This window comes from Desmodus rotundus, chromosome 11 (genome assembly GCF_022682495.2).
Source record: "Desmodus rotundus isolate HL8 chromosome 11, HLdesRot8A.1, whole genome shotgun sequence".
Classification (NCBI taxonomy): domain Eukaryota; kingdom Metazoa; phylum Chordata; class Mammalia; order Chiroptera; family Phyllostomidae; genus Desmodus; species Desmodus rotundus.
This window is the reverse complement of record NC_071397.1, coordinates 89,433,925-89,684,195: the sequence shown is the minus strand read 5'-3', so window position 1 is coordinate 89,684,195 and position 250,271 is coordinate 89,433,925. Positions and strand designations below refer to the sequence as shown.

At 38.2% G+C, this 250,271-nt stretch overlaps 1 protein-coding gene across 6 annotated transcripts; it reads right to left on the bottom strand.

The window, feature by feature from the left end:
- Positions 1 to 58,317: 58,317 nt before the first annotated feature.
- Positions 58,318 to 190,018, bottom strand: STXBP5 (syntaxin binding protein 5). Of its 6 annotated transcripts, none has more exons than XM_024551946.3 (28): positions 189,728 to 190,018; positions 188,388 to 188,485; positions 167,162 to 167,243; positions 165,921 to 166,021; positions 149,391 to 149,525; positions 147,674 to 147,737; positions 145,525 to 145,608; positions 138,153 to 138,276; positions 127,624 to 127,702; positions 113,949 to 114,103; positions 111,775 to 111,847; positions 109,219 to 109,366; positions 108,933 to 109,000; positions 108,628 to 108,668; positions 107,546 to 107,766; positions 106,883 to 107,061; positions 102,982 to 103,107; positions 101,251 to 101,402; positions 93,193 to 93,258; positions 87,978 to 88,037; positions 87,829 to 87,876; positions 83,684 to 83,734; positions 78,090 to 78,329; positions 74,718 to 75,087; positions 74,266 to 74,431; positions 70,698 to 70,809; positions 64,639 to 64,859; positions 58,318 to 62,468 (listed from the first exon to the last, which is right to left on the bottom strand). In XM_024551946.3, the coding sequence occupies exons 1-28, from the start codon at positions 189,878 to 189,880 to the stop codon at positions 62,427 to 62,429; spliced, it is 3,459 nt and encodes a 1,152-aa protein (XP_024407714.1). In that variant the 5' UTR covers positions 189,881 to 190,018; the 3' UTR covers positions 58,318 to 62,426. The 6 variants fall into 6 exon arrangements, with proteins under 6 accessions (XP_024407714.1, XP_045044815.1, XP_045044816.1 ...); XM_045188880.2 differs by having other exon boundaries at positions 93,193 to 93,255; XM_045188881.2 differs by lacking the exons at positions 87,829 to 87,876; positions 87,978 to 88,037.
- Between the last annotated feature and the right edge of the window lie 60,253 nt (positions 190,019 to 250,271).

The window sequence follows — 250,271 nt, the reverse complement described above, 5'->3', positions numbered from 1 at the left end:
GTCCCCAGTCAGGGCATGTGCGAGAGGCAACCGATTGACATTTCTCTCCCTTTTTTTCTCCCTCCCTTACCCTTTCTGTAAAATTAATAAGCATGTCCTATGGTAAGAATTTTTTAAAAATTGAAATACACTCACAAGGAGGAGGCAAAAGTTAGCTCAGTGTTTCCTAAGGTAAAAACAATAGGTGGAGTATTTTGTTAAGTAACGATAAGCAGCTCTTAGGAGTACATTTTTGTAAAAAATCTAAAGCAGCAAAGTTAACTTAGGACCTAAAAGTCAGGTTATTTAACCTTATACAAGTAAGGTGATATTGACAAGTGCAAGTTATTTGCATAACCCTATAACCATGAAGTCACTCAATTTATGACCACGTATCCAAATTGAATAATGAATATTAGTTGTTCCCATCCAACAGTTTATTTCCCTTTAGTTGTGAGGAAAAGTTCCTGAGATCTATTTGGGTCTTGATGACCGTGAAGTCGAAGGTTGTTTCTTTTGAGTTTAGGGAATTTTATGTGTTTGTTAAAAATTTTCATTCCTTCTTATTTGGTTTGCATTTGTTATTGAAATATTTACTCTATAACTCTTGAACCCTTACATGATGAGAAATCTGCATGTAGTCAGAGCTCTTATGAAAAGCCCAAGGTCTTGTCCCTTTTCCAGCTTTGGGGAGAGGCAGGTGGAGCACATCACAGTTTTGAAACTCTCTAACCTCTGACTTCACTGTTGATGTATATGTGAAATCTCAGACCTTTTTAATCAACACCAGACCTGAGTGGAGCATCAGATCCTTAGACCAACAAAGCCCCTTTCCTAGAAGTGTGATTGACAAACCCAGGAACAGTAAATGTTTTGAATAAATCTTTAAAACTTTTCAGCTTACCAGTTTCACCAAAGACAAATTTTAGGCTCTTTCCTGGGGTTGTGCCGCTGCCTGCCTTAGTGAGCCCAGACCCCCACAGCTACTAGGGCCACAGCCATGACCTCAGTCAGTGCATTCTTACCTCAGAGGACTTGCTAGTCATGGGCAAGGAAAGCAGGAAAACATAGAAATGATACATTTCTTATGCTGGATGTTGCACCCACTGACACCAGAAACAGACGTTCGGAGACTTTCAGGACGTTTACAGAGATGTTACTTTAATGGCCAACTCTTTTAACCTGCGCAGGGGCGGACTCTCGATGTGTCCCGGAGACACGGTGCTCAGAAGAGCTGCAGATGAGAGCCGCGCCAAACGCTCACAGGCTAGCTCTTTTATACAGTGAGAAGCAAGCAAGCAAGTTACAAAAGCAGGAGTTGCTGTTATCTCTGCATAGCTCTGAGCTCTGGAGGAGTTTTGCTCTGGGTTCAGGAGGAACTATCTGTCTGTCTCCTGTTGATAAGCTTATTTCGGATGACGACTTGTCTCTCTTCCTTATCCATTCTAGTGACCTTCAAGGTTTTCTGTTTAGCAATGCTTATAATTGTCTAGCCCTTTTCCTAGCTCTCAACATTCCCCCATTTCCTTGTCGGCACTTATGAGTCAAATCCTTGAATCATACTAATGACGATGGGGCTACAAGTTAAACAGGAGTATAATTAATAAAGGCCTACTAATAGAGGAAATCAGGGTAGTCAGCTATGGGGACATCTTACAGATTCCTGTGTACTACGTTGGTTTTTCTAGCTTTTCTTGTTCTTTCAGTCTCTGGGTTAAGACCTTAATACTATCTCTAATTATCCCTGAATGATTAGCATAAGAGCAACAAGTTTCTCCTAATGCTGCGCATAATTCTTCTCCTTAAGAACAATAAATCTAATCCTCTCCGATTTTGGAGAGCTACCTCTGCCAATGAATCTACCTGTCTTTCTAAATAAGCTACTTGATCTTGCAGCAGAGATATGTCCTTAGAGAAAATCTGCAAAAGCTGTCTCAACTCTAACTCTCCCTGAATGAGGGCTGCAGCACTCAGTGCGGTGGACCCTAAGATCCTCACAGTGGCTACTATGGGTATAAGGGGAACTCTCTTCTCCCTAGTCCTGGAGGGGAGAACAAAATCTGGGTTTCCTGCATAGATACACTTGGGGAATTATGTACCCAGGTACACAAAACTCTGGATAAGAAATTGGTGGCAAACAATGGTACACCTTGAGTTCTGGATCCTATTACAAATCCCTTCTTGGGGCCCTCCTCTTGGCTGCACCCTGCTTCAATCCTTCCTTTCAGATATATAACCCCTTTATAATTATATAAAGGACAATGGACGAAGGTCTCGTCTTCTTGTAACTGCTTCCGGCTGGACATGGACGTTGTCCTACCTAACCTTGGGTTGGGGTGCCCTGAAAGGGGGTGCAGCATGGAGGGAGTCCTTTCCTGTAAGGGGAAGGACCTTACAGAATCCAAGTCAGTTGGCTGTCACTGCGAAGTTGCAGGCTCGGTGTCCAAAGGCTGGCATTACTGGACAGTTGGCATCCTCGTCATATTCTGGAGGTGACAGATTTGGCAAGAGATTTGGAAGGCACAATTAAATCATAATTACTGAATAACAAAGGCAGGCACCCAGGTAAAGAATGGCTCATCTGGAGGAAGGTGTATGAGACATGCTACACCTATCCAAAACCCTGTGGCTCACTACACTTCGCTCGGGCTGAGGGGAATGTATCAGGATTTCCCTCCTTTCAGATCTCTGGGCCCTTTCTGTTTTGGCTATTAGGACAGAAAAGGGAAGATAAGCTCTGAAGTGAAGCCTACAGACCTCCTGAACCCTTCACTAACCAAACTACCTAGTTTAACTAAACTAGTTGAGTCTTAGGGGGAGATGATGAAGGTGGGCTCTTTAAGTGAGGCCTATACTGCAACCAATTGCTCAGGTAATAAGGCCATAGTCCCACGCCCTATGAAAACAGAAGGAGGAACACACAGGTTAATTTACACAACCACTTCTAAGCCAGTCTCTATGCTGGTGAGACTGTCTTTTGGGAAGACATTCAGTTGCAAGGCCCTTGCTGCAACGACATCTAACAGTGGCAATTTGACAGGTCCTTCGTGCCTATAAATTGAACATCTTTGATGATATTACAAACCCAGTTTTAACTTTCAAATGAAAACAGACTTTTAAGACAGTTAGCTGCATGATTCTAATATCTAATACTGAGCATTGTGATTTTCCTTAGACCATGATTCCTCTCCCTAAGATCACCCTCATCATTATTAAAGAGACTACTTTGAGTCCAACTTTTAATTCTGCCTGTTTGTTTGCATAAACATACCAAGAGCAGCCTGGATTGCCTATGATCTTTAAGTTTTCTCCGCTGGAACTCACTCAGGGAACCTTTAGACTGACTTTAGTCTGCCCCTCAGGGCACAGAAGCAGAGCCACACATCTGCCACCTGGCTTCGCCTGTACCAGTCATTTTACTTAAATCCTTGAGGCTTCCGTTGTGCCCACAGGTTCCTTTCTAGCCATCTTTCAGGAAAGCAACCTTCGTTCCTTCCCTGGAAAGACTGCCATGAACCGCACAATTAACCAAGGTACCAGGCTTCTTCTCGTGGGCTTTTGCTAGCTTCGCAAGTCAATCCCAGTTCCTCAGGGCTTCCTGGTGACAACCAGAACCCAGACATGCCTCCTTCAGGCGTGACATTCCAGTCAAAGTATCGGTTAACAAACCACTATTAATGACTGGTCTTAATGGATTTATGCAGAGAAACCTTATGTCATTACTCACTCCTTCAGAATGCCAAATTCTGGAGGGATCAGATAGGGAGAAAAATACCAAGTGCAAAGGAAAATCCTTTCCCTTCTGATAACCTTTCATACACCTTCTTCATTTATATATCTTGCACTTTCCCTTGTTCACTTTCCTACAGAGTGTGAAGTTTTACTATCCCTGGAATCCTCAATTTTCTTTTCAGAGAAGATACAGAACAAAATCTAAAACACAGACAGAGTTCTATAAGAACAGTACACAGGTAGAGGCATCCTCTTGCACCAGTGCGTCTACTGGGGCCTCCGCAGAGACATGCCATTCAGGTCCGGTCTCTTGGCAGAGACATGCTCCTTTGCCTCAGGCTGAAACACGCATCAGGCCTAAATGACCCTTCCTGGGTCCCGAGTGGCAAAGGCATTCTCTTTGACCGGTTACAGGCAACCTTCGCTAGGTCTTCAGGTGACCCTAACTAGGTCTTCAGATACAGGGGGTTTCTGATCAGAAACGGAAGCAAAATGAAACTACATTCCTATAAAACCAGAAAACAAGTAGTTGAGGTTTCCTTTCCTCCAGGTTTAAAACTTTTACAACCTTTCTACACATTTTTGCCTATCTAGATTTAACTACAGTTTACCTTTAATCCCTGCTCCTTTCCCACCCTGGGAAGGACTGCACTTAAACTCAGTAGTTAAACTCAGTCCATGGTAGCCAAAAGTCCCTACCCGTACAGGCATCTTCTACTCAAACTCCCTAGATATGCAGGGACATCCTGCAGCTTTCTGAAGATTAGACCTTGCAAACGCCCTATCAACTCCGCCCTATGGGCTGAAGTTCCTTTTGGCAGGGCTTGCTGCCAAATGACTTCAGTTTCTGTGGTTACCGCAGCCCCCGCGTACAGCTGCCCTTCCCTGGGAAACTACTGCTATCCGAGAACAGAATGAGCTCTGGTTTTTCCTATGCCTCATCCCGCGAGTCTGGGCGCACGCCTGTGACCCGCTCTAATATTTCATGGCAGCTATGCATGATGGTTGGATCAGGGGCTGGCAGCAGGGTGGCTGGACTCAGGGCTGCGCTTTTCAGGAACTGGACTGCTGGGGGATTCAGCAACTGCACCTGGTACTGAGTTAGCCGTGCATTAGACAACCAGCGATCGGGAGAGGATTTCAGAATTCTCTCTATATGATGCTCCCCAATTATCTGCAAATTCTGTCCAAGGGTGAGCTTGCTGGCCTCCTTCACTAGCATGGCTGTGGCAACTAGAGCTCATAAGCAGCCTGGCCACCCTGAGGCTACTGGGTCCAATCTCTTGGACAAATAGGCCACGGGCCTTCTCCAGGGTCCTAAAGCCTGGCTTAGCACTCTCTTTGCAATGCCTCCGTTTTCTGCCATGAACAGCTGGAACAGCTTTCCTAAATTTGGCAAAGCCAATGCAGGTGCAGATACCGAAGCTGCCTTAAGCGCCTCAAAGGCTCGGTTCTCTTTTTCAGTTCAAGTTATATTTCCCTCTTTTCCCCTCGTAAGTTCATGGAGAGGCTTAGCCAATTCTGCAAACCCTAGAATCCAGAGGTGGCAATATCCTACTGCTCCCAAGAACTCCTACACCTGCCTCTAGTAATCTTTCTAGGAAAGCAGCGGGAGATTCCTCCCTCCCCTGGATCACTTCACTAATCTTCCTAAAATTGGTGGGCTTCCTAGCGGCTGCCTTTAATCCCCTCAACAGAGCCCTGCGATACTGAAGGAGCGTGTCCCTTCCCCCACTCGTGTTAGGGTCTCAGTCAGGGGGCTGACTGGGCAGGATATCCTCCACCTCCCTCCTTCCCGCCGCAGCCTCTCCCTCTTCCCCCATAACTGCCTTGGCGGCCCCTGAGAGTATTCTATCCCTCTCCTCTGAGGTAAAGAGGGTCTGTAAGATCTGCTGGCAATCATCCCAAGTGGGCTGGTGCGTTCTAAAAATGGTCTCCAGGAGGGAGATTAAACCCTGAGGTTTCTCAGAAAACGGGGGGTTCCGATGTTTCCAATTATATAGATCACTAGTGGAGAAAGGAACATATATCAACCGAGGGGGTGCTCCGGCAGGGGCACCCGGTCAGGGCGGTGCCTCACGGAGTGGCAGAAGTGCCGGAGGTGCTGGGGATACTGGAGCCTCCTCCCCTTCTCTAGTTCCCCCTCGGGTGTGAGGAAGGCTCCCGAGTGTCCCTCCCTCCTCCGGCTGGGTAGAATGCGGCACTTCCCTCCTAGGGTAGGGAGGGAGCGCATTCAAGGGGTCTAAGATGTCCTCCCCAGGTCCTGGTAGTGGGGGGAGGGCAGAGGGCTCCGGGAATTTCTTTTGTTTCCTCTTCCCGTGGCTAACAGAACCGTTCTTCCGCGGGAGGCACTCCTTCTTAGACATTTCTGAATATAGCCTGGCTTGTCTGGGGCTATGTCTACCCACACATCGATGTAAACTATCTGATCAGGGTGTGGGGCTCTATAAACTGTGGCCTGAACTGCAAACAATACCGGGAGGTCGAAAGTCCCCTCTGCAGGCCATCCGACACCAAAAGTCGGCCACTCTAGCTGGCAAAGAGTCTGCAGGAACTCCGGATCGAGCTGCATGCGCCCGTAGCCGCGTGCACGGCGCTGGAAATCAGAAAAGTTATTCAAGATGCAATCAAGCAGGGAGTTTGGGGTGGACTCCCGCTGGCCCATTTTCATAAGGGTTAGTTTCACATAACTGAGACAAACAAACAAAACAAAACAAAACAAACAGAAATGACAATTTACTTTCACTTCGTCCGCCTGGCCTCTCCTCTCGCGAGGACTTAGGTCTGTCTTAGCTAAGGCTGCCCGCGTAGAGTCCGGGTTAAACTCCCAGCCGTTATGCCATATGACAGACTAAGGAACCGCAGGTTAGGACCCACGCACGCTCCGTAGGCTGTTGCCCGTGGAGCCACACACTCTGTCCTCACACGCTCAAACAAAGCGGCCGCACTCATACTCAGACACACCGCTGCGCTTCGCTGCGAGCCCTGACGTGACCGGTCACAACCTGAACAGAACAGAAACCAGGCCCACGCTCGGCGTGGTCACAACCTGAACAGAACAGAAACCAGGCCCACGCTCGGCGTGGTCACAACCTGAACAGAACAGAAACCAGGCCCACGGGCGGCGTCCCGGCCGGGGTGGCCTGGGTGGGGTACAGCGGCGTCCCGCCTACCACCTCAGGCAATACTTCGCTCCGGAGCACAGACAGACAGAGGATCCTCCCAGATACTTACCAGGCTCGAGCCCGCGTCCTCCCCTCAGTTTCCGAACCAGACCTCCACCTAGGGAGTATCCCGCTGGGGCCTCCAAATGTTGCACCCACTGACACCAGAAACAGACGTTCGGAGACTTTCAGGACGTTTACAGAGATGTTACTTTAATGGCCAACTCTTTTAACCTGCGCAGGGGCGGACTCTCGATGTGTCCCGGAGACACGGTGCTCAGAAGAGCTGCAGATGAGAGCCGCGCCAAACGCTCACAGGCTAGCTCTTTTATACAGTGAGAAGCAAGCAAGCAAGTTACAAAAGCAGGAGTTGCTGTTATCTCTGCATAGCTCTGAGCTCTGGAGGAGTTTTGCTCTGGGTTCAGGAGGAACTATCTGTCTGTCTCCTGTTGATAAGCTTATTTCGGATGACGACTTGTCTCTCTTCCTTATCCATTCTAGTGACCTTCAAGGTTTTCTGTTTAGCAATGCTTATAATTGTCTAGCCCTTTTCCTAGCTCTCAACACTGGACAAGCAGGATGAATCCCAAATGGATCAGAAATGTAAAGATAAAGAAACAATATTCTTATCAAAAGAAAACATAAGCATATTCCTCTGTAAATCTGTGAGGAAGACTTGCTTAATTTTGATTCAATTTCCAGAAGCAATGGGAAAATAAGGAGCAATACCTTTGATTACATAAATATAATAAACCTTTACGTGTCAAACAATTAAAATAAAGGTTAAAACATGAGCTGCCATTAGCAAAGGAAAAAGACAAATGACTCCCTGTGGGAACATTTTTAGAACTTATATGACAATCAAGGATTGATATGGCTAATGCCAAAGAAAGCATCTAAAAATAGAGAAGAAAATAGTCAACAACCTTATAGAAAAATGGGCCTTTTTATAGAAAAAAGTTTCCAGTGAAAATGCAAATGGATATTAATTTTAAAACATTCTCTACATTCCTCAAAATCTTTATTGCACATTCTTAATCTTAATGCATATTCACACTATAGTGAAAGATCATTTCTTACCTATCATATTAGCAAAAATCCAAAAGTGTAGCAACAAACCTGTTGGCAAGGCTGTAGAAAATCAAACATTCTCATAGGCGGAGAGTAAAAATGCAAAGTGATACAAACTCTGTGTTGTTCAGAGTCAGTCAGGAAAATAAAGTTCACATTATTTAATTGACAGAGAGTTTGTTAACCAGGTTTTGAAGAATTTAGAAGACAAAAAGCAGCCCCTCCCCATACTCAGTATTTCAGGTGTAGTAACTTCAGGAAGTGGCTATTTTCCTTAACAGGGGAAATAAAGGGAGGGAACAAAAGAAAGAGGTTGGGATTATCAGAATGTGAAAACTTGGAGGAGGAGCCTTGCTGAGTGTGGACCCAGAACTCTGACAAAGGCAAGCTGTCGGGTTGGTGAGGACAAAGGACACCAGGATGTTGGGATCAGACCTCTGAGGAAGGGGCACCACCTGATGGCAGAGGTCCCTCAGAAGTTCCAGGGAGGTTCTCTTTGTATTTTAATGCTGTTTTCTTTAGCCCTGAGAAGCTTTTTATTTTGATGAGGTCCCATTTGTTTATTCTTTCCTTTATGTCCTCTGCTTTAAGGGACGTGTCTGTGAGGATGTTGCTGCGTGGAATGTCTGAGATCTTCCTGCCAATGTTTTCCTCTAGGACCTTTATGGTGTTACAACTTATATTTAAGTCTTTTATCCATCTTTGCAATGGCATGGATGGAACTGGAGAGCATTATGCTAAGTGAAATAAGCCAGGTGGTGAGGGACAAATACCATATGATCCCACCTTTAACTGGAACATAATCAACAAAAGAAAAAAGCAAACAAAATATAACCAGAGACATTGAAATTAAGAATATTGTAACAATAGCCACAGGGGAGTGAGGAGGGGATAGTGGGGAGAGGGGTCTATAGGAGCTACTATAAAGGACACAAGGACAAAATCAAGGGGGAGGGTAGAGGTGGGAGAGGGAGGTGGGACTGGCTGGGGTGGGGTGGAGGGAAGGGGAGAAAATGCAGACAATTGTAACTGAATAAAAATAAATAAATAAATTTTTTAAAAAAAGAAGTTCCAGGGAGGAAGTTCCAAGGAGAAGTTCCAAGGAGGAAGCCTGCAGAGCAGAGCTTTCTAGGGAGGGTTCTGACCAGCTGGGGCTGGTACCCCAGAGAGAGTCCTAGGAGAGGAGAAAATTACAAACTGTGATTCCCCTTACTGGATAAAAAACTGTTGCAGGGGCGACCCTGATGGGAAGAGGGAACAAAGTAGAAAGCAAGTCCCTCATTCTTTTTCTGGCCTTGCAGTCCACATCAAGCACGCCTTTGCCAAAACTTAACAGGCAGGCGACTGGTAAAGCATAAAAGCGATGTGAATCCCAGCACCAGCATCTCAAAGTGGAGGGGGAAATGGCGGCTGGAGAGATGAGAACAAAAATAAACGAATCACCAGCATAGCCCCTGTGGAGGGTATTTGATAAGATCCAGCAAATTTAATGTTCACGAGCCTTTGATTTGGCAATCCCACTTCTAGGAATGTATCTCTAGAATATACTAACAAAATTAAAAAAATTTTAAGGTATGCAGAAGACCTGAAGTGCTGCACCACACCACTCTTTGTGATAGCTCAATACTGAAACCAGCCCGAATATCTATCAGTAAGGCACTGATGGAATAAGCTGTGATAATGAACACAAGGATGTACTTGGCAACTGGTAAGAGAAATGAAGACTATCTCTGTACACTAGCATGGGGTGATCTCTGGTACCTATCACTGCGTACCTGGGAAACAAAAGCAAGATGGAGAAAAGTACCTGTAGTGTATTACTCTTTACTTATGGAGGAAGAGTATGAATAGTAAACTATTCTCAGTAATAACACTGTTGTTGGTAGTATTTGAATTATTATGCAGCGATTATATATGTAATGTGGCATAAATCAAATGAATTGGTTTCATTGAGATATAAGATTTTTGGCATAATTGCAAGGAGATAGAGTTGTAAAATCAATGAGGTTTAAAAACAAAACTCTGTAGTCCTAAATGTTGATTTAAAATGTCAATAAAATTTATGTATTTTATCTTTTAAAAAAACAAGCATTTTTTTATCTGTGTCTACAAAAAGGATGAGAAAAAAGATTTACCCAGAAGTAATACAACCTCTAGCACCCAAATTGTGTTCTCTAATCATTTATCACTAAACAGTTCCTTAAAGAAATGTTTGATTCTAAATGTAATGAAGGAAATTAATTAGATCAATTGAGAAATTTTTGACATACCAGAAGGCAAGGCATCTATCAAGACTGCAAGACATGTCAAAAGGACTCAGGACCCAACGTGAACAAGCTCCCACCAGATGAAGATGGAATAATTTGAGCATTTATTAATAATGAGTTGATCGAATTTAATAACTTAATGAGTTAATCAAATGTATTTAAACATACAAGTTTCTATGACATTTTAATAGAATGCTAATTGGTGACCTTTAGAAAATTTTAGAGAACCACTTCATTATTTTAAAAACTGGTACTTTTTCTGCTTTTCCTGTTTTATTTTTACCTCAGAAATCAAAATTATTGATGAGTAGAAATTTTTTAATAGGAGCATCCCAGCTGAGAAATTAGAATATCACTAACAATTAATAAAGTAATGAATCTACCAATAGATCTCAAAGTAAGATTCCCTAAGACTTTCAGGGGGACAGACAAGTTTAACATTACTTTTGCAGTGATACAAAGATGTTGCAAAAGTAATCATGGGCAAAACTGTTGGTGCTTCAGTACCAGTCAAGGCAGTGGTACCAACTGTGCCACCAGCAGTCACAGTCATTGCATTCTCAACCAGCACATACAGCAAGAAAAGTTCTACCTAAAATAGTCTCAATGATGCAGTAAAAATTACTAATTGTATTAAATATTGACCTTTGAGTACTTTAACAAATATTCTATGTGATAAAATGGGAATCTATGTAAAGCACTTATGCTGAATACTGACCTCTGCAGGTCACCGCCTTAAAAACAACTGTAGGGTTGAGTTGCCAGCTAAACTAGCCACTTTTTTATGGAACACAGTTTTCATTTGAAGGCACTTCTGAAAGAAAAATTACAGTTATTGTAATTTGGGTATTTGGCAGGTATTTTCTTGAAAATGCATGTGGTAAACCTGAAACTTCAGGAGAACAACTGATAGTATCTGTTGCCAGTGGTAAAATTCAAGTTTTCAAATAAAAATTTGAACTTTGGAAAATTTGAACATGCCACCTTCAGCTTGACAGTTTGCCAATAACTTACAGGCTTTTAAAAGATAGGATCAATGGTTATTGATGAACGTCTTTTTGAAGTTGAATAATGAAATTGTTCACATTTGGAAGATCTACATATGTTAGTGATTCAATATTTTCCAAATAATATCACAAAATCATGCATAGGGAAGAGATCTATTAAAACAGCAAGAAAAGCCAATGGAATTTAACGTAGCAGAATAGAAAAAGTTTATTGATGTGGTTTCAGATTTCATTCTGCAACTAACTTTTAAGAAACTACCATGCCAAGTTTTGATATAGTATCAAATAAGGTTATCTATAATTATCTGAAAAAGGTATTAAAATAATCCTTCCATCTCCAACCACACATCTTTGTGATATTGTATTTCTTCATGTACTTCAGCTAAAGCAACAGATTGAACACAGAAGCAGAAGCAGAGAGAAGAATCTAGCTGTCTTACAGTCTATTAAACTAGACATTAAAGAGATTTGTAAAAATATAAAGCAATGTTTCTCTTATGAATTTTTTATTTTGAAAATATAGTTATATCTTACAAAATATGTTGTTTGTGTCAACATATAAAAGGTTGTTATCGTTATTTTGAACAAATAAATATTTTAAAGTCTCAATTTTAATATCGAATAAAATAAATATTAATAGATAATATTAATCTATTATTAAATAGGTCAATAATCTCTGCAGGATCCTCCATCATTTTTAAAAGTGTAACACCCTCGTAAGACAAAAAGTTTGATAGCTGCTGATCTACTTAATATCCATGAGTGACAACCTCACAAAAAAGAAATTCAGACATTGTTACTTGCTCTTGGAAGTAAACACTACCTATGAAGTAGTTTTGGCAAAAATTATATTGAGTCCGAGTCTGATCAAAGCTCTACATCTTACTACCAAGTTATAGGAAATACAACAGATGAACATGTGGGAGAAACAAGTAGCAAAATTCAGACTGAGAAAGATTATGCAGAAAAAAAAATGACCTGGTTTCTTGAACAAAAAATGGTGAAGGGTGTGGAGGGAAGAGAGGGAGAGAAACGAGGGGGAACTTTGACAAGAGACATAAAAGGCAGAGCAATCAGTTTTAAAATACAGATCTCTTCTGGAACCTGATTCAAGCAAACATTGTTAAAACCCATTATAAGAAAATGAGAAAAATATGAGTAATCACTAGAAATGTGTTGCTATTACAAAATTGTCAATAATTTTTAGGTGTGATAATGGTATTAAGTTATGAGTGTTTTACTTTTTTGATGTTGATAGTCTGTATTTTAGAGGTGAAATTTTTACAGATGAATTAATAGAACACCTGGAATTTGCTTCAGAATAACCTGTGAAAGTAACAGGTGGTAATGCATGAAACATTACTAGCCATGAGTTAAATGTTGAAGCTGAGCGCTATTAAATTGGGTTTATTATACTGTTCTCTTTACTATTTTGTATGTTTGCAAATTTCCATCATAACGAGTTAAAGGAATACATAGGTGATGCAAACTAGCACGGTACTTTGTGTGATGACTCGCAGCCCAGTAGATGCACACAAGATGGCCCGTGGTAATTAAAACAGACCGCTCATCTCTGGGAATGAGACTGACAATGGCATAGATTAGCCTTACTATGTAGAGGTCACGGAGGGCTAGAACCAGACCTGTGGGTGGAGCTCGATGTCAAAGAACACACTCAGTGTCCAGCACACAGTAGGATGGAACTAGGGTTGAGAAACTGGGAAACACTGTATGTCATTGATTGACTTTTTTTTTTGGTCATTTAATATTTATTGAGTGCCTATTATGTTCCAGGCCCTGTTCCAAGTGTGGAAGCACAGCAGTGCCCCAGAGAGACAAAGTCTTCATCCTCATGAAACTTAAATACATAACTATTATTTTAGGAGAAGATAAAAATATAAAAAACAGGAAGTGTAGAAGGTAACACATGTCATGAAATATCTGGGAGAAGGAGTGAGGAACGGGAAGCCCAAATGCAAAGGAGCTGAGGCAGCACCCAGTGTGGGGAGAGGCAAGAAGGCCTGTGTGCTAGAGCAAAGGGGAGAGGGGCAGGGCCAAATTGCCATGAAGACATTGGAGCTTGTTCCAAATGTGACAGAAAGCCCCGGGAGGGTTCTGACCGGGGAACATGAGCTGACCCATAATTTAACAGGACTCCACTGGCTGGTCCATGGGACAGAGGTCAAGGACCAAGAGTAGAAGCAGCGAGTAGACGCTGCTTCAGTAAGTCTTGCAAGGCCTTGGGCGTGGGCACTGTATTTGACGACGTGGTGAGAAGCATTCAGATTTGATGATGTACTAGTCATAATTCTTGCTAGATATGGACTCAGAAGAGAGGAATCAAGGTTGACTCCTAAATTCCTGGCATGAGCAATTGAATGAACAGCCTGGAAGGGACTCTGAGAAGCCCCAGGAGGAAATGAGAAGGAGCAGCCAGCGGGTAGGGATCCAGGTACTGAGGATAAAGCCATTTGAAGGAGGAGCAACTGTGTCCATTGTTGCCAATGCATCGGAAGAGATGAGGTCTGACTTTGAACTGGACAATGGGGAGGCCAGTTCCTGGCCTCTCCAGGAGCAGTGTCAGTGCAGTGGACTTCGGAGAGAACGAGGGGGGAAACTAAAGGTCACAATATAAGCAATTGCTTTAAGGAATGTAACTATAAGGAGTCAGAAAAATGGGGCAAGTGCTAGAGGAGGATAAGTGGTAAAGGAAGGGTGTTTTTTAGCAGTGGGAGAAATTACTGCATGTGGGGCTTGGAGAGGGATGATCCAGGAAGAGAAGAAAGGAGGTGATGCAGGAACAGAGCTTGGGTAGCCAGGAGGGGATGGAATCCAGGCATGAGTAGAGGGTCTGGTCTTGGGTAGAAGCCCAGTGGGATCACTTCATTTGTAACTGGCCATGTTTGTGGGGCCACACACAAGTACATTAGTGAATTTAGAGATGGGAGGATGTGGAACTTCTATTCTGATGGATAATGGGAAGTGGGGTCATCTGCTGAGAAAGAGGAAGAGGGCAGGAGGGATGTGAGATGGTGCAGAAATAATCATCCTAGAGAGTGGGAGGGTGAATTGAGTAGAGAAATAGATCAGGGACGCCAGGAAGCTTGGGGTCACATTGGAGGCCTATGGTCATAAATTTAATAAGACCAGTCAGCGGGATTGTGTTCCCCTTCAGTAGCTTTGAGATGCTCAGGTGCAGGTGCAAATGCAGAGCTGGCTGAGGGTTCACTTAACTGAACCTTGACTTAGAAAAAAGCCAGAGGAAAATGCAAGGGAAGGCTGACATGTAAGAAATGAAAAACTGAAATAATCAAACTCAGAAGTTTGACAGTACTTCTGATACTTAATAGCATAAACCACAGAAAGGATTGATCTAGTTAATCAAATAATCTAATAAAAACTTATTTATATAGGATTACAAATTTTTAAAAGATTACTATAAATAAAATACCTACTAAAACCATACTGGCAACCTCCTTGATTCAGAAGACAATGTGGTTATTGTTATGAGCATCAATTACTGTACTAGAAGTATCAGTCTTGATGTTAGAGAGACCAGGGTGGAAGAGTTGTACTTGATAGAATTCCAGATAACTCAATTTAAATTCTAATTGAAATCACCTTAATATAACATAACCACCTTGAAAGTGCTACAGGAAAGGAAATCACAGGACTCAGAAATATTTTTCCAGGACCTGAAACCAGTGGTAGAGATGGGAAAAGATGATTTACAAGTCAGGGTGAGCACAGGGAGACATAAATTTCAGGCGCAAAGGAAATAAAATAAATGAGCACAAAAGCTACGTGAAAGGAAGAGTTTCTCCTTTAAATTTTATTGCATTAATTCTGTACCTAGAAATAATGGAAAATGACTTCAGGCAATTTTTTTTCTTTCCAGAAAATTCTGAAATATTATGTTTTGGATTGGTAGAAGGAAGGTGGATATAACTTAGAAAAATCACCATGAAATATTTATAAAATAGGAAAGCTATAAAGTAGACTTTCTGACGAGGTCTAAATTTAAGATCTTTGAAAAAACTATGTTTCCTACAAAGTTCTATGAGATTAATGGAGAAAGTGTTTAACATTTTTTTTTTGACAAAAATCTTAAGGTGTTCATTAGAACAGAAACTCTATGAGGAATATCCTGGATGATAAATAAGACTACAATGATCAATGGTATAACCCTACAGAACTTATGTCCATATATCTTTCAGTTCCTTGTGAATTTCTAGGTAAGGGTGGATTTCTTTGACGCAAATCATGCCAATGTTGGTATGTGGTCAAATCTTAGATATAGGGTTGGGCCTTTCTTTAAGTACAGAGCTCCAACACAAGAGTTCAAAGGAACTTTTATGTGATGCCATGAACCTAGGAAATTACCTAATGGTTTTAAAAAAATGCCTTCCATAGTCTAAAGTAATCTACAAACAAAATGTTTTAGCATGACTTTTTGGTAAATTCCATTTTTCCTTATAATAGTGTATCACATTCTGAATTTCCCTTTCATAGAGGTATTTTGTGTCCTACAATCCGGTTAAGACCAAAGGAAGTTCAAAATATGATCTGTAGATCAGCAGAAAGAAGGTCATTCATTTCTTAATATTGACACGAATGACTGGGCTCCATCAAAGACACCGTTGAAATATAAATTTTCAGACCCAGCAGCCCCTGCTTAGTCTCATGCTGACCCTACTGTGTTGTAGTATGGGACACTGGTCCCTCCTGTCATCCAAACCTCTGATGGCCTTGGTGACACCACACTGATTTCCTTCCTGCTGCTAAATCCTTCTTACTGAGCCTCGTGCTCTGGGCCCAATTTGGTGAGCAATCACCCTTCTCTGTTTGCTAAATAAGCCTGCTTTCCATAATTCTTTTTGATATCATTCTTCTTCCCCATGCAGTTCACTGATTCACCTACAATTACTCAGAAGCTATAGCTGCAACTGTTCCTAAACTCTCTCTCTTGTACTTTAAACCCAAAGTTCTAGATTTCCTGAAGGACAAATGTACATGAATGTCTCACTACCAATTAAATCAATCATTTAATTTCACCTGCCCCAAATAGAGTCATCTGCCCTCCCAAATTTGTTCTTTGAACTCTGTTTTCTGTTTATTTGAGCCAACACCCTTGCACTGGGTGCCCCATGCCAGGCATTGTGAAAGGCCCTCTGGACATGAAAGACACTCACCCCTAGACCTGGAGGGTCTTCAGCACAGCAGGAAGCACAGAGGCTTAACGCTGATGGTAACCCCATGGGCAAGTGCTCAGCTGGTCGGTTGTAGAAGGAGAGCTGGAGGTGCCTAGTGGGTTTCATGCTGAGCAGCTGGGCCTGCAGCCTGGAGATAGTAATGAGCTATCTGAAGTGTAGTTTTAGATGCTGATAACGATGTGAAGAATAAGCAGAAAATGCCAAGCCTTACCTTGCCAAATACAATGCCCACACAATGTATTGGTATGAGATATGTTTATATTGGTATATAGATGACTTTTATTGCTGAGGGGTAGGGTACAGACTGGTTCAAAGATTCAGCAATTCCATTCCAGTGTACGTATGTTAAAAATTCTCACAAAGATCTCTAAGAATGTTCCTAGCAATGTTGTTTGTGGTGATAGGGCCCTGGAGGTAGCCTGTTGTTCATCACTGGGAGGGTGGATAGGTAAAATACGGCAGGTGCACAGCATGGAGTGGCATCCAGCAGTTGGAATGCACGATGGAGAGAGCACCAAACAAGGAACTGGGAATGCAGCTCCCATTCCAAATGTGAGGTACACAGGAGGATTGGGGGGGCGGAGAGGCAGAGGAAACTTCAGCTTGGCATCTCTGCCATGGGCTTAGTACAGATGGGGTGAGAAGATGGAAACTTCTGAGCTCCTGCTTTATCCTCCAACCTGAACAAGATTTGTTCAGGAACTAGGCACAGATGAGCCTGAGGGCAGATGTCTTCAGCATCGGCAGCTGAAAATTACTTGGGACAATTGAATTTACCCTCCCACTGCCACCACCCAATCCTGCCTTTGCAAACTCTGTTCTCTGGGGACCCCTCTCCAGTAACCCACCCCTCCCCACAACATTTTATTGTGGGTCCTTCATCAGACCACCTACCACAGAGGACTGGAATCTTTGTGGAGGTGGTGTACAAAACGGTCAGTAACTGATTCTTCAGCTACACTGCCCAGTTCAGTGTTCTGACGCTGAATTGCTACAGCTGCACGGCCTGGGGCAGGTTATTTCCTCTCTGGAAGCTATGGCAGCATCTCCTCTTTAAAATGCCTGCACCCTAAGGCTGCTGGGAGAATTGAATTAGATAAATCAGGTCAAGTGCTTAGAATGGTGTTTGACACATAGTAAGAGCTCCGTAAATGTTGATGAACATTATTATTATTACCATGATTATTTTTATTATTATTAATCTTCTTGAGAGACAAACTAGACTTTTATAGCTTTGCATACATAGCACCAAGCCAAGTTCAGTTGATGAAGTTGAAACTTATTTGTGTATATAGGATTTATGTTTATTATTCTTGCAATATAGTTCAGGTGTAGGAACTAATGAGGCTTTAAGAATAAGTTAAAAAACAGACCACATTCTTCCAAAGTCACTTGTTTTTTTATATACCATGTGAATCCATTGTATTTTCCTTGAATACTCCTATTTCTAGACATTCTTACATTATTTTAAATTAATCCACATTACTTATAATGCCAAATTAACTACCATTTTTTAACAAGTTTTGGCAAGAACATTGCTCTCTGTATGAACATGGGAAACTGATGCAGGGGTTGCCAAACTTTTTCTGTAAAGGACCAGATAGGAAATGTTTTTGGGTTTGTGTTCTGCATAAATATCTGAAAATACTCTGCTCGGTGATTCCACAGCGCAGAGTCCAGAACGGGAATCCGCCCTGTCAATCTTCACACACTTGTATTATATACTTCACACAATGTCTCTGCTGTAAATGGCATGAAAACACAGTGTGGGGCAAAATAGGCTTGCAGTTGCTTGTGTGGAAAACAATACAGTAATTACGCGTTAATAATATAAGAATAAACTGTGTTCACATACTCCCAACTGAGACCTATTCTCCCACCCTGTACGTGAGCATGATCCAAAGCAGCCTTCTTTCCACAAGCCATGCAAGGATTTACCGAGGACCGAGGCCTTTCAAAGGTGCTCCCACATTTGTTTTTCCTTGTAAAGCACAAGGCCAATGCCAGCACCTTTGCCTTAGGACAGGGCTAACTTCATTTTACAGTTGACTATGTGGGCTGCTACTCACTAAGAGGATACAGCAAAATAGATATGCTAGGGAGAACGGGTGACGGGCAAGACTTGACAGAGAATTCTTTTTCCCATTTGCCCCTGAGCGGTGGCCATGAAAAATAACTTGAGGTAGAGCAGTGAGGAATAAGTGAGAGTTATAGGAATAGAGAAAACCCACTCTATCCATTTTTAGAAGAATCATCACCAGCCCTCTTTGATATTTTTTAAGCATGAAAGGTTGTGCTTGTCCCTTTGAATTTGACAAGCTCTTTAAGCATCTGAGAGATGAAGTGGTAAAGGAATGTGGATTTCCAAATGTGCATTGTATTCTTTGTGAGCACGTTAGAGATGTTTAGTCCTTTGGCAATTCTTAGCTCTATTAGAAGCGTTAAAAGGGAAAGGTCAGGTTTGAATTCCAGCAGTTTCTTGACAGTAACATGAAAATAGACATGGTAAAAATGACACATATGGTCTGGAAAAAAATCCAGCCATTGTTGATATAATGAGAAAGGTTTGCACGACATCGATGTAACCTGGCAGCCAAGGAGAGTGGACTGGAATGCACATAACGTGAACAAGGATGACTTCACTCTACTAGTCAGTGGGGGTGGTAGACACCATTGAGTGAGCATGTGTACTGTGTGGCCGTCACATTCAAAATGACTAAGTGGGTAGAGCAACAAATCTGCATCAAGTTTTGCGTTAAGCTTGAACATTCCTCCACGGACACTATTCAGATTATTCAGAAGGCCACAGCTATGGGCAACTGGTGATTGACAGCTTCATCCCAACAATGCGCCTGCTCATGCATCACGTCTCATGCAGGGTATTTTGGCAGAACAACAAATCACCCAGGTGACTCAGTCCCCCTCCAGCCTAGATTTTGTGCCCTGTGACATCTGGCTTTTCCCCAAACTAAAATCACCTTTGAAAGGGAAGAGATATCAGACTGTTGATGAGATTCAGGAAAAAATGACAGGGCAGCTGATGGTGATTGGGAGAACTGTGTGAGTGAGGTCCAAGATGCCTACCCTGAGAGGGACTAAGGCATCATTGTCCTATGTACAATGTTTCTTGTATCTTGTATCTTCTTCAGTCAAGGCCTCTGTTTTTCAGATTACATGGCTAGATTCTTTCTGGATAGGCCATATGTATATTTGCAAACTTCTTAAAAATATAGCAGTTTCAGTTCTGCCATGTTTCAAATTAATCACCTCACCAGAGACAGTGAGCAAAACTGAATATAAATGTTAACTCCTATATTAAAAAGTTGGAAAATAACAACTATACCAAGACTTCATTGAGAAAAGAGTAAATGTACCGAAACATATAGCATAATAAAATTTTTCTTTTTTTTAAACATTAAATTTTTCTAATTATCAAATGAATCTAGACAGGAAGGAACTGCACAAAAATGTTAGCCAAGTTTATCTCAGGGTGGTGAAGCTAGGAGTGAATTTTAATTTCTGTTTTATACTTTTCTGTGTTTTTTCAATATGTGGCAATTATATTTATAGGCAAATACAAACAAAAAATAAGAAATGAATAAATAAATATTCCCTTCTTAATATTCATGTTATGTCAGGCATCACCTTCTCTAGGAAAACTTCCTAACCTTTAGGGGACCCTCTGCCTCTAAAACTGGATCGGGGACTATAAGAAAGGGTCGGCCTCTGGGTTTGACGTGCACTGCCCCTCACCCCTCCTTTCCTTGGGTGTCACATGGGGCAGGTTGACCGAAAAGAGCAGGTGCCCCCCACCTTGGATCCAGCGAACTATACCAGGCGCTGCCCTCTGGCAAGAATTCTCCCTCGGACCCACCCCTCAACCTCAGTAAAAACCTCTCTCCTCTTCTTTTTCTCCCAAGGTACTCTCCTAGATACCTTAATTACATAAGAAAGAAATGTTGCCAAATACTGTTGGGGTGTGTCTGGAGGGGCCATTATCAGTCTTGACAGTGGAACCTAAATTAGGGAGGGGAAGTCCCTCCCGCCTTTTTAGCGGAGTTACAACAGGAAAATCGTCTTATTCTGTATTCCTCTAATATCCTACTTTCATTTCCTTCACTTTGTTTTTAGAAGGACAAAAATGTTTTAGTTTTGTCCATTTTATCAATTTATTCTTCGAGAGTTCATAGTTTTTGTGTCTTTTTAAGAATTTTTGCAAGATTCTGGGTCTCTCAGGTTTTCTCCTGTGTTTTCTTCCAGGAATTTTGTGGTTATGATGTTTGAACTTAGATCTATGACCCACCTCAAATTAATTTTTGTATATAGTGAGGTAAAGGTCAAAAGTTATGTATTTTTTATTTGCTTGCCCACTACCCAAAGTCCGATTGTCTTCCACAAAGTTTATATTTTTGCATATGGATATCCAAATTTTCTGATACCATTTATTGAAAAGATTGTCCTTTCCCTTTTGATTTCCTGAAAATCAGTTGGCCATGTATGTGTGGATCAACTTCTGAACCACCTATTCTATCCCATTGATTATATGTCTACGTCTAGACCAGCTTTAAACGGTCTTGATTACTGTTGGTGTAGTAATAGGGTCTTGAAGTCAGATAGTGTAAATCTCCCAATTTTGTTCTTTTTCAAAGTCGATACAGGTATTCTAGGCCTTTGCAATTCCATTTAAATGTCAGAATAAGCTTGCTAGATTCTACAAAATAATAATAATAATAATAATAATAATAGTAATAGTAATAGTAATGCCTGATGGGTTGCATTGAATCTATAGATTAAATGTGGGGGAAGTTGACATTTTAACAGTTTTGAGATTTTCAGTTCATGAGCAGGGTGTTTTATGTAGATTTTCTTTACTCTTCATTTTCAATGTCTTTGTAGTTTTCAATGAGCAGGTCTTACCCTAAGAATTCCATATTTGTGTTATTACTGTAAATGTTTTTCAAAATTCTAATTTCTAATCATTTACTGACATTATAAAGAAATGCAGTTGATATTTTTACAGTGACTTTGTGTCCTATAACCTTGCTAAACTCATTAGTTCTAATAGGCTTTTTACATAAATGATCATATTATTTCAGAATAAAGAAAGCTTTACTTTTTCTGTTCCGGCCATGCCTTCTGTGTTTTTCTCCTGGCATTATTACTCTGGGTAGGGCACCCAGGACAATGTTGGACGTGTGTGATGAGAGCACATACCCTTCCTTGTCTTGCTGCCTCATGAGAATACAGCAACTTTTTGGTCTTTCTTCCTGCTTTGGAAGTCTACCAGAGACACAGATCTCCTAGAATGCAGAAACTATTCGGGTTTTAGATTATGCTTCCTCTTCCTACCTTACAAATACAGGCACTTCAAACTCTACGTTTACTATCCTTTCTCTCCACCACTCCTAATGATCGGGATGTTAATACCTTAAGCATGGTTTTGAACATTTTCAAGTGATCTCAGAATCACTGCCATCTTTCCATCACCTTTTGCCAGGCTGACTGCAGTAACCTCTTAATGGGTCTCCTTGCTTCTGTCCTCGTCCCCTTACCATCTGTTCCCACACAGCAGCCAGAGGGACGCTGTTAAGACATAAGCCAAGCCATGTCACCCTTCTGCTCGGGGCCCTCCATTCTCGCTCATCCTTTCTCTGGGAGGAGGGGAAGGAGCCAGGGTCTTACACTGCTCTACCGGCCCTGCGGGATCCCACTGTCTCGGCACTCTGACACTTTTCCCACTTTCTCCCTCCCGTCCAGGGGCGTGGTGTGCTTGCGGACGCTCCTGTGTGCAGGACCCACACGCTCCGCCCTTAGAACCTGCGTGCTTGCTCCGCCCTCTCCCTGCAAAGCTCTTCCCTGCGGGGTCTGTCTTTGCTCAAACGAGCTTTCTCTGACCACTCAAATTAAAGTATCAAACAAACAAGCCAATAAATAAACAAAAACTCTTCCTCTCACACACAGCCTGCACCATTCCCTGATTTTATTTTTTCCTCCTAGAACTTATTATAATTTAACAGAATATTTAAAGTAAGTCCAATGAGAGCAGAGATGTTGGGGGAGGGGGAGAGGGAGCGGCTGCTTTGGTCTACTGCTCATACTTATTGCTAGAATGCTGCTTGGCAAGTGGTAGGTGTTTAATGAATATTTTTGCAGTGGATGACAGAATGATAGTGTTTGATGTTCTTAAAAAGATCAGTAAAGATATGCTCTGGGGAAAAATCCACAAGGCACTTACAGACCTAGCAAACTTATGTTAACGAGTTTGCCTCATTTCTGCAAATTATTGGTAAGGAAAATACCTTCATTATATGCATTTGGAGTAACATTATTGGAGTAACATACATCACTACAATTTTATTATTTGGGCTACTCCTCTGAATTATTTTCTTTTGTAACAGTGTCTATTGCATTTATACATGTATAGCAGAACAATTATAGCAGCCACAAAGAACTTTGCAATACAAGGAGAATCGGTCTCATTCGTCCCAGCTCTTCCTAACATGTTTCTAATTTTTCTGTCATTCCATTGTTTAAAGTTCTGTGCGCTACACTGCACACTCCTCTGCCTGGCACTGAGCCTGCACCCTATAGATAAACGGGGAAGAATGAGGTACTGATGTGTGGGCTCCCGAGCATGGTGGCGTTTGGGTTTTAGCATGAACTTAGAATATTAACAAAGTGAAAATAGCAGATTCAATTATAGATGTAGAAAACCTCAGAGACACTAGGAGGAGGGGAAGACAAAGTCAGAAACATTTCAGTTTTAAAATAATAGTGTTAGTATTTCTCTGTACAAAGCACTTGCAGGACCTTTATCTTTTGTGCACCTCACTCACTATAGGCCTTGAAATAAGTATTTTTATCACTTGGAGATGTGCCGACCAGGGCTCGGAGAGGCTGTGGTCATTTACAGTCACATACCTATTAAATGAATGACAAAGATGATCAACCCCATGGCTCACAGCTCTAAATTATATGTTGTTTTCACTGCCTTAGGTTAACATACTAATTGATCCTTGATCAAAAATTATCAAATTATCTGAAATAAACTGATTTTTAAAAACATTACAAAGGCATGTGGGTAAAAGAATTTGAATTTTTTATATTCACCACTTTAAGACAAAAATATTTTGTCCAAGACCTAGTATATAATTTTAAAGACTCAAAAATAAAATTTGAAGGCCATATTTATTTTTTTAAAAATTAAAAAGTAGAAGGAGCTTATATCATTTGCAACAGCATGGATGGAACTGGAGAGCATTATGCTAAGTGAAATAAGCCAGGCGGTGAGGGACAAATACCATATGATCTCACCTTTAACTGGAACATAATCAACAGAAGAAAAAAGGAAACAAAATATAACCAGAGACACTGAAGTTAAGAACAATCTAACAATAGCCAGCGGGGAGTGGGGAGGGGACAGTGGGGAGAGGAGATTACAGGAACTACTATAAAGGGCACATGGACAAAACCAAGGGGGAGGGTGGAGGTGGAGGAGGGAGGTGGGTTCGGCTGGGGTGGGGTGGAGGGATGGGGAGAAAAGGCAGACAACTGTAATTGAATAACAATAAAAATTTTTAAAAAAAGAATAATCACAGGGGGAAAAAGTAACTTTACTACTAGACCAACAAGCATGACATATGAAAATACAATTCAGTCAACTGGATTTGTGTATATTTACATTAGGTATATGCATTATAATCAGATAAGATGCCTCATGGTCATTTAAGTGTGTAAACCAAATGTTTAAGAATCACTTCTATTGATATCTGAAATGTGATATTGGGTTGGCTGAAAGTTTATTTTCCCCCCATAGGATGGCTCTAATAGCACTTAGTCGTCTTTAACTTCATTTGAAACAGTTTTGTTAGATTGTATTGTAACAGCTGTCATATCAGTGTGCATTTTAAAAAAATTATCAAAATTGGTCAATTCTTGTGTAACCATTTTACTATTGAAGATAGAAGAAAATACGCAACACTTTCAGCATATTATGCTTTATTATTTCAAGAAAGGCACAAATGCAACTCAAACACACACACAAAAGATTTGTGCAGTGTGTGGAGAAGGTGCTGTGACTGATCGAATGTGTCAGAAGTGGTTTACGAAGTTTCATGCTGGAGATCTGGCTGGACGATGCTCCACAGCTGGGTAGACCAGTTGGAGTTGAGAGCGATCAAATTGAGACATTAATTGAGAACCATCAGTGTTATACCACACAGGAGATAGCCAACATACTCAAAACATCCAAATCAATAAAGTTGTTGGTAAAAATGAAAAATGTGTCTTTTATTTTATGAATAAAGCCAGACTTTTTCACCAACCCAATAGCTCTATTAGATGCAGTTTGTCCAGCTTAAAACTCATAATTAGAATCTAGTCAAGCAGATGAAAAAGGAGATGCCTAAGAATATACTCATAAATGTATAATTTATCCTTGTATATAATTAATTTATGATATACTCTGTTTTGAAAAATTTGAAACAAACCCAATAGATCTCAAAAACTTATTTTGATTATAAATGGTTTCACAAACAACACAATTATTCAACTTTCATCATTATCTTCTAGAATAACTGTTTTTCTCCCCTGAAATATTAAGCAAGATGTCATACTGGGTATATAATTTAGTACAACAGCCGAAACTGCTACTTTATTTTTCATAAGATATTTACTCTCTTATCCTTCAAAAAATTCACAAGGCACTCAAATCACTAATGGAATATTTTTCATATCTTCAAAGCAGTAGCTTTATTTTTGAAATTCTAGTTATGTCCAAATTTATAACATGTTCGTTGCTTTTCTGAGCATTGGTTTTGACTATGGTAGCCAACAACCTAACAAATATCTTTACAATGCAAGAAAAAATTGAACTATTTCATGACTGCTATAAAGAAATAGAACACTAGATTATGACATTATTAAGACTGCTCAACAGCCCTGGCCAGGGACCTCAGTTGGTTGGAGTGTGGTCCTGATACACCACGAGCTGCTGATTTGATCCCTGGTCAGGGCACATGTAAGAAGCAATCAATGAATGCACAAATAAGTAGGACAACAAATTGATGTTTTTCTCTCTCTCTTCCTGCCTACAATCAATAAAACAAAGACTGCTTAACAAGCAACCACAGAGGGTCTCACTGAACTTTAAGCTCTTTCTTATGCTTTTAATAATAACTATAATCATTTTTTAGTGTTCAGGGGGTTCTTCAGCCTGGTAGAACTTCTGGTTCACAGGCCCCACAGAAATGCTGACAGTACATACAGAGGCCATTTATTGGTATTTCCACTCTTACCATCTTTGTTTCTGTGGTGTCTCTACTTGTTACTTTATTTTGATATTTCTTTCGATTTTTGACACTGACTATTAGTTTAGTTTCTGTATCTCAACTTCTTTCTTTAATTAAAATAGTTACAGAAGACATATTCTTTGCAAGGTTTTATGCCATTTCTTCCTTTATCTAATGATTTTATCTCGAATTCATTCATTTTTTTGTTTCCCCCAATTATGTGTATAGAGAAAAAGAGTTATTTTCTATTATAGTAACCATATTACTGAATATTTTTAATCCTCCCTGTTCATATTGTCTCATTGCACCCTTTTAAAGTAGAAACTTCTTTTTCTATTATAAGCCTCAAGTACTAATGTATAGAAATAGGGTAAGTGTCCTCCTTGCTCCCCTTAATTCCTTGTGAAAATATACAATTAGCTGACAACTTCCCATGCATTAATGTTTACACTCCTGTCTGCTTGCCCTTCTATTTCAGTAGAAGTATTCATGCCCAGAGCTCCACCCACCTGCTCACCAGAGCCTTGGGTCTCTCCTCGCCTTCTCCATGACACTGTTCCAGCAACTGCTGCGCCTGCAATTTCCTCTTCTCCCTCCTGTATCCGTTCCCCCAGGCCCACTGGATTACTCTCATCTGCACAGAAACTGCTCTGACATTCCCTCCTTAAGAACACTTCCTGAACCCCCATGACCCTCTCTAGGTACATCACGATTTCCTGTTGTTCTTTACAGTGAAATTACCAATTATCTTTATACACAACCTCTACTTTGTCATCTCTCCTGATCCCCTCCCGGTCAAACCTCTTTCCTCTCTACTTTCCCCAAAGGTCACCGATGACCGATGACTTCCAGGTCTCAAATCCCAAGGCTCTTCTCTGTCCTCTCACAGTACCCAATGCAGTGAACCTCTCCTTTTCCTGGAAATACTTTCTTGGTTTCTGAATCACTAAACCATCTTGGGATACACAGCAGGATTTATATTCTGCTTTCTAAATCTGAGTGAAGAGGGGTGGACTTTAGGCAATGCCAGGGGCTCCCCCCAAGCAATCACATGGTGTAGGAACAGGGCACATCAACATTCTGAAGGTCAGAGCTTTGCATATCTCATTCTCACATTTTGAGGGCTGTGTCAGCTCTTGAGTAGCTCAGGGAACATGGGTGTGGCCCTGCCAGGGGGTCCTCAGTGCCTGGAGTACTGAGTGTGACACAGTGCAGGCCGGGTAGGAGAAGTAGATTAAGTCACTTTCCTTCTGGGGGCCCTCCCATTTGCTTAAGAATAAACAGGCTCTGCAGAAAGCACCCTGGAGGAAAGAACTTCCAAACTTTTACTTTTGTCAAAGGACATATTACCACAGCAAACAGGGTAAAATGGGTCTTTTAAGGCTTCATAGATAGGGTTTGGAAATCTTGCAAATGTAGAGTAAAGTCATGGACATCATCCAGGATGTCCTGTAGGCATCGGCCATAATTCAGGTTCAAAATCTTTTTCTGATCCTACACAGTCTTAGACAATCGAGTTATACTGCTTTATATTAGATGCGGTCATCGTAGTAATATTCCCTAGCAGCAAACTAATTAAGTGGCTTTTGATTTCAGCAAAGTGAGAACAGTTAAAGAAGCCAGATTCTAATGTGCTTTTAAAGTCGATGGAGTCATTGGCTGAGACTGTGGGAAGCAGAGCTGCGGAGGGGGAGTGATGGGGACAGAGAGGGGACAGAGAGCAAAGCCTCCCATCCTCCTCCCAAACTAGGCTACTTCCTTTGTCAGAGAGGAACATTTGTTAATTATGAAAGACTCATACATCTGCTTCAACTTAAGTGGCCAAGAGCCAAAGATAATGGGGAAAAAGACAATTTAAATCACATTCTCTAGCAAGCGACTGAATAATGTATTTTTGTACTGCCTCAGTGTGTTTCATTACTTCAAGGCCACAGCTTTGCTCCTGCAACTTTAAATATCAGGAAAACACACTTGGGGGCTATATTGTCCCCTATGACTCATGGCTTCTCAGCAGTGAACAGAGCGTTTGCTTTAACAGGTTTTCCTTTTCAATACCTGCTGCTGATTTATGGTTGTTTTTGAAGGGCTTTGAAAGTGTGGATTCTGCTAAAAACATAGTTACCTCTGAATGTCATCAGAAATTTTCGGGGAATTTTTATGGCCAATACCATTTTAAAAGATATCCAAACCATATCTTAAAAACAAAAGAGACATTAGTGGTAGTTACGGAATATCTTTGAAGGATACATATTGTTATTTTACTTTTTGGAGTGCTATTAAAATCTATGTGAAGAAAAAACCCAAACTTTTACTTTGGTATATTTTGTGTTACTTTTATAGTTGTAGTTATAGTTATTTTTATATTTTATGTTATTTTGAAGAGGAATCACCGTAGCCATCAATCAGGTGTGCAGGCCACAAAATAGAAAGAACTCCCACTATCTCAGCGAAAATAAATGAGCCACTCAGGTCAGAGAAAAGCTATACTTCTAAGTGGAAATACCTCATCCCTGACAATATAAAACACCTCCCTGAATGTGATTAATAACTATCAAAGTTCCTTTTCAGTTAGGAATTATTGCATCTGAGAGTCATGAACATTTACAGATGAAAGGATCCGTAAAGATAATTTAGTCCAATCTCCTCATTTTTCACAGATGGAGTAACTAAGGCGCAGAGAGAGAGAGAATCAAAGACTTACCAAAAATCATGCTGCTAGAACTAGAATCAAATTCCACACCTTGAAACTTCAATTGGAGTGAAATTAAAAAGACATTAATTAGGTTCCATTGCAGGTAATATTGCTGACTAAATGTTCAGAAGAAAGGAAAATTGCAATATAATTTCAAGCATTTTATAATGCATGGTTGAGCTGGCAAGAGAAAGTAGAAGTAATACGGGCAAAATGATAAGAAAGTATAAATTTAGAGTGGCATGTAAGTGCTCTCGTGATATTTGTCCATGGTATTTGCCAATCCCTGGGGGTGCTTGGGAGTTAAAGAGCTACATACAAAATCTGAAGCTTGATCAGAGAGGGGGTCTGGACAGTGGAATCCCACATACAGCTGAAACTTACAAAGGGCAATAATTTCAGTAGTAGTATAAAATAGAAAATTAGTGCCACCTGAAGGGAGGGTTAGCCAACATCTCAAATTTGGCCCTGAGTGGTACAAGAAACACAGGTTTCCCCCAAAGATTCCTAACATTCAAGTATTTTAGGAACAGAAATACATACTTCCTATGTGGTGAAACCCCACCTGAAAATTGTTTTGGGGGTTGACAGTATCTCTCCAAGGATTGGGCAAGGTAAACCCACATGCTTTCTGAATACCTTCAGACAAAGCCTTACCTCCTTTCTACACTTAATGGTCCAAGGGACTACGCAAAGGAGGAAAGAAATCCCCATGAAAAAGACATGGAAGAGAACAAGTAAGGAAAGCATACCTGTGGCGACTTCGGGTACTGAAATAATAAGATAGAATAAGTCCTGTATCCGATGGTTCTGGATCAGATTTTATGTTAAAAATGATATTAAAGCAGTAATGACTAGGCCAATAAGAAAAGAGATACAAACAGGACTTCAGGAATTAATAGTAATGTTAAAATTGAATAGATCCCATAAACAATGCAAAAATAAAATGAGGAAAAAAGGTTCCATTTTATAATAGCATAAAAGTAGAATACTTAGAAACAAATTTAACAAAGAAGTGTAAAACTTATACATGAAAAGGGTGGAACATTGGTGAAAGAAATGAAAGAAGATCTAAATAAGTGGAAAGACAGCCCATGTTCTGGTTCCGAAGACTTAATGTTGTTGAGGTGCAATATCTCCCAAAGCGATCTACAGATTCAACACGATCAAAAATGTGGCTGGCATCTTTGAATGAATTAACAAGATGATCCTATAATTTGTACATAAATTCAGGGAACCTAGAAAAAGTTGGAGAACTCTCCTGATTCCAAAACTTATTCCAGAGCTACAGTAATAAAGACAGGGTACTACTGGCATAAAGACAGACATAGAAATCAATGGAATAGACGTGAGAATCCAGAAATAAAACATCACATTGAAGGTCAGCTGATCTTTGGCAAGGATGCCAAGACCATTCAGAAGGAAAAGAATAGTCTTTTCAACAAATAGTGGCAGAACAATGGGATAGCCAATGCAAAGGAATGAAACTGTAACACTTACACAGTGCTGATGATATTGTGAAATAATTTACCTGCTTTGGAAGGTCCTTAAAATGTTAGCATAGTGTTACCGTAGGACCCAGTAGCTCCTTTCATATGCATATACCAAGAGAAATAAAAACATGTGTTCACAGAAAACATTATACAGGAACATTCATAGCAGCATTATTCATATTAGCTGATGAGTGGAAACAACCTGAATGTCCACCAAGTGATGACTGGATAAATAATATGGGTTGTATCCATACAATGGAAAATCACTCTACAATAAAAGGATGATGTAATGATATACGCTACGACATGGGTGACCCTTGAAAACATAATGCTCTTTGAAAGAAGCCAATAACAAGAGACCATACTGTATGATCAATTTAGATGAAATGTTCAGAATAGGAAAATTTATAGAAACAAAGATGAATGGTTTCTTAGAAGTAGGGATGCAGGAAAGATTGGAGGAAATGGGAAGTGATGCTAAATGGTATGGGATTTCTTTAGGAGATGGTGAATATATTCTAAAATTGATCACAATGGTAGCTTACAACCCTGAATATTTTTTAAAAACCACTGAATGGTACACTTTAAATAGGTGAGTTTTATGGTATACAACTTATATATCAATAAAGCTGTCAAAAATTCAATGATTATAGAAAGGCAAAAAGGATTCCAGTGGCAGGCAAGATGGAGTAAGCACATCCCACTCTCTCTCCCTAACTAAAGGCAACTAAAAAAGCAGACACATGCGTGGAGACTCTATATGAGAACTCTGAAAAGTAAAGAGTACCAGGCAGATGGGAGAGGAAGACTGGAAATCAAGTTCCTACCCAACTGACAGTTTACCATTTTCCCGCTCTGTTATCTTCCAGTCGAAGACAATGCAGGCTGACACCCAGAACTGGGAACCGAGGATCAGACAGAGAAGCCTCAGGAGAAGCCTTCTACTTCTGCCTTGAGGAGCAGGAGTGCAGACATTTCTGTTGCTTTTTGTTGACTTTACTCAATCTCATTCAGGTCCCAAACTGACAATCAGGTGGCGCACATATGAAACTGGTATGCATAAAGCTGCAAATTCTTTGAAAGTAGGACTGACGTGGGCAAGTGGACCTTGTAGCCTGAACCTAACCAGGTCAATTGCCTCCCAAACCAAACATGTCAACGTGCTCCATAGGATTTAAATGAGACCCAAAGTCTCATAACATAAAACTGAAAATGTCCAGGATCAACCTAGACTTGCTCGGTATATGAAGAGCAGAATGATTTCAACTTTCACAGGGAAGGAGAATCAGCAGAGGCCAATGCTGAGATTGCACGGGTGTTGGAAGGATCTGATGAAGACTTGAACTGCTAATAGGCAAATATCCTGGCCAGCAATTGTGAACATTCTGGAAACTAATGGAGAAATGGAAATCCTCACCAAAGAAGCAGAACATATAAAGAAGAACCAAGCTTACATTTTAAAACTCAAAAATAAAATAACTAAGATCAGGAAGAAGACAAGGATGTCCACTCTTGCCATTCTTATTGGCCATAGTTCTGAAAGTCTTAGCCAGTACAATAAAACCAGATAGATAGGTGAGAGAGAGAGAGAGAGAGAGAGAGAGAGAGAGAGAGAGAGAGGGAAAACTGCCCCTATTTGCAAAATGTATAACTGTCTACATTAAAATATTCCCAAGAAATGTATAAAAGCACTTCTAAAACTAACATGGGAGATTAGCAAGTCATAGGATAGTATACAAGGTCAGCACATACAATTGATTCATATTTATATATGTAGCAATGTACTGAAAACTTTTTTAAAGTACCACTTACAATAGCTATCAAAAGCAAAAAAGAAAATTTAGCTACAGATCTCACAGAACATACACAGAATTTGTGAGCTGCACACCACAAAACACTAGGTAAATACGGGCAAAAAATTGACTTCACAGTAGAAGAGACACAAATGGCAGATAAACACATAAAAACATACTCAATCTCATTAGTAATTAGGGACATGCCGATTAAAGAAAAAGTAGATGCCATCACACGCCTACTACAATAGCTCTAACTGACAAGAGCAAGTGCTGACACGGAGGTGGAGCAACTGGAACTCTCATGCATTGCTGAGAGTGATGCGAAATTTTACAGCCGCTTTGGAAAACAATTCAGCAGGTTTTTACAAAATTAAATATATGCTTATTATACAACCCAGCAATGACAATGAAATGTTGGAAAGCACTGTGCTATGTGACAACACAAATATCCCAAGAGCCAGGTGCTCCCTAGTAAAGAAAAGTAACCAAGACGCAAAGCTCTGTCTGTCTCAGATGCATAGGAATGACTTACAGGCCTACTTCCCAATTTGATTTACTCAAGTCGTTTGTCTCCCAGAGATGATTATATGCTACAGTGATGGCATGAGTACTGGAAATTATTGATTACTGCGGTTTGCATTGTAAATCATCCCGTCACATTTCCAGCTTACCAAATCATCTCTTGTCAGTGCCGTTTGCCTGATCACTTTCGGGTGAACTGATTAAGCCATTTCTGAAGTGGAGAATTTGAGCACGGCTCTGTAAGGCACAGCCTGTTACACTGAACTAAACCATTGTTTTGCAAAGTCATATTGGACGAACCATTCTTTAACACATTGGACACCATAAGCATATTGCCTGGGGCCTATGAAATATTCAGGGCACCATGAAATGTTTGTAATTTTAAAAAGACAGATGTCATATTTTGAAGGAAAACTGTCGAGTTAAATTAATAAATGTTAACAAATGTTTGGCTAAGTACCTAGAGGATGTAAAATTATGGCAAATAATTATCTGTATCTACACTTAACACTTGTAAAAACACAATATATAGTGTGGGTGTGGGGAGCTGGAGGAGTGCCCACGGTCCACAGAGATTGAAAACCAGCAGAAACAGTCAATCCACTGCTTTGTTGGGTAAAGTGAATAACATCAGAGAGTAATTTTCCTTAATTCCCTACCCTCCCTGGGCCTAGTTTCCTCATCTGCCTGTCGGATTTGAACTGTAATATCCGAGGTCCCTCCAGCTAGGGTAAGTTTGATGAATGGTCTAACGTCTCAGAAGGTCTGCATTTCAGTGCAGAGATTCCCAAGCTCCATGAGAACCTTGCGGGGCTGCACTATGTACCCCGGTGACGCTGGCCTCTCAGACAGCAGTTCTCAGACTTTCGCTGGGGACCGCCCCAGGTCTGTGCTTAAAATGCAGATTCCACAGCTTCTCTCCCAGATATTTTGATTTTGAAAGTCTTGAATTGAGCCCAAGAATTACACTTAAAGCAAACACGCTAAGTAATTCTGAGCAGATAATCTGTTTGAAATACACTAAGACCTCAAGGTTAATAATACCACAAATTGACCGGATTAACATCTACTGCCGAAGAGCCACTGTACCCCTGCACCCTGTCTTTTGTTTTGGAAACAAAACAAACCTTTGTGCAAGAATCTTTGAGTATGTTAAGTTCCATTACAAAAAGAGTTTCAGAGGACGGAGTTGGATAAAAAAAAAGAAGTTTTCTGTCTAAATAGATTTTTCCGAACCTGTTTAACTTTCTGTGAGGGCTTCCCAAACTGGAAGATGGGCGTCCCAGGCTGGAATGTCCTACAATAAGCCTACTACTCTGTTTGATGAGATCCAGAGTAACTCCCTTTTACCGCCGCGGAGTTGAGATGAAAAGCAGGAGTAGCCATAACAATGCCAGAGAAAAATGGCATGATTTAATGGAAAGGGGAGAGACACAGAATTGGGGAGAAGATAATGGGTAGTCATTGGAGCCTCACTCAGAGATTAGAAAGAATTCCCATTCTGTGAGTCAAGGTGGATCGGCTGGTTCAGAATTCTGGCTTTGTCGTTTATTTTGAGATGAAGTGTTCGGAGGTGATGGTGATGTCCTGAGACGTGGACTGAGCACAGACCCTGGGGCGCCAGTCTAGCTCTGACATTTCCAGGCTAAGGAATCGGGGCAAGCTGCTCAACCTGTCTGCACTTTGCTTTTCTCAGCCATAAAATGGCATAACAGCGGCCCACATTGTGGATTTGTTCAGAAGAAGTGAAATGAGATAGCACAGGCAAAAACCCACTGTAAAAGTTGAGGCTCATCAAAATCAGGGAATCACTACTTTTATGAAGTAATTTGCAGTTTGCCCCAGATAAAATAATTAGATTACAGTTCCTTATAAGCATGGCAAAAAGAATACTGGATCTTGAATTTAGAAGCTCTGGAACTTATGGGGTTTTTTCTCCACAGAAACCTGAGATTTTAGGCAGCTAACAATAGAGTAGATAAAATGTGAACTTCTTAAGAAATGGGCTTTTGTTGTTGTTTGGGAAAAGCAATTGAAAATTTCTTTTGGAGGCAATATCAAAAGTAGTTCAAAAACAAATCACACTTATTATATAACTAAATAAGTGCCAAGAATTTCTGAAAAGCAATCGAACAAAACCGTGCTTTCAGAGTCCACGGAGCCAAAGAAGCCTGGGTATAATTTAGTGAGTTTTACAGATGGTCCAAGGTCACAGTCGCCTTCCTCAGAAAGCCCGAATCTCATGCAGAAGTGTCCAAGTGCTTGTTCTGGAGAACACGATGTCTGTTTGACCTTGCAATGTCTTCATTTTATGAAGCTACTTATGTCTATCATTGAATATACTGTCTGACCAGTATTTTTACTAAGAGAAAGACTTTTGGTTTTACTATTCCACATTTCCTTAGGGAAGGCTGACTTCACCCACTGGGATGGACCCACTTGGTCTAAGAACAAACCGTTCCCCATTATAGAGTTCAGTTCGGGAATAGGCACGGCTCAGTGAGATGTGACGAGGTGTTTGCTGAGACTAGGAAAGTTCTCCACGCTTCTGGGGAGCACCTCCTGATGCCCCTGGGGGTGCATGTGAATAGATATGAGACTGGGAAATGCCGAGGTGTCATCTGGCTCCTAGCTGGATAGCCAAAACGTGGAGTTGGAGAAAGCCAAAGAAATTACAGAGGCGTGGAGCTGAATCCACTGGGTTAAGTCACCCTCTGTAGTATACTCCAACCCTGCAGGCTTAATAGTGTGAATCAATTTCCTTCTCCGCCAAGACCAGAAGTTAATCCTTGGTCATTTCAGAATATGACCTGTGCACAATGGGCCTGTCATTCACTAGGTCTGTGGCAGGTGCTCTTGTGCTGTTTGTCTCTTGGTTGTAACAACATGAGCCTGATGCGGTGATGGAGGCACAGCCCTCAGTGTGCGGCATGTAGCAGGAGCCACGCGCTGAGGCTCCCAATCATGTTCTGCTCATCGGTGCTGTGTGCTGTGTCATTAATACCCCTCATAAAGATGCTGTGTATCCATGGTGGGCATCACCAATAATTTGTTGCTATCTACACTTTTTGGTGAGAAAATTGAAATAAGTTTTTAAAAAATCAACACAGAACAATCTAATTTCAACATGAGCTCTGGATGAGATAGTTTGTCAGCTTTAGGAAGTGAGGCTTTAAAATTTTTTTCTACTTCTTAAATGTTGGTTTTAGGTTGACGAATTCTATCAGATGGTTTGATTTTCATGAAAACCAAATGGTAACTAGAGATCACATAGGGCGGTGTGGGGCAGGGGCAGACATAAGCTAGAGTTTTAATTCACAATTTTCATTTCTACTAGTTATAGCTCTACCAGTGTCATTCTCATTTAAACCGGAAATCTCTCCTCGCTAATGATTTCTTCATGATCCGGAAGCCACGAGGCCGTGCCAGGGCCTTAGAGGGCTCTGCTCCCCCAGGCGCATCCACTATGCACTGGATGTGTGGGGGGGGCGCGGGCTGCGGGGGTTCACGGTCTGACGCAGACAGCCAGGACCCCCAAAGAGGGAGGGAGTCTGAAAGCATAAATAAGCTGAATGTGGTCAGCTCTTTGTTTTCGACTTAGTTGTTTTATTTTGTTTTTGATTTTATCAAGACTCCATAGACACCCTATTTCCAGGCATCTGTTGTCCTTCTGTTTTCATGAAAAGTTGACTGTGTGTAATATTCTTGGATCAGCCTGTCCTTTCTCTCAGAACCTTGCATTTTCCTGTGAATGCTGTGGCGAGGCTCACTGTAGGACACCCACCGCCGTAGAAATGGATTTGGGTAAAAAGCCTCAGTGGATGTTTGAAATGGTGGGTGCAAGTTTGATGAGGAGGAGAGCGTGTGCACAGAGAGGAGGGCAATGAAAGTTCCAGTCCACGTTTCTTCCAACCCCCCTCAGCTCCTTCCCTCGCATGTTAACCAGAAAGATCTCAATGGAAAATCCCGGGCGTCCTCCTGGTCTCGTCCTCCAGACTCTGGTCCTCCCTCCGTCCATAGCCGGGCTGGCCTTGCTTCCTACAGAGCACCTTGCAGATCCCATTTACGGGTCACAGGGCTGGGATCTATCGAGGCTACGGGAAATTGTAAAGAGCAGCATAAAGGTGGTATTCTAAAGTAATTAGCTGGGACAAACATGAGAAAAAAATAAAGCCATTATATAAATACAGGCCATCCGAGGCCTTTCTTAGGCCTGGAGAATGTTGTCAGATCCCAGGTGACTCAGATTTTTTTTTTTTTCACCTTTTGGTCTAGTTCATCCGGTCCACGGTGAAAGTGTGGCCTCCTTATGACGGCTGTTAGTAAGCCTCTGTGGCATCAGACCTTGCAGCTTTATTTTTAGCCTGATTAAAGATTAATTTTCTAGTTCCAAAAGTGGAACTGAGTGCAAATCTTCTTTTACGTCATACACTTTGGACCTTTACAAGGAGAGGGTTGAATCACAGGCATGCACAAGGCTGAAGTACCCTTGAAGGCTGCCTGCCACGCTCCCCAGGCTTGGTGGGGTGGAGGGGGAGTAAAGGCTTCATCTCTCACCCCTCGGGTGGATGGCACTCACTGACAGGGTGACTTGGGGCTACTCCCAGGGGCCTGTTAGGCCTGAGAAGCTGAGCTCGTGCCTGGTCTGGGGAGGCTCAGGAACCCCTCCACTGGCTTCCAGTAGTAGCACAACGTGGCCACTGGTCCTGCCTCCTCAGGCTGCCCCAGGGCGGAGGAGGGAGAGGCCCTCCCTTTCCTGAGACTAGGTAGGTATTCACAGGAGGGCAGTCCCACACCAGACTAAACAGGCTCTCCAGCCCAGCTGGCTACCCTCCGGGGCTCGGAGCAGTTACTGGTGACTGCAGGCTGTTTTAAGCAGGGCGTACATGGCTTGTCGTTATCTCCTGTGTCTGGACTTACATATACACGCTTTTATTTTCTGTACAAACATTTTTATCTTTTGCTAGATTTGTCTTTATTTCTTATTTTAGTATTTTATCTTATTTCTAAATCCCTTATTTTAATGGCAAGTTGGTATAAAATGAACCACCACCAAATAGAGTCTGCGTGTCCTTCTTCCCAGTCCCCCCTCTGTTAGCTCCATCAACACCCTCTCCAGATCCCAAAGTAAGTCTTCTAACCCTGTCCTGAATGACTCCCTTGGCCTTAAACAAGTCTCTGTGGGAAAGAGCCCCAGCCTCAAACCCAAGTCCATGTCCTCTCAGGCCCTAGTACAGCAGCAAGCCCATCCCCAGGGCCTGCAATCTGGTAGAGCGGTGGCTATGTTGGTCCTCTGGAGGACTGCAGAGGAGGGCCGTGGGGATAGGCACCCTCCCCAGGACAGCTCGCAGACCCTGCTCCACTCTGTGGACTATGGACCCCCCACAGGGGGTTCCATGGAACAAATGCCCTTCACAAACAGGGGCCCAGAGGCGCAGAAGGGCCTGCCTTTTACCAGGAAATTACTAGTAAATGCTGAATGTGTATTTACCCTTGTGGAGGGGATAGGGTTACAGGGAGGAGGCCAGCAAGACCTAACAGGGATCTTGTTGCTCTGAATTCCTGAGATGAGGTGGAGCTTTTCCAGCCCCACTTGCTCTGCCTTGGGGCACATCTTTCTGATCACCATCACTGAAAATATGTGACTGTATCCAGCAAGGGTACATGGTTTCCTTAGCTGTGTTGGAATATACAACCTACTGAATATCTTTGCCATGGAGACTGGGGAGTTAGTTTCTGAGATGATTTTAAGGAAGGACTAGCCAGCCGGCACAGAAGGTGCTAGACCACTTTGGCTGTTAAATATAGGATGACTAGAGACAAAGCGAGATATTAGAAAGCTGCCACTGTAAGCCAGGTGGGGAGTCAGAAGCAAAGCAGGCATTTTGGGAAAGGAGATGAAGGGGTGACTGGTAGGGATATTTAGGAAGCAACCCAGGAAACAGCACAGAGAAACATTATAAAAGTGCAATGAAAACTGTTTTGCCTGTATGGGGGTGGGCAAAAGTAGATTAAATTACCAGCCATCATTACCTAAAAGATAAATCATAAGTAAGGGTATGAAATAACAACAATAACAAGACAAATAATGCAAATAAAGAATACAAGAATAAACTCTCACAGCGGTATTCACAACTGTAAACCTATTTGTGCCCATCTCTGAAAGCCAACAAATAGATCGAATTTCCAGCCTTAACTGACATAGTTACTAGCGGAACGGTGTCTGCAAGGTGAACCTTTGATTTTGGAAGGGGGATTAGGACGGCGAGATTTATCAAGTCAAATTAGCCCATTACAAATATTCTGTACAACCCATGATTCTACCGTATTAGCAGAGATGAAATCCCTGGTGCAATTTAAGCCACTAACTCGGAGAATTATTTTGAAGTGGGAGGGGAAAAAGAGCATATGCAAAAAGGTGGGGTAGAGGAGGGCATATCTCCCTGAGAAAAATATTAAGAACCCATCTTTTGGGGAAAATGTTTTGCTTTGGGGAGCTGACGTTTTTCCTGGTAGAAAGTTGCCGAAGAGGTGGTGAATTTGCTGAATAGCCACATTATGTTCTCATCCCCAAAGACACACTTCCACACCCGAGATTCCTCCTTAAAGAGTCTCCTTCTGGGGAGTGTAATCACTTGGCTAATTGTCACTTCATTCAACATATGTAAAGTCTTAAAATATACAACAGAAACTTATACAATAGAAAAGACTGACTTCCTGCTCCTCTTTTCATGTATTTTGAGTTATATTCTAATAAAGACTGATCATTCGGTAAACTCCCCATGTCTGGATTCATAAAAATGTGCACGAACACGCTCACAGCACAGACCTTGCAGGGAACAGCGTGGTGCGAAGTGTGGCTTGTCTGTAATTACCCGAACATGGTCATCTTTCATTAGTTACTGATAGATTAGGCAGGATGGCAAAAGTCTGGACTAATTTCCCCAAAAGATGGATGGCAAGAGCCCCTTGCCAAAGACATTCTCCAGCCTGTCTTCCAGGCTGCTCCAGCCTGGCTGTGTGTCAGGAGACACACTTAAAAATCAGATGCTGCGGGTTTGGGGTGGGACTCATATCTGAATTTCTCCAAGGTCCAAAAGGTGATTCTGTCCGTGGTTAGGGTTTCGAAACCACTGTTGTAGTAAATGAGTTTGTGAATTATTCTATCCTGCTAAAGAGATAAGCCTGTGTTCAGTTGTCAGCGTCTCTCATAGATCACACATGACATGATTTGACAAGTGTGTCATGGACCAGAGAAAAGGCGTAAATAATTTCCCTGGGGTTATAAATATGCGAATGTCAAAGCCACGGCCAGAATTCACAGTCTCTGAATTTCCAGCCCGCTTTATGAGTAAGGCCTGCTGTCGTCCTTCATCCCATCTCTGATACAGTCAAGTGAAATCAGGGCAAAGCAAAAAAAAAAAAAAAAAGAACCCCTTGGATGGGTGTGTTTTAAGTGTTCTTCAGTAAGTTTTAGAGTCCAAGTTCAGGGTCCTGAGTGTGATGGTACCTTTTAAATTTGAGTCATATTGCAAATAATGGAACCATGAATTTAAAATAATTACAAAACACTTAGAAGTCTAAACTCTGAAGAGACACCCAAGCTTGATAATGAAGTAAAAATGTCCATAGAAAAGTACACACCTTAAGTCTCATGCCTGGATACAATTACTAGGCCCCAAAACAAAAATGGCAATAGTTCTGTCAAGAAGGATGATGTTAAAGGAAAGAAGTTCACTAGTTAAGTGAAGCAAGTCCACTTTAATGAAAGCAAGAATGACTATTGTCCCCACTGCTAATAGGAGTAACCAATGCACCAAACTCGTGGCTGTGGGCTATACTTATACATCGACATTTCCGCATGCCTTGTATGTGTACAAACACAGAATCTGCATCCAACTGTGTTGGTAAGAATAGAGCAGAACAATTTTAAATTTCATTATGAAACAAAGTTAAAGCTATCAAAGTGCTTTGAGCTTGGTGGCGAGGGGCACAGAGCTGGCAGAGTGGACCCTCAGTCTGGGGACTTGGGGTTCTGACCCAGCAGAAGTGAAAGCACCAGTAGTCACTGGAGCCAAGAAGGGTCTGAAGGGTCCACCTGGTCCAGAGTGAAGGCTCAGTCCCTGGGGTCTGGCAATGAGGGGGATCCAGAGCGATTTCCTGAGGCAAGGGTAAAGTGAGAGAGGGAGGGCCTCCCCAAAGTTCTCCCACTGCACCTTCAAATCCACGTGTTTCAGGCCCAGTCCCTAGGGTGTGGGGTACAGGGGTGGATTTGGGGAGGGAAAGGGGCTGCCCTCAGGCCAGGGACCAGCCTAGCTAGTTGGGCAAAGAGGGAGGGGGGGACAACTTGTCTGGATCAACCAGCTCCCAGCCTGTGGGGTGGAAGGATGGGGGTGGGGCTTGGAGTGGGTGAAAACCATGTGCTGGAAGAGGCTCTTGAACTCCCCTCTGGCGGTCCCTGATGGGAAGAAAGACACATTTACAACCAGGGGGGAAGGAAATGTATTAGGGGTGGGCTGGGGATGGGGGAGACAGGTTCTTAAAAGAGCAGGCTTTCAGCGGGCCCAGAAAGAGGAGGAGTGGAAAAGTGCAAAGCGTACATCCCTGGGGGAGGAGGGACCCGGCTGGAAAGGAGTGGGGAAGGCTGCCGGCCATAAGCTGGGGATGTGCTATGAAGGGACCACATGTATTTTAACACTATTCTAGGCATTGTGGGCCAAATATAAGTAGCACAAACTTTATACTGTAAGGAATAATCCTTGACTTTAGGAAGTTTTCCTTTTAAAATACAATTAAGTATTACACGTGTGGTTCAGTCCCATCGTGAGCTTAAGCTGCATGCATGCTCAGCTTCAAACCCAGTTAGGACTTTGGAAGATGAGGAAGGTATTTCCCTCAGGGGCCCTGTCAGCAAGAGGGACCAATGCACCATGTAACAACGAACTTATCCTGAAAGAAGAATCAGTCACAGCCTTGAAACTCGGGGTGGAGGGTCAGAACACACAACTTCATGCCCCACCGAGTGTTCAGGTCTCACACCTGGGTGGGGGGGTGAGGGCTCTGGCTCTGGGAATGACCTCTGGGGCCGTCTTGGGCAAACCTCTGGGAAGTGCAGAAACCAGGCATGGCCAGCAGAGGGCCAGCCTGGGGGCACAGGCAGCTGTGGGAACCCTGCCAGGCCAGGGGCTGTGATAAATTCACACCAGTTTCTCCTGCCTTCTGGGACAGTCTCACGGTGGACACTCTCACAGTGGACACTCTCACATCACAGTGCACAGTCTCACAGTAAGTGTCATCATAGGGAACTAGAACAGATGCATGGGCCGGGGGCTGGAAGGGGTGTGGTGGGTGTCAGAGAGCATGTGCACAGGCGGACAGGCAAGGTGACCCCTAAAAATATCTTTTGGGCTTTTTTGAAAGGGAGGTTGGAAATCCTACAGTTGCAGGAAAGAATAGTGTAGGGTACACGGAGGCAGTCTGGCTTCCTCACCCAGGTGTCTGGGGAACTAAGGGGAGCAGTGTTCCCATAGCCTTGAAGGGGCCTGATAACTAGTGTTCTCATAGCCTTGAGACTGGGTCCGATAAACTGTTCCCGTAACAAGAAGAGGGCTCGCATGTGCAGAATTATGCTACATTATATAATTCTCTGGCTTGAAGTCAGCTTTGTTAGCCTCCAGTACTTAAGTAGGTAGGGACTCCCTGCTGGGTGCCATGACATGTGCCACATAAGGGGACAGGTGACATGCAGTATGACACACATGGACATGCAGGGAGACATGCAGTTTGCAGCATGCATGGCTCGCCCACCCGTGAATAAAGGCATGTCAAGCATCCCCACGGCTCTGTGAATATTCTTCCGTCCGCCCAAAACTAGAGCAGACCTGCCCGGCCTTGACGGGCTGCAGCACAGACTGAGACACACAGAGAATGCTTTTCCCTTAACCTGGCATTACCAGGGCTGCCCGTCCTGCTAAGCTTGGGTGCCACCAGAAACAGAACGGGAAGGAGTAAAAAGCTGACCTAGGCAGATGTTATGAAAAATAAGTAGAAATTTGGATTAGAGGAAGGTGCAGAGGAGAGTATTCAAAGCAAGCGGAATTGCCTAATGCAAAGGCTCTCAAAGGGCAGTACCCGGACCAGCAGAAGCGTAACCGGGGAACGTGGTAAAAGTGCGGATCAGTGGATCCTGCCCCAAATTCACTGAATTAGAAACACTGGGGACGGGGCCCAGCCCCTGGTGGCCTAACAGGCCCTCCAGGTGACTGTGATGTGCAGGAAAGCTCGAGATCCCCAGGCGCAGCCTGAGGCCTCGATTCCCAAATGTCGACATGTGCTTTGACCTACTGGAGTCTCCTGGAAACTGTAAAGGGTGGACTCCCGAACCATGCCAGGGCATCTGTAGCTCAGAAGGTTAGAGCTGAGCAATTCAGATTTTTAAAAAAATTACCAGCTGATTCTGTTAAGTGTTAAAGTTTAAAAATGATTATCTTGCTAAGACAATGAGGCCAAACTGAAGGGAACGATGTGGCCTCATTATAGAAAGGCTCATTTACCAAGTTGTGGAGACAGCCTACACCCAGACTGAGGATATGGGTCTAGCAGTCAGACAGGCTGGGGCTGAATTCCAAGAACTACTATGAATCCAAGCGCCCTTATCTGTAAAATGAAAATAAAAATAGGCCTACCTCAAGGCATTGCTATAAAGATTGAGGTGATGCATTCAAACCTCTTCGCACAGCGCTTGGCTCGCTGTAATGCTGTGACCGTGGTAACAGAATACTCTTTTCAAATGAGACTGGATATTAGGAGGTGGTCAAATTAAGAAAGACATTGAAAGTTTCAGGTTGTGTGGAGGTTGTATTAGTCAGAGTTCTCCAGAGAAACAGAACCAATAAGGTATCTTTTTCAACCAATTAAGTATAGTCCATACCACCCTGAACCAGCTCAATCTCTCCTAAATATATGAAGTATATGTAAATATATATACACAGATATAAATATATAGAGATAGATAGATATCTATACATGCCCTCCAGGTGACTGTGCCCTGTGCTAAAAGAGAGAGAGAGAGAGAGAGAGAGAGAGAGAGAGAGAGAGAGAGAGAGAGAGAGATCATTACAAGGAACCGGCTCACGTGGCTGTGGAGGCTGCAGAATCCCTAGATCTGAGGTCCGCGAGCTGGAGCCCCAGGAGGGCTGCTGCTTTAAAGACTCAGGCCAGGAGAAGACCACGCCCCCCTCACACCGCAGCCAGGCCGGCAAAGTTTCCTCCTACTCAGCCTTTGTGGTCTACCCACATCTTCGATTGACCAAATGAGGCCCACCCTTGTTGGGACGGCCAATGTTCTTTCCTCAGCCTGCCTATTCAAATGTTAATCTCATCCAGAGAAGTCCTCATGCACACCCAGAACAATTTTTGACCAAATATCTGGGCTCCCCATAGACCAGTGACGTTGACACCTAAAACTGACCATGTCAGAGGCATCTGACCTGAGCTGAGCCATGGGCTATTTGGGGCAGATGAGTGATGTATAGATGACACCTGTGTCAAGAAAGGTGTTGCGTTAATTGAAATCAAAACAAAAACTCAACAGTTAGTAGAATGCAAGTGTACTTTACGTATATTCATTTAAAAACACACTTTCAATTATAAAATCATGCATTTCTGTGAGAGAGGCTGAAGTGCAATGTAGTATTCGACAAGTGCAGTATTCGGTTGGACCTCAATCAGACTAGGGGCGAAGCACAATTTCTGCATTTGGCTCTGTGGGCAGCTCTGTTAGAAAGAGGCCCATCCATCAGCAGGAGGAACGCAGGAAGTCAACAGAGCCGGGTCTCTGCTGAGAGATTGGAGGGCTGGACAGTTTATAGCAGATGTAAGAATCACAAAGAGGCACAGTCAGACACTAAAATGCATCTAATAAAGGAAATATTTTCAAAGGAACAGATGTCACCCCTGAAGACAAATGAAGATTGTATACGTTTATGGAATGAGGTTTATAGAAACATTTGTCTTCATTTGTTATCTGGACCTTGTGAAATACTTTTCATTACCGTTTGCTTCTAAATAGTCCGGGTGCCTTACTGTTCATGAAGCACATCCTTAAGTTAAAATGACATTTAGCTTTACGGGGATTTTTAGGGAAGTTAAGAATTCTTCCCTTCCCCCAAAGAAATACAAATCTATCCATTGGTAAAAAGATTTCTAAAACTGTAAATTTGAGAGTTGGACTTTGCTGTAAATATTAGAAATAAAGCACCAGAAAAGGTCGTCAGGCCTTATCACCAGCTTCTTTGATGGATGGAGAAGTTAAGTCCACAGGCCGTGACCGGGAATGGCCATAGCTGCCCAGCTAGACAGTGAGTGAGGAAACACCTTTTTCCGATTCTTACTCCTTTCCTCTTTCCACTGTTCCTTTCACAAGGCCCCGGGGAATCCAGCGAGTGTGCTCACGTGGCAGGCATGGTCTCGATGTTTTCCCACACATTTTCTCATTTGGTCTTTATAGCAGCCCTTGAAATAGGTGTGGTTAGGATTTTCGATCCCCTTTTATCCACGAGCAAAGTGGAGCCTCAGAGAGAGAAATAATTTGTTCGTGGACGCACAGAGCTAGAGAGATGTCCAACCCTGACGCAGTCGGTTCTCTTGACGTCGATTCTAGGGGTCCAGAGAGTGAGAGAAACAGCTGCTCTCGGGGACAGACTTAGATTTCTTCACCTCTTCTTAATGGTAGCGTGCACTAGTTTTTTCCAGTGTTGAGTTGTGAATAAAGCCCTTCATTTTTTGCATAACCAATGGTGGGTTTTTACAAATATTTGAACTAAGTAATTGTGGTGACAAGAATGTTGACAATAGACTGGGATCCTCAAAACACTTGGACTGCCCAGCTGTTTTGTGACCGGCCAGCGACCCAGACAGAGACGGTAAGGGTGGCAATGAAGGATGTTGACAAGGACACTTGAAATACAAACGAAAGTACCAACATTTATTTTCAGCTGTGTGGCATCGTGATGTCATTTTTCCCCTCCATTTTTGCCCAATTTAATTTTATTTACTTTTTAAAAATCACAGAGGAATAATGCTTGCCACAAGGGACTATGAAGAATCGTCACGTCCAGTCCAGAGTGCCCACAACCTTCTCCAGGCTCCTACAGGTGGGGCTCGTGCAGGCGCTTGTTTTTGTCCACGCGGACTTGTGCTGCGTCCTTTTCTCCATGATTCGCTTCTTGTGTCTGAAATTTTTCGGCAGGCATTCCCACAGGTTCATCTCAGGCGTGCATCTCTTTTTCAGGCTGGTTTCTTTGTAAACACATATTCCATATGAATGGAATATTACTGTGTGTGTGTGTTTTGAAAGTTAAGCCTCTCCGTTTCCTTTTTTGTCCCCCTACTCCTTTTCTGCTTCTTTATTCCAAAACCAAGGACTCTCAGCTGTGCTAACAAATGAATCACTTCATTCAGTCGATGTGCTTCTCACATAACACATTGTATCACATCAGGTCTGGGCTGCACCCTTTTTTCACAGTTTAACATCTCTGAAACTTTGGTGTGTCTTGCATTCTTAGACTTAGTGAAATATGGTATATATATATACCTTATATACAATATATGTACATATATACACATATTATATTTGGGGGTGGTTTTTCTTACTCTTTGCTCTACAAAAAATGAGATCGTCTTTTACATTCTTTTCTACATATTGTTCTTTTACTTTGTAGAATCCCTCTAAGAAAAGTGATTACGTCTAATCCTTTTAAAACGTGTATTTTAAATATTCAGTGTGCCTCCAGTGATGGTTATCTGTCTTATTCCTAGTCCTTTTTTAAAAATCCTGCATCAAAGGTATTTTAATAGACATACTTGTTCATATACCTTACGTGCTTGGTGCTTTATTTCCCCCGGGATAGATTCCAAGAAGCGATATTTCCAGTTTGAACGGTGTTACATTTGTTTTATTCTAGTAGCATTATCAGGTTACTTTTCATAACGGCAGTAGCAATTTATTCCTGCTCTGGATAGTCGTGGCTGCACAACAGCCCCCCCCCCCGCCCCCCGCGAATCTCAGTCTGCCCGGAGACAACGCCAGTCTATTACTGTGCTCCGGAACCTGCAGTTGGAGTGGAATTCAGTGGCGGGGGTGGGTTTTTCGATCTGCGTGTATCTGGGACCACAGCTGGGGTGATCTGCATGTCTGGGGGCTACACTGCTGAGGGCTAGCCAGACCCCTCTCCTTTCCCACGTCCTCTCAGGGCCTCTCCTGGTCATCTCCAGAATAGAGGTCTGTCCGGCGTGGCCGTCTGGGGGATCAGGCGGAGGCCGCAGGGCTCTTCGTAACCTCGCATTTGGAACCGCTTTCAGTCTCATCCTCCGCATTCTGTTTGCTAAGCAACTCACTGAACGTCCGCCCGGAGTCAAGAGGAGGAGGAGCGAATCGTTCACAAATCTCATCGGCAGTGAACAGAGTACTTATTTCTGTATCTTTCTCAGCCTGGAATCTTGTCATTTCTTACACGTTCTGTCAATTTGACAAGTTAAAACTGACAAGTGATTGTTACTTTTATAATTCCCTTGAGTTTAGGTAAAGATGAGCATCTTCTTATGTAGTCCTTGGCTGCCTGAATCACTACCTCTATGAAATGCCTATTCATATATTTGCATGAGTTTTTAAGCATTATTTTCTTAATAATTAATAGGAACTTCTTGTACATTAGACATGTCACTTTTTGTCTTGTCCTACATGTTACAAATGCTTATGTATACTTAACATCGTGACTTTGTTTTCTGGTGACTAGGTATTGAGGGTGGAGCCACTGTGAGTGGGGTTAAGGTTCTTGTAAAAGAGACCCCTCCTTGCTCCCTCGACCCTCCCCCACCGGGGCCCAGCAGGAGCCGGCAGTCTGTGCCCCAGAAGAGAGCCTGTACCAGCACCCCACCATGCCAGGGCCTGATGCCTGACTTCCCAGCCTCCAGAGCCATCGGAAATAAATTTCTGTTGTTTATAAGCCTCTCTGTCTGTGATATTTTTTTCTAGAGCAGCCCAAACAGACTAATGCACTTACCTTCTCACAGGAGAGAGACAAACAACTTAACAATGAAGAAGAATGAACTTGGCATTTTTAAGAAAAAAGGAAGAAGACCAATGCGACTCGGGCACAGTAAGTGAAGAATGAAGTAGTTCAGAGGAGAGAAGCAGTAGGCAGGGGTCAGACTGTGAATAGTCTTGTAGGTCTCAGTATGGGACCTTATTTTAAGTGTTACGGGAATCCATGAGATGCTTTAAGCAGGGAGTAGAACAGTTGTGTTTACCTAGGACAGCGCATTGGCTGCTGTGTGGAGAACAAACTGCAGAGAGGGGAGAGTGGAGGCGAGGAGGCCAATCAGGGTTGGAGGGGGCTGAAGGTGGAGGTGGGAGGGGGGCCTCGGTGGAGAGGGAGGGAAGAGGACAGGCTGCGTGGACTGTGGGGCGGAAGTGGCAGCACTCGCTCATGGTTTGGATGGAAGGGGAGGGGGAAGGTTTCCCCACTCAGCTGTGAAATGGGGGTGTACCTGGAGAGGCGTGGCATGGGGTGAGGAGCGTCTGATTTGAATGTCGAGATGGGAGAGTGTGGTTATGGGCAACCGATAATGACCCAGGAGAGAGAGAGAGAAATGGATGCAGGAGGGAGAGGGGAAAACTGGAGGCAAATCCTTGAGGTGGTGGAAGAAATGGAATCGGGTGCACAAGTGGGGAGGTGGCCCAGCTGGAGCCTGAGGGCTCCTAATGTGACAGAGGGCACAGCAGGGGACACGTGTGAGATGCAGGTAGGCTGGTCAATTGGTGGCAAGACAGTGAGGGAGTTCTCATCTAATTATTTCTTATTTTCAAGGAAGTAAGGAGACAAGCAAGATGCCCATCCATCCTGAGGCCCTTAGGTGCTGGGAATAATGAAGGGGAAAAGGTAGCTTCTGCAGAGGGTTGCAGTGGGAAGTGTCATCAGGGCACATTTAGGGCAGCAAAGTGAAGGACAGGAACCCACTGAAGAGCGGGGACATTTGCTAAATAATGGTGAGATTTAGGGACACAGCGGAGGGGTTGGGAAGGTGTGTGTGTGTTGGGTGGGATGCATAGGGAAAGAATGGGGACCACCTGTGGGGACAGAGCCCTGTTGGTGATGGAGCCCCGGCTCTGTCACCGTGTGGCCCCAGAGGTAGAAGAGGAAGGCTGGAGTGATGGAGTGGCCCTGAGAGTGTCTCAGGAAGACAGACCTGTGGCGCAGCTCCTGTCCAGCTGTGGGGCCACTGGACAAAACTCCCCCTCTGGAGGCACGGCCTCCTCGGTGCTCACCAGGCCACGCGATCATCCTCATTGCCAGGATGCCTGGCCTCCCGGCACTCATGGTGCAGCCGCACAGCCTCCTGGGGGTTCTGGGCATCTCAAGTAGGATGAGATGGAACCTTGTCTGCAGTCCTTTCCACTCCTAGAATTCTGGACACTAAGAAATCGTTTGCTGAAGGATCGGCTGTGTGCAGTCTGAAATACGGCACCGAGTGTCTAGAGCAGGAGGCGAGCTTGAATGTAACATCCCTAAATCACCCCCAAATCACTCCCCCATCTGTAGAAAAATCGTCTTCCACAAAACAGGTTCCTCATGCGATGAAGGTTGGGGCAGCTGCTGTAGAGGACTACCAGTAGAGTTTAAACATATCCACATCTTGGAATACTTAAAACTCCATCTGTGAATATAAAAACTGTTACGGAGGCAGGGTTGTAGGATGGAAAGACCACGGGACGGGGTGGAACCATGTAAGTTCTGTGTTTAAATCTCAACCCTGCCCCTTACCAACGAGGCAACCCTGGACAAGTCACAAACCTCTTTCCTTAGACCTCCAGCCTCCCCATCCATTGAGTAGTTTATCTGTGGTAATGTCCTCAAGTGTTAGGTGAGGACATTACAATGCACCTGGCCCCTAATCAAGGGGAGTTGCCTTTCCTTCTCTCTTCTGAACATGGAAATCTCAAGAAACATCTGCTAAAAACAGGAGAGAAATCAAGAACAGGTCCCACAGAAGAAATAACTTAAAAAGAAAGCCATGGAACGTTCTGACAGGAGTTTGAAAGGGAAAGGGCCGCGGGGGGGGGGGGGGGGGGGACGGGCAGGGTCGGGGGATGAGTGATGGGCCCAGGGAAGCGTGAAGGGAGAGACAGCGGAGAGGTCACTGCGCAGAGGAAGCTGAACGTCCACCTCGAGTTCAGACCAGGGCCGTTCATTGCGGAAAGTGAAATTGAAGCGGACCCACACAGGACATTAAGGCTGGAGGGACCCATGCGAGAAAGGGAGGGCCCCGCAGGATAAAGAGGCTTGTTCAAAGTCGGAGTGCCGCCTGCACGGGGAAGGGTTAGGAGCGAGCACAACTCCCGGGTGCGTGCGGTTGAAGATGCCTGGCCGTCCACTCAGGGCAGAGAAGGGCCAGGGGGCTGCAGGCGGCTTCCAGCGGAACTGCCGCAGTGAACTGAATTGATGATGTTGTCTGAGCCTGATTAAACGTTCCAGTAGTCGATCGCAATAGTAGGCCTGGCGCATGATTTCTAGTCCATCTTTAAAGAACGAGAGAGAAACCCGATCACGATTGCTCCCGGACTTCCCCCAGTCGTCACTGCACCGCAGGCCGTGGTCACAGTTTGGGAGCTCAGTAGAGGAGGGCCAGCGTGTGCAGGCTTCCCTCCCGCCCCACAGTGGGAACGCGCGCTGGAGGCAGGATCTCTGAGCTTCGCCACCCTGGCTCTGCGCCCCAGGCGGCACGCAGGGATGTGCCGCGCGGGTACCGCCAGAGGGAAGACAGATGTCACGGCTGTTGGGGAATAAGTATTAGAACCGCGAAGGTGACCAGGAGACCAGGCCTCGGCATCCTGCAGAAGCCCAGGGTGTCCACAGAGAACTCCACCGGGGAACTCTTGGTGTTTTAATAGAAGGATCGCTTTAAGCAAAAGAGCACCAACCCACGCAATAGCACGCCGCTTTGCTCTCCTGCACATCTGTGGGGGCAGCCACGACACTGCCCTCTGCAGTCAGGGCTCTGGACGGCAGGGAAGCGTTAGCACTTTTGCACCTTTGAAGTGGCAGCCCCCCAGGGACGCCCGAGCCTCACGTCAAAAGGCTGATTCTGAAACTCGGCGCGAGGTGGCTAACAGGACAGGAAAGAGTAAGGTCTGGGTGGGAGAAGAGAAACCTGTGCTGAGTATAGAGCGGAGGCCAATGACACATCTAAGTCAGAGAATGACCTGCACCCTGGGCCTGAGGACCCGCCGGAACCTGCCCTTCGGGGCAGCGCAAAGGGAGGAAAGGAGCCATTGCTTCCACGCGCTGGGCGCTTCAGTGGCACGAGCGGCGTCAGGCCCCCTTTTCCGCATTAGAACCCCCCCACCCCCGGAGGCGGCGCGTGCAGAACGCCCGCGCTGCGCAGACCCAGGGAGGAGAGGTCAGGAGGAGGCCTGCGGGGCAGTTTCTGGGGAGTCCCCCCTGTCTTCAAATGGACCCACGTTAGAAGCAGGGAAAACGGTGGGTGTGCTAAGAAGGTCGCGTGCTCTGCTCGTGCGCTCCCCCTGGACAGGTGTGACGTCCTCTTGGAGAATGAACTCTTTTTGATTATGGAATATCCTTCTTGTTCCTTGGTATAGTCTTTGCTCTGGGTCTTCACACCAGCACGAGATGCCCGGTTCTTAGTTTACCCATTTACAATTCCCACCTTCCTTTAGAGTTTCAAGGGAACATTTTAAGTCTTTCCATGTGAAACTGTTTCAGAGACTAATGACAAAAAAGACAGTAAGAGACATAAGACTGAAATGATCTCTTGTGGATTATAGTATTCTCGTTTTTAATCTAAAAAGCTGCATTGCAACGTTCTTCTCTGAGAACGTAAAGAGCGGCCATGAAATAGACTGAGAATCTCACTGCTCACCTCTCACCACCCTTGGACTCGCGGGGCCCTGCCGATTCCGCTCTCCCTTCCGACTCACCCATCCGACTCGGGGCTTGTTTACCATGCAGGCAATCTCGTTTAAATTAAACACAGCATTAAATATAGACACGCTGTATGAAATATAAAGTATTATAGAGTTAATAATAAGCTTTCAGAAATCAGTCAAGTTTTCAGAACTGCCAGAAACATAAAAGCCTTCATAGAAAATATTAGTCCCTTTCAAATAAAGAAAACATTTTATATTTTATATTTATGGAGAAATTTCTAAAGCAATACCAGCAGCTACTGAATAGGTATGACAGGAATAGAGATATATTGAAATTTAGATGGAATGTGAAATATATAACAATTTATGTGCATATCCCATAATCAAAAGGTACATATGAAAGTGTATGCATAGGTACAAATACATATTTGTACACACACTCCTAACTGGCCTCCCTTTTTCCTGATGTATATAAAATGCATATTTCGTAGTTATACAAATGCATAAATGTGAAATGTGCATTACATATTTAAACGTATGCAGAAGTTTTCACATCTACTTTTTCATATATATGACAGCTCTTGAGTTTTATCACTTTAGTAACCAATGTTAATTAGCATCTCCTACTTGACAGGTATGCCACACACTCAGGTTACAAAGCTGGAGATGACAGTCTCTCTTCTCGAGGAACTCTTCGTCTAGAGAGGAAACAGGTGCTTGAACAACTAGCTGGATGGACCACACTGTGTTGAGGTCCCAACTAGAGGTGGGGGGAAATGGCGGTTGTAGCTGAGAGGAGCAAGCAATTAATTACTCCTGTGAGCAGGGAAGGCTTCCAAGGGAAAAATGACATTTCAGCTTGGCAATGGAGCTTTAGTGGGATTTGTCTCAGCTAAGAAAACGACGAAGGGCATTCCAAACATGAATGAGAGCGTGGAGAATCACCCCCACGTGCTGTTGGGGCAGGAGGGAAGTGAGGGAAATGAGGGAGGTGGCTTTGGAATGGTACCTGGTACCAGAATAACAGAATGTGGAAGGTAGGCCATTGAGTAAGTCCAATTAATACATGGAGTTTTACTACAGGTTGTTGGCAGAGCCTTTGAAAAGTTTAAACAGAGAACAGCTTCACTGGAGAGGGAATAAAGTAACTGGAGAGAGAGGCAACTGAACACGGGAGGCAGTTGGGAGTACGGTCAGTGGTAAATGTGCTGAAGCAGAGGCGGCCCCTGAGCAGGAAAGAAAGAAAAAGCATAAAGTTGGGAGTCACCTGTGAGGGGTTAGATGTGGGCGTGGAGAAAGAAGCCGCTTAATAAATGTCTGTGATGGGGCGATGGTTCTGTGTGTTCAGTGACGCCTTTCCTCACCCCACATGCGAAACGCCTTGTTTTCTCCTGAGCAGGTAGGTGGCAAAGGCACTTCACTGTCCTTGTCCTCAGGTTGCTACGGGAGAAACGGACGGACAGAAGAATGTCACCTTCACTGGATGTAAACTCCAGGGCAGAGTCTTGGTCTTGTCTGCTTGTCTCTTTCCAGTACTCAGAACAGACTCTGACACATCCCGGTGTGCAATGAAGGTCTGCTGAACAAAAACACAAGCTGATATTTGAAATTCAGAACAGAATTTTGGAGCTCATGCCCTTCACAGTCGCTTTGAGGCAAAAGGGCAGCTTAGGTTTCCTCATCAGGAGCTGAGGTTCTGGCCTGAGCAGGAGGCACAGGGAATGGTCTCGTCCTGTCTGTACACAGGGCTGATCCTCTTACAGGCTGGGGTGGAGAAAGAGCACAGGGCCTGATACTGACACCTTCAGGAATTTTGCTGCAAGGAGCGTGGGGGAAGGAAGGAACTCAGGGGAAGCGTGGGGGCCGAGGGGAGGGCAGGGTGAGCCTCCATTCCCTTGTGGAGTTCAGAGGTCCTCGCAAGGTGATGGCGTGATCGTAGAGGTGCCCGGATGGTACAGTCGGAGAGAGCTCCCACGTGTCCAGCAACCCAGAGACACAGGACAGCGTCTTACCTGAAACTCGGGAAGAGCAGAGCTTGGGCCATTCGTTCTTCTTCATGCCTGTCTGGGAGCCAGAGTCTAAGGGGAGAGAGGGGAGAGCACACGAGGTTTGGGCATCTTCAAGTCTGCAGAGAGTATGCGGCGATAAACAACTCAGAAGCCAAAGGGCGATGAGAAGTGTTTTGGAGGTTGTGAGTTAGATTCCTAAATTCAGGCAATTTTTATAGTTTTTATGAATATTTTATAAATGATTTGTGATAAATCCATTAACTATACTACGACTGAACAGCAATAAGTATTGACTCTCTTCACCAGAGAGAAACCATTAACAGTTATAAATTTGAATGCATGTACTCAAAAATAATTGGCAGGCACTGGGATTGTCATTCTATTTTGAAGGCAACTACGCTTTAATTTTAATAAGATCTTCCATCTTGATGATAGTTGGCAGGAAATGCCTCCCCAATTGGCTCCCTGGAGTTACACATCACAAAGGTGCCTAACAATGAACCAACAGTCCCTTACTGAGTTTCGGTTGTCAGAGGGAGTGAACTTTCCAATAGCCTCACTGGTGGTAAGGTTATGCAATGGGACGTTATGAATGGATTCTACCTCAAAGAGTGTTTGTTAGGAGAACCACATCGGGTATTAAGATTCGTGAGCATCAGGCACAAATACACAAAGTCCTGAGTATGTCATCCACTCTGACTAGTTCAAAAGCATGGATTAAATTACAAACGAATATGAGCACATGAGAGGAATTAATGAAACTATAACTAAAGAAAAAACCCAACTAGCTTGTAAGTAGTCTAGACTTCTTTTCCATGCTTTCTTATATACATCATGGCATGTGACTTTTGTAGATATTTTTGACAGGCCCCCTGGAGGGGAACAGATGCTGGTATTCTTCTCTGGGCCAATGGCTCATGCGGCAGAGGGTGGAGGTGAGGACTAGCTAGAAGGGGAGCGAGGTCAGAAGGAGAGATCGCTCCATTGGGGGTGTTTTGGAAAACTGTGTGGATTTTTTTTGTTCTAATGTGTGACCTTAGAATTTATATATTTAAATATTTTTTTAAAATTATAAATCACGCTCATTTCACATCTCTGGTATATTAAAGCATATCAAGCTTTAAAAATGCTCATATATTATCTATAAATTTTATTAGGTGATAGCAGAGAAAACATCCAAAGTATCTGTGATGTAAAGGGGAAACCGGTCCCAAGGCCTTGCTCCAGATCAGGATTCTCAGAGCCTGGGCTGTGGACCAGCCCCTTCTGTGCCAACTTGTTACAAACACCAATTCTTGGGCCCTCACTCCAGACTTCCTGAGTAGTGAACTCTGGGGGTGTGGCCCAGCAGTCAGAGTTTTAACAAGGTTTCCAGGAGATTCTGTGCTCAAGTGTGAGAACCACTGCACAGACTAATGGTAACTGTAGTCACATATTGTTAGAGGAATGTGAAGGATTACAGTTTCTAAAATGTGCTCTCCTAAGTTTTACACCCACACAATGCTAACGGTTCCTTGGACTCTTTGAACTTGGAAGTGAAATCATCGTCTGGTTAAATGTCCCAGTGGAAGTGTGAGGCTGGACCAGGGGCTGCCAGCGCAGTGCCTCCTCTCTCATCACACGGGCAGTGCCAACGCTAACAATCTCTGCTCAGCACAGGTGTTCTGGATATTAAATTGTTTTTGCTTTATTTGCTGAGATTTTGAAGGTCTGGAGTTTACAACAATGAGTAGAGATTGCATTACTGTTTATAAAATTTACAAATCCACTCAATATTTAGGGAGACCTGAGAAACTAAGAATTATAATATCCACCCCCACCCCAAACTTGCAAAGAAACGTGTTTGGTTTAAATGATCATTATTAAAGAGTAAAGAGATTTAGGGAGAGACATCAGGGATGGAGACAGAACTGAAATGGAGGGAGGCGCGAGGGAAAGAGATGAGGAAGTGGGGAAGACAGATTCGGAGATGAAGTCAGCGCAGGAGAGAAGCAGAGGTCTCCTGTTTGGGAGGAGACACACATGCCCCCAGTTTGCAGTAGTAACGCTGTTGGCCACCGTCCCTCAGAATACCTGCAGGGCAGGTTACTTTAGGTCTGCCACAGATGCAATCTGCAACAGACAAGGAAATAAAGAACTTGAGTTTGGCATTTAAATGAAATCCTCACACTTGTTTACTTTCCTTTGCTGGTGACATTTCCTGTATTACCTCGCACTTTGTTTTCATTAATGAAATGTCTTACTCTTACGTTGTTTTTAAAGGTAGTTATGAAAGTCTGCAGGGGTTTTGTTTTTTAAAGATTTTACTTCTTTTAGAGAGAGGAAGGGAGGGAGGGAAACATCAACTTGTAGTTGCCTCTTGCGTAACCCCTACTGGGGACCTGGCCCACAACCCAGGCATGTGCCCTGACTGGGAATTGAACTGGTAACCCTTTGGTTCCCAGGCCGGCACTCAATCCACTGAGCCACACCAGCCAAGGGAGGTTTTATTTTTTAAAATCATATAAAATTAAATGTGAATGAAGCTAAAGGTTTGAATATTACCATTAAGTTTTGAGTGAATAGAAGATGTTAGACAAGTAAAAATTGAAAAAAAGACTTAGAATAAGTTTTTTCTTTAAAAGACCATGTTTTACAAAAAAATTTAAAAAGTATATTAATATACAAGGCATGCTATTTTTTAAATGGGAAAAAATCAAAATTTGCCAATCGATGTTAAGTTACAATGACAAATATATGTCTAAAACAGTGGGTCTACTGTCCCATTTACACAGAACACACCCTAATTGTTTCTTTGGAAAGCTACGGAAGCATGCTGACAATCCCTAGGCTTTTAAATGTTTATCACTTTACGCCTGTATTTTCTAGAAAAATACTAAAATTTCTTCTGACAATGAACCAGGTCACTGCACCAAATGACCTACATCATTGTACAACACATAGGAGGGTATTTGGTCTGTTCCATATCTAAGAGTTCAGTAACTTTCTAGGTAAAAAGTATCTAACATGAAGATTAACCTTTGCAAAGTCTGGTTTTCCCTCCGCACAGGGCGCTGTCAGCGCTTGGCTAATGCTCAGACCGCTGAGACATGACTGCCTCCGTGTGGGCGGTGGTATTATTACACAGATCTCAACACCAAATAAACCTTCGACTGAATGAGAATGACCATGTTCTTTATTCTGAAATGCAACGAAACTCTGCTTTAAGTTACATGATTTTAGACCAGTTAATGGGATGTTCACTTTTGGGACCAGCGATTGGACGCTGATACTGGTGGTATTAACTAGCAATTATCTACAGCCTTGCTGCTCCAAGTATGTTCCGTAGACCAGAGGGTCTGTATTACTTGGGAGCTTATTCGAGATGCAGACAGAGCCCACCGCGGATGCCCTGAACCTGCATGTGCACCCCCCAAGGTGCTCAGGGGCTACCTCTTTACACTACAGGCCAAGCCAGGCAGTGTTCATACACAGTGTCTCTGTGACTCTTACCCCCTACTGGGCTTCCACCCAATGCAGGGGCAGGTGACTTTCACCAAAAAGACCAGATATTAAGAAAAATAGATCTTGTCTTACTTGAATTACTTGATTAACTTGATTTTCCTTTTGCTTAGGTTAAACTAATGGGTTACTTCCACAATTCAGAGAAAAAAAATTAAAATAAATCCTCCAGAAAAAAGGGCTTATTTAGTTTCAGGAGAGATTAGAGTATTTTATTTTTGCCCAATCAGAGCCCTTCAGCATAAAGAGACATTCATATACATATATATGAACATTTTCCAGAAACATTAATTTATAGTACATTTTTAAAATACCAGCTTCATGGTATTTATTTACAAAAATATTTCATTACCTAATTTTAAACCTTTTGCTGTGATGACAGTTTGTAAAGTACAGGAATGCAAAATAACTACAAAGTTTAACACATTTTTAGTGTTTGCAATAGTGCTTTTTGGATGTTTTTTAAAATGAAATAGTACACAGAGATGGGCTATTTTTTTTTTAAACCGTACTTAAAATGCATATTCCAGCAATCACCTTTGAGATAGTTACTGGACTGAGCAAGATAGATATCAAAATAAGTAAGTACAGTGCAGCCACGGGACACTACCTGCACGCACAGCTTCCGGTATGCACAAGCTAGAGCTCTATACCCAGCATGCTGGCCCCTGCGTGAGGGGAACACTGAATCTTGCTCTGTTTAGTATTGTTTTGGTGATGCATTCACAATGAACCAAGAGGATAACTAGAAAGCAAAATGTTTTTCTGGTTCTAACTACCATGTTAAGCAGAGGTCACACCTAAAGTATCACAGTACCATTTATTTACAAAAAAAGGTAATTAAAAAATTTAAAACATGATTTACCCTCTTTGCATTGTTTCCTATTGGTATGAGTCTGTCGTCAACTCCTTACATTGTCTTCAGGTGAAGCAAAGTTTAAACAACACAAAACACATAGCAGAAGGGTTTTTTTAAAAATGAAACTCCCAAATAAATAGGATTCCATTGCCATTAGCCTATATCCATTGGAAATGCCTGAGCAGAACAACCTACAATACTGATTTATTTACATGTCATACATTATAAAATTTAGCTTCAACTATGAACCTCATCGTGAAATACTGGCAAAACTGACATTCATGATTTTTCTGATTTAGAGTGTAATAAAAAGAGCAATTAAATGTAGCCCTGGACTACTGTACTCAACGTGTAAAGTGAATTGTCTAATAATTTTAGACTGTATTAATAACTGAAGAGAGCAATGTTATAACCCTGATAATTGGGAAGTTATTAAAACTATTTAATTCAGCCAAGAAAGGTAAGCTGAAGTTTTCCCTTTAATTTTTGTTGTTGTTACAACTATTTTCTGCCCAGGGACCTTTAAAATGTCTGTGGCAGTAGTGAGATCGTTACTATTCACAGGAAAAATAATCCCCATAGCACTTTACAAGAAATTAGTTGGAGTGATGAAACATATAATCAACAAAAGCTGTAAATAGCATCTTCACATTCATTTTTAAATTAAAAGTAATTATGGGCATAAATCTCAATCCAAGAGAACAAAGACCCTAAATGGGAAAAGGAAAAAAAAAAAAGACATAAGATACAGGAGTGCTCTTTTTCAAACTAAATAAAGATTAAAAATTCTAGGAATATTGATCAAGTATCAAACTGATAAGGAACAAATTCTATAAACTACAAAATAAAAACCTTCATTGACAAAAATACATAAACTCTGTTTTCATTTTTGGAAATTTATTTTTAAAAAAGGTAGAAGAAAATACCTGGAAAACTATTTTAAATATATATATTTTAAAACAATAGGTAAGGTAGGCATCCAACAGCAAGCTGCAGCTATTGAGAAAGATTTTGCAATGACTGTTGTGGGTGTTTTCCCCAAAATAAGATTAATATTTGAAAATGCTCAATAGAGGGTTTTAAAACCATAGTAATATCATCTTTCCTGTCACGTGAGAAGACTTCTGAATGATGTATGATACTTTAAAATTAATTGTATCTCGATATGAGATACCAGTATTTCTTATTATAAGCGTAAAACATAACTTTTTGTATGGATAATATACATACTTTTTAAGTACTTTGACTTAAACTTAACAAATTCACCATTTTTAAAATTAAAGAGTACATTTATAAAAATTCCATTTTAAAACTAAAAGTATATTCTCTAGCAGTATGTATAAATATAACATGTTACTGTATGATCTGAAAACAAATCTGAAAGTGTTGCAGAAATTGAAAACCTAGAACACTGAAACACACAGCAAATGATTTTATTACACTTTATGCTTGAAAAGGATATAAAAACCTATTAAAGGTTTTAAAACTATGATCAGTTTGATTGTTTCAGGTGCAGCTAGCAGCATAGTCATGATTTTGGTATGTTTTATACATATGTATCACTTGATCTGAACTGAGCAATGTGGATTAAATGATGATAAAAAGTTTTCATTACCTAAAAAAGTGCAGAAAAAATTCAAGTTTAAAGTTCAGTGCTCTTTAGTTTGAAAAACCAAATAAACAAAATCCCAGAAGTCAAAATGTAAAATAAATCTTTGCCACAAAAAATTTACCTTTGGATATAGCTTTTCTAATGTCACATGAGAAAATGCCTCAAGCAAAACGTATATGGAATATAGAACTCAGGGTAAAACTTTGAACTCCGTGGTGTCTTCCACACGTGTCTCCTTTCCTCGGCTGCCTCCCCACCACCCCTTGTAACCTAAAAGTATGTAACACTTTCAGACTTGTTTAAAACACTCACAATAGCTACATGAAATAACTTCGGCGGTACCTACAGTTAAGAAGTTCTAAGCAAAAGAAAGGCTTCTTTCTTTAAAGCACTGCACTTACTGAAACTAATATACTACACAGAACATGGACAAGTAGCAGCATTTTTTCACATCCATACAAAAGTCAAATTAAGTTAGCAATAGCTCAGTTTTATATCCATAACCATTTCTGGAAACTTTGTACAATTGAAATGCAAACCAAGGGGATTATGATGATGGCTATAATACACAGAATCTGTCAGAATATAAGACTTCAATTAACTTTCTAAGCAAATACATATGGAGTTTAGTCTGAAGAGAGAAATAACATGGGTATGTGATACACAGAAGGAAACCCCTTCCTATTCACAAACTGCTAATCGATGAGTACTTCAATGATTTTAGAGCCAAAGACAAATGCGAGGAAGCACACATCATCTTTCGTTTTTCTAATATTTTCTATTTTGACTTTTTTGGTTTGTTTTCCTGAAATCTTGGCCTGCTGGTGACTGTTTCTGCATTTAGAAAGAAGAAAAATAGAGATGCTATCTCTCAAATTACAATAAATTCCCTGGGTTAGTTATTCCTGCAGACTGTCTCTTATCTACAGACTGAATCAAGTATAACTTCGAGAAGTTTATTTCCTATTTTCAAAAATACTTCAAGCTTTCTAATCCTAAGTTTCTAGTGTGCTGTGCATAATTTGTAGATTAATTTAAAAATGAAATAAGATAACCCAAAATACTGATTTAAAATTTTCTTATAAAATCCATCTCAGGTAAACGTATCTACTTCTCTATTTGAAAATAATTACAAGATTGGTTCATTTTATATACAACAGGAAAAATGACGGTAAAAAATGAAGTGGACACACAATTAACACAACATGGCAAATTAAATAATTACAGCTAATATGCCCTTCCACATGAATGGGTAATCAACCAATATATTACTTTATTTAGTGCTTCTCAACTTCAAATCTGTAACTATACCTTTAAAAAAGGGCCTAATACTTCCTGGGACATAGGGAACGACAGGTTTATTAGAGTATACAATACAAATTAAGCCATTTGTAAATGGCTGAATGTTCACCATACAACTGACATTAATGAAACAGAAATATGTTATTAATAGATACCTTCTACAAATTCAAAAACTTTTGAAAAGTACTGTATTTTTAAAATATTTCTTTTGGCTTTATCAGTGATCTCTATCACATATAGTTAGTCCCTCTCTAATGACATTAAAGAAAACTTCAATGTAAACGTTTGCATCCGTAGTGCACGTTATAAAATGTAAACAAAAAGGCTTCATTGATGGGGAGAGTGAAGAGGAAAGATGCGTGACATTAAGGTGTCCTGCATGCACACACCTGTAATGATCAGCCGGAACAGAAAAACCACCGCCGCATCTGTTACCGAGTTGTGCTCTAATTGTCTCCACGGAAACAAGAAAATGGTTTTAAACACCCTTTTATAGAAGACAGTATTTAAATTTCATTAAGTGTAATGCTTCTATTTTGCTCTTCCTCTGTCGCTTTAATAACAATCAGTAATAACCTCAGACGCCTGTGTTGCGAGATTACTTATTTCCAAGGTCTACCGAGTTCTCTTTCCTGTCTGCAATGCTATTTTAGGAACCAATCATTTACTGTCCTCTGATGGTCTCATTTGCATTATATTCCAATACAGAAATAATTTAGTTACAAAAATGCACGTATTTTCCTTTCCTTTGGCTTCTTGAAACCTTGAAAGGACATGTACAGACGTTTAGAAATTTCTACGGAAAGTATTTCGCAGGTCATCAGACGAGACTTACACAGATGACCGCTGACAGGAGATGCTTGTGGGTTCCATGCGGCAGCAAGTGCGCTAACATTGAACTGGCTCATCACCTGAGTGCGCTGCGTACTGGAATTGTTGGCAGATCAAGGGCATTTTAAAAAGGGAACTGAGCACTTTACTGAAATAATGAAACGATTTTTAAGCAATTTTAATTAAATAATGCAAAGGTACATTTGGTTAAACATTTTATAAAAACTCAAGCAAAATCAGAAACTTGGCCAATTTCAACATTTCTACAAATTTAACCGGTAACTGGTTTGGGCATATCCACCGGGAGCTGAATTAAGGGGAACAAGGACAAGGGACACTGAAGTACTCTCCTCACCACAACGGAGGGTTTCCTCACTTCCCACTCTGCACAGTCACTGCGCGGAAACTCCCCGAACGATGAGCAGTTCAGTCATGCTCTACACTTTTCTTTTCAATGAAAAGTGATGGATCGCCTTGTTTTGCTTTTGACAAAATATGGACTAAACACAAGTATACAAGAACAAGAATCCAAGAGTAGCCCATACACAAGTCAACCATGTGTATGTTTTTATTGTTTAAAGCCCACCATTCAGCGTGTCCGTCTAAAGGTATGGTAACAAAGAGTCTGTTCCTTTTTCACTAATGACACGGATGAGCAGTCAATGGAAGGCAGGGGAAGCCCAGGACAGCTGTGTGTCGTCCGGTCAATGGGACAAACAGAACGTTCCAGCTTCGGCACTTCTGACGTCAGCCTCTCCCTCGGAGGTCGAGCACTGGTGGCGCAGACACACGGCACAGATCGTCTGGCATGTGAAAGTTCAAACAGGACTGACCCAGGGAGAGTCCCCGCCGTGTCCCTCGACATCCCGCTTCCTTTCTTCGTCTGTGACGTGTGGCCTGCGTGGCTTCCGAATGGTCATGTCACAGCTGGCACCCGCCACACGGCGAGCGTGTGTGAGCACTCCTCAGCTAAAGCCACAGGACTGAGGTAAAACAGTGCATGGTTGTGCTAGGAAAGAACAGCAGCATCCAGTGATGAGCATCCTTCAATGTTAACTTTCCTAAAGTAAAATCAATGAAATAAAAAAGGAAAATTATTTTCCTTTTGGCTGAAGTTGGACTGAGTTGGATTTCTGGGGGTCAGAACTGGTACCACTTCTTATCTTTGTATTTCAACATCATCTAAAGGAGAGAAAACATGGAAAACATGTTTTAAAAATGACAGAACAATAATATTTGTAAGTTATAACTGATTTCTCTTTTTCCAAAATATTATATCATTCTGAAACATTCTGTAGTGTTACTGTATTGTTTACTTCAGGTCAATTTATAATGAAAGCAGTTAGAACTATTTCATTTAGAGAAACAAAGTCCATAACTACTAAGAACCAGCCCAGCCCCTGGCCAGGCAGCTCAGTGGGTTAGAGCGCTGTCCCAATACACCAAGGTTGTGGGTTCGATCCCCAGTCAGGGCACATAAGAGAATCAACCAATGAGTGCATAATAGACAGAACAATATAAAAATCAATGTTTTACTCCCCCCTCTGTCCCCTTCCTTTCTCTCTAAAATCAATAAATTAAAAAAACTTTTTTAAAAAACAGAACCAGCCTAGAAGATGCTCACATTTCTTAGACACGTCATGTAATTAAATTTTGGCTCAGCACGTTCTTTGGGGACCTAAGCTAGTAACTTACAAGTAAGGTAATTTTCAGTTCTCTAATTTTAACTAAAAATGATGCTTAAAGAACCTGCGAATGAAAGGTTAAAAACACTATCGCTGCCGTCTAAAACTGACTGAGCGTTTACTCTGAGTTGGCACTGTGTGGCACTTTCTCTGCCTGATTTCACTTGGTTCTCAAAACAACTCTGTGAGTTAGGGATCATTATTCTCTCCCTTTTACAATGAAGAAACTGAAGCTTAAAGGGGTTACCCCAAGTAACACAATGTGAAGCTGGGGTTCCAGTCCACGCTGTCTGATTCAACGGCCCATGATCCCAACCAACTCAATGTACTGTCTTCCTCAGGCTCTCAAAAATGACTCAACAGTATCTGGTAGGAGGGAAAAGCCAGCCAGGTGGAGACCGAGATCTTAGCTAAATATTCGGAGTGGGGATATATTCTGAAATTGACTGAGTATTATAAGCTTTGCAGATCACAGTTAGGTGCAGGGTTATGCCAACAAAACCCCTGTCCTAGATCCAGGCTGCTAGGCAACACTGGAGGGGTGCGTCATGTGAGGACCAGGACTGACAGAAGACCTCTGAATCTCCTCGAAGCCCTGGACAAAAATTTTCATGTCAAGTTACCTCTTTTATGTGTTCTAGGTGTCGGCATTCTTGAGCAAGAAAGAGATGACTTTTGACTGAAAAACATACAGAAGATCTATTGCTGCCAGACTGGGTACCAGACATAAAACCTTAATATGGATTTTCCAGACAACAAACTGGAAAGCCCTCAAGGTGCAGGCCGGGGACTGAGCGTGACGCAGGCCGGTGTGAAGTGCCAAGGACGCAGACCTGTGCGTCAAGATGAAAACGTGTGTTCTCCCTAAAGGCCCAAAGGCAGTTTCTTTCTTTCTTTCTTTTAAAGATTTTATTTATTTACTTTTAGAGAGGGGGAGGGAGGGAGAAAGAGAGAGAGAAAAACATCATTGTGTGGTTGCCTGTCATGTGCCCCCAACTGGGCACCTGGCCTGCAACCCAGGCACGTGCCCTGACTGGGAATCGAACTGGCGACCCTTTGGTTCACAGGCCAGCACTCAATCCACTGAGCCACACCAGCCAGGGAAAAATTCAGTTTTTTAAGTGCACTGTGCTGGCCAGCAAAGCATATTTGTAAGGAGACCAGTTAGGAAGCCATACGTTACAGAAACCCTTTCTAATCTCCACCCTGATTTCCTAGTTCATCGAGATGAGTTCACTGCAAAAATGCATCTTACTGCTCCTCTGTTTGAACTGGTCTACAGACAGATACAGTGTTATTTGAATAACAGTGTTTGCTAATTATAGTTATTAGATCTACCTAAAGAATCAAGAAAGAGAAATTATTTCCTTCTGAGGGAGAAATTGGTAGTAGAATATGAGGCAGTTAGGAAAAGAGCTTTGTTACTCATTCCTAAGAAACAGTTGCAAAGAAAAAGCGTGATGGTGAGCAGGTTCCCTCGGATTGATAAACTTCAGTAAAAGACCAAAGCTTGTAATAGTTCCCTCTGCTGGCAAAAACTGGGAATTTGCAACTGTACAGAGAATGCACAAAAACTCAGGCGCAGATATAAAAACACTATGAAAACACAGTATTTCATACATGTTCTAAAGAGTTTTCCTGTTTAAATACTTGTTTGGGAGACACACCTCATGAGCATGTTTAGAAAATGAATCTGCACTGGACAGCATCGCTGCGGTTCTTTCTTCCAGGTCGCCCAGTTTTTGCCCTCTTTCATCTAGTGCCAGCCTGGCTCGTGCTAATTCACCGACGACTCCAGACGCTGCTCCCTTCACGCCTTCGATGCCACCAGGGCCAGGGATGTGCTGTGCAAGACTTCTTGAAGCCTTTCCTGAGGAAGATTCTCCAACTGAATGAATTGATAAACGAAACAGTAACTCAAAAAATGAGAATCTTTATAATGTAAAAACCCTGCTACCTGACGGCACTACAACAATTTTTACACTGAATGACAACATTACTGAAATATTTATATATTTCACTTTATAAGTAATACATGTTTTCTTTTATCATATAGTTTTAATTTTTAGATATGTTTTCAAACATGCAAAACACAGCGCACATTATAAATATTGTGCTCCGTGCACAAGACTTGTGCAAAGAAGGGACTGGTCATTATTTATTGAAATGAATAATGGGGAAAGTGGAGGGATGGGGAGAAAAGGCATACAACTGTAATTGAATAACAAAAAAAAATTTTTTTAAAAAAGGAAAGAAAATCTAAAAAATAAAATAAAAATAAAATAAAATAAAAGAAAAGAAAATGAATAATGGGTATACAGATACCATTGGTATAACAGTAAAAGCTGCTAAGTGTGGAAAAAATTGAAGATAAATTAAAGATATTTAAATAAAATACATAAATTTAAATTTAAATATACAGATTTAATTTAGCTTGTTTACTCCATGCTTTGTCTTACTAAAATACTATGCTTAGGCTTAGAAGAAAAGTGAAGAATTTTTCTATTTTTCAATTTTCTATTTTAGGCTCCAAAAGTTAGATAAGTTACATCCCTTTCTCTCCATTGACCTTGTCAGTTACCAAAGATCAAATGTTTCCCTCCAAAGATCTCAGGTACTCACAGCTTCCCTTCCCTTCCTTATACGGAGCCTAACTACCTAAGCAGCTAAAGTACCGCAAGTCAAATTCTGTTAAAGACTGCTGTCCCGTCCCCTCTTCCCCCAGCACACATTTCTTTCTTTAGAGATATAATTCACATGCCATAAAACTTGCTCAATAATTCACTAATTTTTAGTTTATTCAAAAGGTTGTGCAACCGTCATCAGTATCTATTCCTGAGCATTTTCATCTCTACAAAAAACCAGCCCAACTGTATCAGCAACCAATTTTCACTTTCTCTCTCCTCAGCCCTTGGCACTCAATCCTCTCTATTTTCATATTCTGAGTATTTCATATAAATGGATTCATATAGTGTGCAGCATCTGGGGTCTGCCTTCCTTCCTGTGAAAGACACTGTCAAGGTTCAATCATGTTATGGCATGTGACAGTACTTCATCCACTTAATGACTGATGACACTCCGCTGTACAAACAGATGACATTTGGTTCAGTACTCATCAGCTGATGGGCGTTTTGAATTGTTTTCTCTTTTTGGCTATTACAGGTAATGCTGATACAACCATTTGCACCAGTTTTGTCTGACATGTTTTCAGTTCTCTTGGGTATATACCTAGGAGAGTAATTGTTGGATCACATGGTAACTTTAACTTTTTGAGGAACTGCCAACATTTTTCCACATGCTCGAGAGCATTTGTTAGCATACGTCTTTTTGATCACAGCCATCCTAGTAAGTGCAAAGGGGTAGTCCACTGTGGGTTTGATTTGCATTTCCCTAATGACAAATGATGCTCGGCATCTTTTCATGTGTTTACTGGCCACCTGTCCATTTCCTCTGGAAAAAAATTCAACCCCTCTGCGCACTTAAACACTGAACTATTTGTCTTTCTATTGCTGAGTTGTAAGAGTTCTGTGAGAGTTCCTTATATACTCCGGATAGTAGACTCTTATCAGAAATACGATTAGCAAATACGTATCGCATTCTGTGGGCTGTCCTATCACCTGATGGTTTCTTCAGCTTTAAATTATAAAGAAATCCAATTTACTTATTTTTCCTTCAGTTGCCTGTGATTTAGGTATCACATCTCAGAACCATCGCCTAATCTAAGGTCACAAAGACTTATACCTGTACTTTTCTTCTAAGAGTTGTTATCGTTTTAGCTCTCTACATTGAGGTTTTTGACCCATTCTGAGTTAATTTTTGTGTATGGTGCCACGTCAGGGTCCAACTTGGCTCTTCTGCATGTGGGTATCCAATCCCCCCAATACTATCTGTTGAAAAGACCATCCTTTCACCACTGAAATGTCATGACATCCCTGTAGAAAATCAATGGACCAAACACAGGTGAGCTTATTTCTGGACTCTCCATTCTATCCCACTAGTCTGTGTATCTATTGCCAGGCCAGTAGCACGCTATCTTGATGTTTACAGATTTGTGGTAGCTTTAGAAATCGAAATGTGAGTCCTCCATCTTTTTCTCCTTTTTCAAGATGTGTGTGTGTGTGTGTCTGTGTGTGTGTCTGTGTGTGTCTATATTGGATCATTTTAATTTCCATATGAATCTTAGACACAGCCTGTTTCTTTGTTCAAAAACCCAGCTGGGATTTTGACAGGCATTATGTTGAATGTACGGATTAATTTGGGAATATTGGCCTTTTAGCAACATTAAATCTTCTAATCCATGAACACAGGATGTCAATCTATTTATGTCTTAATTTCTTTAAATAATATTTTAAAGTTTTTAGTGTATGTTTTATACTTCTTTTGTTAAATTATTCTTAAGTATTTTATCTTTTGATGCTATTAAAAATGGAATTGTTTTCCTAATTTGATTTGCAGTTTGTTCACTGCTAGTGCTTATTACTTAGGCTGATCTATATCCTGCAACTTGCTACACTCGTTCATGAGCTACATCTTTTTTGGTGCACACTCCTGAAGATTTTCTACATGCAAGAACATGTCATTTGCAAATAGTTCTAGTTCTTGCATTCAATTCTACATACCTTTTACTTCCTTTTCCTGCCTAACTGCCCTGGTTAAAATCTCTAGTACAATGTTAAATAGCACAGGTGAGACCCTTTGAATTTCCATATGAAATTTAGAATCATTTACAGGGTTTGGGGGGAGGGCAGTGTGCATATATGTGTGTCTGTGTGGACATCAGTTTTCGGGGAACTGATGTCTTCCACTGAATCTTCTCCTGCATGAACATGGTATCTCTCTCCACTTACTTTGGTCTTTCGCTTCCTGACAATTTTATCATTCTCTATTTTCCCTCTGGAGGTCCTGCACATTTTCTGTTAAGAGTTATTTCAAATTATTTTTAATACTATTGTGGTTGGCAGAATGGTGGTGCCCACCCAACTCACCTAAGGATGACCACTCTCTAATTCCTGGAAATTGTAAGATGCATTCTTATTAATGCTAATGGATACTTTTTACAATTCTTTCAAAAAAAAAATCAGGGTTCTCAGATCATCTTAAATCTACCTACCCTTTGCAACTCTCTTGATTTTATGCAAGTTTGGGGTCAATGTTGTTTATTTATATGCATATGTATGTATACACATACCATGAGACTTTGCTTTACTTTATAAAGATTATATAATTGCATTTATGTACTTATTACTTTCTTTCCAAGGCACTATTTCCTACACTTTCTGACACTCTATCAAGGATTAATCCTCTTTGTCATCCCTTACAGTTCTGCTGAGAGTGGTAGGCAAGGCTTATTTTATTTCTCCATTTGTCTAAAAATGTACCATTCTTGACAGATATTTTGAATATAGAATTCTAGATTAAGTATTATCTTCTGTCAATGTATAGAATAATACTGGTTGTTGAGAAGTCAGTCTCCTGCTTGTTAAAAGTTATCTATTATTTTCCATTAGTCACCTCACAGATGTTCTCTTTGTCTCTGACACGGTGTGAGTGGGTGTGTTTGTGTGTATATATATATATATATTCATATAATATATCTAGCTGTGAATTTAAACAGATTATCCTTCTTGGAATTCAGCAGGTTTCTTGAATGTGTGAACAGGTATCTTCTATCAATTCTGAAAAATTTTTAGCCATATTTCTTTATATATAATTCTTCTTCATATTCTTTCCTATTTTCTTCTTGAGAAGGTCTAAGTATGTATTAGATCTTCTCCGTGTAGATGCATTTCTTTAATCTTCTCTGTTTTAACATCATTCGCTTTTCTCTGTGTTATTCTGGATGGGTTATTTGGCCCAATCTTTAATTTATGTAATTCTCCATCAGTTTTGTCTAATTTGTGGTAAAATTCATCCACTAAGTTTTTAAGTTTGGTTTTTGAGTATTTTAGTTCTCCAATTTCACTTCAGTTTTTTTATACATTTGTTGTAATGATTTTTAAAGGTTTTAGTTACTTGATAAATTGTTCATGCATGGCACTTATCCTCTTGAACATAATATGCATAATTATTTTATAGTCTATACCTGGTAATTCCAACATTTAAAGTACCTGTTATTCTCACTGTTTTTTTTTTTCTGTTTTATTGATTATAGTGTTTATTTCTAGGGTTCCTGGTTATTTATGACTAATATTTGAAACATTATTTCTAGAAATCACTTGAGTACGTGGATATGTCATCTTCCTTTGCAGAACATTTTCATTTGCTTCTGCCATGTGCTGGGGACGTGAGCAGTCTGCAAAAATCTTAACTGACAAGCAAAATATAACCAAGGACACTGAAACTGAGAACAGGCTGACAGTGACCAAGGGGACAGGGGAGGGAATTTCAGGGGAAAAGGGTGAAGGGTTTGTAGGAACAATTATAAAGGACACATGGACAATAACGGGGGTGGGGTGTGGAAACGGGAGGGAGGTGGGGAGGGCTGAGAGTTAGGCTGGGGTTGGGGGAAAAGGCAGAGAACTGTACTTGAACAACAATAAAATTAGAGAAAAATCATAACTGAGGTTGAAAGTTTTTTGGCCATTCAGATAATCGGAAGCTGAGTGGAATGGGTGTGTGTGTGTGTGTGTGTGTGTGTTGCTGATTTACTTCCAGTCCATCTTACTCTTCAGGTGTGGCCCTTTGGCATCCTTGAAAAGAGGGGCATTTGTTTATCAGTGTCCCCACCCTTGTCAGTCTGGGGCCCCATCTTGCTAGTGCTAACTCAATTTAGTATCTCAGCCTCCTGCTGCAGATTCTCAAAATACTTCAGGGTAAAAGTGGCCTCAGGTTGCCCAGCTCACCACTCTGGGTTCCCACTCCTCCCCATGGGTACCGTCCTTACTCTATATTGTTAGCTCTTTGGTGTTTCTAAAAGTCTAAAGATGTTGTTTTTAAAATCTGTATAATTATCCTCAATAAGATGGTTATTCCAAATTATCAGTCCCCCACAACTTGAAGAACAGTCTTCATTTTTTAAAATGATTTAAAACTGACTCATCCTTATTCATCTAGGTAAGTTTTTAAAACTTACTGCTTATTACTGGTATTAAGTAATAAGCAGTACTGCACTGCTTATTACGGGTATTTAGTCATACAGTCTTTTCTAATTAAACACAAAATCAAAATTCTAAAATATTTTAGGAAAATAAGAGAATAAAGGAAAAGAAACTCAAGTATAGGTAATAGCTCCTACTACTTGAAAGATAAGTCAAACACTCAGTGATTCGTTAGGTCACTCAAAGAGCAATTTCTAACATGTTCCCATTATGTGGAAGGTAATAAATGAGCCAGATTTTCGTATTTTAAATAAGCTTCTAGTGCAATGAGAATAGTTCTGGAGATTCCGTAAGATGCAATAAATGCTTACGTAAAAACTTTTTCAAAATTAAGGTCATCAATGAAAATAATAATGATCACAGTTAATAAAAATACTTTCTAAACTATTCATATCAAGCTGTGAATACTCATTTTAACTGCCTGAAACTATTCTGATTTTGGTTCCCTGAATAAAATAATTCCCTGATTTGGGTTAAAGCAACAGAAAATTATTTCATGTATTTTGCTAAAACATGGACATGTTAGTTGTTATGACAAAGACAAAAAAGGTGAAATAATACATACACGTAAAAAATTATATGGCTTGAATGTTTAAGATCTATTACACAAAATAGATGAATCAACTTACACAGTTCTTCTCTGTCAAGAGATTGTGCACCACCTCCAAATAAGCCTTTAAAGAATCCCCTGTTTGGTGCTTCAGGTGTTTCTACGGGAGTGAAGAGTTCACCCAACATTTCCTTTAAAATCAACACACATTGTAATCGTTAAAGTTTTAGGAAACTAAACTGTGACTCACAAAACCATCACTGTAAACTCTTTAACTTAAGCTTGTAACATTACCTGTTGAGATTCACAAATAATTAAGAGCACATTTCAAATGATCAGACCCAATACATACTGACTTAGTCAAACAATAAGTTCTTAAACCCAATTTGACTAAGACTCCTTGCTACTTGGCCAGATTACTTTCCTTACATTTCAAGCAAAGATGATATTCCTCCTTAAACTGGAAGAAGACTCCAATCTTTGACAAAATTTTCATGTACTTTTATTATTTTTAAGAATTGGTAGCTTGATTGGTAATTAGCTTTTCCTACATTACAAAGAAGTTACTACCAAGATAAAAGTCTAGTGTGATGATGAAATGTGGTCTTGAAGTTACCACCTTTAGCTGAGTCAAAAAATTAATAATTTAGAAAGACACACCAACTCATTTTTTCATAAACATATGCTAGGAAGAGAATTATGCCAACACACACATGGAATTTCAGAAATATGGCTGAGAGATGGGAAGGCTTTTTTCTATATTGTCAGTTTTTTAAATTACTGTCAGTGTTCTTCTAAGCACCAAAATGGTAAAAGTTGGAGACAAGAAAGGTTACTAACATGTTATTGACTTTGTAGATAACTCAGAGAGAGGAAAGAGAAGGACAGCAGCCACTTTACTTCCAAGGCCGCTTTGAAGAGCGTTAGAAGCAAAGTAAAAGTATAATGAGGCTGTGGGGCTGCATTTCTGCCCAATGAAGAGAAGCAGCCAGGATACAAAACACATGCAGTCCAGGTTCCCAGCGCCAGGTCTGCTGTACGCTGGCGTTACATTACACTGGAGCTCAAGTATTTTTTTTTTTAGTTTCTTCCCGAGGGCTGGACTAAAACAGTTCAGAAATAGAACTAGTATTACTTCCTCCTAAAATGTTTATAGAATTCACTAGTGAAGTTATCTGAGCCTGAAATATTCTTTGTCCAAGGTTTCTAACCTCAATTTCAGTTAATCCAACAGACACAGTACTCTTCAGGTTATCTATTTTTTCTTAGTGAGTTTTGGTCACTTGGGTTTCAGAGGAAATTTGTCCATTTGCGTTTACTATCTAGTTTTTTAATTTACTAGTATACTTCTATTTTAATATTTGTAGGCTCTATAGCAATGTCGATTCAATCATTCTTGCTATTGGTGATTTGTAACTTCTCTTCATGATCAGTCTGACGAGATCAATTTTATTGGTTTTAGAGATCTAGCTTTTGGTTTCACTGATGTTTTTCTACTATTTCCCTGTTTTCAACTTCACTGATTCCACTTAAATATTATTTTTCTTTATTCTGCTGGTTTTGGGTTTAACTTGTTCTTCATTTTCTGTTTCTTAAGGTGGAGTCATGGATTTGATGAGAATTTCTTTTCTCATATGTTTTAGTGCTATGAATTTGGTACTCACTTGTTTTTTCTATTACTATACTTTCAAGTTACCTCACCTTTTCTTCTACACTGTATAATCTGGTATAATTCCACCCAACATAGTCTTCATTTCAAACACTGTTTTTCGTCCCTAGGTGTTCAATTTTGGTCTTTCCTATCTTTCACGTCTTCACTTTGTGAACATAAAGAGCACAGTTATAACTGGTTTAATGTTCTTCTGCACTAACTTTAACACCTGCGTCAGTTATGGTTCTGCTTCTATTGACTGATTCTTCTTCCTTACTGGTCACGCTTTCCTGTCTCTCTGCAGGTAGTCTGTCTGGATGCCAGACATTTACCTTGTTAGGTGCTAGACGCTTTTTACCTCTTCTGAGTCATCTGGAGCTTTATTCTAGGACACTAGAAGACAATTTGATCCTTTTGGGTCTTGCTTTGAGATTTGTTAGGTAGGTCTGGGGCACTTCTCAGTTTTAAGGTTAATTATTCCTCACTAGAGAGCCCAAAACTTTCTTTTTTCACTAATATATACCCACTTACTCGGTAGAAAATTTCAAGAACAACTGCCTTTCTGTTGGTGAGTACAGCTGTCATAAATCACATGGGAGAAACTGTCCCTTACACCGTGGAGATGACGTCTGTGCTTGCAGCACACAAATGAGGATGTAGGAAAAGTAAGCACATTGAGATCTAACTTGTTCCTGGGAAACTCGTAACAATTATAAAACCAAAAAAATCGGAGGAGCGGTATAAGCAATCATATAAGCATACAAAACTTTTTAAAAAGTACTTTTCACAAACATAGCCTTGAGCTATAACGTTAGCCTAAATAACTGAAGAGAAATTTGTAAGAAGTACACAAATATTCATATTTTTGAGATTTTTAAAAAGTGGACATTTTGGAAATAAATTTCCATTCCTAGTCCCATCTATGTATATAAGATACAACCCATAACATTACGAGAAATTTTTAAATGGAAGGAAAGAAGGAATCTCTGCCCTCAGAGCCAACACTGTCCCCACTGTATCACATACCACTACCCTGGCTTTATGTGCCAGTCCTCCGGCAGTCTGCCAAGGCCGTACTTCCTCTCACTGTGCTCCATCCAGGGGAGCATTTGGACTCCCAGCTACCTAGAGAGCCAAGAACCTGCGCGGTTGACCCAATTCCCTTTTGAAGCAGGCTGCATGATGGCCATCGGAAGACATTCAGGTCTCATCCCTGGAACCTATAAATATTGCCTTACAATATTTGATTTGATTTGATACAGATCTGGTGAAGTATTTTACCACGGGGAAATTATCCTGGATTATTTTGAACGGATGAGTCCTAAATCCAATGGCAAGTGTCCTTTTACAAGAGACAGGCAGAATGAAATCTGACACACACAGAGGAGGAGGAGGTGGGTGTGACCGGGGGCAGAGAGTGGAGCAATACAAGCGCAAGTCAGGGACCGTTAGCAGCTACAAGAAGATGGAGGAAACAGGAAGAGATTCTCCTCCAGAGCCTCTGGAGGGAGCATGGCCCTGCCAAGACCTTGATTTTGGCTCAGTGAAAATTATTTTACACCCTTGGCTTCCAGAAGTTTGAAAGAATACATTTATTTGAAAAGGATACATTTATGTTGTTTTTAGATACCGAGTTTATGATGGTCTGTTACACCAGCCTCAGACCTAATACACTCACGAATTACTAGTATTTTTCAGTCTGGCTGCTGGGAATAGGCACTGCTCCTGGCCCTGGCGCCCGGCACAATTCCCTCTAAGCCTCTGATCCTTTCCGATGGTTCTTCCCCTGGTCAGAGAGTCCACCTCCACACAGGTGCTCAAGAGTACTTCACTGCACACTCGTGGGGGGCCCTCTGCGGATCTCCAGAGCTCTCTCCCTGTTACGCTGTCCTAAGAAGTCTGTTCTCTGACTGACTGGGTTTCCGATGGACATTATAAGGGACCACAGAAAATGTATCGACCCCAAAGAAACCATAGGGATATTTTTGTTGTTTACCTGAAGATTTTCACAGGTCTCTTGGCTGTAAGTGAGTCTCTGGATTTCTGTAGGTGAAACAAGATATAATGCTTGTCCATTGTTGGTGAAGCAGAACGTTCTGGCTATCCGCATGTTTGTAAGGGGCAGGTAATACACATCCAACAGAGGCCTTAAACTTGGCAAACTTGAGAAAAAAAAAAAACTTGTTAATAATAAGGCAGGTTTTAATCTTAAAAAAATTATTATAGAAGAAAAAAATGGCAGGGACCTTATGAGCCTTATGATTTACTGTGCTTGAGTGGGAGATAAAACTGATCTGTACTCCTCATATACTTGCTCACCATTAACTGAATAAAACTGAATTCTCCGTTTATAAGACTGCAAACAAATAATTTATTTCAAAATGTATATAATTCTTTAATATGTTTTGAGGGAGGAAATGCTGTGTTTTAAAAAAATCTACCTCTTACCTGAAAGTCATAATATGTCCATTGGCACAAAAACACGCGAGGCAGATACTGTTATTCAACGCCACGATGTCGCCACGAAGAACAAATGAGGTCTCTGTGATGTTTTGCTTATAAGCACAGTTCTGAGTTGGCAGTGAGATCACTTTTGCTTGCTTTTCAGAACATATCACTGCATACTGGTTTTCACTGATTTCCTGAGAAGAGGAAGGGGATACAGAGACCGGCCGTCTTTTTTTCGATTTCTCCTTTTCGTCCTTTTCTTCAGGAACATTGTGTTCTCTCCAGGACTCATACGCAGGTGGTACTAGGCAGCCTGTGGTGTCTAGGAATGCCATTCTCAAGATCGCCCCTTTTAGCCTCAATATAGTACCTAAAATATGTAAATTTAATAGATAACGAGCATGTTAATCCACACAGTAAATATGTTGATTCCAACTCTGACACAAAACAGATACTCAAAATATGCAGAACGTATACTAAGCTGAAATTGGTTACTGGCTCACTGACAGGATCTAAACTTCAGATATTTGAATCTGGAAAAAGAGATCAATATTACATGTCCCGAGTAGGTAAGTGCCACCAAATAGATGAATGTGGAATGTCTTGAACTGTGTCTTTTCTCATCCCTGGCAAATGTACTACCCACAAGTACGAAGGCAAGGAGATGGCATCTAGACCTGTGCTGCCCCAAATGGCAGCCACCGGCCCCGTGTGGCTGCAGGGCATGAGGCGTGCCTTGCCCACATCCTGGCGCGCTGTGAGGGGAGAATACATACCGATTTGAAGACACGGTACAAACAAATTTAAAAAAGTAAAGTATCAAAGGAATTTAAAAACACTGATCCCAAGCTGAAATGAAAAGTATTTTGCATATATTAGACCAAAAAAAAAGTTACTAAAATTACCTGTACCTGTTTTTCACTTTTTTAAAATGGCTACTAGCAAACTGAAAATTCTGCATGTGGCTCACGCTGCACTGTGAATGGACAGCAGGTGATCTACACGGCCAATGCGAAAAAAATCCACATATTTTAAACATTACTTCAAAAACCCCAATTTCCTCTTAAACTATTAACCAGTAAATGTCAAATACATTCAAGGCATTATTTTGGTCAAATTACAATCTTAATTTAGGTGTGCTATTTCTTTACTTGTTTTAATTAATGGGACTACCTTCTCCCACCCCCCGTATCGTTGAAAACGTAAATGCTTTAATACTCACTTCTAAGTAACTGAAAGAGCATTAATATTAAGGATTTGGAAACCAATGGAAGGGAGGGTATAGAGCTGATTTAGCATTCTGCAACAGTTCTTATTGTAAAAGATTTTAAATTTTATATTACTTTATACTTTTATAATATTTTATAGTTTGCAAAAAATTTTCCATGTATTCTTTGCTTTTACTTCTAAGAGAAAGAGTTCCCAATGTTCTCTTAAAATTCTTCTTAGAAGATAAAATATCATTCCTTTCTTTGTTGCATTTATATATTTTATCAATGGCAGGGCTGCCAGATAAAATAAGGAATATCCAGTTAAATTAGAATTTCAGATATATATGAGTATATTTTAGTATGAGTATGTTCTAAATACTGTATTATATTTCCAAATTCTGCACAGGATATATTGTACTTATATTAAAAAGTATTTATCTGAAATTCAAATTTAAATGGCCGTCCTGTATTTTACTTCTGTATCTGGAAACCTCAGGCTATAGTCCAGGTGTGTCATGTGGACAACTGAACTATTTTAAACAGTCCGCTAATTTGGGAACTGGTTACAGTGTACACTAACATATATGGGATATCACAACCCCAGTATGCGGATTTTCTGAAAATGTACCAAGATAATGTTTAAATATATGCTGTCCTATAGTTAGCATGATTTTGTATGTTTTCCAGCAGAGTAGTGGTAACTGTTGGGTTCTGCTCCTGCAGGGAAAAAAATTGGGAACAAAGTAGACGACTTCAGGTATTTAAGCACAGAAGCCTATCTGCTTAAAACAGCTCTCTTCTCTTCAGTTATAATACAGATAATATGGCAGGAATGTCACTATTATATTTTAAAACAGGTACACTACTAAAAAAATAAACCTCAAAGATTCTACCATTGAGAATGAACTCAAAGATTCCCTCTTACATATAATTATTTTATATCAAAGTAGGTTTACAGCTGATTTGATTTTATCGTAAATTAAAAATATCTTAAATATTTATATGTATTAATAGTAAATTATTTATCTTTAACCCCCTTTTCATTTTTACTTATTGGAAATATTTCTTATTATAAACTAATACATGTTTATTATAGAAAATTTAAAAACTACAAATCAGTAAAAATAAAAATTACAATCCCACTATTCAGTGATAACTACTATTGACATTTTAATTTCCATCTTTCTAGTTTTTTCCCTATACACTTAATTGTTGTTTACTAATAAAAATAAGAATAGTAAGAGTATCATCATTACGTAACCTTTACTAACTAGGCATGCAGTAGTACATACTCAAGTACTTACTGAGCTGCATGAATAAATCAAACTTCCTTTAATGTAAAGTGAGTTCAGAAGGGAGCATTAGTATATAATTCCATTTTAATTTCAAGTATTGTTAAAGTCTACTCTATAAAGAAATATGAGCAAAATCACATGTTTTTCTGTCTGCATCAGCATACACTAGTCGTGGAAACCAGAATTCTCAGTTACTTCCAGACCAATCAGACTCTACATACATTTGATAAAATTTAATCCTATTTTCAATATATAAGCACTGTATCTTTTTTCTTACAAGTTGCTACTAAGTCACCTTTCCCTAATACTTCAAATAATAAAAGTAATCAATTTTCAGGCTTCACACTTAAGAGATTAAAAATAGTCAAGTGTATTAACGTTTAAAAGTATACCTTTGTTTTTCTCCTGAACACGTGTCAACCTTTCGCTTATAGAACATAATATTTCAAGGTTCCTTGGAATGCACTGGAATAGCAGGGTTTTTTTTTTTTTACTTTCTTACATAGCCATCATGTTAGACATGATCCTACAGTTAAAAAAGTGCAAAACCCAAGTGGCTGTAGAAATAAATGATGTTCTTCAATCTATTCCATATATTCCTTTTTTTGGTATGTGCATACAGATTTTTATTTACATATGTGTGTATATATAAATTTTTAAAATTATTTTATTGTTGTTCAATCAGGTGTCTGCATTTCCTCCCCCACCACCATGTATCCCTTTATTAAAAACATAAAACTGTAACAATCTCCATTTAGCTGACATTTGCGAATTCTTAGATTCATTCAAAGACGAAAGGCAAAGGCTTCTTTTATATTACAGTAAATCCAACCTCCAATACCAGTGCGGCACCAGAGCATACGCACCACTTGGAGACACAATCACTGGCTGAAGAAGTCTTTGCTCTCCTCCCGGGGGAAGGTTCAGTGCAATGACAAGCACCGTTCCTAACGTAGTGCCAACCCACAGACAAGGGGAAGGAGAAGAATCTGCCTTTCGTGTAAAAGTTTCACAGAAATGAAGAGCAGAGATCGCTTCTCGAGTTTCTTTATCAATGCTGGTTACACTCGAACTCCGGGATCGGCTGAAGGAATTGTCTTTTACATCTAAAATGATTTGAAACGTGAGATTGCTTGTTATAAAATATCCCTTTTTTGTTTGGTATACATTTAGCTAAACAATCTGCAAAAAGACGGTATTTGTAACATTTAATTTTAATCTTTTAATTGGAAAAACAATGTACATTTATGCTAATACCTTTTCCTTTGCTTAATTATAAAATGCAAATGGACAAATCCACACTCTCATAGCTGAGCTGGGTGCATCCCGGGGCATTTTTGGATGTGTGATCTTTAGGTTTGTAGTGCAGCTCTGTGCTGGCATCCTGGCTGCTTTTCTAATCTTAGCTCTTACACCTTCTTTTCTCATGGTGTTCATTCTTCCTTTGGTAACACAATTTGATAATTAGGTAGAACTAAAAAAAGTGTGGGTATTTACAATTTTCTACATTTAAAAATGCATTTAGAATTACTCTGATTCTACCTTCCAATTCATTGTATGATGCACCTTTTCCCCCAAATCTGCCCGTATGAAAGCCTTTAACCTATGAAAATTTAGCTTCCATTTTTCTTGAATGCCATTTTAACTGCACTCCACATTCATTTAAGGTATTTTTCATCACAATGTGTAACTCATATCGGGTATGCTCCCCGTTCCCAGCTGTGTCTGCAATCACAGGGACACTTGTAAATTATACTGGTAAACCCTTTGTTGCTTTCAGCTAACCGTCTTCACGGCCAATTTCAAGTCTGCCTCAAGCCCTGGCCTCTCACCTCTTAGAAATGAATTTCGAAATGTTTATGGGAAATTTTTCTGTTATGTCTCACTATGCAAAATCAAAACACGTCATTTCCCCAAGGCTCTAAAGTCTTCTGATAGTACCTTTTCTATCAACAACACACCGCCACAGTTTTGGTCCTCCCCTTTCACTTGACATCTGCACCTGACGGGATGCCATATCCTAGACTGTTTTATGCCCTTGTTCTCTTTCTTTCTTTCCATAACCAATCAAGTCCCAGGTCCTAAAGGCAGGCCTTCATTACCAATCATACAGGCGACTGCACAACTCCCAAGTAACTTCCCCACCTTCACTGTCACTGTTGCAACACAACTCAAATAATATAATGTACAGTTACCATTCTATCATTTCTAGTTTAAAAACCCTGGGTGGGTCCTCTTTATTGTTCATGCCTGTAACCTGACTCGAGTTTTTAAGGCTCTCCACCAAGTATCTATCTTGCACTGCTGCGCTGCTTCAGGTCGTTGTGGGAACAAACCCAGCCATTTGGCGATCTCCCAACACTTCCTGCACGCAGCTACTTTTGGACTTTCGCTTGTGATTGGAGCCCTTGCCTCACCATTTTCTCGACCTATCAAGATTGTGCTTAGTCTCCATCCCAAGTAGTGTCATCGTTATGAAGTCTACCCTGATTCTTAAAACCGTATGGTTTTTCTTCTGAATCTCAGTGTCCTTTTTATGTCTTCCATGGTATTAATACTTCTACAGTTCTACAGAACATGGCACTTGTTCTATAACTACTTCTAACTTGTCTTAGGCCTCACTCTAAAGTGATATTGTTTCCTGATATAAGAGCTGTAACATTTTGATTCCTTGAATATGAAAATATTAAATAAATACTTGCTGAACACAGATCTAAAGTTGAAAGTATTTATACCCATGCATTTCTGCTATACCAATGGGATATATTAAAATTTCTAAAAGCTTCTACTGTTCACATATAATAAACCATTCCTCAAATCACATGCTTCCAATGCTATCGTGAAATAAATGACTTCATAATATTATAAAAAAAAGCATGTTAAAATTCTAAGTATTATATTAAATAAAAAAGATATAATTGAATCCTATGTATGCCCCCAAAAGTTTTTTATAGTCAAATTTAGATTATAGATTGAAAAATATATCCCCAAATAATTATATACAATTTTGATTATAGCTAGCCTCTGAAAACAATAAAGCTACTAATTATGTAACAGCATGAGGCATTTCTATAGTTTCTAAAAACGATGTGGTTTTTTTGCCTGAGATGGTACTTCCTGTTACCGATTATTACACAGTAGTAAAGAACTACTTACTGTAAACAAAGCAAAACATAAGCAAAAGCTTATTAGTAAGAGTTTGTGATATAATACTGATTTAAAATATTAACTCTTTATAGTTCCCAAAGTTACTTTAATAACAGAACTTTTAAATTTATTTTGTGACAATAAAAATATTTTTGTTACCTTAATAAAACATACATATACAAAATGAATGAACATATATTTTCAGTTGTGATCTAGTGATAAAAATGGAAATCAATGGTGTAAGAAAACTTGAAAATATAAATTTCAATGTAAATTAACCTATGTGAACACTCTTACTGATAATTATTAAAATTACAATAGATGATTCACAACAATCTATACTTCAGATGTTAACTCACAGACCAAATAAATAATGTTTTAATTAGCTAATTTAACCATGTAAAATTCATAAACTACAAATGTGTGCTTATTATATGGCTTCCCTTTAAAAATCAGATTACCAAAGAAATTCCTAAAGCGAGATCAAATGGAAAAATGAAGGGAATCAGAATCAACTTTCAACTTACAGACTGCTTATTTTATCTGCCTAAAACTGTTTTAAAACAAGTTAGAATTTCTAGCAGTTCATGAATTACAACTTCCCCTGTCAGCTATTAAGTTATATGCTATGGCTTAAAATTTAGAAATCGGGCAAGATAAACACATGGAATAGAAATTTTAATTTTAGTAACAGCAGCAGAAATGAATAGCAAGGCCTACCATGTGTTATATACTGTAATAACAGTTATCATTTTACTGAATCCACAAAACAACCCTGAAAAGTATTATCATCACAATTTAACAAATAATAAAACAGAGGCTCAGACAGGTTAAATGACTTGCCCAGGATACACAGCTAGTTAATGGAGGAGTTAGGATTTGTGCCCATGTCCAAGTCTAAAACTTTCTACGAGACAAACAAAGGGTGAGTCATATCACCAACGGCATGTGAGTGGAGGGTTCTGGTTATTATTGAGTATTGTTAAGTTCAGTCTTTAGACACACACATGCACACACACACACACAAAACACCTTGATGAGTGGTCTTTCTAGCAGATCGAAACTTGGCTAACATTTGTCATTAAAGCCTCGACTCACTGCTAGCTGATCCAGTGGTGTCATAAAATCACTGCTCTCATGTTACTCTCTGGATGCCCAGAACATTCTACTGGTACACAGCCTCCTGTCCCCCTTACAAAGAGCCTCATAAAAAAAAATTGAATCCCCAAATCAAAACATAATGGCAACGGGTGTATTTGGTCAGACTAAAAACTAGGACAAAAAACTAATTCACATCCAAGTATGTAACAGTTCCATGTCTTGCCTCCTGTGGCAGACACTTGAAGAGTGACATCAGAAGTCTAACAGTACGACCCATGGCTCCTGCGTTTTGGTCCATGGAATCTAGAAAGGCAAAGTTGGAGTGAAAGCGTGCTGTCGCACAGTTTCCCCATAAGCTAAAGGGGTTCCTACTCACAGCAGCTTTCAGGGCTGCGGGGCAGTCTAAAGGCCTCACCTGCTTCAGCAGTATCTGGAAGTTTGAGCCCATCAATACAGCTGTTTTTCCCCATTAACTTCCCAGCCGATGGAAACAATGACCAGCTAAGAATCTTTATAAAAAAATAGTTCAGCAGTGCAATGACTTGAAGGCAAACTACTTAGACAACATGCAGCCTGCTTCAAGGCACACATCAACCACAATTACAATTGGCTTAGGGAATTTACATAGCACACATGCTAAAACATAATCTAAAGATGACCTAGAAAAGCACTGAGTACATACTTTGAGTAAATTATTTATATAACTTAAAACTGAGTGTTCTTCTAAAAATGACTGATAGTTTTACTAATTTTAAAAGTATTTGCCCTGGCTGCTGTGGCTCAGTGGATTGAGTGCTGGCCTGCGAACCAAAGGGTCACCTATTCGATTCCCAGTCAGGGCACATGCTGGGTCTCCAGCAGGGGGAGCTCAAGCAGCAACCACACATTGATGTTTCCCTCTCTTTCTCCCTTCCCCTCCCTAAAAAATAAAATCTTAAAAATAAATAAAAGTATTTGTACATGTGTTTTCTCCATTTTTAAGATACTAAAAGATATAAAAGCATTTTAACTAGTAGTATTTCATGTTCTTGAAATTTTAGGCCTCTGAGAATCTGATGAAAACTCTGGATCCTGTTGTCAGAAAAAGATGTATATGGTAATAAGCTTCAGGTACAAGTGGATTCCAAATACATCTTTCATTTTTACAGTGAAGGAACTACAGTTCTCAAAACATGTTATCGTGCATTCTAGGATTAATTCATGTTCCCGAAACACCAGTGTTACTATAGATTCCTACTAGATTGTTCTTCCTTTGTTAGGGATGGAACCCTTCATTAATGACAGCAGAAGACATTACGCCTACTTACTCATAATCACATGCTTTCTATCAGTATAACTGATGGACGATTATGATTTCGGAATGCTAAAATTAGCATGGTGAAACTGGCCAACACTTAACTTTGTTTATGCCTAGAAAGAGAGTCAAGGAATCTAGAGAATAGTGGGAAGACGAGATGGATGAGCAACTGCTAGGGAGAAAATCTAGTTATTTCTAAGACAAAGATGGGTAAAATCATCCTTACAGTCATACTTCTTATTCAATTAAAAGCAACAGAAATTTCGGACATAAAAATGTGTTTAAAAAGAAGCTATGTTTTAAATATTACATAAAATCTTTTTATCTGTATTGATATCTCATTTGTCCCTATCCTGGCATATCAGGGAGATGTTTTTAAGCTGCATGTAAAGCAAAACAAATGTGTGAATACATTCATTCTACTTTCCTAATAATGGACTAGTTGCATAGAAGGTATTATATAAAAAGTATTTCTTAACTTATTATCAACAGAAAGGAATGATTCTTTGATATGAGTTATACAAAACACTAGTAATTTACTTTGAAAATATTAAATTTTTATAAAGTCAATTTATAAGTTGTAGAGTTCAGAAATCTTCAGATGGGTAAATGTGATATAACAACTTTTAACAGAAATTAACCTGAAATTGCACAAATCTTAATCTTACATTAAATTTTGTTTAGATATAAGGTTGAGAGGGCTGAGGAAATATATTATTTTGGTTTGCTTAATTTTATAAATATCCTTCATAATTTACAGATGACATTCTAAGGCTATTAATCCTTAAAATCTTAGTCATTTTAAACTTGATTTCTGATGAAAATCTAGTCTATGCTAATTTTAAATCTTCTGATTGCCTTGTCTTCCCATTAAAGGGAGTTTAACTACTATGGATTTTTATTTACTTTACTTACCTAAGTCAGGCTTTAGGTCAGTAGGCAAGCTTAACTTCCTTGACATCTTTGCTGAAAAATAAAATGCATTTTTAAACTTCTGAACAATCTTTGATTCATACTTATTAATACCAACTGCTCTTGAAGACAGAGGTGAATGTTTATTACTAAATCTAGATGCTTAGGTGATTAAAATGATTAATGGTATTATGGGTGGAAAATAAACCCTACTTTCAGCTTTTTAATAAGTATGTACTTACTTGCTGTAATATCTTTTTGTGGTTGAAGCTGTTATCTCAACAAGGAAGCCTTTTATACCCTGTTAAACTTTTTCTTAGGCTCAAAGGAAAGTGCTAGGCTTTCCTAAGAGAAGCAAGGTCATTTCTCAGAAGAAAGATGTGGCAGGTACGGACATCAGAGGCAACAGACTGCATTTGGGTAAGTAATGTAATAAAACCGTCCCATCTCCTCATCTTCGCAGCTAGTGAATTCATTATTTTAAGTTAATCTCTAGAATGTAGGACAAATCTATATCTACGATCAAATGAAGATATTTGATTACATTATAAAATCATTTAGCTCAACCATTTCTTGATGTAAGTTAACACCTGTTTTTACATTTCCGTGAAAACCCAAAAACAAAGCCACGCTCAATTTAAAATTACAGTATTTACAAAAATGTAAACTACAGATATTTTGATTTTTTACTTAGTATTATAATTATAATAAAAAAAACCTGTGTGTAAACTTATTGGAATTCACTTGTCATCCTCAAAATCAGTTATTGCCTTCATGTGGGAAGTGATTTAAAGTCAGGAGCAGTTTAACTGTAGCTATCAGATTAGTGCCAGTGCAAGCGAACAGAACAGTGCTTCCCGTGTGGACTTCCGAAAAAGCGTTCGTTCGTACACGAATGCGTGCATCAGGCACATTCTGCACTGTGCGGAGGCATCTGCAGCACAGACCCTGCCAGTCCATAAAGGTGCCATGCAAACAAAGAGAAATGCAGTCATGGCACATAACTTCCACATCTAAAAACATAACGAACCCAGTGTCAGAAAAGAGGCATTAGGCAAACTGCGAAGAGATGGGGGGAAGTCAGGTTCTCATTTCTAAGCTTCACTATTAGAAAGAAAAAACAACAATGGGCCAAACATATGAATCAGTCTTTTTCCCATTTTCACTCTGACTGAATCTCATTTAAAAAGTAAAATGTAATATAAAACTAAAACAGGCAAGTGAAATCTGTGGTTAATTGATCTCGCGTAAATGGTTGTTATTGTATGTAATGTTCAATTCCATTAAAATGAGAAGACACTATATGCCCAAAGCATATCCTAAAATACAATATTGAACATTTTTGAAAGAACTGAGAGATTTTCAGCAAACATCATAGGTGCAATGGACATAATCTGATTACACCTATACAATGTACATGTTATGTGACATAGAAAAATCAGTCTGGTACAGTTAAAGACACTCTTTTAGAATCAGATGATGTGATTGCCTCTATCCACCCGGTCATGCTGGTATGACACAGTTATTCCAAGTCTTTGGGACCAGAGTTTATCAAACTTGAATGTGCACATCAATCAGCCGGGGGTCCATTAAATCAGATCCTGATTCTGTACTGCTGGGCTAGCACCTGGGATTCTGCACCTCTAACGAACTCCCAGAGGATGCTGATGCTGGTCTGTGGCCCACATGTAGAGCGGCAAGCTCCTAAAACTAAAAACACCTTCAGACAGAAACCAATAATAATTCACCAACCTAGTATGTATACACATTAAGTCCACAACAAATGTTTACAAACTTCAATAACTAGTTTATACAGTGTGCAAGTGTGAAGTGTAGTGATTAGGACTGAATCTGGAATCAGGTCAAAGCTGAGCAGGAGAAACTATGGGACGAAGTTTAAGAGCCAAGACGTTCTGCCACCATGTCTCACAAGGGGGTTCTCTGAGCAGTGCCAGCCTAGGAGGGAGGTTCTAGGCTTACTTCTTGTACCTTATTAGGCCCCTGCAGAGCTGCCTGAAGCTGAGGCTGTAAAGGTTTGCAGCTTGAGGAAGAGAGAGATGATAACTTTATGAGGTTCAGGGTACTTCAGAGCAGGTATGAAACTGGATGGTAGGAGGCAGTGAGTTCGGAATGCCCAAGGGGTCTTTGTACTTTTGACACCATAGGCTTCACATGGAAAACACATCTTGACAGAAAGGCCATCGGGAGATGCTCGGAATTTTTTCCCAATGCTTCATTGACATTTTATGGTTTTTTTTCCTAGTAGCATCTTTTATGATAAGTCTTATTATAAAACTAGACATTAATTCAGGGAGATAAACTGTCTTTTCTTAAGCTGCAGAAACTTTACAGTCTGAAGTGGGGCGGTCTCCACTTGAATGAAGAACACATGAGGAAGCGAGCTTTCCTTCTGAGGACCTTTGGGACATAGCTTGGGATTAAAAGGACACTGAAAGATTCCAACCAAAAATAAACTGTATATAAATTAGAAGATATAACAGTGGTTTCTGAAGGTAAAAAATAATTATGTATAATTGTGTAACTAACAAAGTTTGAAAAATTGAATAAAGTTAATATGTTTCCCAATAAATATAACTGTAAAAAACTGGATTGACAAAAAGAAAAACTTGCTAATAACATAAAATTAAAGCAAGACTATTATCAAAGAATTATACTTCCAATAATATGCTCAGTCCTAAGAAATCTGTCAAGTGACATCTCTCAAATATTCATGTTACATTCCATTCAAAATATAGGAAAAAATGAAAGGTAGTCATTACATTTAACAAAGGAAATATAACCCTAGGATCAAAAAATCTGACAGAGAAATTATCCCCAAAATTTAATTATGTACTAAATTGCTTTCATGAAAGGTAGAATTCCTATGTAACTAAATTATATAAGTTCTAATCTATATGTAGGAAAGTCCCTTCTAACTTTTTACATTATACAACAGTAAAGTAACTTCCAAATTATTATTAAGGTAAAATATAAAGAAAATTTGGTTAGAAAGTGTTATGTTACAGTGCTAGTACATAATTAAAGTGATTTAACTATTATCAACTGATTCACTAAAAACCCACAAATACAAAGGGGTAAATAATTGATTTTCCATAAATGAAGAGCCCTTTGCCCAAGAATAAACCACTTTATTTTAAAAGAGACCAGAGGTGCCAAGTCAGCCAACGTTAATTTGACTAAACAGGGTTCAATTTACAACATGCAGACAACATGGATGCTATTAATACTTCTAAGACTTTTTATAATTTAATTTTACTATGTAGTAAACTTTGTCAGTTGAGACAGTCAGTCAATTCCAGCTATCTAGAAATTCATCCAATTTCATACAATTCAAAGAATGTAGAGGATTTTGGGGGGAAATAAATAATAACAGTATAACAAAAATTTTGGATTGAAATCAAACATTAAATTTGTTCTCTTTTCAAATATGCTGTTTCTCAAGCCTTTGAAAATTTTCAGAGAATATTCAAATTTTTATGACCAAAACCACTAATTTAATTATGTTCCCAAAGTTTAATTATATATTTCATCTACCATTTCTAGACTTTGTTAACCTTAGAGTAATTAATTTCAAAGCTATTCATAAAAACAAAAGGATTAATATAAAGTATTCTCCATCGCTCATTTTTACTTGGTGGGGGGAGGGAGCGATTCTAGAAAATTCCCATTTAACTCAGGAACAGTGCAGATTACAGACTAAAAGAGTTCATCTTTTAGAGAAGCACTTCCTTGAAATTTGGGATCTTGATAATAGGAGGAAGATGAAATAAGGTAGAAGAAAATATAAATAAAACTCTAAAGGAAAAAAGAAATTTCAAACATGGGAGTATAAAGTTGTACTATTTATGGCATAAATTGAACCCTGCTTTATTTTAACATGAAGCAAAAATAAAAATTAATAGAACAATTCACACTGTAAGTCAGAGGAAGAACTGCAACCCCAATTTTACTGATTTTTAATAATTATTGCCCCAATGAGTTCAGAAGAAACACAGCCCAAGAGATTGTTTAGCATAGGAATAACAAATTAATATATATAAATGCAATGCATCAGGTAATTTTTTGGTATTGAGTTAGCATTGCATATAGCAAGGATTAGAAACAAAATAGAAATTTCTATTTCCTACCTATATCACTGGCTACCATCTTGGAAAACTTTCTGCTTTTGGTCTTCACTGAAAACAATATTTTGATATAAAATGTCAAAATCTATTCAAAATACACTAAATGAATTAAACATAATTAAAAGAAACACTTTAAAATAAAGATACTATACCCTTTTCTATAAAATTATTCATTTTTTGTTCATCATCTGAATTATGTGGTGATGAAGAACCTATACGAATGAAGACAATGGAACAGGCAAACAGTAAGTCACAAACATGGAGTTGTCACAGGGGTAAGTACAAACAAAATAACCTGGTAACTTCTGAAACAAGTTCCCACGCTACTGGCCACAAGGGAGTACAGTTAACAAGAATTCTTATAGTGCCACAGTAAGAACAGCAGTCAGAAGTGCATTATGCATCACGGGAGAACAATCCCTGGTATATACATAAACATCAACTCTAGTCTACAATGGTTTTTGTAAGTTACCGCCACTGGGCAAAATTTGGGTATGTATTATATGCTAGAGAACAGACAGAGAAAAATATAACTATATTATATTAGTTAACCGTTTCTGGAAAAAAAAAGGTAAAAATTCTTGGTACTGAATCAGGTTTCTCTAGTGGAACTAAGAATCCCGTACAAGTGCTATGCTGGTAAAATTCATTTTAGTGTCAGCTTTCTAGACACAAACTTCAAAATAATACACAAATTCCACTATTACCCTAGAGACCTTTAAAATACTGAGGTTAACACAAGTTTAGCTGTATTCAAATATTTATTTTAGTTTATAAGGTAGGAAATATTAAATTTTATGTCAGCTGTGACTTCTAATTATTTTTATAATTTTGTCATTTTGCTTGAAAAGGTGTTTCTAATTTTTCATAGTATTTAATTTTAACATCTTTTATTATAATCTTAAGTAGTATTCTAATTGACTTTTATTAGAATTAAACTATCTTTTTTATAATGCAGTTAAAATGGTATCTCATCCATTCAATTTTTCAATCTCAACTGTAAATAAATCACTTCTCCTTCTTTGAATTCTCCTAACACATTATCTGTATACTTCTCTGATGATGTTAATCACCTAATACCTTATATTTTAAGTTTACAAACATCCGACCTTTCCCACTGGACTGAACTTCTGAAAAGCTGGCCACCAACTGATTTATCTTTGCATCACCTTCGCACTCAGTGCAATGCTATGCCTGCAGAAATCACTAAATAAACATTTGCCAAAAGAATACAGTTTTCTACTACCCGCCAATATCTGAAACACAATGGCCAATAAATAAAGAGGTTTTTCTGATTTTCTCCCTTCCTTTTTTATTCCAGTGAAAGCACTGAACTGTAACAGGGTCAAAATCTGACCTCCCCTTTGTGCCACCAAACTGTACTTGCTTTCTTTGGCAGGTAGAAAATACCCTTGAGGTGTCTCTTCACAGACCTAGTAGGACTTGCCAACACGGGCAGGGTCCAATTGCTTTACGATAGTCTTAAAAGATTACTCTTTAAAACTAAGTAATTTTTGTTAGATAGCATTTATAGATCCTCATAAATCCTATATAAAAATCACATAAGTAACATTAAGCTCAATAACATTTTCAGGACTAGAAATAGTCTACTTGTTTGTCATGTAAATATAACTCACATTTAAATAAGATAATGGGTCCCGACTGGTGTAGCTCAGTGGATTGAGCATGGGCCTGTGAACCAAAGGGCTGCTGGTTTAATTCCCAGTCGGGACACATGCCTGGGGTGCAGACCAGGTCCCCAGTAGGGCTCTCACGAGAGGCAACCACACACTGATGTTTCTCTCCCTCTCTCCCTCCCTCCCTTCCCCCTCTCTAAAAATAAATAAAATATTAAAAAAATAAGATAATGGTTATGATAAGATGCTGTATATTTTAAAATACCACTGTTCCCTTTGATATTCAATATAGCCACACAAATGTACAAAATTTATTAATACATGTTTTATTTCATATATTTGAAAGTAGAGTAGCAGCAAGATAACGTATCTAAACATAAGTATAAAATTATAAATATGTTTAGTATTTACTACCTAAAATAAGTAACATAAGCCATAATTGTAAAGTTAAAAAGCAGATTTATAGGCTTTTCCCCCCTAACTGAACATGTCTACCACTGCTTATCATAATTATATGACAGCTCATGAAAAAGTTCCACAAATGTTCTCAGCCCTGGCCGGCTCACTCGGTTACTTGGAGCACCATCCCATACACCAAAAGGCTGCAGGTTTCCATTACTGGTCAGGGCACCTATCTAGGTTTCGGGTCAATCCCCTGTCAGGGCGCATACAGGGTCCACTGATCAATGCTTCTCTCTCACATCAGTGTTTCTCTCTTTCCCTCTTTCTCCCCCTTCCTCTCTGTCTAAAATCAATGAAAGGTTTCCTCAGTTAAGGATAAAAAAATGTTTTCAGCATCTCCTACTTGAGTATATTTACCAAATTACTGATTAAATAAACACAGAAAATATCTACAGCTTTTTGTTTTTTCTAGGGTACACAGCAAGTCCTGAAGGCACCATTTACAACATCGGTATGTGTGGCTTTTTCAATCTGAAACAACCTAACGTTTTTATCACTGGAGCATAAACACACACATGCACGCACATTCTGAATACAGTGCTAAAAAATTTCCAACATCACTAACGTGCTCAGTGAACCAATCTGAATTTTTAAAAAAGTAAAGATCAAACAGAGATACAAGAAATAATTTTCTGTTAATTAGTTCTTGCAGAACTAATTTTATATTTCTGAGAGACTGATTTGTTTAAAAATAAATGGGAATGGCAAACTATTTTTGAGTAGAACTTTGATACTGACTAAACTGTTGAGTTCACAAATCTTGATTATGAGATTTAAAACCTTTTCAAAAAAGTTTCTCTTCCTTTGTATGTATTAGTTTGAGTAAATGTATTGGTTTTGATAAAGGGCATATTCATCTCTAAAATACTCATCTCCTCTTAGTATTTATGAGGAACTCACTTTAACATCCAACCCACTGTTATATACTTCCTCTTCTCTAATTGATACCAAAGTTTTCTATTAACCATATTGGCATTAATAATCTAAAATGGACCATTTAGCTATTTATTTGCCTTATTTATTTCCCACTGCTCTGTAGAACATATTGGAGGTTTGTAATTTAATGACTACTTTCTATGGTTTTAATATCATGGTCCCCTTGTGGTTCTTCACCCCACCCAGTTTTCTTTCTGACCACCCTAAATTAGTAGAATTTACATGTGCTGAAGAAAGTAATAGTAATAAATTATTCTTTTAATTCTGTATAGTGCTAATAGAAACAAAGGCAAAAAGTTACAAATATACAAATAGGAAGACAACTGGCCCATGACAGGCAGCAAAAACTACTGTTAACTGTTTAAAAACGGACAAGTGGTGAAGGACACAAGCTGTAACAATATAGTGTCAAAGGGGCGGCTTCCCAGAATTCGACTCTGCAGTTCCTACTGAACGTCTTGGCAGTTCCGTATGCCTGGCATCCATCTCTTGCTACATAAAACACGTTTCAGGCACAATTACTATTTATTAAAGTCTAATTTGTTTTGTGTAAAAGTAGCCTTCCCTGATATGCAGGAAATAGAAATAAGTCTTCAGAGAATGCTTGTATCTTTCAGAACATAATCAAGAACTAAAGTAAATAAACTAAGAGTTTTATCCATACAGGTAAGAATTTTGGACTTACCAATGTTATTTGAGGTCATATAAATTTCTCTATGTTAAAACTACACTGTCTTTTCATATGGACCAAAGAGTACAATATATTTGAAAATGCTGAACAATGCTTGGATTTCTCTGGTATGAAAGAGAGAATTTGGAGATTTTTTTATCTTATGCAGTTTTTATATTTATATACTTATATTTAAATATAGTTATATACTTATCTACAATTACCTTTTGCCGGGTTATTCCAAACTGCTAGATATAAACACCTATTGAAAGTTTGGCTTAAGACAAAAAGGAGTATTAATTTATTTGATGGTCATTTAATATATTAAAGGACAACGTTTCCTGTGCAAATTATTCAATTTGCTTGTAGCCGCAGAGTGACAACTGCACCCACACGGCCTCGCGTGCAGGTGAAAGAGCGGAGCAGCACCGTATGCCGTCCAAGGAGGAGCAGCCGTACTTGAAAAGTACTGTAATTCTAAATTCCAGACAGAAATAACTCTGCTCCTGTCAGATTGGAAATATAGTTGCTTGCTCCGTATTACTCATTCAGACTTTATTCTATCAATGCTCAGATGTAGTATTAGGTGCTAATTATGTGAGTGATTCCTATGGTCAATGTTTTATTAGTTTGATGTGTGCATTTAAATATGAAATTTAAAGATTAAGGAAACCAGAAGGTGGATATATTTTAAGAAATGGTTAACTTGTGCAATATCAGGAAACTGTAATTTTAAAAAGAAAATATCACAAAAGCTTTCACAATCCTCTAAGTAATAAAATGCTACACTAAAATATTAGGGAGTAAAGTACAATGCACTTCCCAACATTTTCCATTCTTAAAACTCTTTCTGATGTAGCAGAACCAGCTAAGGACCAGGGTCTATGTAGGAACGACGGGACCTTATGCTAAGGACAACCCTTCGAGTAGAAAGTTGATGAAAATTCCCAGTCCGAGTGACTTCATGAATGTGGTAATGAAAATTATGCAGTCCACTTTAGTAAAGATTAGCAAACTTTCAGTGCACTGAAAGCACAATAAATTCAGGATCCACTTATGGAGACTCAAAAGCTACTAAAAGCTCCTCTGAAATATTAATATATATATATATATAAATAAATAGGTTACATAAAGACCAATATATAAATAATAAAATGACAACTGATTTAATATAGCTATAAAAGTATACTAGATATGACACTGATCACAAAACAAGAACAAGAATAGTCTAGAATTACTCTAACTGTCACGTCACCATTAGAGGACAAACGGTAAAACTCTTGCGTATTTAAATGGCTACCGTTCAGGGAATAGAGTACTACTCTACCAAGGGATGACTGGCACGCCTACAGCAAAGACAAACCTGGAGAGGACTAAACCATTTGATCCAATGGTGAGCAGTAAAACATATATTCCCTAAAAAAGTATAACTATTAAAAGCCTAAATAAAACGTTATATGACTCTTAACAGGTAACAGCTATAGATTTTTATCTAGGGCATTTTTCTTCACCGAATGAAAAAGCAAAAATATACAGTTATGACCTTAAGAATAAATATGTGACACTGAAGTTTCTTATAGGTGTATTTTAACTGCTTATCTATACATAAGGACCACTGATACCCTATGTAGAATTATACTTATTAAATAAAAAACAAATTACCAGAAGTTGGAGATTTGCAGCGATCCTCTGGGACTACAGTCCCTTCACTAATATCACACAGACCTGCTAAAAAAAAACAAAAACGAAAATCAAATTACACCACACATTTATATAAACACAGTTTCGTCTCCTACTTGTAGTACACGCTTAATGATAGTCCATTAAAAAAAATCCAGAAGATTAAAAGACACCTGGCCTTGGTACTATGCTCTTTCGTTTTGAGTAGGAACATAAAAAAAATTGATTAAAACACCTCAAACTAATATGGCAGTCACTAATTAAGAAACAGAATTTTCAAGAAATAATTTGCTTTCCTTCAAGGAACACTAGACACAATGCAAACTTTGTTTAAAATCAGTAATTTGAGGGGCACATGATGTAGTTATTACTGGACTTCTCCTGAGGGAGAATAGATATTGGTAGTAAGTTTGGTGATGGTGATGGGCCCTCAGCTCAAAGTGATTTCCCCTATGTATGTCTCAAACACCTCTCTTACATATTTTTCAATAATAATTTAAAAAATATTTTGTACCTCCTAATCTGTAATTTTAAAATATTGCACACTACTTACCTTACAAGGCTATACCTTTTAAAAACTATCCAATCACATTTTTTAAGTTCTAGATAAACTCTTTCTACAGGTTTTTGTGAATTATATAAAGCTAATCTATCTGATAATATGGCCTAAATTCATAGGAGAAAACACAGCAAGATATTTTATGCTGTAGACAAGAATTTAAAAGACATGGCAAATGTAAACAATTAGTATGGATATTAATTCGCTTGGTGATTTAAATAAAAATAGTTATTGCAAATTCTTTAAAAATTACAAAAAAACACACCAAAAGTTTGGCGCAGTTGGGCAACAGACAAGGGCCACTCGTCTGGGCTTCTGAAAAAGCCAGGTAACACGCAGACCTGCGATTTTCAACCCTTCTCACCTCATGGCATATATAAACTGACTACTAAAATTCTGGGGCACACCACAACACAAATTTTCTGCTGATCTGACAAAAAATGGGTATAATTTGGATTCATTCACACAGGATGGCTCTTGTTGTGTTGGCTGGTGTCATTTTTTAATTTGACAGTTTAAGGGAGGAAGACAGCGGCCCTGACTAAATCGTCAGGTGCTGCACGTTTTAGAAATTCTTGCGGCCCACTGACTGAAATAGATGTGCACGTATGACCAGTACCTGCTTTCCCATTCCTCTGGTAAAAGCTATGATGTCACAATGTGACAGTCACCAAGAAAGCTCTCACAGTAATATCTTCAAGAGAACGCTGAGTATTGAATTGGGTTTATAAGAAGTGTTTTCTATTTTGAACTATTCACCCTTTGTCTTCATTGGGTAGAAAGTTTTTGAATGACAGTTTTCTTTTCAACATATATCAAACTAGTGTTTCTGTAAAAAAAACAGTTTTTATAGTTTTAAAATGATAGATCAATTACAGGTATGCATTTAATCCTTGACAAAATATTTGTTCATACAGATGACAGCAGGTCTTTAACTGGTAAGTGCTACATGGTAATAACCTAAACTACCTAAGTGTCTGTCGATAGATGCACAGATGAAGGGAATGTGGTGTGTACACACACACTCACACTGAAATATCAGTAAAAGGGGTGAAATTGTGCCATTTGCAACTACATGGACGGACCTCGAGGGCATTATGCTAAATGAAAGAAGAGCAAGACAAAGTACCTTATGATCTCACTTATATGTGAACCTAAAAAACTAAAATTGAAACAAAACAAAAACAAAAATAAGCTGAGAGATACTGAAAACAGAGCGGTGGCCACCAGAGGTGAGGGGATGTGGGGATGGGACAAATGGGTGAACGGGGTCAAAAGGTACACAGTTATAAAGTAAGTCATGCAGACGTACTGTACAGCAGGGTGACTATAATTAATAATACTGTTTTGCATAGTTGAAAGTTGCTCAGAGAGTAGATCTTAAAAACTCACAAGAAAAATAATTTGTAACTATGAGATGACTGATGTAAACTAAACTCACTGTGGTCATTCACAATGTATACAAATATCAAATCATTATGTTATACCCCAGAAACTAATATAATGTCACATGTCAATTATACCAATAAAAAAATAAATACCATAATAGTGATAATATTCTCTAGTGTTACAATCAGCCTAGTACTGAAAAAAATAATCCACTTTGAAAATTTAAGCCTTTTCTCTTTTGTAAGTTGCTACTAAACACTATAAAAATGTACTATGTGATATAATTCCCTTTCTTAAAAATGATAAAATTCCAATTTCTTCTCTAGGAAGAAATATTTATGAAGGTAAATTAGAGAATATGATAGAGACTTTAATTTTTAGGTAATAAATTGCTGAATAAACTAAAACCCTTCAATGCCTTCTCTCTGACTCAGGGTGAAAGTCCAACCCTCTGTGCCCGGTTGATACACACAGTCCTGTGACATATGACTGCAGCGTGGAGCATGCAACCGTGGCGTACCTCTCTGACTTTACTTCCTCGCCTTCCACCTACTTCCCGACCTCTCTCCCCTCCCTACTCTAGCCACAGTACTCCTCATGTACCTGGAACTCACCAGGAATACTGCTTCAGAGCAAATGTACTCGCTCCTCTCTGCTTGAAATGTTCTTTCCACAGGCATCCTCATGGGTAACAGCTCTCTCACTTCCTTTACATCTTTACTCAAAAGTCACCGGGATACTCTATTTAAAATTTAACACCCAAGTAACTGACATTTCAAATCCCCCCTCATTTAATTATTTTCCCCTTTAGCACTATTATGCAACTTACTATGTATTACTTATATATTGTGTGTCTTTTCCAGTATAACGAGTTCCATGAGCACAGAGATTTTTGTCTGTTTTAATACCCATAATAGTGCAGATTCACATGGTAGGTGCTCAGTAAATGTGTGGAATAACTGAATGAATACGTGTGAAAGAATTTTGTAGCATATAATCTAATCCATCTTCTGTGATACTGCCAGACTGCCTTCACCAAATATTCCTAGCGATATAGTTACCTATGCTTACTTAGCTAGCTGGTAAAACCAACATTTACTAAGTGCTTATTATGTGCCAAACTCTGCTCTCAGTGCTTGACTTAACCCCCGCTGCATCTTTCTTTATCCTCATTTTAGGAAAGAAACCGAGGCACTGAGTGTTTTGGTTATGTTACTCAGTGACAAACACATAACTACTTCTAGAGATAGTAAACTTGATTGTCATTGTCAGAGATATACACCTTCCATCTCAAATGTTTAAATAGGAGGCTTAGTCTATTGTTTAAAATGTCCAACAAGACAGTCATATGTTCTTCCACATAATACATTCACCAACTGAGGCCCACTACATCAAAGCATCAGCTTGTAAACTGGCCCAGTAGGTCCTATGGTTTTATCCAGGGACTGGCACAAGTTTTCTGTGAAGGTCCAGATGGGTGTTTTGGAGCCGCTGTCACAACCGCTCACCTGTGATGTTGCAGCACAAAAGCAGCCATAGATAATAACACACAAGCAAATAAGCACGGTGCTGTCATCATGAAACTCACCTGCAGAAATGGGCAGTGAGCCAGATCTGACCCACAGACAGTAGTTTGCTGACTTCCAGTCTAATCAGCCCGGCAGTCATCAAACTAAACTAGGTATTTAGGTCACGTCTACCTGTCTAGGTCATAAAAGCATCAGAAAACTCTTTAGCAAATACTGAGTAACTTGAGGAAATACGTCAACGGGCTGCCACAAGCCAGTCCCTTAGTTACCAGATTAAAAAAGTAGCATTAATTTCAGTACAACTTACTTTTAGTAATTTACTGCTGACTCCTACTGATGTCTCTATTGTCAATATGCACACAAGGAATCAGATACTTAGCAAATCATTCTAGAATTTTGAATGATTTGTGCATCAAATTTACTGATTTATAAGACATTTGACTTTCATTAAATTGGGAGTACTATACAAATTCTCTTCACAAATTTTCTTGACATCTTTTCATTATTGCTTGATCTGCCTTACTTATATAATTTAGCTTAGTTTTTCATTTGTGTTACTTTTTATACTTTTCAGAGAGAAAAATCATTCTTATTAATGGAGACTTGAGAAACAAAGTTATTTACTTCTACATTTGGTTTTTTTAACTATCATTTCAAATCATCCTAAAATGGGGTCCTAATCCTTCCTTAACTGTATTTCCATTGTAAACTAACATTTTGCTATACTTCACATTTTGGGGAAATCAGCCTTAATTCAATACAGTACTTATTCAACAATCAATATTTTTATTCATTCTTGATTGTATCACTTATTTCTTATACAGTATTATTTTTTCCTATAATGCACACACCCACACACAAAATTTAACTGGTACTGTTAGGCTCCATAGCTACTTCTCTTTCTCTATCTTACTGACAATATTGAACCCACTTAAAAGTACTTGCAATTGTATAGTCAAAACTTCATTATTAGGCCACCTCTCCATGACTTCTGAAAATATCTTTCCTGAAGTCTAGACAGAATTAGATACCGCTGGCTAATTACCTTCTTTATAATTATCGACTTCTAAGACTAAGTAATAAGCACATGTTCTTATGTGTCTGTCACGTTCACATCCCTAAAAAGATCTTATTTGGTGTTTAGAACTATATTCAGAACAGAAATTTTGTGCCCTTCATGGAGTGAAGAAGTGGCCAGCAAAACTAGACATATATTAACACATTTCACTTACATTAGAGTTAAGACTTCTAGCAACATATAGGTAGTTGAAACACTTCATCACTACTTGTCCCTATGACAGTTTCATAAATGTCATTACAAAATACTGTATTTTAGTCAATAGTTTAATGGTATTTTAATATAGCTATAAAACAGTTAAACTTAAACAGTAATGTTTTATCTTATAAAATAATTCCATAAGTGACAGCATCTTCTTTACAAAAATATATAATCACCTATTGGTAACAAAAATTTCTCTATTAAAACTGATCAATTATTAAAACCACAATGAGGTACCATCTCACACCAGTCAGAGTGGCCAGCATAAACAAATCCACAAACAAATGTTGGAGAGGATTCGGAGAAAAGGGAACCCTAGTGCACTGTTGGTGGGAATGCAGACTGCTGAGGCCACTGTGGAAAACAGTATGGAATTTCCTCAGAAAACTAAAAATGGAATTGCCCTTTGACCCAGCAATTCCGCTGCTGGGATTATACCCTAAGAACCCTGAAACACCAATCCAAAAGAGCCTGTGCACCCCAATGTTCATAGCAGCACAATTTACAATAGCCAAGTACTGGAAGCAACCTAAGTGCCCATCAGCAAACGAATGGATCCAAAAACAATGGTATATTTACACAATGGAATTCTACGCAGCAGAGAGAAAGAAGGAGCTTATACCCTTTGCAACAGCATGGATGAAACTGGAGAGCATTATGCTAAGTGAAATAAGCCAGGCGGTGAGGGACAAATACCATATGATCTCACCTTTAACTGGAACATAATCAACAAAAGAAAAAAGCAAACAAAATACCACCAGAGACATTGAGGGGGGGAACCGTCTAGCAGTGGCCAGGGGGGAGTGAGGTGGGGACAGTGGGAAGAGGGGATTGCAGGAACTATTATAAAGGACACAGGGACAAAATCGGGGGGGATGGTGGGGGTGGGGGAGGGAGGTGGGTTCAGCCGGGGTGGGGGGAGGGAAGGGGAGAAAAGGCATGCAACTGTAATTGAATAACAATAAAAAATAAATTAAAAAAAAACTGATCAATTAAACAGTTTGACAGTATTTGGGCTATAGTTCAAGAATATATTTTAAAACATACACTTTAGTAAGACTATCATGTTTGCATCATTGCAATTAAAGAATTTTAGTGCTGCCCTGGTCGGTGTGGCTCAGTGGATTGAGCGCAGGCCTGTGAACTGAAGGGTTGCCAATGCGATTGCCTGTCAGGGCACATACATGCCTGGGCAGCAGGGCAGGTTCCCACCTGGGGGCGTGTGAAAGGCAACCAACCAATCGCTGTCTCTCTCACACATCTGTGTTTCCCTCTCTCCCTCTTTCTCCCTCGCTCCCCCCTCTCTAAATGAATAAATAAAATCTTAAAAAATAAGATAAAATGACATATATATCTCATTTAAAAAAAAGAATTTTAGTGCCAATTACTCTGCATTTAATTTTATTTGAAATATAAATAATTATAGTGTCAAATTAAGACAAAAATACTCTTAATGTTAAGGCACATTTTAAAATAACTCATTTAATTTAAAATATAATCCTAAATATTATTAAAGTGAGCACAGTCACAATACATAAATATCTTAAACTGATCAGGAAAAACTCAGATGTTTAGGTGCAGGAGGACTAACTTCAATACAAAAGGAATCAAATAATGATATGAATAATACGGGGTTTGTACAGAGTAAAGTAGAATGCTGTAAAATTTAAGAAAAATATTTTTAAAATTACATTGCAAAATTGGTCTTTATCCTTGGAGAAATTTAGGTATTTATTTTCTAGCAATTTTATATAAACTACAATGAGGTATCAAAGAGAAAAGGAATTCATTTTAGGAATAAAAAAAATTATAAGGTTTGTGGTAAAATTGTTAAAAGTGTCTCCCCCTCAAATTTCTTCTCTATCATGACAATGTTCTAACTTTCAAACCCTAAATATTAATTTCTTTAATTTATAAAGAAAGTGGATTGGAATACAAACATTGCAACTGCTGTATTCCTATATGTATTATGAGACGAATTTAGGTAATGAGTGTGTTATTGTAGAGACAATGTTCTAATAAGCTTTTAAAGAAATCAATGAGAAAAGAAACAATGATTTTACAGACAAAAGCAAACATGCCATGATTTTACTGACAGGAAAGAAATAACTTACTTAAAAAAGAAGAACGGAGCTTTTTCACAGGTTCAGAATGTAAGCTAGTAAAGCCGCACATGCAAGAAGTCACAATCAGCATACCTTAGTGAAGCAATGAAAAGCGGAAGGAAAGAAAAGGAGACAAAGGTACTAGAATGGTATGGCTGAGACAGTTTCTGCTGAAGACAACAAATGACAAAATGATTACACATACAGAGAAAAATAAACGGGGAAAAAAATTCCACCAACAAGACAGTAAGGTCTATACACCATCACCTTTTTCTTCTCTCATGAACTGTGACACAGGTAGTATCATCAGCCAGTAAGGTGCTGAGAGCAACTGAGAAATGAATCTCAGAGAGAAGTTGAATTCAGTGGGACTGAGTTAGTGAGTACGGACCAGAGCTTCCCAGTGTTCCAGCGTCCACTGCCATTCTGCAAATGGGTTAAATCAGCCCAAGACAGGGCTCCCCTCAACCCCCGGAACTGCAGGGCAGGGCCTGGGCAGACTGGGGCCTGCAGGCCTGTCGCTGCTGGAGGCCTCCTTATTCTAGCCCTCTGTGCCCAGATCCAGGGCAATTTTCTGTGTGAGCCAAGAGGTTAAGGGGGGAAAGGGTGAGTACTGGTACAGACAGCTAACTACACATGTGTTCATGAGGTATCAGTATTAAAACACTTAAAATTAACACTAACTGTTTAGCAAACGCAAAAGAATGCTATGAAAAGAATGGATTCGGGTTTGCACTGCATCAGGCTATGGGAGAACACTGTATTTTCACAGAACTGAAATTCACTTTTGCAGCTACTTTTGCACGTGGAAAATGATTCTTTTAAAATTAAATCACTGAAAAAATTGACTGTGGTCTCACAATACTAAACAATAAAAGGGACAAAACTTTGAAGTAAACTTTTGTTCTATAATGAGGCAAATTTTCCTGTCATTATGATTTAGATAAAGAAATTTGATTTTGTGGTTCTTTCCCACCATTAAATAAAATCCTAGAATAAAAACAAAAGCAAAATCTAATAATAATACAAAACAAAAAAAAAAGAGGCTCAAACCTCCCACTAGTTTTTGACAGTTCATGTATTACAGACTAAATCACACAAGCTATTTACCTAGCTGAAGTACTTACATTGACCAAGTATTTATGGAAATCTTAAAGCTCAGGATTTTTTTCTATTTACCTCCAGAAGGCTGTCGAGATTTACGAGGAGACCGGGGTTCCCTCCGGTAAGGATCATTGGAGCCATAGAGTTCAATAGTGCCCAGGTTGAGGAGCACTGCCTTCTGGAGGTAGTCAACCATCGCAATGCCGTTACAATTGCCAAAAACCACCCTGGGAAGCAAAGAGAAAATGTTTTGGCACAGATAATAATCACAAGAAAATGCAGTCTGGAACAGACTGAAAGAGAAGCATGACAGGTCTTAGAGAAAACTCCTTTTTAAACAAAAAACTATCAGACATACAAATACAGGTTACATATGGCTTCTCATGGAACTGTGTAGATTTTTTGCAGACATTGATCATTACAATCAATATCATTAAAAAAATCTGACATAGGAGTTGCAACTAGGCATAAACCCCTAGGCTAAGCAACATCTATTTCGCAGACTCTCAGGGGAAGATACTCCCTTCCACTGGGAAAGCAGGGGACTGTATCTTCAAGAAAGTTTTGGTAATCAAGTATGAATGAATAAATTGTATTCCTTTAAGATCCCTTAAGCAAGGAACAGAAAACTGAAATGTATAGGGGGCTAAATATTTATAAGTAAATAAAACCGGCAGGTAAGGACAATGGCGAACCGGACAGTGTACCACACAGCCAAAGAGGAAAAATGTCAACTTGGTTCCTGCTGACTTTTGCCAAGCAAGAATGGGGACACGGTTCAGATAATCAGATTTCTTAAGTGGAAACTCTAAATATGGATTTTCACATCAAATAATCTTGGCAACTAGTTCAAATTTTAAAAATACACAAAGAGGCCTAAACAAAATACAACTGTGAGCCAAATGAGGCCTGTGATCAACTAACTTGCAATTTCCTTCAAAACTTCCTGTTTTCTTTCTCCTCTTCCCTGTTCGTTTCCCTTATGGCTGTGGGCAGCGAAACATTAAAAAGAAGGTCTGCACCCTGACACTGTGGGACGGCAAGTACAAGACATGAAAGGAAACTACGTGAGTCCATAGCCGGTCTCAGTCGGGCGCACGACTGTAAGAGGCAGAGAAGGTGGTAACAGCTACAGGAGAAGAGTCGGATGAGTGAGTCCCCAGGCCAGATGGAGGAAGGAGAGACACAGTGGCCGGCACATGATAAGCAACTCTGGGATGAACAGTTAGCACGTGGTTGCTCTTATACCACAATGCTGACTTTAAAACAAACATAAACATTACAATAAAAGTATGTATAACTGACACTATATACTTGCAGGCATGAATTAATAAATACACCTGTACTGCAGATGAATACTTCCTTAAAGTATTACTATGCTTGTACAATCTATACAAGTTAACTGTGAAGCAGAAAGAACAAATTACATAGCTATGGTAGACCACGTACAGATTCAGCTCAGCACAGCCTTCCGGGTTGGCGTTAGATGCCCATTTACCTATTCATAGTAGGAAATTATTTCTGAAAGTATATCCAAGAGAGGATATAGTGACTTTAAACCTTCACCTCAAATAATTCACTGGTCTGTGAGTCATCAGACTTAACACCAGGAAGCAGTATAATCATACACAGAATAACTATTCAGAACAGAACAGAATTATGTTCAAATAAACACTAAATCTGACCTGAAAGTGAAGTTATATAACTTTTTAAGTGATACTATAAAGATAACCATTTCTATTTTCAAAAATAAAAAAATGTATGAGATACTATGAAGAGACCGAGAGACACGTGAGTTATACTTACAGTCCATACGAAGAGTTGACTGCCAGACTGGTTATCTGTTGTGGCGGCTCTCCGCCTACCCACACCAACTGAATAACCAGTTCTGTCTGGTAACCTGGAGACTGTTTAAGTGGCGAATTTTTAACTCTGTAATAAAAGGAAAACATGTTACTTTTTTCTATCTCATTAGCCTATGTAATTACAGAATCACACATATATAACTATACAAAAATAACTTTGTATATGAAATTGTACTAGATACTTTAAAAAGTAAAAATCAGAATCCTATCCTCTAGAAGCATTTAATCCAGACACCAAATATGTACATGAGTAAAAAAAATAAGAAATCATATGTAATCAGTTCCACATACAGAGGGGAGGGAGAGAGCAAGGGAGAAGTGGGTAGGAAGGGGAGGGAGGGGTGAAAGGAGGAAAAGGAGGGCTGGGGAGAAGAACGAGAAGAAGCAATCCCCGCATTAAGAAGAAAAAAAAATGCAAGTTACAAAAGCACACTTACAACATAAAAATATGGTTTATTTTAACTAAATGAAAACTGGCCAAAAACATAACTTAAAGAATGAGGGGGGAAAAAAACCATGGGAAATTAATTTTTGTGTGACTTTTTCTAAAAAAGATATACCTTAATTTAAGGTAAGAACATTTTTTAGGTCTTTCTTTTCTTTTTTAATTCTATTTTATTGATTGTGCTATTACAGTTGTCCTGATTTTTTCCCCTTTGCTCCCCTCCACCCAGCACCCCCTCTCCCTCAGGCAATCCCTACACCTTGTTCACGTCCATGGGTCATGTGTATAAGTTCTTTGGCTGCTCCATTTCCTATACTGTACTGTACACCCCCATGGCTATTCTGTAACTACCTGTTTGTACTTCTTAATCCCCAAGGTGAGAACATTTTTGGTCACAAAGACTCTCCAAAAACTGCTCTTATAAAACATATACAACAATTTTGAGGATTCTGTCTTGGAGGGACAACGTATGAAAGAACAGCAGCCAGACTACTCAAAGTTGCATCTCCTAACTCCAAACTCATGGGTAAGAGCCTTTTTGAATCATTTAGTTGGTACTTCTAGTGAAGACGACCACAACACCTGACCTTTTACTGAGGTATTTGCTAGACCTACTCTGGATAAGAAAGGGGTCAGTATGTTGCCCAAATTTCAGGGTAAACGTGAATCACTACGGGCACTCTGGTGCTGAGTTAGGGTCACTTCTGCCTGTGCAAGGTCTGCCAGGCAGTGCACTCAGAACTGTCCATACACTGGCTGAGGCAGAAGTTCTGGTCTTCCCCAGGGAAGTACCCACTACTCAGCTCCAGCTGTCCATCTCAAGACACAGAAATACAGAGTCGCATTCATCTCCGCCAGTGACAGCCTCTGCTGACGTAAGCACAAGCCCAAGAGTCTGAGTACACTATTAGGGAACCTCACCTAATTCATACAAGAGAAGTGTCCACTGTCCCTCTGGCTTATTCAATGTGCTCATCCGAATAGATTCTCAAGAACAGCAGTAGCCATTCAGAGACAATTTTAGAAGTACATACAACTATTAGCACTTTTAAGACTTAAGTGATGAAGACACACAAAACTCATGGAATTATTTTACCTGGTATGAAGAAACTAAAAAAGTTTTTAAGCAAAAATAAGCCAGCCAAAACTGGTTACACAATACACACTGATAAAAAGTTAGACACTGGATCAAGAAATGAAAAAATATGTAAGATTTTAAAAAATACACAATGGGGAATGGGTAGGTGTTATGTTTTATGTCTACAATGATTACATTCAAGTTATCATTTTATTGTTTTGGATATATGTAAATCAATTTGTTTACTTTTTAAAGACAAGGTTTGTACCTTTATAAAAAGTTCCTTAATTTACACAAACATACTTTAAATGTCAAAATAATGTTTGGAGGCTTTTGGTTTCAAAACAATTGTCTGTTTGGATAAATGTCCTGCAAAAACACGATTAAAATACTTAAGTAAAAACAAACATAAAACTTTACTGGAAAAGGAATAGAGCAAATGTCTGTTTTCAAAATGTTTCTTCAAAAAAAGAAACCAAATAGGTACAAAGGCATTTTGTATAAAAAAACAAAAAAAAATCTCAGTATTACTTATGCTAACATCAATTTGGTTTTATTTCTGACTTTTAAAAATGGGCTTAAAACAATGTGAAGTTAGTAAGTAATTGTTTACCGGAAGAGTATTAAAATGAAAAAAATGAAGTATAACTCAAATTATCTGTGGTGAAAAGTCACTAATGAATATGAATATATGCATTCTACACAAAAATCTCAAAAATCTTACTAAAAATATGCTACCAAAATAAACCTCTAAAAATTGTACTTTATACACTAATAAAAATTAAATATAATAAAAAGCTGGAGAAATAAACATTAACATCAGGGCATTAATGGAAATTTTACAAATTTAAGTTTAAAGTAAAGTAGTACTGATTAAGTAACAAAAGGGAAGAGTGTGTTGTAGAATTCTGTACTTGCAAGTCTCTCTCTAACTAAACACGGGCCAGAACTATAACAAAAAGGAGGTACGAGTGTGTGCACAGGAGAGAACAACGGAGGAGGACAGAAGGAGAGAGGAGAGAAATCCCAGACCCTTCCGAGGAACGTGGTTGCTTACAGGGCTTGCACCTTTTCAATCAGATCAGAGTTTCTCATCCTTGGCACCATGGCACTGACCTGGGTACTTCTTCGCTGTGGGGCACTGCCCTGGGCACTGTAGGATGTCCCCTGCCTTCAGGCACTAGATGCTAGTAGCACCCCCATTTCCCCTGGTGTGACACTAACAATATCTCCAGATATTGCCAAATGCTCCTAAGAGGTAAATCATCCCCCTTTGAGAACTACTGGCATAGAATACACAATCTCAAATTTATGTAAACATATGAAGATTTTTAAAGTTATACTATACTTTAAAAATAACTGTGATATAAAAAATCTGCCTTATTTTTGGGGTGAATGATTTTTGATTACACAGATGTTCTCCACAGCAACTGTTGAACTACCATCCACCAAGAGAAGAGATTCTAGCAGATCTGCAAGCAAAGCATTACAAAGCATACGTAGTTCTTTAACAAATGCAGATTTCTCTCTTACCACCCTCTCTATCTTGAATCTACTACACTTTGGCTTTTGTGCCCCCCTCCAACTCTTGTAATGGAATCTTTGACATTTCCCATAACCACTGTTCAGTTATTACCTTGACTGTCTTCTCTATAAATGTAATATTTTTAAATCACACTCTTCATAAAACTGTTCATTGATTTTTACCTCTTTCCTCATTGTTTTATTTCTCTGCCATATTTAAGGCCCATACCCTTGGATAAAATTAACTATTAAATATTACAAATTAGACAGAAAAAAAGAAAACTTTATCCAATTTATTCCTGTATAAAAGCAAAATGTATTCAAATTTGGAACGCTACAACAAAGGCATTTAAATAATGATACTATGGTGCTAGAGAAGATTCAAAAAAAGACAAGTAAATGATTACAAAACAAGCGAATCTAAAAGACTGAATAAGCAGAATTTTTAGAATGGCAGAAAGCAGTCTAAACACACATTTCATCCACACATAAATCCAGACTAAAAGCCATCAGTGGTCTAGAAGATGGAGCTGTAGATACAGAAGAAAGATCCACGCTAGTCCACTGTTTAAAGATCTAATCTTCACACTTCAGGGATAAAATCACGGAACGCGATTGTATTCCTCTTGATGCCACAGAATGAGAAGTTGGATCAATCAGAGCAAAACACAGACAGATCTGTTCTTAGGCCATTTTACTCCATCACAGAAAAATGTTTCCATAGCGTATTAAGGTGCACAACTTATCTAAATTAATAGATAATTTCCAAAACATCTGTATTTTTTACTAACTTACTTTAAACAAGGGACATTATCCCGAAGGCCATCAGAGGAACTGCTACTGGTGGAAGGGTGAGACTGAGGAGGGATGGGCTGAGGATTGGCGCCCCCCACTGGTGTTGGCAGAGGCGGTGCCTGTTCACCCTCCGGGGATTCCACATCATTTATCTCATATAACAATCGAACTTCAAGCATCTGTTGGAAAAGTAAGACAGCTCCTTCAAATATGACTCACTTCATTACAGTTTACACACACATGTATATTTCAGTGGAAAGAACATTTTTAAAGGTAAAAATTAGCAAGATTTCTAAAGATAAGAATTTAGCCACAAAAAAATGCCTCGGTCTCAGCTTCTTAAAAACGATGTGTACGTGTGCAAGGACACACACACTCACACCCAAACACGCATTGCAGTTTTAGAGTTTATGGCAGTTTGTTAATATCAAAGTAGGGTATGCTCATACTCAGGTTAGCTTTGTCTAAAGGAAACAAAGTATTTAAATGTTCAGTAAGATACCCATAAAAACACGCTATTTTTCAAAACAAGATAAATGGCAATGTAAATGCTGAGCTGATTTTAAAAATTCTAGACAAAACTGACTGCAAATAATCTTCTAAGTAATTCAAAAATTTTAAAACATCAGACATCTGACATTGAAATAACCACGAGACCATTACCGGAATGACTTCTGTAATAACTTCTTGTTTGCTGAATCTATAAATAATAACATGAGCTGAGACTCCAGCGATGCACAGCATTCTACTTTCTGGACACCACGAGATGATCTGAATGGCATAGGGGTCTTCATCTACAATGTCTGTGCTCGGCTTGTCGTCTTTACTTCTCGACTTTTCAAATACTTTAGCTGTCTTTAATTTATACAATACTTGAAGAGTTACTAGATAAAAGATATATATTAGATAATTTAATGCAAAAAGCACAAATATAAGGTAATATTTAATCAGTTATACAATGTAAGAAAATAGTCTATATTTATTTGAACCATATTTTTATTCCTAGGTCTACATTTCTCTGTTATACTTTTAGATAATGCATTCATTGTACTCACTGACCAAAAAAAATAATGTACTCATTATTCATTGTATTCATTTAAAAAAAAACATCATCACGATGAATTTAAATAACCTGAAAAAAAAGAGTAATAAAAAAATTTTGTAAAAAAATAAATAAAAATAATAAATATTTTCTTCCTAAAATGATTTTCTAATATTTTCTCTACAAAAGATAACAATGTTACCTAACACTTCTAGAGGATGAGACATAATATACCCCGAGTTAACTGAATTCTGAGTGCCTGCTATGTATGTTTGGCAAACATTAGCCATTCAAAGCATTTTTTTCTTTTTTGCCATTATGTAACCACCATAAATATTTCAAAAAGACAATACAAATTTTGTGGTATACATTTAGAATCAGGAGTTAAAATTATAGAAATTTTTATTGATTGGAAACATATGCCTGCTTCTCCCATTTCTGAATTAGGGAAAGAAGGTTTGAAGAAATTTTGAAGAAAAGATTTGAGTACTTCTGTTGAGAAGTACTAATTAATAATAACCTGAAGAATATCTTTAATCTATTAAAAAATCCTAAATTCACATACTTGATTAATAGGTATTAAATTTATGCGTCCAAATTTCAAATTAAACGTTGGTGATGCAATTATTATAATACAGGTTGTATAAAAGCAATTATTCTGCAACATATAACATTAATTAATAGTAATACTCAAAATACTTACTTGCAGAAGCATCCCAGAACTTAACAGACCCATCAGCATGCCTATGAAAAGCAAATGGATCAAGAATGTTATTAAAAGAACATTTACATTTTTAGTTTCTTTGAAGTATATTGTTATTTAAAAAGACAGTCATTGAAATGAGGAAAAAGATAAAATTTAGGGTAATTATCAGTTTATAGATAATAATTTATTTATTATGTTTCAGCATAAAGGAAAGCACTATCTGCCCAATTAATTAATGTTTATGGAGTCTTACTTATATTTAGTTATTACTGATTTACTTAGTGAAACAGACTTTTACTTACCCTGTAATAATTATTTCTGGGTAACTCTGAGCACCCAAACCCCAATTACCTCCATTGATGGGCCATTCCTGAAAGAAAAGATTATTGTATAAAGCAACCTCCAAGCATACCATGCATCTTCATGTATAGCTATGGCAAGAGTAAACAACGTACTTTGCTCCCAAAAGGGATTTTTCCACGTACTTTCTCTAGGAAAGGATTCAGTGTTATCAAACACTTCAAGGTGATAGATATAAAATGCTGATGTATTAATGGGACATTAAATAATCAAACTCATGTGCAATACCTTTTTGCTGTAACCTTGCCGTTTCTGTCTGGCTCCAACAGAATAAAGTGCAGGAATAAGGTCCACAGGACAATCAGCAAAATACTCGCAACATGTGACAGGGGATTCGTGTATACTCAAAGGGTAGGGGTTTTCAAATATAGGATACCTTTAACAACAAGAAAGGAAAAATACTCATTAACAAATTACTACCCATAATTAATGCAATGAAAACTTAAAATAATTTATAGCTTTACAATGTAAAAAGTTTCAGTTTAAGAGTCAATATCCTTTGAAGGTCCACACATTATCTAAATTTATATTTTAACTTAGTATGTTCTTTCTACAGAACTTTGGAAGTTATATACATCTAGCAGATTTAATAAATTAATATGCATACACGTAAAGAATGACATCTTTTATAATGACAGTTGCTCAATTAGACAGTAAACAGAAAAGCTGCAGTTGGCGCTGCAGGCCATACATATACCGCACACTGGAGTAAGTGATTTATGTATAGTCAACTCACTTATCCTTGCACCGAACTTACGATGGAGGCATTTGACTGAAGAATGAAGACTTAGGGTAACGTGCCAAAGGCAATGCCAACTAGCAAGAAGCAGCAGAGTTTAAACTGCGCTCTTAACCATTAAGCCATAAGATTCTCAATTAACAGACACCTCATTGTTTTATCAGTAGAGATAACACAAATTTTCAGTTTTCCTTCCCCCCATCGCTGTAATGTGTATTGCAATATTTGATCTATGAACGCTGTTTTAGTTATAACCTAAGTAAAATTCTATCTTAAATGTTTTCTATTTATAAAATTATGTTAAAGCAAAAAATGCTTTCAAAAATCATAAAATTAAAGTAAAATCCTAACTAAAATACGATGATATTTCTTTCCTGGTTTTAAAGCCCTTGGAAATAAGAATGATTACTTAAAAATACCTAGAAAACCAGAAACCAGGTAAAAGACATCTAGTAAGATCAAACTTAGCTAATCTGCAAAAATTAGATGTATTGATCGGTCTACTACTGGCAATAATTAAAAACAGGAAAAAATATCAGAAAAGTCCTTTCTGGACTTCAAAATATACTCAACTGTCCTCACTCCCTTCTCAGCCACACATATAAGAACAGAAGACAAAACTCAAACAAACCAACAGATGCATGAAAAAATTGCAGGCAATTTTTATCTCTTTATAAATACACTATATAATCCTTAGCTCAATAATTCTACCATTACACCAATACACATGCCTGCTCACAGGTTACTTGTACAATACCTTCTTTAACATATATCCCAGTACAGAACACTTGTGAAAATACCACTATTTAAACACTTACCTAAGTAAAAAAATAAAATCATACTAAGAATAAGTTATTCTAGGACTATTATTTAGAAAATAATGTTTTAAATTCCTTTATTCCTCAATGATATTGTTACTACCCCCCAAAAAATCCAATTGATTATTATAGCCAGCAAGTAACTAAGTTGATGTGAATTCAGGAATGCCTTGAAATGAGAGAAATAATACACTGCGCTTATACTTCAGGGTTTCCCAGTCTCAGTACTATACACATTTTGGATCAGATAATTCTCTGTGAGGGACTAATCCTGGGTACTGTGGATGTTTAGCACCACTTCTGTTCTCTACCAGTAGATGGCAGTATTACCCCCCCATAAAGTATCTACACAGACTCCTGGAGGACAAAATTGCCCCCAGTTGAGAAACACTGAAATACTGAATGGGTAAAGTCGATGAAAAACGTATTTAATGATTATCTCTCAATAGATACAAACACAGAGTACAAAGAACTTATAACTAAACATAGTATCACCTACATTAGAAAAAGCAGAATATGGCACATACCACGAAAAGTTGCAAAAGAGCTATGGTGGGAATTACAGATTAGATATGATACGTCTGGTTACAAGATAATAGAAAAAAAATAAAGAGAAAAAGAAGGCTAACTTTGAAAGTTATATGGATTTTTGTAGCAAGCGGAGTGTTTCAGCTGCTGGAAACTGTAAGAAAGGCATGGAAGAGTGACATTTGTTTAACACTTGGCTCAGTTTCCTAGGGAATGTGGCACGTGCAAGGAGACAGGGAAAACCCAGGTTGGAAAGGTGCCCTGCGTTCCAACTATGTATGGGAGCAAGCAGGCTGAGGCACTTGTAAACCAGACAACAGGGAACCACGGTGGTTTGAACAGGAGAGTGACAGGACTGGTGCTGCGTGTGACTCTGCAACAGGCAAGGGGTGTGGCTGCAGAAGCTACAGCTGTGTGATGATGAATCAACGTTGGACGTGGTGATTCTATGTCCCCCACGGTATCCAAGCATTAGACCGCATCACAAAATTTCAGAAATCCAACAAGTTTTGACTTAAAAAATGGAAACTCTGTGTGATCAGCTACCAGAGAAATTTTATAGGTAGGAGTGTGCATCTGGAGTTCTAAAAAGAGGCCAAAGTTATAGATACAAATGTAGTGTTTTCAAAAACATGAATACTAGAAAAATCTTTTTTCATCACATACTAAAATAATTGGTTGTCAAATTTTATTTCTTACCCATTTTGTGCAAGGTCTATAAGTACTAAATCCTTCTCTAGAAGAACCACCACAGCATATGGTTCTTGAAAATCTGGAATAGGAAAACAGTACACAAATAGTTTTAAATATGCAGATAGAAAAATATTAAATAGGAAAGAAGACAGCGAATTATAAATATTTTTGTTGGTTTTTATTGTGTTCCATTTTCTCACATACTTAGAATCATCTTGTATTTAATATAATTTAAGGTAGTATTTTCTAAATGAGATAAATCTATATAATAACCTATACAAAATTATTTCAGTTTTGTAATAGTGAGTAAAACAAGAAGCCTGTAACTTCTATGGTATTGCAAATTAAAAGGCAGCACATGGCCAACAAACTCAAAATTTAAATCCAAATACACATAAGAACTCTCCTTACTGGGTATGTTAGAAACCTGGTGGAGTACTTTTATAATATTACACAGTCTTTATCTTGGATATTTTATATGTGCCTGCTAACGATTAAATGCATTACATCTTTACATCTCAACTAGCTTCAAATGAAGTAAAAAAGATCCAGATTTAAATTCCCCTAAAAATTTATGCAAGCTGGGATGGTTAATTTTATGTATCAACTTATCTTCTCTGTGGTGCTCACTGGTTTTGTCAAACATTAGTCTAGATGATTCTGTGAAACTATTTTTTTAAGATGTGATTAACATTTAAATTAGTAGGCTCTAAGAAGATAACCCTCAATAATGGTGGGCCTCATCTAGTCAGTTGAAGGCCTGAAGGGAAAAAAAAAAAAACCTTTCCAGGAAAAAAAACAAAACAATTCTGCCTTCAGACTCAAGGTTATAGCATTAACTCTTTCCTGAATTTTCAGCCTGCAGGTCTGCTCTATAAATGTTAGACTTACCAGCTTCCATAATTACATGAACCAATACTCTAAATTCTCTGTCTGTATTAATACCTGTTTCAAATGGTTGTGCTTTTCTGGAGAACCTTGACTAGTATACTAGTATTTTACAGAATGTTAAAATGTTTTTTTTAATTTTTTAAAAATATTTTATTGATTATGCTATTATAGTTGTACCATTCCCCCCCTCTATTCCCCTCCACCCTGCACACCCCCTCCTACGCACATTCCCCCCCCTTTAGTTCATGTCCATGGGTTGTACATATAAGTTCTTTGGCTTCTACATATCCTATACTAGTCTTAACCTTCCCCTGTCTATTTTGTACCTACCATTTATGCTTCTTATTCCCTGTACGTTTTCCCCTATTCTCCCCTCTTTTCCTCCCCCACTGACAACCCTCCATGTGATCTCCATTTCTGTGATTCTGTTCCTGTTCTAGTTTTTTGCTTAGTTTATTTTTGTCTTTTAGGTTTGGTTGTTGATATTTGTGAGTTTGTTGTCATTTTTTTTGTTCGTATTTTGATTATCATCGTTTTCTTAGATAAATCCCTTTACATGTCATATAATACGGGCTTGTTGATGATGAACTCCTTTCACCTGCCCTTATCTGGGAAGCACTTTGTCTGCCCTTCCATTCTAAATGATAGCTTTGCTGGATAGAGTAAACTGGGATGCAGATCTTAGCCTCTCATGACTTGGAATACTTCTTGCCAGCCCCTTCTTGCCTGTAAGGTCTCTTTTGAGAAATCAGCTGACAGTCTTATGGGAACTCCTTTGTAGGTAACTCTCTCCTTTTCTCTTGCTGCTTTTAAGATTCTCTCCTTATCTTTAATCTTGGGTAATGTAATTACGATGTGCCTTGGTGTGTGCTTCCTTGGGTCCAACTTCTTTGGGACACTCTGAGCTTCCTGGACTTCCTGGAAGTCTATTTCCTTTGCCAGATTGGGGAAGTTGTTCTTCATTATTTTTTCAAATAAGTTTTCAACTTCTTGCTATTTGTCTTCTCCTTCTGGCACCCCTATGATTCGGAGGTTGGAATGTTTAAAGTTGTCCCGGAGGTTCCTAAGCCTCGCCTCTCCTCATTTTTCCTAATGTGGGTAGTTTTGTTTACCATACAAAGGTACGTACTACTAACAGGTAATATAACAGAATTAACTTCTGAAATAAAATTTGCAAAGTTATGAAGGCAGCATCTCTTCCCAGAAGAATTAGCACAATACATTAAGGAAACTACTAAAATAACATACAGATATCTGTAGAAAATGAGCTTTAAAGATGCAAAGCTTACCATTTGGGTACGGTGTTTCGCATAAGGTTAGGAAATCAACAATTGAATAGTCCATTTCTAGCACAGCAGTACTTTTCCCATGCATAACTGTTAAGCAAGGTCTTCTTCCTACAGTATCATATGACAAACCTCCTGATAAAATAATAAAAGGTTCCCTGAAAATAAAATGCATGGGATTATAAACAGCATGGTGAAGACTAATTATTTTCCTGCTATATCATAAATGTTTCATTTAGAGAAGTAATCAAAACTTAAATTCTAACAACTTTACATATTATTTACTTGAACATTTGCATGTGGAGTTTGTACCTGCATTAGGTAAGACCCAGGGGGAGTCCTGAAAATTAACCTGTAATAGGAATGAGTGTTGACCACATTTCACTTTCAAATCTCCTCTTATCCCTAAAATATTTTCTCTTATCCTCTTTATAAAGTTGTCAAAAGACTCTTTCTGGGTTTCTGCTGCTAAGTCTATTGAATGGACTTCCTTTATTTCCAATCTTATTAGCCAGGCCTTCCAAAAAGGAAAGCTAATGCCCTAGGGCATCCATTGTACATAATGAATTAACTTATCATTAATGCAGCAAGAATGTACTAGCTACAAATCACTCTTGAGAAAGCTGAGAAAATTGTCACTCACATCATTTCTGTAGGGCTTAATTCTCTCCTGGAACCTTTGCCGGTTGGCTCTCAAGCCCCGGTTCCCATGCACATCACTCAGCCACCCGCTTGCCACTTCTAATTAGGCCCCCAACTGTGTCTCCCTCTTAGTCATCATTAAATTTAGTAATTTTTTAGACCCACCTTTTAAAACTGCGTATCTAAATATGAAAAAAAGAAAAAACTAAAAGTGTTTTTATGGTCTGTATTTCCTTACCTTCAACTTGCCTATTCATGTTTTTTGTTCATGTTTTAGGGAAGAGATTAGTAATCCTTTTCTAATTGGTTTATAAGAAGTCTTTGTTTTGTAAGGAAACTAGCTCTTGTTCTGCCTTAAGCGTTTTCATTTGTTGGTGGGGAAGTTATTTATGGTACCAGATGATATAAAATGTAATCAGATGATATAAAATGTTTTGTACATGATTGTCTTAAGTCTCTTAATTTATGACTTTTAGGTGGTTCCTTAATGCTTACTCTACGGCCTGTGTGCCTACCACCTTCCTCTTCACGTCCAGCACACGCAGTATGGACTAATAAGTAAAAGAAGTGCTGGAGCTAACATGCCCGCATTTTTCACCTCGGCTTTGGTTTTATTTTCTGTGGGATCTTAGACAAGGTACTCAACTTCTTTGTGCCTAGCTTCCGAATCTACAAAACGGAGACAGAGCGGTAAGTGCCCTCAGACAACTACTGAATTCACTGACATATGCAGAGCACTGGGGTTGGTGCCCAGCACACAGTACACCCTCAGTAAGGATCCCCCAATGTTTCTGCCATCACACAATAACCACTATCACCCCTGTGACAGGTTCCTTCCTGTAATATCTGGGGGGATTAAAACTTCTAAATCGTATTCATTCTTATCTAAAACAGTCAGTAAAATTTGCTAAAATTTACTCAGAGTAGCAGTAGTACAGGTGGGTAATTTATAAGTAAATACAAATATCAGGTCAAATCAATTGTTTTTTCGGTTTGAACAATTGTTTTTTATGTTTAAACATTTTACCTATTTAAAATATATAAAATAATATATTGTATATATGTTTGTATTTTCTTAGTGAAAACTGTGCCTTCATTTAGCCCTGTTACCCTTTAGTATTTTTTCACAGCATTTATTGCTAAAAGTAATTTGTTTAGCATATTGTTCATCTCATGAAAATGTAAGCCCATGAGGGCAAAGGGTTTCGTCTGTTTCGTTCATTGCTGTATCCAAAGTGGTGCCCCACAGGGAAATGAATGAGTCAGTATGTCACCCTAATCACTGCTTAGCTTACTGTCACTTCGATTTGCCCCCACGAAACCAGTTCGGGCAGTCCTATGTTCGCAGTGACAGCAGCCAGACCTTCCACTTCCGCCCTGAACGGGACCGTACCCACCCTTCCACCGCTTCCCTGTCTCTGCGGACTGCGGTCACCACGACTCTGGTCAGGACAGAATATATAACTTTCTCCCACTTTTTCTCACACATGATGGATAAACAGAATCTATCTTCTCTCTTTGGCACTTTGAAATACAGCATACAACTGAACAAAAAGAGGTGAAGATGGGTGAAGTGTCCAACAATTAAAACTTTTACACGGTGGGCGGCCTGGGCCAGGTATTTTATTACATGATAGTTCAAGGACAGTCTGGTAAGTGTTTTTACATACAGCCGACTTAAAAAAACAGGTATTATTAATTTAAGAACCATGAATAAGGGCATACTGATTTAACACTGCCGAATAAAATCTCCATGGAGGCACTGGGTAGGTATGGTGGGCAGATGACCAGTTACTAGGCAGTTAGACTGTTAATGTGGTTTTAAGTGACACCACAGCAATTAAGTAAGTCTACTCTCAAACGGCAACTAAGTGTTCAGTGGCTTTGTAAACTGGCTAAACTTCATTACTAAACTCAGGAGAAAAAAATATACAACAAAAATATGGATACGAAGCAGTTTGAAAGGTGTATCAAGATAACATTCTTTTTCATAATACATTTCCCCAATCCAGCAATGAATGCATATATGTATATACTTTTATTTTTCTTATTTTATGTGTTGTTTTTTAAAAAAATTATCTAAGTTTGCCAGGCAGGGATCACCTATGAACTCCCAGAGGTTTTATTTTTTCATTATAATGCCCCCAACTCTGTAAATACTCATGAAGTATTATTTTACAAGAAATTAGTCATAAAGAAAATAAAGTTAAATATTTTAATGCTAGACAGTGAAATTACAAAATTCCAAGTCTTTGTTGGCATGTGGAATTACATTAAATGTTCTAGGAACCTAGGTTATTTCTAGGATAATACGTGAATTACTGAGGAAGGGAATTTATTTTCTTTTTTTAAGTGAAAGGTTAAACTTCTTGATGTTCTAATAAAGTCTAGGAATAATATAATTTGCTTCCACTCCTTTAAGTAGGATTTAAATAGAAGTCCTTTTAACGATGCTGGGTGCTACCCCAGACCTTCATTTGTGAAGACATCAAGGTTAGGAAGTTGTTAGGTTGGACATTTTGTAATTTTGGCCGGAATTTGTAAGAGGCTAGACACCTGCTGGGGGAAGTGTATATGCTTCCTTCGTTGTTTAACCTCCTCAACCTGACCTTGGCAATAGTTTTGGCTGGAGCTGTTTCTATGAGAAGCATTCTTCACTTAAAGGAGGAGGTACTGCTACCCAAAAAGCCTTTAGTATAACCAATTTGCTCAACTGGGTTCTATTAACACTACCCATTCATTCACTCAAATTTTGGGGAGCACCTGCATTCCTAAGAATAAAACGGTGTTCTCATGTCTAGTCTAGACAAACAGTACACATGAAGAAAACAAAACAAGGTAAGAGTCGCAGGCTGAACGTGAAGGGGCGGTGAGGAGCATCACTCTAAGACGGAGTGGGCAGGACAGGCCTGTGTGGTAGGGAGAGATGGGCTGGGACCAGAAGGAAGCGGAGCCAGCCATTCAAAGACCGTGGGGTTGAGGGGAGAGGGTGTACTTCCAGGCAGCAGGAATCAGCCAGGGATGAGCTTGGTGCATCTGAGGAACTCAAAGGCCAGTGCGCCTGCAACACGGGAGCGAAGTAATCCACAGTAATGTATGACCTAACCCCAACAAAGAGCCTTTCTCCGCCATTGCAGGTCCACAGCTACTTTAGTTCTGGCCTCAATAACCCGCAGCCTGTACTATTCCAATGGCATCTGTACACGTATTCACCGCCTGAGGTGGACTTCCCCTCATTTTCAGTCTGGGTAATTCCCATTTCCCCTTTAAAACTCAGTGCAATAATTACCTACTCGGAAAAACTTTTCAACCCATCTCTCCTGAATGAGTTGGGTGCCCTTCCTGCATTCCTAAGCAGCATCCACGCACCCCTTTTCAGTATTTACCGAAATCAGCTGTCATTGTTTATCTACTCTCCCTCTGTGTCATGAGCTCCTTCAGATCACAGAGCGCGTTTTTACTGCAGCACTGCCCTGGCCTTAGTTAGGTGTCCCACAGAGTGCTGGTCAAACAGACGAGGTCTGTCCGCAAAAAGGCCAACCGTTGTTAATATAAGAGAACAGGGTTTTTAATCTATAATAGTAAAGTGCACAGCCCTTAAAACTATTGAAAAATCTGATAAAAAGTGGTAACACTTTAAACGTATTATGTAGAAAAAAGAATACCAAATTGAATATGCTCTAAGAATATAATCAAGTGAAAGTGGATTCCCTAAGTCATTGAAAAAAGACTTACGGAAAATGAACAAATTAAAACAAATGTTTAAGAATGATGGAATTACAGGTAATCCGCTTCTCCTGTGAGGATTTTATTAAATGATGTAACTTCTTTACAAACCTAGATACTTCAAAACCAACTCAGAGAACGATATTAATGGTGGTAAAAATGAGATTAATGCAATACTTGTGGATGAATTCTATGTTTTTAAAGGAATACAATTTTCCTCTGAAATTCTATTAAAACACTTTGCCAATTTCTAATGACACTTCCGTATCTGACATTCCACAAGTGCTGCTAAAATGTACTTTAGGCTGGAGAAGTTTCTGCTTCCTGGGCCACTCGGGAATAACTATGTAAATTAAGCTACTCGACAAGTGCTTATACTAAGTGCTGCTCTTTGCAGCAGGGCCCGGGAAGTCTCATCTTCCGCCATCTACTTCTCCCCTCACCCCCACCCTTCAGGCAGCCTGTGCCCCTCGACTACACGTTTTCTTCTTGTCCTCTACTTCACCTACTACAATGTTCCATTTCAGGACCCGAAACTTATCTTAATCCTAGGACTTTTGGTTCTGTGGCCAAAAAAGGCTTCCAGAAGGATGTATCTGGATCATATAATCAGGTGACAATGCCTTCAGTGTTTAAAAAATAAAGTTATCTCCTGTATTGTAATAAATTCATGTGAAAACAAAAACTTTCTTACAAAATCGTTCCCTTTTCATTCTTAGTGTCTCTGACGCCAAGAGCTCTGCTTTTCTCTGTCATTAGTCCTATGGAGGTCTTCCTTAATTTAAAGTAAAAACGCAAATCTGCCTTACTCTTCCTGTGAGACATAATTGCTACTTAGCGCTAATGCTGAATTCACTGAATACGTGTTCTAAATAGGTATTTTCGGGTTTTGTTTCCTTTCTTTTAATGCCCCTACATCCTGAATCATGTTTGAAATGATGCTAATAAAGTACTCTTAAAAAATTAATTCTCCCTGGCTGGTGTGGCTCAATGGGTTGAGTGCCAGCCTGCAAACCAAAAGGTTTGCTGGTTCAATTCTCAGTCAGGGCACATGCCTGGGTTGCAGGCCAGGTCCCCCGATTGGGTGTGTGCGAGAGGCAACCAATGGATGTTCTCTCGCACACTGGTGTTTCTCTCTCTCTTTATCCCTCCCTTTTCCTTTCTAAAAAATAATTTTTTTTTTAAAAAAAATTATCCTTTCTACAATATACAAGGTCTGGTCTGTCCAGAAGGCATCCAGCCATGTAATATGAAAAAGAAACATTTATTGAAGTAGATATGAGATACAAGAAACATTGTACATAGGATAATGACACTTTAGTCCTCTTCCAAGTAGGCACCTTGGGACCTTACAGCTCTTCCAATCACCATCAGCTGCCCTGTCTTATTTTCCTAAATCTAATCAACCATCTGAAATCTCTTCCCTTTCAAAGGTGATTTTAGTTTTGGGGAAAGACAGAAGTCGCAGGGTGCCAAATCTGTGCTGTAGGGGGGCTGAGTCACCATGGTGATTTGATGTTTTGCCAAAAAGTTCTCCATGAGACATGATGTATGAGAGGGCACACTGTCATGATGAAGCTGCCAATCACCAGTTGCCACAGCTGCAGCCTTCTGAATCATCCAAATAGTTTCCATGGAGAAATGTTCAAGCTCAACACAAAATTTGATGCAGACTCAGCTTGCTCTATTCACTCAGTCATTTTGAATGCAACAGCCACACAGTACACATGCTCACTCAGTGGCATCTTCTGCCCCACTGACTAGTAAAGTGAAGTCATCATTGTTCGAACATGATCTAGTCCACTCTCCTTGGCTGCCAAGTTACATCGATCTGGGAAAAGCTGTTCTCATTATATTAACAATGCCTGGACTTTTCCCAGAGAGATCTTGTATACCTCCTATTCTTCCTTTTGTTGTCATCCCAATCAGTCTTTCTAAAGCAGTACTTAACTTACTCTCTACAAACACTTCAAGGATATGATATTCTTTGTTTCCTTTTTCCCCTCCGCCCTGTTCAGAATCTACTTGTCCTCCTTTCTACCTCTTTATTTTGGCACATTTCAGGATAAAATGCCAGTGCTGGGAGCCTTGGCTCCATAGGGTTCTGAACTACCAGGAAACCATTGTGTACGTGCTCATTTTTCTTACACTCAGGCAATGTCGCCTCCATTTCAGCAATCACCACTGGCTGGATGCGTTCTGTGGGCTCAACAGACACTTACTTTCAAACACAGTTAAGAAGTGAAACTTGTGAAGATCTCAAAATAGATATTTTTATATCGGTAGACTTAATTAAATATGTGTTATCAGTTTTAATTCGCAGTAATGAATTAAAAACTAATATAGGGAAAAGCTTTAAAAATAGAGTGATCTTGGCACTTTAGACTGAGACGCAGCCCTGGACCAAACTCAATAAACAGTGTGCACTCGGGTACCACGTGAGGTATTCGCATGTCAGAAGACAGCTCTCAGCCTGGCAGCCTTGGCTTTCTGGTTACGTGAATTATGTCATAAATGTACGACAGAATTTCAAGTCAAGTGTTATCCTAAAATCAAGAAAGTGAATTGTAATTAAGTATCGGGTTTGAAGAATAAAACTAGGAGGAAATGTTCTGGTTTTGAGAGACCGAAGATAAGATAAATCTGGAAGGGTCTTAGATATGTCTCTAAAGCTACTGATAATGTCTGACTACCATAGGAATATTCACATGAAAACACTGAGGGCTACCTGATGAGGCACTTGAAATTTTAAGTCTAAAAGCTCAAAGAGATGTTCACCAATTGGTCAGTTAAATATAAATCTCGTGGATTTTCCCTAAACAAGTGTTAAGATCAACTACCATGACCCAATGAGATACCATAAAATGTAATGTAGACGTCATCAATTTAGCATTAAATTTGTAGACTAGAAGTGCTCTATGAAGCTCGCTAGTCCGCTGAGGAGCTAGGGTCCCTTGCATTAAGTTATCCAGCCTGCTAAAGGCATAGATAGCTCTCTCAGTTCACATTTGTGGGATTACTTGTATTGAGTATGATTTAATTAATGTTAACTTTAAGATCAGATAAACTAGGAAATTTTAAAGCTACTCCTGTGCTCGGCAAACTGAGAGACTCATGAATCGTTAGGACAATTCTATCCTAGCCCACACTGACTGTGAGAATGTTCAGGGTACCAATTAAGAACTCCAGCTCTGGAGACAACTTGGGCTCAAATTCCAGCTCTGTGACTTCTTAGGGCACGATAATTTAACTTAAGCTCTCTATGACTTAATATCTACATGAAGACAATAAAAGTACCCATTCTACAGTGCTGTTATGAGAATTCTGAAAGACAATGCATTCAAATTGCATAGCAGAATGCCTGGCATACAGTAAGCAAATAATGGATGTTCACTTCCCCTACTAATACTTTTTCTACTTGGTGTTTGGAAAACAAGCCATCTAAGTAGGGGTCTTGAATTCAAGACATAAGACACTATTTTTGTGTCAAGAAAGGATATAAGACTCGCTTAGACAATACAAAAGGAAACTGCTTTTGTTTCTGAAAGCAGGCAGGCTGTCTAAATGAGTTTCTCTTCTTGCTGCTATGGCTTAGCAAGAATTGGAATGAAGGAGAGAGAACAAATATGAAATATTTGCTGACTTTAATATACTGGTGATGAGAAACAGAGGCGAGCAAAGATTCCATGAATGATAAAAGGAGGACTAAACAAACATTTACTGATGTAAAAACTGTTACTAAACCTGTGAGTTCAAAACACTGTTCTTGGTGGTCAGCACACCTGTGAATGAACTGGAGAAAAGTTTCTTCATCTGCAGTTTTTTACCAGGTAATTTAGCAAAGCAATTGTTACTGAGGGGTCTGCGGGTATAAGTATGATCTTGGGGATTGGCGGTTAATGTGAACAGAGAGTAGGTTTCATCAAAAAGGAAGTGTAGAGTGGTTAAAGGCACAGACTTAATTAAACCTGGGCTCTTCAGCTGATGAGCTGTAAGACCTTGGGCAAGTTACTCAACCTCTGTGCTTCAACGCTCTCAACTGTTAAGACAGAGATATTAATACCTGCCTCATAGGATTGTTGCCAAGATTAAATAAATCAATATGCATACAGCATTTAGAACACTGTTCTAAGCACAGCATGTTAAACAGATGTCACTATTAAAGAACAATTTATAGCAAAACAAAAAAAACACTACGACAGTGAGCATGTGTTCCGGGGCAAAAACAATCTTTGTACAGAGGTTGCTTTGGGCTTCGGAAAGTTAGGATTCTTTCATTGGAAGCAAGGACCAGGACAGTAAAGAAAACTCAGGGGTAACAAGTTTGCAGGTGTTATTAAAACAGACCTAGATATTTTCAGAACCAGAATATTACAAATGTACACCCTGTGCTTTTATTATAGTCTGTGTTTATTTATGTTTTTTTTTTTTTAGATTTTATTTTTAGAGAGAGAGGAAGGGAAGGAGGAAGAGAGGGAGAGAAACATCCATCAGTTGCCTCTTCTACACGCTCACAGGCTGGTGCTCTGACCCCTGACCTGACCAGGAATGGAACAGATGATCTTTGGTTTTGCAGGAGGACACCCAACCAACTGAGCCACTCCAGTCAGGGCTTCATATTCTTATACAGGTAATTCATCTAAGCTTTTAGTTAACATATAAAATTAAAGCTTAAAAAGTCACCTTATATTCTAAACCACTTGAAAACATACTCTGGCACCAGAGAGGGTGGGGGAAATAAATACAAAAACCCAAAAATTTTCCTTGATGTTAAATACATATATTGTGTGTGCATATCAAGGTATGGTAGGCTCCCTGTTTCTGCATGTACTACAAACTAAAAATGCTCTCTAGATTTTTTTAAAAGAAAGAACTCTTAAAAAAAGATTTTATTTATTTTTAGAGAGGGGGAGGGAGGGAGAAAGAGAGAAGAAAAACATCAATGTGTGGTTGCCTCTCATGTGCCCCTTACTGGGGACCTGGCCGGCAACCCAGGCATGTGCCCTGACTAGGAATTGAATTGGTGACCCTTTGTTCACAGGCCAGCACTCAATCCACTGAGCCACAACAGCCAGGGCGCTTTCTAGATTTTTAAATAGTTGAAAAAATACACAAAAGCATAGTATTTCATGGCACGTGAAAATTATATGAAATTCAAATTTCAGTGTCTGTAAATAAAGTTTCATTGGAACGCAGCTGCATTCCTTCATTTATGAATTGTCTGTGGCTGCTATTGGGCTACAGCAGCAGAGTTGAACAGTTGCAACAGAAACCCATATGGCTGGAAAGTCTAAAATATTTCCTCTCTGGCTCCATGCAGGAGAGGTTTGCCATAGCAGGTGTTATGATGAAAAGAGATAATCTCTTAGTCATGACTCTCTGAAGTGACTAAATCTCCAAACTGAATTATGGTAATACATACTTTCAGGTTCCCTAGCAGAGACGCTTCCCCCCAAACTACTGATTCTTTAACGGTGGTCCATTTCTTGAGAGAAACTACCTCTTCCAATGATGTGTAGTACAGATCGGCAAGGTCAATGGAGCACCATCCGAAAACTCGAACCCATCCAGAGTCACATCCTGCAGAAAATCTGGCCCTGCCTACAACTTCTTACGCAGTTACTAGTGAAGAGAAAGTATGTAAGCAGAGGAGCACAGGAGCTAGAATTTAATCAAATACCTACAATGTGTCAAACACATCATAGTTTAGTTCTTCCCAACAATAGTGTGAAGTTGGAATTACTGTTCTTATTTCATGGAGGTGAGGAGAGAGGGTCAGTGAGGCCAAGCAACTTGCCGAAGATAATACAGAAAGTGGAAGAAGTGGCGTTTGAACCCCAGTCTGACAATCAAAAACCTAGGTTATTTCTACTGATCAGGGGATTCTGAGTATTATGATTATGAATCATCGAAAGCAATGCATTTTCCTTCATATTACAATACACAGATACATAAATGTCCACAACTAAATGGAAGTTTCATGAACCAATACTTACCCTTGAAATACACAGTGCACTCTGCTATTTCCTATCGTAATCTATAAGTTCAAAGTCAGTGGTCACAACCAACAAAATTCTTTCCACAGCCCACTAATAGATCACCATTACCTGATGTCCAAAAAAACAAAGACAAACATCACTGCCCTAAATCACAGTATTTCTCAATCTAGGGAAGAATACTAGTGAGGTTCTTCATTATAAAGTCTGGTCAACCTTGCCATTCACAGACCTGTTTTTGAATGCAAAAATCAGAGAATAACTACGTTTTAGAGGTTTGTTAGAGGTTATCAAATGCTATTTTGAAACCAATATGTGAGACAGCTGATTTAAATAGTATGTTCCAAGTGGTTTATAGAACTTTGTTTAATCTTCGTAACAACTCTGTGAGGTAGATACTATTGTTCTCATCTCACAGAAGAAGAAACAGGCACAGAAAGCTCAATCGATCTGCCCAATATTGCACAATGAGCAAAGAGATGAGGCAGGATTCAGGCCCAGGTGGTCCAGCTTGGGAGTTCACTCTCTCAATCACTTTGCAGAAGCAACATTCCCTGCAGGACTTGACACCTGAGTCCATTCATTTTTTCCTTTCACTTCAACAGAACTGACTTAACATTTACACTCTGACTTTTTTTTAAAGGAACAGGCATTTAAAGAATACTGCCATTATCTTTAATAACAGTGCTATTAAAAGCTATATTAATGATATTGCCACTGATCCCTATGTCTGAACTCTCCTGGTATAATGCACACTTTATTTTATTAGAAAATACAAGTTGATTCCATTTTTGGTCAGAGTTGACCTGTGCCTGCCTCAGTTACACTGTGCTTTTGTCATTAACAGGTAACAGATAATTTTTTACGGCTGTTTTTCTACACACCAGCCTATCATTTTCGTTCTCCACTCAGTAACACTATGCTGGGAGCTGGACAATTAGAAGTGAGACAGTTATGTCCCCTACTTTCAGTGAGCTGAGGATATACTTTAAACAAACAATTTCACCATTAGTGACAAGTATAAGTTCTAGAAAGGAACAATAAAGCATGCTCTGAGAGTATACTACTGGGGGACCCAACCTAGTCAACGTAGCTACAAAGGACATCCTGAGAGTAGTGACATTTATGCTGAGCTACAAAGGAGAGAGGCAATCTTGCCTGGAATGATTTCTAGGTAAAGAGAAGAAAATGCAGAAGAATCTGAGGAGGGAAGGATGGCTCTTCTAATAAACTTAGGTGATTTGTCAACAGGAACTAACAGAACACCTTCTGTTGGCCTCTGCCCAAGACACCTGCTAGGGACAGGAAAAAGGTGAGAGCTGTCTAGCTTAATTTACCTGCTCTAGGTGCAAGGGGCTAGTTCTCAATATTGGCTACACATCAGAATTCTGGGGATCTATGTCAAGGAAAGGGGCCATGGATTGAGAAAAAGAACCCACTCAATTTATGAATGTCCTATCCCAGGTGGGGAAAAAAAGGGAAAGCTGGAGAAGACTGCTACAAAAAAGGAATCTTATTGATCTATTTTATAGAATCTACAAATGCATATAAAACAGTGAGGCTTTTTTTCATTTCTGATCTTATGAAAAGAAAAGTATTGCTGCTATTCTGTAAGAAAACCAGAACTCATAAATATTACCATCATATAGGAGTGAAAATGGGAACAAAAAGAGGGGGAAGAAAGTTTCCCAGGATTTTCACTTTTATTGCCAGTCAATGTGTTAAAATGAACAGATAATTCAAAAGATAATTAGGACTGTTAGTTTAAATGTTTAGATGATTCATTTTACGTTGTATTACAAATACCGAGTTTTTTGTTTCATACCCCACCCCCTGCTTTTTTTTTTTTTTTTTTTTTTGCTGCCATGCTTTTACTATTTACATTCCTTTGCCATTGGACAACTATAGCAAGTAAAAAAAAAATTGCTAGTAGTAGGCTTCCTAATAAAATAAGGGCAATCATTTATAGAAAGTTTATTTTGTGCCAGGCATTGTGTGAAATGTTTGAAATACATAATTACCTCAATTATGTATTCACATCACAACCACCTCCTGACCTATTATCACATTCCTGTCATCAATGAGGAAACTGAAGCACAAAGAAGTCAAAAGAGGGTCAAAGGTCACACAGTAAGGGATGCCATAGTCAATTAAATCAAAGCTATTACTCTTGGAAGTCACTCTACCTATTGTCTGAACACAGTATAACTGATAGATCCCAGAGCAAGACTAAAGAGGATCAAGGGCGGAAAAGTATAAATTTCAATGATTCTTCAGTCTAGTGTCTTTTGCCAAATAATAGGGCTGAGTTAACTGAGATTTGAAGAATAGATTAAAAAGGGAAGCAGGCCAGTTATACTAACCAGTGGTTGTAAGCTGGTATACAAAAAAATACAGCAGTTGCTCTGAACTTTAACGTGCACCCTGTAAGTCTAGTAAAGCACAGACTGCTTGCCTCTACCACCAGACAGAGCTGCTGATTCCGTAGTCTAGTGTAGAGTCCGAGAATCCGCATCTCTAATTACAGTTCTCAGCTAATGCTGCTGCCCAGGGACCACAGTCTGAGGCCCACTGGACTGTATAGACCATGTAAGTCCACTCTCTTACACAGCTATCGTAAATAAAACCACGTGCTTTTTCTGGGAAACTAGAACATAAACAAAAGAACTCCTTTAGAGTTTAAAGAGATGTGGAATTAAAAAAAGAGACATTTAGAAATTTTAAAAATTTGTTTCCTAAATTATATTTTAAATATAACATTTGGTGTACACAAAAGTATATGTAAGATATATAAAGTGTAAAAACCATATAATTTTTATATCTAATTAATAAAGGCAATCAATATCTTCAAATAGAATTAACTTCCTTTAATAGTAAAGTGTACTTATTTTTGGTATTGCCAAATACTCTTATGAGATTTAATTTTTGAAGAGTACATGTAAAATTTCATAATTAACATATATAGTATAAATAGGTTAATTTTAAAATCACTTTTTCTTCATTGCTACTTCACAGTTTATACTAGCAAATGAACTCCATGTTAACTGAAGACTAATCTAACAGAATGTATGAAGCTTGACAAGAAAATAATTCAAACATTCCAAGGATATACAGCAAAACTGCTAAATACAGAGAGAACTTAGAAGTATTTTACCCTAAATTTACCAATTTGAGTTAGTTAGTTAATAAAGCATAAAATTTAAGACTAGGCTAGGCCTTTCTAAAGTAAGCCTTCAAAAATAATGATAGAATAGCCTTCAGTGCTATTTGAGCAGTTATATACAACGAATATTGGCAACGAAGTAAAATCTTACCCAGATCTAGTCGTTTTGAACTCCACCTTGAGGATAGGTTTGCATGGTTCTGGCTTCTTCCCATCCTTTAACTGCTTTCCTAAAATATATTTTCCTGCATTAAATTCTAAAATTCTAAGTTACTCTAAATTCTTACATTGATAGTTTATAAAATGAAAGTGAAATATAATGAAATCCACCATGAAACAATAAAAGTGATTCTGATAGAAGTAGTTAATACAAAATATTTAAAGTAATCAAGTAAATTTACTTCTTGAAATTCAGTGCTGAAAAGTAAATAAAAAGAATAACTTTGTAACATTTATGCAATATAATTTTAGTAAGGTAAATTGATAGTCTTCTCAGTATTCTTAATTGCAGATGAGCAAAATAAAATTTTAATTTGCTAAATGAATTCATGTTTTAACATAGCTAAATTTGAAAAAAATAAATATAAATTAGATTTTTACCCAAGTGTGACATGCTACAAAATTAAACCCCATGCTAATAAATTCATTTATATTTATTCTCTTAAAGTAAGATTCATCCACTGTAATATCTAGAAGGCTGCTAAAATACACCAACCTCTATAAAACGTGTCAGGGACTCATACTGTCAAAAATATTAGATTAGTTTAAAAATGCTGATTTCTATTATCTACTTCTATATGTTCATTGTAAAAACAACTCTGAAAAATATAAAGAAAATAAGACATCTACGCCCATTTGTTAGAGATTAGTCAACTCAAACACTACTTTTTTTTTATCCCAAACATACACCTCTAACCCCAACACTTGTCTTCCCTCCCAGTTTCCGCACCCCCACAGTACCTATCTCATTCTACTCTACGTGTACCCTGTGTGCTCGCTGCACCAACAAGAGAGCCCATCCCGTGAGAGCAACGGCTTTTCAGCGTGTCTGTGTTTTCTGTTGACGCGCACCTGGTGACAGACAGTGGGTGGCACACAGTGGGTGCTCAATAACTGTTTAATGAGTGAATAATTAATAATTTTTCCTTTGAATTAATTCCTAAAAAAAGGGACATCTGGGTAGAACTGTACCCCAGAAAGACTGAACCAATTTATACTTCCATCAGTAATGTTAAGTATTTTGCCACACCTTACCCGAACACTATTTTTTTTTCTAGTTTGATGGGTGGAATGGTTATCTTATTTTAATTTGTATTTTTTATTCGCTAAATATTCTTAGGCTTACTGGTCATATGTATTTCTTCTTTGAAAAATAGCTTATATCCTTTACTCATGCTTGTATGTAATCTTCTCTATATTTAAAAATAAATTTAATATTCAAAGCTCTTTAACATTGTGTCTAATATTTCCCTAGTATCATCGGTGATTAAATTCTTTGCAATTTTTAAACATTGAACATTTAAAAATGTATGCATTTAAATAATCAAGTCTATCAGTCTTGTCATGTTTTCAAGAAAACTTAAAATCCCGAAATGTCAGTTCTTCTAAAATTAACTTACGAATTTAATGTATAATTAGAATCCCAATAGCTTTTCTTGGACTTCAATGAAATGACCTTAAAGTTCATGTTCTGGAGTCAATGCCTACGAATAGCTAAGGAAACTAGGAACTGAGATTAACTTCCAGAATGACACAGCAAGGATCTTGGTGAACTTGCTTTCCCACAAAAAAAGAAATAGCAAAACAAGTTAAACACTTCAAAATGCTAGAAATTAACAAAAGCCACAATACCCACAAAAGGAGTGGCACACTGTATACCCAAGAAAAACAACTGCACCCAGAGACAAGGAAGACTGGAACATTTTAATGGAAGGCTCCTCCCATCCCCTGCACTCCCAGCTCGGTGTCCAGGCAGAGATAAGAAAAGGTATGAGCCAACATAGGGGACTGAATTTCTTTTTGCAGTTCTATTAAAACCAGTTTCCCTAGAGCACAATCAAAATATTTTGTCCCAATATGGAGATCCCTGGAAAACTATATTCTCAAGGTGTTGTGGTGATTTCACTTGACACAGACATCAGCTCAGGGAGGCAAAAGGCCCTACCATCAGGCATCACAGAATTAATAGCAATCTGCTGGCAATATCTAGCTCCCGAAGGCTGTGGTTCCAGTTGAAACAAGTAAGAGCCTGGGCAGGAATTTAAAATAAAACCCAGAAGAACCAGACATATTCCTGGGGATCTAAGAGGCTGCACACACGTGCAAGGCTCTGTACACGACCCAGAAAGACCTGGGAAAGGCGAAGGTCAAGATCCCAGTCACTCATCTCTGGAGGACTTCGAGACCTTGAGCAAAAAGGAAGTTAAAAAAATTAAATGATCTATATAATACCTACTGCTGGCAGGAAAACCGAAAGACTGGAACTCATACATGAAAGTAGAAATGTGAAGGATACGGCCTTCTTTGAAGGCAGTTTGAGAACATTTATTAAAATAGAAGTACAAAAGAACCAATTCCTATGAGTATGTTCAGGATGGTAATGGCAGCATAATTTGTAGTGATCAAGAACCGAAAACAAAGTGAATGCCCATTAATTTGGAATTGCTGAATAAATTGTGAAAAACTGTTAAAAAAGCAATTGGCTATTACACGGCCATTAAAATGAAGGAATTAGGCTATGCCAGATAACATGGGAGATTTTCCCGAAGTACAGTGGATTAAGAAAATCCAGATCCTAGGGGACCACTTCTTTGCCTCTTTATACAGAACTGACTGTGGAGTGGAATCCTGAACCTCTGTCATCCCAATATAATAGAAGAACCAAGAGGTGACTAGTGATACGGGTAAGTAGAACGCCAGAACAAGGTACTAGAAAGGACTGCTGTGGGAGAGATCAGATGGTTGAAGTGGAAAAAGGAATTGAGGAAAAAAGAAAGTTATGGGAAAAAGGAGGTTTAATTCTGAAAAGTCTTCCCTCATGCTGTACAAGGAACCAAGTAAGAATTTCAACCTCTACTTCCATCTGTTCAGAGGCACAGGACCTTCCACAGTAAAGCACGTAAATGTTTGCTCCGAAGAAGGCCAGCACCAGACTTTATCTTCTACCAAACAAAGTTCTAATGGGAGTATCAGATTGTTATAATTTGAAATTACGGATGCAAATTTTACATTTACTGTATTTTTCAAACTATATGACACATCGGACCGTACGATGCACCTAGGCTTTAGAGGAGGAAAATAGGGAAAAAAAATTTGAAGCAAAAAATGTGGTCCTGCTCCTGCCTCCTGTGACTCTGCTCCACCACCACCGCCCCCCCGCGAGCCAGGTAAGCTACATTCAGACTGTAAGATGCACCCCTCTTTTCCTCCAAAATTTGGGGGGGGGAAAGTGCACCATAGTCTGAAAAATATGGTATTTAAAAAATTAGTTATGTATTTTTAATGAAGTAAAACAATGATTCAGATATAACTCAATTTAACTTATTTCAATATTCGCTGGTAATCTTTCAATGGCTAGAACAATTTTTAAAGAATGACATCAAGTGTTACATTTTCTAGACATTTCTTAAATTTGAGATTATATATCTTTCATAAAACCTGGCTAGATACAATATTCTTAACTTTTGTCTTGCTCAATGTCTTTTGATATTGCTGTATTGTGTCGAGCATTTAAACTTCAATAAAGTTTAAAGCAGTATAATTTTTACTTCTTTCTAAGTTAACTTTTTCCCACCCCCTGCTAGAATACTAACAGGGTAGTTTCATTATCTCTGTAAATCAAAATGTTGCAGATTTCCAGTGATCTTTCTTCATTAATCTTGCTTGGAAATCTGTCATTTTGATCTGCATTCCGGTTTTTTTTAACTGAGGTTTTACAAATTATTTTATCTATTATTGCTTATGTTCCAGAAAGGTTAATTTATTCATCAGTAACCCAAGATTAACCATTTTCTAAATCAAATCTAGTAAGAAGGCACTAGCCAAGATTTTATTTAAAGGATGTTTACAAGATCACCAAATTTCCCCACTAGGTGTCACCTGTGCTTGTTCTTTTAACTACTTGTGAATTACCTTGGTACATTGTTGAAAGTTCAGGTTAATTATAAAACTCCACTTGATAAATCACAGAAATCTCCACATCACATATGATTTCTTCTTGTCTCTTACTATGCCCTGTGTCCCACTCCCATAAATCAACCGGCTACAATGACTCAATCGGTCCAAGTCCTACTGCTTCTAATACGAAAATTTTATCCACATATATCCAGTTCTTCCTATTTGCTGTCACAAATGAAGTCTCCATTATTTACTGCTTACTAATGCAACGGCTCCCTAGCCAGCCCCCCATTCTGCCCCCAGCTCACCCGATATTCTACCATGCTTCTCATGGCAAATCATTTCTAAGGCCGGTCCCCATCATGAGAGTCAAACTCTTTAGCATATTATGACGTACATTCATGCCTTGGTATGAGTTTCTGTCTTTGTGCCCACAGGAAGTTTAAACTCTGGTCATATTAAACTATTTGCAGTTTTCCAAGAACACTGTGTTTTTGGTTATGTCTTTGTACCTTCTGACTAAAATGACCTTTTATGTTCTTATTTTGTCTCATGACACCCCACTCATCCTTTATGATCAAGCTCATGTAACCTGAATTTGCGAAATTCAGCACTTATCATAATGTCATATAGCTGTCAGTTCAGAGATCATTTTCATTCCCTGGACTGTGAGTTCTTCAAGGGCAGCACAGATCCAGTACTGAAATGCTGCTACATAGGAGTGATCAATAAACGTCTGTTGAATGAATGAATGAAGACGTATTAAGAACAAGTGAGGAACACTGACAAGAACAAGTGCTTCCTAAGTTTTTAATTTTGCGTTTAGTACGCAGAACACATTTTCTAACAGATACAGCTGGTTAAGAGCAGTTATGTTCTTAGTCTGGAGCTGGGTGTCCGGTATGGGAGCCACCACTCACACATGACCACTAAGCACTTGAAATGTAGCTAGTCCAAGCTAAGGTGTTTTAAGTATAAAATGCACACTAGGTTTCAAAGAGTACAAAAAAGAATGTAAAATACTTCAATTTTGTATGTTGATTACATGTTGAAATGACAATATTTTGCATATTTTGGATTAAATAAAATTTATTATTAAAATTAATTTTGTTTTTACTACTATTACTAGTAAATTTAAAAATTATACATACAGCTCACATTATATTTCTACTGAACAGTGATGTTCTAAGAAATAAATGATTCAAACTGGAGAATAACACTGTTCATAGTATTAGTCTGAAATGAAGAGCGTATTTTTCCTTATGAGTGTGAGAGAGCTGATTTACGACTGGACTGGACACACACACATATATTTGATTTTGACTCTTGGTTAAAGGCAGGGGGATTTATGATGTGCTTGTTCAATGTCCAAAATTTCCCAAACTTCTCTGGTGATCCCAGCGTAGTAGCTTTATGGAAGGTTGGCAGCTGGCTTAACTGGCCTGGTGAGAATGGATTATCTGAAATAATTTTAGGACTGTATAAATGTAACGACCCCTTAACTGTTAAGCAGTTGAAATTACATTCGGTTCTTTGAAGGCAACTATGAGGCTGATGTGGCCCCCGGTGAAAATGAGTTTGACACCCTTGGATCATTTAAAGGGCCTCCCTGAGAGTTTCTCTCTGCATTCCCAGAAGTCAGATCTTGTGGCTGGAGCAAGGAACCTCGGCACAATCCGTGTGCACGGAAGTACTCACAGGAGCTTGCACGTGGGGCACCTGTCAGAACGCTCGCCTGCATTCTCTCTCTCCTGCGAGACTGCATCCTCTGCTTTTAAATAAAAGTCTTATTTTGAGTATATCCTATGGAGTTTGGTAGGCCCTTTCAAATATACAAACTGGGGTGAATTTTGCAATGAATTATATAAGGAACTAAAGTATGGTTTTATTATTTATTGAATTTTTATGCTTTGGGTGATTCTTAAAAGATGATTAATAGAATTATTTGTAAGTCACATCCTAAAATATTAAAATGACTTTTATTTATGTAACCTTTGATTTTATTTTTCCTTCAGCAACACTTGATAAAAGTTCCCCAATCATGGTTTATTCCTTAATACATGTATTGATTATACTGATGAAAAAGCTCTGGAAACTAAATTTTAAAATCTCATTACCTATAGTGGTCACCTATTAATTCTGTCCATCTAACATCTCCATTTCCTTTGGGAATCAAAGCTACTCTGCAACACAGCACACACGTGCACATTTCCAGGGCAGATTCTGGGGGACTTCGGGCCAGCAACTGGCTTCGCCACGATGACTGCACGTGAGCCTTGCCAGAACCGCCAAATTTCTTCCCCCTAAACAATGGAAGCCCATCTGTCGCAGGAGGGAAACAGAAGCAGAGCTTGCCCTCTAGACTCTGCATACATAACTACAGATTTCCACCCCGCCCATATGGGACCAAATCTGGCTTAATTTCCTCACATGCACCACGCTTTATACCTCATTCCACCCTGCCATTGTACATATGATAAAACTCAGTCCCAGAGAACAGTAATTATCTCCACAAGGTTTTTCATATAAAGCAAAGCTAGAATTATGTTCCAGGTTGTCTGACTGCCAGAAAATGTTCTTTGATAATCATAAAAAAAACTAGATTAAAGGGAGCTATCATTTTTTATTATCTGTTTTGGTTAATAAAAAATCATGTTGAGTAATTTCAGACACAGAAATGGAGGCTTTCCAAAAAAATAATACTATCTACCATTCTGATACATACAGTAAAATTATCCTATATTGTATCAGAAAATTCTTAAATGAATTCAAATTATTCTCCTTTACTGGTCATTTTACCACCACTATCTAAATAACTGCTACATCCCTCGGAGTAGGAGTCCACTATCAACAACTTCAGCAGTGAAGGATGTCACCCAAGGCTAATGACTGAACATAACCAGCGGATCTGGAGAACTGTCTCACAACCAAATTACAGGCCCAGCACGAGGCCACCACTTCTCTAAGTTATGTTATGGAACACTAGAGAACCACAAGATATTCTGTGAATAAAAGATACTAAAGTCAGCTAAGTCTGGGAAAGCCACATAAAATAAATATTAAATATACAAACCAATATAAATAATAAATATTTAAAAAATTAGTATTTGCGAAATGCATTTTGGAGAATACTACTCTAACTCTTTTGGTCCCACCTCACCAAGTAAATAACATTTTCAGATTTATATTTTCTGTAATCATATACACAGTACATCTCAATTTGCAGGTAATTTCACTTTAATTAGTACTTCTATGTTTAAATGAGAATGCTTAGGTTCAGAAGTTAAGTGACTTCCCAAAGTCACAGAGTCAGCAACTGGAATCAGTGCTTAACCACATCTGCTGGCTTCAGAACGCCACGTCAGGCTGGTGTGGCATTATGTTTTCTAAACAGATTCTTCAGGACATATTAAGGTATTCTTAACACTAAACATCATACTGGTAGGAATCCTAAAGTTCAATCAGTTCCTGGTTATCAAGGTAACACTTACAAATGTTTTTTAAGAATAAGATACTGAACCATTAAATGGGTTTAAACATGAAAAAATAACCCAACCTAGGCAAAATTTTGAGAGTCTAGTACTTTTAAAGTAATTTACCATAACTGTTTGCTAGAAAGTAAGGGCAAGAGACAACACTTTAATTATTGAGGAAAAAACCCTAAATTTAGTAATAGTAATGAGGGAAAAAAATCTAAATTTTGATCCATCAAGTCACACATTTAGCATACTGAAAGTTATATACAACAAATATGGCATATATAATACTTTATTATGGTATAAAGCATTTTCGTACTTTAATGTAAAAAAATGCATTAGTTTTGCCATGGAACTCAGCTATCAACATAAATTTAACTTTGGTAGTTTACCTACCACTAGCAATAAGCAGTAAACATTACTACTATTGGAGATATTTCATATTTTATAAATAAAACTACTTCTGGTCATCTACATTTTTAGACTGCTATCCTTTACAACAAATGCCATTCTACCTTTTAAACACCGGCCACAGAAAAATTTTTCTTTACTTACATTTTGTTTTGATTCTTATATTAAAAAACATTAAATAAATATTCATTGTCTTATTTATTTAAAAATAATTTTAGCTAATGACTCTTTTTTGCTAAGATATTATAAACTCTATAGAAACTTATTTATGCCATCCCTAAAAGTTGGCTCTCAAGAGGTAAGTTCTCAGTATAAAAGTAGGATCAAGGTTAAATAGGAAATCTCCATTTGGCAACCATCGCAGTAATAATTGATTCAGCCAAGAAACATCACCAGACACGAAAATCAGAGGGTAAAGTTTGATGAGGAATAGTATGTTTATAGGCCCAAAGTACTCCTTCAAATCAAAGTACTTATTGATTACAAATATAAATCAAAAATACTTATTAATATTTCAAAGGGATAAACAATACTGTTGCAATGGAGAGACCTAGTAGGTAGAAGTTTAATCAGAAGTTCATACCAATGTGGGACAAATCAAATACAAGTTCCACTTGAAAGGACACAAAAAGAACACATCGATCCTTTTGGGACAGTCCTGCCAAAAATGTGCAACCTAAATCTGATCAGGGTGGAACATCAGACAAACCAAAGTGAGTTACATTTCATACAATAACTGACCTATAATATTTGAATTCTGTCAGTTATGAAAGTTAAGAAAAGGCTCAAAACCTGTTCCAGATTGAAGAAAACTGAAGAAACATGACTACTAAATCTAATTTACATATAGACTCTTTTGATAAAAGGCATATAGCAGTGATACAGGAAAATGTCCTTGTGTGTAAGAAAGAGATACTAGAATATTTGAGGGTGAATGGGGAGTAATTTGACAACTTCCTCTCAAATGGTTCAAAAAATATTTTTGTATAATACAAAAAAAATTAGATAAGCTTAAAACTGAAAAATTAATACTAAGTATTTTTACTATTTTCAATACTAGTTTCACTTTCTTCTAGATCTAACAGGTTTCTAAACTAATCATCTACTTTTTTGGTTTTCTGGATTACCAGGTTGCAGTGGGATTGGGATCCTAAGATTTATGAGAATTCTCAGGGGTACTACCAAGACTGGGGACCTAGGCAGTAAGAGAAGGAGGAAAAAACTGTATTAAGGAACAATGGAACCTACTACCATCAGGGCTCGCCCCTAGACAAATGCACAAATAGATCTGTAGCAAATTTAACATATACACTTGTCCAGAAAGATGCTGCTGCCACAAAGCAGTGGTAAAGTATATCAAAATACTGGGCTTCAAGAATTGTTATTTTTACCAGAAAGCAGACAAGTCTAAAAGCCCATACTGCCACAGATAGATGAAATAAGTTTTAAATTTTACTGTTTAATTTCTACACTGCAATATTTCAGAATGTACTGATTTTTTTAAAAAGTAGGCATTCATATTTTAAAGCAAGCAATGAAATACTAGCAATAGCTACAAGGATATTCTTCAACATACTACCATTTTAAAGAACAGTTTCATTAATGCGACTTCCCTGAATTTGCTGGGTAAGAACTTTTTAAGGTGGGATTGTAGAATGCAGATTAATAAAGACACACAAATTCCTAGGCTCCACTCAAAACTCAAAAAAGGCCTTCATAACCTATTTTTAACAAATTCTCTAATAAAAGCTTTTTTTATGTTTTGTAAATACCACTTGTGCAGAAAAGAGTTAACACAGCAGGCCTGAGACTGCTAGCTCTGGAAAGGTGGGCTTGAAAATTCAGCTCTTGGTTGGCATCTGGTAAGCTGGCTTTGAGACGGCAGGGTGGCTCACTGTGCCTAAGCTGTCTGTACAAACAATGCGGTTTTCGAAGGATCCCTGCCTTCCTTGGGGGAGTCCAGGATTTTGTCACGGGCTGAAGCAGAAGGTGCCTACAAACTGCCTCCATAAAAACTCCAGACAACCGAACTCAGGTGAGCCTCCCTGGGAGAAAGCATTTCAGACATGTGGTACTAACGCATTGCTAGGGGAATTAAGTGTGTCCTGTGTGAGCCCACTGGGAGAGGACTTGGATCCTTGGAGCATGGTTCCCCCCAGATTTCACCCCACATGCCTTTTCCATTTACTGGTTTCACTTTGCACCATTTTTGCTGAATCCTGTGAGTTTTCCTAGTGAATCATCAAACTTGGGGTAACTGGGGGTTCTAATGTATAAAATTCCTTCTGCAGAATTCCAAGTATGTCAAAAAACTATTATATATTCATTAGCAACTTGCAAACTGATGACTTTAAGATGACTAAAGCTGAAAGCCAGTCCTATAGTCCTATGCACAAAGTTATTCACTTTTGAACTACTAGTGAAACAATATTCAAAAGATAATTTAACTTTCCTTTTCTCAAAGTTCAAAGTTGCTATTTCAACTGCAAATATAATGTGAGATTCTATTACATGATTATTACATACTATTTCTATATGTGTAATTATTTTTAATGCCATTAAAATTAGAGACTCATCCTTATCCCCACCTCCCCCCCCCCCCCCCGAAAAACAAACCCATATGCATATACAAATTAGTTTACTGTCCACTGCAATTTAGATAGTGATACATTCTTACCATGTGGAGTGATTGTCTGTACAGGTTTGGCAGGGGACCTCACATTCCATATAGTCAAGGTGCCATCTGAATGACTACAAATAAACTGTTTTCCTTCATGATGCCAAGCCACAGAGTGAATAGCCTATAAAAAGGGGGTGACAAAATCTATTTTTAAAACAAAAACTTATTTAAGCACCAAGCTGTTCACAATTGATACTGTAATTAATTTTCATATAACTTTTCATCTCCCAAACAGAAAACAATATAGTATCCTTACATTCCCATAATAATTTAGCTCTCTTGCAATACAAATAAGATTTAACTTAATACTGACACTATTTTAATTCTTTTTACTTACTTTATTCCCTGAACCAGCCTAAGGAAGATACAGTAATGATAAATGTGTATGCATATGTACGTGTGTATAGAATTATAAGTTCAGGAAAATGAAAGGTATTCTTATTCTTTCTTAGAATAAACTACACCTAAATAATATACCATGTAAGTAATTATAACCAATATTCCATGTAAAAACTAGTTGCTTTGACATAGACAAAATTTTAAAACTAACTAAAATTCTGAGAAAACAAAAATGTATACGTGGAATTAAGATCAATTAAAAACAACTCAGGTTGGCCTTCACAACATGTCAGGCATTTCTCGTAGTAAATCAATTTGTAAAATCTGAAGAGACCCTCTCCTGACTAGGAATTTATTTTACATCTTAAGTCACTTAAAAATGATCTGAAATATTTTTATATAACCAAATATGTTACCCTTCAGTTCTTTGTTCTAATATTTAATTTTTTGTCTGTAAAAAACATTTTTAATCACTCTCCTAGGTTCTTTAAATTACCTCTTCTTAACTCAAGCTGATACACTTCTAGTTCTTAATAGTCAAATGACTTTAAAAGCTGCCTTACTAGAGTGTGAGAATTGTAGAGTACAGCACAAAAACCATGTACCCAACTAAAACTTAAAAGTTCTGCTTACGTATAAAGTCAACATTTACTATGATCTAATTTATGTCCACTCATTTGGGTTCCTCAATGCTTATAAATTTAAGTTAAATGAAACAATTTGGTATCATGGATCAGATTTAAAAACTAAAATGACAATGGATAAGAAACAATAAGAATTTTTCTAAATGCCAATATTTAACACAATGTTTTAGGTTCAAAGTATCTAAAAAATTCTAAATGAAATCTTAAAACAGTAATAGATTTTTCCAAGTTACATATGACATTCCACAAACTCAAACTTAAAATATGCAATCCCTTAACAGATAAACCATTTCTGCAAAATATGAGCAGTGCTAAGAAGCTTATTCACAAAGCCATTTAAATCTATTTTTTTAAGTGATCAGGGAAATGAAAGACAGGTCTACAAGTATTGTCTAGAACCTATAAGTAAAAAAATTCTAGTCTTATATATAAAAATATGTACATTTTCATAAGTATGTATTACTATAAGTGGAAAACTAGTATTTCCCATTTGCCAAAGAAAACAACATATATTTAAAAGTACCTTTTATTTAAGATATTAAATTATTAAACATTCCAAAAATAAGCACTAATTTACAATTATTCGGGATAACGGTGAGAAAAATACCCTACTAAAGAAAAAAACAAAATGAACTTTACATGCAATAAACATGAACAAGTTTTTTCTATTATTTTTGCAATCTTCTAAATACAAATTCAACTTGGCAGAAGATCTCATTGTTTCTAATACTCTTGGCTCTAATGTTATTACATGTAATACTACATATATTACATATGCATGTACATATAGCCTATATAAGTATTTATTATAGATCCTTATATAGCATATATGTACTATGATATGTACATATAGAAAATATATGTATATAATATATGCCACATATAAATTATATATTGATACGTAAATTTATACAATTGAACTTATTCATTAGTGTTCTTTGGAAAATGAAGTCGAAATTTATGTTAGCAAGGTGGGAACACCAAATCTCAGTATGCTGAGATGCTCACATGCTCAGAATTAAAAGATGGGGGAGGAGCAAACCTCAATAATTCACTGGAGAAGAACATGAGATATAAAGTAGAAAGCATTATTTGGGGTTGAGGAATTTTGTGTGTAAGTCAGCTTGATTTTTTGCAAGAGAATATAAAATTTCCAGGAGATTCTTAAGAGGTTATGTGATTTTAAAAAAATGGAAAACTATAAATAGAGATGAATTAAGAGAAACCGGTAAGAAGAGAGCTCAAGAGCAGAATAAATGGAAAGCAGAGGAGCATAAATAAATGAGAGATGTACAAAAGTTGTGGGAAAAGATGAATTCAAGACAGAGAGAAAAAAGCGAAGAGCAAAGCAGGGGAGATGATACAGCTATTGGCGTAAGCTGCAAAGGAGAAGTATATACAACTCCAAAAGTTCTTCAAAAGATGCAGTGTCTCACAAAAAATATTTTAACCACAATATAGCTCATGAAGTAATTAATGGACCCAGAAATTCATGGTATTTTTATATTTGATAATCTTAAAAAACAAAAGAACTGTCTTAATCTGATACATTTTTAATAGTAATATCTAATTACTAGGCTTTGACAAAAGTAATACCTATGATTTTTCTGCTATTCTTATCAAATAAGAGTGTATCTTGAAGAATAATTTTCAAGAAAAAACAGGCTATCAAAATTTATCAAATCAAAATGATAAAACATCGGATTGTGGGGAGTATATGCTGTTATTGCTTTATTTTAAAGATTAGTCCCTATTCAAATCAATCGTATGGGAAAATATATTTGCCAATGATACCTCAGACAAGGTTTTGATCTCCAAAATATACAAAGAACTCTCACAACTCCACATCAGGAAGACAAATAATCCAATTAGAAAATGGGCAAAGGACCTGAGCAGACACTTCTCCAAGGAGGACATACAGAGGGTCCAGAGACATATGAAAGGATGCTCAGCATCACTAGCCATCAGAGAAATGCAAATTAAAACCACAATGAGGTACCACTTCACACCAGTCAGAATGGCCATCATAAACAAATCAACAAACAAGTGCTGATGAGGATGTGGAAAAAAGGGAACCCTAGTGCACTGTTGGTGGGAATGCAGACTGGTGCAGCCACTGTGGAAAACAGTATGGAATTTCCTCAAAAAAACTAAAAATGCAACTGTCTTTTGGTCCAGCAATTCTATTGCTGGGGTGATACCCTAAGAATCCCGAAACACCCATTCAAAAGAACCTACACACCCCAATGTTCACAGTAGCACAATTTATAATAGCCAAGTGCTGGAAGCAACCTAAGTGCCCACCAGTAAATGAGTGGATAAAAAACTATGGTACATTTACACGATGGAATACTACACAGCAGAAAGAAAGAAGGAAGTCCAACCCTCTGCGACAGCGTGGATGGGATTGGACAGTATTATGCTAAGTGAAGTAAGACAGGTGGTAAAAGACAAATACCATAGGACCTCAGCTACAAGTGGAACCTAATCAAGAAAACAAACAAGCGAACAAAACAGAACCAGAGACTTGTAAATAAAGAACAATCTGACAGTAACTACAGGGGAGGGGGGGGAAATGGGGGAAAAAAGGGGAAGGGTCAAGGAACATGTATAAAGGACTCACGGACAAAGGGGGTGGAGGGGAGGTGGAGGACTGGACATGGAAGGTAGGGGTGAGGAGGATGGGAGAATAATGGGGGGAAAATGAGGACAACTGTAACTGAACAACAATAAAATTTTTTTTTGAATATCCCATAGTTTTGTCCATTTAACAATTATTGATGGGCACTTGGGCTGCTTCCATATCTTGGTATTGTAAATAACACTGCAGGGAACACAGGGGTGCTTAGTTCTTTTGAATTTGTGTTCTGGGTTTCTTCCAATATATCCCCGGAAGTGGGATACCTGGATCAAAAGGCAGATCCATGTTCAATATTTTGAGGTATCTCTATACTGTTTTCCACAGTGCATTATTAAATCTTTTGGTAAACCCATTCAGAGAATTTGTCACCTGAGACATTTTACTTTTGATCTCTAGAAATTCTACTTGCATTTTTTAAGTCTTCCATGTCTTTCCTCAACATGTTCATGCATTCATTTACCTTCTAGAATATAATAGAGTCTATAACAGGTTTTTTTCTGCTATCTAAAAATAGAGTAGTTCTATGAAATCTTTTGTAAGTCAAAATGACATAAAGTGAAGAAGCAATTCCCATTCATTTACATTTAAAAATTTTGAGCATTTCCAGACTTAAAATTCAGTGCATACACAATGTCATTATTTTGTTCATCCCAATCCAAATGTTTTAATTACATCCAGTTTTATGCTAAGTGTAATACCCTTAACAAGCTCTCTTAAGCTTTTCTGATACCTTAGGACACATCTTGCTAACAAATACACAAAATAAATCAAGATAAAGCACAGAAGCTCACAGATACAGTTCAAAGCTATGGTGGCTTGAAGCTGAAAGGCTGAGTAGTTCCCAGAAAGGAGCCTGGCAATGCCACTCTTCACTCCTTGGAATTTACGCTGTCTCTAAATGGCTTGCTGCAAAACACACACTGAATGCTTGCTAATTTTGTTTTCTGCCTTTATTCATAAATGTGAAAATCTTCTCCAGATTTCTTTTGGTTAAAGTACTATGCTAACGTAGGCCTTTCGCAGAAGTGAAGTAACGTGAACTTTTGAACAGTGAGGAATACCTGTACAGACATGCACCACTTAACAACGAGCATACGTTCTGAGAAATGTGCCGTTCGGTGATCTAGCTGTTGTGCAAAGAGCATACAGTATACTTACGCTTCTCTAGGTGGTACAGCCTACTGCACCCACAGGCTCTATGGCATACCACCGCCACATATGCCATCGTTGACCAAAAGTCCTTATGTGACATCAGACTGTGTTTGTCTTGTCTACTGATTCTATAATATGTGTCAATTTCTGAGTCTTTTTATTAACGGCACTTTCTTCACATTTTGAATCATATTTTCTGGCTTCTTTGCTTGTTTTATTTGGATGCTAGCCATTGTGAAATTCATGGTGGGTTATTACATTCTTTTAAAATATTTTCTGGAACGTAGTTATTACTTGGAAACAGTTTGGATTTTGCAAGGCTTGGTTTTCAGCTTTGGTAAGCTAGCCAGGCCAGTCTTTAGCATAGAGCTAGTTTGGCCCCACTGAGGTAATACCTTTGTGAGCACTTTTCCTAATGCCCTATGTATTACAAGGTTTCCCCACTGTCTGGGAAACTGAATTATTCTCAGTCTTGTGTGTGCTATAGAAATTGTTCTACCTACTCCTTTCCGGAAGATCTTTTCCAAGCGTCTCACACTCGTGCACTTATCAGCAGTCAACTGAAGACTCGGGGTGGGGAGCTCCTTGCAGACTTTTAAAACTCCTTCTCTAGGTAGTTCCCCTGCCTCTGGTACCTTGCTGTGTAAGCTACAGATATCTTAGCTTCCCCAGTTTCCCAACTCTGTCTCCTCAATTAGAGGGAGACTGTTGGACTTCCTTAATGTATTGAGATCTGGAAAAATCACTCTAGGCCATAAGCTAAGGCAACTGAAGGGATCACTTTTTTTGTACCCCTCCCTCTAAGGAATGCCTATTCTATACTTCCGCTGTCTCATTTATAAAAACTATTGTTACATATATTTTTCCAACATATTGTTTAAGCAAGAGGGTAAATCCAGTCCCTGTCACTGTCACTGAAAATGGCTAAAGCCAAAATCACTATTTTAACTTATAAAAAATAAAATAAAATAATCGATTTAAAAAATAAGTCTATAGGTCAAAACTTCCTATATTAAAATATTGTTTTTATAATTTCAAGATACTAATTAGTGAGCCAAACAGCGCTTACTAACTAAAAGTATGAAAAACGAAAAGTATACAGCTATGAAAACAAAGGAAGTTCCCTTTCGGTTATGTTTACAAATATAATATACAATCATTTATAAAGTATTCCAATTCTTGCTATATTTATAAAATTTAGCCTGCTGTTTGAGTAACTGAAAGCATCAATACAAAGACATGACACCTATTATCATAAAAACAAACAAACAAGAAAAACCATTTACACATTTCCTGGCCCCATTCACTGAACTGGAAACCACGAATACCCCCTGTATCCAAATTATGGTCAGATACTATTACACACTGATATAAGCCACAGTTTCATAGAAAAAGATCTTATTCTAAGTTTGGGAGAAAAATACACTAATTAATAGGCATACTTTGTTATAACAGATAGCAAGGAAGCTATCCAAGACTATTATCTTCCCCAAAGGAGTCAGGAACCAACTAAAGGAGGTTCACTGACCAAAACTGAAATAAGTTGAAAATCAGTAACTTCAATGTACTGAAGCACATCAAATAGGTTTAATCTTTGAATACAGAGTAAAACTAAAACTAAAAACAAATTGGTAACAATTGAAGATTACTACCCAACAACCCCGTTAGAGTAAATACTGAAACAGAAAGAACAAAGTGTTTACCCTGCCTTTCCTATATGAACTATACTACTGTGTAATCTAGTACGATAGCTGAGAGGAAAGCTCTCTTTACTAAAGTGGCCTAGCTAATAGAAACAAGGAAGGAAGTCTAGAATTAGAACTTGTCCATTTTGCCACCACTCTGCAGTAACAGATACAGGCCTTGAGTGTCACAAACTGCTAATATCACACATACTCACACCTGACAGTCACACAATAGTCCACCTGATAGGAGACCAACAGCAGCATCTATGAAGTAATCTTGCTAAAAGTGAACCACAAACCTGAAGTAGATTCTAAGTAACTATCCAATTAATAGGAAATATGAGGGTAAAAAAATGTTAAACGCATTAAGACTGCATACAGTCAAACCCATTGTTTGGCAGACTCTACCCTCAACAAATAAATGTCAAAAAAAAAGAAGAAATGTGGTAAAAGTACTAAAAAAAAAAAAAAGTGAGAGGAGAGGTCTACAGTTTAAAGCAGACTTAAAAAACTTACTAATCAATCACAATCATTCTATATTTGGGTCTTCAAGCAAGCAAACTATAAATGTCTACAGCATACTATGATCATTTATATAAAATAAAAAATACAATGTTTATTAATTTGCTTATAAATGTACAGAATACCTCTGCAAAAATACACAAAAAATTGGTAACACTGGTACCTGGGGTAAGAGAATTGTATGGCCAAATGACTAGGATGGGAAAGAGACTTTTTAATATTTTTTGAGCTCTGTGAATATGTTACTATACAAAAGATATTTGTGTGTTTTATTGCAGTTCAAAGGTTGCCTAGACTAAAAGCATTAATTAAGTTCTTAGAAAAGCTGCTCTGAACTAGAGAAATGATAATATCTTTTGATTTGCAAAAATAATGAATGTTATTACCTCATCGTATGTGTATCTGTAGTCAGCTTTCTTTGATTTGAGGTCCCATAACACTACTGTTCCAGATTCAAAGCCAATCAAAAGCTGTAATAAAAGGAAATGCCACGTTACCTAAGAATGACATTAATCATATGAAACATTCATTTTCTGACAATAAAAGTAACTGTTATCATTAATATGCTTCCAATATAATATAAACATTTGCATTGCTAATTACCAATCACATGGATGACAAATGAGAATACCACATTGTATATTTATATCTTTGACTATTAGGAACTCAACATTTATCATACAAGTTTTTTGGAAAAGAAAACTACTATTTTGAAGTCTTCAGTGTACATTTTTATTAATATAACATAAAAATTAGCATTACCAATTAACATTTGTTATGTGCTTTAGAGTTTACAAACTTTCCTAATTCAACACATCATCAGGTACTTTCATTTATTTATCTGTATATTAATTAGTTCCAAATTATAGCCAGCCTAGATCCAAAGGCCACATCCCCGCTTATCCACTCAAGAAGAATCTCCAAGTAAATTCGTCCAAAAGTGAGTTCTTTATTGTCTTCCCTCCCCTCCTCTGGTATTCTCTGCTGCAGTATGTCTCCATGCCTTATCTCACCATTCATTAAGTTGCTCAGGCAAAAACTTGGGGTCATCTTAACTCCAGTTTCCTCCCCATCAGGTAAAATCGCCAAGTAATTTTAAAATTGCACTCTATCATCTAATTTACTTTCCTCCACCTCTAATACCTGCTCTTGGTTCAACACAAAAAGACCTCTATGGTGATCACTTCTCATCATTTGTTGTACACCTGAAAACTAAATGATACAATATTGCATGTCAAGTATAATTTTTTAAAAAAAAACACAAAGATCTCTTCTGGTCTCCTAGTCTCCTCAATTCCAAGTCTTGTTCCTTTTTTAACCAATTCCATATTGCAACTAGAGTAACAGCTCTAAAATGCAAACCTGATTATGTGCTGATCATGCAATATTATTGAGTATGGATGAAGTCCATACTTAACAAGATTTCATCATGGTCTAATCTCTGCTTACCTCTCCGACTTCATCCCCTATCACACTCTGTACCTAATACACTCCTGTGTATCTTTTAGCTCATGCTCTCTCTCACCTTGGAGCCTTTGCACATGCTGTCTACCTGGGCCACTCTATTCAAATGTCATGTTCTGCCTCACTAATCCTATTAATCCTTCAAGCCTTCCTTGACCTTCCAAATGCAAGTCAATGCCCTTTCTATGTGCTCCAACAGCACTCTGTACTATTTTTATCTGAAGGGTCACCATGCAATATAATGGCCTTTGCCTTATCTGAATTCTCTTGCAGACAATGACACTAGTCTATTTAGGCAAAGAGTGGTTTTATCTTATTCACCACTATATTCTAACATAAGACACAAGGCCTGATCTGTTGTAGGTGCTTAATAAACCTTTATGAATGAATGCATTTATGAATGAATGCATTTCAGAATGGAATGCACATTCTTGCTTTATAAACTACCTACTGCCTACCCCATTTCCGCTGTCCACCATCCCCAACCTGGCATTTTCCAAATCTCAATATTCCATCTGCTTGAAACTTCCTCCCCTTTTATTGACTCAGCAATGTTTTACTCATTTGTAAGTCTCAACTTAGTGTTGTTTCCTTGGGTAAGCCTACTCACTTCCTCTAGGAAGACAAAGATGCTCCTTCTCCTATGCTAGTACATGCCTTTTCATCTATGTGTCTCTAATAGCTAATATACTGCCAAACACATATTAGACACTCAAATATTTGTTTAATGAGTACACAAGGAATTACTAGGTAGTCAATAATCATTCACTAATCTGAAATATGAACGAAGTTTGGGGCAGGCCCAGTAATGTTAATGAAACAGCAATTTAGTAGATTTCAGACTACAGTGCACTTGAAGGGGCCAGTCCTTGAAGCTAACAAAATAGGTTTTTCCCACCTTGGTGGAGAGTGTAGTTAATTTCTTCACTTGCTTCCTTGTTTTTCACAATGTACTTATAAGCCGTACAACACTTGTTACAAGGTCTGGTTCTTGAGTAGTTTGCATATTTAAAAAATACCAAAATTCATGCATTTAGTTAATAAGTAAATTTTTTTTAGAAAAAATTCTACCTTTCCTTCATCCATTGGATTATCACTTATATGGACAACAGGTCCTGGATGAGATTTAGATGACCTAAAAAAAGAAAAAGTTAGTAAGATTTTTCTCTCACCTATAATTTTCAATGCAATTATGTATTCATCAAAATAATAATGAGTGGACAATAAAGATATATTTATAAAGGATGTAAACATTTCAGTAATGATCGATAACAGATGTTTAGTTCTTACCATGGATCAAAATAGGAATCAGAAAAATATAGTGACTGTTAAGCTGATACAAGTAAGCAAAATTAAAAATTAACTATACTTTGCATATAAGAAATAATCTTCAATTTAGTATTTTAGCCCAGAAAATCTATTCTCATGGCAAAATTCTCATATTTAGTATTTTTTTAGTAAAGCAGTATCTATAACATTGCTATCTTATTTTACTCAATTCTAGCCTCCAGTTAGGGCTTCTCATTCAGTTTCACAGATCACATCAATAATAGAAAAGATTTTATTATGTTTTTAAGAAAAAAATCAACAGATAAACTTGCTCAGCTAAAACGAAGTCATGCAGCTACGAATGTGGCTCCACCGATGCCTACACAGTACGAACAGGCGCACCTCTAGTCACAAACTGCAAGGGCTGAAAGACCCATGCACTTGATGAGAGCCGTTAGTGAAACCACCCAGACACCCATGCCAGACTGAGCCAGCAGATGCTGTGATCGACTCAGACAACAGACCACAAAAACCCACACCCTCTGCCAAGGGACTGAGACATGATAATCATGTCCCTGCCACAGGAAGGAAAACCAAACTTAATGCACTATTAGACGCATCGACACACTTCTTAAGATACATGCCACAAATTTATAGTTATGTCAAAGGGATATAACATCTGTGAAATGCAACAATGTAGAATTATTTAAAAACAAAACAAAAACAATGAAAATAAATCTTGGCAATAGCCTTAAATTTTGATTTTTATGTCTAAATTAGATAAGAAAAAATTTAAGAGAAAAAGATAAGATCCTAAGAAAATGTGAAAAGTTAGCAATGAAAGTTAGGATTCTTAAAGCCCTCTTAGCTCACCTAGTTTTTGCTGTTGTTATTGTAAAATGAAAGCAATCACCATTACATCAGAATTAAGGAAAATTAATTGCCAAGTTAATTTTGCAATGTTACACGACAAACATTTACATTACTATTAATTATCAAAACATATCAAATAGTAGTTTAAATTACTATCTTCCAAACACTGGTAGCAACCAATTAGTGGGTCATAAAATCAATTTAGTGGGGCATGACAAGCATTTGAAATAAAAATAATTACAAGATAAAAAGAGGAGTGTTTTTCACTTAGTAAGAATAATTTTCTCATTAAACTTGTGCTACAGTTTTTACATGAGAACACATACATGTGATACACATACAGGGTCGGCAAAGGTAGGTCTACAGTTGTGCATATAGAAAATATAATAATTAATAAATAATAAGAATAAACTGTTTCATGTACTCAACTGTTACCCTACTTTTGCCCATGTCTGAGTATAAAGAATTTAAATGTACAACGGCCAAAAGGACAGTATTACCTACAAAAAGACTAAGACTCAACTCACATTGAACTAAATATGTCTAACGCATATTTACTTCAATGTGAGTTTAGTGATTAGCTATTATATAACATTGCCATATATGGTACTGACACTTTCAGATGTGGAAATCTGCTCAGACTCACAGTTCAATGGCTTTATTCCACATAATGACGTAGCCTGAGAGTGTGAAGGACTCCACGTTGACAATGTGTATATTACCTCGCTCAGTGCCCACATAGAGCCACTTACTCTGGAAAGGCAAATGGCAAAATGTAACCCTGAAAGAGAAAATATGTATTTTAAAAATGAGAAAAATGCCTGGTATATTTTATTAATTCTATTACAGGGTCAATCATGACAATATATAATTTATGAAAAGCAAAAGTGATACACAAGCATTATATTTAACTGCTCATTGGGATTAATAATTATGCTAGTTTCGATAAAACATCATGTTTATCTCATGTTGTGATTAATATTTAATTATGCTAATTAAACTTACGTTTATTCAAATATAAGGCCTTACGGTAAATAGCTGTCCTGACACTACAGACAGAAGGTAAGTTTTGAAATAAAGCTGTTATCTCCCAAATCCACGGATGCTCAAGTCTGTTATATAAAATGGTGTATTTGGGTATAACCTACATAATTCTCCCATGTATTTTAAATCATCTCTAGGTTACTTATAATACTCAGTACAATGTACATGCTATGTAAATAGCTGTTATACTGTACTGTTTAGGTAATAACAAGAAAAATGTTTGTACAACATGTTGAGTACTGATGGAACAATTGTCGCCCTTTTCCCCCCTGAATATTTTCCATTTGTAGTTTGGTTGAATCTGCAGACATGGAACCCGTGGATACAGAATCCAAGGACAGGGAGAGTCAACTGTATGTTTCAAATTTGACCATGCCATCCACTAACTGTGTTACTTTACTTTGGGCACATCACATCTAACCTTTAATTAAGCAACAAACCAGGAGTCCAATACCCACATCATCTCTACATAATACTGTATTTCTCAGGCATTATTAAACACAGACATCACTCAGGATCTGTGCATATTATTCCTTCCAGGCAAAATGCTCTTTCCCATATTTTTCTTCTGTTTCAGATTCAGTTGAAATACCACCTTCATTCAAATTGACATCCCCACATTTCTGTATGCCTGTCAGGCTTTCCTTGTAAGAGAGTTAGGATACACTCTCCTCACGAACTTCAAAGCCTCTGGAAGGGAAGAAATCTTCTGTATCAGGCTTGAACAATGTTACTGAAATATAATTCAACTATCTCCTCCTAAGTCCTGATGATGTGAGAGGCCTTCATTAACAAATTATAATAATCTGCATACAAGTATTATACTTTATTATCATTCAATTTCAAACATTTTTTTATATCAGCTCATTTGTTTTCAAGGCAAAGACAGAAACCACCTTGTCTTTTTAGTACTACTTATTTAGAAAAGAAAAGTAGTATGTTATGAAACTATACAACGCTCATCTTTTCAGATTCTAATTGTGTTTCTCAAAATAGACTAAAATTCAACAGAGTAGCATTTCACATAATTCACTGATAAAAACCACTGCTAGACTACCAATACTGACCCTAGGTATTAGGCAAGATACAGCATATGGAACATTTGCTACTCCCATTAACACATAACTTCACCACCAAGAATTTTCAAGATGAAACATTTATCAAATAAAGGTATATGCAACTCATGGTCTCACATTTCCTGGACGTAATGTTCACTTAGATGATTACTTCAGGTTCACTGTCTATATTATCTGTTGAGTATTTTATAAGATAACATGTCATCTTTACAAAGGATTTATGTAAATGTAACAGCACAGAAATGTCTACTGAACTAAAAAAAAAAACTATTTTGTAGTACCCTATTACTTCACAAGGCAGTAAGTTCATAGTACCATTCTGAAAACTTTAGGGTCATTTAGGTTTCAGAATTCAGAATTTTCTAGATTTTAGAAAGGTACGTAATCCATGTTTTATATATTGCTGAGTATGGGTGGCAGCATCTCATACACGCTGAATATTTTTGAGATATAATATTAAAGTTTATTTTTAACTGAGGTATAATTGCCATATAACATGTTATTAGTTGTAAACGTGCAACATAATGATTCTGTGTATGTGTATAGTGTGAAATGATCACAGTTCAGTCTAGCTAATATCTATCACTACAAATATAGTTAGAAATTTTCTTGGAATGAGTACTTTGAAGATCTATTCTCTTAATAATTTTCAAATATACAATATTTACAAATGTACAATAATTGTAGTTACTGGCAGTTTCTTAAAAAATTAAACATACACACACCATATATCAGCCCACTCCATCCCTATGTATTTTCCCAAAGAAAGAAAAGTACATGCCTATAACAAGATGTATATACAAATGTTCATAGCAGCTTTGTGATAGCCAAAAACTGGAAACAACCTTAATGTCCATGACCATCAACAAGTAAATGGATGAACCAATTGTGTCATATACTTAGAATAATACTCAGAAGTTAAAAAAAAAACTACTGATACATGCATCAAAGTTGATGAATCTCAAAATCCTTATGATGAATAAAAGGAACAAGAAAAAAAGGCATATTGTAGAAAACACAAACTAAACTATTGTAAAAGAAAACACAGCCATGGTTTCCTGGAGAAGGTGGAAATAGAGACTAGTAACAGTGAGAAGGGATCAGCACAGAAAACATCTGAGGTGATGGGAAGGTTCCTTTTCTTGATTGTGATGACAGTTTCATACATGTGTATCTGTGTTAAAAGTTACCAAATTGTACATTTAAGTGTGTGCAGCTTACTATTTGTTAATTATACCTCCACCAGACTGTTTTAAAATTCTCCGTTTTCACAGATTTGTGGATTGAGGAATTATGAAACCAGATTGTCATTCTGATTAGTATATAGTAACAGGCCCTGGAGTTAGACTGCCTGAATTTAATTTCCAGCTGTGCCACACACTAGCATATAATGGCCCAGTCAACCTCCCAGAGGCTCAGGTTCTAAGCACTAAAGCACGCCTCATGGTGTTCACGCCTCATGGTATTCACCAAATAAGACAAAGCCCGATAGATGCTTAAAAAGAGGTCTACATATAGGTAGGTGTCCAATAGATGTTAGCGAATTATTATTAAAACTAAATGATATTCTACCAATTAAAAGTTATAGGCAAATTTAAACTACATAAAGTAAATAAAATAGTTTGTCCATTTCCCTTAGACAATTTTAATCTCCACATTGCTCTAGAATTTAGCATAGATCTGCACAGACCAGAATCATAATCAATGTTTATCAAATGAATTAATGCAGAAGAACATGAGAATGAAGCAGATATTATTTAGTACATTTCTCAAATTAATTGGTACATTACACTGTCTTGTTGTTAGATGAAAATTTAAGTTTGCATTAATGAACATGGAAATGTATTAAAATAACAGCAGTCAGATGAAAGCAACTTAAAAATCTGTTCAAAGAATTTCCTTTCTATTTATAGTCCTATATATCTTTTTTGATAAACTGCCATAGCTACTTTAGAAAAATCTTCAAAAAATAAGTTTCAGAGACCTTCGAAGGTCATTTTACATTTGTATTGATTTACTGTATTCTTTACTAATTATAACTCAATTTACATAAAACATTTAAAAACTTTTGGAAATATATCCAAAGAAATCAAAATATTAACGTTTCTTATGAAATAAGACCTTAATATATAACATCAAGGACTATCAAAAACAAGTATCAATCCTTGCCCAAGGTGGAGATGTAGGTAAACATGCCTCACCCCCATGCACAACTATAGCAAAAAATACAACTAGACTACAGAACAAGTATCACCCAAGATTGTAAACATCAAGGTCTGTGGAAGTCCGACAACCAAGGATTTAAAGAAGCCACATTCATCCAAATGGGTAGGAGGGGCCTGGAGATGCAGAGTGACAAGGAGTGGCATGGGAACAGCACAGAGGTGGGAAAGGTGGTCCTACACTCACATGTGGTGGATAAAAATCAGGAGGGACACCCTGGGTGCAAGGGATCACAGCACTAGTCCAGACCGCCCAGTCCAGGGTTCCAGCCCCAGAAAGATAAAACCCCATAACTTCTGGCTGTAAAAACCAGTGGGAGATGGGGTGGGGTGAGGAGGCAGGAGAGAAGAAACTATGGGATTCTCAAGAGACTACTCTTAAAGGGCCCACAGTGGACTTAGGACTCACATAGACCCATCCCCTCGGGGATTCAGCACCAGGGCAACAGCTGTAAGGACACCAATGGCATACAGGGAAAAAGTGAAGTCCAAGTGCCAGGAAACAGCTTCCTCCCAGGCAAAACTCCAGAGGCCAGGCAGCGGCATTGTCCCCTCTCAGAGCACTCGCCCACACGGAGCAAGAGAGCAGCAACAGGGGTTGCCCCGCCTTGGCGATTACCTAAGGCCACCCCATACAATTTAATCGGGTGCCTTTGCTACAATAGGCCACATGGCTTACACAGGGAGTCAGCTCTATCTAATACATAGAAGCAAACAAAGGGAAGCTGCCAAAATGAAGAGACAAAGAAATATGGACCAAATGAAAGAACAGATCAAAACTGCAGAAAAAGAACTAAATGAAATGGAGATAAGCAACCTATCAGAGGCATAGTTCAAAACAGTGGTTATCAGGATGCTCCAGGAACTTGTTGGGTATTTCAACAGCTTAAAAAAGACCCAGACAAAAATGAAGCTTGCATTAAATGAAATAAAGAAAAATCTATAGGGAATCAACAATGGAGGGGATGAAGATGAGATTGAAATCAACAATCTGGAACACAAGGAAGGAAAAAGCATCTAATCACAATAGCAGGAAGAAGGAAAAAGCATCTAATCAGAACAGCAGGAAGAAAAAAGAATTAAAAAAAAACAAGGACAGGCTTAAGAACTTCGGAGACATCTTTAAAGGTGCCAACATCCAAATCATAGGGGTGCCAGAAGGAGAAAAGAGCAAGGAATTGAAAACTTATTTGAAAAAAAATGATGAAAGAAAACTTCCCTAATTTGGTGAAGGAAAAAGACATACAAGTCCAGGAAGTACAGTGAGTGCCAAAGAAGATGGACCCAAAGAGACACCAAGACACATCATTAAAATGCCGGAGGTTAAAGATAAAGAGAGAATCTTAAAAGCAGCAAGAGAAAAGCAGAGAGTTACCTACAAAAGAGTTCCCATAAGACTCAGCTGATTTCTCAAAAGAAACTACGCAGGCTAGAAGGGACTGGAAAAGTATTCGAAGTCATGAAAGTCAAGGACCTACGTCCAAGATTACTCTATCCAGCAAAGCTTTCATTTAGAGTGGAAGGGCAGATAAAGTGCTTCCCAGACAAGGTAAAACTAAAGGAGTTCATCATCACCAAACCACTGTATTATGAAATGCTAGAGGGAATTTTACAAGAAAAAGATCAAAATGATGAACATTAAAATGGCAATAAATTCACAACTATCAATAATCTACTCCAAATAACAAACTAAGCAAACAAGTAGAACAGGAACAGAATCATAGATATGGAGATCATTTGGAGGGTTATCAGTTGGGAAGGGGAAAGAGGAGAATGGAGGTAAAAGTGAGGAGATTAAGAAGCACAAATTGGTAGGTACAAAATAGTGGGATGCAAAGAACAGTATAGGTAATGGATCAGCCAAAGAACTTACATGAATGGCCCATGAACATAAACTAAGGCAGGGAGGAAGCAGGAAGGAATGGGGGTACCAGGTTGAGGAGGATGAAGGGGGGGGGAAACTGGGACAACTGTAATAGCATAATCAATAAAATGTACTTAAAAAAAACAAATAATTATCAACTGAGTATCAGTTAGTGAAAGAGTGAATATCAAATAGAAAATCAATATATATCAACTATAGAAATAATGAATAACATCTGAAAAAAACTGTTCCTTGTTGTATGGGAGACTCTTGAAGTTCCACTTTCAATGACCTTACTTTGAATGATGATGCCAGAGTGTGTTTATATAACAAATGATATGAAAAACAAAAGTAACCTGAGCGTCATCAGCAACTGTTAACTACATTTTTCTGTTTTTATATCAGATTTTCCTTTATTGTACTTTATTGCATAGGTGTATTTTAAGTATCTCCTGGTCTATGGCTTATTTCTATTTTTATTAAATAACTTTCCCTCGCTCCTTCCTTCTCTTCCTACATGTGTGTTTGTGTATAAGTATATACATACGCACACCTATAGATATACAAGCATACACACACACAAATATAACCCTATGTGTACACTATGCAGGTTTGCTATTATCAAATGATTTTTTTATTAGTTTTTACTATGTTTTGTCTTTCCTCCAAAATTTACTGTTTCCATAAGTCATAAAAAGAGCCTGGAACAACATACCCTTTCATATTTTTTTCTTCATATTCATAAAATACACATTTAATACATAAGGACTTTTTGGTGGGGAGAAAGTCACTGTTTTCTTTTTTTTAAGATATTGTACAAATTGTTCTGAATCTTGTATTACCTATCAGCACCTGGTGGATGAAATTTGTCTTTTAACTTTACGGTAAGCGTATGGTAGAAAACTTCCAACCCTCTCCTATACAGCTTGTTCTCTTTGACGTACGCTGTTGAGGCACACATTGCCCATGTTACAGGTACTCCCTGTACCACTTTCTTCCATGTTTAATTTTTCTGCGGTCACTTCACAGCTAAGTGTTTAACTGGTTTGCAACTTATTTTAGTTACGAGGTAGGGGCCACTGTTTTCCATATTTTTTTTTTTATTGTTATTCAGTTACAGTTGTATGCCTTTTCTCCCCATCCCTCCACCCCACCCCGTTTTCCATATTCTTAAGAGCTGTCACAGCAATTTTTATTTGCTGCATCTTTTTTTCTGTTTGTAATGTCACCTTTGTCATATAAGTATCTGTCTCTCTCCAAATATATATGACTCTGGATCCCTTTACTGTGTTTTTATCCATTTGACTTCTCCTTTTAATTATTTCCGCCATGTTAATTTTTACAGTTTTATACAATTTAAGTCCCACAATCTCATATTTCTTTTCAAAATTGTCCAGGCCCTTCTTTTCTCCACAAAAATTTCAGGATCAGCCTAAGTCCCATGAACAATCTTGTTAAAATTTTCATTGTGACAGTACTGAATTTATAGATTTTGGTGAGAAGTGACATATTTTACAACTGGAGTATCCTTTCTTCTGAAGTTCTCCAAATGTTTATCATCTTTTAGTCCTTCAATAAAGTTTTGATGTTTTCTCCATTTGGATCTTACATATTTTTGCTAGTGTTATTTCTAGAAACAAAATTTTATGACATGCTATTTTCCCTTTCATTTGCTTTCAAACTGCGAACTGTATTCTGCCATGTATAATGCACATTTTTTGGTCCAAATTTTTTGAGGGAAAAATAAGGATGAGTATTATACATGGGTATAATGATTATATACCAGGGGTATAATATCCCACATATAATGCGCACAAAAATGTGGGTGTGCATCATACATGGGAGCAAATTATACATGGCAAAATATGGTGATTACGCTTTGGTATATACTTTATAAACAGTTCAACAGTGCATTTTTTGAGTCTTTAATCAAATCTGAAAGTCTTAATGATTTTACTACCAATATAATTGAACTTAGTTTTTCCATCCTATTTAGGATCGTTTTCTACGATTTTATCTCTTTTCCTTAGTTCTATTTATAAATTTCCTTCATTTCCTTTTTTCTTCCTCTAATGATTTTAACATTATATTCAATATGTATTCTATCCTTCCAGTATTTACAATTTGTCCTTCTAGTATTTAACATAAACTATTCAAGCATTTTTTTCATCTTTGTTATCTCAACACCCAGCATAATCCCTAGTACACAGAAGGTACCCAGTGTTTGGTGAACTGAACTTAATTAACCTTCTAAAATGTTTCTTTTTCCTATTTCCAAATATGAAGCACTACTCCCACTCTATAGTCCTCCTAAGCCAACCAGTAATTTTACAGTCCTTTCCGCAGTCTAAGATACAAATTTTCTGAGCCAGTATTGCATTAATACAAGTAGAGGAATAATACATCTGGCAAGGAAAAGTACACTTACAGTTGCAATTACGTGAAACATAGAGTTTATTCTTGTATTACTATTCATTATTGTATTATTTATTTGCATTACACTCAAAAACTACTTGTGGCCACTCCTGTATGCCCTAAGCATAAAAACAAAGTCTTCCATTCATTATTTTGTCTCTGGTATTTTTCACAAGACTTAGCTCATGCTGATGGGCAAAGCTAAAATGCTCTTACATTCACCGTTGACTACACAGCCCCTCCTTCCCTATGACCTTTTTATACCTTGAGTGCATTTTAAGGCCCTTGTGCAACGAGACCAATCTCTTTGAATGTCTCTCCCAATTTCCCTGTCAGAATTTCTTAGTTGTTATGTATAATTTTATTCTAGGAAGTTATCCAACACTTCTTAACCATCCTTCCTTATACAGTCTCAAGGTCATCAAATCACAATTGTCTTTCCTGCAACACAATTTTTTTTTCCTTTTTAAATTTGTCTCAGCACATGGTTCTTTCTACTCAGAATCCCAAGGTGACTCATCATTTCCATGTCACCAACCAATTCTCTTTGCAGATTAGAATTGGGCCCGGAGAAGTAGCTCCCTCAGTCTGCTTTCCTACCAGGCCTGGATACCATTCCATTCCTGAACTCCAGTCCTGGATATCATCCTACCAAATTGCTCTCATGTCTAATGCTTGTACACTTCTCATTACACTGCTTTCAAACAAAAATATTTTGCTGATATGATGCAATTACCACAAAAACTGTAATTCTAGGTCTCTGATTTGTTCCAATATTATGATTAAAATTTTTCTTGCACAGAAATATGTGCAGTGAATTAATTCAAAATCTTGAGAAGACCTGTATACATTTTTTACGGGCTGGTATCTAGCCAAATACTCTTTTACAGCTATGCCCTATTCATGTGCACTGAGCAAATTGCAAGCCTCATACATATGCAAAGCATAATATTTAGGTAGTATTATGATGAGAGTATAATGGGATAAATTAAGTTCCTTTTCTTACACTGATTTATTTATGAAAATCTGCTGCCAGGGCAAAAGCCAGTCCCTGAAGCACCTATAGGCACCAACCCTCCCATTGCTGTGTTGGCATCTGAATTAATTACTCCATTTGTCAAACAGTTTTTTTTCTTAAGAGGACTTTGGACATTAATGCTCCATTGATAATTGTTAGGATGTAATTTTGATTATTAATGTATCCCATGTGATACTATATATTCCTAATCATGGGTGTAAGGTGCATGCATGCTTATTTTATTCTCTAAATGTATAGATATATCTATCCTCAAATGAAAGAGTTATAAATCAGAGTATTAGAAATAAGCTGTAAATCAGTGTTAGAATAAAGGAAAAACATTTATCTTTAACATAAACATATTAACTTTAATATAAAGACTGTTATCAGGTGCCTAACATCCTTATACTGAAGAAAATTCTATTTTCTGAAATTTCACAATAATTTATAGAATGAATTATTTACGAGAATAAATAATTTGTTAAAGTGTTTTATAAACAAGGAATTATAGAATTGAGATATAATTATTAAATAATAATAGTGGGATCTAAATAAAAAAGCCAATATATATAGTTGAGTCAGTCTTAAAATGCTTCATATATGCAGAAATTTAACATGGTTGAGAGTAATGGTCATGTTAACTCGAGGCAATGAAAAAAGACTACTAGATAGTTGTAGTTGCTTAGAAACCTATGACTTCCTCCCAATTAAAGGAAAAAAGCAAAGCAGCAGCTAAATGAACATAATCTATAAGGCAATTGCCCAACAGAATTTGCCTGTCAAACTCTCCATGTCGACATAAACGAACAATCTCTTCTTACATGTATAAACCCAAAGGCGCATAGTAACGAGGTTCACCAATATCAAGCAAGAGGAATGAAGGAGACATATGTCACTTTCCTAGAGATGTCATAACAAAAATCACCACAAAGTAGGTGGCTTAAAACAATAGGAATTTATACTTCTAGAGTTGTAGAGGCTAGCCATCAGAAATCAAGGGGTCAGTCAGCAGGGCCACGTTTGCTCTGAAGGCTCGAGAGAATGTGTGTCCCACACCTCCCTCTCTGCTGGCTCCTGGTATTGCCAGGTATCCTTGGCATTCCTTGGTTTGCAGGGGCTCCAGTGTCAATCCCTACCCCTGTCTTTACACGATGATCTCCCTGTATGCCTGTCTCTCTTCTCTTCTTGTAAGAACTCCACTCATATTAGATAAGGTCCACCTTAATAACTTCATATTAACTTTCTTACATCCAACAAAGACCCTATTTCCAAATAAGGTTACAGTCACAAACACTGGGGTTAGGATTTCAACATCTTTTGGGCAACACAATTCAATCCTTAACAGGTATTGGGCATTAAAGGCCATGCCTCCAAGGTTCCCTACCAATACACTGCTATGAGCAACCCTCTTCAGGTTGCAGGGGATTTAGATGATGTAGCTACTACTATTGGTAAATTATTTTTTGTGGTATAAACTGTATAAAAGATAAACTCCTATTGAGACATGAACCTGGCAATTGGCACAATAAGCTACATGCTACTCAAAGAAGACATTAAAACATTGTATTTTCCAACTTTCAAAGTATTTTTGCCTTTTATGATTAAAATAATATTCTGTATTGTATCCTTTTTGGTTTCAGCCTACTTCCCTGTTAGGGACTGAACTACAACCCTCTACTCCCCACTCATATGCCAAAGACCTTTTCTAGTTTTCCTTTTCCAATGAGTTGATTCTATAAACACTAAATAAAATCTCTCGTTTAAGTTAATGCAGATATTTCAAGTTACAAAATTATTGTTTAATGTAAATCCAATACCTTTAAAAACAAAAATAATTATATAGGTAATTTCTACATACTATGTTATAGTGCTTTATACATTATTTCTTACTTTATACATATTAATTTTCTAACATGAATCTTAGGATTTTTGTGAGATCATAATTATCCATTTTATAGATAACAAAATGGATATAATTATAAGTGACCGGTCTGTGAACTAAGATTCGATATACGTAGTTTACCTCCAGAATCTGCAGGCGTAACCACTATGCTATACTGCTTCCCAGGTAACAGAGAAAATCACATTTGAAGATAAGTCACCAAGTATGGTAAAAACTGAACTTATATTAGCTGGCTGCTAATCAAGGAGAACATTCATAAGTTTGTGTTATTGCTCAATTCAAAATCATTCTATGGAAACTGAGCTATATATCTACTTCATACAAACAAATGTCATTTTATTGGGCACCTGGGAATCTTAACTCTGACCAAGGTTCTGATAATGGCAAGACCCACGTCTGTCTTGTTTACAAATGCACAAGAGGGGACCTGCAAAAACTGGAATTATCTTCTGGAGGGCAGGCCCCGTGTAGTACAGGCTTCCCTACTACCTGAGTATTCTAGGTGCCCATCAGTATCAGCCGACCAGCTAGCATTGTTATGAAAAGCTGCATTCAGCTTCAGTGAATTTTTTTTTTAAACTTTCAAAGTGTTTGCCCATTTCATGATGGGTGATTTACGAGCCCATCTGCCCACACCACAGTGAGTATTCAGCAGTCTTTGACCAAAAACTGCATGACCCTCATGCCCCACCCTCCATATTCACCCAATCTCACCCAGAGAGACTTTTTTTTTTGTTTCCCTGGATGAAAAAAATGTCCTCAAAGGGAAACATTTTGCTAATGTGGAAGAGGTGAAACAAAACGTGGCAGAAGCACTAAAAGGCATCAAAACCAACAAGTTAAAAAAAACGTTCTGAGCAGTGGAAAAAATGTCTCAATACGTGTACTGCATCCAATGGAGAGTACTTTGAAGGTGACTGACGTTTAAACATGTAAAAATAAATATACAATTTTTCATAAATAAATTCCATTTTTGGCGGGGTCCTCCCTCATATGCTTAGGAGTCAGCATTAAACTGGCACATAATAAGCATTCTATAATCATCTATAGAACAAACTAGGATAAAAGGGCAAAGCATTTCAATATTTGAGAGAAAAGAGCTAGCAAATATTACATGAACCAGACAAGAAATTTTTCTGCAAGTTAGGAAACCAACACACAAATCAGTGAAGTAAGACACCCAAGTTCATAGAATTAAACCGAGACTTGGGACTACAATTTCTATATTTTTTCTTAAACACATAAAAGTGAAATCACATTAAAATATCCTATTACATGGTTACATAACAATGTAAACATACTGTACACTTAAAAGTGGTTAAGAGTAAATCTTATGTTGTATATTTTAGCACATTTAAATAAAAACTAAAAAATCTACATTATGAAAAAACTATGGTACATTTACACAATGGAATTCTACGCAGCAGAGAGAAAGAAGGAGCTTATACCCTTTGCAATGGCATGGATGGAACTGGAGAGCATTATGCTAAGTGAAGCAAGCCAGGTGGTGAGGGACAAAAAATGCAATTTAAATCACTACATATGTTTATAAATTTCTACTAAAATAAGAAAATTTAACTACTTAAAATATAAGGCAATATTGTAATAAAAAGCTTAAGTTTAAATTATTTTAAATTGTTCAGAATGTAATGAAAAAGCCATTTATAAACTTTTCATATTTTTTCTAGCTTTCTTTGCTTCAGAAGAAAAAAATGTAAATAGCATAATGATGAAACAAAGTAATTTAACTATTAAGTTAGCCCAAATCCATCATTAAAGAAAGAGAAAACTAATTAAGCTCCTGCTTATTTTACTTCAGTGTCAACAATAAAATAGGCAGTGTGGTAATCATTGCAAGTATTCACAAAGAATCTAGCTTTTTTCTCTTTCTGGTTATATGACTAAAATTAGGGATGGTCATGTGACTTGCTCTGGCCTATGAAATGAGAGAGGAAGAGATACATGAAAGTTCCAGGCAGAAGCTTTAAGAGCCCATGAGGGCTTCACCGTATTCTCTTTCTTCCTCTACTACAGTGCCTGGTGATATTGTGAAGACCATTCCTCCACCAGGATTCTGGAAGATGATAATGAAATGGAACAGAGTTCCAGTAAACCCACATAGGTCATTCAGTCATGAAGATTTTGAGAGTATTTGTTATAATAGAATACCCCAGACTGTCCTGACTTACACAGATATAAACACTGAATGTAAAGAAGTTAGTTGTATAAAGAACAGAATGATTCATACAAAAGAGGGAGATGGAAGGACGGGCAGGGAATGACAGGAATTTGCCCCAACAGAATGCTTCCATCAGGGCATTTGAAAAGTCCTGAACGACACAGAACTCAGATTGAGGGGCAGAAAAAGTCTTCTGACTGGGGACAGATTCCCAGAGCTGAGGAAAGCATCCACTCTGCGTTCCCCTCCCCACCTGCAGCCAGGCCGTAAGGAAAAGCAGGCCATTCCCAATGCCATGACTCTCCTTCCTGCCACATGAGGAAGTCTGAACTCTAGTCGTGAGGGAGTAAGAAGCCAAGGTTCACCCAGGAGGCACCAGGGCCTTTTCTTAGCATTTTAAATCCAAGAGCTGCCATACAAGTTTGTAGCCATCTTAGAAAATTTCATCTGAAGATGATCTTAAAGGACCAGGTGCTCCTGCTATAGTATTTTGTTTATAGTTGCCTTAACGAAGGTCAGGCAGAAGCTGAATTCTGAACTGGACCACCGAGGCTCTGCTGGTCAGCCAGGACTTGTTTACAAGTGTGCTCAGCAACTAGCATTAAGCTGGCACACAATAACCATTCTCTAATTATAAAATAAATGGGCATAGGACAGAAATCAAAACTGGGAACTCCACTGGTTCATCTCGCGTGTGACTTTTAGGACCAGGGCACACAACTGTGCAGGCTGTGCCCTAAATGGCAGCACGCAACCAAGGACGGGTGTGGGGGACTCTGTGAGGCTGCATCCACCAAGAAGGGCCACTTCTTTGTACTTGACACAAAGGCTCCTGCTATTGGTCAAGATATGTGCCTTCGGCACCTTATAGACTAGCTCAGGGTTCCTCGCCCATGTTTACCAGAACATCCTGGATACCATCCTTCGAGGTGCTATAGAGCCTTATCTGTACCTGACCATTATCAATTCCTGACTCTTTGAGACTCCTCGAGGTTTGATCCTCTCTCTCCATGACGATATACCATGATAAACTGCAATATATTTGTTCATGAACTTGGACTACATACTGTCACATTCCTGTGTCCCAGTGAGGAATATGGACATGCCACTAGCAAATAAGGTATCAGTATTCTGCTGGAATCCTACATTCTGGCAGAATCCGTACAGTGAGTGGTAGCTTTATGAGAACTTCCACAAAAGAACATCAGCACCCCCATGTTCATTGCAGCATTATTTACAGTCGCTGAGATATGCAAGCAGCCCAAGTGCCCATCAGTAGATGAGTGGACAAAACTACTATGGGACATTTATAGAATGGAATACTACTCAGCTATAAAAAAGAAAAAAAATTTACCATTTGCGACAGCATGGATGGACCTGGAAAACATTATGCTAAGTGAAATAAGCCAGTCAGAGAAAAACAAATCCCATATGATTTCACTCATATGTGGAATCTAATGAACAAACTGAACTAACAAGTAAAATACAGACAGACTCAGAGAGCAGTATGATGCAGGCAGCGGAAGGGGTTTGGGGGTAGAAGGATTGAGCAAAAAGGGAAAAGGACTCTTGAACATAGACAACAGTGTGGTGATTACAGCAGGGAGGGGGATATAAGGGGACTAAATGGTAGTGAAAAAATACAATTAAAATTTTTTTTTAAGTAAATAAAGAGAACTTCTATAGTACTATACTGACCAAATGAAATCATTCTGATGTACTATAGGTCACAGTTTCCTAACTTTGACACTATTATTATTTGGGCTTGATAACTCTCTGTAACAAGGTACTTTCATGTGCACTGCAACATGTTCGGCAGCATCCCCATCTTTGCTCACTAGCCATCAGGAGTACTGCTCACGCCCACCCCCACCTGTGACAACAAAAAACGTCCCCAGACACTGCCATATGCCCTCGGGGGATAAACCAAGCCAGGCTGACAACTACTCTGCCAGATCTACTTCCATTTGCAGCAGGTGGTATGAGACTGACAACAAAGGTGTGTGTACTGGTACTAAGATGCCCACCGCTATCTCCTCCTGCTCCATCGTATTTGAGGCTGATGCAGGCTCCCCCTGAGATCGAACTGGCTAGTAGACTGAGGAACTCTGCCTGCAAGTTGAGAGGCTAGCTCTATTCCCAGCAGGTAGAAAAGAATTGAACCTTGACTTTTTGCTGACTCTTCCTCCCTAATCTCACCCCTCCCTCCTTCCATTAACTCTTCCTTCACCTCTGTCCCTCTCCTAGAAGTCATACCATGATTCAACTAAAGCCATTAGGTGACTTACCTTCTCAGATATGATGTAGCCCAAGAGCAAACTTTGCTTCTGACCCCCTGCCATCTCTGGTCTCTAGGGGACAGAACTTCTATATTCCCAGTAGCCTAGCTTGCATACTTTGAAGGCCACTGTGGGCAGAAGTGCAGACTGACAAAGAGGCTGACCTGGTCATTAACCTCAACAGACTGACACTTATCAAAGCAGAACCATGGACTGCTCTGATGCTTCTCTTCCCACAAACATGACCCAAAGTTACTTACTCCACTGCATTTAGAGACCAGCTAGACCCAGATTTCTTTACATATACAGATACATCATGTACTCATGTACAGACATATGCACATATATACATATGTATTTTATATACATAAATTGAAAAGTAAGTCTCACGAGCAATGGGGGACAGGAAGATGACTATATTCCTACTCATATTTCATTCAAAGGTAAGTTCTATATAAATCAAAGATTAACCATGACAACGGCAACTTTAAGAGTACTATAAGAAAATATGGAAGAATGTTTAATAAAATTGGGGTGTAACATGCCTTTCCAATGAAAGCACAAACACACATCGTATGAGGGATTTCTGTGATCAAGCTGTTCTACTCTATAAGTATCTTACAGATATATTCACTAATGTGGGCAGACATATACGCAACATAACATTACAACACGGCAAAATGAATAGCAGACAGAAAGTGACATAAATGCCCATTAATAACAAAGACTGACTAAACAAATTATGGCACTTCCATACAATGGAGTATCATGCACTTATGGAAATGACTAAGGAAGGTTTAAAAGTGCCAATATGAAACACTCTATCAGATAAAGTTATAGAGGAAATATGTAATGCCTCCTCTTTTATGCAAAAAAAAAAAAAAGGGCTATACAGGGATTTCTGCTTATATACACAGACTTCAAGTATTTCTAACGGGACACAAAAGAAATTTATGTGGTTGCCTCTGGAGAGGAAGATGGATCTGAAAAGGAGGAAAACTTACTTTTCACTGCATATCCTTAGAAGTTCTGAATTATTTTTAGGGTAAAGTCCATTACAGAAAAATAGTATCAAGGAACAAAATTCAAAGAAAATATTTCAAAACAGAATAACAAATATGTATCATATATATATGTGATATGTTTATAAATATATGAAAACCAAAAGATTCTCACCTTTCTCTGCAAAATTTAAGTGAATGTAGTATGGCAGGTCTCTTTTGACGTAAATTCCATAAATGTAAGGTGTCATCAGCCAAGGCACTCACAAGAGCTCCCTTAAAAATAAAGTGCAATATATTTTATATAGAACACAATTTACAAATATTGTACTATTGTTATATAAAATGTGACTCTGGGAGAAGCTGGGGGGAAATGCACAGGACCTCTCTATTTTGAAACTAACTGCTAGTCTTAATTATTTCAAAACAAGAAAAATTTTTAAAGAGGAAAAATAATCTGAGTCCTCACATATGGGATTGACAAGCCTTTTTTTAACATTTCATGCAGCTTTATGGAGAATACTAAAGTTAAAAAAAATGCTTCCTCTTACCCTGAAAAACCTACACAATTGCATTTTATTTGGATCCTAATTTTGCTGAATATTTTTCTTTTATCATTTTTAGCTCTTTACACTCACAATGCTTTTAGTCCTTTGATATGAACATAATATTTATCAAAAGCCAGAGGTATTGAGCATTTTCTTCCTCTCATATACATTTAAGAATTTAGGGGAAAATAATGTCCACAATTATCCTCACATATAAGAATTGCAAAGCCGTTTCTGGAGTAATTTCTCTTTCTTCCTTTTATGACCAGCTTTTCCTGCCTGTCACTACTTAATAGGAAGCGTCTATTCTCAGAGCAGATCACACTTTTTAAAACCTGCAAACCCACTGTTTACTCTGCTGATAAAATGGGGTTTCTCTAACTCCTTCCAAACTTTACACTCTACCGAAAAAAGGGCATCATCAGTTACTTCAACCAATAAATGACACAACAAGAACTTTGGACAATAATCAGTTTCTAATGCATTTTGGTTTCCTGGTTGTATTTCAAAACTCATTTGACAAGTACATTTTGTTATTTATAGTAAGCTCCGCCTTTAAAAACATTTTAATATGGATTTTTATATGGACTTTATGTTTTACAACTTTCAATATCACTGGAATAAAATTCAAATGCAGCACCCTCTAACAAAAAGGTTTAGCTTATACCATTCTATGTGCAACACTGTTTTGAGAAATATCATTTCTATAACTGTCCAAAATGATGCCTTATGGTAAATTATTATCTCTGAACTGGAAGAAATTAGTTTTTGTTTACATATTTCAATATGAATGGATGCAAGAAATCTTAAAGACGAGACATGGCTCTGTGTCATACACACGCAGGAGAGATTGAAGCAACCCACTCACCTCGTTAATCAGGAACTGGAGCTGGATTACTGCGGCTCCGCTCTCATGCTGGCAATAGCATTCTACTCCTGGACGGCCAAAGCTGTCATTAATTCCATTAAGGAGTTTATGGTATGTGCGGGCTTTTTATAGAAATCTGGTAAATACTGTAACAGACTCATAAATATTCCAATGACCTGAGAGTCAATACATGCTACTTACTTACCGAGGTCTACATTTAGAGTTAGGTTTATTACACATCAATCTAATCAGGCAGTCTGCTGAAAATCAGAATGTTCAATGACTACAGATCTAAAAGAATAAGACAATATTAGGAAAAAAAGAAGGATTTAAAATAGCAGTAAGCAGAAACAAAATAATATATATTTATACAACTTCACTCTGGCCCAAGTTTTTTCTTTCACTTACAATAAAAAGATGAGGAATCTGAAAAGCAGACAAATGTTATTTTGGGATATTGCTCTTAAATAATCCTTCTCCAGGAATGTTTCATTCCTGTAGGGTCATAGTTTCCACTAAATGTATAATGAAGAGCCAGGTAACTATGTGGTATGATGTTATATCACCAATGACTATATCAATGTTTACAATAGGCTTGAATAAGATTAAAATGCAAGTTTCTATGAACTTGTATATAACAGCAGCAAACACAAAAAACATTTTCTTGTTAGGCATTATATAAACATGTTACATACTTTAATTTATTTCTTAAAACCCATGAAGAATATATAATTTCACCGCATATAAACATATAAAAAACTGCAGCACAGAGAAATTAAGTAATTTGCCCCAAGTCACACAACTAGAAAATGGCAGAGATGGAATCTGAATAACATTCTAACTCCAAAGTCTACACTCTTAATTAATAAGGTATGTGACTTAAGAACAAATAAAAAAAGAAAACACTTATAGAACTTATGTGCCAGCTATTGTTATATGCTTTTAACCTTTATAAACTTGAAATGAGATGTTAGACATTTTAATATGCTGCTTCAATAATCTACTTTTCACTGCTCAATAAATATTAACACAAAATAAACTAAATATAAAAATAAAATTTCATGGGATTTAATAAAATAACAGCAATCTGTATAAATTCACACTCAGGTATATAGGCTATTTATACATTCCATTTACACATGTCCTAGGGTTTTTCTTAATTAAAAATAATTGCAACAAAGATTAAACTCCTATCCTCTAACCATTTTTTTCTTTTGGACTTCTAGAAATATTTCTAGGTGGTATTTGTATTCAATGGATTTTTTCATTTTATTACTAACAATTAACTCTTCTATTATTTTATAAAGTCACAGACTAATTGAACATATTTAGCTAATAGCACCCTACTCTTCAAACACCTTGAATTGATTATTATTATCTTTGATAGTAGTATATTTGCTACACAAATTGCCAAAATGCAACCACAGGAAACTGGATTTCAAACTGCTACTATTGGCACCTGGCGATGCCAAACCACACACTAGTGGGATAAGGAAAGAAGTGTCTTCGTGTCTGTTCATTCATTTTTCTCACATGAGAACAAAGACTCTGCCCTTTTATTCAGTAAAATGAGTCCAATTCAAATCTTCCCAGATAAATTATTCTTCCTGGTACCAATCAGCACATTCTCTTATTCCCATGTTATATGACTAGTGTAAAACTTCCCTTCTATGACCAGATCAGAACTGATTACTAAGGTCATAAAAAATGTGAGCTACAGTGAAGAATCATAAAAATTCTACTTATCTTACATGCTATTTACACATAAAACATAATTTTGCTAATCTTATGATATTAGCCAAAGATGTTTTCTTTAAGTGTGGCTCTATTAACTCGAGTTCAGCATTGTTTTTCTTGACTAAAAAACATAACCACAACTACCCAGGTATAAGATTTATGTTTAATTTTTCAAATAGAACTTTAAAAGATGCTGGCAATGCAATCCAAGTACAGCATTCATAGAGTTTTATTATTTCTTTTCCAATCACCTACTGTTGTTTTATCCACATAAGAAAGGAAATTTTAGTTTATTGACCTTCATCAAGTTTTTCCAAAGTATTCACTGTAGATTTTTACATATTAAAAAACCCTCTTTTTACCTTCATATTTCAATTTATGTTATTTCATTATAATATGAAATATAAAATGCAAACACACTTGAGAATAAATAAAACTGACTGTTGGTAAGTAAAGGACAAGCAAATAATTGTATTAATTTGGACCTCATGGGAAATAGCCTACCAGTCTTGAAACTTCAGTATGTTGTGGGCACCAATCAATATTTTATTCAGAGACAATGAAAGTGTCTGTAAAAATCAGAAATTTAGTTACATGGAGGTCAAGAGAAGTTTTATGCTTACTTTACATAGGGTGCTACTCCAGACAAAACTGTACTTTTTATGAGATTAATATATAGTAATTTATTTCTAGCTAAAATGATAAATCTATTTTCTTAATATAAGAACTACTTACTGAGTATCTACTAAGTTTCAGGCACTGTGCTTTAAATACATAAGCACACACATACACACAGAGCCAATTTTTACATGTATATGTCAATTCCTAACTTACTTCATTTTAAAATAGGAGGATAAACACAGAGGAGGCATGTACAATCAATATTTCTACCTGGGTATATAATAATAAAGTCAGACTAGTCTAACAGTGTAAAATTAGACCAACTGTAACTCTTAGTAGCAAGTAAACACTATACAAGCAATTAGGCATAAACAATATGCCAATCAAATATTTTTTCTAGATTCAGGTTTCATATTAGTTAAGGTAATGAATACCTATTAATGTTAATAATGAAGCACTACGTCCCTGCAGAATAAGCAAAAAGCTAGAGTACTCTACAAATTCTAGTTGAAATTTTCAGACAGCCTCCTTACAAAGACTTCATGTGTAAAACTATCATTCAAAAAACATTTTAGAGACTACAGCTATGTGAGAGGAACAGTCTTAGCAAAGGTAAGACATTAAAATGAGGAAACACCCCTCGGCTCAAACAGCTCACAAATCAAATACGATACATTAGGATGAAGGACAAAAACCACATGATCCCCTCCATGAACACAGAAAAAGGCTTTGACAAAACCCAACACTATTTCATGATAAAATATTCAACGAGAAGAGTACTTCTTCAACCTGACAAAGGGCATCTACGAAAAACCCACAGCTTAATACCACACTTAATGCTGAAAGACGAATGCTTTCCTGCTAAGCTTGGGAAAAAGAAAGGATGCCCTGTCCACTCTGTCCATTTCTAGTCAACACTATACAGGATGTTCTAGCCAGGGAAAATAGGCGAGAAATACAAAGCATCCAGACCAGAAAAAAAGAAGGAAAACTATCTCTGTTCATAGATGACATGATCTTGTATATGGAAAATTCTAAGGAACCCACTTCAAAACTTTTAGAATGAATAAATGAGTTCAGCAAGCTTTGCACAACACAAGATCAATATACAAAAATCAATTGTACTTCTGTACACTGGCAATAAGCAATCTGAAAAATGAAATTAAGGAAACAAATTTACAGTAACATCACAAAAAATAGTTAGGAATAAATTTATCCAAAGAAATGCAAGAACTGTACATTGAAAACTACAAAACATTATTGAACGAAGATCTAAATAAATGGAAAGACATCCCATATTCATGAAGCAAAAGACTAAATAATGTAAAGATGGCACTATTCACCACTGATTACAAAATTAAGGCAATCTCTACCTGAATCCCAGAATGCCAGCTTTTTTCAGAAAGTGACAAGCTAATCCTGAAACTCATATTGAAATGAAAGTGGCCCAGAAGAGTAGAAATAATCTTGACAAAAAAAGAACAAACTTGGAGGACTCATACTTCCTTAATTTCAAAACATACAACAATATTACAATAATCAAGACATGCGGTATTAGCATTAAGGTTAGATATATAGAGCAATAGAATGAGCTGATAGTCCAGAAACAAACACTGATCATATCATCAGCTGACTGTGATAACGATATCAAGATCACTCAATGAAGAAAGAACAGTCTTTTCAACAAATGGTGCTGGGACAACTGGATATCTACAGAAAAAGAATAAGTCTGGACCCCTACCTCACACTCGAAAGAAATATTAGCTTAAAATGGAATACAGACCTAAGAGCTACAAATATAAAACCCTTACAAGTATACATAAAAGTAAATCTCTGTGACCTCAGATAACAGCATGGTTTCTCATATAAAACACCAAAAGCACAAGCAACAAAAGAAAAAGATAAGTTGAAAAATTAGACTTCATCAAAATAAAAAACATTTGTGCTTCAAAGGACACCATCAAGAAAGTTAAAAGACAATCCACAGAAAATATCCATAAATCACCTATCTGATAAGGATTTAATGTCCAGTATACATAAAGAGCTTCTACAACTAAACAGCAAAAAGACAATCCAATTTAAAAATGGGGAAAGGACATAAATAGACATTTCTCAAAAGATATGCACATAGAAAAAACGTACATGAAAAGATGATGAACATTGTTAGTCATTAGGGATATGTGAATAAAAACCACAATGAGACACCATTTCACATTCTCCAGAATGGGTATAATAAAAAAGAGACAATATCAACAGCTGGTGATAACAGAGAGAAATTAGAACCCTCAATCACTGTTGGCTGGACTGTAAAATGGTTCAGCCACTTTGGAAAACAGGTTGGCAATTCCTCTACGTTAATTCCTAGAGTTACCATATGATTCAGCAATTCCACTCCTAGGAATTTAAAAAAGAGAAATGATAACACACAGACACAAAACTTCTACAGAGATGTTCACAGCAGCATTATTCATAATAGCCAAAAATGAGGAAAACCAAATGTCCACACATGATGACTGAATAAATAAGAAGCAGTCTATTCATACAATGGAATATTCAGCCATAAAAAGAAATAAACTACTAATACATGCGACAATATGGACAAAACTTCAAAACATCATGCAAAGTAAAAGCCAGTCATAAAAAACTACATATTGTTTGATTGCTCTTATATAAAATGCCCACAATAGACAAATCCGTAGAAATAGGCAGTAGGTAAGTGGTTGTGAAGGACCGGGTGGAGAAGGTAACGGGGAGCGTCTGCTAATGGATATGGCGTTTCTTACTGGGATAATGAAAACGTTCTGAAATTAAAGTTTTGATAACTGCATAATTGTGAAAATAAAGAAAAGCACTGAACTGTACATTTTAAAAGGGTGAATTTAATGGTATGTAAAAATCTCAATAAAACTGTTATTTAAAAAAACAAAAAGTCAGCTTGTATGAATGATAAATAATAACATATAAACAGGCAAAAATAAAGGCTGAATTTAAGGCAAAAAAAAGACTGCACTTACTAATGAAACAAGTTAAAACATTATATTCTTATATATAGTCCTTTCATATGAAATTTTAAAATATTTTTCATAAGCAATAAATGAATTTAATTAGCAACCTGAATGAAATGCAGCACAGTAATAGGAAAAAGAAAGACTGTAGTTGAGCCTTTTTGCAATTGAGCTCATTTTCTTCAGCCCTGCGTTCAATTTAAAACATTTTTACTTTATTCAAGATTTAAACACAGGAAATATTTAACAGATGAAAAACAACAACAACAACAACAAAATACAGTACTCTCTTATGCAAATAAGAACTTCTAATATAGAAAAAAATAGTATGGTTTTAGATGTATCTCTACCCCACAGGAAAAAAATAAGCTTTTTAAAAATAAAACATGAGGATTTATATTTCCATCTAATAATTTACAATATACATTAATGCTTAAATTACAATGATGAAAATTATTCAGGGGATTCCAATTTTAAATCGCAATTAAAAAGTAGGAAAAAAAGACTCTGGATAAAGATAGTAAGCTGAACAAATATGTTTGCTATCACTTTGCCCCAAGAACCTATTTAAAAAGTACTGCCAAAGAATAAAGAACTTGGAAAATAAAAAAATATACAATATAAAGGATTATTTTAGATGTTAACACTTAACAAGAAAAAAATAAGAAAAGTTATCAAAGAAATAACAAGAAAATGTATTTATTTTACTTAGCATCTAAATAATAGGAGCCTTCAAATGGAAATACCCAGAAGACCCACACCTAAATAAAGCACTCAACAACCTTGTCACATGAACACTTGAAAAGACACTCCAGAGGCTACCAAGAAAAAACAAACAGACAAAAGGTCACCGGCAAAGTAAAGACAATCAAAGACAATGAAGCAATGCCCTCAGAGCTGAGATAAGGCGGTTTTCAATTTACAACTCTATATTCAATCAAACCACTAAAAAAGTTTAATGAAAGACTTTTTAGACATGCATGACCTCAGACATCTTATCACTGTGTTAGGATGCCATTGAAGGCTGTGTTCAATTAATCAAAAGAGGAAACAAATAAACAAACAAGAAAACCAATAACATAGGGTCTAGGAAACAAAGAAATCAACCCAGTAAGAGATGAAAGAAAAGTCCAGCATAGTGAGGCAGCTGACATAAACAGCTAAACAGCCCTAGTCCAGATTGAAGTGGGACACTTGGGGATTTAAGGATGGACAGGTATAGAAGAACAAGAGGGCTCCAGAGATGTGACTCCCTCCTGGAGAAGCCTGAGGAATTTAAGCAGGAGATGAAAGCAGCCAGTGAGTCTAGGCCAGGAAGCAGGGCACAGGAAGACAACTGTACAAGAAAGGAAATGTACTCATATAGGATACTACTTGGCTGCAGAATGAAAAAGAATCATCATCATCATCATCATCATCATCATCATCATCATCAAAACACCCTAATGCATTTTCAACTTTTAGAATCAAACAAAAAGTTCACTTTGTCTCCAAGTTTTTCCACCTTGTAGCTCCAAGACGACTGGTGGGAAAGGAGGTAGGAAAAGGAAGAGTGATAGGTTAATATTTTTATTTTACAAAGTGGGGAGCCAACACTAGTATGCATAGTTGATGGAGGAAAAAATAAAGAATCAACCATAATAGTTATGAGAACTTACAAATACAGAGAAAGTAAAGACAGTGACATGACTATATTGGGTGGGGAGACATGAATCAAATGCCCATTTTTCAAGGCAGGGTGTCTGTCAAAAGATAATTTCTAAAGTTGATGATTTAAAAAATAATGGCAAAGCATTTTCTTTGTAGAGTCAGCAACATGAATAGAAACAGGAAAATGGTTCCCGCTGCAGAGCAGGGGAAGGCATGGGACAGTGGGGCACATATTGTTACTTTGCTTCCTAACCCCTCCATACCATTTAACCTGTAAACATTATCGTTACAAATTCCGTTTATTTTAATGACTTTCTAAAGTGGAGAAAAGTAATAGTCCAGAATCAGACAGAACATTAGAAATAATCTAATAATCTATTACTTCTATCTGAACTAGCTTCTAATCAACTGAATAGGAATATGCTCAAAACAAGATCTTCTTAATAAATCACTACCAAAATTTAATACAGTGGAGAATACTTCATTTTGTATTTTATGACCTCTGAATATATTTGCAATACAAAGCCTTTGTCAAATAGTATTTACACTTTTACAGTTGAGTACCCCTTTCTATGGTTTCAACTACTTGACAATTATCAATTTTTACATCTTTTTGAAGATTTTTGAAGATATTTTGTTATACAAATTAACACAGACTTCTAGTTTGTAGTTAACATTACTTCTAGCACATCAGTAATTCAAAAGTTGTAATTCCACCGTGACAATAAGTAAAATCAGCAATTCTTCTTAGATTCATCAGTGAGGTCAAGAGCAAATCAGTGCCCCACATTGCAGAGGCAGGCCAGTACAGAGAACCACAGTTTACCAAAATAAACCAACCAGGAGTCACTGCCTGGGTAGGGAAAGCTAAACTGTAAACTGAGGAACCGCTGGAGGCTTGAAGCAGAGAAATCTGAGAGTTACAAATCCAGGGTGACCCACCCACCCTTGACTGAGTTCCACCAGCATAAACCCCACCAGGTTCTCACAGCGAGTATCTGAGAAAAATCCCCTCCTGCTTTCCAGCTTCGGAAGGGGCAAGGCAACCATTTACAAATGCACTGGAGCACTCAGTTCTTAACAAGGTCTGCCCTAGGGAGGAACTAACCACAGCCTAAACTGCTGGGGGTTATCAGCACCTAACTGACTGGGTGGCAATACCCAATTCCAACCTGCTCTAGCCATTCTAACTCACCTGGGGGTGGAGGGGAAGGGCAGGAGAGGACTGAGAAGCACTTGTGAAGTTCGCAGGCTCGCTAAAATTATAAAACCTAATTATAGGACTACAGAACACTCTTCCTCCCCCTACACCTTACCACAAAAATGAATCTGGACACAAACCACATACCCTTCTAAAAAATTAATTCAAAACTGTATTGCAGACCTAAATGTCAAACACAAAACTATAAAACTCCTAAAGATAACATAGGAGAAAACCTAGATGACCTTGCATATGGCAATGACCTTTTAGATACAACACCAAAGGCACCATCCATGAAAAAAATAATTGATAAACTGGACTTCATTAAAAGTAAAATCTTGTGTTCTGCAAAACATGTCAAGAGAATAATACAAACCACAGACTGAAAAAAAATATTTGCAAAAGACACATCTAATAAAGGACTGTTATCCAAAATATACAAAGAATTATTCAGATTCAATAAGAAAACGAATAATCTATTTAAAAATTGGGTCACAGATCTTAACAGACACCTCAGCGGAGAAGATACGAGTATACAAACGGCAAGTGAACATAGGAAAAGATGTTCTACATCGTATGTCATTGAGAAAACATAGAGTCAAATAAAAAGATACGACCACAAACCTATGAGAACAGCCAAAGTCCAGAACTGACAACACCAAATGCCGATGATGACGGGGAGTAACAGGAACTCTTGTTCATTGCTGATGGGAACGCAAAACGGCATGCCTACTTTAGAGGACAGTTGAGCAGTTTTTTAAAAAACTAAAGATACTATACTATCTAGAAATCATACTCCTTGGTATTTACCTAAAGGAGGTGAAAACTCATATACACAGAGAAACCTGCACACAGAAGTTTAGAGCCACATTTTTCATAACTGTCAAAACATGGAAACAAGCCAGATGTCCTTCAGTAGGAGAATGGACAAACAAACTGGGGTACATCCAATGAAGTATTATTTAGCACTAAAACAAAATGAGCTTTCAGCCGTGAAAAAACCCAGAGGAAACTTAAATTCATATTACTACGTAGAGGAAGCCAATGTAAAAAGGCTCCATACTTCATGATTCCAAATATGAGACACTGCAAAAGTGACAAAAGTGTGAAGACAGTTAAACAATCAGTGGTTACTACACGTTAGGAGGAGGAACAAATGAAAGGTGGGACACAGGGGTTTCTTAAGGGAATAAAATTACAGTATTCTGTATGATGCTGCAATGGTGGATACATGTTATACATTTGTCAAGACCCACAGAATGTACACAAAGAGTGAATCCTAATGTAAACTGTAAGTTTTGAATGATTATGACCTGTCATTAATTGTAACAAATGCACTACTCAGGTGGGGAATGTTGATAATGGGGCAGGCTCTGCTAAGTGGGATCAGGGGCATGTGGGAAACCTCTGCAGTTTCTGCTCAACTATGCTGCGAACCCAAAACTGTCCGAAAAGATAAAGTCCATTAAAAATAATATATTAAGAAATGAAGCTAGTGTGGACATAATTTGTACTGCTGACTCACAATTCTGACATTTTACTGGTCTGCTATATAAACCAAGCTATAACATGCACTATTTCTGCAGTAAAAAAATAACAAAATGCTAAAATTAACCATGAAGAATGCACAGGTCAACATTTAAAATTTTCTTAACACATTTTTTTCTTAACATTTTATAATAAATGATCAATGACATTTTAAAAATTATGTCAATCAACAGCTTTCTTTTCACATGAAATGAACACCAAAACAAAAAAAGTAATTGCAGCATCTAGACTAATATATCACTATAGTATTAACTAGGTTGAAATAGGTGTCTACTTACCTCTTCCACTATTATTTTGAATTAAGAGTTTTTAATTATTTTTTAAAAGATTTTATTTATTTATTTTTAGAGAGAGGGGAAGAGAGGGAGAAAGAGAGGGAGAGAAACATTAATGCGTGGTTGCCTCTTGCATGCCCCCTACTGGGGACCTGATTCATAATCCAGGCATGTGCCCTGACTGGGAATCGAACCTGTGACCCTTTGCTTCACAGTCCACTGAATCCACTGAGCCATGACAACCAGGGCAGATTTTTTTATTATTTGTAAACAAGTTAAGATCGGTTGAAAAATATTCACTCTTATTATTTACTGTTTTGGAGTTAGGACTAGGACTAAAGGGATCAAAATGAATTGTATTTATCACAGGCACTTCTTTAAAATAGCTTTTGATATATAAATATACTTTTAAATGAACCACTTGCTCAGTCTACTATGAAATACGGCCATAAATAATAGCGGTATGGGTTAAAGATACAAGAAGGAACATACGTTCTCACATGACAAGTAAAAACAATCTTTTATCCCAGCATCCATTCTTAGATGCTTAATGGCTAAGCTCTTTTCTCAAGTATGATAAAGTGAATTTTAAAAGAAAAATATGACACATTAGGAAAAATACAGTACAAAGACTGAATAGATGGAAAAATCTTTTTTAACACTTTTTCTCCTTTCAAAAGACAAAAAGGAAAAATGCACAAAAGGAAAGCAATTTAGCAGAAAGTACTGCAGTAGCTGATGCCACTAGATTTATAGTCACCCTTGGCAGAGTACCGCTGTGAAAAAGCAGAGGTACTGCTATTACAAGAAAAGATTATGTAGTTTTAAGAAAGGGTAGGATTAATCACTCTTCAACAGACAACCTCACAGGGAAAAGTGTCAAAGTTCCAGATAGCATTTGCTTAAAGAAATACACACACAAAAACTGTAATAAAAATAACTCTAATTTAAAAAACCTTGGTATTTAACAGTAACTACCACGTAAGTTCTAAGACTATATATATTTTGTAAATAATATCACGTGTTAAGTAACCCTTAATTTTTAAGTAAAGATGATTATAAAACCAAAAAATTAACTGTGTTTAGATAAAAACCTTTATACTGTCCCCCATTTTAAGGGAATCTAAGTTACTGTGGATTAATGCTTATTTTTAAATCACAGCACCAATAAATATAAAGAAATAAGCCCAGTATGTCATCTTTCATTTATTTTTCTTATATAACAACTTCCAAAGCAACTAACACCAGTTGGGAGAAATGGAGTTAAATAGAAATTAGCCTTATTTACTGAATACAATTATATCTACATTTACTGCTACTGGAAAATGATGCAAACACTAACCAATGATAAATTTTTTCAAAACAGATATAATTTCAGTTTCCAATTAAAGTGCCATGTACATTCTTTCCAAAGGAGAAATGCAATATATCTGACTCTAAAGAAAATAACCACGCACCTGAATTTGTATCTAGGAGCTTTACGAGTTGTTTTTCTTTAATGTAATGTGAAAAATACATTAAATGTAAAAATACATTAAACGTAATGTATTTTTAAAATAAATACATTATTTATTTTCTAGGTCTTCTTCTTCCACAAATGAAAATGAATTATTTCTATCAACATTTGCAGACATCTAAGATATAATTTGATAAAATGCTTACTGTAAAAAGTGAATTATCTAATTATATCAATATATGTCTATGTAATAGTAATGAAAATATTAGAAAAATCTACAAATGCAAATATATTTTTAATTACAATTAGAAAGGAGAGGTCTCAAACAAGTTGAAAACTTCAATATAACTGATCACTGAACTTCCCCTAAAGAATGTCTAATTAATCAATTTTATTAACATACTAATTAGAATTCACAAGAAAAATAATTCCTCTTTCACAGGATCAAAAAATACTTATGAAAATTTTACTTGGCACAGCGTGGTACTATGTGCCCTTGAGTATTACTGTTTCTTAAAATATTTTTCTATTTATGACTAAAAGTTAAATTTAAACTGATGTGTAATTTATGATATTATAAGAATATCAGTACTAATTCCTTTCCAAACATTCATCTCCACATACAATTTAAAAGCAAGACAGAATGATAAACTAAAGCAGGGACTGGCAAACTTTGGCTTGTTTGTGAAATCCAGCCTACTGCCCAATTTTATAAATAAAGTTTTATTGAAATATCTACACTCCTCCCTTCACATATTGTCTATGGCTGTTTGTGTGGTACACTGGCAGAGGTGACTGTTGCGTCGGAGACCATAAAGCCAAACCATTTACTACCTAGTCCTTTACAGAAAAAGTTGCTGACTCATGAACTACAGATTTTGATCTTCGTTACATTAAGTGTAGCACACACCCACCCGCCTTCAAAATCATCTTTAGTAGAGGACACAGTAAATTGATCATTTAAGAACCGCATGCTCTTTGTTTTGATTTTATAACTATATACTGACCATTGTCTGGTCTCTGGACCCCTGCTAGGGCAGAGGGTACTGCCTGCTTCTGATTTCCATTGTTTTGGACCCCACTGCACCTTCTCATATGCTGTAACATTTCTAACAGCTCATTTAAAAGAAAATGCCAGTCAATGTTATAGCTATAACTTCTAAAATATTCAATTTTAGACATTTAACATCTATGTGATATTATTAAAGAATAGTAATGTATTAGATTTTAAATGCTGAATTAAGAAAAACATGGTTACATGGGTAGAAGCAGAGATGGAATTAAAACAAACATGCATCACAAAAACAAAGGCACAGGAATTTAAAATAAGAATTACTTTAACAGGGAAAAATGTATCCTAGACTTAATTCGTGTTTTGGGTTCCTTTGGATATATTCCCAGAAGTGGGATCACTGGGTTAAATGGCATTTGAAAGAACATAAGCACCCCTATGTTCACTGCAGCATTATTTGTAGTCACCAAGAAATGGAAGCAGCCCAAGTGTCCATCAGTACATAAGTGGATAAAACAGCTATGGGATACTTACACAATGAAATAGTATTCAGCTGGAAAAAAGAAAATTTTACCCTTTACAACAACATGGGTGGACCTGGAGAACATTATGCTGAGTGAAAGAAGCCAGCTGAGAAAGACAAATACCATGTGATTTCACTCATATGTGGAATCTAATGAAGAAAGTGAACTAAAAAGGAAAATGTGGACCCAAGAGATAGAGAGCAGGCTGACAGTTCTGGGTGGGAGCGTGTAGGGAGTGGAGGGAGTGAGCAAAAAGGAAAAAGGACTCATGGACATGGACAACAGTGTCGTGATTGTTGGGGGGAGGAGTATACAAGGGGACTAAGTGGTAATGGGAAAAAATATAATAAAGATTAAATGTTTAAAAAGAGAAAGAAAAATCACTGAAGACATGGGACACTGTGAAACACTGAGTAGTGAGGAGTAAACTGTGACAACATTCTTTCCCCTACCTCCCCTCGCAGTCTACCTTCCATGCACAGCTCAAAAAGAAAAGGAAAAAGGGTACGCAGTAAATACAGCCAAAACGTCTTTAAAATGAAACACAAGATGAGAGATTAAAACAATTACGATTGTGAAATCCAAAAGTAGATGACTTCTAGTATTCAATTCTTCAAAAAATGTTAAAAATTATAATACTGATATATAAAGATCACTTTCTTCTTTATCGTTGCAAATAAAAATCAGAGATGGGCTCAAATCAATGTACAATGTAATTATGTAGCAGCCTGAACATCTTTATTGGAAGAAGTCTGAGTAATTAAATAGGAAGATAGTATTTCTTTTCCTTAGAAGGATTTACTTCACATGTGACTAAGGGAAGAGAGATGTTTCAAGTACCTTTTAATGAACAGGCTTTTATGATTACAGTTTTATAAGCTTTATTTCATAGAAGTCAAGTCAACACTTTGTTTTGCTTCCCAGAAAGTTTTGTAGCACTAGATTATGTTTAAAACCTACCTTAACAAAAGGCATTCAAATATAAAAGATAGGGCATAGTAAAATGGTCTTTTCTCTATGTCATTCTGTCACATGCTTAAACAGATGGGCAACTGTTTAGGTCAAACCAGAAACATTTCATTAATCTGCAACCCTAAAATACTGAGTATACCTTCTGATGATAACATGCCAGATCAGGACAGGAAATTCTCACCTACACATTACAAAACAAATCAATACTGACAGTCTGATTACTAATTTTCTTCTTGTAAATAATGTGTCACTTCCAATGCTTGCAGTTAAGCTGTGGTTATCTTTGCCTTTATCCTTTTTCGGTAATGCTCATCCCTATAGTCCAATTATTTACATGTGCATTGGCAGTTACTACTATTCCAGTTACTACACAATTAACAAATTTAGCACTCAAGTTACGTACCAGCAACAAGGAAGACAGTCTCTACACTGAGTCTGTTACATAAAAATTAGTAAAATCATGTAATGAGGGACCCAGTATTATTTTTCAGTAATTTCATTCTAATTTGACATCTTGATCATTAACATTCAAGAAAGGAAACTTTGTTAATATTTTTAAATGTCCCCGATTTCCTAATCTATGGCTTCACTTTCTGTGATTTCAATTACCCATGGTCAACTGTGGTCCAAAATATTAAATGGAAAATTCTAGAAATAATTCATCAATTTTAAAGAGCGCACTTGTTCTGAGGAGCGTGATAAAATCTTGCACCTCACACCAGGGCGCAACGCCTCCATCGCTCCCCTCACATCATCTCATCACACAGGCACTGTATCACCTCACACGGTCACAAAAGGGGTGAGTACAGCACAATCAGATATTTTGAGAGACCACATTCACGTACCTTTTATTACAGTATATTGGTACAATTGTTCTATTCCATTATTAGTTACTGCTGTTAATCTCTTACTGTATCTAATTTATAAATTAAACTTTATCATAGGGTATGTATGTATATGAAAAAACATACTATACATAGGGTCTGGTCTGACATGGGGTTTTAGGCACCTACTGGGGGTCTTGGAACAGATCTTCAATGGATAAGGGGGGGCTACTGTACAAAGAAAAGCAACAATGCACCATCTCAGTATTCAATGTGCATTGTGTCAACAACAACAAAGCATTTTTCACAAGGTTTTTCCTTCTCTCTTTTGTAAAAAGAATTTGCACTTCTATCTCCGGACTTGGATTATGAATGCACGCAGTCAACGGACGCAAAGGGACCCATCGTGGGAAGGAGTCTGAAACTTCATCCTCTTTGATGGGTACTCCGTACCACCCACCAAGGGCCACTCTAGACAGAAATGGTCCAGAGCACTCCCAAATCCTTCACCAAAAAAGAAATTCTAGATACTAGAGTTCTGAGAACTCTTGGAAATCATTCATTACAGTTTCCTCATTTTACAGGAGAAAAAACAAAAGCCCAGAGATTTTAGTTGGCTTATCCAAAATTAATCTGACGACTAGAACACAAATCATATGTTAAAGTAATTCCTCCAAAATCCCTTTACCTTTTTCCTTCAGAATGGCACTGTCGGATTATAATTTTAAAGCAAATTATACTGAAAAGCAAATGAAAAACACAGAGAATACCAAATCGGGGCCAGCGGGTGGGGGAGGAACTCATCTTACTTAAAGCAGAAAGGCTTAAGTAGCACAGACCTGATTCTGTACTAATGAACATCTCCCTTTTCGCTCCCATTCAGGTTTTATCACACATTGCTTCCCTCCACAAGAAATTCATTGCAAAATAGCTGCTTCCAGGCAGACATCGTTTCTGGTGGGTTCTAAAGTATTGTGCCTATCCCTCCTGCTGTGGTGATCCATGCGGAGAATCATAACCTACAGCTGACACAGTGCTCATTCTTTCTTGTATACAAAGTGCTCTCAAATAAAGAGTTAAGAGTTGAGAAGTAAAAGTATTGCAAAGTCCTCATTTCTCCGTTTCTCCTCTACAGCTAGAATTCCCAATGACTAGCTTTCTGTTCTGAACAGAAAGGTGGGCAGGGAAGAGGAACAGATAAAAATCTGGCTAAATTCAAGCTAAATATATTGTTTCACTTTTAACTATTTCGAACAAAAGTCATATTTCCGAGTCCTCTTTCCAATATTTTAATTGTTTTCTAAAATAAAATAAGCAGCATTCAAACATTTTAATGCTCTCTTACAAGTACAAAATTATTACACAATCATCTATTTATCATCTATGTGCAAGAAACTTTCACATATGTCTTGATTACATCTAAATATTTTGCACACTTCTGGTTGAGAATAACAATCATTTTAAAGCCACACTTTAAAGAGAAAAACAATACTTTTTAGAGCTTTTACACAACAACTGCATCAGCTATAAAAATAAATGAAATTAAGGCCTTCCTACACAGTGCGTCTCAGCCATTATTTGCTGAAATAAATGAAGGACCTGAAAATTAAAATCACAGAAAGAAATCTCATTAGTAACAATGATATTGAATGTTCACCAAAACTGCCCCTGTGTGGTCTTAAAAACTACAGGTACACGTTATTGCATTTAATCCCGATGCTAACTTCATGAGCTAGGTAGGGTTATTATTCCTTTTTAACTGAAGAACTTGGGCTAAGCGCAGAGGTTCTCTACCAAGGGCCCCAGGAAGACTGTGGGAGAGAGCAAATTGCCACACTGACAGCAGGAGCAACCCTGGCATTTAGTAGGTGGGACCAGGGGTGTTACACAGCCTGCAATGTGCTGGATGAACTCACAGAATAATCCAGCCCCCAAATACTACCACTACTGAGAGACACTGACTAGGATAAATGGACACTGGTCAAACAGCTAATAGTGGCTTTGAACCAGTTCAATTCAATAGCAGAATCAAGGAAATCAAATATAAAAGCTTACCAAAGTCTCATGCTACAATAAGTAGTCTAGGCTACCTTCTCGAAATGGCAATATGACAAAAGTAAAAGATGGCAAGTGCAAAATTACTGGTACTTTGCCACCTTCTCTACCAAGTTTTCCATTTCCATCTTGTAATTGCCTCCGTATATTTGCACAATGTTTTATCACCTTTAGTTACTCTTTCTAAGATGTTATGTAAAAGAGTCATCAGGTCCTTCTCCAGTTCCTATTCTACTACCCCGTTTTCTATCCAATTTACTAACCATATGTGTTAACGGTAACATTTGAATTTTCACTTAGTCTATTCTTTTCCTCCATGACACCACTGCCCCAATAATCATCCTAAAAATCACACTCTCCTCCTGTCAGCATCTCATATAACTACAGTGATTCCTCAACAACACCCAGGTAACCCCAGGTTAACACTCAAGGTGCTCTATCAAATGGCTCCTTACTTCTCCCCCAGCTCAATTAGGATCACTATTCCAAGCAGCTTCTTTAGTACTCCTCTAAATAACAATGATAATTCCCTTTTCTCTAATTCTACCCACACTGTTGGCCTAGAATAATTTTCCACTCATTGTTCTCTGCCATTCAAAATCCTTATCTACTAGTGTGTATAAAAGTCACCAAATGCAATTAATTTCCCTGAAATCTAACTTTATGCAGTGTCAGTAAACCACTAAATAATTCTTTAATACCAACTATGTTTATCTAGTTCTAGTCCTTTAGTTAGGACTGGAAACATTTTGAAGGCAAAAATCTCGCTTTCATTTCTTTTGAATACTCACATTTATGAATATAGTATAGCTACTTGGAATCACAAAACTGTTTCTCAATGAAATGATCATTTTATATAGCACCTTCATTTTAAAAGTTAAAAAAGAAAAAAACAACACCCTAATTCAAGAACACGTAATTCTTTAGTGACAAGAACCAGAATTCAGGCCACAATTTGCAATCTAATGTTAACACTTAATTAATGCTTGTTAAATAAACTCCAAGGTATATTACTAGATGCGCCTTCATTCTTCAATTAGAACCTTTGTCCCCCTTTTACTTATCCATAAGGGAATAGATAATTACATTGTTATATCCCATTAGTTTTTAAAATTTAAAAAAAATTTTAAATTACAGTTGACATATATTAGTCTCATGTGTACAACACAGTAGTGAGCCATTTATATTACTTACAAAGTGATCATCCGAGTAAGTCTAGTACCCATCTGACACCAGACATAGTTATTACAACATCATTGACTATATTCCCTATTATGCCAATAGTTTTGATCCTTAGATTATTCATAAGAATCAAATTGTACATGGCAAAAAAGAGAATGAAAATAATTAAATCATATCACTACTGTATGACTTATTTAAAATAAGCTTTCTTGCTTCCCATCAATGAGTGCATTCCAACTTCATATTCTCTCCAGAAGCCAAGAAGGTTGAGCATAAAGCATGTTTATAAGTAACATCAGTCATTTGCTATACATTAATGCAGCAAATACATAAAATTTATACTGTCTCATTATTAGTTAGATATTACTTAAGGATTCAGATTTTCACCAATTCTTGTCTACAAATAAGAGATATCAGATGCAACTTTCTTCATGTTTTTTTAACCTCCAAGTAGATTAATACAGTTTCGTCCCCCAAAACTTAGGGAGACCTTCTCTTAGTCAAATCGGATATGCATTTCGAATTCCAATGGCTCAATTCTACTTCTGAATATATCTCCTCATTTCTGCTCAACAATTAATGGAAAGAAAAAACTTTATCTAGGAGCATATTTCTTCTCTAAAGATACCTTTTAAGACAAATATATTACAGGCTACAATGTCTAATATAAGAAGAAACCAATTTCAATGAAGAAAAATATAAAAGAGCAAGGGCCACAGGATTAATCTTTAATAATTCTGCATATTATATCAATATGGAGCTATGAAATTAGAAACTAAAATTTTAGTTGTCTATCTTTGAAAATAAAGGAGAGAAAGAATAACATATCCTAACTCACGCATGTGGAAATTAGATAAAAATAGAAAGGTCTTAGTCATTTTCTGTAAGTCAAAGCCATAATAAATAAAGCTTATAAACCGATCTACATAAACTTAGCAGAAGGAATGACTAGGTGGTATTACTGGTACACAAACCAACGTACCACTCTGGAACCTTCATATAAATCTCAAAAAAGGGAAAACAGGTATTTGGTACATAGTTTTCCTGACTTAATTCTAAATGTAGTGATATAGGTTCTTAAAAAAAATGTAGTCTAATTGTAAAGTATGATTACAAATTTATTTACACTCATATAGTATTTAACTATTTAAAAAATGTGTATAAGCAAAAGTCATATATGCAAGTAATGACTTTGGACAACTGATCCTTGCTTTTATTTGGCAATTAGTATTAGGCCTAACATTTCTACTCCTCCCTTGTGTCAATTTGCTAATTACTCAAAAGCAGTAGGGGTAAAGGTCCTGTCTAAGAAAAATATGTTTTATAAAATCAGCCTTGCCAGTGGTACTCCCTTTATAATTACATTAAATTTCAAAAGGAGTACATTGGCTGTTAAAAGAAAGAGGAAAGTTAATTACCATGAAAAAATTGGGACTGCATTGGGAAAGTTGTAAAAATTCAGCCCATTTAAAAGAAAAGCAAAATAACATTAAAATACCTGATTTAATTCAACTTTTTTCTTTTAGTCCAGTGATGATAATCTTTTGTTGGGAACATCAAAAAAAAAATCAGCTTTCAGTTCTCAACAGCCATCTACATCCAACAATCCACTAATCTTGTCACTACAGAGTTTCACTGAACACTCAGTACCAACACTGACAGAAATTAACTTTATTCCCATCTTCACAAGACTAAAAATAGGAGTCCTAAGCTAGAAGGTACTGATCATTTGGTTTCGGAATAAAAATCTCTGAACAACTTAAGCCAAAAATATTCTAGTCTGAACAAGCTAGATGTTTGGGTAAGAGCCCTTTAGACAAACAATGTACAAATTCCCTGATTTGGATTTTGGCTAGTCAGACATTATGATTTTAATAGGTATGATTGCATTACTGATATTTGCTATGAATGGGGGACTTCACCTAGTAAGAGTTCAATGGCCCATCTGAAAAAACTTTTATGATCATTTTGAGGAAGGCACACTTATATCAAATGAAACTTTACGCATATCCTAATACCATATATAGTACTTCTTTGAAATGAAGATTTTAGAAAATTGTAAGAAAAAAGCAAGGCACATGTTTAACTTAAATGCAGGTGCCCTGCCCCCCTATCAGGAGCCAGGTGTAAGGGGTAAAAAGCTTCCCCTCTGCCATTTGTTTGTTTTGACAATAGTAATGTCTAGTGAATTTTTTTCTATTTACCATCAACATATTACTTCAGTAATACAGAGAAAGCAGATATCCTACAAATGACCAAACACGGTATTTCCTTTTAAAAATTTTATGTTTAAGTTTAAAAATAAAGGTGTTTACGTTAAGATGGTTTAATATCATCATAAAAGCAAACACAATTTTAAGTTACTTTTTAAAAGAGGAAATGAGACATAGTCTGCATTGTTCAGGCTAAAAAAACTTATCTTAAAGCCTGAGTAGGTATCTGGAAAATAGGCTATGACAAAACTTCTACTCTAGTTCATGCATAACCAGGAAAAATAACTCTCTATGCAAATACTTTGGAATACTGCTAACCCAACAGTTTTTACACGTACATAACAAATGCAGACTACAAAAGGGAACTGTCAAAAAAAGCACACTCATCTGTGTGCATTATGCTAAGAACATGCTCTGTAACTTCTGGAAATAGCAACCTTTCGTAACTAGCTATGTAAAATTAAGACATTTGTCTTCTATTGATTTTTCTAGATGGACAAGTCAGGAACAGCCCAATTCAACCTTTAATTCATTAGAATAATAGGTCTTAAGTTCAACATCAACCACATGCAATTGTTATAAACCAATTAAAATGCACCCTGTGCTACTGTCTTTAAACCTGCTCCTTAACATATTCCATTCAACAGACTACTAGTATAAGCAGATATATGCCCCCTTAGAAACTTCTAGCTCCTAGAAAAGATGGTAAAACTTTAGAACTCTATGTGGATATATGTTTAGCTACTATAAACCGAGAGCCAACAAAGATCACAACAACATAAAACCTGAATGTATTTGTAATCTAGAGAAAAGCCAATACCAAATGATTTCACATAATAGCTACCAGATCATTTCTTTGTAATTAAACAAGAACAATGACTAATCGGCACCACAGCAGGACTGGGGAGAACACAGTAAAAGTTTAAAAAATAAAATTAAGTGGAAGGATACAGCCTTAAAGCACCAGTCTGAGTTCCCACTGCCAGGATCTTCTGTACAGGATCAAAGGCCAGGGCTGAGGGTTGGTAGGGAAATCCGTGGCGAGCAGTCTAGGCAGGGACAAGTGACATCACACCAACCGAGGCAGCAAGCAGAATTTGAAAACAGAAAAGTCAATAAAAGCATTGGAATCTAGAGCAAATTATAATGGATACAAAACACATATACCTGTACTTACTGCTTTAAAAACAACTACGAAATCTATATTAACACACAAAGCTTATTCGCACAGAACATGAAACAAACAAAAAAAATCTATTCCAGTATTACACCGTAATTTCTGCTTTTCCATAATACTGGCATTTTATAAAGAAAAAATTCTTATATTCTATACTGTTATGTCTGAGACCAAATTACTAAGTTCACAGTGATCAAAAATTCTGTAAATTCATTTAAAAATGCAATTAATGTATTATTTCGAGTGTGGTAGCTTCATCAGTTTATTTGGATGGTAACCCAAGTACTTCTAAGGAGAAGCTGTCTTATAAACTAGCCAAGATTCAGTAAAGCGAATTCTCAAACATATATCCCAAGGTTTTGCAATTACAACAGAGTAAGTACAACACATTTTTGCATTTTGCTACGAAATTCTTAATCATTTTAGGGCATTCAAGAAAAAAAGTGTTACCTACACACTTCCGAGAAACTCTGACATACGAACGCATGGTATTTATGAGGAAGGCAGGAATTAATACGAAGTTTGTATTGCTCGTGGAGCAGCTGCTGATTTAATTCGCTGCATCATTCTTTCTGAATTACAGACCGCTATGGCCATTGTTGTGCCACAAACAGGCAAAAATCACAGTACTAACTTTTTTACCAAAGATAAGAGGGCCCTGAGATCTCCTAGGTTAAAGCCTCCTACCACATTCTAAAAGAAAAAGTAATGAGCAAATATCTCGTTGAACAGGTTTGGCTTTTTGATAAACAACATTCATTAAGACACTGTTTCCAAGGGAAACTTCGAAGTTGGTGAATTACACCAAAACGCTCGACTCTAAAAGCTGTAAGATCGTTAACGAAGAATACGGATTTAAGATCAATATAAGTTGGAGGCAACCTTGAATGATTGCTGCATGTGAAGGGGGGGGGGGGGTGGAAATCAACGACAAGGTGTAAGATGATGTCAATCTCCAAAATAACCCACCAAGCAAATGTTTGCTAGAGGAGGAGCGAGCCCTTTATTCGAGATATGGTTACTATTGGCGCTCTGTTCCCTGGGACTCCCCTGTGAAGCCCGAGCAGTCCCCGTAAAACGACCCCAAATTTCGCGGGCTACACGCTCCGTTCACCTTGCAGAGCTGAAAGTGCTCGGACTGGAGCGTTTCCTGGATCTCAGGCTCCCGGTTCCCAGACGGATGCTGCTGTGGCTGCTGCTGCTGCGAGGCCGAGGACGAGCCGGCGGTCAGGCCGTCCAGCACCTTCCTGATGTTGAATTTCCTCATGGTCTCGGCGGGGCCCCCTCGCTGCCCGAGAGGGGCGGCAAGCGGAGTCCACGAGCGGGAGAAACGAGCCCGGGCCGGGAGCAGCTCCGGCGGGGGAGTGGGGGGGAGTGGGAGTGGGAGGGGAAAGAGGCAGCTGGGGAGAAGCAGAAGGTAATCCAAACAGGAAATACTGCGACGACGAGAGAGCCGCGGCTACCCGAACCCCAGGCGGCGACCCCTCTTCCTCCGAGGCCGCGGGTTCAGCCGCCGCCGCCGCCGCCTCGCTCCGCAGCCCGGCGGCACAGCAGTGGCGGCGGCGCCCAGAGCCCGCTCTGCCCAGCCTCACCTGGCCGCGGGCTGACTCTGCGCCGCGCCGCCGCCCCTGCTCGCCCCGGCCGCCGCCACCGCCGCCGCCGCGTCCATGGCGGGTGGCCCCGCCGCTCCTCGCCCGCCCCGACCCCGCAGTCCCTCGGCGCTTCCTCCCGCTCCTGCGGCTCCTCCTGCTCCCCGGAGTCGCTGGCTCTCCGTCCGCGGCCTCCCCGCTGCTCAGCGCCGCTGCCCGCCTGGCATCGCACGGAAGGCGCCCGGGGTGGGTGCCCGCGCTCTCCGCTCCGCTCGCCCGCCGCTGGACCCACCCGCCCTCGCTCCTTCGGAGCCCCGGCTGCCTTCTCCAGGAGCCGGCGCCGCCCGCGGTCCCGCCCGACCGCTCCCCCTCGCCGGAGTAGGAGCCTCGGCACACGGCGCCAACGCCCGCCCCAAACAGCAGCAGCGGCAGCCGCGGTTACAGCGCCCGCCGCGGTGGTGGCGGCAGCTGGGCCTCCGCGGAGCGGAGCTGCTGAGCATGCGCACGCCCACTGCAAACTCCCTGTCCCCCTCCTCCGCGGGAGTGGAGCTGGGACTTAAATTATCCTCTGCGAAAATCCCAGACCACCGCTAAATTTCTCCCACCCCAGTAGCCCTGCTGGAGTATACGCAGCTGCTGCTCCTGCAGCTGGGATAGTAAAAATGTTGACGACTAACAAGCAGCAGGGAACACTTATTTCAAATTCGGTCTTTAAAGTGGGGGCTTACGCTCTCACCCTTTAAAGAGGTACACACTCCCGGCTGCCAGCTGCAATTTTATTGTTGCTGCTTTATTGATGGGCTTTGTTTTGGATTGATTTGGATTTGGTATTTGAAAAACTGCGTCTTGACAGCGACTGTCTGTGGCAAGAGGATGGCAAACTGAAAGGTACTAGAAAAGGAGATAAACCTAAATGGGGAAAAATGAATTCTTTCCTAAAACTGTTGGTAAGATTAAAGGGTGGCCACGACAGGTAACTGCTAGAATGGAATAGGCTGCCGAAGAAGAACCGCTCCAGGGCTGGGCGTCCGCCGCGACTAGTGACACGCCACCCCTGGATTCCGTCTGCACGCTACGGTGGGTGTGGATGGGGGCGGGAGCGAGGGTGCAAGTAAACACCGCGCTGTCACTCATTTCAGAACCTTCAATCCGCCTCAAACGCTGATTATTCATTAAGTAATCTCCAGCAGCTTGTCCACTCTGCAAGGAAAAGGAAGGAAAAGTGAAGATTTCGCTCAGATCTTTCCGCTGCTTCCCTGAACAATCTCACTTGGATGCTTGGAGACAAATGTCTGGCTCAAGTTTGCAAAGGTAGAGAGAGAGATTCAGACTGTAGATAACCTCCCGGAGGAAAGGTGGATGGGAAATATAGGTATTTGATTAGGAAGAATGTGGAAAAATTGGAAACTAGGGAAAACGTAAGGAGTGATAAAAGCTCATGAAGACCAATTTTAACTCTCGGGGTTGAGGGTTAGGAGGAGGACTTCCTATCGGTTTACTGATTCATCGCCGCTGAGGGTCCTGCGAGAAGCTGCAGAAGAGCTTGCTCAGGGTTTTCTAAACCCAATTCAGAAGTGCCCGCCCTCTTCCTTATGATTGGTCGCCTTCTCCCTCGTTTAGGTAAATTATCGTCATACGATTGGTTAGCTTGACAGGCCTTCAATAACAGCAAGCCAACGACTGGGGCTGAGGTATTTCGGGAAATGTAGTTTTCTCTGGGGCTTCCGCATGCAAGGAGGATGTCTCACCCTTGGAACCTATAAAAAATTGTATTGCGTTTTAATATTTATTGAATTGTTCAGTTAATTCACTTGGGTGCAACAAACAATAAATTTAGGATTTTCTTAAACTATTTCCAAGTGGTTCTGAAATTTTTGTTTACTAATTTAGTGTGCTGAATCATTTTATTGAGCATGAGACCTTGTACTGTGTACTTGTACTTTTGAAGGTGCAAAAGTACAGTTCGTGCTTTCAACAAGCTCACCACAGCCTAAAAGAGGGAAAACCTCACATAAATAAGTAATTCTAAAACAAACAATGTGATGAGTTCATTGATGGACTCATGCATGAGGAGAACTGACGAGGGTAATTTAACTGGCCAGAGAAGTCCTGGAAATGATGATATATTTACCATAGTTGAGTCCAGAATATAAGCTGACCAGGTGAAGAGGAGGGAGAGCATTGGAAGGCACTACCAATCAGAACTACCTAAAGAGTGTTTTTTAAAAAAATACTAATACCTCCATAGGGGTAAATTGCAAAACAGAGAGATCACTTCCCATTCAGATTTTTATCCACTTTTTCATCTAGGTTGAAAATAAATCTGTTGAGTAGTTTGTCATCGTTGGATTATAAAACTCTTTGGAGAAGGGACAGCTTCTTGCTGAGAGGCCTTGTGGTGGTGTAGTGGAAAAATCCTGGCCTCTGTTGTCTGCCAGACATGAATTTCAATTCAAGCCTTGGTACTATGTGCGACCTTGGGCAAATTCCTTACTTTTCCTAAGGGCTAGGTTCCTCATGTGTAAAATGAGATTAATATTATCTTCTGCCTAGGGTTTTGTGAGGATATACCTGGGAAAAAAATGTAAAGTTCGCACTACATTGGTTAGCACTCTGTAGATACCAAAAACTGTCAGTTTTTCCATTATACCATCAAGATACTTGAGGTGAAAGGGACTTCAAGAATTTAAGCCAGTTCTCCATTGTTGACTTCATGATTTTTGTTTTGATCTCCATACCTCATCCCTCTCATCAAATATGCATTCAGCCTGCATTCCAAAAACTTTGGTTCATAGAAGACACATGAAATTTAAGATGAGCTTGGAGCATGTCTACTAATGTAATTTAGTTTTGTGAGCTTGCAATCCATTCTCTACAGGCTCAAGGAGACCAGGATATATTCAGAATTCTATTAGGGAAAAAAAAAAGCCTTAAAATATCTACTTTTAGGACAGTAAAGATGAAATAATGGACCCCCAAATTCATGATATTTCCAATGTCAGTTTCAATTGATCAACTGATTTTTAAATTAAGATAAAAAATTTAAGAATTTAAATTAATATTAATTAGAAATTTTAAGTTTAGAATAAAATTACTACAAATTACAAAACAATTTATGTTACTCAGTTTAAACTTGAGCACATAGCATAAAGATTTACCCATAATAATCTCTCAACAAAGTTTTATTTTGTGTGTGTGTATGTGTTCTGTTTAATGAATAAGTCAGTGTGTTCATTCCAAGCAACTCAATAGCTTTCTGCCTTTGGATATGGGACATTCTCCCAAATGTAATTCTTTCTTACCTGCTTTTTGAAGAATGGACCAGGAGATGATGATGTAAAATATATACCACTGACAAATTATAGATATTTATATTACATTTAACTCTAAATAATACTCAATGAATACAATGAAAATTAAAAGGCAAAAAATAAAAACAATCGACATACAAAAAGAAAAGCAGCTCATTAAATTATTTGGCATTGGAGGGCCAAAGACCCAAATCAGAGAATTCATAACATTTCTGAATCTGCCAACCCTCCTTGTCTCATTTAAAAGTTACCAGGTTAACTAAGGCTCTGTTATTGGTCTCACAGGGGCAGCTGGATGCTGATTGAAAGGAATAACAAAGAAACTGAAAATACATCATTCAGTGAGAAATTATATTATTAACAAAAATCTCTCTGGAAGGTAGACCAAATTTATGTCACCTGCTAGCATGCATTTATATAGAATTAACTGCAATTTATTGAATCCCGAAGGATGTATGCATGACAATAATTGAGTCACTACACCATTTAACAGAATATTGAATTTAAATTATTTGTAAATTGCTGCAGAGATATTAATTAGTTTGCTTATTTCAGGACCCTTTTCTAAATGAATCTCCTGGGTCCTGCTGAAATGCTGGGCCTAGGCAACCGTGTTTTAATCAGGTGACCATGTGTCCTGTTCAAAACTGATTGGATCAGAAGCAGACACCTGAAGTAAGCCAGGGCGACAGATCATCTGGGAATTGGGAATTGAATCATAAAGATGATAATTTGTCTAAACCAAGAAATCATGTAGAGCTGGGACTGAAGCAGAGGGTACCCACACTTAGATGAGACACAGGAGAGTGGAGCAGACACAAATTACAAAGTGACTATAAGGAGGTGAAGAGTAGAGTCTTCATTCATATTCTCCAGATCCCAGTTCTTATTCCATGTGAAAACTGGCTACACTTTCTTTCCTTCTTTGTTTAAACAAGTTTCAATGGGTTTCTGGTTCTTCCAATCAAATATTCTTACAAATTTAGACACAACCTGCCCCAGAATGTAAAGAATTGCAGAGATTTTTGTAGTCATCTTTCATTTCCCTATTTATCTTCTACTCACAATTCTCCCCCGATGTTGAGAGGCTACTGAAATAGTCTAGCAATTTGTGGTTTAGCCTGGAATGGTTCAAAGTAATTGCTGTGGTGAGAAAGGGTCAGATTCTCAATTATGTTCTAATGGTAAAGTCAAAAGGATTGCTGACAGTGTGGGGCGCATGAAAGAAAGAGAAGAGGCAGGGATGATGCCTCTGTTTTTGGTGTGAGCACTTTGAAGGGTAGTGTTGCCATTTACTTATCACATTTGTGACTCGTGGTAATTTCCAGTTACCATTTGTACGAGAGTGGACTTGACAAATATCATCAGCTAAATAAACAAGCCTCACCAGGGAGCCAGCAGGATCCACTGATCATCTTTGTCAAGCTCTGGCCTTTCTAGAGAAACAGATTAGGGAGATATTAGTGAGCCTTCATTACTCCATAGATTGCATCTGTCACTATTTAATATGATTTGTAAGAGTATTATTGAACTACATACAAAAATGTGTAGACAGAGGTCAGTAAGTTCAAGTGAAGAGAAAATTCCACAGGTGCAAAACAAAGCTAAGTGAGCCAAATAAACACTTAAATGTATAATACAAAGCATTAATGTGAGAGACAAATGTCAAATTCTTGAAACTTAGAAACTGGGCAATTAGGAGCGTCTTAGTAAATTCTCATGTTTCAAATGCTATTTATACAAGGGGAACAATATTTGCAATAAGAAATAATGTTCCCAGTATTTTTAATGTAGTTATTATATTTTAGAATTCAAGTATTGTTGTAGATATTTTGAGAACTTTGCTAAACTTTACCAAAAGTTCAGTTTTTGTTTTCAAATAACTCCTTATATTTTGATCTGCTGACTGAACAGCTAGCGACAAAGTTTGTGCTTTATTGTATTTTATTCAATTACTCATGATTAATATACCGTGGTTACTGAGTAAGCTTTGAAAAGCAGTTAAAGTTACTATTTTATTTCAGCCTCCAACTCCCTCTGCTTCTTTCTGCTCCACTGGCATGTTCCTTCCCCTCAACTAACTACTCACCCCCCCAAAAAAAGAGAGAGAGAATAAATACTACATCATAGTATGTTAAAAAGCATTCTCTTAGAGCAGGTAAAGTATACCACGTGTGATTCTGAGGCCACACTTTTTTTTTTAATTAAAACACCTGTCAATAACGAAGAGCTAGCATGCTAACAGAAAACTGAATGATTTTTTTTCCCTCAGAGGGAGGTGCCTGACGGGGAGCCCAGGGGAAGAGTGTGAGTCACCACTGACTAATGCAGACCGTCGCCTTCTATCTCAGGCTTCGGGGTCTGACACAGAGCTGTGTCACATCTCAAGTCATCTGCCTATAGAACGTTTTGATACCAACGCTCTCTCTTTTTTTGGGGGGGTGGGGGGTCAACCTTAAAGACTACTACCTGAGAAATCAAAAAAGGATCAAAACAAAAATTTGAAGGTGAGCAATGCTCTCTCCAAGGACCCACCAGAGCCACGATAATAGCACTAACAATGAAAACACGCAAGGGAATACTGATGAACTCTTAGAGGTTTTTTGTAGAAGGTAGGTAAGCACAGTCTCAGTACAAGGATAGAGTTTCTCAAAATAGGACCAGGTATTTGGCTTTACACTCACAAGGGATTCCTTGACTGTGTTTTCAGCAAGCACCATACACTTAGTCCAACAACAACTTACAAACCTACAGTTCTAGTATCTACTTCCCTCCAGCTCTGAGTCAGTCATCTTTGACACCTAGGTATCCTCTAGGCTGGTTATCTTCTCTTTTTATGTTACTCTGTTATTCTATTTTCACACACCCACAGTCTCAATTCTACCTGCAGTGACCACGCTACTGTTCTGGATTTCATGACCAATGGCATCCACTAAGTTCCTTTTGGTATGAAATTTTTAATGATAAAAAAAATCTCTCTTAAGTAACTTTCTAACATGTTAGTAAACCAAAATGCTAGTGCAACCACTATAAGAGATTTTAACTCTACTCCAAATAAAACCAAGCCTTTTTATTCTCAACACGAGGATACATACCACCCTTGCCCCCAGCTCCCAAAGCCTTGGGGAACAATGTAGATCTTTTCTGAATGATTTCGTAAGATAACATTGGAAGGAAAACACCATAGCAACACTTCCCCAGCTTTCTCTTCACCTATTTGCAAATCCCCTCACACCACGTGACCCCACCTCAGGGCAGTTTTTCCAATACCTCCGTCACTCTTTCCTTAGAAAGCCCGACCCCTGATCACCCCCTCCAAATTCCCCCGCCCTGACCTCCCAGGCATTTTCCTATCTATGTACTTTCTTACGTAACACCATCTAGTCCCTCCTATCTGACACTCAGCTAATAACAAAAAAAGAGGGCGAATCTCTCAGAAGCACAAAGAATATTCTTCACAAGGGAGAAATGCAGAATGTGACTATGTACCCTTTAGCAGTTCCAGTTTTCCCTGGCCCATAAGTACATCCAGAGAGATACTAACCATGGTGTCGGAGACACAAAATGACTGAAGTCTGTAAAGGGAAGGAGAAGCAAGAAGAGTGCAGGACTAGTGCGGTTTCCGAAGCAGAGCGCAGAATCCGAACCCTGGTGCTACGTTCATCTGCCAGCAGGATAATCTCGAGCACCCAGTCCATAAACATTTGCTCTGCACCCGCTGCGTGACAGCTACTTTGCTGGCTGTTGTGGGGAATAGAAACATGAAACCACTTGGCTGTGGCCCTTAAAAAGATGACAATATAGTCATAAGGAAGCAAACTCCCTAAAAGGAGTGACAAGAACTAATGCCAAGTGCATCATCTTTTTATTCTCCTAAGGATTATTGCCGTATTTCATTTCAAACTCTCCATAGCAACACTCTCCCATTGGGCATGTGCTCATCCGCATGGTACAGAACCTTGTCCCAGAGGATGGGCATCCATGGAATCAACACCTGAGGTTGGGAAACATGGAGGGAGGAGGAGGAAAGGCACTGGAATCAATCGATTCCCTATTATTCATCCAAAAACTCCAACCACTCCCACTCGGTTTCATCCAGACCAGAATGACCCAAATATTTCCACTAAGACAATCTTGTTTAACAGGCCCCAAATACAACTTCTCTTTCTTGGTTTCCTCATAACTGTAATGATGCTGTAACTTCAAGGTGTGGTTTCATAATTGGGGTAAGTGTAGGTTCTCACATCCAGATCAGTTCCCATTCACCCTCTAGTACAGGGTGATGTGCCCCTTTCTGATTTTGTAGTGATAAAATAAGTGAGCATTCCTTTCAGCCCAGGCCCACAGAAAGAAAAGGAAGGAGGATACCATAAGGCTTTTCTTTATCCACATTACTCTTGAGCAGTTGGAATGACTGCATTTTTGAGAAGCCACTGGAAACAAGGTGATGTGAGACTACTAGTAGACCAAAAAACTTTTACTTAGAACCAATACCTTTATGAGGGTGAATGCGACACTATAAGAATTTTAGTGGCGTTGCGAGTCACATCTATTGCTGAGTAATATTCTCTGTCTCTGTGCTGTTTCAAATGATTCATACTCAATTTTCAGTCACGAGGTTTGCTTCCTCTGCTTTAATAAAGGTTTTGCAGTGTCCTATAGGAGCATCTAACCTTAATAATCTTCATTTGCCTACAATGCAGTTGCATAACATCGATGCACTAATTCCTCTTCAGTGGCTGCTTCTTAATTGCTCTTCAACTAGAAATGTTCTGCTTATTCATGATGAGAGAGTTTGTTAAATTCAGGAAATTGAGGAAGAAGTTCCGTGATAGCATTATCATGGTTCACCAGCCTAGTGAGTTCCTTAAAGAGGCATCTCACTGTAGATGAAGCTTACAGCAGCAGTCCCCATCTGGTGATCATGTTAGTGCTAATCTGCAACCTACTTGGAGAATTCTACTGCCTCTTTGGTATTCAAATACGCAGAGCTGATGATGCTCACTTTTGTCACGACAGAGCAGAGCAGCCTCAGACCGGGAGGCAGGCATACCTGGGTTCTGTCACTAGCTAAGTAGCGTGGTCAGACAAGTCATTTAATGCTTATGTTTTTATTTTCTCACATGTAAAATAGGTATATAAATACCTTAAATAGAGTGCTGTAAGATTGCAGACAAAGAGTATAAAGATCCTAGCTCAAAACCTGTTAACACAGGGCAGGCAAATGTAGGTTTACAGCATGAATATGTGAAACACAGAGTTCATTCTTGCATTATTATTTACTAATTATTGTTATTTTCCATATGAACAACAGTAAACCTACTTTTGCCCCATTCTACATATTGAAATTAAATGGTAGCTTTCAAATCATTGCATCATGTCTACAGCCACTCTCTAGGCGATTTTATTCTGTTCTTGTGACTTAAAAGTTATCTAACATTGATGACTTTTATATGTCTTTTCGTATCTTTCTCCCCGAAATTCAGATTTTATTCGTATATGCTTCTTTTTGACATCTCCACTAAATGTCCTAATGGCATCTACCATTTAATGTCTAAAGTAAATTGTTCACTTCCAATTGTAAACTATAGCTTGCACCTACCACAATCTTTCTTTTGTCTTTTAATGGGGATTCTGCCCTCCAGATGTTTAGGCCCACACAGTTTAATTTATACCACCTACTCCCCTGCTGGATCCCCTGCCCACAACACACACACCTCTGTTTCAAGTGCATCCTGTCAGTTTTACCTTTACTACAGTTTCAGAATTCGACAAATTCTCACAACTTCCCTTTTTCATTCCTTAATTGAAGCCAGAATCCTTTTTTATCTGGATTATTGCACGATATACCAGACCAGTCCCCTCTCATCTATTCTAAAAAGAGTGAACAATTTAAAGGTAAGTCAGATTATGTCAGTTCTGAACTCAGTTTCCTCCAATGGTTTCCTATGTCACTCTAAGTAAAGGTCAAAGCTCTTTACAATGGCCAATAAAGGCCCTGTGGGGTACCTACTCTCTGTCCTTACATCCACTTGCTCTCTGCTTGTTCACTTCACCATAGCTGCACTTGCTTTCTTGTTATTCCTTGAACATAACAGCAACACTTGTGCCTTAGGGCTTTGCATTTATTGTTCCTTCTACATGAACCAGGGGTCAGCAAACTTGCTCTTGAATGGGCCAGATAATAAATATTTTTAGTTTTACGGGCCACATACAGCCTCAGTTACAACTACTCAACACTGCCAATGCAGTGCAAGAGCAGACATAGACAATATAAGGGCTGAACGTGGCTGATTTCCAATAAAACTTTATTTAGAAGAACAGGCAATGGGCACAATTTGGCCAGCCTCTGGCCAATACTGCTCTTTCCCCACATTTGGTCTATATAATTTATTCCCACATTTCTTTCATGCCTCTGCTCAATTTTCCCAAATGTCACCTTATTAATGTGGCCTTCCTTGACTTTTCCCTATAAAATAGGAGCAATTTTACCCTCCCCTCCCCCTTCCCATGATATACTCACAGTCACTTCCCATCCCCACTCCAGTGCCCTACTCAGCCTTATTTTTTTCTCCAGAGCAGCATTACCTGACACACTATACAGTCATTTGTAAGGGACTGTTTCTTCTTTGCCGGTCTCCAGGGCATAGAACAGTTATTGAGATGGAATGAATCTATGAGCTCTGGGCCAGAGGGCAAGAGTGCCTCTGGTTTCTCACAAAAGCCAGTATAACCCTTTAGCAAGTCAATTAACCACTAACTGTTATAAACATTTGTTTGTAAAATGGGGGAAAATAGATGTGCTGTAGATAACAGATTGAAAACCTATAAAAATAGAAATATAAGTTCTGTTATTTAGTTGCACTCTAATCTCTTTTAGGAAAAATGTAAGTACTTTGTAAGTCAAAGAACTTTCACTTATTAAAAGTTCTAGAGGGCCAAAGTAATTTTCTCTTAATGGTAATTTTCTCTGTTTCAAATTGTGTATATAGAGGAAAATATTGAAATCTTCAGGAATCATTTACAGAGTCAATCTAATTGATCTCTCTTTTTCCAAATCATTTCTTAACCATCTAAGCATCCACTGCAGAGATGAGGCAGAGGCCATCATTTGGGCCTCGATTTTATAATTTAAGAACTAAAAGTTATTACATTTTAATTAATTAAACCTAGAGTTGTATCATCGACCCACCTGTTTCTCTCAGTAATTTGATTTGCAAGCTATGATTTATATTTATAGGACATTTAAAATGGAAAGATCATATGCCAGAATATTATTATTTAATGCTCTTGACTTCTAGTTCCTTGTGAATGAATTCTAATATTTGCTCTTATTAATTCTGAAGTGATCAAGTTTCAGAGATACACAAAGCTCTAATTAGCTGCAAACCCACAGAAAACCTTGGCCTCTTCAAACAGTGGAATGAGGTATTTTTTTATACCTGGGTAGAGAATTGGGGTGCTATTTGCCAGCAGAATGGCTTTAGGGGCTGGTGAACTTGGAATGAGGGAGTGGGGCTAACCTAAAAATAAATACCAAAACAGTTCTGGCAAAGTAAAGCCCATTTTGCCTGCTGCCCCTGAGCATGAATTGTTATGTCCAATTAGCAAACATAGGATCTGAAATTTCCTTGGCTGCTCTACAGCTCACATTGCTGCTTTAGTGGCAGCCAAATAATTATCCAGGAGCATATTTTGGAGAGGAGCAGAGATCCCCAAAAGAGCTTATTTGAAACATTATTATTGTAGCAGCAGGCATAATAAACTTGAGAGTAAGCAAGAAGTGAAACATTCTTCATCTTCAAATATTAAAATTATTTTCTGAATTGAAACCTACCCTCTGTTTATTTTTTAACCTGTTGTAGAAAATTGGTGTTGTTACATCAGGTCGGCTCAGGGCTTTTTCAGCCATTTCAGGTTTTCAACTCAATTCTTTCAAGGTGTTTGTTTTCTGTCTCTTTCTTACAATGTGGGGGGTGAAGAAGTATCAGCTTCTCAGCCTTGATTTGACTTGCCAGGTCTGGAGCATGGGCAGTAAATCACAATCCTTCAGAGGATGAAGAGATGGTCTTGGAAAGGCATCTCAACTTCCTACAGGTGACAGTCGGCTGAGATTTAGACATAGACTCAACAGGTTCTATGTTCCATTCTACTGGGGAATGTCCATGCCATATCCTCCCAATATGATATCCCTTTGTCCAGTTGTAGGACCCAAGCCAGGGGCAAGGGCCTTTCTCCAGCCCTCTCCTGCCTTCTGTCTTGATATGTTTGTACTTGACTTGTTGCACCTACTGAATTCGGGAACGACCCTTCTTTTCTGGGATGCTTTCCAATTCCTTGGACTTCCCCTGGAACAGAAGGCACAGGCTATCTTCTTTGAGATTGTCATGCTTAAAGGGGTCAAAGAAAGAAAGAAGATACTTGAAGAGATAGATGTGTTCGTGGGGTGCCCTTCCACTCCAGCTGGGGAAGGAGGCAGAAAGCGCAGGACTCCCCACAACTTAACCCGACTCTTCAACTTCTCTCTTCCTTTCTCCCTTCTCATATTTCCATGTGGAGAACTGAGAGAGCAGACAGGATTCTTTTCTTTCCCTTGACCACTTTTGTCTGCCTCTTTAAACTTTCTTTTTAAAATTTAAGCTTAAAAATTAAAATGTCTCATTTGATTACCAGCAAAGTTTTCACAGTTTTCCAACGGGCCAAACAGGGACCTGGCTCTCTGAACCTTATGACAGAAGGGTAGTTGGAGGGCTGGATAATGAGTGAGAGAAAGATCATGCTAATTAATATCTGTTTTCTGATCCCACCATAGTAGATTTTATTCCTCATCCTTGTAATATTATAATTCTTATCTTGGCATAAGTTGTTATGAACTTTAGAAAGAAGGAAGTCATTGATTTTATCTTTAAATATTATCATAAAAATCCCAGAAGTTAGTGATCCACATTCTGCATAGTTCTTTTCTCTACACTTTGAAAAGGGTCACACTGTCTTTTCTCCCTTTAGGGGAAAAATATTGACATCCAGGTTATCGGAAGCCATGGACTCAAGACAAAGCAAGGGTTTCCATTGGCTACATAACATCCCACTTCTTTTCAGTAACAGAACAGGACGCTCCGCCATAAGCAATCCAAGATACACCCTCAGCGGACAGTGCAGTCACTTTTGTGTGACAGCCCAGCTCCTCCACATAGCAGCCCTGAACCTGTACTCCTCTGAAGAAGTTAAGTTATCCACCTCTCCATGCCTTTAACTTTCCCCTCTCATTTCACCTAGGAGAACGGTAGTTAGGAATAAATCTCAGAATTTATGAAAATGAACATTATTTACTTGATATATTTCTGTAAACTTGTGGAGATGATTGGAATTTAAGGATAGAAATTCTTAGTGAAAATTTCAAGATTTTTACAGGTAGCAACAATTGCAAATATTCAGTTGGTTCACCCTGACTTTCTCCTAGGTTTAATTAACCATTCCCCAGGGGTCAGTTAACTTTTTCTCAGGTGCTCATTGTATTTCACTTTATTTCAGTGGTCAAAGTCTTAAGTTGATTTTCTCCAAGGATTGGAATAAGTAGCATTTCTCCTAATATCTTATTATCTCTGACTTCCTGATTTTCTTTTGTTGAAACTTTTTACTTATTGTTTTTTATTAATGACCTTTCTAAATCAGTCATTTTGAAAAAGTTGCATGGACTCGTAACTGCTCACAGTCCAAACAATGAGAGAATTCAACTGACCCTAACAATCTGAAGTCAGTATATCTGCTGCTCATGGTGACCTTGCTGCTACAGTGCGTAATGCTGATGTCCCCATTGCCTTGAAACGTTTATTAAATGTTATGGTATTTAATAAACTTATTAGAAAGAGAAATATATATTTACATCTACTCTGCTTACATCATCCCCCATTGTATCCTCTTTTAATGAATCTACTCCAAGTGTCAGCACGGCAAACTGAAAATTTTGTCAGGCTGGTTTCCCTCCAGCTGTCCTATCCCACCCTTATTGGCTCAGTAATTCTGTCCTGTTTCCATCCGGACTTTGGCTCCGGCTTTTGTTCTGGCCCCAATGGGGACATTGTGAGATTCTCTACTGTTAACCCCAGTTCTGGCCTTGCATTACCTTGGGTACAACTTACAACATTTTCTACTGACTCCAGCCATCACCACTCTAACTAAGAGATACAGACTGGCCCCTCAGGTTCCCTTACTTGGTGTTGTGCCATACCAACTCTTTAGGATGCAGCTGAGTTCACTGGATTGTGGTGGTGAGGAGGGAATTAGACTCTATGATATGCAGAGTAACACTCAGGTAACCTGAAGAACCAGCACACCTAAACATCTCTAAATTTATATACAGGTATCAGAAAACACACAACCTCTTACCACAACATGGATTTATTAAGCTGGTTATTTGCATAATCCGTTGTTAGGCTGTGTCTGATTCCAAGTTCAGGCTTAATCCTTGCCTGGGGCCACGCAAGGGTTGATTCCTGACCAGCAGAGATGGGCTGGGTTGACTGAGAGAGTCATTTGACTTAGGACATGGTAACTGGAGCATATGGGTGGGTAAAGTGTGGGTTCAGAAATTCAGTCGTGCCGCAGGCTCAGGAACACTTTCTCTCTCTGTCATCTAACTGCCTTTCTGCTTAAGAATTTCAAAAGCTCAGCATAAATCAACCCTAAGCTGATGCCAAGATACTTTGTTATGCCAACAAGAAAAAAGGATCAAGAAAAGAAAGAATAATGCTCAGTAACAACCTAAAAATCTTTCATTTGTATAGCATTTTATAGTTTTAAAGGCATATTATCTATTTAATATTCACAACAATACCTACACATCATTGGTCCTATTTTAGGAGTGAGGAAACAGCTCAGGGGAAAAAAAGTGACTTGTAAAGTCACACAGCCAATAAATGGCAGAGCAAGGGGAAAACCTAGCTTCTCGGACCCTCTTTCCAGAACCCTCCTTTTCTACACCACACTTCCTTAGTGAAAACCCAAGTTATAAAATGATAAAACACAGGACTGTGGGGAGCATATGGTGTTATTGCTTTATTTTAAAGATCAGTCCCTATCCAAACCAACTGTATGGTAAAATATATTTGCCAATGATACCTCAGACAAGGGTTTGATCCCCAAAATATATAAAGAACTCTGACAACTCCACACCAAGAAGACAAACAATTCAATTAAAAAATGGGCAAAGGGCCTGAGCAGACACATCTCCAAGATGGACATACAGAGGGCCCAGAGACATATGAAAGGATGCTCAGTATCACTAGCCATCAGAGAGATCCAAATTAAAACCACAGTGAGATACCACTTCACACCAGTCAGAATAGCCATCATAAACAAATCAACAAACAACAAGTGCTGGTGAGGATGTGGAGAAAGGGAACCCTAGTGCACTGTTGGTGGGAATGCAGACTGGTGCAGCCACTGTGGAAAACAGTATGGAATTTCCTCAAAAAACTAAAGATGAAACTGCCTTTCGATCCAGCAATCCCACTGCTGGGACTATACCCTAAGAAACCTGAAACACCAATTCAAAAAAACCTACACACCCCAATGTTCATAGCAGCGTTATTCACAATAGCCAAGTGCTGGAAACAGCTTAAGTGTCCATCAGTAGTTGAGTAGATCAAAAACCTTTACATTTACATGACGGAATACCACACAGCAGAAAGAAAGAAGGAGCTCCTACCCTTTGTGACAGCATGGATGGAACTGGAGGAGAGTATTATGCTAAGTGAAATAAGTCAGGTGGTGAAAGACAAATACCATATGTTTTTACCTCTGCGTGGAACCTAATCAACAAAACAATCAAGCAAACAAAATAGAACCAGAGACTTAGAAATAAAGAACAAACTGACAGTAACCAGAGGGGGAGAGAGGGGTGATGTGGGGGAAAGAAAGGGAAGGGTCAAATCAAGGAACATGAATAAACGACCCAAGGACAAAGACAATGGGGGGCAGTGATTGAGTGAGGGAGGTGGGGGGGTAGGGCAGGGGAAGAGTAATGGGGGAAAATGGGGACAACTATAATTGAACAATAATAAAAAAATTAAAAAATCATCACATGAACACCTTAAACTTATACAATATTATATGTCAATTATATCTCCATAAAATTTGGGAAAAGTTTTGGGGAAAAAAAAGATTAGTCCTCCCTATCCAGACTTCCCCTTGCCTCTCAATATCACTTTTCCTGTGACTTCTTCATCTAGGCCAAATCTAACTCAGCTCTAAAATTTCCTTACTCTCCATCCACCAAATATTCTTCTCCTGATTAACAATATTTAAAGTTCAATTAATATAAGTATTCTATATTACTCCTTTAAATTTCTTTTTTGAGTATCTGGATTCAAGAATTGAAGGTTTTATACTGTGCCCTGTTCCCACACTAAATAATCTTTATCAGAAAAGTTTCAAAGCCTAAAACTGTAGATACTGCTGACTTCTTCAATCACACTAGGTACCTCCTCACAGGGAATTGCGGGGTTTAGAAAACACAGCACCTGAAAAATGCTTAGAACAATGCCTTGCACATAGTATGTGCTCAGTAAAAATGGTTCTGTTATTGCTATTATTATTATTATATATCATAAGATGGCGTATGAGAAACGAATCCCTCTCAGGTCAGATGGAGGAAGATTTAAAAATGTACTTAATTCTAAATGAAAACTGTATGTTGTCCTGACTTATATAATAAAAAAATTAAAATCACTGACTGTTTTGGGGTGTTCTTTTAAAATAAGCATTATTATTAATGTTTACAAATAATAAAAGAATTCCAGCCTGGTAAACTTCTGTTGACAAGCGGTAGTTTGAAAAACCTGTTCTGCCTTTATAATTACTAGCGGTGAAGGCTGTTTGGTTGTAGTTATAGACACGTTTTTGTGCCAACATTTTGTGGCAGAAGTACTATAGCACTGAAAATGTTCTTGATTCTTTTCAGTCTCTTTTATTTTTTCACTGCTCAGGATATTTATATGAAAATAATTTTCTTGTTATTTAGGAATTCCTCTTCTTGTACAGCTTATTTCTCTCACTTTAAATAGAAATGCATTTTTAATTCTAAAATATGCATAGTATTTCTCCCCAAGAAAACTGATACAGTTCTCCTTTTATCAGTTTATCCTACTCTTCCCTACAAACCATTCTTGTTCTTTTATATGGAAATTCTCCTATTTCCAAATATTTAAGCTCATCTTTCTACACATTGCTAAAATTGTGTGTCCTGAATGAAATTTTCTTGTTGGTTTGAAAGGGAGGTGACTGCTTCCATATTCTTCAGTTTGCAACTCTCTGAACTCACCATTCCTCAAACTACATAGATATTTATATATTTGTTTCTTGGATCATATCTTGGATTCTCTTGAATCTCTTGGATCAGAGTTTAATGATTTTTTATGGGATGTCTACCAGAGAGCTGCATCCAGTTATAGTATTAATAATTTTTTGAGGTTCGTATCCCAAAATAGCTAGTGGTTTATTTGCTTTTCTTAATTGGATGTTTTTAATTGAGTGTGTGCATATTCAGCTTTATGTGTGTCTTTTGCATGCACAAAAACACGGGCTAAGCATAGTCCTGATCAGAGAGAAGACACATGCTCTATCCTGCCAGCATTCTCAGAAAAACAGCCTGACAGCAAAAGGCTGGTGCCTTAAACTCGGCTTAGAGCAGAGGAAATTCTGCTCATGTTGGTCCAGGGCCAGCAGCAATCTGTCCCTGCTCTCTGGGAGAAGGTCCACTCTGAGCTGCTGGGCCCACTTCCTTCTTCAGGTTGCATAGTCCTCTCAAGCATGTCCACCTAACAAAGACAGGGGAGCTATGGATCCCAAAGGCACCAGTTCTATGCCAGTGAAAAGGAAATGATTTAAAAATCCAGCCGTCATCTGAACATTTCTATGTGGGTGCCCCAAAAAGCAGTTTTTTTAAAACTTTTAAAATGTATTAGAAAGAGGAGAGAGAGATGGAGATATATATAGAGAAGAATATAAATGTATTTTTCCACTTATTTATGCAATCATTGGTTGATTTCTTTTATAAGCCCTGACCAGGGATTGAACCCACAACCTTGGCATATGCCTACCTGCACTGTTGATTCAACATGTATAAAATGAAGCTGCTCCTTTGGAGGAAGGGTGATGGGGGTGGAGGGATTGATCACAAAGGGAAAGAATCATGGACATGGACAACAGTGTGGTGATTGTGAGGGGCTGTGGATTGAGATGGAAGAAGATATAAGGGGAATATATGGTAATAAAAATACAATAAAAAATTACAAAGGAGGATATCCAGAGGGCCCATAGACATATAGAAGAATGCTCAACATCACTAGCCATCAGAAAGATGCATATTAAAACCACAATGAGATACCACTTCACACCAGTTAGAATGGCCATCATAAACAAATCAACAAACAACAAGTGCTGGTGGAGACAAGGGAAACCCAGTGCACTGTTGGTGGGAATGCAGACTGGTGCGGCCACTGTGGAAAAAAGTATGGAATTTCCTCAAAAAACTAAAGACGGAACTGCCTTTTGACCTAGTGACCCCACTGCTGGGATTATACCCTAAGAATCCTGAAACACCAATTCAAAAGAACCTACACACCCCAATGTTCATAGCAGTGCTATGCCAAGTGTTGGGAATAACCTAAGTGACCATCAGTAAATGAGTGAATCAAAAACCTGTGGTACATTTACACAATGGAATACTACACAGCAAAAAGAAAGAAGGAGCTCCTACCTTTTTGTGATAGTGTGGATGGAACTGGAGACCATTATGCTAAGTGAAATAAGCCAGGCAGCAAAAGACAAATACATTATGATCTCACCTCTAGGTAGAACCTAATCAACAACAAACAAATAAGGAAAATAGAATAAGAGACTTGGAAATAAAGAACAAACTGACAGTGACCAGAGGGGAGTGTGGAGGGTTATAACAGGGGAAAGAAGAGGAAGGGTCTAGTCAAGGAACATATATACAGGACCCATGGACATGGAAAACAGGGTGGGGATTGACAGTGGGAGAGGGGGGTGTGCGGGGCAGGGGAGAGCAATGGGTGAAAAATTGGGACAACTGTAATTGAACAACAATAAAATTAAATTTAAAGAAATTAAAAAGAAACAAGGAAGCTGCTGATTTCTTGCTTGGAATGTAATTATTTTCTTACATAGTACGTCCTCACTTAACTTTATTCTTGGAAACCATGACTTTAAGTGAAATGACATACAACAAAACCAATTTTACCATAGGCTAATTGACATAAACAAGAGTTAAGTTTCTAGTATATTTCTGCTTACAAAAAACTCACCAACCTCTAAATAAAGACCCCAAAACACTTTTAATATTAAACATTGTAATAGATATGAATAGTTCATGCATTTAAGAAAAATTAATAAAAACAAGTAAGGTAATTTGTTTCAAATCAATTTTTTTGTCTCATCAACATTATAATGAATCAACGTTGAAGAAGAAGGCCTGATGCCTCTCTCTAGGAAAGATGACATCCAGCAGCCAAGCCAGGTGGCCTGGGAAGTCACTTGAGAGGGTTTCTCTCTCACCTGCCCCCCACATTCAGTTAGATACCAACTCCCAGAATCCCACCTTCTCAATAGCTCTTGGTTTGCTTCCCCATCCTCCACTCCCTGTCACGCCACTCACCCCAGTTTGGGCCTGCATTATTTTCACTTAGGTTATTGCAATGTCTTCCTGTCTTCAGTATGAAATCTCTCTTGCTACATGCACACTCCTCCAAAAATAATTCTCCTACCTCCTAGGGATTGCAGGCATAACATAAAGAAGCACACATTAAAATTTAAATTCAATAAAATCCAATAGGATTAAATCAACCCAAAGTAAAATAATCCAAATTTATTTGCCTTCAGTGATATCACAGCTTAAAGTTGGAATGATCAGAGAATTGTTAGGTTTTATAAGAAAATTCCATTTTGATTTTTGTTTATTTTTTACTCTATAAACTTTATCTTTTTAGAACAATTTTAGGTTCACAGTAAAAATGAGTGTAAGTGCAGTGTTCCCATATATGCCCTCCTCCGAAAACACACAGCTTCCCCTGTTATTGACATTAGAGTGGTAAATCTGTTACAATGTATGAACCTACATTAATAGACCATTATGCCCCAGATGCACAGTTTACATTAGGGGTTCACTCTTGGTGTGGTGCAATCCATGCGTTTTGACAAGTGCGTAATGACATGTATCCACCATTATCATATTGCACAGAACAGTTTTTAGTGCCCTATTGTCATTTATTTTTAATTTTGAATTCAAAGATTTACCACCTTTGATTTTTCCTCTGGTTTTATAAACAGTTTACACATGACACTTTCCCTGATTTTTTTCTATTCTTTATTAGACGATGCCACCAGCGGAGCCATTGGAAACCTGTGTGGTTGTGACATGGACAATTTCCCTGTGTTATTTACTTTTTTGATCTGTGACTCATCAAATTTCTTCCCTACAGAGCCCACAGCTGGTTGGGGCTTTATTTACTTCCTGGCTTATTAGATGAGTCTAGGTGGAAGTAGACACCCAGTTTCCCAGATTTCTTTCTCAGTTTGACTTTTCTGTTACATGCCCAGGGCCATCTTGCGTGAATCACAAAGCAATCTGCAGATGCCTGCTACTTGGGCTGGGCCTGGAGGTCCCCAGGCAAAGCCAAGCTGTGCACCTAGGCCGGCTGCTGCTAGTGCTGGGCTTGGGGCCACTTAGCAACAGGCCTGGGGCAAGGTGAGGCCAGATGCCGTTTGTTTGAGAGATTTGGAGTAAGTCAGAAGCATGAGCCAAGACAGGCCGTTTGTATAAAAAAGCCTCTGAAAATGGCTTGGGTGGGCCCGCCATTGGATAGGACAGGGTCTCTGATGATATTAAAGATTTTGGAGAGTAAAGCCAGTAACGCTGCAAAATATCCTTCAGTTTGGATTTCTTTGATACTTCCTCACAATTAGCTTCAAGGTTTATGTTTTTTGCCTGTAGTAACATAGAGGTGAGGTGTCCTTAGGACATCATATCAGAAAGCACACAGTGCCAATTTGTCTCATTATTAATAATGTTAGCCTTGATGACAAATACATTTATGTTTGTAAGGTTAATCTAGTATCAAGTTACTATTTTTCCTCTGTAATTAATAAATAATTTGTAGCAGTTACTCTGAAACTATGTAAATATCTTCTGGCTTATCAAACTTTTATCCACTAGTCTTAGTATTCATGAAGCTGAACCCCTGTCTTTTTTGAAATATTTTAGTAATTTCTTCCATTCCGACACAACAAAAGTTCCATGCTCATTATTAGTTTCCCTGCCCTGACTTTGGACTCAACCATTTCTCTAAGGATCCTGGTTCCTTTCAGTCAAAAATGATACTTAGAAACAAAGATCTGGGTCTTAGATGAGCTCATGGCTTTTGTGGTATCTCTACTTCTAGGCCCATTCATTTGTCAGAGCTAAGAAATGTGAATACCCACACACGTTTTATACATTCTGTAAAATTACATGTGTTATGTATTAGCTAATACACATATGTGTGTATATGTAAAGATAATGACTTCATACTGGTGTCTCCAATTGCAATTTGATACCACAGGGTCACAAAACAGCTAAAAGGTAGAATAGATGGGACCTGATGTTAATTGGATGTGGGGGAAGGGAGAGGAAGAATTCAAGGTGACTATAAGTTGGAAAGGCTAATATGGCACTCCCAAGAGTTCTGTGTACAATGTTTTGTGTACCAATATTTTTCGTGTGTGCCAAACTTACTAATAAAGCCTAAAATTGCATTAATTTTTTAGCAGCTCTATCACAGTGTTCCTGCATATTGATTTTGTGGTCAAATAAAACTTAATGTCTTTTTACATTAACAGGTTCAGTTAGGTCTCCTACCTCTGTTCTTATGAATTTGATTTTTTGAAATTATATTGCATGTATTCCTGTGAAATTTATCTTTTTAGTATCGGAACATCATTCATCCCCTTTAAACCTTGGTTTAGTTAACATACTGATTGTCCCTATAAATTACCTTTATACCAAGGTTTATAAGATGCTTTTTATGTGTTTTGGCTGATCCCCTGAGCAGATAAAGCAGAAAGTCGAGGTTATAGCATGATGTGGATGGGAGGGGCGATGACCCTAGAACTGTAACTGGAAAGGGGGTAAGTTCTTACCATGGTATTTTCTCTTATGCATGTCTGCATGTCCTTTCATGGTGCGTTCTGGTGCAGTCTGAGTACACATTCTATATGCATCCATAACACACTGTGTTTTCATTTATTGTGGCAACAAAGATAATATTTTATAGATGGTTATTAACGATAGACATGTTTTGGGTGTTAGCCTGCCCCATCCTCCTTTCTTTGTGGGCTTTCCATCTTGGTGGGCTTTTGTGGCATTATTTATAGGTGAGTTTTCATCCTGATATCATATCTGATTGAAACATGCCTCACGACTGGGCTGAGTTAATTTTGTTATATGTAATGAAGATTTGAATTAAAACTATGAAACTGAGTTTGAATTAAGAGAAAACTAGTCAACTATGGCTGGTTAATATTCATGACAGACTTATAAAGCATGAAAATTGAGGACCAGAGTCCATGCTTAGAAGGGGAAAAGGAAAAAAAAAAGGCTACAGATACAAAATCACAGACAGAATGTGGAAAAAAAGGGATAATGAGTAAGCCAAGAAAGTGGGTCTTCACACAGGCAAAAAGAATTGCTGTTTGCTGAAAAATGGAAGAAAGACCATTCAACCTGACCAAGGAAGACAGTAGCTATTCCATGAATTTGAGCTTGGATTCATTCAATCAGAAATCTCTTTAAACACTTACAGAAACATCTTTGTAAATGACAGAGAAAAGATTTGTGCTTCCACAATATTTTGACTTGCTTTTTAACTATATGAATTTATAATAGATAATAAAAACCTAAATAACATTGATTAGTAAAGTAACTTCACAGGAATTGTGATGCTGGTCTTACTTTTATACATATTCATCTTGAAAAACTAAAAAGAGCTGTAATTGATGTCATTTTTGACTGAGGCCCACCTTTTCAGTTATTCCTTCCAGAATAACAACGACCAACAACTAGTGGCCAGACCCGAAGCAGTTCTCTCTACAGCCAGCCTAGAATAACAAAAGCAAATAGCTGCAAAGGTGTTCTGTTTCTAGTGCAGTCGTTAGAAAACTGTAAATTCTAGAGTTAGCCTTCTGAAGGCCAGTCTTCCAAAATTTTTAGGACTCAAGCCCAAAGTTCCGGAGAACTTTTTTTGATGATTGTTTATTACATGGTTTTGAACTTGACACATCTTTGCTTTGTATCTCTATTTAATCTTTTTTCTTTCATTAGTTTTGTATTCCACAGAATTCTTTATTTTTGGGAAAATGAACAAATTCATAGACATTGTGAGATACAAAGACTGAATGGCCAGAAAATTGTGTTGTTTGAAGGACATTCTACCAGAAAAACTTTGAATGAATCATCAGAAGGTCAAGGTTCTGGACAAAGCTCTACCGTTACTTAACTACATAATATTGGGAAAGTCAATTGAAGAGTTCCCCTCCCTTCAGTTTTCTTCTCTCTAGAGTAAGGATTGTAATCTCTTTCCTGCTTACCGTGGAGTTGGAATAATCAAATGTTCCCTCTGGAAATGGTAAAGGTCTATATACAATAATGCTTGTTAATATTCTGAAGTAGAAAATTGACTAGAATTGACCAGAGTGATTTCTGAGTCCAAGATATTACCATACAATTATCTACATTCGGAGCCTAAAAGAAACATGTTTAATTCTTTGCCTACCATAAGTAGTGTATATCTTTGTTTATGCCAATATTTTTTACCAAAAAGAAGAATTGCAACTAAATGTAAAGAGTTCATAAGTAAAAATATTTACGAAAAAACACAGTTACTTCCAATTGTATGCAACAGTTATTATGAGCACAGTTTTCTCACCTGTGAAATAAAGACCCAAAGAATGTTAACTGTAGGAGTAAATGTTAACTCTGATCTTTGACCCAGAATGGACTTTGGAGGGAGAGATAACGGATAAGAAGTGTGAAGCTGAACAGGTGTAGAAATGTGGTCTCAGGTGTAGAGTTTCACAGCAAGTCAGCTCTCCGCATTCATCTAACACTGCACGTACGAAATGATATGGTTCCTGCATTTGTCTCCTGAAAAGTGGGTTATTATTGGTCATGAATTCCTGCTAAATGTCAGCCAATCAGATGGCATTTCTCTGCCCCTCACTTCCCAACAAAATTTTAGATATACTTGTTTTCAACCAATCTCTGAAGAATCATTATAGAGCCAATGTAGTTCAAATTTAGGAAACATTTCACCAGGCCCATCTAGTTGATTAAGGTCTTTTTCACAAATATTTTCAGAAAGCTATCATTGAAATCCAACCTATATCCTAATATAATGGTGAATAAAATATGTTAGATGTGGATACATCTTTATATGACAATACATAAGAAATGCATGGAAAACATAATGAAAATGCATAATTTAATGCATTACTTTATAGATAATAAAGCAATATGGATTCATTACTTTAATGAATGTAAAGTAATGAATCTATTATGTTAATAGATTACTTTACTTTACTTTATAGATATTACTTTATAGATATTCATTATTTTAGGCTGATCACAATAATTCAGAAGAATAACTTCAACTTTCTTCATCTTTCTAGATTATTATTAAATTAATTTTGACTATTGTTCTGAATATATTCATAATTTCCTGTAAGATACAAATATTGTGAGAACTAGAGTGCAGGGTATCTAGTTTACCAGAAGGAGTAGCTGTCATTGAAAAAACAACTTCAGTTCAGTGTGGCAATAACATGAACAAACTATGCATAATAGAAATGTAACAAGTGGAGATATTTCATCATAACCACAGTATAACAACAATGTAACATTATATTCATTTTTCAGGAAACAAGGATAAACACAATAGCTCTTGCACTGGCCGAAGCTCTGGTCATGCATCCTTGGGGATTTACCCATCATTATGGTTTTAAATTTAAACAGGTATTTTTTATCTTAAAATAGAATCTCAAAAAAAAAGCCCGAATTTACCCAATAGTACCTAGAGTGTTAGGTTTGTGCAGAACAGTGGCGATGGGAAATGGTGCCCGCAGGACAAGGAACAGAACCAAATTTAAGTCAGAATTCTCGTTTATCTGAGGATCTGCTGTATTTGAAATGCCATTTCCTGACTTAATTCATTTTAAAAGTTGCCATGTTCCTACATTTAATATACAACTTAAACTCTAACCTATATTAATGTTGAATTTTAATTATGGTTTTTCCTTTTAGGTTAAAGTATAATTTAAAAAGAAAAGTGGCGTGAAACAAACACATTATCTGCAGATGATCGCTCCTATGCCAGTCGTTGGGTCTGAGATGCTCTAGCCCTGGAGGTGTAGCCTCTGTTCAGAAACACAGCAGGATAGAGGCTAGCTGCACTTCTGCTTTACCCGCAGCAAAATACAACACTTCGCACCTAATATAAGCTAAGTGCTTTCACTGACCTTTTAGTAAGACTCGTTCTCGGGCCACTCCACGGGATTCAATGCCAGATGAAAAAGTGACTTTGTGAAAACTCAGAGTGCACATATGTGAGAGCACACTTAAAATTTATAAGGCAACTGTTTTTTAAATGATGCAAGTTTCAGACCTTGAAGTATATCAGTTTGTGAATAAATAAAATAGGAATATTTTTCCTATTTCAATAATTCCACTTGTATTTAACATATATAACACATCCTAGATATCAGTGGTTCTCAAATAACAAGTGGTTCTTGTTGATGACAATCCCATATTAAAATTGCATGTACTCAAATTCTAGGTCCCCTCCCCATCCAGTATGTCCTGGGTGAGCTTGGGAGTCTGTAGTTTTCATGCGCTTCATGTGATTTTGATGCACAGGGTCCACCCATTGTATCTGAGAAAAAGTGGGAGTTTGAAAGCAGTTCTGAAAGAAAAAGTGGTTGTAAGTTATGCGTCTCTAATTGTCATATAGTTCTAGAAGCTTTATAGACACCCAGCTGAGGAGAGAAAAATATTTTACTCAATTGACAATACTAGACTTGGTTCCCGGCCCCTCTGTACCCAGTTGAGCATTTTTTGCATCACTTCTGTCTGAGGTTTGGTCCTTTGCTCTTGAATGGAGGGTGGTGGTGGTTGGTGTGTGGGCTCCATCTTTCCTGATGTGCCTTCCTTCCATCTGTGGATTCTGTGTCTGCACGTCACTTTGCTTGCCTCCTGGGTTGGGTTTCACACGAGTGTAACTTCACTGACTAGCGGCACTTGATGAGATTGGAGTGGAAGTAAATGTTCTTACTAATTTTAATAAATTCAACAAGCATTATTTTTGAGAGTTTATGATTGTCTTCTCCTCTCTTAGGAAAGGACCACTTGGTGGAAGGAAACAAGGTAGGCCTGACAGTTTTACTCATTAGTAGGAATACAGGAAATTTTAAAGGTTATGGAAACTTCAAGGGCAGAGTGTGTCTTGGATTTCATTGGTGAGCGAATATGCTTGCGTCACAGAAAGTAAATTCCATGTCATCCTTATTATTCACAAATATACGATTATTTCAGTAAAATAGATGTTACGGGATCTTCAGTTTATTTCTACACATTCAAAAGAATGTTGGGTACATTTCAAAAAATTAAAAACCTGCAGAATCATTTAATGTGGAAATAAACTAGAATGAAAGAGCAGGGCGACTCATATCTAGCTTGAGCATCTGTCAGTAGGTTTCGTGCTTCACCGACCCATAAAGGAGGAAAAGAAAAGTCCTTTGATTTTTCTGCCTTTCGACTCTGGAACAGAATGCCCCTGACTTTAAATGGTCGATCTCCAAAAAAGAGAAAATGAACAGAGCTCAACATCCTATTAATTGCTAGTATTTTTAGTTTTAGTATCTCAAAAAATTTGCTGTATACACTCCACTCATTAAAATATGCAGTTATGACATTTCCGAGAAGTGGTGGCATCTGGTGCTAAGGACAAAATAGTGGAAATTTACCACAAGAAGCCTGACTCTCCCACCTGTTCTGTCTGAAGAAGAAAGTTTTCTGAGGCCACTTAGTGTGGCCGCAGCTGTCTAATGTGAGATGGACATGCAAATTTGGTACTTTTCACCAACACGATGATTCGTGAATAATAATAGCAGATAATGAGATAGCACTCACTTAGAAATTATTTTGGTACTATATATGTACTTGACACATGAACAATATATTCATGTAACTGTCAGGTCACTGTCATTACCTCTGTTTTGCAGATGTGAGACTGAGCAATGAAGACAGGACATTTCTTACACAAGATTATGTATATGGTAAGTGAAAATGTCTGAATTCACACCCAGGACACCTGGCTCCAGAGCCCGTGTTCCAGTGTACAGCACACCTCTCCACCTCAAATTAGTTGTCCTGCTGAGTAGCCATTAGAAGCGGCTGTACAGTTTCATCCAGGTAGGCATTACTGAAATATTTTTGGACTTTCCTTAATGTAATTGATTACTGATACATTAGAAGCCAATCCAAACAGAGTGAAATACGCCCCCAGCATCTCAGTCTGGCAGCACGAAAAGGAAGTGAGCTGTCCCTTTGGCTAGACTCAGCCCATGCAGACATGCTTGGTTTGGTCTGTGGTTTTGGCCTGGACAATGTTTTACATTATAATTAGTTATCAAAATAAACACAATGAAATTTAAAAGGCTTATGTACAAAATCTGAATTTCTGCTGTTTCTCAGAAAACTAGAGCGTCTACATTGGGTTTGTGTCTCATTTCCCACAGTCCTCGCCATCCACGTCCCCCAGAAACTGGGGCCGACGGTCGCATACCTTACATCACATCTCACTTCATTTGTGCATGTTACCTGCCTGGCTCCTGTGGACATTTGATTTTGTGACACTTGAACAAAAACAGTGTTTTCAAAGAATAGTAGAAACAACACCTTTATTTAAACTTCTAAAAGAGAATTCCAGAGGGCGATTTTTAGGTTAGAAAGACATTTCTTTCTGGTGTGTATCTGTGTAGAGTTAAAGGATGAAGGCAGAGCGTTACTCTGAGCAAAAGAACCCAGGGGCAGATTAAAACCTCGGGACACATAATTCTGGCCCCTCCCTAATTGTCTATGTGCACCCAATCAAGCCCTTGAACTTTCATGTGAAATAGCATATTTTCCACATTTTGTGCACTATTCACATTATAAAATGGCAAGAAATATTTTCATTCTGTGGTCAATGTGTACTATTCCAGAGAAGATCAAAATGTTAGCAAAATAAATAGAAGAGAGATTCTAAGGCAATATTGCAAATCCTTCTCTCTCCAAGGATGAAATCATTGATTCTTTAATAAACAGGATCCATCAAACAGAGTAACCACAAAACAGACACTAATTTGGTCACGTCTGTTGAATAAGAAACGAACAAATGTATTTCTCCAATGTACTGCTGATATTTTTATCACATTCAGAAATGTGCCCACCAAGAATTGTCTCATGCAGAATTCTGTAACTCAGTCTGCTTTGGACTGAATCTTTAAAATGTTTGCCTTCACCCATTATACATACAAACTCCCGTAGGCTTTGGGTTTTTTTTACATCATCAGAATTTGTGCAGCCATAGTCTCAAACCCCTAGATATTTAGCTATTGATTCATCCATATGTTCACTTGGAAGATATTTACCAAGTGTCTACTACATACCAGGTTCTCAGCTTCATTATTGCAATTTACAATCTGAAACATGGTTGGAACAATGAGAGATATTCAAAGTTATTATGGAAATGCAGAAGGCTCAGTGTGCTCATTGTCATGTTTTATGGTTCGGGGTTACTGATATTACTGTAGGAATATTTTCTCACATTTGAGTTCCAAATTAGTAGCAAAGCAACAGACATCCTAGACATGCATTTTTCTTGAGGTTGTTTATTACAGGCTAAGAGAAGTGTCTCCCCAGTAGTTTTGAATCTCTGCATCATCAGTCAGCTGGCACTGAAGGGGAAGGAATGATGAGAATTCAAAGTACTTGTTATTGTTCTTTGTGAAAAATTGCAGTTTGTTTCCCCCCTCCTATCATTCCTCAAAGTCTGTCTCGAGCCCTGGGCATTCTGTTGCATTCCACTTGTCCAGTCCTTCAGCCCATGTCATGCAGTTCTTTTCCCTTCCCTCCAACTTTACGCTTAATTTGGTCCATATGGAGAAATATTTTAAAGTCAAATATACCAAGGTTTCCTTCATACAATATATAGAATATCTTCAATTCTTTCATCTCAGATCAAAAAGGTGTGTAATCTGCGATTCTGTTTGGGTCTCTTGAGGTTCCCAAATGTCCATTCATACAGAGCCTGCAAGCGATTATTTACAAGCCTGACCACTTGTGCACTGAACTTTGCAACAGGTTCCAGTTGAGACTACCAGCCAGAAGCCTGTTAAAGCCCTAATGAAAGCAATTTGTATCAACTAAGCCACAGTGAAGAATTGAGGGGCAATATTAACCCTGCCAAATGGGTGTCTAATTGAGTTAATGAAAACTGCATTCACTATTTTCCCAGAATCCTGGGTGAAAGGTAAAGATACAAGCTGCATTGGCCAGAAGTATTTCTGGATTTTGTTTTCTTTTCACTCTCTGCTTTAGCACATGCTCGTATGAAATCTCCACTTTTAGTTCCCTGTCAAGAAGTTTCTCCTCTGACTCTGAATATATCAGAGAAGAGTGATTGAGAGCTCTGCATGTGTGTGTGTGTGTGTGTGTGTTGTGCTGGGGAGTGGGGTGGAGTCCCAACGAGAAAGAAATCAGGAGAGCTCTAAAGGTCTTTTTTGGTCAACTATTCAGCCAACGGCTTGGGTTCTCTCCAAATGCCCACACTATGCTGTAGGGCTAATAGTTTTAGCTGCATCTATATCTATTTTGTTAGAATTCTTAAAATGTGGAAATACATTTTTGTAGAGATTTATTTCCTTTTCCCTGCAGATAATTCCCAGCAGATTAGCATCATCTTCAACATTTGTGAGCACCTAGGATATCGTTCTAGGTCTTGGAAATGCAAGAATACAGGGGAGTGTAAGGTGTTTTCCATTCTCTCTCTCTCTCTCTTCCATCCCTCTCCCTCTCTTAACCATCAGGAGCTTACAATTTATTTGAGGAACAGATTACATGCATGTGCACATGCAGATAATCGAAGACATATTGGTAAGTCGTGTAGACAATAATGATGTAAGAGAGGGCGAAGTAAGAGGCTGAAATGGCAAGTTCCATGGAGAAGTATTAACCATTTAAATTTGCTGAGTCTTAATGCTCTATGGCCTAATATTAACCAGAAGCATGACAACTATTAGATATAACAGAAGAAAGTCCTAGGGGCAGAAAACATGTTCAGTTTTTTCTCCTAATTTCCCACTAGGGATCTATTTCCTTTACCGGACTACCTGGTGCTCTTTGTACTGCCCCAAACAATTGCTTTAGAACAAGGGTCAGTGAATTTTTTCTTTAAAGAGAGGCAGATAGTAAATGTTTTAGGCTTTGTAACCCATGTGGTTTTTGTCACAAGTACTCAATGACACAGTTACAGAATGAAAACAGCCATAGACAACATGTAAAAACTGAGTCTGGTAAGGTTCCAATAAAACTTTATTTATAGACACTAAAATTAGAATTTCATATGATTTTTATGCATTGTGAAATAGTACTCATCTTTGGATTTTTTTTAAGCCACTTTAAAAATATGAGGCATTCTTAGCTCACTGCTGTACAGAAGTGGGCGGTATACTGGACTCGGCCCCTGGACGACAGGTTGCTGACCTCTCATTAGAAGACTTCAGCATTCGCCAGACTTTACCCTCACTATAGCTCTATTCGGTCTCCTCATCTGTCAATAGAAACTGGGTCCAGTCGCTATATAAAATTTAGGTAATTTGGGATCTTCAAAGTACAAAGCTAAAATTAATGTGATGATTTATTTGATATTAAATGACTGACATAACTTCAGATCAAAAGAAGTCTCTGTGACACATTAAGCAACAGAGACTACCGTCCAGGGAAAAGTCAAGTAACTAGAACGCAGGACGATTGAGTCGTAATCTATATAACTGATAGTGAAGCCTGGGGTCACTTCTGCTTCTTGGCTACCAGGCTTGTGCCCTCGGACAGGAGAACAGAGAATTCCTCCTTGCAGAAAAGATCACCCCAAAGAAAAGACTCAGTGATACTGATATTTGTTAGCTTCCCTCTGAAATTTCTTCCATGCTCCATATTATTCTGTCTTAGGGAGGTAAACACTAAAAGTAACAGCTTTAAGTATGGAAAGTGGATGCCAGAGAGGAGCAGGACTTGGGGATGGAGAAAGATGGAACAGGGACCCTACTGGTTGTATTTTAAGCCTTGTAGTAATATTCGAATTTTAAAATATTTTTAAAAGCTTTTATCGAATTTATTAGAGTGACATGGGTTAATAAAATTATACAGGTTTCATGTATACAACTCCATAACACATCATCCGTAAATTGCATCTTGTGTTCATTCCCCGCCCAAAGTCAAGCCTCTTTCTGTCAACATTTGTCCCTCCATTACCCTCTTCTACCTCCCTCCAACCCCCTTTTCCCGCTGGCGGTCACCATACTGTCGTCTGTGTCTGGTTTTTCTTTCTAATCCATTCACCTTTGTCACCCAGCCTTCCCTCCACAGCCAACCCCCCCCATCCCTGCCGACAGCTCTCAGTCTGTTCTCTGTATCTGTGAATTCGTGTCTATTTTGTTTGCTTGTAAAATACTATACATGTTTTCATAAGTACAATAATTTAATTAAAAATAAGAAAGCAAAGCCCTGCCTGGTGACTCTCAAGGCCTAGAACAATGCCATACTTTTTTCCATTTGGCGTGTCACACAAAACGGTCTGCACCTTGGGCACAGCACACCTTCTGGCCTCACCACTGTCACCAGCAAGCAAACACCACATAAAGAACTGGTCTGTCCAACCCACTTTTACATCCCTGAGTTCTTGTTTCTGTTGTTTTTCTCTGGAATGTCCTGCCCTTGCTCTCTGCCTGGTAAACTACTTATCCTTCCGAAAACACCAGCTGAAATATTGCCTCCTCTCTGTACCTCCCACAGCCCCCAGGGGAATCGTTAATTGGTTCATTATTTATGTACTCTCAGCACCTTTGACACATTGACACCATAGCATTTAGCACAGAGGATTATTTATTTGTTAGATTCTCATGGTGTCAGAGTGTAAGTATCTCAAAGCAAGAATTAGGCCCGATTAATCTTTATATCACCATTTCATACCATATAATAATCGGTGCTCAGGTAATATGCATTGATTTAAAGGTGTACTTGGCTACACTCAGATGTTTAATAAAGGAAGAAGCCACACAAGTAATGACCAATTATATTTACAATATAGGGGCGAAGGTCAAGGATGAGTCTTCTTTTTAAATTTTTAAATAGTTGGTAACTAGGGGACTGACGGTACCATTGATAGAAGAAAAGGGAGGAGTTTCTTCTGCAGCAAATGTAACAACTTTGGTTTAATTATTTCTGAACTGTGGATTAACAGTGAGTCATCGAATAAATATTTATTATCAGAAGTCAGAGAAACTGGTTGAATTTCAAAAAACAAGCTAAGGTTAAAAACATAGATTATATTGTCACTACCATATTAGACCATCTGTGAATCCAAGGTATTTGATAAGATTTCTGAGGCAGATAATTGCCTTAAACAATAATTCTCAATTTCAGATGTGCATAGGAATCATCTGGAGAGCTCGTGAAAATGCACATTCCTTTGGCTCTTCTTCCTGAGGTTCTGATTCACAAGGTCTGGGATGGGGCCTAGGCATCTGCATTTTGACCATCACCTTTTGGGAATTCTGATGGAGATAGTCTCCACCTCCACCTTGAGAAGTTACTAACACAGTGAGAGGAGGAAGAGGATGGGAGAGATTAACTTGGGAGAGCATTAGAAGGCTGGAGAAATATGTGTACTCCGGGCAGGAGAAAGGGTTAGACTGATGCAGTTTGGAAATGGCTTTGCTAGCATTGCTACTATCTGCAGACAACAGAAAACACTGGAATTAGAATTGACCAGTTAACTTCATCTGCCTTCAAAATGACTTCTTCTGATTCGTGGTTTGAATTTAAAAGTGTCACGTCACGGACCTCATAAGCAGCTCTCTATAAGGACTTAGAAGGTGTCTGGGAACTCATGTCCCTTGGCACCCTATGCTGACTTAGAGTTTTACTGCTCTAAGTCTCATGCCTTTTTATTCCACTTACCAAGTGCTTTTGCAATAACACAATCAATTACATTTTCAAATCTGACAGCCTTTTGTTAAGCAAATCACGTAAAAAGTCTCTACAATTATAGTCTCTACAATTATATAGTGTTTTTCACTATATAAAATACCCCTTCGTGATGACTCATTTTTACAAGCAAAACTCAAAAATATCTATCATTTACTGCATAAATTATTATTGAAAAGTTTGCTTTTACTGCCAACTCTGGAAATAAATAAAGCCTTGGGAATAGTTTCCTTAAGCAGGCCAAATTCCATTTTTAATAGAGTACAGCTAGTTCTATAACGGAAACAAGTCCAACTGAAATTGTAATGATAAAATAATACTTATTTATTAAATTATAAATAAATACATATTAACCAAACATATGTTACAGTTAAATTTGCCAACTGCTTCATTACAAAAAAATGATACGAAGCCTGAAAACTACCCTTGCCTGTTACATGTGGAGATAACAAAGACTAACCAAATGAGAACAAGCAAAGATTATCATCCAGAGCTTGTTGTAGCAAAAAAGTTAGCCACCATTCCGTGAGTTTGACAGAAACAAAGGCAAGCAGAGGATCTGAAAGGCTGGAGCCTGAATAAAAGGAAGGTTCCCAGCGTGCCCTGAGCGGAGGCTGTCGGTCTAGGGAAGCTGAGCTTTCGCTGACTGGAAGTAGGGCATTGGATGTGGTAGGTCAGCAGTGCGTATTTGCCTTTCTCTGATTGGTCCCAGTTTGGAAGTCAGGACACAAATCAGGGAAGCTGTCAGTTATTAACAAAGTCCTGGCCACTTGGGCTGGTTGTTTTGGGGATTATTGTTTGACTTCCTGGACCAGGGGCAAGAGATAGTAGTCTGACTTCGGACAGGTCTGGCTTGCAGATAACAAGCCGGTTTCCTGGGCAGGTTACTGGAGCTAATGGGTTGGTTTTCTCTATGCTGGTTCCTGCAGATTATGGGTCAGAGTTCCATTTTTATATATGTCTGACCATTGCATAATCAGTCTCACAATCACAGATATACATTTATATAAAATATATATACACACATATATACATATCAAAATCACAGATATATATATACATACATACACACATATACATATGTATGATTTTTAAGGCAAAATTGTAAAGTTAGGTAGACCTCCAAGATTTACTCTATAGCAACAAAACAAGCTGAAGATAGATACATATGTTATTATTTACATTATGCAAAAAAGAAATAAAAACTGTTGTAAACAATACTACAGATGTTTAGCAAACATATATGGCTGAGCAAGTATTAAATGTGAATGTATATGTTTAACAAAAGTCCTGGAATGTTACGTATTATAAAAAATCACATGATGAAAAGCCCAAGAGAATCACTGAGATACTGACTTGCAGTTTATTCCCAGGACTGAGGTTGGGGTTGGGGTTAGAGCAGTAGCTCTGTGTGGAGATGTCCACTGATGCATGCAGCGTGGCCTCTGCTCGGGGGCGGGAGTGATGCGGGGAGAGAAGGGGCGCAGGTCACTCTCCCTTGAGCTACATACTTCAAGAAGGCATTCCAGGAAGTTGAGAATCTGAATTTTTATTTATAAATACTAAATTCACCTTCAAATGTCTATGAAGGTATACTGTCAAGATAAAAAGTATAAAATATATTTTATTTAATGGTTTATTAGCTTGATTTACAATTTAAAATATCCCCACATTTGGTATGTGGACCTCCATTTTCTCTTCAAATTTTAGGGGCAGGCCTGAGAGTGACTCTATTGACCCAGAGCCTGGGGACAAAGGACTTTTAGGGACCACAATAAGGTGCTGTACAGGTAGGTCAAACAGAATTGTTTTTCCCCTTCTCTGTCCCAAACCACCTGCCCACACAGTACATTCTATTGGTAGCATAGTTAGAAGGCTATAGATGAAAAACAACTGCTTCCTAATACCTTATTGCTGGCTGTACGGGAAACGTACTACCTTAATCTGTATCTAGTAAGGGAGAATAGTTGTCTCACAAATTATAGTTCCTTTAACACTTTAAAATTATTGCAGTAATATATGTATAAAGATAAGAATGGAGTGGAAAACTAATAGAGGATTAGGAGAAAGGAACTATTACTATCCAATTTTGTTTCTTTTTTCTTTAGTGGAAACAATTTCACACTTACTGAAAAGTTGCAACTGCCACACAAAGAACTTTTCTTCCCCGAGCTATTTTAGTGTAAATTGCCCATTTGACCCCTTATCAACCCAGAATATTTTAGTGTGGATTTCTTACAAACAAAGGACATTTTTCCATGCATCCAGATGTTCCATGTAGAATTTGTACTTGAAATATCTAATATCTATTAGAAAGTGTAAATTTTAAATTCTGGGAGAATAGATCTCTTTATATGGCCCTCATATAAGATAAAGATCCATAAATAAGTAAAACATTTGTTTTCAATAATATGAAACAAGTGACCAGAGTAGAAAAGAACTTCTTTTCTACCTGCCTCCAAATATGGAAGACAGAGATACATTACTAGTTTCTGCTGTATTTACAAATCATTACAATATACACAAAAACTGTTAGTGCTCATATACTTTTTTTTGCTGAACAGCATGTACTTGTTCATATAGGCTGGACTTCATGATTGACTGCTGAAACTAAAGCACATGTTATTATTCTTTGTACAAATATGTTTTGACAAGTGGTAGGCTTCTCTATTTCTTTCCTCAGTAACAAATTGAGTGCATTTAGTGAAATGCTCATGTGCTAAAGTATAATGTAAGCCACAAACATATAATGGAATATTTTTAAATAGCTTCATTAAAATAAGTTTAAAAACAGGTGAAATTAATTTTACTAACATTTTATTGAACATACTATATAAAAATATTATCATGTTAACACATAAAGAATGAAAAAAATATCAATGAGACATTTTACATTTATGATACCCGGGCTTCCAAATGAATAGCACGTTTTACTCTTACCCTACATCCCATTTTGGGTGAGCCACATATTATGTGTTCAATAACCACGTACAGCTAGTGGCTATAATACTGCCTGGAGCAGGCAGAGTTTTTAGAAAGAAAAGGAGGGAGCAAGGGTGGGAGGGAGGAGGAAGGAAGGAAGGAAGGAAGGAAGGAAGGGAGGAAGGGGGGGGGAAGAAAAAAGAGAAGGGACAAATTGGGCATGATCCCTTCAAAGCAGTAATTATTTCTTTTAAGGTGAAAACTAATTAATTATAATTAAGGGCTCAAGGCAGAAAGCAAGTAAGTGTGTAGAAAGTCTCCTACCAGCGTCTCTGGTGTCTCCCCAGAATACGAAGTGTTAAAGTCCAGGGACTTTTCTCATTCTTTATGATCAGAGCCTCACACAGTGCCTGGCATATATTAGATGCATGTGTGTAATTGTGGCATGTGGGACTAAATGAATCAACGGTAGTATTATGTTCTAAATGTGTTTACTGAAAACATTAAAGGTACCCAGCTAGTCTCTCACATATTAGCAGGGGATTTAGGCCGAGTATGTTGGATCCCCACTTTAGAGATAGGAAGAGAAGTGCTTATGTTTTGCATAGTTAATTAATGCCTGTGAAATCATTTAAAGAGACTAAGAAATAGAAATACAAGGCCATCATAATACAGCATGCATTTAAAAAGCAACTTTTAAAAAAGGTAGCATCAGATATCTAATGTCAGACAGTTGTAGCTAAGTCCCCAAGCTGAGTAACTTGATTAAATTTTTATTGAAAGACAAAAAATTAAAAATTTAAAAATTTTTATTGAAAGAAAAAAATTTAAAAATATATGCCACTGTATCTCTAGTTCACATATTATTTTCATAATTTATTTCTGTTTTTCTACTTGCTTTACCTTATGAATTAATTTCATAAGGCTGTTACTTCAGTTCCGAAAAGGATTGAGTTCCCCAAGGAGAAATCAAATTCATACTGTCTCAAAGAATCAAATTGCTTGGGTTTCAAGGACAAGGGATGTATGTATTTCACATTTCAAAGGAGACTCGAAATGCCCTCAGCTCCTTTCTGTAACTCAAACTAACCAGATATCACCTTAATATAAAAATAATTTTATTGAGTATGACCGTAGACATCTTTTAAAGGTTAAATTTTTCTTTCTTATTTAAAAAACAATTTCTCTCCATGATAAAACATTTATAAAAGACTATAAGGGAGAGAGTTATAATCATCCATAACCCCACTACTCAGAGATATTTTAATATTTTAGTGTATTTTTGTGCTTACTTTTAAAGATATTAATATACATGACTTTTAGAAAAATTGTTATGTTACATGTATATAACCTGATCATATTATAAGCTTTCTGTATTCATAAATCTTCTTTGAAAATAAGCTCTTAGTGACTGTAAAAGATCCATAAAAATTGTTTGATATATGTAGTCAAGTGAAAATGTGTTATTCACACTATCCTACTTTTGTGGAAGAAAGCATTGACAATTATTGGTACAAAGTAGACTTCTACAACTTTCCTCTCCTGCCCCCACACCCAGAGGCTTCATTATTGCTGCTGCAAAGCTTTCGGAAGCATTGGTAAGTTGCTCTGAGTGGGACAGGAGGATGGATTTGGTTTTGCTCCTGCAGAGGGGGAGACAGGAAGATAAGAGGAAGCCAGTAAAAGGCAGAACACAATGTGATGTGCGTTTTTCTCTCTTCATTCGTTCTTCTACCAAAAATCCCCGATGATTAAGATCATCAGGAGATTTGTACCAAACTCAGAAAGGTTCAGGGTGAGTGTTATTTTTATGAAAATGGATGCTGCTGCTTGATACTGAGGGTTCTAGTTTACGTTGACATGGGTGAAAAAAACCCGCACACACATAGATGCAGGGGCTGGAGAGCAAGAGTCATGACAAGTTCACCCTCGAGATTTCAAAGATAGGCTGGACGGCTTTGGGGTTACTACGGGCCATGACGTAGATAAGGTCATTATCTTTGGTCTCAGGAATTTCCCTTTGGAACGGACATATTCATCTCTGGTTTCCCTCTATTTTCCTGCTCTTTTTGCACAAGAGGGCTACCTTATTCCCTTTCATGCCCTCCTCATTCATATTCCTGTCTCTCAGACCCATCATCTTTGATCTTTCTCTCTCAGTTGGTTTTTGTATTTTTTTCTTTTGGCACCAGCATTTGCAAAGCTTGAAAAAGCCTCCCTCTGGGTCCTTTCTGACTATACCTGTCAGGCCAAAAGCTTCTGGCTTCTCCAGTTTCTGGTTGTAACTGAATCACAATGACGTTGCTTACTGTGTTTCCTTCCTGGCCCCACAACGTACCACCCATCAACTTAAACGAGCTGCAAACAGACAAACAAAGCTTTCCAGGCCTTGTGTCTGTAGTTTATTGAAATTCAGATTCGTCATTTGCCTCTACCATGTCCCTTACACTTACCATGCTATCCACGTTGAAAAACCTTCTTGGTTTATAACATTCCGTGGGGAGATGGGAAGAAAATCAAAGAATGCCCAGTGTCATTGGATGAATTAGAGCCACCATCAGTATGGATTCTTAGTCTCAATTTTATATTTTGTCTAGAAAAACAAACAGTTAAGGGTTCATTTTTCAGTGCTTATGATGAAGACTTAGAGAGTATTATAGTGTCTATTGTATACATGTGATCAGAATATTAAAATAATGTGCTTTGCAAGGTGCTTCATGTTGAATTTGTTCTTCCATGGCAATGGTTCATCCCTGACAATAGTGTTATAAGAGGCAGTTTCTGTACAGGGTGGTTTAGGGTAAGAGTCTATTGGGCAGGGATCAGGTTACTTAATATCCCTTTCAAAAAGCTGTGGTCTGTCCTATCAAAATGTGATCCAACTATTGCCTGGTAGAAGAGGAAGCTTTTACATTTTTAAAAGAACCATTTAAGATTCAGAGACTTCTCCCCATCTAAAGGTCTTCTAAAGTATTTAGAGAAAATAGGTAATTCTAAGCAAAAAGTAGTCTTTGGTTTTCCTCTATTGGAAAACCATGGGTTCCTTTACATAGGCTCTGTGTTTATTTTATTTTAGTAATTTATTTAAATATGACACCTTATTTTTAATTATATTGCATATTACATTTTGTTAATCTACTTTTATAAATCATCTAATATGTTTTTTATGACAACCTCACGTGTGTGATAGGTCAATATGCCCCCAAATTATTAATAGAGTGAGGATTGGAACACATGTACTTTAGATCCAAGTTTGGAGTTCCCGAAATTGTGTTATGTAGGCTGGCCCTTTGGTATGTTTTAATTCCTTACACATCTTCTAGAGGAAAAAGATAAATACAGGAAGATTTGATAAACTTTTTGGAATATATCACTAAAGCACAGTAGCATACTAGATTTTTCTTTCCTAACCTAACAAACCAAACTCTGTAAGTGCCTTAAAATAGCACAAAATATCAGAATAACGGATGAAAAATAGCTGAAGAAAGATTCTGCTGGACTAAGAAATCTCCTGGTAAGAAACAAACAAAAAAAAAACTATATAAAAGCTTGTCTCAGGAGTACCTGAGGTGCCATATAGAAATTTCTGAAGAAAGCAAAGGTAAGTCCTTGATCAATTCCTTCTCCACCTGTTTCATTAAAAATGACTCTAGAATATTTATGCACTATTTCCTGCTGTTGCCCCACTGGGTGGGGGACGTCCCTCCAGAGTGGGGAGCTAGTATGTTCTTAAGTGGGGATCTGGCAATGCTGCTAGCAAAACCCGAAAGAGAAGGAGAGTTACACTTGTGACTAATCCAAAGATGATATCTCATGAGTGTTCCCAACTCTCACGTTCTTCCTGGTTTCATATTCTCTCCCTCCTTTTCCCCTTCCCCTCGCCATTTCTTTTATATATTTTTCTAAGGAGGATTTATCCCACTTTTGTGATAAGAGAAGAAGAATGAGAAGGGCGCAGGGGGTTCAGCAGTTTGGGAAACTCACAGGAGTAACTCGTGTGCGGTGGAAGTGGATGGAAGAGGAAAAGGAGCTTCAAGAAGTAAGAATCACTGAGAGTTTGCAGATAAGTTTGCAAAGGTTTGGTATGGCTGTACCATTGTGTTCCCACCTGGTCCCAACACCCAGCCCCCCCACCTATCCTGAGCAGAGCTGCTGTTGGGGCTGGAGCAGGCAGGTGGCTAGGTGTCAGGGGGCTCTAGGCTCTTTGGGTTGCTTGACAGAACATGCAAAAGAATCTCCTTTTGCACCAGATCACAGCCTGAAGTCCAGCACTGCAGGGTGCTGGGGTAAAGAATGTAGATTCCTACAAGGTGCCAATTCAGAGATCTGTAGGTCTCCAAGAAGGTCAATATCACACCAACTTGAGTGGGCCTGCTCTTTCTGGCACTCAGGGAATTCAAAAGGATGCCAACAGGTGGCCTGATGCCTGTCTACTTCTGATCCTGGGGTTCGGAGTGCCCAAGGCCATGGCCTTTCCTTTTCCTGTCATCACCAGGTTCTTCCTATTTGTCCCCTGCATTCCTAGACCTGGGTGAGCCCAGCCCAAGAGAAGCGGAGAGGAGAGCGGAAGGGATCCTTGGAGTGCAGGTGCTTCGTGTGCACGGTCCCATGTAATCCAGTCTCCCACCTAGCGGGTAGGTTTGCTTGCGCCAGATTTATCCATATGGAAGCAGAGAAGTAAGGGAACTGCCATCACCACAGAGTGAGTCTACCTGACCCCTGCCATGTTGATTTTCCCAAGATAAGAAATGGAATTTCCCATGCTTGTGGACTGGAGTTGCTGAGGGAGGATGGGGTTCTGTTACAAGCCAGTGGAGAGAGAAGGTGAGATGGGAAACTCTGAATCTTGTAGTGGGAGGATGGATTTGCATATCTTTGGTGTGTGTGCATTTCAGAATTTTCCCATGTGTATTATCTGCCTTCACTAAACTATAAACATCTTGAGTAACCCTATCCCTCTCACCATGTAGCACACTGTATAATTGTGGAGGATAAATGCTGGATTTGAAGACTGTCCATAATCTATTATCACAGTGTTATTGGTACATAAGGGAAGAGCTACTGAGGCAGCCGTAGGCATTAGGATTCCCAAATCGCTGCACCAGGTGAGGTTCGTGGTTGGTGCTTTTTGAGACAAAATGGTCAGGAAATACCTCAGGGGGGACAGTGGAGGGGTGGTGATGGTACTTGTTGCTCCATTTCAAAATTAGCCCTTTCAAAATGTATTAATTTGAGTTACACTGAGAGATACAATAAACTGTTTTTGAGATACATTAATTAGAGATGGTGTCCCCAGGATGGTGAATCATTTACCTTTTTAAATAAAACTAGGATAAATTCAAAAGTGATATTAGAATAATGCTACTCCTGCTCTTTGCCATGTTCTTTCAATAAGGGAGGAAAGAATGAAATTACAACCAGCTCACAGGCACTTGGGTCCAAAGCTTCATAAATCTCTAAGAGTGAGCATGAGGGTCAATGTCATTGGTGAAAAAAATTATCGAGAACTATAGATCCTCGTCTGGTGTTTGGCCCTTGGGGCATTGCGCTTTGTGTTTTTCATCTTGTATATGCACCTGATAGCTTTCCCGTTACTATGTAAGTGACCTGGAATAATTCTTGTACTTTCTGTAGCTCTCAGTGCTTTGCATAATGTTGGTATCTAATAAAAGCACAATGCAAAAATCAAAATCAACACGATAACAATGATGACACTTTCCTGTCCTCTAATCTTCGGACCCTTTTCAAATTTTGCCAGTTGTTCCAATAATGTCTCTTATGGCAAAAATTTAGGATGTAAAACATTCACATCTGACATGTGTCAACCTTATTTAACCACCTCTTTCTCAATTTCTATTCTACGTGAACACTAAACACTCTATACAAAATAAATTACAGCTTCCCACCAGGGGTTATTCTTAATATAGAGGGTGCGTACAATATGTTTAACCAGGCACACCCTTAAACATCAGCCCTGTTTATGTTTGCAATGGACAAACAGGGTTGAGTCATCACGCATTAAAAGGAATTTTAGTGATATAGTTCAAACAATCTTCAGGATGTTCTTTTCTCAGGAAGCTTTCATTTTAAGGCTCTGAGTCTACTCATTACGGTATGACAGTGCTGACTAGAAAAAATTCATCAGTCTCAAGAATAGATTGCTTCAGGAGGCTGCCAGGCATCTGCGCGCTGATTCTCCAGGGCAGCCGCTGCCTGGACACGGAATGAGAATGAGAGATGGCTGGCAGGCCCTGGGCTGCATCCTTCACCTTGCCCCTTCCCTCTGGTCCATCATACGAGGGGGCATGCTTAGAAAATACTGAGTGTGGTGAAGATGCCGGCCTGGGAATAAAGTGAGAGGTTGGATACCGGCTGCCCTGGAGTGAGGAAAGTGGACTGAGCCTTGGGGAGCGCCACTGCAGGGGAAGAGGGGCTATACCTGGCAGCAAAGTGCAATTTGGAAGGAGTGTGGAACAGGGTGACAGTTTATGGAAATCTCTCTGCCTCGGAGAATTGGAGATGACAGACTCTGTAGAGGACAACTTAACTTTCCCCAGTTCTGAAATACTGGTCAGACCGATTAAAGCTCAGTTTTAAAGTTATTGAATCAAATCTCTTTTTAAACTCTCTTGCTAAGAGGAAATAAAAAACCTTCATGGAAATATACAGGGTGGAGCAAAAGTAGGTTTACGGTTGTGAGTGCATGAAACAGAGTTTATCCACGTATTATTGAATATTTATTAACCGTTGTGTTATCTTCCATATGAACAACTGTAACCCTGCTTTTACCCCACCCAGTATATTTTCGTTATTAGGTTACATATACAGCTGATCTCAGTCCTTTTTTTGTTTTTTTTCTTTGAGCACAACTGTTCTGTCAGGAGCTGTTCTCAATTCTTGACGCCAAGCATCCAGGGATGAAAAATAGTCCTGTGTGCAAGAGCTCACAGAACTTGTCCATCTGCCAAGGAGACAGACCGGCTGGTAACTAGTGAGGATGCAGAGGGATGTTCAGGTGTCCAGGGGCGGGGGGGAGGAGAGGCCTGGAGATGGGCCTTGTAGTGTATGAACAGCTGTATTTCTACTTTTTAGTTTCAGAATCATTTTTCTGTTTGTTTTTCAATGAGCTTTATTACTTTATCAAACTCAAACAGCACATTTGCCCTTATTTTTGCTCTAAAAACCTAGTGTTTTCTGCAGTTGGATTGGGGCATACTTATTTATATAGTTAGAAAGGATAGTTCTTCTCTTTCTAATGTATGCCATTCTTACCTGTGTGGTGAAAAGGGATCACTGGATAGTCAGTCATTCCTCAGGAAATGGGGGGGGGGGGAGATGCCTGGGTGGACTGGGAATGGGAGCAGAGACAGGCTTTGTACCTCTCTGACAAACTACATTTAAGGCTATTCTCACAGCCTGGTGATTATGTGGCCGTGGGCATATTGGGGAGGGGGTGGTAATATAAGAAATAAACTCCTAGGAAAAGGAAGGTGGGGAATGGGTGGAGGGGGTTGGTTTTCTAGAGGAAAGTCAGGTACTGTTACACTGTTATCACAAGGAAGAATCGAGAGTCCTGATTTTTCATTACTAGCTTGTATCTTGGGTTAATTACTTGATCTCTCTGAATCTCTTTTTTCTCATAAGCAAAAACAAGGTGGTTAAAAGGTTAAATATGCAAGACCAATGTCTGTTGGAAGAGAGGGAGGATGAGATGAAGACAACTGTAGTGATGATGACATGTGGTCCTAAGCATTATGTGAGGCATTCACAAAGTGGACGAGGTAGACATGTCTCTGATCTCCCCAAACGTGCAGGCAAAGGGAGAGGTGATTACAATGCAGTGAAAGTGGTGTTGCAGGGGAAGCCAAGAGTTCTGAGAGCACGCATGAGGTGTTTTGAACCCACACTTGGGAGATCGGGTAAGAATTCTTTGAGGAGGAAATATCTAAACAAAAACTTTTATTCGAGATAAAGAAGCACAGTCCAAGCAAAGGAGAAGGAGGTAGGGTGGGGGAGAACAGAAGAACGTGTGAGTAGGCACAGAGGAGGAGAGAGCCCAGTGGTGTCAAGAAACTGAAAGACTTTCTGGAAGGCTGGAATAGGCAAGCGCTTGGTGGAGAGCTACAAGGAGTGAGTCTGCAGTATGTGGGAAGAAGGACTGCTGTTCGAGGTACAGACTTTGTATTACATTCTAGCAGGCCCGGGGGGCCCCTGGGAAATTTTAAGCAAACAAAGGAGGACAGAATTCACATTTTTTGAAAGATTTTCCTGATGGCAATGCAAACTGCTAGAAGGGAGAGATTGGGATTGCAGGCCCACTGAGTGTTGCAGTGATCCCAGGCAGAGATGATGGTGGCTTGCACTAGGGAGTGACAGTCACTATGAAAAAAGCACACACATATGAGAAATACTTAGAGGGTAGAATGAAAAACGTTTCACAAAGATTATATGTGTAGAGAAGACAAGACAGTTTAGGAGGAGTCACAAGATTCTGGTTTTGACAATGTAGTACTTAGAATTTTTATTTATTAAAATGCTTTTGGCTGCAAGTAGTAGGAAACCCTGGCTCAGTGAATCTCAAAGTGCCTTTCTTGAACAAACAGTACTAGCATCACCTGGAAACTTGGTAGAGCTGCATATTTGGGGGGCCCTCCTCTAGCCCTATTTAAAACCTCTGGGAGTGAGGTTGAGCAATATCTGTTTTAGAAGACTTTCAACTGATTCTAGTGCACCACTGATGTGAACCATGATTCATGAGAATAGCAGCCTGAGGAATGGGAGTCTAGTTATGTTTCTCCACCATTCTTTTTATTCTACCTCCTATCGGAGCTTGTATTTGTTCTCAGGCAAGCTCCTGTGGGTCACACAAGGTGCCTGCAACAGTTTCAGGCGTCAGTCCGAGGCCAACAATATTTATACGCAGCAAAGGGAGAAGTTTCTTCCTGTGTTTTTTGTTAAGAGTGAAGGTCCTGTCCCAGAAACACCCCAGCAAACTTCAACTCAAGTCCCATTGCCCAGAACTGCATCACATGCCCATGCAAATCCACTTACTGGCAAGGGAAATGATTCTACCCTTATTGGTTAAAGGACTTTCAACCACTCAGCACACGCCAGGGCAGGAGCTCAAGGATCTCATGATAGAAATTGGAACAAAATTGGGGTTCGATTAGGAAGGAGAAAGGGCATGGGTGGATTTGGGGTAGGCATCCTTCTATGTCTGCTGTGGCAGCAGTTACTGGGATATAGAATACAAGAGGAGAAGCAGAAATTATGGGAATAATAATGAGTTCAATTTTAGACAGATTAAATTTTGGATCCTGTCAGACATACAGATGGAGATATTCAGAAGGCAGTTGGATGTGGAGATGTGAAGCTCTAGAGAAAATTCTTGGCTGAAGATTATTTGGGAATCGTAAATTTAGAGCTAGCAATTGTAGCCAAAGAAGTGGCTGAAATCACCCATGAAGAGTGTAGACATGAAAGGAGAGCCACTAGGAGATCTGGGAGGAAAAGATCATGAGATGCATGTGAGGAGGGGTCTGAGAAGCACAGCCCAGAAAAGCAGAAGGCAGACTAAGACAGAGTAGCATTAGGAAGCCAAAGAAAGAGTATTTTATAGATAGGGCAAGAGTGGTTGACTCTTTCAAGTGCTAGAGAAACCTCCCAGAAGGTAAAGTTGGTAAAGTGTGAATTGTTTCAGAGCAACTCTTGGGACGACACCCGATTTCAGTGACTAGACAGTGAGGAATGGCAACAGTAAAGCAGACAACCCTCTGCAGATATAAGACTGGACAAGGAGTTTCTTAAGGTGGAAAATAAGATAGGAGGAAGTCTCAAAATTGTATTTAGACAGGATAGAACAAGGGTAACATTCAATTTTTTTTTCAACTAATGGGGAAGTCTTTATGGCTTCAAAGTTATTTGAATGAATTGCTCCAGTCGAGAGAAGAGTTGAAGCATTTGCTGCCCAGTAAAGGTCTGGGATGAGAAGGAAGCAGAGGAGGATTCCATGAATAAAAGAGGAGGGAAGGGGAGAGAAGGGGGGTGACACGGAAATTTAAGAACTCCAGCAGCATATAATCTAAAGGAAAAGACAAGGTTAAAACACATAAAACCCATAGTGGGCAATAAAATGTTTATTTGTGTAGAAATTACTGTAATTGCAATAGGAAGTCACGTAAGTGAGAGATTAAGGATTAACCCACTACCCTCAAGTCATAGCCAAACTCTTAGAGGGAACGGTAGCATTCTAAAGCCTTGTGGTGCAATTTAAAGGCAATGGTAGCCCTCCAAGTACAATCTAGGGGTTTATGGTGACCTCACAGGAAAGGCTGGGCTCTGTATACACTTCTGAATTGCCCTCTATAATGAACAATCATTAACTAAATGTCTTTGTTGTTTGTTCCCCAAAAGCTACCAAATTGGAGTGGCCTTTTAAATCCTGGATGATCCAACTGTAGGAGCACTTAGGCCATGTCATTCTTAGACACACTGTATCATTTAATTTAGCAGTCTGTATCTCCCAGAATAGTTCTATTTATTTTATCTACCTTATCGATTGCTGTGAGGACAAAAATGAAATATCTGATTTACGAAAACCTTACTTCAGTCAGAGCAGATTGACGTTAAGAATAAAATTGCTTGACAGGTGAAAGAAAATGCAAAGATACAACAATTAGCAAATCAACTTTGTTTTCACATAAAGTATTTTCTGAATCTGTTTTTGTTTTAGTACAGTATACAGTCCAATTTAGGTGCTTCAGTGTTTTTCCATCACGAACTCATTTGCTGTGTAGTAGAGATTTGGTTTTTGTGGTGTCAGCCAATAAAGGTACAGCCCCCTCCCCCCGGAATGTTTCCTCTTTGCTTCTTCTTCTATCATCAATCATCCTTATGAGAGTTTGAGTACAAAGTGAGTTTCACATTCTTAGGTAGTCTGTTTCTGGTAAAGTGCATTTACTTTCATTCTTTAAAAATTATTTTATTGTTGTTCAAGTACAGTTGTCTGCATTTACCCCCCCACTACTCCCACCCCAGCCATCCCCTTCCCTCCCCTGCTTCCACCCCCTCCACTTGGTTTTGTCTATGTGTCCTTTATAGTTGTTCCTGAAAATCCTTCTCCCCTTCCCCCCACTACCCCCTCCCCTCTGGGAGTTTCTTCTTAATTTCAGTGTCTCTGGTTCTATTTTGCTTGCTTGTTTGTTTTGTTGATTAGGTTCCACTTAAAGGTGAGATCATTTACTTTCATTTGGATGAGTTAACTTTTCAAGTAAATTTACTCTTGGTATTTGCTACATCTTCTAATTTACTGTTCTCATTTAAAAATATATGATTTACTCTTTTAGGCCCTAGAGCTGCCATTGACAGTGCTTCTCTTAAGTAGTCACCCAAGTCCCTGTGCGCTTCATTTAATTGTTCCTCATATTTGCAGAAGATATTTCTGTGTCATTCCCTGCAGTCATATTTCATAGTTTAAACACTGAAATGCCCGCTTTGCTTTAGTATATTATTTATTTATTTTATTTTACTTTACTATTTTATTTATTTCTTTTAGTGTATTTTTTCCTCTGTCAGGATGCAAGATTGAGTTGTCGTGAACGTCCTGGTCAGTAATGATGAACTGGCTGTAGCACAATAGTTCAATTTTGGTCAGGTTAACTTTCTACCAACAGTGATGCATGGTAAAAATGGCATCCCAAAGTGTATCTTTCCATAAAGACAACAATGAAAAAACCCAGACGAAATAGACAAAATTAACTATTTCAGAACTCTGGAAATTAACCAATGGCTTGTAGCAACCCAGGAAGCATTTATTCAAGAATTGCTGAGTGACCAGATCAGAGCTGGAGTTGTTTCAAAGCTTCATTCCCAAAGAATTGGTATCATTTGATCTGCTGGATTGTTCCCTGGGAGATCCAGCTGGAAAGGACTGCCTTTATCTGACCTGACTCGAACTTGCCCAGGGCTAACTAAACTTCTTGGCCTCTGTAATCAGGTGAGTTAGTTCCTTGTAATAAATCTCTCTCTTTTTTTCTCTCTCTCAGTATATATAGGTAATATTATATTATACATATTATTCTTTAGTATATATTATATTAAACTATAAATATATACCTATAGGATATTATTTATTAATGTTATGTTATTTTTAATAATATAACATTGATACCTATTTATATATATATATATATATATTTTTAATAACATACAATCCTATTGGCTCAGTTTTTCTGGAGAATCCTGGCTAATTCAAGCACCTTTCGCTCTGCGGCTTTCATCACATTTGCTATTATCCCATTGGCCGAAGCAAGTCACCTAGCTAGACCTGGAGTCGTTGTGGGAGGTGACTCTCCGTGGTGTAGACAAGGTTATTGTCAGCCATCTTGCAAACAATGTACCAAAATGGGTAAAGTTCTCTTTAATCTCTTCTACATAGTATATCCCTTGGTCTCCGAATTACTCTTCCACGGATGATACTTGTCTCTCATGTTGGTTGTTTCCCAGAAAACTAGGAGCATAACTTGAATTCATATTCTCTAATCATTAAAGCAGTTTCAAGTACACGTGCCCAAAATATATTAAATAAAACTGGACTTTATTAGTCTTATTTTCAAGTTATTTAGGGATAGATGAAGATGTGCTTACTGTGTCTGACAATGATCTGAGGAAAAGGATGCTAAACTTGGGTGTTTTTAGATCTAGGGAACTGATAGATTTCAGATTGACAGGTTCTATTACGTCCTGCAATTTCACAAGTAAGTAGTACCATAACTGCTCTTGACTTACTATTAACTGCGTAACAGCAGCCGCAGCAGCCAGGACAGTAATATCATTAATTGGATAATCAATATGTTTTAGGTATGATTTTAAGTGCTTTAATTGAATTAACTAAGTCAATCCCAACAACCCTGTGAGATTGGTCCCGTTATTCCCACTTTGGAGTGGAGGAAATACAAAGAAGTTATGCCAGAAGAGTGAAGTGGAAAGGACTTTGTAGGTTTTTTTCTTGAGAACATGTTGAAAATATTTTTTTTTCTAGCATTTCAGCCTGTCCTAAAAGTATCCCTCAACATCCTGGTGTGGAAGGAAATAAATGCCCAGTGGATGAAGCCCTAGATTTCTGTTCCTTCCCAAGGACTCCACTGGGGTCTCACCTATGGTCCCCTCACACCTAGAGCTTCCTCTTTGCAGTGATTTGCCAAGGTGCATTATGTCTTGAGAATAAAAATTTCCTCTCAGGCCCTGAGGTCAAAATGTAACCTCGACCAGATCAAAGCTGTCAGCAAGATGGGACACTCTGCCTGAGCACACCAAGGAAGGGCTACTGGCCCAAGAATAATGTCAGCAGAAGTAGAATATTCTAAATGTGGAGGAGAGTCGTCATTTGGAGGCTCTGTCTTATAACTGTATGTTTTACCAGGTAAATGGACAATATTTCTGAATGAATACTATATTTCTGAAATGAGAATGAAATGGGGAAAAACACCTTTCCGGTGAGTCCTATTTGATGTTGTTTACATGTTGACATCATTAGAAAAAGAATTAGTGTTACTCATTTTTACTCAGTCTTATTCAAGTCATCTCTTGACTTTGTGGATCATTTTAAACTTACAGTTTCATTGAAGAATATTGTAATTAAATTTAGAAATAACCCACTAGAGTGTGTTATTTCATGTATTAATTTGTAAAATGTACTTTAATTTTATTAGAATGAAAAGTTATACAGTGTAATTCTATACAGAGTTCATTTCTAAGGGATGCGTGTTCTTTATAAAGCTGCCACTAAAAATAAATATTTCAGTGTGTCTCATTACCAATATATTAAGCCTTCTTGGTTTTAACAATAGTTCTATTAAGATGTCTTTAATAACAATATAGATAATTGCAAACTATTATTGTAGAGAAAATTATTGAAATGCATACATGAGATTGCAATTAAAAGCATCAAATGGAGAAAGTTCATTTCTCTTACATATAAATTCTGAAATGTTGCTGAAAAGATCAGAGTCAAGATTCATCTCTAACTGGAGCATATGCTTCCTCCAAATATAAGCTACTTCAGAACACTCCTTCTTTCTAATAGTTCTGTACACCAAGTTGAAGCTCATTTACAACTGCAAACATGCCTTACTTTAATAGAAAAAGGAAGGAGGAAGGAAAGCCTGTTGGGCATTGCCTTATTGATCCCCAAGTCTCCATATCAGGAATTCGCTGACCACCTTAGGAAGACCCACACCTAAGTTTCTGTGCAGTCCCCATCTGTGACCACCACGTAAATAAAGTAACGTAAGCCTGCTGAATAGCAAACACAATGGGAGATCACTTCACACCTTTTAGAATGCTTATTATTAAAAAAACAAGAAATAACAAGTGTTGGCGAGGATGGGAAAGAAAGGGATTCACTGTGCACTGTTAGTGGAAATATAAATTGGTGCAGCCACTGTGGAAAACAGTATGGAAGGGTTTTTTTTAAATTAAAAATAGAACTACCTTACGATACAGTGATACTACTTTTTGGTATATATCTGAAGAAAATGAAATCACTAGCTCACAGAGATATCTCCACACCCATGTTCATTGCGGTGTTATTCACAATGACCAAGATGTGGGAACAATCTAAGTGAGTATTGGCTGATGAATGGATAAAGAAAATGGGGTGCACATGAATGCAGAAGGTAGAGTTAGCCACAAAAAGAAGGAAATCTAGCCATTCCAAGAACATGGGGGATACCTGAGGGCGTGATGATAAGTGAAGTAAGTCAGACAAAGACATAATCTCTACCATCATCACATTTATATGTGGAATCTACCAAAACCTGAACTCAGACATAGAGAGTAGATTGGTAGTTATCAGGAGTTAAGGGGTAAGGGAAATGGGGGAGACATTAGTTAAAGGGCACGAACTTCCAGTTATAAGATGACTAAGTTCTGGGAATATCATGGACAGCCTGGTGACCATGGTTACCAATATTGTATTGCATACCTGACAGTTGCAGAGTATATCTTAAATGTTCTTACCATTAGCAAAAGGCAGCTGTGTGAGGCGATAATTGTGCTAGCTCACCTTCTTATGGTAAACATTTCACAACCCATACATGGATCAAATCATCACTAGGTATACCTTAAACTTACACCATATGATATCTTATTTATATCTCAAAAAACAGGACAAAAGCTAAAAATTAAAGCTGATAGAACACCTAAAGATGTCTATGAGAAATGACAGATATGAATGTAATAATCAAAGGAAATGTAGGAGTGTTGGTTGTTATGACTACAGGGGATAACTGAAAGTCATTCTACTATAATTCATCAGACTTACCATGTGATGGAAGCACAGAGTTTTTGAATGAAGTTTGTTAAGAAGATTTTGCTCCATTCCAGGCACCTGCTACATTCCGGGATGTATTGTTAACAGCTAAGGGTTAATATGGTCTTCTGTGGGAAAGGCACCCATTAAAATACTTTACTGTATATGGAAGTCATAAGAAAAAAGTCTGACCAGAAGGAGAGAGGGAGGATGTGATTTTTAAAAGATAGGTAAGAGTTACCTAGTTAAAGAAACAAGGAATGCACGTCTAGGTGGTCAGAGCATTATAAGTGTCTATGAATAGATGAGTGGATAAAATAACTATGGTACAGATACACAATGGGGTACTACTCAGCCACAGAAAAAAGGAAATTTTACCTTTTGTGACAGCATGGATGGGCCTGGAGAACATTATGCTGAGTGAAATAAGCCAGTCAGAGAAAAACAAATACCGTATGATTTCAGTCATATGTGGAATCTAATGAACAAATTAAACTAACAAGCAACATAGAGACAAACTCATAGATGGAGAGCAGGGTGACAGCTCTGGGAAGAGGAGGTTAGGGGGTGGAGGGATCGAGCAAAAAGGAGAAAGGACTCATGGACATGGACAAGAGTGTGGTGATTGTGGGGGAGGAAGGGGTATAAGGGGGTTAAATTGTAATGCAAAAAAAATACAATAAAGTTTAAAAACAAAGATAAGTAAGAGCTACCTAGTTAAAGAAATGAGGGATGCAGGTCTAGGTAGTCAGAACATTACTGGGAAAGGCACAGAGGTGTGACTTGTAAGGTATGGCCACAGGAACACTGCATTTCAATGTCAGCCCTGACACGTGAAGTTAGAAATGGAGAATAATAGATTCAAAATTCTGTGACGGTTGAACTTGGAAGAAGAGGAGGGTATAGCATTTATGACACTCCTGGGTTTCATACTTTGGGATCTTTGTGCTACTGTCCCCTGGAGAATCAGTTCTTCATTTTAATTTTCTCATACTGCTCTTGTTCAGTTGTTTCTTTTAATCAAGTTACACTAGAGCCATAAAATAATTTATTGTACAGTTCCTTCTTTTCTCAATTAATTAGAAGAGTTTGTAAGATTGGAATTATCCATTTTTAAATTTTGGTGGATTTACTTGTAACACCATCTAGGCCTGATGCTTTTGTGTTTGGGAAAATTTTATATTTCTGGGAAGATTTTATATTTCTAATTTAATTTCTTCGGTGCTTCTAGGTCTATCCAAGTTTCTGTTTCTTCTTGATCAATTTCGCTTGTCCTTTTAACCTTTGTTTGCGAATGTATTGACATAAAGTTCATTATATCTTATTTTCTTTCAATTCTCGGCTACATGTCTGATTGTGTTCCCTTCCTCATTTCAAATATCATTTTCTTTGGACTGGCCTCTGTTTTCTTGATCAATCTCACCAGATGTTTGTCAATTTTATCTATGTTATCAAATAACCCATTTGGCTTTGTTGATATTCCCATCACATGTTGCATTACATCTCCTTAGGTTTTACTTTTCCTTTCATTATTTTCTACCTTAACTGTCTTTGTATTTCTTCTGTTCTCCTTACAACAATTAGGGTTGAATGCTTAGATTATTTTCAGCCTTTTTTATTTTCTACTGTCTCAACAGTGTCAATTTTATGTTTACCTATTTCGTTATTTGATTAATGCCTTTCTCACATTTATAGACTATCTACCCCTTTAATTGAGGACGTTTTCACTTTTTTTGCTGTGACCTCATACCCAACATTTAGCACAAAACCTGACTCATCATGTGGCTCAACAAATAAATGCTGAAGGGGGGAATGTTTAGTATGATTTGTAAACTGCAACACACTATCCACATTAAATTATTAATATATTTGTCTGATCTGAAAATAGTGTAGTGGCTTGGAGCATATTGGAATATCAATGAAACTGTCTAAGAAAAGTTATAGAACCAATAGTTTTGGTTCTAAGGGAGTAAAAATGCCTTTAGGCAAACACTTTTTGAACTGCTGAGAATCACAAAAACAGAAATGGTAGTCATAAAAGCGTTCGTGAAGCATCGTCTGCATTCTGCATCAAAGAATTCTCTGTCAAGGAATCCTCAGGAGAATTATGATGCAATTTTCAATTTTTACCACAAGAACCAGAAATTACCCTGAATTCTCATCAAAATGTTATAAATAGTGGAAGTCAGTTTTAAGTTCAAATGCCAACTATGTTTCTAATTACCTGTGTGACTTTAGGCAAGCGACTTTACCCCTCTGAGCTTCAGTTCTCTAACCTGAATGGGGATAATAGTACCCGCCTCACTCACCGTATTATTGTGAGGATTAAATTAAATAATGGATGTCAAGTGCCTGGCATGCTGTCTGGCACATGGCAGGCACTCAGTAACTACTACTTGTTATTATTGGTACGGTTACTGTCTACGTGGGCTTTTCATGCAAGGGCTGACTTCTTATGCTTCTTCTACCTAATGTTCAACACATTGTAACCTCAATATCTAGCTCAAATGCCTGCACAATTGAGCTAGATTCTCATGTTGACCATGGTGGGTGATTTAAAAAAGGAGCTATGGAAGAAAGGAATTAAAGCTTTGTCATTATTTAGCCACGGTCTTTAAATTCAGATTTAAAATGATTTGATGGTGGGGAATCTAAAGATCTCCTACATGGAGGCGGATTTAACCGTTTAAACAGAGGCATTGGAAAAAAATACTCTAGGGAAATGAAGATAAATATGTGCAATAAAAAGGTGATCTTCACCATTGCTTTGTTAAAAATAGGTACATTTGCAGGGAAAATTCATCTAACATTTCTTTCCCTTGTGCAACTTTCTCTCTGCAACCTTTCTATAATTCCAGTAATGGGAAAGCTGGATTGAAATCATGCCATTATGAATTTATTCACAACAGATAATGCATGACATTACTTGACTTGTGAAATGACCCGATGCGTGGAATAATTAATTAGCTGTCGCAGCGAGACTCTCTTCTGCCCAGATCATGTGTGTCTGTTACATCAGATCAGTGGCAATGCTACTTCTACTGGAGAATTTTCATTTAAAAACCCTCAAATATATTAGAAAAATGACTTTCAAGAATACCATAAACAAATATAAAAATCAATATTTATTATAGCTGGTATTAAACATTTTTGCACCAATTATTGCAATTTAGGCTGAATAATGCCAGCTATTTTGCTACTCTGCTGAAGTCCTCTTTTGAGCCTACAATGAACCTGTAATACTTATGAAAGGAGTTACCATAGCAACCTATATTGATGTCACAAGCTCAGGCTTCTGACTTCATTGCATAATGCAGTAGCAACTGGCTTTGCAGCAGAAACACCCTGCTAAAGAACAAGTAGCTTGGTTCCCAGCAAAGAGGACAAAGAAAAACAGCAAGTTATAGAGGGTTGAATGCTGGATTGTGAGTCAGATTGTCTGAGTTCTTATTTTATCCCTGCTTCTCACTTGTTGACTTGTTTTGAGTAATTGTGTTTACATGTTTGCACTGATGCTTGAAGCAAGAAATCTCCTATCTATGGGTAGAAATAAAAGAAAAAACTCAATATTTACTGTTTTAGCATTTGGCAGACATCCTAATAAAGCTAAAGCACCCTAAAAATAACTTGGAAAGAAAGGAATTACTAATGCCTTATAGTAATGCCTCGCTAGCTCACAAAGATAAAAAAGACACTTTGAAATAAAAAAAAATCTAGCTAGGGTTTTTTATTTGTGTTTTTTGAAATAGTAATGTGTAAAGAATAAGAATGAAGTCCTAATCTTAATTTGAAGAGAACTCTTACATAAATATGTCATATTGTATAGCTATATCTATTTAAAGATTTTTTTAAAGTTCAGAGTAAGGTGAAAGATTAATCTGTTAATGGTTATGATGCTTATCATGTTTATATGTCTACATGAAATTATAAATGTTTCTTAATTTTGCCATGTGAATGTTTATTCTCATCACAAAATAACTGAATATGTGAAATGGCTTTGCTAGTTTAAAATTAAATTTAAAAAAATCCTAACGACATTCTATTTAGAGTGGCCTGATCTTTTCATTGGAGCCCATGGTCTGTTCCTTATGTCAACCGGCCCAGCTTTTTTTATACACCAAATTTCAGGATTGAGATAATACTTTAGAGTTGAAAAAAGGATTAAATAACCTTTCTCATAAGAAACTGGGGTAAAAGCAAGAGATAGGTTTTTATTTTATCCCAGGTCACGAGCCAGAACATTTTGATAGCGCCGAGGCACTTTCCACGCCCTCCCTCCATATGCTCCAAAATCATTCCAACATGTCAGCAGAAATTTCACATGCCACAATACGTCATTAGCTAAACTTTCTCTTTGAAAAATCTGTAGAAAGACACAAGTTTTAGGAAAATTTAAGTTCCTGTTGAAAATGTAGCTCAGGGTAGAGAAGTTGGGGCCATGTTTCGGATAAACACCACAGGCATTCTGTCCACCTAACTGGCTAAGGTGATACTTCTTTTATACTGGGAAAAAACCCTTTTTGTGTGCTTAGATGAACTGCATTCAACAGAGTTTAATTGACTTTGACATGAAAAAGTCCTGAACATATATAGTAAAATTTTGTTTTTGTTTTAATTATTTTATTTATTTTATTGTTGTTCTATTACAGTCGTCCCAATTTTTCTCCCTTTGCCTTCCTCCACCCAACCCAACCCCTGCTTCCACATTCAATCCCCACCCCGTTGTCTATGTCCATGGGTCCTTGACTAGTCTCTTCCTTTTCTTTCTACCATTATCCCCGTCCCTCCTCCCCTCTGGCTGCTGTCAGTGTGTTCCATGTTTCCATGTCTCTGGTTCTACTTTGCACGTTAATTTATTTTGTTCATTAGATTCCTCTTATAAGTGAGATCATATGGTATTTGTCTTTTATGAACTGGCTGATTTCATTTAGCATAATATTCTTCAGTTTCATCTATGCTGTTGCAAAAGCTAAGAATTCTTTCTCTCTGCTGTATAGTATTCTATTGTGTAAATGTACCACAGTTTTTTGATCCACTCATTTACTGCTGGGTACTGAGGCTGTTTCTAGCACTTGGCTGTTGTAAATTGTACTGCTATGAATATAGGGATGCACAGGTTCTTTTGAATTGGTGCTCCAGGATTTTTAGCATGTATTACCAGCAGTGGAATTACTGGGTCATAAGAGTTCCAGTTTTAATTTTTTGAGGAAATTTCATACTGTTTTCCACAATGGCTGCACCAGCCCACATCCCCACAAACAATGCACCAGGGCAGCAGTTCCCAAACTTTTTGGCACCAGGGACCAGTTTTTCTATGAGGGGGTTGGGCAGGGGGAACCCGAGTTGGAGCTCAGGTGGGGTGGAGGGTGGGGCATGGGGTCAGAAGGCAATGCCCTGGAGAGCATCAGTTGCTGGTTACTGCTCACCTCCTGGTATAGACTGGGTGGGGGATTGGGAAAGGGCTGAGACAGGAGGCCAAGCTCAGGTGAGCTTCCCTCACAGCTTGGTTCCTAACAGGGCACAGACTGGTACCAGTCCACTGCCTGGGGGTTGGGGACCCCTGCACTAGGGTTCCCTTTTCTCCACATCCTTGCCAGCAGTTGTTTATTGCTTTACTAATGATAGCCATTCTGACAGGTGTGAGGCGATGTCTCATTGTGGTTTTCATTTGCATCTCTCTGATGGCCAGTGATATTGAACATCTTTTCATATGTCTATGGGTCCTCTGTATGCCCTTCTTGGTGAAGTGTCTATTCAGATCCTTTGCCCGTTTTTAAATTGGATTTGTTTGTCTTACTGGTGTGGAGTTGTGTGAGTTCTTCATATATTTTGGAGATTAAACCCTTGTCTCATTGGCAAATGTGTTGTCCCATACTGTTGGTTCCCTTTTCATTTTGATGATGGCTTCTTTAGATGTGCAGAAGCTTTTTAATTTGCAGTCTTATTTGTTTATTTTTCCCTTTATTTCCCTCGCCCTAGGAGATATATTGGCAAAAACTACTGGAATGTGGGAAGTCTGAGATTTTCCTGCCTATGTGTTCCGCAAGGATTTTTATGGTATCACAACTTATATTTAAGTCTTTTTTCCATGTTGAGTTTATTCTGGTGTATGGTATAACTTGGTGATCTGGTTTTATTTTCTTGCATGTACCAATCTAGTTCTCCTGACACCATTTATTGAAAAGATTATTTTTACTCTGTTGTATGCTCATGTCCCCTGTAGTAAAATTTTGGAAAAATAAAAAAAAAAAAAAAAAGGAAGGTTAGTCTCCATGTTTTTTTTTTTTTTTCCAGTTTAAGCAAAGAGACCAAGCAGTATTGGTTACCTTCTTAATGCTGCTTTGTGCCTTGCCCTAAATTCCACTAAACATACACTGAAAAATCACATGCAAGGATTATAACTATAGAAGGAGCTTTAGGGTTTTTTTTTTTTTTTAAATCAGACTGAGGTCTTATAGAGTTAAATAACTTTCTCAAACTTAATTGATGGAAAATCCATACCTCAGACAAGTGCTTCCTACTACATCACATTGTCCAGTTCCTGCCTGCGGGCTTTAATCCAGACTCCCTTATATATATTCCTTTTTCTCTTAATATGTTTTCGTTCAGTTTTATTCTCCCCCCACTTGGCAAATACCACTAGAAATTATAGAGAAATTTCATTAGTTTTTCAAAGAACTAACTTTTTCTTTGTGTTTTGCTTATTTGCTTTGTTCATCTCATTATCCTTTACTGGGTAATAAGCTGCCCTCAGAACATACTGGTTTTAAATCACCACCATTTCATTATTTCATGATTCTGGGTCAGGAATTTAGGTAGTTTGCGTGGGTCATTCTTTTGCTTCATGTGGTAATGGCGGGGTTTACATGCTCGTGTTCACTTGGGGGTTGGTCTAGTCTGGGGAGTCCATGGTAGCTTCACTCACACTCCCGATGCCTTGGGTAGGGTTTCTACCTCTATCACATGCCAGTGCCTTGGGTTTCTCTCTCTATTCACACAGCAAAGGGCCTTTCCACGTGGCTTCTCCAGTAGAGGGTTACGACTTCAGACGTTGCTGGTCAGAGATCTAAGAATGTTCCAGGAGATAGGAAGCAGAAATTGCAATTCTTGAAGGCTAGACACAGAACTGACAAAGTGTCACTTGTGCCATCCTTGTGGTCAGAGCAGTCACAGAACACAGATTGCAGAGGAGGGGAAAGAGACCCCTCCTGTCAATGGGATGGGTGTCAAAAAATTGGGGCTGTCTTTACTCCATCACACTGATTCTGTCATATTTTAGTTTTCTACTTCAATAATCTATTCTTTTCATTTCTTCCATTTTCTTTGTGTACATTCTGCCATCCTTCCCACAAAAACTTTTTTCCAGATTCTTGTTAGATATTGAATTCATTATTTTTACCATTTCTGCTTGTAATACAAGCACTGAAGTATAATTTTTCTTAAAGTATTGCTTTTACTGCCTTTCAAAGTTTTAGCTAGTTTGATATTTTGTACTTTGTTCAGTTATAATTATTTTCAATGTTTCATTGTCATTTCTTCTGTGACCTATGAGTTATATGGAAGTGTGGTTTTACATTTTCAATTATATTGGGCCTTAATGTATCTACTTGGAACTTAAAAGACACAGCTATCAAATGCAATGTATCATCCTTATTTGTATCCTGACTTGACCAACTTAAGAAAACATATGAGATAATTAGGAAAACTTGAACACTGGATATTTGAGAAAATTGTATATATTTTTAAAAACATGTAATAATATTACAGTTATATGAAAAAAGTCCTTTAATAAAGTTATGACAAATATTTAAGGATAAATTTGCTCCAGGAAAATTCAGATGGGAGTGAGTGTATTGATGATAAGATTGGCTATGAATTGAAAAATTATTGAAGATAGCTGAAGCAGTCCTTATATTACCCCATTTATTCTTATGTGTGTTAGAAATGTTTCATAAAATATATTAAAATTTCATTTCTGTAAATAACAATTTCTGATTTACTTTTATTGTGGCTAGAGAATGGAGTCTGTGGGCATATATATGTATTTTTATATACATATACTTATATTTAGATATATATACAAACACACACATACTCACAGAATGTAGAGTCTCCCTTCTTGCTTCATGGATTCATAAATTCTGATAAATGTACCATGTGTACTTGAACAGAAATGTGGAATATCTCTTTATCTTTCTCTATATATCTATTAAATCAAATTTAATAATCCCATGTATTCATATTTTAATATATTTTTTCTGCTTGAACTATCAATAATTGATAAAAGTATGTTTTATTCTTTTATTTGGATGATAATTTATCAATCTCTCTGGAGTTTTTGAATGTTTTGCATGATGTAATTTGAAAAGGATTCATATGATGTACGTGATTGCTAAATCTTATTGGTAATTTGAAAATTTAATCTGTAGATATCACTTCTTCCTAATAATGCTTTTTAACTTAAAGGCTTTTTATTTTATTAATATAACTGTCCCAGCTTTCTATGGGCTATTATTATTCATTGGATATTTGTTTTAATCATTTTTTGTCTTTATATTTTATGTGTCTCTTATGTAAAGTGTATAGTTGAATTTTTAAATCTCGCTCTAAATTTTTGTTTTTCACTGGCAATTTTGGTCTATATACATAAATATGATTATTGACATGTGTTAACTTATTTTTATAATTTAATTTGTGCTTTCTGATGATCTGTTTTTCCTGTTTCTTTTTTCTTTCCCTCCTTTTCTCACATCTGATTACTTTTTAGAACTTCCCTTTACCTGTGCTGTTCTGCACCAAATGTGCAGCATGGATATATATGTTTTTTGCATGTGTTTTCAGAGACATTCATTCTGGAAAGGAAAGGAGGACTTTCCTTTCCTTTTCCTCTTCCCTCCTTTTGAATTACCCTGTTATTCTATTTTTCTCCCTCTACCGATTAGAAATAATATATTCTACATTATCTTCTTTTGATATTCTGAACATTTTACTGAGTGTCCATTAACTTAATTTCAAAATTTAATCAATCATTTACACACTCTCTTTCCTAAACAATACAAGTCTACTAGAACAGTGATTTAAATCATCCCTCTGACTTCCATACCATTATTCAAGTTTTATTATTTTACTTTCCCAAATTAGACATGGTAATTTTTACTTTACAAGACAAAGTT

What these genes read in the sequence shown, in the direction of transcription:
- STXBP5 (XM_024551946.3), bottom strand. Translation starts at nt 189,880, where the DNA reads ATGAGGAAATTCAACATCAGGAAGGTGCTGGACGGCCTGACCGCCGGC. An exon ending in CTGCAAATCTCCAACTTCTG is followed by an intron (nt 88,038 to 93,192) that starts GTAATTTGTTTT and finishes TCATTCGTATAG; the next exon opens with GTTCTTCATCACCACATAAT. An exon ending in AGTGATTGTGTCTCCAAGTG is followed by an intron (nt 75,088 to 78,089) that starts GTGCGTATGCTC and finishes TACATATTTTAG; the next exon opens with GTACTATATTGAGGCTAAAA.